The 220,029-nt window shown below is 41.5% G+C and overlaps 14 protein-coding genes and 1 long non-coding RNA gene across 22 annotated transcripts; 8 read left to right on the forward strand and 7 right to left on the reverse strand.

Moving 5' to 3' along the window:
- Positions 1 to 26,774: 26,774 nt before the first annotated feature.
- On the reverse strand, positions 26,775 to 43,655 carry LOC117464023 (mothers against decapentaplegic homolog 6-like). The gene is made up of 4 exons (XM_034106556.1): positions 42,226 to 43,655; positions 40,546 to 40,599; positions 39,997 to 40,074; positions 26,775 to 27,758 (listed from the first exon to the last, which is right to left on the reverse strand). The coding sequence occupies exons 1-4, from the start codon at positions 42,971 to 42,973 to the stop codon at positions 27,100 to 27,102; spliced, it is 1,539 nt and encodes a 512-aa protein (XP_033962447.1). The 5' UTR covers positions 42,974 to 43,655; the 3' UTR covers positions 26,775 to 27,099.
- Positions 43,656 to 62,553: 18,898 nt separating this feature from the next.
- tmem208 (transmembrane protein 208) lies at positions 62,554 to 68,677 on the reverse strand. Its single transcript, XM_034102807.2, has 6 exons — positions 68,482 to 68,677; positions 64,384 to 64,479; positions 63,927 to 63,986; positions 63,688 to 63,824; positions 63,367 to 63,451; positions 62,554 to 63,235 (listed from the first exon to the last, which is right to left on the reverse strand). The coding sequence occupies exons 1-6, from the start codon at positions 68,485 to 68,487 to the stop codon at positions 63,098 to 63,100; spliced, it is 522 nt and encodes a 173-aa protein (XP_033958698.1). The 5' UTR covers positions 68,488 to 68,677; the 3' UTR covers positions 62,554 to 63,097.
- Positions 68,678 to 69,028: 351 nt separating this feature from the next.
- slc39a1 (solute carrier family 39 member 1) lies at positions 69,029 to 74,044 on the forward strand. The gene is made up of 4 exons (XM_034108217.2): positions 69,029 to 69,356; positions 70,536 to 70,666; positions 71,273 to 71,575; positions 72,068 to 74,044. Exons 1-4 carry the CDS (start codon positions 69,242 to 69,244, stop codon positions 72,419 to 72,421), a joined length of 903 nt encoding a protein of 300 aa, XP_033964108.1. The 5' UTR covers positions 69,029 to 69,241; the 3' UTR covers positions 72,422 to 74,044.
- Positions 74,045 to 78,097: 4,053 nt separating this feature from the next.
- Positions 78,098 to 100,559, reverse strand: LOC117464846 (monoacylglycerol lipase ABHD2). 2 transcript variants are annotated; one of them, XM_034107575.2, is made up of 12 exons: positions 100,354 to 100,559; positions 98,966 to 99,049; positions 98,446 to 98,481; positions 98,116 to 98,331; positions 95,141 to 95,316; positions 93,921 to 94,088; positions 93,236 to 93,419; positions 92,048 to 92,140; positions 89,913 to 90,014; positions 89,703 to 89,772; positions 89,514 to 89,598; positions 78,098 to 78,168 (listed from the first exon to the last, which is right to left on the reverse strand). In XM_034107575.2, exons 4-12 carry the CDS (start codon positions 98,322 to 98,324, stop codon positions 78,146 to 78,148), a joined length of 1,110 nt encoding a protein of 369 aa, XP_033963466.1. In that variant the 5' UTR covers positions 98,325 to 98,331; positions 98,446 to 98,481; positions 98,966 to 99,049; positions 100,354 to 100,559; the 3' UTR covers positions 78,098 to 78,145. The 2 variants fall into 2 exon arrangements, with proteins under 2 accessions (XP_033963466.1, XP_033963459.1); XM_034107568.2 differs by lacking the exon at positions 78,098 to 78,168 and adding an exon at positions 83,499 to 87,187.
- rlbp1a (retinaldehyde binding protein 1a) lies at positions 78,102 to 82,815 on the forward strand. The gene is made up of 8 exons (XM_034107588.2): positions 78,102 to 78,151; positions 79,126 to 79,165; positions 79,697 to 79,825; positions 79,948 to 80,152; positions 81,164 to 81,342; positions 81,597 to 81,755; positions 81,845 to 81,955; positions 82,058 to 82,815. Exons 2-8 carry the CDS (start codon positions 79,157 to 79,159, stop codon positions 82,202 to 82,204), a joined length of 939 nt encoding a protein of 312 aa, XP_033963479.1. The 5' UTR covers positions 78,102 to 78,151; positions 79,126 to 79,156; the 3' UTR covers positions 82,205 to 82,815.
- Positions 100,560 to 102,752: 2,193 nt separating the features above from the next.
- Positions 102,753 to 121,761, forward strand: LOC117443503 (lactadherin-like). The gene is made up of 10 exons (XM_034079442.2): positions 102,753 to 102,958; positions 107,464 to 107,589; positions 107,680 to 107,811; positions 117,946 to 118,059; positions 118,412 to 118,593; positions 118,673 to 118,828; positions 118,924 to 119,068; positions 119,712 to 119,914; positions 120,001 to 120,156; positions 120,832 to 121,761. Exons 1-10 carry the CDS (start codon positions 102,883 to 102,885, stop codon positions 120,973 to 120,975), a joined length of 1,434 nt encoding a protein of 477 aa, XP_033935333.1. The 5' UTR covers positions 102,753 to 102,882; the 3' UTR covers positions 120,976 to 121,761.
- A 1,285-nt stretch (positions 121,762 to 123,046) lies between these two features.
- LOC117466278 (hyaluronan and proteoglycan link protein 3-like) lies at positions 123,047 to 127,113 on the forward strand. Its single transcript, XM_034109434.2, has 6 exons — positions 123,047 to 123,312; positions 124,613 to 124,729; positions 124,839 to 125,061; positions 125,158 to 125,303; positions 125,813 to 126,115; positions 126,421 to 127,113. The coding sequence occupies exons 2-6, from the start codon at positions 124,618 to 124,620 to the stop codon at positions 126,714 to 126,716; spliced, it is 1,080 nt and encodes a 359-aa protein (XP_033965325.1). The 5' UTR covers positions 123,047 to 123,312; positions 124,613 to 124,617; the 3' UTR covers positions 126,717 to 127,113.
- Positions 127,114 to 130,905: 3,792 nt separating this feature from the next.
- mibp2 (muscle-specific beta 1 integrin binding protein 2) lies at positions 130,906 to 133,680 on the forward strand. Its single transcript, XM_034104912.2, has 8 exons — positions 130,906 to 131,177; positions 132,104 to 132,194; positions 132,409 to 132,457; positions 132,612 to 132,804; positions 132,890 to 132,961; positions 133,066 to 133,172; positions 133,256 to 133,350; positions 133,430 to 133,680. The coding sequence occupies exons 1-7, from the start codon at positions 131,152 to 131,154 to the stop codon at positions 133,339 to 133,341; spliced, it is 624 nt and encodes a 207-aa protein (XP_033960803.1). The 5' UTR covers positions 130,906 to 131,151; the 3' UTR covers positions 133,342 to 133,350; positions 133,430 to 133,680.
- A 19,901-nt stretch (positions 133,681 to 153,581) lies between these two features.
- Positions 153,582 to 157,979, reverse strand: bloc1s6 (biogenesis of lysosomal organelles complex-1, subunit 6, pallidin). Its single transcript, XM_034107637.2, has 6 exons — positions 157,870 to 157,979; positions 157,618 to 157,698; positions 156,275 to 156,419; positions 155,353 to 155,440; positions 155,164 to 155,250; positions 153,582 to 155,033 (listed from the first exon to the last, which is right to left on the reverse strand). The coding sequence occupies exons 2-6, from the start codon at positions 157,661 to 157,663 to the stop codon at positions 154,914 to 154,916; spliced, it is 486 nt and encodes a 161-aa protein (XP_033963528.1). The 5' UTR covers positions 157,664 to 157,698; positions 157,870 to 157,979; the 3' UTR covers positions 153,582 to 154,913.
- A 55-nt stretch (positions 157,980 to 158,034) lies between these two features.
- Positions 158,035 to 166,750, forward strand: slc30a4 (solute carrier family 30 member 4). The gene is made up of 8 exons (XM_034107625.2): positions 158,035 to 158,149; positions 158,367 to 158,858; positions 161,169 to 161,315; positions 162,078 to 162,231; positions 162,824 to 163,049; positions 163,394 to 163,499; positions 163,592 to 163,726; positions 165,734 to 166,750. The coding sequence occupies exons 2-8, from the start codon at positions 158,459 to 158,461 to the stop codon at positions 165,886 to 165,888; spliced, it is 1,323 nt and encodes a 440-aa protein (XP_033963516.1). The 5' UTR covers positions 158,035 to 158,149; positions 158,367 to 158,458; the 3' UTR covers positions 165,889 to 166,750.
- A 7,803-nt stretch (positions 166,751 to 174,553) lies between these two features.
- c3h15orf48 (chromosome 3 C15orf48 homolog) lies at positions 174,554 to 176,212 on the reverse strand. Of its 2 annotated transcripts, none has more exons than XM_034107700.2 (5): positions 176,110 to 176,212; positions 175,946 to 176,005; positions 175,756 to 175,844; positions 175,400 to 175,460; positions 174,554 to 175,085 (listed from the first exon to the last, which is right to left on the reverse strand). In XM_034107700.2, exons 2-5 carry the CDS (start codon positions 175,982 to 175,984, stop codon positions 175,017 to 175,019), a joined length of 258 nt encoding a protein of 85 aa, XP_033963591.1. In that variant the 5' UTR covers positions 175,985 to 176,005; positions 176,110 to 176,212; the 3' UTR covers positions 174,554 to 175,016. The 2 variants fall into 2 exon arrangements, with proteins under 2 accessions (XP_033963591.1, XP_033963599.1); XM_034107708.2 differs by having other exon boundaries at positions 175,946 to 176,032; positions 176,110 to 176,202.
- Positions 176,213 to 176,262: 50 nt separating this feature from the next.
- afg2b (AFG2 AAA ATPase homolog B) lies at positions 176,263 to 182,389 on the reverse strand. The gene is made up of 11 exons (XM_034107658.2): positions 181,909 to 182,389; positions 181,099 to 181,716; positions 180,842 to 181,027; positions 179,941 to 180,225; positions 179,675 to 179,860; positions 178,343 to 178,501; positions 178,019 to 178,228; positions 177,708 to 177,935; positions 176,984 to 177,118; positions 176,773 to 176,898; positions 176,263 to 176,659 (listed from the first exon to the last, which is right to left on the reverse strand). The coding sequence occupies exons 2-11, from the start codon at positions 181,693 to 181,695 to the stop codon at positions 176,522 to 176,524; spliced, it is 2,250 nt and encodes a 749-aa protein (XP_033963549.1). The 5' UTR covers positions 181,696 to 181,716; positions 181,909 to 182,389; the 3' UTR covers positions 176,263 to 176,521.
- A 950-nt stretch (positions 182,390 to 183,339) lies between these two features.
- On the forward strand, positions 183,340 to 196,741 carry LOC117464893 (NAD(P) transhydrogenase, mitochondrial-like). Of its 2 annotated transcripts, XM_071206481.1 has the most exons (23): positions 183,350 to 183,434; positions 183,807 to 183,871; positions 184,231 to 184,396; positions 185,153 to 185,382; positions 185,476 to 185,675; positions 185,805 to 185,892; positions 186,274 to 186,362; positions 186,461 to 186,648; positions 186,968 to 187,101; positions 187,203 to 187,394; positions 187,909 to 188,059; positions 188,911 to 189,072; positions 189,176 to 189,286; positions 189,382 to 189,527; positions 190,827 to 191,022; positions 191,769 to 192,002; positions 192,513 to 192,673; positions 193,086 to 193,265; positions 193,345 to 193,504; positions 195,043 to 195,124; positions 195,702 to 195,820; positions 196,155 to 196,270; positions 196,372 to 196,741. In XM_071206481.1, the coding sequence occupies exons 3-23, from the start codon at positions 184,267 to 184,269 to the stop codon at positions 196,516 to 196,518; spliced, it is 3,216 nt and encodes a 1,071-aa protein (XP_071062582.1). In that variant the 5' UTR covers positions 183,350 to 183,434; positions 183,807 to 183,871; positions 184,231 to 184,266; the 3' UTR covers positions 196,519 to 196,741. The 2 variants fall into 2 exon arrangements, with proteins under 2 accessions (XP_033963538.1, XP_071062582.1); XM_034107647.2 differs by lacking the exon at positions 183,807 to 183,871 and having other exon boundaries at positions 183,340 to 183,434.
- Positions 196,742 to 197,051: 310 nt separating this feature from the next.
- Positions 197,052 to 200,453, reverse strand: dtwd1 (DTW domain containing 1). 3 transcript variants are annotated; one of them, XM_034107678.2, is made up of 5 exons: positions 200,323 to 200,453; positions 198,854 to 199,163; positions 198,546 to 198,683; positions 197,582 to 197,870; positions 197,052 to 197,430 (listed from the first exon to the last, which is right to left on the reverse strand). In XM_034107678.2, exons 1-5 carry the CDS (start codon positions 200,337 to 200,339, stop codon positions 197,171 to 197,173), a joined length of 1,014 nt encoding a protein of 337 aa, XP_033963569.1. In that variant the 5' UTR covers positions 200,340 to 200,453; the 3' UTR covers positions 197,052 to 197,170. The 3 variants fall into 3 exon arrangements, with proteins under 3 accessions (XP_033963569.1, XP_033963577.1, XP_033963562.1); XM_034107686.2 differs by having other exon boundaries at positions 200,266 to 200,453; XM_034107671.2 differs by lacking the exon at positions 200,323 to 200,453 and adding an exon at positions 200,095 to 200,222.
- Positions 200,454 to 203,569: 3,116 nt separating this feature from the next.
- LOC117441474 (uncharacterized) lies at positions 203,570 to 205,361 on the forward strand. 3 transcript variants are annotated; one of them, XR_011642744.1, is made up of 4 exons: positions 203,570 to 203,771; positions 203,915 to 204,067; positions 204,357 to 204,493; positions 205,010 to 205,324. It is a non-coding gene; the product is annotated as an uncharacterized lncRNA (long non-coding RNA). The 3 variants fall into 3 exon arrangements; XR_011642748.1 differs by having other exon boundaries at positions 203,573 to 204,067; positions 205,010 to 205,109; positions 205,275 to 205,361; XR_004551391.2 differs by having other exon boundaries at positions 203,575 to 204,067.
- Positions 205,362 to 220,029: the final 14,668 nt, after the last annotated feature.

Genomic DNA, 220,029 nt, shown 5'->3' on the forward strand with positions numbered 1-220,029 from the left:
ATGTATTTGTGAGCATTATTTACATCAGATAAACGATTTACAGTAAGGAAATACTTCTCGCTTCATAAATCCTCAGTGACGTATGCTTTGAAACTGCAGGCAGTTGAACAACTTACTGTTATATGACAAACAGGAAGACAGCACTTTTTCCTCTCAGTGTATTTGCCTGTCACAAATTCTACAGTAGCAGCCTGCAGAGATGCAAACGACATATAAAGGCTGACTTATTATAACTAATAACTTAACTAATACCACATAAATAAGGCTTTGGAATACCTTCAGAGCTTCTGAGATCTGTTTACTTTTCTGTTTTAGAGGAAGTTTTATTATTATGGTCTCAGCAGTAGTTTTTTTTACAAAATTGACAAATGAAAAACATAGAGCTGTTCTCCTGATGTTAAACTTGAATAAAAAACAAACTGAGAGTTGTAAAAGAGTGGCAGTTCTGAAAGGCTTTTTTTCAGTCAAATGTAGAATGGGTGATCAGTCTGTGTTTTTGAATTTTGGTGGTGAGCAAATTGTTTTGTGTTACCTTCCCATTTTAGACTCTCCACAACTGACTTAAAAGAAGAGAAAAAAAAGACCTTAGTCTTCTTTCTGGTTGAAATAACCCCGACTCTTTCACAGTAGCAGGATTACAGGGGTAGTGAGGGGGGACCCTAGCGATTTCTGCAACCCACATTGAGTCGGTATGCGTGTAAGTGTGTGAAGTAACAGCCTGGTAGAGCAGAGCCATGTGTGTGTTGCTCATAAACACTGTGTGACTCTGCTGATGCTGCTTCTCACACCCACCCACGCACGCAAGCGCGCACACACACACGCACGCACACAAGTCTATCAAACAAAAACAAATGATTCACAGCACATTGGTAGCTTTGCCCTCGTCCCATATATATGCTCATCGTGACCAAAACCTGCTGCCAGTTTATCTCCACTCGTGCTGTGACTCATGGTGTCAAATGACAACCCTAGAGATAACTTGGTGTTCCTGTCAATGAGTTATAAAACACAAGTTTGTTTTACAGTGCGGACTGAGGCAACTCTGTCATGATTTACCTTTGAGTCATGAGTTGCTATAAATGGCTGCTGGTCAATCCCTGTGAGAGCACATTTCCTGTTGTTAGCATGCCTGCATAATCTCATTGATAGCAGACAGGATATTGAGTTGAGGTCATTCAGTTAGAGATGGTGTGCAAAGGCAAGTCGCACAGCGCATTATGCCACATGGCACCAGGCGGTCATTTGGTATCGTTTAACAATACATGCTCTATTAGAGTATTATAACAGACATACCTTTTCTATTATTATTATCTGCTCAAAGTGTGTAATCTGTTCTGTTTACCAAATTAAACCTTTCATCAATGACTCAACAACAGCATGTGAACCGATGATTCTGTTTATGGACATGGATTCCAATAAAGTGAGACAAACTATGGAAGTTTTGTGTCTGTCACTTTTCATCATGCATCTTTAGCAGGAAAATAAACACACTCAAGCCTCTTTAACAGCAGTGAATATATACTGTTGCATTACGCTTGAGTTCACTTCTGTCCATCATCATTTGCCTTCACCAAAGATTAAAAATAGCCACCATAATCCTCAAGTGTTAGTGACAGGGATGACAAGTAGTCAGCCATGTGATTTGAGGTGACACTTTTCCTTAATACCCTCCAAAGAGATAGTCAAGAAGCAGAACTACTAATTCAATATGCATTGACCAGGGTTGTGCCTTTCCAAATGATACCCAAGGAGGATACATCTAAAAGCTGATTAATTAAAGAGTCATTATGTGTCCAAGCCAAAGGACTGAATACCTTAGTCAGTATGATATGATATTGTATTATTATTTTACATCGGATTAAATCTCCTGTCAGTTGTGCCTGTTTGTTAGGCTCATTGTAGTCAGTTTAGTTGTCACTTGAGAGTTGATGAGACTGTCAGTGCTGGGGCCAAATAATAATAATAATAATATTGATAACTAGAGGAGACTAACTATCATGAACATCCTGCCTGTGCTTCCAAATTTGAAAAGCCTTAACAACAGCTCTGTCAGATTTAGAAGCACTCCTTTTATTTGTCACCAGATGGGTTCACAATATGCCTCCAAAAGGCTTTTTTGTGCATCTGAACATGCTTCATATACCTACCAAATGTTTTACTTTCTAGGGGGAAAAAAGCGAGGGGCTGCCTTTTGGCAACTTTGTAGGGGCTGCTATAGAGCTTTTTGCCAAAGCCCCAAGAATGCGACCCCCATAATACCAAATTATTTACCAGACCTCACAAGTCTTGTCAATTTTTGATAACTGTTAAGGCCCTCAAAATAGCAATTTATTTAGACAAAAATAACAATAATTCAAAGGATTAAAATAGGTTTTCCGCTTTGACTCTGTTGATGCCCTAAAAAGTAAAACAAAAATACCACAGGTGTTGTTCATACTAAGGTGTTTGTCAAGTGACCACACAGCTGATTATTTAGAAAATACAACCTCTGATTTCCTGCATTCAGCTGACTGTGTCATTTTTACAGGAATGTCTTTTTCAAAAAGGAAGTGTATTGCACCACCGAGTGGCAACATTGATTCATTACAAGCGTGTGCACTTCTCAGGTATATCATTCCCTGCATCTCAGAGCAGAACACAATTAAATCCATCATCTTAAACCATCATCACAGACTTTATCAATCCCGGTCATCTTAATCTTTAATGTATTTTATTTTCTGATGGAGATGAACCACCATGATGAGCTCACTATCACTGATTAAAATCATATACTATGTGGGGTTTGTACGATACTGTCCACTGCACATCATACTTAACAGAACACTAAAGTGGATTAGATAGAATAAAAATCCTATTTGAACCATAATTGCACATTATATCCCTGCATACCAGCTTTCCATTTGCATTTATATGACAACAAAACCCCTCAATCTCAGATAACATATGCATAGAAGATCGAGCATTTGGTCACAGACCATTGCTTTTCTTTGGTTGATATAATTTCTCATTCTCCTAAGCCCTATTCACACACCCCTTGACAATATGCAAATAATGTCCCTGGGCTACCATTGTATTGCTGCACTTGAACACGATGAGCCAGAGGAACACTTTCGTTGCTGGAGTTGTTATCAAATTCCATGAGCCTTTAAAAATGTCTGCAGCTGATCCTAATGTAGGGGCATAAACAAAGAGATGTACAGTGTGTGATCTGCTAACGCTGTTTGGAAATGATTTGAACGCCCTGTATTATGAACAACATGGAAATTAGATACATCTCTCATCTCAATGTATTCTACCTTTTATGTGAAATGATATTTGGTTATTTTTAGATAAAGACATCTAACATGAATACTAGAGATGATGGAAATAAATCATGTAATCATGTTGAGAATAAAGTTGGACCACCTTAAGGAGATTTCACACAAACTCAAATATAGTGTAACATACTTTCATTACAATACCTGATCTGATTGGTTTAACCAACCTTTACACAACTGTTTCTAAACTAGGGGTCTTCAATGTTTTTCAGGCCGGACCCCTTAGCGGAAGGAGAAACAGAGGAGGTACCCTACTGCATGTGTACAATATTTGTTTCCATACACTATCGTGCCAGGCAGCCTGGCATGCCTACACAACATGTTATGGTGCATACAACACTTAAAAAAAAAAAATGAGTTTCCTGATCTTGAGGGATTTAACATCACGTGTAATCTAGCACACGTGATGGCAGCAGGATTCATGTGTAACATTTAGATCATGTTTCATCTTTCAAAAAAAGTGAAAATTGCACCCCCCGTGCAGTAACTCTGAGGACACACTTTGGGTCATGGACCCCTTGTAGACTCATGTTTGAGGCTGTTTAACTAGAAGTGAAAATGTATGCAATTATTGCATTTAATTACACATTTGATGTACATGTACTATACTTTAGTGTTTTCATCTAATTTTTCCCACAACTGGATGTTCATAATGTACTTCTTACTCCACTACATTCATTTGACAAGTTACGTTTCCAGTAACTTTACAAAGAAAAATAACTTGCAACTACTCTCACAGTAGTTTGTAATTTTTCATGCAAAAACATTTCATAATTCAAAGTTTGCAAATGCAGAGATATGTAGCTTTCTTGTTTATATTTAATGTTTATACATACAAGGCAGCAAGGACACAAAATGTCTCAACATTCCTTATTCCTTCTTCAGTGGCAATTTAAAACCAAACACATTATCTGACTTGTTACATTTGTGCCAAGAGATGGCAGCAAAAACCCATAGAAACCCTGGTGCACAAAGTCCATTCATAAATGTAAGCACCACACAAAACACTTAGAGATGAAGATAATGTACTCCACAGCACTCTCAGAGGAGGATTGTGTTACTGAAGAGAAAGAAAAGACTGTACTAAGTCTCACTGTGTGTGTCCAGGCATCCTTTGGAGTCAGACAGTCTAACTGCCTGTCCCTCTAACTGCCCATCACTGTCTCTTTCTGAATGCATCTCCTGTGTTAGTCCCACACTGTTTTTGTTTGTGTAGAGGAAAACTAGCATGTACATACTATCATATGTGGAGTACTTCCTTTGAAGATTGTATCTGGAAGGGGAGGTATCTGCCTTGGATGCCTCAGATGTGTCTCCCCTTCATATCTCACATGCATGCTCATTAGAGTATACCAGCCTCATCTGAGTATCTCTAACCATAGCTTGAGAACTACCTTTGCAAAGGTGCCCCATATTTTTCTCATAATCCAATCAAAGCAGGCTTGTCATTTTTCTGGATGGGGATTTTAGGAGACAGGCGCTTAACCATCTAGACTAGGGGTGTCCAAACTACGGCCCGGGGGCCAAATGCGTCCCACGGGCCCTTTTGAATCGGCCCTCAGCAAATTCAAAAAGTATAATAGAGCCCACAGATGAAAACTTGTGTTTGTCTTGTATTGTACTTCTTAAATATAGATGAAAACAGATATTTCACAGTATTCATGGTTTAAGAAGCCCACTTTTCAAACAAATTCAGCCAGTTAAAGTTGAAATATCTTTCTATCAAATCTAAGTTGATAAGAAAAAAGCCCAATAACTTATTTTCATAACACGCTTGAAATAAACCCTTCCTATTTCCTCTTATGATAAGCAATCTGAGGCTTCTGTTTTGTGCTGCTAACAAAATAAATGAAACCCTATGGAGAGCATATTCAAGTACATGTATTAAGCATAATTTACCTACATTTGATTTATTTTGCTGACTTACAGTATATGAGGCAATATAACTCACATCACCTCAGTGGCCCAGCTCTTCCTATATGTTTCTGTATGTGGCCCTCGGTGAAAAAAATGTGGACACCCCTGATCTAGACTGAGGGTGAATACAGGTTTTTGAGTCTCAGGTAAAAGTTTTTGAAAAATAAATAATAGATACATGTTCTACCCAAAACACAAGTAAGAACCTGAAAATGAGCACAATATGTCCCCTTTAAGGTGCAACATTTCTGCTGTGTACTCCCCTGTCTGTAAGACCATTAGCACTTTTTAGGTTTTCTAGTAATCTTGATATTCCGGACTTTCCAAGATACCAAAAAAAGATGAAAAATAACAAAAACATAAATAATTGCAGCAGCAGAGGCCAACTGTAGCACTGTAGGGCATGTGTTGACAACTCCTCCGACAATCTCAAGAACATCAGTAGTGGAGCTAATGTTGCCTTCAGGGCTCAGGCTAGTACCTGCAACACCAGCACTCTGACAAGTCGACATATAACTTTCTCACCTCCACCTCAGTCTGATTGACAGCTTTATACAAAAACCTGAGAGAATCCCCATTAATACACTTCACCAGCGCAGGCCTGAACACAAGCGCGCAGACTTTGATTTGATCTGGCGCTACACTTGCTGCGTCTCTTGTTCAACACCCAAACTCTCCTTTTGAAAGACTATCTGGTTACTACTGCAGGAAAACAAGGCGTTTTATCCTCTATTGTCCATATGAAAGTCAGTTCCCTGAAAGTAAGTCCTCTCAGTTCCACCCTTTTATTTCTGTTTTTAACACCTTGCTTGAGACAAAGGGTGAGAGATGAAAAATGGCTGTACACGTTTGAATGGTTCAAGAGGAGGTCAGACAATAAGGCTTTGTGGCTTCAGCTAGCCTCCATGGTTCAATAAAACGCTTTGATATGAGGAATCAGTGTATTTCAAAGAGGGAAAGAAGAAGAAAGGGAAAGACATGAAAGAGTCACGTTTAATGTCTCCAATAGATTTGTTGTCTGATGTAGACCTGCACATTGTTATGTTGAAAGTAAAGCTTAGTTTTGGTCACAAAAGAATGATGGTGGCATAGTTACTAGGAAACATGCAGAGTTGTAATAGTTTATGAAAAGATTAAAAGTTTCAGAGTTGATCCATTACTTTTCCAATTTGTAATTAATGACTTTTAAAACATTTTGAATAAGTAGATGGATAACTGTGAGGACAGTTAGAAGAAGAAAAACAGTTTGAAAATGTAATCAATGAAATGCATAGAAGAATCAAATGTTAAAAACAGGCATGTCAGCTCTGGAACAACTTAAACCTAATTGATGTTAATTTAGGTGTTTTCTGCAAGCTGAAGGGAAAACAACATGTTTTATAGTGCCAACACCTTTATACATTCCACACCACCGCAATGACTGTCACCACTTTAAACCAGACTGAAATATTTATACAAGCATTGGATGGGTTGACATTCATGTTGGACCTATGATGAATCCTAATGACTCCCAATTGTTTATCTACCACCAGCAGCTTCATATTGTGGATTCAAGAGTTTCAACAACTTTTCATGTCGTTTGTACGATGAGTCCTTTCATTTAATTCACTCGTCAAGTCAAATGTTATATTAGTCCAATGCTAGTTACGCAAATGTATGACTTAATCCCTGCAAAACTATTGACACTGCCTTCCGGCTCAACTGTTTTTTGTCTTAAATTACACTTAGCAAATGTTAGCATGCTAATACAGTACACTAAGTACCAGTGAAAGTATACAAAATACCTGCTTAACAAGAACATGTTATATACTGTGCAACCTCACAGAGTGGCTTGCATGGCTAGTTTAACGGTATATTATCCCGTTGTGTGGGTGGGAGCTGCAGTTGATGAACAGAGACAAGTTCAAAAACGTATACTGTTGTCAGGTTCAATAGGTTGTAGCTAAAGATTGTTTTTAACACTGATCCATGTCTGTGTTAAACACCGTTTTAATGTTGAAAGGCCCAACGCAGTGCAGGCTGACAGTTTATAAAATAATGTCCCCAGTCTGTATGAAACATGCTGTGTCTGCATGGTTTCTAGTTCTTCTATGTTTCACTATGTTCATGCTGTCTCTTTGTTCAGTTCCTCTACTTTCAGCTTACTCAATGTTGAACTTTTAGATTATGTGCGTGTTGCTACTAAATTGAGAAAATATGATGGTTTTCAGTGGAGAAAACTTTGCTTGGGCTATTATATGATGCCTTTGGGTCAGTTTCCTGAAGGAAATCTCAAGACCAAGTCCTCAAGTCAAGCAAACACATTTCCACAATATCTGAAATGAGCTGAATAGACAGCAAGGGGGAAATATTGTGTTAATCTGAATCAAGAGCGGGCGGAGACTCCAGGAGTCTCTCTCCCAGCGACAGGAAACCTGAGCCGGGTCGGTACCGCGCAGGAATCTACCGCACTGGCATATGTTCGAGCCAAAACCTCATTCTGGAAGTTTGGAAAGCAAAGTGGAGTGACAGCATTTCCTGCATCCATTTAGATTCCCACAATATGGAAAACCTTTAGACCTCCCGATGAAGAAAAGTCATTGGTTCGGTTGTGAATATTTTTTCTGGTGGTATTTTGAGTAAATGCAAGTTATATAAAGGCATCTTCTAATCTGCAAACAATAATAAATTGGAAACAGAAGAGGAGTTCGTTTGAGTGTGTGGTCTCGGGCAGAATTGTTCTTTGTTATGGATTTGTAAAATGAATAAAAAATGTCTATGAAAACAGTCAAACATCCTCTGCGTCTGTGGAAATGTGCTCGAGCTATTGTCTTGGTGGTGTGGCTGAGTGCCAGCATAACCAGGAATTATATTTACACTGACCACTATTCAACCACCATATGTGCACTCTAAAAACAAATGCCTTGGCTCAACAAAGAAAATCAACGCAACAGTTTGCATCGATGTTTATTGAGTTAAGACAACTTCTAATGAAATTGTCTTAAAGCAGCAAAGTTATTTGAGTTAGGGGAGAAGGCTTTTCTTCTACAATCAGAGGTGTTTTTAATTACCACTTACTTAATAGTTTTGAAGTTGATTACTCAAAAGATTAAGTTGTTCCAACTAGTTTTACCACATGATTTAAAAGGAATTTTAAGTTGTACTTAATTACCCTCATTCGGGATACAAGTTTTTAATTTGATTACTCCAAAAATGAAGTTGCTCCAACTTGTTTTACCGTATGATTTAAAAGGAATTTTAAGTTGTATGTACTTAATTACCATCATTGTGAACACACGTTTTTAAGTTGAAAACCATTTATAAATTAAGTTGCTCCAAATATATTGTATTCAATAGTTGTTTTTCTTAGCTTTTTCATGTTTTTGCCTTTAAAGAAATAAATTAATTGATTCCACAACAAAAATATTAGGCAATTCACTTTTTATTTTGAATTGCTGTTGTTTATTTCAACACATGATGTTTCAATCAGGAGAGAATTCATTTAGTTTGAACATTTATTGACACATGCCATATGATAAGGTGCATGAACACCTGAAATCACAGCTGACTGCAGGAGAGAGGAGAACCATTTTATAGTTTGGCTGCAGCACAGTGATTGGCTGCTGGAGAATGAGGTGAAATGTAATAGGTTAAAGAGAACACCTGTGATGAGCTGATTATATGCAGCTGCGGAGTGAATGTATATACACCCAGTCTTCCTGAAAGAACTTGCGCTGAGCTTCATTTAAATCTTGAAAAAAAAGATAATAATAAACACAAATAATAAATAAACACATTAGCCATATTACCATGGGAAATGGGGACACAGCAAATACATGCTGCCATCACAACGAAGTTAGAGGCCTTTGAATATTTAAAACCAGTGCCAAATATGTCAAATCAAACAAACTCTCAATGGCACACATCCATTTTACAAAAGATGTAACAAAGATGTTTACACTGCCGACAGTCATTATTTCAAACAGTATGAACACATTTAACGCAGAATGCTTGCTCATTCATTTCAATCAATCAATCAATCAATCAATCAATCAATCAATCAATCAATCAATCAATCAATGTTTATTTATATAGCCCAATATCACAAATGTTACATTTGTCTCAGTGGTCTTCACGGTGTGTACAGAATATCAGTATGACAATACGACACCCTCTGTCCTTAGACCCTCACATCGTACAAGGAAAAACTTCCGGAGAAAACCCAAAGTTTAAAGGGAAAAATGGGAGAAACCTCAGGGAGAGCAACAGAAGAGGGATCCCTCTCCCAGAACAACACATCCTCACTCCCAGGTCGGCCTATGTTGACGTTATGTCAAGTCCCCTGCCGGCTTTTTCCAACGCAAGGGGGGGGGCCTTAGCGTCCATTTTCAGCTTTCCGGGATGTCCATGTGCTTCTATGGACGCTCATGGAAGCACGGCATTCGTTTGTGTCGACTGCCCTTAAAGGCAATGTGAGCGTCCATTCTCATTGGATAGCGGAGAATTGTACACCCGGAAGTAAATATTCCCCTTACTGATGATTCATTTTACAGTGATATCTGCACTACTCATCGACTAAAAAACACCAGATTATCCTTGTTAATTACACAACATTGATTGGTTTAAATTGTGTGCAATGCTTTTGTATTTTTCCCCTTCGATTCGGAGAAACAAATATTTTTTCGGAGTAAAGGATGGCAGAAGACAAAACACTACCCAGAATCCCCAGCTATCATTTCTCCCTGCAGAAAAAGAAAACATGGCCGAACTTCGTTTTATTCTGGGTGTAAAATGCCTATTTTAAAGTTAGTTTGGCCATTAAAATGCGTTTTGATGTCATTTGATGCGAGAAATATGAGTTGTTATTTCAGATTATGTGTGCAGTGGATGTACATGATCTTTAGTTTGCTAGTTATTACGAAGATTACTTCAGGAAATTGCGTCCAACGTTTTCATTGTTACCAAGGTGGTTGCTAGGGACGCTGCTATCGATATTATTTCTGTTATGTTGTGTAACTGTTTAATGGTGTTATCTGTATTGCTACCCCCTTCCCCGTCAATGTATAGTGTTGGTCCACAGCGCAAACATATTAGTTTAACAAAATCCGCATCTAAAGATACGTTATTTCCCCCTGTGCAATTCCAGTCTCACATCTCAGAGCACATCGTCATTAACAAATACCGGAAACAGACCGAAAACATTTAAAAAAAATAAAATAATACCTTATTCCGAGTGTGCTTGCTTTTCTCTTTGAAAGTCATCACATAACGGCATTGTAATACACGGTTCGGCTGCATTAAATATTACATATCTGCCGTAGTTCTGTATTTATAGCCCTGATGAGAAGACAAACATGAGGAACTGAAAACGTGACGTGGATCATAAATATATCAGCCATTAAACAACATCTTACATTTCTTTTCACACAATACGTCTCCTTGCCGTATCAACACTAATTCGGCTCACTTTTATATTTGATCCAATTGGTAGATAGGCTGTATTTACACCATAAAGGTGCACAGATGATATAAAGAGACACCTGGTGGTTAAAGCATGTTATTGAATTTCATTATTTTTATTATTAGATATTAATAGGATCCCTATAAAGTATATTCATTACTCGTTATTCTCTATTAATAGTTAATTAAAGACTGTATATAATGACTATTTTGCACATCCCGTTCAAGATTTCAAGATGTTCTAAGGTTTATTGACACATCATATAGGCCTACACAACTATGGTGTAGTTCTGCACTGAATGAAAAACTTGGGTTGCAGGTTCCTCAACAGTGCATTACAAGACATCTATCAATATGTGTGCATACCTCCAGCAATGTTAACTATGTTGAAGCACTTATTTTAACTGATATTATACATAATGTATTATACTCTTATGATGTATGCAGATATTTCATCTCCGGCCTTGTCAGGTATTGAACAATCAATAAATAAAGAACACAGAATTGTTAAATATAAAACACAGAATTTGTGTGATTATACTAAATGATTTTCAAATAAACACCACTGCATATTTAACTGTTACACATGCTGATGTAACGCAAATGTTCCAACTTGGGATCAATAAAGTATATCTTATCTTAAGCTGATCGATGGCTACTGCCATATTTGCAAAATGTGCCTCTGAACCTTGACAAGTGCATGTTTCAGGCTTATCAATTAATGTAATGTAATGTAATGTTATCAATTAACAACAGGAGGGGTCACAAACATAAGTCCAGCTGTTAAATAAAGCTCTTCTGACCTTAGCTGGCGTGTGGGTATATATATTAATACTGCCCATTATGGGCACCAGCAATTTTCACCCATTTATTAATTATATGTTTTAAATGTGAGTGTTTCCTGTCCCCTAAACCTCCAGGGATGTACACAGTTTAATACTGGCAACTTCTTATTATGGGAAATACGAAAACGTCTTTTAAAACTACAACTCCCAGTAGAGACGTGCCATAGAGAACATGTTGCGAAACAGAATAGCCAGCATGTGTAGTTCTGGGGACGGGGTGGGGGAGGGGGGGGACGCGGTGGACCCGTTCAAATCCAGTTTTGAACAGTCTGCCGTGGTTCCATCCCATTTCAAGTGCTGTTCGAGGCTCGGTAACCCTCGGAGCACACTCTCCAATCACAGAGCTTGAGGACTATCACGGGGTTTGTCAAACAGAGCACATGGTGTAGTCCAAACGATAGCTGGGGATTCTGGGTAGTGTAGTGTCTTCATTGCCTTTAAGGGCAGTTGACACAAACGAATGCCGTGCTTCCATGAGCGTCCATAGAAGCACATGGACATCCCGGAAAGCTGAAAATGGACGCTAAGGGCCCCCCCCTTGCGTTGAAAATGGACGCTAAGGCCCCCCCCCTTGCGTTGAAAATGGACGCTAAGGCCCCCCCCCTTGCGTTGGAAAAAGCCGGCAGGGGACTTGACATAACGTCAACATAGGCCGACCTGGGAGTGAGGATGTGTTGCCCAGGACGGACAGATGTGCAATAGATGCCGTGTGTAAATTGAAAAGATAATATATTTGCAACATAGGTAGTCCAAATGTTTGGAAATGCATGTGTGTATAATAGGAAGATGAATCCACAAGGATATCCATCCAGGACCTATGATCCAGGACCACAGCCACGACTCAAGATCCAGGGCTCGCGATCCAGGACACAGGACCGCAGGATCATCCATGACTCCGGATCCTGGCGTATATAGACACCAAAAAGAAAGACATTTGGGGAAGCTGGGTTAATCGGAACATGAGAGTACACAGGTACAGACAGAGAGAAGGAAGAAGTAAGATGTCCCCCGACAAACTAAGCCTATATCAGCAAAACTAGGGGCTGAATCTAATCAGCCCTAACTATAAGCTTTATCAAAAAGGAAGGTCTTAAGCGCACTCTTAAAAACGGATAGGGTGTCTGCCGCCCGAACACAAACTGGAAGCTGATTCTACAAATGTGGAGCATGATAAGAAAAGGCTCTGGCTCCCATTGTACTTTTAGAGACTCTAGGAACAACCAACAACCCTGCATTCTTGGAACGCAATGCCCTAGTAGGACAGTAGGGTATATAATTACTCCTGTTCTGGCTGCCTTACACTGGCTCCCTATAGAACACAGGATAGAATTTAAAATTCTTCTTCTCGCCTACAAAGCCCTTAATGGGCAGGCGCCATCTTACCTTAAAGAACTCATTATACCCTACTGTCCTACTAGGGCATTGCGTTCCAATAATGCAGGGTTGTTGGTTGTTCCTAGAGTCTCTAAAAGTACAATGGGAGCCAGAGCCTTTTCTTATCAAGCTCCACATTTGTGGAATCAGCTTCCAGTTTGTGTTCGGGCGGCAGACACCCTATCCGTTTTTAAGAGTGCGCTTAAGACCTTCCTTTTTGATAAAGCTTATAGTTAGGGCTGATTAGATTCAGCCCCTAGTTTTGCTGATATAGGCTTAGTTTGTCGGGGGACATCTTACTTCTTACTTCTCTCTGTCTATACCTGTGTACTCTCATGTTCCGATTAACCCAGCTTCCCCAAATGTCTTTCTTTTTGGTGTCTATATACACCGGGATCCGGAGTCATGGATGATCCTGCGGTCCTGTGTCCTGGATCGCGAGCCCTGGATCTTGAGTCGTGGCTGTGGTCCTGGATCATCGGTCCTGGATGGATATCCTCGTGGATTCATCTTCCTATTATACACACATGCATTTCCAAACATTTGGACTACCTATGTTGCAAATGTATTATCTTTTAAATTTACACACTGCATCTATTGCACGTCTGTCCGTCCTGGGAGAGGGATCCCTCCTCTGTTGCTCTCCCTGAGGTTCTCCCATTTTTCCCTTTAAACTGTGGGTTTTCTCCGGAAGTTTTTCCTTGTACGATGTGAGGGTCTAAGGACAGAGGGTGTCGTATTGTCATACTGATATTCTGTACACACTGTGAAGACCACTGAGACAAATGTAACATGTGTGATATTGGGCTATATAAATAAACATTGATTGATTGATTGATTTAAGGTAAGATGGCGCCTGCCCATTAAGGGCTTTGTAGGCGAGAAGAAGAATTTTAAATTCTATCCTGTGTTCTATAGGGAGCCAGTGTAAGGAAGCCAGAACAGGAGTAATGTGGTCCCTTTTCCTAACTCTGGTTAGTACACGAGCTGCAGCATTTTGAATCAGCTGAATGACTGACTTCTTGGTACACCCTGATAATAAGGAGTTACAATAATCCAGCCTTGAAGTAACAAATGCATGGACTAGTTTCTCTGCATCGTTTTGAGGCAAGATATGCCTGATTTTTGCAATGTTACGTAGATGGAAGTAGGCGGTCCTTGAAATTGATTTTATGTGGGCGTTAAAGGATAAATCCTGACCAAATATAACACCAAGATTCCTTACAGTCTCACTGGAGGCCAAATTAATGCCATCCATAGTTAGTATATCTTTAGATAATTTGTTTCGTAGATTCTTCGGGCCAAGTACAATAACTTCAGTTTTGGTCGTGTTTAACATCAAAAAGTTTAACCTCTTAAGCCCTGAGCCTGTTTTTCAGGTTTCAGGCTCTAAAATGCCACTAACACAACAAATACTATATCTTCACTTCTAAAAGGGGTACATTAAGAATATTTTCTCTCAAAGCAAGGTTACATCTGTGAGTTGGATATAGAAGTGTCAGAATCAATATAGATGTTTTTATTTTAAAGTAAATTCAGATGGAACACAGTAAAAACATGTAAATTCTAATGTCTGCCTAAAAAAACCCCATTACTTATAGTGAAAACCACCCTTGAATGATGGGCTAGTAGACTAAAAGCTTTAGGAATCCAAACTATAACATATAATAAGTACCCTGTATCAAGATTGATGCAAAACAAGTGAAATTTGACCTTTTTAGAGAGGTTTAGAAAAATAAAGTCCAAGCGGACTCACCTCTGGGTAATTTGGGAATCATCAGTTCCATTTGAACTTTTTCACTGTAAAAATCATTTTATTACTTTGAATTATCACTATAGGTATTCATTCCATCCAAATACAACTGTTGTGAAAAAATAAATAAAAAATAATAAATAAAATAAAATTAAAATTAAATAAAATAAATAAAAATTAAATAAAATAAAATTAAATAAATAAAAAATAAATAAAACATAGCTATAGATAACATAGCATAGATAACTCTGTTATCCTCTTACTGTTAGCCTCTGAATTAGCCCCGAGCGAAAAATGCTAACCTATTACTGCACCGAAAATCACTCCTAGCTCCCTTATTACGTATCCTAGCTGCACATCCAACACATTGTTTATGATCGTAAAGACACATAATCTAACGGTGCCCACCTCAACACTGAAAGATACAAACTCGCGACGTTATCAACAAAAACGTACATCAAAACAAGTGGCGCTAGCGCTAATGCGCTAGGCTAACATGGCTCACCTTCCTCTTTGTCTGGTCTAAACTGGTCTTCAATGGCATTAAAACGATAAAAACGATGATGTAGTTAATCCATAGGTTAATATTAGGGCTGTCAAGTTAACGCGTTAATAACGCAAAAAAAAATTAACGCCACTAATTATTTTAACGCGATTAACGCATGTGTATTTTTTTTCCTCGGCCGCCCTGTAGTTTCAGAGCGCATCGAGTTTAAAATACCATCTACAAGCTGATGCTGACAGCCCCGCTGATGCTGACAGCCCCGCTCCTGCCGCCCGCTTGTGGCAGACCACACTTCCACGCTCACCGGCAGGCACCGACTGGCTATTGGGAGGACCGGGAGGGTGTGTGTATGTGTGGCCCGAGCGAGCGAGAGAGAGACCTTACGTGCATTGTTGTTGTTAGCATCTGGTGCTAGCTAGCTGCGCTAACGGATATAAGGAGCTGTTTAAATGAAAACAGAGGAGCGCTCTATCCACACCACTGCGCCGAGCACTTGACTTTATGCAGGCAGCCAGACAGTGGGACATTGTACGAAAAGTCAGCACACTCAGCACGGATAGTGCGCAACAAGATTGCAGCGTCCAGGCAGCTCCCGTTCGAGCATATGCCTTGAGTTGCACATAGCTCCAACGATCCAACACACACACACACACACACACACACACACACACACACACACACACACACACACACACACACACACACACACACACACACACACACACACACACACACACACACACACACACACACACACACACACACACACACACACCATTTGTATTGTATTATTGTATGAGAAAGGTTCCAGGTTGAATTGAGGAGAATATTTGTAATGTTCAGAGGTTGTTGTGTTTAATATTCATGAGAATATTTGTCATTGTTCAAATGATAATAAACATTAGCATAAAGCATATTTGTCCACTCATATGTTGATAAGAGTATTAAAAACTTGAAGAATATTCCTCTAAGGTACATTTAGAACAGATACAAAATGTGCTATTAATTTGCGATTCATCGCGATTAACTATGGACAATCATGCGATTAATCGCGATTAAATATTTTAATCGACTGACAGCCCTAGTTAATATCCAATGTGGCTGTATCCCCTTTGAAATGTTCTGATAATCGATAAGCAATAAAACTGCAATTCCGTTATCTGCTGTCCGCTCTGTGCTCCATGCGCTCTGGGTCCTGCAATTCCTGCTTCCTTACGTAGTAAACAATAAGTAAAGTCTGCTGTGTAATGTACTTAAACTGGCTGGCATTCTTTATACTTTACGCAGGACCATATCTCTGGAACCCATTGGTCGATTTGGGTGATTTACACCTTTTTCTTAACCATTACATCCAATAGAATCGATGGGCAGTTCCCAAATCCACGTAAACATTACCATTGCGGACGTAATAGAGAAGCAAACGAAACATATCTGAAAGTACAAGCCTGGACTGCAAAACTTTATACCCAGTATATTGCCATAAATATGATGATGGATTATCAGTAAACATTTCTACGTGACACAAAGACATTGGATTAACCTTGAGTGGCGTTTTTATTCCGTTGAACACAACTTTTGATCACAAATCAAAAAAGGTAAGACGTAATTATTGTAATATTTTTGAAACCGGATGTTGTTTACTTTCTCTTTTCTGGCTGATAGCTCCAGGAATTCAAGGTCGTACAGTGATGACATTACATGTGTGGAATCTGTGGAGTCTCAGCTTTAAATCGTATATCTTGTTTGTGCAGTTAAGATAGTAATAAGGGCATTTCTACCGTGAGTTCTGTGTAAAAAAGCATTAGCATTAGTTAGCATTTTTTCACTCCATGCTAATTCAAAGGCTTGGTATTACTCTTGTGTTTTTTTTAGCTAACAATTGTTCTTATTGTAGGTTAGCGGAGTTTCTTACCTTTAAAAGGGTATGAAATGTGAAGAAGCCCTGAGACATAGTCTCGTAAAAAAACGGTGGGAGGGGTCCACTGGGGGGACCTTCGGGCTTAAGAAAGGTCATCCACATTTTTAAGTCCTTAAGGCAGTCTTGAATTTTATTTAGATGATTAATTTCATCAGGCTTGATTGATAAATATAGTTGAGTATCATCCGCATAACAATGAAAGTTTACAGAATGATTCCTTATAATATTGCCTAACGGAAGCATATATAATGTGAACAAAATAGGTCCGAGCACTGAACCCTGTGGCACTCCATGGCTAACTTTGGTTTGCGTGGAAGATTCATCGTTAACACGTACAAACTGAGAGCGTTCAGATAGATAGGACCTAAACCAGCCTAAAGCAGTTCCCTGTATGCCAACTAAGTGCTCTAGTCTTTGCAATAGGATATCATGGTCGATAGTATCAAATGCAGCACTGAGATCGAGCAAAACAAGAATAGAGACAAGTTCCTTGTCTGAGGCTATTAGAATGTTAGTAGTAGTCAGAATTTGTGACTTTAACCAGAGATGTCTCTGTGCTATGATGTGTTTTAAAGCCAGACTGGAAATCTTCAGATAAATCATTGTTTTTTAAGTAATCACACAACTGTTTTGTGACCGCTTTCTCAAGAATTTTTGAGAGGAACGGAAGATTAGAAATAGGTCTATAGTTGGCTAAAACCTCTGGATCGAGGTTGTGCTTTTTAAGAAGCGGTTTTATCACTGCTACTTTGAATGATTGTGGAACATTGCCTGATAATAAAGACATATTCATAATATTTAATAAAGAAGTGCTAATTAATGGGAAATCTTCCTTCAACAGCTTAGTTGGAATTGGGTCTAACATGCACGTTGATGGTTTAGAAGAGAGAATCATTGAATTGAATTATTCAAGGTTAATGGCTGAAAAGCATTCTTGTTTACTATCTAGTGTAATATTAGAACTTACGTTTCCGGGAGCTGTTGATAACACTATACTGGTCAAAGGCAAGAGGTCATTAATTTTGTTTCTAAGAGTAACAATTGTATCGTTAAAAAAGCACATAAAATCATTACTACTGAGTGCCATGGGAATAGAAGGCTCAATCGAGCTGTGGCTCTCTGTCAGCCTGGCTACAGTGCTGAAAAGAAATCTTGCATTATTCGTATTCTCATCTATTAATGCAGAGTAGTAGGCTGCTCTCGCTTGATGCAGTGATTTCTTATATTCATTGAGAGTAATATGCCAAATTAAACGAGATTCTTCAAGTTTAGTGGAACTCCATATCCTTTCAAGTTGTCTCGACCTTTGCTTTATTTTGCGGGTTTCGGCATTATGCCATGGAGCTAATCTATGTTGTTTTATTTTCTTCTTTTTCAAAGGAGCAACAGAGTCTAATTTTATTTGCAGAGCATCTATAGCACTATCAACAACATGATCAATTTGGGGTGGTGTACATTTTGTATAAGTTTCCTCCCTTACATGCAGACATGCTATCGAGTTAAGTATGGGTGGAATCTCTTCCTTAAATTTGGCTATAGCACTAACAGATAGGTTTCTGCTGCAAGAGCTTTTGACTAATGCTTTGTAGTCTCGTAATAGTACTTCAAAAGTTACTAAGAAATGGTCGGATAAAGCAGGATTATGTGGTTCGACTAATAGTTGCTCAATTTCAATACCATAAGTCAGAACAAGGTCGAGAGTGTGATTATAGCAGTGGGTTGGTTTATTTACACTCTGACAGAAACCAACAGAATCTAATATAGAGTTAAATGCAACAGTAAGGCCATTTATATTAAAGTCACCTACGATAATTACTTTATCTGTTTTAAGTACCAAAGTTGATAAAAACTCAGAGAATTCTGATAAGAATTCTGAATAAGGACCTGGTGCACGATACACTGTAACAAATAAGATTGGCTGCAAAGTTTTCCAGGTCGAATGCGTAAGACTAAAAACGAGTCCCTCGACCACGATGGTTGCCATCGTATGGTCAGATCCTGGGGTGGACCGGTCACTGATGAAGGCGATATTCATGTCCTTTTGAAGCACATTAAATAATAGGTTAGCGCATAAGAGATAATGAATTAGGTAATTGCATACTTTTTAAACTGTCACTCTTAGCTAATTCAGAGCCATTATTACCAGCTGCTAAAGCAACGCTGGTATTGTTTTCACCTATTGAGTCTGCATGTGTGTGTCGTCATCCAATGTGGTTCTGAAGACACACAGAGGTGCTTTTGAGTACTTTGCCTAGTGTTTAAATGCATGTGGACAGATTTTGTCAATCACAATCGTGCAAGTTTTAGTGTACCTTCTCATCTTTTTTGCAGGTTCCATACAATATTTGAACTGGTTAAGTGAAGAGCAGAAGCCACTTTTCAAATGTTACACAATCCTTTTCCCATGCCATTGCTGTCAACACCTATTATATATATTTGTCAACACGTTGCTAAGATATTATTGATTGGGTTGTGGCCAAAAGTGAAATATGCTTCAAAATGTAACTGACAGAGAGCAGTGCTTTTGTCAGAGAGCACTGTGCCCATGGATTTTATTTTATTTCAAGATTTTTAATTACGCCGCTAAACTCCTTGAAAAGGGCCTCTTCCTTTTCTCCAAGGTACACGACAAGGCAGTGGATGGCTATAGTTCTCTGCGTACTTCAATTGTATTGTGCTATTTTTGAAAATGGAAAAAAAGAGAAATTACCTAAATGAATATATTCTGAATGGGTGACTGCCAACAACTTGCATTTCAATGACAACTCTAAATAACGATCCTACCTCAAGAAGCATGTCCTTGATCTGCTTCACCGAGATTCATTTTTTAATAAAAAGCGATATCCCAATAGTAACCAAAGTATTTTTACTCTCACAGTAGCCTCTACTACTTTGTATCCTCTCACAGAACTATTCACAGTTCAAAGGCTGCTAAGTTTGCCTATACAGTGCAACTACAAGGCTATCTACTGTATTTGAATGACAAAAGATGACACTCACCTTAAAATGTCCTTTGTATATTTATATTTGTCTTAACTGTGGGAACTTGTCCAGGCATGTTAAGTGGGAGTGGACTTTAAATCCTTAACTCAAGGTGTAGAAAAATTAAGTTATCAAGCCAATTGCATTACTTACTACAACTTGAATTTAGTTTTAAGTCAATTAACACAGAAATCAGAGTTCAAATTACACACAATATTAAGTTGATGTAATTGCCAACATTATTACGTCAACACAACTTATAAATTAATGTTTGCAACTTAAAATGTTTATCTAAATCAATTAACTCTTTATCTTGCAACCATGCATTTAATTAAGTGGAGGTGAAAGGTCGCCTGAATTCGTTTTTATAGTGTGTAATACACATTTTCACTGTTTTTAAAACTCAAACTGCATTCATTTCCCAAGTATGTTGGGAACACAAAAGTGTCTTGTCACTCCAAAACCCAGAGAGAAAAACGTTTCTGTTAGTTATATAACGTCCGAATCACTCCTGAAGCATGTTTACTGAATATAAGACACACCATTCAGCATGAATGAAGATTAAACACATATAAAACTAATCAGAGAAGAGGTGTACACTTAGAAATACATGCACATAAAAGCTGAAAATGGCTTTCTTAAAAGATCTCATCTTCCCAGAGAGAAATAGTAAAGTTTCAAGTAAAGTAAAACAATCAAAAATTGGCTTCAGTATCAAAATGTTTTTTTGCTAGATCCTTCCACCAATTAGAGCGTCAAGGTGATCCCAGTTTTGTTCCTGTTCATCAAGAGAAAAACTTTAAGTCATGTATTGTCACATTTTTGGGTACCACTTTACAATAAGACTACCCTTATAAAGGATTCATAAAGGGTTTATAATTCGGTTATTAATTGGGATGATTCTCCCCAGACCCGGCGCCAGAACAAATCTACAGAGAGGGCATATGATTTTCATGGGAGGGCACACAAAACCGCCATGTGCCTCGGCCAGTGGCGGCGCCAGAGATTTTCTTTTGGGGTGCTGTGGGGTAGCTTGACGTTTCATAGAGGGTGCTCAAACATGTAGGGTTTCCCATTAATGTACCGGGCGCCACAGTTGAATGTTCTACTGCAACACTCTCCACACGCACATACACAGTACACCCGTGATTGTTACAATGAAGGCTCAATCAGCTCACGGCATATAGGTGTAAGCAGAGGTAAAGTGCTATATATTTGTGGGGGGCGGACAAGATTTTTCTTTTAATATTGAAGTTAAAAGCATCAATCTGGTGCACTTTGAGAGCAACATGAAGAGATCTATGGATACATCTCTCAACACCCAGATGAAACACAACTGGAAACAGATTTACTTTTTCTTTATGGATATTTTACAAATCACTCCCCTTTTAAACTGTATTCTTGTTTTACTGTCATATAGTAATTCATACCTGTTTTTCATGTATTACTCATCTTACATCACATACATCGTAGCATTAAAGTTCACAGTTTATTTATAATTTAAAAATATATATATATTTCTAAAAGTTTTATAAATAGGCCTAATATAAAACGTGTTTATTGGGGGAGGCAGGAATGTCAAATGGGAGGGCCTGGCCCTCCCACGGTGCCGGGTCTGATTGTTTGTAGCCTTTATTTAACCAGGTGAAAGCCCCTTGAGATCAAAAGATCTCTTTTTCAAGGGTGACCTGAAAAAGAGACCTGATTCTCCCCCCATCCATCTTGATGTTTCTTGGCATCTCTTTATGACCATTTATTTATGAGTTACTAACATTTCTAACTGCCAACAGGGAGCCTTGTAAAGTGTAAAACGAATCACCATTTATTAATGAGTTACTACCAATTATAATTTGTTTAATTTATATTAAGACTGAAAGTTATGCATAAATTAGGGCACATTGAGTGACAGGTCATTCCAGTGACTGCTGTTGTTAGCTTCCTGTGTCTCTGCTAGCAGCTCCGTGATGCTACAGGGGTTCAGCCTGCTCAGCTCATCCGGGGAACATAAATTGAACTCTGCCGTGTTTGTTGTGCTGGTGCCTTGTGGACTATTCTTCATGCTTATATCGGACTATTGTGACTCGCCCCGCTGTTAAAACAGACGGTGCATGAAACTATTCGTAAACCCTTTCTTATTGTAAAGTGGTACCCATTTTTGATGGTCAAAACTCTAAACAAGAAGTCACGTTGGAGGACATTATTTTGTTGTCAGATTTATCTTCACTGGTGCAGAAATGATCTTGGAGTGACTAAACATTTCTCTGTTCATCATGAGGTTGTCTTTATCAAAATTATGAGAGCTGCGAGATTAAGTTGTAAACTCAAATGTATAGATTTTATAAACTGTTAGATAATTATGTTGGGTATTTGAGCATATAAACCAGCTTGGCCTATTTTTCCATCTGGGTTTTCCTTGGTTCTAGTTTTATAGTCTTTGTTTAAATCTTTTTATTTGTGCTTAAATATTGATATAGATATAGGAGAAAGCAGAATAACCAAATGCTTAGTTACATGCCACTCTTTAAACTACAGAAGTATATGATATTTTGCAATATAACTAATGTTTGAATTTGAATAGTTTCTAACATATTCAGGACATTTTATTCTATCATGCTTGCTTATATAGTTCGCTTGTATTTGCCGTTGTGAGAGTGACTGCAACATATTAAACAACATCTTGACTGAGCACATTTAACTGTCGGTCACATACAACATTTTTATATTTAACTTGTAAGTAGCAATGTGTGACTAATGACTTCACATATGGACATTTGGTGACATGACATAATAATAAGTATTAGTTCATAAAAACATTTCACAAACAGGACGTCCGTCACTTTCCATGACCTTTTCAAGTCTGCCTCTGGGGTCAGAACTATTTTGAGGAAGGCGTCAGGTGAGCTGGGAGAAAGACCTCTTTGGGTGATCTAAGGGGGTTAAACGGCAGTGGAAGAGTCTCTTGGCTGCTGTTCAAGAGGCGAGCAGCTTCAGGCAGTGCTGGTTGCGGCTCACAGCAGCTGAAAGAGAAGGCTGTCTCCAACGCCTCCCCCCCCTCCTGTGTCTCTGTCGCCATATAATTACACTATGGCTGACAGACATGGTGCTTAAAGTAACAAAACAAAGACGGACTGGAAAATAAACAGCACCTCAGTCATTCATTGAAAGGGCGAGCCCGAGATGTGTACATTGCAGAGTTTTATACTAATAGTTTAGCAGAGAGGGGAAATAGTTTACAGTGAAAGCAAAGCTACGTCCATTGTAAGCATAAAGTTGACAGTCAGTCATCTTAAGACTCATTTCCATTAAATAATAGTTATGAGGTAACAAGAACCCTTAACCACAACTGTATTACTTTATTTCCAGTGACACAAGTGAGTCATGCCTCTTCAGTGTGTAATTAGTTTACAGAAATAAGACTGACAAACAATTTTTTCACACAGATATAATTTACATTCAAATTGAGTTAAAAAATGACATATTAGGAAATATTATTGGAGAATGGAAAGCTCCAGACAGTATGATGTACTGGGACCAGAGATGTTTGCTCAAAAACTCCCCCAGAAAAGGTGTGTCCAGTTTCAGAGTCTCCTGGTGTGATGACATGGAAGGTATTGAAAATAAATCATGATGTTTAATAAAAAAGAATATAACAATATTTGTAGACTAAAAAGAAGCCCTAAAAGCCAATATAAGAGATGTATCTTACTCACACACTGTAGTGAAATATGGTGATTGGAACTCAATGGGTGACATACTGTACAATTGAAGCTATTGAAAAGAAATATCACTTTTCAATAAAAACTGCAGAAATCTCTTTAAAAATATTCTTACAAAATAGAAAAAGCACTAAGATGATGTATAAAGAGGTGTGCCTTACCTTTTAAGTGTACTTCTACAATGCTGAATTGATTGGATCACTATTTCTATGTTTTTTGAATTCCTTAGGACCTGTCTAACAACATTTTTCCTCTGGTGTTTATACATGAATAAACACTGATGTTCAATCATCAACGAGGCAGAGAGAGATGTCTGAGCTGTCTGCGGTTTCACACAGAGGGCTCGCTGACAGCGGAGGTATCGATCCTCATGCACTCTGAGCAGCAAAATGACAAAACACCGTCAAGATGATGATGAGGAGATGAGGGAGGAGAGTGTGGATTTTGAGGTTTGAGTGTTCTTTCTCTGGTGATCACTTGAACTGGTTCAGATTTCTGCAGTCATGGGATTCTTCATTGCTGGATAATCATCTAAAATGGATTAATTGTGAATTCATTTATTTCGTAAGTTATTCAATTCGGTTTTTTATTATAACTTGATTATAAATGTATCATCTTTTTCGTTCATATTTTTGTTGTTTGCTGCTGTGATTATAACTGAGGCAATTGGTTTTCTAAATTCAGGTTGATAAAAAAAAACAAATACAGGTTACTTGCCATCGTGTTGTAATAAATTATCACAATTAAGTATATTCTAACATATCTTAAATATACTTTACAAGGATGCAGATACAAAGTATAATTGCAAAGTACCATTTTTTTTTTTAAAGGACATCTTAACACCCCTTTGCTGACCTCAACACCATGACATCATTTAGGTAACTTTCGGCAGTTTAAAGGGTGCCAACATTCTCTAAACTGTGCATTTGAAAATAATAGAAAACTAAAATATAAAGCATTCATGATTTGCAGTTAAGTAATAATGCCTGTAAACACCTTTGTAAGTTCCTTTAAGCAATCCCTCATCTTGCTTATAGCATAAACTGAAAATGTCTGCCATTAATTATCCATCCCTGATGTATTCATTAACATAATTATAACATCATAATCTAGAGAGGGATAATTATACAGCTGGAGGGGTGGAGCTCGAAAGCCAGCGGCAGTATTAGCCCGTTTTCCTTCAGTTCACAGTGAGGTCAGCACACACCGCAGCCCTGAAGACGAGGGCCAGAAACCTTCCTCTGCCGCTCGCTGCCTGGATCTGTTTCATCGTCTCCATGACTCTGAATCCTGACAAAGGAAAACAATTAAGACGGGGCAGGGGTGTTTTCAGATTGGAAAACCAAAAGAGAGAAGGAAGAGAAACATGGTAAGGTTTTTAGACTGCTTCTGCCAGCAGCAACTCTCCCACCCCGATCCCTCCTCTGAATCCTTCAATTGTACCCTAACCACAAATCCCACACAAAGCAGAACAGAGCCTAGACTGAAATATACATTGGAATTTTTGGGTTGTGTGTGTGTGTGGGAATGAGCTTTTATGAAGTTATTATCCATTTCTGGCTGCTATTAAATAAAAATTTAAAAACTAAGATATACACATGGTTTTACATCAATTTTAGCTCAGACTCCAAGCGTTTTAGAAGCCAGTTGAACTCCTGTGTTGAGCAAAGCACCACACCTCCAACTGCGCACAGTGCTGACTATTTGGCAGCCCGCTACCTTATTTCAGGCTCATGGGTGTGTAATGAGTGACAACAGTAAAACACGGAATTCCCCAATGAGGACTTAGTAGTATCGTTTTTCTTCTTTTTCCTCATGCTGTAATACTGGGGAGATTTTTGAATGTTTTTCTTCAGGAGTGCTGCAACTTTGTAATCAACCCTTCTCTAGTTTTACAGCTAAAGTTAATTACAGGTTTCAGAAAGCAGCCTGCAGAGGTTCAGGGTCAAAACAAAAATGCCTGACTGCCTGAGCTGCTGCTGTTGATTCGTAAACACACGTCAGAAAGATTATGGCCTTCTTACTGCTTAGATTGTTTCTAATATAAGTTTCCATAAATAATTATGTTTTTGAAATCTAACAGGATACCATTATGCAGTAACACAGAACGTCAGTTTGAGTGCCCTGCTGTGGTTTGTTGAGTAATTTCTCAGTTATGCACTTTGTTTTCGCACCACTGGCACTCTGACGCCTTTCACTGTTTCCAATGCCACTCGTCCCCTTTTAATGCCAAGCAGATAGTTAAAACGTAATAGGTTTACATAGTTTGACACTGACACCCACAATGAAACATTTGAGCATGAAAGTTCATCTCTGGGAACAGTGTAATCAAAATTAATTTAAGCTCAAAGGTCTACTTGATTTCCTGATACTTTAATTGCATCACACAGTCTTTCTCAGTGACCAGAGATGAATCAAGTGTTGTCATGTGACCTAGAGCTAGGTTTCACTGAAACACCAGCAGGACAAGGCTGTGTTGAGCTTTAATTATACCCAGCATAGTTACTGTGTTTACATTCTATTATTTACTTTATGATATCAGTGATGTTGAGGTGTGCTTTATGCAAATGTAAGCCCTGGAAGATACTGCAGATAGAGACAATTTTGCCTAGTCTCATTACTGAAAATGACACACAATCGCTGTGTTTATTTCATCCACTGTGATAGAGACTGGTGATGGCGGTGTTTCAGTAGAGATGGCTATGAGAAGAGGAGTTGATTCAAACACACAGTTAATGTTTTGTCTTCACTTTGCAATAATGTAAACTGGATTCGAAACATGTCAGAAATGGAATCAAAATATTTGACCTCCAACCTTTAAGTATACATTTCACAAGTGCCTTGAAGCAATAGTATAAACACTGAAAGAGCATCCATGCTGTAACAAAAGAACATGTTGGTTTGCTCCAGTAGAAAACAGAAAATAGAAAAGTGGTTGTCACTAGCAACTAGTCCATTAAAGCTATTAAGACCATCACAGAAACCTTCGTTTAATACAAATACTTTATTGACAATGTGTGTATGGCATACTTTTGAAGGAATTGCTAAATCATGAGAACATAAACCAGGTTTTGTCTTATTTGTACAGTTTAAAATTGCAAAATATACACTGAGAAACTGTAATGCATGTAGAATCAAAAGTGCATATTCTTGTTCCTTTTTATTTTGTCCATATACACATTACACTATACATAAATAATTGCATTGTAAAAATGACTCAAGTATTTACATGTATAATATATTTTATATAATATATAAACTTTATATTAAATCTAGGTAGAGTACAATAAGGATAATGGGTCAGGAAGCCTTGTGAGTCTGTGTGTGTGTGTGCTATCTGTGGTTGTTGAGCAGCACCTCCAGCCAGCACGGGCAGGAAGTAATGAACTGTCTGGAGTAGCAGGGGCCCCATCCTTTAGCAAAACTAATGCGAACACTGTGGGGGTCCCAGGGCCCCTCCTGGCACTCAGGCTTCACGCCGTGCTGCGCCATCCAGCTGGAGTGCTCATAGTCAAACACTTTGAGGGAGAAGCCCGGCATCACCCTCTTCACACTCAGCACTCGAGCCCTGGGGGGGTCCAGGGTGGGCGAGTGTACAAACACTGGGTGCTTGCTGCGATTGTAAAGCCACACTCCGTCCGGCTCGCGGCTCAGCACGATTCCGTGTCCGATTTTACTGCGTATCTGTTGCACACCGCTGCTGCTGCTGCTGCTGCTGCTACTGCTACTCCCTCCGCTTCCATGGCGGGGGTGTCCGTGCAGACCTGCCGTGCTGTGGCTGCCCGGGTCCTCGCGGCGGCTGTGGTAGGCGTTGGCGTGGAGCTGGCCCAGGCAGAGGCCCGTGCCCTGAGGTAGGTCATAGAAGATGTTGAGCGAGGGCTCGTAGGCTGGATAAAGGCGACCAACACGTGTGCGCTGCTCCCAGTAGGCAACGCTGCACCAGTGAGAGCGATGTCCGCTGGAAGTCGAAGAGCCGATGGAGGTACCAGTGTCTGAGGGAAGAGGAGAGGTTGAAATATTAATATATGCATTGTTAAAAAAGACTGCATGCACTAAGACAAGTGTTTATGTGAGCAGAACATGACCCAACCCTCATCATTTTGGAACAATGCTTATCGATACTCGTACCAGTTATGCCAACAGGACCACGACTAGTGTCAGAATTCAGCAGAACATAAACAACCCTCAAACAAAAACCACAAATCTACAATCTACTGTTTTCAATCAAACAGCAGCAAGATAAACATGGCTTTTATTTCCATTTCACATGACAAAAGTAAATGATTTCTTGCACTGCTTGAATTCAAATTCAGTGCAAACTCAAACCTTTAGTGAGGTTATGTTTCCGCAGCCTGGAGGCGTGTTTATGTGTTTCAAAATAGGTGAACACGGTGAACTTTTTCTTTGCAGGGAAGCGTCTGTGTGTTCACTGTTTCTTCTCTCATTCGTTTAAAGTTTTTCCTTCAATCTGTCACTCATCTGAATATTTTGAAAAGGCGGCTAAAACGGTCAACACTAAACAGCCTACTTCCTCCCCTGACATCCCTCATCATCTCCCTCCATAACACTCCTTCAGGTCCCGGGTTAAAGAGGACCAGCGGAGAGGGGAGTGGGGGGGTAGAAAGCATTCAGCTCTCTGTCAACCTAGCGCAAGCCCGTGAACCCTTGACCCCCCAGCCCTCATGCTATCAGCTCAAATTAACTCACACACAGAGTGATGCCATTATTTTGCTCCAGAGACTCTATTGACACAGAGGATTTAAAGACCCATGTGCCGGTGGCCCCATTCCTTTCATATTCCCGCAAGCACCCCCTCTCCATCCACCAGGGGCCAGAATGGCTGCGGCCCTTCTCCCATTAACAAGCGGCTTTTGGGTGAAACCAGGACCGAGATTAGGCTAGGTGTGTTATGTTTGCACAGCCGCCATTTTTGTTTCGGGGGGGATGGGGCAACAGAGGCGGTGGTAGTGCGGAGAACTCGGAGTCGGAGATGTGTGTGAGTGTTGTAAGCAAATACAAGCACACACATACACACTAGATTATGAGATAGGGCCTCACACATGCACACGTACACACATACATTGAGGCTTCTGATCCAAACAGTATGACTATAACACACACACACACAAAATTGCACTTCTCATCTGAGGCCCACGTGTGTCATTAGTGAATTCCAGGCTGGCAACTCCTGCGGTCAGGAGTTTTTACAGCGCTCCAATAAGAGAGCAGGCTGCTCAGCTAGCAGGATCTCTCTCTTTCTCTCACTCTATCTCTTTCTAACTCTTTTCACACACACACACACACACGCACACACACACACACTTTTACAAGGCATGCTCTTCCCTGTAATAAGGCAACACAAACATGTCTGGGGAAACACAGGGAGACTTTATGAGCTCACAATCAAATTAATTCCCAAAGAAGTCATAAAACAAACTGGGACTTTTTATGGTTTTTTAGACATAGTACACTTTAATTTCCAGCATATAATGAATGATGCTGCACACAGTATATTATTAAATCCTGGCTTTTAAGTTTCTAATGAAACCTGAAGTCAAGAGTATGATGCTTTTCTATTTTGTATGCTGCTCATATATTTAAGTTTATTTTTGTATCTTCTATTTGATGTAACTCGCGTTTCTTCTATCTGCTCTTACATGTAATGCATTTTTGTCTTTCAGATTTAGAGCCACAGTTTTCTGCAGATTGAGTGATATGTTTTAAAGTCAAACCACTTCATCATGATTTTGGCAGCGCGAGTGGTACAGCATGTCATGTTTAATGTTTCTGGCACAGTCCTTAGTGTCATCATGCTCAGCCTGGATATTATCCAGCTAAAGGTATAATGAGCCGTGTGAGACTGACGGAGAGCAGGGAGGGAGGAGGACGGAGGAAGGGGAGGGTGGGCGACAAAACTTCATCAATGGAATTTTAAAAGACGGGTTCAAACTGGAGGTTATCAGCATGTTTATGTTCCAGTGGAGGAAGTATAAAAACCGCGTGTTAGTGTGAGACTGTGTGAATGTGCGTGCCGTGTCTACATCTGTATGTGAGGGCTGGCAGCAATTACAGCGCGCTGCAAGCGTTTACGCCAACCACCATTTAACAGCTCTGTTTACCAATTAGATAAGTAGCCTTTGTTATTTCATTTCAAAATCACTGTCTCTTAGTGCCAATCTCACGGAAACGCCCTCGTAAACAGTGTTGTTTTTGGAGACTCAAACAAAGGTGGGGAGATAGGTGAAAAAAGGTCTTGCTGTAATTGAGAAAAGACACATTTATGGACTGGCTTTGTTTTCTGTACTGATAAAAAGCAATGGCAATCAAAGTTAACGGGTCAAGCAGGCAGTTCCCGGCTGTCTCCCCACAGACTGTCCAACCTGGACTTCAAACAATAACAGCAACACACATCTTTCCTCTTTCTTCTCAGATATTAAAGAAATGGTAAGACACTTTGGGAAATACCCTTCACATTCCTGTTGAATGTTGCGTATGACAAGATTGATCGACTTATGCTTTATCTGTATGATAAATGTAGCCCGAGGAAGCAGATGGTTATAGCTTAGCTCAACATAACCACAATGCTGCTAGAAACAGCTAAAACGTGACATCATCATTTCTCTCATATGTATGAAAAAAATCAGGGTGTCCTAGATTATTTGTTGGTGTAAAGTCCTTTTTGCCTACAATCAGGCAACACCATCTTGAAATGTTATCTTAAGACTTTTCAAATTCATAAATTAAACAACAATTATATACAAATGTTTTAAAGTTTGGAGAGAGGCTAGCAGCTTTTGTGTTTCCAGTGTTGATAATAAGCTAAGCAAACTAACCAGATGTAACAAGCAAATACAAAGATGGGATCAATATTCTAATTCTGATCGAGAAAACTAAATACATATTTCCCAAAAATGCCCAACTATTTATTTTAGATCCATAACTTTAGTTCTATCCCTTCAGTCTGAGCAGTGGAGACTTCGCTCGCGCTAAACCTAACCTGCACAGAGAGGAAGAAAGTTAAGGGGGGAAAAGGGGGACGTAGAGGTGTAAAAAAAAGAGGGACTGGGTGAAAGAGGGAGCGGGAAAATGAGAGGGAAAGAGAGAGAGAGAACCTGCCAAGCATAACCAGCATCCACGGAAAAAATGAAGGGAGAGAAAGAGACTGTGAGAAAGAGAGGGAGGGAGGGAGACCCTCGTCTTTCATCCAGTGCCAAGGATTAGATTCCCCTCCAGTTATTAGACTCTTCCACTGTGCTGAAAGAAGTGGGTGGGTTGTGGAGAGGGAGGGGAAGGAGGGGAGGGACGATAGAGGGACGACAGAGGAGGATAGAATTCAGCTACTGACCATTGTCGGCCGGCTCTAAGATGCTTTGTTTTGTTTCAACTTCCTCAAATTTCCTCTCAGAGCTCTAAAAATGTAGGAATAAGACAAAATATGGGGGAAAAAAAATAAAAACACCCCTCCCTGGCTACAAATGGTAGGTTCTGTGTTGTTTGAGACAACTATCATTACAGGGCAACTTCAATCCAGCAAGCCACATTTAAGCTGGCGTCTCGACTATCTCTACCATCAGAGGGCTGCGTTATCGCCAGACATGGGCTTTACAGTCCAACACAACGGGGCTCACAAACACATACAAACAAACACACACATTTTTGCAGACATGCACTCCTTCCTTCTCCCTCTCTTTCCATTGTAAAGTTGATCTTGCGATGGAGCCTGCTGCAGTCTGCAGCCAGACATCTTCCTCTGCGTCTGCACAAGAAATACAATCCTCTACACCGATTCATTATTTCATACAAACAGACGACCGCATTCCTTGAACCTGCAGGTTAACCGAGCCACAGGAAAGTAACTGTGTGTCCCTGTAAAATTCCTGGGAAGACGTGTTCGGAGGTAGTTTGGAAAGCTCTTTGAAGACGAAGAGAGAAAGTAACCAGTTTCCTGCATTTCTGTTTCTACTTCAAAGTGCCGGACTACTTAAGCCTAGGAATCTTTGCATACATCATTGCTTCCTGGACTAACTTTGCTGTCATGTCTGATATGTGTCATCCACCAAGACACCACGTTTTTGTTGTCAATTGATAACATTTGAAATCCAAATTCAGCTACATGATTAAGTTTTTGAACAAGAAAGATCTGAAGCTAAATTAGTTTGAGTAAACAGAACTAATTTTGATTGCGTGTTATTGTAAATCATCCCTAATACATAAATAACTTCCTCATTGAAGTTCAAGTTCAGTGCAACATTTGCAACAGTTTTTTTGTGCAACTCAACCAGCTAAGCAGGTGGAGGGTGGGACTGAATCCTAAATGATACTTCCCCAGTGCATTAAGGTGTCACCGCAGCTACAGCATGAAGTTATGTATTGTCCTGCACAGGCTCTATCTCTTCACTGTTGTTGGAGATTGTTTGATCGATTGCTGCATTCCTGGTCCTGATGTAATAATGTTCAGTGGGGAAAACAATCACATCAAAGTCTGCCCTGGAAATGGCTTTGCTAGATGAGGATGAGCTAATCTGTTGACCATTTTTTGATAAGGAGAACATTCATCTTCAGCCTGTTACATGCTGTCTTCACTATCAACAATCATAGCGGCTCTTTCACAGTTCATGTGGCGTGTGCATAGCCTGAGAAGCCCCGATACATGTGGTTACATTTCCATCAAGAGTTACCTACAGAGGCCCCAGAGACACGCACACCCAGGTATCATGACACTGAGACATAAATCAGGCTGGACTAAGACAGTTCAGTAAGGACAATTGTAGATTGTAACTTTCATACTAACTTACACAAAGTTTATAGACTCAACAACTTATAGATAGATGATTTAAAGGTCCCCTATCATACTGTTTTTCATCAATATATTATAGGTCTCAGATATATACAAAACATGTCTCTGAAGTGTTTGACTCCAAATACCCAACAGATCATGCATTGTAGCATTACCCATAATCCCCTCTGTTTCAGCCCTGTTTCAAAAGTGCTGATTCTCTGTCTGTTTACTTTAGATGAAAATAAGGAGCCCTCCCCACGCCCCTCTGAGAGATATTTGGTTAAAAAGAACACAATGGTGCTCTAGGAGGAGATTCCGGTGATAAGGGGGGGGGGGGGGGGGTTACCTTGGTTGGTGATTGGCTAATGGTTACACAAGCCAAAAAAATCGTGGCCAAAATCTGGTTTTTGACAGGTTTTTATATAAACGGATCAGGAGAAAAAGTGAGCAAATCTTTTTTCCTGAAACTTTCAGAATCTCATCACAAGGGGACACATGTTTATGTATAAAAGACATGAAAAAGTGGATTTTGCATAATAGGAGACCTTTAAATCTGAATAGAGACATATAAGCAGACCCAGAGAAGCGGAGCTCTGCAGTTGACAGGCCTCCCCTCCCAACACATTCCTGGACAGGCCCTCTTCCTCGACACTTCCTCCCCCCGCTCAGCCAGTCACAGGGGTCAAGTTGACAAGTCTCTCATTGAGCCTCACGTGGTCCATTATATGGCCTTCAATCCTCACAACATAATTACACACATTTATCGGTGGAATAGATTCATTTGTTCTTCCATGAAGAAGGCATAATGAAATTCCTTCTAAAATTTGCGAGAATTATCTAAATGGGAAAGTCCAGTGGTATAGAAAAACAAGACTGTGGACAATACAATACACAATCACTTTACGTAACTTGCACAGTCAGGGCCGGACACGCAGACTGTTGGATGATTTAGTAGAGTTACCTCAGAGAACGTGTACTATAACAATACACTGCATGTAAACATTGCCCTCATGAAATCTACTTTAAATTGGGAGTGAAGCAACTCAACCTGATGTACTACTGTCTCCAGTAAATCCCAAGACAAATATCTGTCTCTTTAGCAGCTAAATACTTCACTACGTTCACTAGTTTGTTGCTTACTTTCTCAGTCTTTCATTTAGTGCAGGTAGAATGCAATCAATTAAAGATGTTTTGCAGTAAGCGTGCAGCTACCTGGTCCAGATGGAAATGACTGTAAAGGAGATGAGAGTAACAGTAAAGAAGATGCTGGAAGTAAAAACAAGCAATGAGCTGACAGATGATTTAGACCTGGGGATGTATCGGGGGGGTGTAAGTTGACGACTTGTGAAGTTTAGTTTCCACTATCATGGGTGAATGCACAATCAAACACTCAATTGTTCTCACTAACAACAGGCAGCTCAATCGTTTGAAAACTCCTTCAAAAGTTTTCTTCACTCCCGAGTCCTACCACAGCGTTGCACTCTGCAGCACAGGCGACAGTTTCCTACATTTCTTCGAGTCAGAGAGCCTGTCGACATCTGCAAAGAATCTTTAGGTTCAGCAGCATGGCAGGATTCCATTAAAAGCCAAATTGCTGGTTGGCAAAAACTCTGAGGGAACAACGGAAAGCCACAGCCAGTCCTGTAATTTAAACCTTATTTTAAATTGTGATGGCCTGACAACATAGACTAAAAGAGAGGGGGAGAGTATAAGAGTTAGAGAGACGGAGAGAAAGAGAGCTAAAATGTGCGTACAACAAACAGCAGAGGCTGCAAGGGGAGAAGAATAATTAACATTAAGACAAAGAACAGTAAAAGTTGGTCTGAACACGCGAAGGAAAGAGGAGCAATAGATGGGAACATGCTGATGAATACATGATCTGCAAAATATAAGACAGTCTCTACTTGATCATCACAATTGTTTCTGATGTCAAACAGGTCAAAGGCTCTTGACTCATTGTCAGTCAAAATCAAAGGCTTCCAGAACATGAATGCATGCCACAAAAAACCTGCCTCTTGAAGCATTTTGTTAACAAAGACATGAAGGAGTACTGCGTCTACGAATGTACGAAAAACCAACATCAACCCCCAGAAACTAAAATGTTAAAAAAATAGGAAATTAAATGTATACATTTATGCTTTTGTTTCTTCCTTTTAGATCTGGGTTTGACGTTACGCATGATGTCATATATCCTTTCCTGCTCAACCTCAGACACCCTCAAATACTTGGAGCACAAGTATTTTAGAGGTATGAATGTTTCTGCACATCAATATTACCTTTCATCTCACTTCTCCTCTTTCTAATTATCTCTCTATTCATTTCTTATTTTATAATATTTGTGGATCAGCTAATGGTTTCTAGTTCAAAAGGAACAAACAAACAAACCATCAGACACTAAAGCAGTAAAGTTTCATTTTTAAAACATCTGAAATCTAACTCGACTTTACTGTTGCTGTGATTATTTACAGATAATAACAAACTGTGTCATGGAAATAATTTGAATTATGAATAAAGTACTAAACTGTTTTCCCATGAGTTGTGGTGACAAACACGCTCCATTGAATTACTCCTGGAGCCATAGAAAGGTGCTCGTGTTGGATGATGGATGGACAAAGAGCAGGACTTTGACAAGAGAAACTGGGGTTTGCACCCCGAGTCCCGGTTAGAGTTAGGCAACAAAAACACTTTGGTCAAGGCAAGATTGTGGTATTACTAAAATGTTGATAATAATGTTGTTTTTCATGATTTAAATCGCTTCAGAGTTAATCTGTATAAACAGAGACCATAATCGTTCCTTAAAAAGTGTTGGCATTGACTGAACCAACCATAAAATGTTTAATAATGCGGTAGTCAAAATGAATGGACATTGTATCGCAGGAGCTGCCATTTTGGGGGCAAAACAAATAAAATACTTTGTCAGTAAACATTTCACTGTTACATTTGGTAACAACATTTCCTCATTACAATTATTGCTGTTCCACATTAGCTGTGTTTAAACCAGGAGACAGGGTTTTAATAACATTGTTAACATGTTGGTAGTGAGCCTAAATGTGAACAAATTCAGGAGAAATTGACCAGACTGACATAACAGAGCTCTGAGTGAGTTGTGTGCTGTGTACCCTGCTTGTACAGTGATGGAAAATATTTGAGGAAATGGCAAATGCTTAATGGGCCAGCACTTGATGTTGAATTCCATAGTCTAATGTGTCTCAGTCAGGCATAAGAGAAAGTGTTGTACGCGTGCCAGAAAACAGGCTGGAGGTTCAGGTCACTGAGAGGACCCATCCAGACGTACACAGATACATTCTCAGTGGACGCAGCATCTTTTGGCTGTATACTTTCTGTCTGTGCTATTTTTCACTTCGCAAGACAAAATATTGAAGTGAATTCTACAAAGGTATCTTATTTCATATTCATGCGTCTGTGACTCAAGTCTTTACTCGCGAGCCTCAGCAGATGATTTACAAAAACCATGTCCAACTGTGTCAACCTGGACTGACCTGGACAGCTTCACGCTTTCTGAGCTAAACTCACTAAAACAGCACGGTGCAGCCGAACTCTTAAAATTGTCTCCCAAGCTTCCAAGAATGTCGGCTCAGCTCCGTGTTTCTTAAGTATTAACGGCAATATGTTCAAACATGTATCAGGTGTCACTCTCCAGAGTCAGACCCCCTGATCCCCCCTCCCACTTCTTTCACTCCGAGACCCTTACTCCCCCTCACCTTCCCAATTTCCCAACATTCCTGGGCCGTGCCCCATCAGTCAAAGGGCCAATTCATGGGGTTAATGCTGCAGCGAGTGCAGACAGGGCTTTGAGACAGGATGTTTGGCTGATACCTTGCTCTGCTTAAGCAAACAAGCCACCAAAATATGATTACAGAGGGCAGAGAGGGAGCAGTCTTCTTGTCTTACTTCAGTGCATCGAGGCCATACTAATGTCCACTAAGTATCATTGGTTTACTTGTTTCCACATGTCCGAAAGCCGGAGCCTCATGACAACAAGGTGGACAGACGTTTGACAAGAACAATTATGTCATATGATGTGAGAGCTGACAAGGACATCACTAACTCTTTTGGCATTGTCCTCGGACATACACTCTAAAATTATTTCAGATAAAAATTGCATCATTCTCATCAGTCTCATTTGTGTTTATAGGAGAGTTTAACCACTCATCTTAATTTAATCAAAATCCCATTATGAACTTGGGCAGCATCAAAAATCGAATAACAAGTATGATTGATATTCCCATGACTGCAGAGAAAATATTTATAAAAAAAATATTAAGTAAAGTTATATAGATATTTTATCAACCCAACCCAACACTAGTTTAATTGACTTTCCCTGGACTTAATACACAAAACATAATTGTAGAAAAACACAATTAAAACTGAAATATTGATTTTAACAAGTGACCCCTGTATTTATATGGTACAATATGTGTCAAAATAGCATTCTGAAGTATATAAGTATTGTGGTGCTTAGAGATTTCCCCGGCGAAAAACTGTTTCTACAGACATATCCTGTTTTTGCTATGTTTTACCCAGGCTTTACCCCTCCTCAAAACCAAACTGAGTATTTATCTGACACAAACCTGATGTGTGCTACATCTGATAAAGGGAAACCCCGGACAAAGTGTGTGCCTTATTCTCCAGATATTGTACGGAGGTCAAAGGATAAAACGGCAATTGTTAGCCCGATTTTATTGGGAAGGAATTTATTTAATTTTTTGTCAATTTAATGACACATCTTGACGTCATTTTCAGTCTGTAGAAGCTACAGCAGCGTTAGTCCACACGCTATGTTAAATACAATACAGCAAGCATTCAGCTTTTACTATAGTTATATATCAATTATGAAAGTTAACAAGCAGCACTTTGACTTCATTCCAGCTAATCGTGTGTGTGTGTGTGTGTGTGTGTGTGTGTGTGTGTGTGTGTGTGTGTGTGTGTGTGTGTGTGTGTGTGTGTGTGTGTGTGTGTGAGAAAGGGAGGAATTTCTGTCTGAGTTAGTGATAAGATCGTCTCGCAGGACTCACATAGGGGTTCTATCAGGACACACACACACACACACACACACACACACACACACACACACACACACGCACACACACACGCACACACACACGCACACACACAAACAGAAAATAAACAGCTGAATGACACTTTGTGTTGGAGTCACAGAGGTAGGTACATGTAGATATAAGCCTACTAAACTTCCAGCAGACATTTCCCTTTTCAAAGCCTTGCTGTTTGCTGCGGTTTAAAGGGAGCGCTAGCTGATCGAATGATAAAAGAGGCCAGGGCAAAGGTATGTATGGACCACACCCTGCTGCTGCAGCCTTTTTTCTCCTTAAAGCTAGGATACATATAGGAATAAAACAAAGATGCTGAAGTGCCAGAGCACATGTTCAATGCTTGTATTTGTTCTAAAGAAAACATCACAGGGTTTTAAAAATACACCAGAGGATCACCTGCATAAAAAGATTAATTTACACTCTTGAAAGATTACCAACATAAAGGGGTTTGTGCTTTGTATTTGTAAGGCTACAGTATATTCTTTTATACAAGCTTTATGTTCGGCATATGCCCTGTTATTATACAAGCTGTAACTCAAGTGAAAAGTCTTATATCTGTCAGAGTTGAAGACAAAAGCTCCACGCAGAATACTTGGCCACGTCTGTTTAGTCTCTTTCCTAGTCTTGCACTTGGCCTGAGCTCCAGTTCTCGGCTCCAGCATTCTGGTGTGGGGGCAGGGGATCAGAGACCACACACACACACACACACACACACACACACACACACACACACACACACACACACACACACACACACACACACACACACACACACACACACACACACACACACACACACACACACACACACACACACACACACACTCACACAGAAAATCACACAAACATACCAGATCTTAACAGAAAACTGATCCATTTCCACTCATTTCAACAGGCAGACAATAAAGTTATCCTCTCCCCTGTGACCTTGACTGAACAGATTTTTGATGATTATGTTTTTAATAATAACACTGTTCTCTGTTAAATCATCTTTAAAGTCATTTAGAAATTAGGCAGAATTTTTCAAAACCCAAAAGTGTGTAATGGAGGTCAAAGAGTGTGATTTTTAATATTAAAAAGACATGTCAATGACTTATCTTAACCCTCTGTTCTATATAAAAACATTGTAAACAGGACCGTAAAGAAATGGACACTGAGGTCAAGTCTGCATTTGTTTGTGAATTACATTCTACAATTAAAAATGTACAAACTGTGGGTAGACGGATTATTTTAGGTTTACAAAGTAAATGATAAATAGAGGTTTAAGCATAAGGGAAGGCTTGAGAACTACTTTTAGGCCTTCATGTTGGGAAATTAAACACCTTGAAAGCTTGATCCAAGCAAAACATCTTGTTTTTAATACCTTATATCTTCTAAAAGTGGTGATGTGTGCAACAGGAGGACTCGTAAAATGTTTTCAATGACACAAAAAGTATATTTCTGGGCACCACGGACAAACAATTCCAAAAAAAGTCTCACTGGGGAGCAGCACACTCTTCAGAAAGGCCGGTGATGTGGTGACTTACACTACGCAGACTTCATAGGTGCCCATTCACCTTTCAACACCGTCCACAAGTGAGTCCGGGGAGGCTTGATCGAGTGGGTTTGTGGGTTTCTTCTAACGCTACAAGGACCTCTCCACCCGACCCCAGCACGTAAACAAATAAAGCTCCAGTTTCATCATCTAGAGGGGGCTGTTTCCTGTCCAAACGCAGCCCTCGGCCCCCCTCTTTCCACATATACACGCACACAAAACTCTACACCTCCGCCTCATCAGAGCTGCTCGGCTCCCCCGCCCCCAAAATGCCAGCCTCTTTCCACTGCTCAATTGCCAAGAGGAATGGAGGGATTTGAGGGAAGAAAGAGGGAAAGAGGGGGATGGGTGGTTGGAAAGGCAAAGGGGATTGGGAGCAGCTTCATCCCAGTGAAATATTTTGCTCTGGAGAAAGCGTATGGAGTGAGGGAGAGTCGGGGAATGAGAGACAGAAAGGCATCTAGATAGCGAGAGACCCCAGACCCCCACCAAGCCCCCCATGCCTCGTTGACAATAGAAGCTCTATGCTGTCGACTTTTTGTTCGTCTTAACAGCCTTTGAAAACACAAAGTAAAGTCAAAGTTAATAACTCCAATAAATGTAATGTATCCTTCTATCTAAACATTCAGAGTGGATGTGTGCTCTGCGAGTTTGCATGCATGAGAGTCTGCGTCTGTGAATGCACAACTCCAAAGGTTCCTCAATCTGGGCTTCCAAACTTCTTTGTGGTGAAAAGTTCACTTCTAAAGAGTATATGACTCAAACTTCAGACTTTGCTGAATCAAACATCTGCCTGGTCACAATGTGCATGCTGCTCTGCAGTAGTGAAGCAAGTGACTCACCTGTGTAGTCTCTTGGCGTCGGGGGAGGCGGATTGGAGGTGAGGGGGGGCACAGGTTCAGTGTAAGACAGATTTGAGTCTGGTGAAAGCAGAAAAAGCACACAGTAGAAGAGTGAGATATTGATCAAAGTTTGTTTTTTGGTGACAGATGTAAGTTTTAAGCCATTTTTCAAGTAAAAACCAAACCTTTGCTGGCTACAGTTAATCAAATGTGTTTATTTTAAGTTTTATATGACCAAATAATTTTGATTATTTGTACCAAAAACAAGTTTAAGGTCACACTGTATCCCTTTGAGGATGACAGTTAAAGATGAATGAATGTGCATTAGTTGGAACCATACTGTATGCAGTCCCTCGAACTACAGAGCAGACTGCCTATTATAAACTCCAGATGTCAGACACATCAAAACAAAAGATGAGCTCAGGTAAAACTCGACCAATGCTATGACCCCTTTAACACAAGCAGCATTTCAAAGATAATTTGTGTTTTCAGTCTAAAAATATGATGGTGACGAGCACCCTCTCTTTTACAATGTGGTTCCAAACTCACCCAGTGGCTTGTGTTCGTCTGAACGGGACAGAGAGTATGGGGGAGGAGGTGATTCTGGAAATACAACACAAGTTAAGGTTAAGTTAAAGGCTGTATGGTCTTCAATGAGCAACTGAGAAAGAACACTGAGAACCAATTATGCTTTTGTTTAGCTGCTGAATGATACAATCAAAAGTCTTACACAACTGATTATGTACGCAAGCATTTGATTCATTTAAAAACTGAACATTTTGTTAAATAAATGGAAGAAGATTAAATAAATTAACTTCATTCTCAATCCAATCTAAATTACATAAGTCTTTACTCTCCAGGCAGACTATTCAAACAACTTGTTTCTTTGTACCTTAAACCTAAGGAGCTATTTGTGCCAAGTACATCATCTAGTCAGAGCGGAGTATGACACCTGACTATTCCCTGTGTTTTTTATATTTCTGTTGTAAATTATTGTCTTTTATTGTGATTGTAGTAATGTGGTTTTATTACATATACAGCACTTTGGCTCGACCAAAAATCGCTTTTAAATGTGCTATATAAATAAAACCTGATTTGATTTGATAACTGTAAACATGCATTGTCTTTCTTTTCCTTTTAGAAATGTGCTATAGAAATAAAATGGATTGGATTTTGAACTCCTATCAGTTAAATTGTACAGATCCAATCTGATGTTGCAAGTGTATCATCCCACTGAACATCTTTCTAACTGTATTTGATTCTTAGAGTTTTCAGTTTGATCCTCTGCTTTTCTTATTGTTTCATAAAGGTTTTAGCCAGAAATGTTCATCCACATAGACAGGATTTCTTCTGTATGAAAGCAGCTTCTGTAAACTTAAAAAGCAATGCTGCTGGGAGAGTCCCTGCAGTCCAAAGTGGACCTGGGTTTGTGGCTGCGGCCCCTTTAAGAGCAGAGCCAGTAATTGCCGGAGTCCTCAGTCAGTCAGATACCCAGCGAGTCAGTCTGGCGCCAGCACTATGCAAACTGTATATTATCGGCACTCCTTCACCTAAATAACAAGAGGAGGACCTCCTTGTCAGAGAAAAAAGAGCCTAAGTGCAACTTGAGAGCGACCTTCAATTGGATGATGTGGGAAGCAGCAAAGTTTTTGCGCAAATTTAAATAAATGTGTAATGTGTTTGGAATGTGGAAAGGAAATCAAAGTAATGGTTGACAAATGGTTGTAAAAGCTAGAATTATAAAAATGTAAAAATGTTGCAAAACTTCAGGGCAGGCAGTGAAACACGAGAAGAGTTTAAGTGATATGTATTCTCTTGCATGGCTTTCCAGTGTTGTGCTTCAATAAGATGAAGAAAAGTAGGGTACTAGAAAATTATAACATTGTTGTTGAGCTGCTGGCTGAAGGGGAATGACAATTCTGGTCCATCAATATTTATGTTGCATGCAATCTATTTACATACGACGCACTTCAATTTGAGAATAATACTCTCTGCGAGTTTGGACAATAACAGAGTTCTTGGGGAGTTCCAGGGGCCCTCGTGATGTTCAATGTGTTGTTTACAGGTCAGAATGACAGGATGACATGGCATACACACGTTTGCTATCTATTGTTGTCACTAATCAAGTTGAAAGGTATTTTCTGAGGGATAAAGTCTCCTCTAGATAGATTCAGGGCCTTCTGGTTGAAAGCCCCCCCCCCCCCCCCCACACACTGTTGATGACCTTACCTGGCCCACATAGGCGGCTGTAGTGATAGGGGTTGCAGCACACCTTTGCCCCGTCCCCTGCGCCGAAGCTCTGGCAGTGGCTGAGCGTTTTGAGGCGGCCTGAGAGAGGCAGGTCGCTCCAGCGGTACACCTTACACAGGAGGTCGTGCGGAGAGATGTGCTGAGCCCCGAGCCGCAGCTCACTGCTCGGCACCATGACACACTCACTGGGTATCCCTCCTCTGGTCTCCACAGCCTTCACCAAAGTATCCAGAGATTTCTCCTTGAGTCTTTTCAAAAAGGCATGAGCAGTGCTCGCAAGTTCCTCCTCCAGCCCCGTATGCCTCGGTGCGCACTGACAAGCGCCCCCTCCGTCTTTCCTCGGGCCCCAATACGGGCTCCGAGGTCTGATATCCCATTCCCCAAACAAACAACACGTCACCGTCCTACCGTCGCCCTCCTGTCCCCGGTGAGCGCCTCTATGCTCCGAGACGCACATGGCCCCCGCAGCACGGTCATCGTCAGGCTGCTCCTCTTCCTCCCTCTCGGGGCTCTCCGTCAGGTCTACAGCCTCCCCCGTGAGTCCCGGAGCCGGGTCAGTGTGTGTCACCGGCCGCTGCTCGTGTCTGTGGAGCTTTCCTGAGTGTCTGCCACACGGCCCGTCCCGTCTCCCCTCACCTCGTCTGCTTCCATCCCGCCCGTCGCTCTCGGTGACCAGACGGCTTCTCCAGAGTCGCCGTACAAGACCTGCGCGTTTCGACTTGAACATACGACAACCTAGACAGTTTTGGATGTGTCCTGTCGGTCCCGTCCGGGTCTCGGGAGATGCCACATCGATTTACACTCGTAGCATAAGACCGGGGGGTTGTGCACGGTGCGCACAACATGCGCAGCCGGTGGTCGCCGTTTTCTGGCTCTCCAGCAGCATTAGAAAGAAATCTTCAATCATGCGCTGCGTTAAACATATCACTTCAGGTCTGGAGAAGGAGACGGCTACACACAGCCACTGCTCGGTGACCTGCTGTCGCCAACTCAATTAAGCCACAACTTTTGCCAGCCCTCTCACACAGCATTCAGCTCCCCAACACTGTGGAGGTCCTGCACACAATCCACAAACCATAGTTAGTCCACTCCAGGAGCAGTATCAGTTTACAGTAACAAACAGAGCGACAGAAACATTAATCCAAAAGTGTTCCAGAGTCTCTCCTTGAGCTTCGTGAACCCCTTGAACCGTAAAATCCTTCCTTCACCCCGAAATAAACCTTTCGAAATCGCGAAGATTTCTGAAGCTGTGGTGAAACAATATTCCCGCTGCAGAGTCCCTGGGTAACGCAGAGATGGTCTGGGACTCCTGTGCCAAACTCCGGGACGGATTCCGTGCTGAGAAGTTGTTTTAAAGAGAGCTGGAATTACTCCACTCTCCAATCCCCTGCAAGTCCCTTTCGGACGCACACACACACACACACACACACACACACACACACACACACACACACACACACACACACACACACACACACACACACACACACACACACACACACACACACACACACACGCACGCACACACGCACACGCACACACAGACACGCTTCTGCTGCACACACAGTACAGTCAAGTTTAAAAGAATACAACTGCTTAATCGACTGTGATTTTCAAAATAAAAGCAACTAATGTCAACATGCATAGTTTTAAAGGAAATTGTCCACATTTACAGAAAAAGGGTGAAGAAGTGTTGTTTTTCTGTTGTGATCCAAAATAATATCCTCCATTGAAATTGCATAACTGCAACATTCAGTTGAGTTACTTTGAAAGAAGCGTTATGAGTGAGCTATAAGTTACTTTATTATTTTTAATTATTTAGATTTATCCATTCCATATATAATCACTATTTGCACTAAAACTATTACCTTATCCTTAAATGTAGGTTAGGTAATTTTGGAGAAACCAGATCGAGTGCGCTAGAATTTGAAAATACACAGCCGGAAGAAATCTGCTACTTCCTTACAGAGCCCCTCCTCCAACACACACGAACGCGCACATGACCAATGAGGGCACGAGATAAATTTGCGCACAGATGGAAGGCTGACAGGCAGGTAGGCCATCCAGTTACTTTAGCCGGGCCGGGTAAAATGTTTAGATTGGTCGTGCTTTTTACAGCGCCACGGCTTCCACAGGTGACATTTTTTTATGGATTTGTTGTCAAAGCACTTAAGATATTCATTGCTATCGGGATGTTAGCATTCCATGGAATATAACAAAAAGTGTATCTCGAGCCTGTTTCTCAAACGTACCTACCCCACTTGTAAAGGTAAATAGGAGTTTTTAAATAATAATTATATCATGTATAATTAAGGTTTTAGTGGAAACTTTTATCATTAAAAAAGTGATCCTTGTTTTTCGTTTGCTTCATCATCACAATAAAATATTTTTATTTAATATATCGATTAACTGGTTGTGTAGCATTGCAAAAGTCCCATTTGACAAGTTTTAAATAAATTGGTGAAATTATCAAGACAATATCCAAAATATAAAGAGCTATTATTAATCAGAAAATAAGTGAATTTACAAAACTCAAACATTATTTATTTATTTTGAAACCGAGATGACTGAATCTCTCTTGTAATTCTGTCTGAATTGACCCTCTCTCTCTCTGTCTCTCTCTCTCTGTGTCTCTCTCTCTTTCTCTCTCTCGCGGGGCCCCAGAGGAAAGCTCTGGAGCCATTGGTTGATTCTCGCCATCATGTGCCAGTCTAGACACTTTGGCGGCTGGGAGCCGGTTTCAAGTTTCTTAACTCTTAAAGACGTAACATCCTGCTCCGCTAAAACTGGAAACATCCTGCAGCGATGTGATCACAGTGGAAATCACATTGATCACCGGTGAATATGTAGACAATATTATACACAAATACAAAATATAAATAAATGCCTTCATGGCATGCAAAGGCATGTTGCAGTACAAAAGGTCACGAAAAATGATGGAAAAAACCCAACAATAAAAACAATAGTAATGATACAACAACTCAAGAATAGTATATTATTCTAGGGTGCAAAGAGTTTATAGATTATGCAACACATCATAACTCTTATTTATTCTATTGCCATTCAAAAATAAAATATGTATCTCTCAAATGTAATCGAATAGAACTATTTTGTATAAAATGGAAAAAGATTAGCACTAATAACTGATATACAATTGTGAAATAAATTATTTTGAGGGACTTCATACATACATTTCATAATATTTCAGTGGAAAATATTTGCTTTTTTAAACCACTGCTATTAGTGAGTGAAAACTTAATACCTCAATAAAATACATTTTGAAAGATATTGTTCACCGCATTGAGTGCACATGAGTTCGGTTGTTGAACAAATGTTTTGCCTTCAAATACCGTGTTATTTTGCTGTGACATTGCATCTACCATTAACAGCCTATAGACGTCAAGCTACAAGGCCCAGCTGCCAATATTATATAATAACCATACACGCAGTTAAGTAGGGGGACCTATTAAACATTAAGCGCAAAGGGAGTAGAGGGGGGTAATCTGGGGGTTAGGGTATCCCCAACTGGCATCACGCCAGTCCTCCCACCCGTCCCCTTGCCAACATGACCCCCTCCACCACTGCTGGAAAGACCGGCATTTTAACAACTCCACAAGCATCAGTTCAAGTGCAAGTTACAGCTGTGGGATCATTCTTTCTGGTGGGTGAGGGTGACAGTTCACACATCATATCAGGTGAGTTAACCCTGCGAGTCAGTTCCATGTCCAGTTACAGTGTGTGTGTGTGTGTGTGTGTGTGTGTGTGTGTGTGTGTGTGTGTGTGTGTGTGTGTGTGTGTGTGTGTGTGTGTGTGTGTGTGTGTGTGTGTGTGTGTGTGTGTGTGTGTGTGTGTGTGTGTGTGTGGTGTGTGTGTGTGTGTGTGTGTGTGTGTGTGTGTGTCAGGGAAAGTGAGCCCAAGCTCTGCTGGGGTGTGTGTGGGGGACGACTGGGCTGGAGACGAGGGAGTCGAGTTACAATGACAGAGGGAGAGAGTTGAGGAAGAAGAGGAGAGCAGTGTGTGTGTGTGTGTGTGTGTGTGTGTGTGTGTGTGTGTGTGTGTGTGTGTGTGTGTGTGTGTGTGTGTGTGTGTGTGTGTGTGGTGTGTGTGTGTGTGTGTGTGTGTGTGTGTGTGTGTGTGTGTGTGTGTGTGTGTGTGTGTGTGTGTGTGTGTGTGTGTGTGTGTGTGTGTGCAGAGGGCACCTGTTCAAAATGTGTTCCCCTGTGTAACTCAATCAGATGCAGAGAGTGTTTCGTCTAGAGTTGAACGTTTCAGTGCCTCAACCAGGGTATTTTATTTGTCTCTAAAACAATATATAACCTTCTTTTTTTTACAAATAGATCACAGATTCATCACATTTTGAAGAGTATAGAATGGCACTGTTGTTGTTTTCTATATTGTGTTCTGTTTATTAGTAGAAATGAAAAGTCAGTTGGGGGTTATTGCCTCAGCTGAGTCAAACTCATAAATCAAAGTGGGTGTGACATACATTCCTGGTAGTCGACACTCACTTACACAGAAACCTGTCAAAGTGAATGCACCGCAGGTTTATTAACAAGCAAGGTGTGCAAAGAAAGACTGGATGCATTTTGTATATTGATAACTTACTGAGTCATGCTCAAATCACGCCCATTTTAAATACAATCACATAAAGCAGGCAAGGAACAACAAAACATTTGTAACGTTAACTTATGTAACCCTATTATAATAACAGAGTTGACATCAAAAGGCCCAACCCAAAGTCTCACCAAGCAGTAATTAATGTGAGACAGGATGACATTAACCTGAGCTATACTCACTCCCTATCACATCCCTCTCCTCGGGCACATCCGGTATGCATTCATGGACACATATAGCACCGATATTGTGCAATATAATAATTATATACATAGTGAGTGACTAATGTACGCAGTCACTAAGTGCAGTGCATTTTGGTGCAACACATATAAACAATAATAATAAGGTGACAGTGTAATCTATTTGATTTCCTTCTGTTTATTCTATGTCTGTCTTGTTTAATTTTATATTTCAATACATATTCTCTGCTTTTAAATTATTTTTCGTTACTGTGTATTTTGGTTCTGTAACAAAAATATTTTACATCTCGAATTGAAAATGCAACTTTATTTACGTTAGAGACAATGATAATAAATATCTCTAAACCTTTCTCTTGCGTTTCGGGTCAACTCTGACCGAGTGACTTCGTTTGTAATCATAAATATTGTGTTTTCCATCCAATTGCCTCAATACCTTGTGTTATCCTCCACACTAGGCCTCTGAACATATACAATTGATGATCACCACTTGCATTGAATTATGAGTGGTAAAACAATTTACTCTAAGTTACGGGAACCTCTCACTTTCTCGCGCTGTACACACACACACACACACACACACACACACACACACACAAACACACCCTCCCTTACTGTCTCTCATGCAGTTATATTTGTGCTTTGCACACATTTGACTCATTGACACAATGAGTAGGCAACCGATTAGGCGATGTTCTGTCAGTGAGGCTCTGGACAAATGTTTTGAACCAGATGAACAGGAGATTGAACCAGAGATAGAGGACCAACAGTCAACAGACCAGGAAGTGGCACCTGGGGGAGAGGAGCCCTGAACCTGATGGGCCCACCGGTGGGTACGGACCATATACTGTAGTTGAAAGTACACAATGAAACACTGGCTTGCTTGTATCAAATCAACACATCCCATATGTCATTGGAACGGGAAGAATCTCAGCTAAAACACTAAGTAAACACAGCCTACATGGCAAGCATTTTTATAATATACAGTAATGTACAGTATAATAAACACTATCTTTGAACCTACTGCATGAACATGAAATGCACCCCTGATGTCATTCTGTCTGCCACCCCTTGATTCGACTTGTTTTGACTGTTCAAATGAGATGTCAACCATTACAATTGGATAAGGGGTTCCAGAGATATCACTGTGCAAAACACACCGGCCAATTTAGTATGACCGAACGCAAGAGAAGGGATAAACGACCGGAATCTTAAATCAGAAGGGTGCATCATGAAAACTCAAAAAGGACAAACTGTCCATCTGACAGGAGGGATTCTGGTTATTGGACAAAAAAGCAATAGTCTGTGCAGCCACACCGTCATTGAATTACACTCACTCATTATTGCTCTTCTGTGTGCATTGATTCCCTAAACAGAAATAGACCATTAGTTTAAGATTAAAGAAGATTTAATAGTTTAAGAAAAATAGAAGAATGATTAGATTTTGAGAAAAGGGTTATTTTTCTCACAGTTAATTGAAAACCTTTACAACAAATACTGCAACTATCTGAATTATTTATTTTATTTTGGATAAAGAAACCCTTTTAACAGAATCTGTATCAGTTCAGCAATTGTTACTGACCCCTTGTTAAACATTTCCTTGTTGCATGTTTGGATGGTGATGCAGTGTGTTGTATGTGTGTGATGCTGATGCGGTGTGTGTGTGTGTGTGTGTGTGTGTGTGTGTGTGTGTGTGTGTGTGTGTGTGTGTGTGTGTGTGTGTGTGTGTGTGTGTGTGTGTGTGTGTGTGTGTGTGTGTTTGTGAGTGAGGGGGGTGGTGGTGTATGAGAGTTGGTGGGAGAGTAGACAGGGTGTCCGGCACCAAACCACCTCCCAAAATAAACTGAGTCCCTGCGTCTGTGTGTTTGTCCAGTGGCAGACCGGCGGGCTCCCAGTGCTCCGGCAGCAGCAGAGAGGAGTCTGGGGTCCGGCCGCCTGTCACAGGAACAACATGTCATCAGCTTCATCGCTCCCCTAATGGCTCTTCTCTAGACCAGAGACAGTGTGTTGCCCCACAAAGGCGTCGGTTTACTCTGCAATCACACAAACACACACACTCACATGTGTATATAAACATTCATGCACACACAAACACTCCTGCTGCCCACTCCCAGTCACTTACAGGCCAGCACTGGAGAGAGTAGGAGGCCCCCTTATGGAAACATGCAGCGGTGCTGGAGATAATGTCTAGCCAGACCCCTGGACTCACGCCAGACTGCCCTCTTACTCTGTCGTCCGTAGGAATCTCCGCACAGAAACACTGCCAAGCGTTAGTAATATTAGACTGCCAAACTATGTATCTGTTTGGAGCTGATCCTGAGGTAAAGGAATAGTCCCTTCTCTTGCGTTTCGGGTCAACTCTGACCGAGTGACTTCGTTTGTAATCATAAATATTGCGTTTTCCATCCAATTACCTCAAGACCTTATGTTATCCTCCACACTAGGCCTCTGAACATATACACTTGATGATCACCACTTGCATTGATTTTTTAGTGATTTAGTCAACAGTGAAACACCCTTGATGTTTTCGGTCAGAATTGACCGTCATAGGGAATGGATGAGTGTATTATGTTCATCCTGCAGATGGAAAACATCTCCACACACACACACACACACACACACACACACAACACACACACACACACACACACACACACACACACACACACACACACACACACACACACACACACACACACACCCACACACACTTCTTGTGCTTATGTCCCCCCACACCTTCCAGACAAAACAATTTACTCTAAGTTAGGGGAACCTCTCACTTTCTCACAGGTGCGAGCTCTGTGCCCCTCAAGAAAGAAAAACCTCTCACTTTCTCGCAGTAAATACCCCTCCATTATTGTCTCTCATGCAGTTATATTTGTGAATTGCTCACATTTGACTCATTGACACAATTTGACTCATTGACACAATGAGTAGGCGACCGATTAGGCGATTTTCTGTCAGAGAGGCTGTGGACAAATGTGTTGAACCAGATGAAGAGGAGATTGAACGAGACATAGAGGACGATGTCTCAGAAATGGAAGACAACAGCGATCCAGACTATGAGCCTGACCAACAGTTAACAGACCAGGAAGAGAGTGGAGGTCTGCAGGCAGGCTCCCATGCAACAATAACACATAATTATCCTTGTGTTTATTTATTTATTTTTTAGTTTTGAGATGCATTCAACAAACCAATTAAATTCAAGTCTCTATCATCAGGGCACACACTGAGGCCTGGTTCCACCTGCTCTGCTCTGCTGTGCTGCTGTAGCTGTAGCTGAGGCTTGTTCCACCTGCTCTGCTCTGCTGTGCTGCTGTAGCTGTAGCTGAGGCTTGTTCCACCTGCTCTGCTCTGTTGTGCTGCTGTAGCTGAGGCCTGGTTCCACCTGCTCTGCTGTGCTGCTGTAGCTGAGGCCTGGTTCCACTTTGCTCCGGGAACAGCGTGGATACTGTTGTGCTGGACTGGGAGAATGGCAGGTGTCGTGTTTCTGCTGTGCCTTTTCTTGGCTGTGCTGGACAAGGAGAAGATCGCTAGTCGTCCTGAAAAAGCTACTGGATTCGGGTATGTTCTGCCGCCCGCAGTGGACATCCCCTGTACAGTTTCGGAGGTGTTGCACAAACAATTGCTGGTTGCACTGTCGCGGACATTCATTACGGAAAATGTTTGTCTTTCTCACATGCCTGCCACGATGGTCCTTCAGAATTGTTTTTTAAACTCTAATCTCACTTTCGCGAAGTTTGCTGGTGACTCTAGAACAGCTGACAATGTATGTGTGTTGATTAAGAGGAAAAGGTGCTTGGTATTTTTATTGTTGTTACTATCAGGATGTACAGCCAATGTACAGCCAAATCCAGGTCCACCGAGCAGTATTATTCAAATAGCTACTCCTGCTGATCTTATATCTAGATCTGGGCTAGGTTTAATTCATTTAAATGTGCGTAGTCTGTTACCTAAATTAGATTTTGTCCGTATTTGGGCGAGTTCGACTGATGCTGATGTCATTGTCTTATCAGAAACGTGGCTAGATAAATCCATTTTGGCCTCTGACATTTACATAAATGGTTACAGTGTATATCGTACTGACCGGGCTAAAAAAGGTGGTGGCGTTGCCATTTATGTGAAAAATAAGTTTTGTGTAACTAATATGGTTTCCAAATCTGTTAGTAAACAGCTAGAACTTTTAGCCGTGAATATTGAGGTAACAAAGGGTCAACAGGTCATGGTGGTGGGCTGCTACAGGGCTCCTTCGGCTGTCAAGGACTCTTTATCGTCATTGGCAAAACTGTTATCACAACTTTCCTACAAGGAAATAGTGCTGCTTGGTGATTTTTATTGGGACTGGTTAACTTCTGTGTCAGAGGATTTTAAAAACCTGTGTACCTCTTTGAATTTTACCCAGATTATAGACAGTCCTACTCGCCCAAATATTAAGTCCCCAAATAAATCCTCCTTAATTGATCTAATTTTAACAAATGTTCCACATAAATACTCATCTGTGGGAGTATTTTCTAATGATGTGAGTGACCACTGTGTTGTGGCCACAATTAGGGACACTAAGGTCCAAAAGGTTAAACCACGTATCATCACAAAGAGAGACAAAAAACACTTTGTGGAGCAGGGTTTTTTACATGATCTGTTTGATTTTGATTGGGGTAAAATCAATCTGTGTGCTGATGTAGAAACTGCATGGTCTTATTTTTATCTTGGTTTTATGAAAATTATAGATAGACATGCACCTCTGCGTAAATTTAGAGTGAAGGGACGAAACAATCCCTGGTTTTCTGCTAAGCTGTCCAGTCTCCTGCATGAGAGAAATAATGCTTGGGCTAAGGCTAGGAAATCAGGCTCAGAGGTAGAATGGCTACGTTTTAGGCAGCTAAGAAATAGCTTCACATCTCAAATAAAAAGTGCTAAATCAAAGTACTATTTGTCGGTTACCACAGAAAACCTGAATAATCCTAGGAAATTTTGGAAAGCCATAAAATCGATTTCCACTGGTGATATCCCAAATGAGCTACCTCCGTGCCTTACCACAGCATCTGGCACTATATCAGACAGGGCTACTATGCTAAATTGCTTTAATAAGCATTTTGTGTCTTGTGGCTCTATGTTTTGATTCTGTCACTGACTGTACTTCTGCTTCTGTGAATGCTCCAATCCTGGCCCGGACAACTTAGAACCTTTCTTTTTAAAGATAGCTGCAGACTTTATTGCTCCACCTCTCACTTCTCTTTTTAACCTCTCCCTCAGCACAAATGCAATTCCAAAAGTATGGAAGTCTGCTTATGTCTTGCCTTTACTGAAAGGAGGGGAGGCAACTATTTTAAATAACTATAGGCCAATCTCTAAATTGTCAGTTCTGGCTAAGGTGCTCGAACGACTTGTGAGTGAACAGGTAAAGGAGTTTTTATCTATAAATGATATCCTGTCTAAACATCAGTCAGGATTCAGAAAGAAACACAGCACCATCACTGCCACAATGAAATTGGTAAATGACATTACTAGTATTTTAGATAATAAGCAGAGTTGTGCAGCTCTGTTTATTGACCTTTCCAAAGCGTTTGACACCGTTGATCATCTCATCTTAAAGCAGAGGCTACTCAGTATTGGCATATCCAGCAATGCAGTGGGGTGGTTTGTGAACTACCTCTCTGAAAGGTCCCAATGTGTTCATTTTGATGGACTATCTTCTGAGTGGTTAAACATTTCTAATGGTGTACCACAAGGTTCTGTTTTAGGACCACTTTTATTCTCCATATATATTAACAGCGTAGGTGATAATGTGGATGAAGCTACTTTACATTTTTATGCGGATGATACCGTGATGTACTGTGCAGGTCCCTCCATTCAGGAGGCTGGTGTTAAATTACAGGCTGTTTTTAACACTATTCAGACTCAGCTCTCTGAATTAAAGCTTCTTTTAAATGTGGATAAAACCAAGGTAATGCTCTTTTCAAAAGCAAAAAAGACACCAGAGCCTGTTTTAGATATTGTAACTACGCAAGGAACAAAACTTGAAGTTGTTGCCTGTTACAAATACCTTGGTATCTGGCTTGATGGTTGTCTCTCTTTTAAACTTCATGTCAATAACCTGCTAAAAAAACTGAGGGTTAGGCTAGGGTTCTTTTTCAGAAACAAGTACTGTTTCTCGCTTGAGGCCAGGAAAAGGCTAGTCACTGTGACCTTTTTACCTGTGCTGGACTACGGGGATCTGGTCTATATGAATGCACCTGCCAATTGCCTGGTCAAGTTAGATGCTGCGTATCACAGTGCACTGAGATTTGTGACAAACTGTAAAGCATTAACCCATCACTGTACCCTGTATGCAAGGGCTGGTTTGCTTTCACTAACTGTACGGAGGCTCAGTCACTGGTACATTTTTATATACAAAGCCATGTTAGGGAAACTTCCATCTTATATCTGCTCCCTGATCTCTTGGAGAATTGTAAGTGGCTACTGCCTGAGATCGAATAGAGTGGTTTTATTAAATGTGCCAACTGCTAGGACTGTCTTAGGGAAGACAGCTTTTAGATGCGCAGCTCCTCTGTCTTGGAATAGTTTGCAAATTAAATGGAAACTGAACAATCTGGTGCCACTAAATGTTTTTAAAGCTCGGTTGGATGCTACTCAATCGGAAGCTATTGGTACCTGTTTATGTGGATAATTATGTAAATGATGCTGTATGATGTCCTTTTGTTGTTCTGTTTATGTTTATGAACTACTTGAGCAGGTCTCCCTTGAAAAAGAGATCAATGATCTCAATGGGATTTATCTGTATAAATAAAGGTTTGAAATGAAATGAAAAGAGGCCCCTGAGGGAGAGGAGCCCTGAATATTTATTTTTCTCTAAATGTTCATTGAGGAAAACAGTATCAGTGTCTTATTTTATATTCATCATAGTGAATGCAGTGAATGCTGAACTTGATGGGCCCACCAGTGGGTCTGGACCATATACTGTAGTTGAAGGTACAATGAAACACTGACTTGCTTGTATCAAATCAATATCCCATACATCATTGGAACGGGAAGAATCTCAACTACAACACCAACTAAAGCATTTCCATCTCCAGTAAACACAGCCTACGTGGCAAGCATTTGTATAATATACAGTAATGTACAGTAAGCACTATATTTGAACTTACTGCACAAATATAAAATGAAATTCAACCCTGGTGTCATTATGTCTGTCACCCCTTGATTATACTTGATTTGACTGTTCAAATGAGATGTCAACCATCAAAATTGGATAAGGGGATCCAGATATAACACTGTGCAAAACAGACCGGTCAATTTTGACTGAAAATAGTATGGGAAGGGGGGTATGACATAACGCAAGAGAAGGGTTAACCTTTAGGGAAATACTTGCTTTCTGGCAGAGAATAGGGGTGCGTGTGGCGCAGTGGATAGAGCCTTGGTCTGGGAATCAGGTTCAAACCCCACTACAGTCAGCTTGTCGCTGTGTCCCTGGGCAAGACACTTCACCCCAAATTGCTCCTGTGGGGATTGTCCACAGTATTGAGTATGTAAGTCGCTTTGGATAAAAGCGCCTAACAAGTAACATGTAATGTAATGTAATTAGATGACAAGATAATTACCACTCTTACGTGTGTCTGTGGCATATATTTATTATAGAAATATTCCAGCAGCTGTTCATTTTGCTTATAGTTTTGATACAGATTAAACAAACAAGATAAAGGCCTACTGTTAGACAGTTTTTAGTGTTTATGCTAAGCTTACTGGATGTTGGCTTCACAGTTAGGCCTAACAAACAGTTATAAGAGTTTTGTCAATGTTAGCATTTTAATCTCTGCAATTTTTTTCAATACGTTGAAACAGTCTGTTGAATAATATGTTGCAGCAAACAGCCGGTTAGCTTAGCTTTGCATAAAGAAATAATTAGGGGATATCTTGCCTCGTATTCAGGGCCGGCCCTGACCAATTTGCTAATAAAATGTTAATAAAAGCACACAGAAGCTGTATACGTTTTTTGGGAGTTTGATTTATTTTAAATGAACAAGAATACAAAATTAAAACCTATAATTGCACACTAAAACCATTATTTCAAAAAAAGAACTATCTCACATAAACCTCTGGTTTTGACTGGGGCTGGGTCAGTTCAACTTGATTTTGGGGGGGGGTGTGCCATAGTTTATTGGCACTGTACCCATTTGTGGCGCCCTCGATGGGTTGATGCGCCCTTAGCATTCACCTATACTGCCTATGCCAAGGGCCGGCGCTGCTCGTATTAATTACATTAATACAATTAATGAATGAGCAATCAGAAAGAACAAAGCTAGCTTGTTTCCAGTCTTTATGCTAAGCTAATGAACTTCTGGTTGTAGCCTAGCATTATATTTATCATAAAAACAAGAAAGTGGTATTGATCTTTTCATCTAAAAGGAAAGAATACCTAAAGTAGACAATTATTTAATGAAGCTACATTCGAATTTAAGTGGGGGGAGCATGATAGCATAACATTGCATTAAAAAAAAAAAAAAAAGTATATATACTTATTTAAAAAAAGCCTGTATGTTTCTTAGAGCTTCAGTATGTTATCCCAGCCTTTAGCAGAATAGCCTACACCTTCAGTGAGTGAAAGAAGTCAAGGAGCTGCCTGAACTGCTTTCCTTGTTAACAATTCTGAGTTGAGCACACACCCATCCCTGTCTGCTGGACTCCTGGCACCAGAGAGGGGGTAATCAAGCCTCTCTGCCCTCTCTCACAGTTCAGCTCTAATGCCACCATCCCTTTGAAACTTCACTCCACTACCCTTTCCATGAATTTCCATACACTTTTTTTTTTCAAGGGCCACATATTTATTTTGTTTCCCTCTCTCTGCGGGTCCGACTCTTCTCACGCTCACCACTGGAGCTAGGCGAGCCGCTGGCTGCTCAAGTTAGCTCATTAATCACTCTTCTCTTCTCCCCCTCCATTCTGAGAAACAGAGCCACTAATTAATGGAAAGCACTTTATGACAGAACACAGGGGTTTCCTGGAAATTAACCATTAATCTAGACTTCCATTATAGGTCTAATAGCATGAGGTGGGCGGGGATGGATTGGTTTGAAATTGTGGAAAAGGGTGATGGCAGTAACACAACGCTAGAAACAAGAGCTGTGTAAAAAAGACTGTAAGAGCTCATTAATGTTAATGCAAACATTAGCAGAGTTAACAGGTTGATGGATGCTGTGTCACCAGCTTTATGTCCAAAGACATTACTTTACATTATTTAGATGTTTATGTTCACCATTGCAGAGGCTTTTGTTAAATAAATATACCCAAAGAAAGACATGTCTGAACATTGTAATTACGTGCCATATGCCCATTAATCATTATCATTAGATGCATCATATTTCCTCTGGTCTAAACAGAGCCAGATTGTTCTGCATAAATTCCCCTCGATTTGATTCGCTTTTAAACTAAAATGACATTTTAGACTTGACAATAACCTTCCTTATCAACCATTGGACACACTGTTGCTAGAAAACACACTTGCTTTCAGGGCACAGAATTGCATTAAATACTACACTCAGTTTGACAAACAGCTATTTTGGCGTTGGAGTTTGGGACTGCGTACGAGCTCAGGAATTAGGATCTGATGTTAATCTGTTGGTCTGCAATTTAAGTAAACACAAAAATGGCTATGCAGCTAAGTATGCCCTGTGTCCTGCTGACACAGATGTTTACTGCTAACTATTCCTGTTTTCTGTTTCTCTCAAGCAAACAGGCAAAGAAACTATCAGTTATTATTCTGTCTCATGTCTCTCTGCTCACTGAATCAGGATGCTTACATTAGTTTTGTAAACATGTGCAAATCCAATTATACTTGTGTCTTTTGCTGCAGCAGAGTCACACACCACATTCATGCTCCTCAGGGGAAAGCACACAGCAAATCCTTGTCCTGGGATCCTCATAAAACTGGGTCTGATTTCAGTAAGGGCCTAGGTTGTAGGACATTATATGTGTACGTTTGTTTACTTTCACAGTATTGTATTTTGTTTAGACTTCCATTAGGGGGAACAGTATCTAAGAAAACGAGGAAGGAAATGGGATGAAAACAAAGGAAGAGGAAGGGAAACCAGTGTGATGGAGCCTGTCCCTCGCTGATCCTGGTTCAGCCCGAGTCATGCGGACAGTGGCGCCACCGCTGCAACTTATGGCTGTGGTCACTCACGGAGGACCTTTTATTTCTTTTTTTAAAATGAAAGCACAAACAACCACACAAAGTAATGAATGGAAGGAGAATTGATGTGGCCGGTTTTAGTTTGTTATCACAACTAAAGATCAGTCAATGATACTCAATGAGGTCAAGCACCCAGCAAGAAGATTTGAGGTTTGCTGTTTAGTGGATGCGTCACATAGCCGGATGCTATGATTAATATAAGATGCATGGAAATCAATGCTTTGTTGTGTGCTAATTTTTAAAAGATTAATGTAATTTGAAATTACAGTGGAATGACAAAAAGAAAATTGGTAAAAAAAAAGGTGAAATGACAAGCGACAAAACGTCCACAGACGATTAGTATCGGGAAGGTGTGGTTCATGGCTGGCACTTTTAATGGCTCAAAATATATTTACGTCATGGTTGTTAGTGATCAAAGTACCGTATGAGGAGGGGAATCGTTTTTTGTTGCTATCACAGATTGATATACTTAACAAACTTGCAGCACTTGCTGATAATAACATTAAATGTTATATAACAAGGGTCTTGCATGCCTTTTTAAAAGATTGCTGGGCTCGAAAACGTTTCTAAAGTCTGTAAAAGGAATAAGAAATTATCTATATAACTAAAAACAAAATGTGTCTTATATAACAAGGACATACATCCAGCTTCTTGTCACAGAAACAGAGTTAGTGGCTTGCCATTTCTTGTTAGCCCAGTCCTTTTTTTCCAAATGATCATTTTATTTCGTAATGCATTGCAACCTTCAACCCACAGCTTTGGTAAAACAAGGGAAACAGAGCCAGTTAAGTTTCTGTCCTTTTTTAAATAAACTTAATTTGATTTCATTATAATGTTGTGGTTAAATTACATATGTTGTCTGTATTTAGTGTTAAGAAGGAGGGAGTCCAAGCTTAGAGAACTTAAAAAACCTCAACTTATTAATTAACTAATGGGAAAAAGAAGATTGGTTGCAGAGAAATGGAAGCAGTCAGTGGTGTAAGACCTTTATGGATGTGTGCAACAGGTGTGTAGCTCTTTTTGTGCCTTTTGCCACCCCCACCCAGGCTCCTGCAAGAAGAAACAACGGCAGAAGAAACAGGTGGGATGTTACATTGGTCATATTCATACAATATTTTTTTATTTAATTACTTGCTACATTTGTTCACCAATGGATACTCTATTTTAAGCGTGGTGCTTTTTAACCGTGAGGGCTGATGACGATTTAATTATGCTTTAGGGTTGAGGTAACACTTTTCACTGAGACAGGAGATGCAAACATTAAAACAAGTTAAAGCTCAGAAAAAGCAGGACATAAGGCAACCACTTTAGATGTATAGCTATTCAATACATAGAATAATCATTATGAAGAGTAACAAGACTTAGTTTGGAGAGCATTTTGACAGTTTGTACAAGTTAAACTCAATAAAACAATTTCAAGATAAATTATGATCCGTTTAGCTTGGAGAACATTCATCATTAACTTGACATTTCTGTCGTCTTATGATTTGTTCATAATATGTCCTTGAATCACCCTTCAACACATGTATCCACAAATGAAGCACTTGATGCAGATGTTTTTTTTCTCTAAATCAAGAATAACGTGAATCTAATCCACACAGTTTCTGACAGTGGAGTATTTCATTGTGAGTTGGCAGCAGCATGTTTGTTTGGAGCCAGCTAATTTAAACGGACAAAACACAACTTGTATGCCTTCGGGTTCATAGCCTTCCCAATAACATTTGGCAGATGATGCTGAGTAACTTGATATAAACGTCCTAACAAGGCTGGACTGATATTAATGACTCAAACAACCTTGAGATCTGCAGGATGTTTCCGATGCTTATGATTTTCAGAATGCAGGTTGAAATGAAGATGTTATATTTTCTGTACTGATGACAGAGCTCTTAATATTAGGTCTGCTGGCACTGCCTTTGTTTTTTAAGCGGTCTCATAAACCCATTTTCTTTTACAATTGATTGTTTTGACTGCAGACAAAGGGACATGAAACTTTGGAGAAGAGCTATGATCTACAACAAAAGCAGGACATGTGCAGATTCATCATTTATATCTCTATATTTAAGCTTCCAGTTTTTTTGTAATAGTTTTTCTTCCGTTCCGGGTCAAAAAAGACCGAATGACTTTTGTTTTAATCATAAATATTGTGTTTTTCATCCAATTGCCTCAAGACCTTATGTTATCCTCCACACTAGGCCTCTGAACATATACACGTGATGATCACCACTTGCATTGCATCTTGAGTGATTTATTCAACAGTGAAACACCCATGATGTTTTCGGTCAGAATTGACCGCCATAGAAATGAATGGGTATGAGTGTATTATGTTCATCCTGCAGATGGAAAACATCTACACACACTCACACTCACGCACGCACGCACGCACGCACACACACACACACACACACACACACGTTCTGTTATGGTATATTTCTCTTTCTCTAAATGTTCATTGAGGAAAACAGTATCAGTGTCTTATTGTATATTCATCACAGTGAGTGCAGTGAATGCTGAACTTGATGGGCCCACCGGTGGGTCCGGACCATGACATGAAACACTGGCTTGCTTGTATCAAATCAATACATCCCATACATCATTGGAACGGGAAGAATCTCAGCTACAACACCAACTAAAGCATTTCCATCTCCAGTAAACACAGCCTACGTGGCAAGCATTTCTATAATATACAGTAATGTAAAATGAGCACTATCTTTGAACTTACTGCAAAAAATAATATGAAATTCCCCCCTGGTGCGCACGCACGCACACACACACACACACACACACGGCAGGTCTTACCTGTAGAGCTATTATTCAACCTTGCTTCGGTGTGATATGCCAAGTGTTGAAGATATCGTTAGTAGAGACGTTTGCATTCCCTTGAATATAATGAAAGAAGATCTTATTCTGATTGTGAAAGTGTGAAAAAAACCATTTGAAATATTGGTCATGATTTCTGCTAAAGGATGATGCTGGAAATCGTATTTGTTATTAGCAATGTTAAGCACGTAGATGATAAATGAAAATGCGTCTTGTACTAATACAAGCCACTCAGAATATGAGAAGTGTTTGGGTCAGTTTAGTTTGAGTCAAAACAAGGTGGAAACTGAGCAGAGATTATAAATTTGAAGCAGACTACACCCAGCGCTCGGCCAAACACACTGTTTATAGAGTAGAGGCGAAATGTTCAAGGGAACACTCTGCATCGCATGTAATTGCTTGTGATTCTCTCTCTTCACTTCAAAGCCACAGGGAGCGCTGAAGTTCAAGGGTCAAAGGCTCGACTGTTGCCCAAATGCCCCCACATTTCCTGTTTTGTCTGGCTCTGTGAGTGTAAAAGGATCTACAATGTGACTGCTGGAGAGACTAAAGGCTCTACTTTAACTGATACCTACTATCTCAGGTCAAATGCTTCTTGTTTCTCTCACTGTTGTAATGGGTTTGAATTTATGATTTTTTTTCTCACACACAAAGCCTGGAAAACGGTATGCAGCTTCAACTCCCTTATTTCATCTTGTCAGGATGAACCCTTTTTTACGGCCAAGGTAAACAAGAACCTCTCTCTCCCACTCTTTTTTTTCTCCCTCCATCTTAAAACAGCAGCCAAGACATGGACTCTCACATGCAGCAAGTTATTTTGGGAGATTACACCCTGTACTGTGTTGCATTTAACAGTAAGAGCAGAGACAATGCTGCAATATTACGTAAAGGGAAAAGGAGATAGTTTGCAAACAAGGTACATTTTCCGGGGTTTCAATGGTGTAATACCTTGCAAATAAACATGTACAATCCCCATTTCTGTCCATCTTCCGACAGAAAACAAAACAGACAGAGAATACAAAGTGCATATGTGAGTTTTGAGGAGGTGGGGTTACAGGGAGTGAGTGGCTCCAGTGCTAAATTACACTGCAACATGGTCCCTCTCAAAACCCACATCTGGGATTGGCCCTGACAACTGGATGCCGTGCTGCTTTAATTTTGGTTACTTTGTTTATAACCCTATAATAGAGACAGTGTAGGACCACAGGGCAGGATTGAAGGAGGGAAGGACACAGGCAAAGTAAAAGCAGTCATTTTGAAAAATATTTTAGGAAGGGTTAGGTAAAAGAGGTTGGAATTTGTTTCTTAAATTAAGGCACATGTTAATGCCTTGCTTCTTGACAGGATTCACACCATCGCGGTCATTCCTCTTCAGACCTGAACCCTGCAGGTTGTGGCTTGTAGAGTTGGGGAAGCATCGATGCACCAATAATGAGAAATCTGTAATATATTGGGAGCAGATCTGGGCTTTGCGAGCACACTCACTGTGTTTGGAGTCAGAGCATGAACATTATCACTAAATACTGGATAGAACGAGTAAAGTCACTTAGTAGACTTGTTATCAAACAACATTTCTCCATCGAGGACAAGGCTTAACTCACTGGATGGAAACACAAAAGGTGGTCGGCATTTATTCAGTATTTGAGGATTAAACTGTCATCTCGGAACTGATTTGTCAGCTCTAATTTTAAATCTATAACCTCAAATATGAGAACAGTTTTAAGAGCATTTGAAAAAATACAGGTTTGATGAGTTGTGCGCTTGCTGATGCAAATTGATGAATAACATGACTGTGGGTTGATGACATGCTTTCAAAACACATTGGATTATATGGTCAGTAAAGTAATTTAAACTCTATTGGTGCTAAAAACAAATATTAGGTAAGTCTATCAACATATAATAATAATAATAATAATAATAATAGACATCATTTGGAACAACTTTCCTATTATCAGGCAAATATTTTGGGATTTTGACAACCATTTTCCACCAATTTACTCACATCTCACATAATCAACAAGAAACTGTTTAATCTTGAAAGATAAACACATGAAATGTATATGTAATAATTATTTGCAGCGGCACAAATATGGCTACAAGATGATATTTGATTTGATTCCTTTAAGTTATATTACATATTGCTGCCATACAAAAAAAGGCCCCAATAGAGGTTTCTAATATGATAAATGACATTGCAATTAGGATACTTAACAAAGTTGAAGACCATGTAGTCTTCATGCTACACTTAAGTTCAACTTATTCCCAAAATTCCTTTTTTTGATTTACGAGAATTCATTTCCACATATCTCTGCAAACTACATTTTAACACCATACCATTACTTAGAGAACCCTCTAGGGGACAAAGCCATTTAACTGCTTCTTATGGTGTAAGTGTTTTTATTAGGCCACTTAAAGCTACCTTTAGCCTAATAGGAAAAAACAACAACTGATGACTGAAGGCATCCCGTGAACAAACCACACTGAAAGCAAATATAAACACAAAAGATGATCGACTCCACCGACTGGAGGGACATTTTTATTGCAAAACGTTTTTTTCTATTAAAACTTCTATCCATTGTGTTCATTATATAAGACTTAATAGCTCACATACAGAATCAGGTCAGTCAGGAAGGTCCACTGAAGGAACATTATAAAATTAAAACAATTAAAATAAAAGACATTCCCAGACAGAAATGGATAAACTCAGCTGTTTTTTGACATTTGTTTGATGGGAATCTGCAGGAGGCAGCGAGAAGGGATTGTGCATTGGTCAAAACTCTTAAATCTCTGCATGAGGATTAATGACATTTATCTTGACGTTATCTAAATACAGAACATCTCATTCAATAGTTGAGGGAGAAAATTAGATTTCATGATAAATCAGAAAAAACAAACATGGAAAACAAGATTCCACAGTATTGGATTCAGATTGAGTTTAACTTAATAACGAAATGTCTTCCTGAATAACTTACGAGTTCCTCGTTATCTGTATATTAGATTCTGTGTATAAAAATACTGCTCTGTCTGCCCTGCAGCCTCAGAATCTCTTCATCTGTCTGCGCTCTTGTCTTCTCTGCTTCTTCTCGTTCACTTCCTCCGGTGCCGACGGGCTGTCTGCCATAAACCAGGGGCCCAAGAAGTTGGTCCAGAGCAGGTGGAGCGCTCGGAACGGGGCCTGAGACACGCGCAGAAGACAAGATCAAATAGTGAGAAAAGAGGAAATCCAAGGGGAAGACAAGGATAAAGAAATCAACAGCTATGTCATAGGATATATCAGGGGGGGAGTGCTCAGAGAAGTATTCTTACCAGCATCCAGAGATACCAGAAATAAGAGGAGAGCGTGCTGAGCACCTGCACTATGGCTGTGAGCAGGATGACGTCCTTCAGGTGTCTAAAACAAGAACACACACACATAATTAACTCTCACTGACATGTTTCTGCACAAGAAGATTTGAGTCCCCAAGTTTAGTTTCAAGGGTAAAGGGACACAGAAAACAAAACAACAATTAAACCATTTTACCGTTTTATTTACAAACTTCCTTTACGCAGCGAGGAGGCTGAGAAGTAATGTTGATGTTCTTTTCATCGCCTATGTAGACTAAATTAGGAGTTTCTCTTATTACTCACTCGGCCATTCCCTGCTCCATGTTTAAGTCTATTCCTCCGTCCAGGAGAGTTCCATCCTCAGCAAACGCAGCCTTGGCCATGGAGGTCATGGAGCGGTAACTCCCCATATACACTGATAGAGCGAACCCAAGCATCAGCTGCAGGAAGAACACAATAGTTTAGGGAGGATTTGGCATATTGAGATTAACACATATTATTGAGTAAATACAGTTAATAAACTACAAGATGACTCAACTCACCCATGTCGAAAAGGAAGAGGAACTGTAGAAAACCAAAAGATTGACTACAGCATATATTGCCTGTAAAAGAGGAGCAGTATATGTAAGAAGGCTGGATAACATGGCAGTCTAATGAAGCTGCACTTATTAGTTGAATAACCTATTAGCAGTCTGACAATTCATTCAATAGTCATTTCATAATTATAAATCATAATTTCAGTTACCTTTAAAGCAATCATGTCAAACGTTATCTGTTTCAACTTCTTTAATCTCCTCATTGCATATGAATATCTTAGGATGTTAGGCTGCTAGTCAGACAAAACAAGCAAATTGAATGCTGTGACCGAAGATACGCTTCAGAACCCAAACAGTTACCTAATTAATGGGGAACAAAATACTCTAGAGAATGACTTGATAGGAAAATAACTGTTAGTTTGTGAGTTGCAGAGTGACAAAACCTTTCCATTGAGGTTCTTACGTTAGCTCCTAGGATGACTCTGGTGTAGAACTTGAGCGTCGCCTCGTTCTCTTCATAGATCTGCTTCTTCCCCTTTGTGCCGACTTTCCCTTTGGGCTGCAAACACAGAGAGCAGATTCAGCATGATTAACCAAATCATTCATATTAAGTTGAAACAAATGCAAAGTAGCTTTTCAGGCAAGCTGTTTTTTGGTTTGTCAGACTTCCTGATTCCTTAAGGCAGTACATGAGACTTGATATCTGACAATTATCCTATAGATTCTGATAAATAACACTTAATCTGCAAACTTTGATTTAGATTTGTGAATGTAACGTGTCACATCTTATGATTTAAGGATCACAGCTAATCAGAGATCAACCCTAAATAATAACAAGGCTTGCTTGTAACCTTGAAACCAAGCTTAATGATTGGTAAAGCTGTACCTTGGCTCCTTCTGGTAGCAATAAAATATCAGGAAAAAAAAACAAAGGCGTTTTTACATTCCCCTTATTCAGTGGCGTTTCTATATGTACAAAAGTGGTGGGGCACAAAAAACTCTGATGTCTATATATAAGCTTCTGCACGCAGTGAGGTTCATGGCTGGTGAGGCACTGGCACTGACTCTTCAGGTTTACAAATATTATATTTTGACCCAAATCAAAATATAATATTATTTTCAAAAGCTTTTTTTGTCTGATGCTTCAATTAATTTTAAACAGACAGTTCAACAGAAGGATACCCAAAAAATGTATTTTTATCATTTAAATATTGAATTGTTCTCTCTTAGTAAGATCCCATTTTCAATAAAATGGTGGTCTTACCTTGACTTGAAGATGAAGTCCATTTGCCTATCCTTCTGGACAAAAATATCTAGCGCCTATTCATTTTTTGTAAAAGTCCTCCTTATCTTCTTGTAGTTTCAAAAGTCTATCATAAATCTAAATGATGGATTTATGATTCGAAATGATAAAAGTAGGGTAGACATGTGGATATTATCCGGCTGAACAAAACGTGCATTTATCTAACAGCTACGTTTCCCACAGATCTTATTTTGAGCTATTTTCTAAAATCCTATGGAGAAATCTCATTGCTTTTTTGTGGAGGGAAGCCATGCGCAGCTTACTTCCTGGTTTTAGGATGCGTCTCTCTCCTCCTCTTCACACACCACACGCACTTACAGCCAATCAGCTCTGAATGATGTGAGATGACGTATGGTGGGGATGGCAGCACTTTGCCCCTATGGTCATTATTTTTTGGCCACACACATTAAATAGGAAAATACTCTGAGCATGCGCAGTGTAGTTTTTACAGTCACCGTTCACTTAGACAGTCAGAGGGAGGCCAGGGCAGGATCGGGTTTTGTCCCACATGGCTCTAAACAGCTCAATAGGCACACACTGTAGACACTAATTAGAAGAGCACAGACTAAAACAGCAATGTACAGACGAATCAGATTAAACATGATCTTAAAATATATTTTATAATTTATTTTTTGCATTTTGTTGTAATCGTTATTTTAATACTTTCTGCTGACACTAGGTGGGCTGTGCCCCACCTGCCCCTAATGACCAGTCGCCACTGCCCTTATTTACTTTCAAACAAAGGGATCCCTTTTAGTAAATATAATCCTAAAAATCTTTGTAATTGTTGTGCTCCTTTATGCACACTCGAAAAAGTTGGCATGATGTTAATAAACGTTTTATATGACACAACTTTTTTGATTTGATTACATTCCTCAAAGAAAATCATTTCACCCTTGCGAAGTTGTAATTAAATACAAAGTCAGATCTTAAATTACGGTGTGTTTAAACGAAACCTGAGTAGTCCGCATAATGAGTTTATGACATGTGAGTTTATAATTTGGTTAGGGCTGTAACTACAGATATGTTTCATTCCCTATAATGCAGATCATTTTCTCAATGAATCAATAATCTTTTAATATTTTTTTAACGTCAAGAAACTGTCAAAAATGGTCAGCTCAACTTGACAGAGTTTTCCAATATCTTCCTTTGTTTGACCAACATTGTAAACATCTAAAAATATCTAAATCGCAATGTTATAAGAAAAAGGAAGGCAGTAAAGACTTTCCACAGATTGTTGATTTAGACTATAGTCTTGGAAGTGAATACACTTTTGATCATAAAAACCATGTTTGGCACATCTTAAAGGTGGGGTAGGTAAGTTTGAGAAACCGGCTCGAGATACACTTTTTGTTATATTCCATGGAATGCTAACATCCCGATAGCAATGAATATCTTAAGTGCTTTGACAACAGATCCATAAAACAATGTCCTCTGTGGAAGCCGTGGCGCTGTAAAAAGCACGACCAATCATTTTAGCCGGCCCGGCTAAAGTAACTGGATGGCCTACCTGCCTGTCAGCCTTCCATCTGTGCACAAACTGATCTCGTGCCCTCATTGGTCATGTGTGTGTCCGTGTGTGTTGGAGGAGGGGCTCTGTAAGGAAGTGGCAGATTTTTTTCCAGCTGTGGGTGTTTCTCAATCTCGAGTAAAGCTGCTCCAGAGCCAATATTTCAAGCATACTATGTCATCATCTGGAAGTACTGTTCCAATGTCCAGCATACTTGGAATTCTACCGAGCCGGGCGTACTTCGTTTGGAGACATTTCGAGGCTGCACATGTGCAGACTCTGTGGTCTTAAAATCCCCACAATGCTTTGCGCACGGAACAATTTCCCCAAATCTGTGGCTGTTTCTCAATCGCGAGGAAACTGGCTTCCAAGCCAATATTTCAAGGATACTACGTCATCGAGTGCCGCCGAAGGACTGTTCCAATCTCCAGCATACTTGGAATTCCACCGAGGCCGCGTCCTTGGTTTGGGGGTAATTTCGAGGCTGCACATGGGTAGACTTCACGTCCTTCAAATCCCCACAATGCTTTGCGCACGGACCAATTTCCCCAAATCTGTTGCGGAACATGTAAGGCAGGGCCTCTCATATGACGCACACCTGCACACTTGCTAGCCTGTTCCACTCTTCGTTTTCCGAATGCCAGGAAGGATTCTTTCCTAGCTTCTGAAGGAAGTGACTCAGAAGACATGTGCTACCAAACAAGCATCCTCGCGATTGAGAAACGGCCTGTGACGTAAAATGTAAGGCGGTGCCTCTCATATGACGCACACCTGCGCACTTGCTAGCCTGTTCCACTCTTTGTTTTCCGAATGCCAGGAAGTATTCTTGCCTCACTTCTGAAGCAAGACGCTCGGAAGACATGTGCTACCAAGCAAGCATACTCGAGATTGAGAAACACCCTGTGTATTTTCAAATTCTAGCGCACTCGAACAGGTTTCTCCAAAATTACCTACCACACCATTAAATGTCATGCAACAGAACAACATTTTCAGTATTTGAAATATTATTATTTGTTAACTTGTTCTGCAGTCTTTGGTGTTCTCACTGTATCTGAATGACTTAGCACAGCAACATCAGCTGTTAATAACTGTTGACTGTTTATGTCATGTTGGTTAATATTTATTGTGCTGCTTCTCTTTTAAATAGTCTTAACCCCAAAACATCAAGTCATTAGTTTATTGCATACTACAAGCAACATTTCGTAATCTGTTAAGCATATTGTATATATTATTGTGCCTAGTGAATGTGTCCTTCAGTGTGACTTAATCTTGACTTTCACTAAGGAAGGGTTATAATAATGTGTGAAAGGTTACATTAACCAATGATCCGCCAGTTCTCTAAAATACCTCGGGTCAGATTGTGTGATGCAGTGCTGTTAAACAGTCTTTTTCTTGTCTGAATCGCAATAGCAAGGTCTATAAACAAATCCCAGTTAAACCATAAAGGGGTAAATGTAAATCTTTGTCCAATCTCTGTGAAATCATCTCCCAAATGCAGTAATATGTTACTTAGTACTGTTGAAATTGATACACGACACCAGATAAAACAATGGCAGCCCTGTACACATTCAATCATTGTCCATAGCCATAGTTTACATCAGACAATAGGATACTGTTATATTGACAACATTGTTAAGCATTTTGACCACTTGTTTTGTAGACGATGACAGAATTACTTTTCATTGTGATGGCCATAACGACTGTGTGTAAATGCAGAGTGAGTCAGTCAGTGTTTCTGTGTTTCTCACCGCCATTTGCTCTCTGATGATTTCCTGCTCTGCGTCTTCTTTGACATCGACCTGTGAATCTCTGCCTTCTTATATTATCCCGCATCAAATGAGAAACTCACAACATTGTCTGCGGTGTGATTTCTAATAACACATCAGCATAAGTGTCTTCTTCTGATGGTGGTCGACATATCCGGCGCATGAAAATGTCGTCATCAAGCGAGTGTTTGGTACGCGAGTGAAATTTGGTACCGGGGCACCATCTGCTGGCCATTTAAAAATATCAACCATACTATAGGGAAGAATTAAATGTTTTTGTTATTTACTAAAGTTATTTAGTTTATGATTATACATTTATTATCATAAAGTCAATATGAGTACTAGAAGTGTGCTAACTATTTACTAAACAAAAACGTAGTACAATATCTGCCTACAATATATTGTGTACTAAAAGCATAAAGTTGCATGAAATGGAAAAACTTCAAGAGAACAAGTGTCTCAAAATGGTACGAACGTACCTAGTAACTAGTAATATGTTCGTCGGTAATGCTGGTGAAAGAGAGACCTTTGGGCCGGCTGCTGGTTGGTTGTTTTCGCGATAGATTTATGACCCTTTGCGACCACCGTACCTCAGATCCCAAATGACAACATTAAGTGTGTGCTTGTCTCAGGGAAACTCTTATCTTCACAGCGATTAGCAAGCTCCAGGTTTCCCCATAGCTAAAGACATGATGGAATAGTTAGGTTGTCAACATTTGAATAGACCGTTGTATGCTACAAAATGGATTACCTGCTCCAAGTGAAGATAGGCGCTCTCGTCGGGTTATTGCTCCTAACGCTTCTCTTCGGATTAATCCCTGCTCGGATAAAATGGTTCAGAGACACACACGGGACAGGTCGGTAACCTTTCGTTTCATATAATGATATAACCTAAGATTCATTAACATTAGCACTGGTGTTCATAAAATTGTCTATTTCTTTCACTTTCACATTTCAAATAATTTAAACACAAGCTAAATTCATCAACGGGAGTTAATCAATGCCTAATTTAAATCAGAAAGTTGCTGATTAAAGGACAGTTGTCATCTCTGTTCTACGATGTTAAATCATTTGCATATAAAGAAACCAAGTGTAAATTGCCCGTGATTTTAATGCAGTGTGGTTTAGGGTCCGGAAGTGGTTTACCAGCTCAATGAATCACAGGTTTTAGCTGGAGTATTGTATATCAAATTAACTGCTATTGATTTGACCAACTGTGACTGTAGAACACATTAACGTAGTGATTAAAGAGTAGTGATAAAGTGTTTAATCTTGATTGTAATCACTGATATTCAAACACAACCCACTACCACAAGGAGCAGAAACTAATATTTATTTGGACAATGTTTTATTTCCCTAGAACATATCCATTGTGATCATGAGAGAATTGTATTACTCATTACACCATTATCTTGTCATTTTAGTGTGTTTCAACCTACATGTGTAAGTTATTTGCTCGCATTAATAAATCCTCCTCTCACCCCTGCAGTCAGCTGACAGGCTTGGAGAGCCTAAAACCAAAAGCCTTCTCAGCTTATGTTCACATGTAATAGCTCATTACAGGCAGAACAAGGATCTAATGATGAACTTTGACTTTCTTAAATGGAAGTGAGAGTTTCATTTCTCCCCATAATATCTGCATGCGTTTCAGTGGTTTGCTGAGTCATATGGACTTCTGTTCTTTCATGATCATGTGTCACATGATGTTCAAATAGCTTAGGAAGGAAAGACAGGGATTTAATCAGTCTCCAAGAATTACCATCAATAAGTCAGCTATACACCAGTTCAGTAACATAATATTCACTAAACATTTAAACCAATTGACGCAAACAAGTGAGAAAATGTTAAATGCCCCATTCAGTCACATATGGAATCATGATTTGCTAATAAAGTTTCTAAAATGCACAACAGCAGTCACACACAAAACTGAGGCTAGATTTAGACAATGCTTTAACTGTTATCACCGTAGTTATTGTATTGTAAGCTCATGTTAAAACAAAAGTCTAATGCTTTTTTATCTTTTATCCTTCCTGCAGAATTGCACCGCACAGTTCTGAGTCTGATCAGCTGTTTTGCTGGCGGGGTTTTTCTGGCAGCATGTCTGCTGGACATCATTCCAGATTATCTGTCGGACATCAGCGCTGAGCTGGATGTTCGGAAGGTGGAGGTACGTCCACGTGTCAAATAATGGGACCAATGTATTCTTTATAAAATGCATATTTCAATTTCACAGAGAACAACTGTACCTCTTAAACAGATTGAGGTTCTGGAAGCAGAGAATATATAGTGTTTTAGTTGATATTATACTCAAATGATTAACTGATTTTCAAAATTGTTTAAGAATTCTGTCATCCAACTAATTACTTAATTTACAACATCATACACTCAATGCTGAGATGTCATCTCTCCCTGCTTGATAAACATCATGTAGTCTATTTAGAAGTAACAACATCTCTGTTAGCTGTTTTATTCAGTTAAAGGATAAAACATATTTTAGCTGTATTAACTGAATAGAGAAAAATAACATAAACATTGTAGAGAACATATGTATTCTTCAAAAATAACCATCTGTTTCAGTTGCGTTTGACAGCAGTTTTAGATATCCTATCCTGTATGACTGAGGGTCTTTATAGGAATAATGTTCTGTTTACAATCTGTGTTTCCTATTTCTTGACGTTATCAGACTGCCTGCAGACTCATTCCTCTCTCTCTCTCTCTCTCTCTCTCTCTCTCTCTCTCTCTCTCTCTCTCTCTCTCTCTCTCTCTCAAACAGACCAGCTTCCCCCTGGCAGAGTTCATCATGGCTGCTGGATTCTTCATGGTTCTCATTCTGGAGAGGATTGTCCTGAACTGTCGAGAGGCGGCAGTGTCTCAGGAGGAGAGGTCCCCCCTGATGGCGGACAACAGGAATGGACATGGCCATGGAACAAATCCTGATCTGGAGGGGAGCGGCCAACATGTCCATGTTGACTTTCAGGCCCACTCCCCCTTTCGCTCCTTCATGCTCTTCCTCTCCCTCTCCCTCCACTCAGTTTTTGAAGGTCTTGCTATTGGCCTGCAGAGCACAGACTCAAAGGTAAAACACCCACAAGGCTCAACTATGTTGTTGATCAAATGCAGGAAGAACGTCTATTTAGGTGACTTGGTTTTGCGATATAAAAGGGGAGTCAGTTCATCCAGTAATTTACGTATTATGGCTTTTCTCATAGTGCTAATGAAGTATCAGTGTTGTGGATAAACACTTGCATCACCATTGGATGGAAATGTAATCAACCTTAGCCTGTCAGTTAATTGACGAAAAATTTACTTTTTGTACTGATTGATTTATTCTAAAACCGATACCAGTAAAATCACTAAAAGTGTTTTTTTTTGAAAAATCCACAATTGTAATATATCAAAAATATACAATATTGTTGTATATTATCGTATTTTGTCTGTTCATATTTAACCACTAAAATTCATCCCAGCCTTTTTACACAAAATCCTCAACATTTCCTATTGTTGGTGTTTATTTAGAAGCTGTTGGAGGCAAAAAATAACCATAACATTTCTTTCTCTTCTCCTCCAGGTATTAGAGATCTGCATAGCGATCCTTGTCCACAAGAGCATCATCGTGTTCAGCCTGTCGGTGAAGCTGGTGCAGAGCGCAGTGCGTCCGCTGTGGGTCGCTGCTTACATCAGCGTGTTTGCCATGATGTCACCAATAGGCATCGCCATCGGCATCAGCGTGATGGAGGCCAAGCTGGCGGCGGGCGCTCTGATCCAGGCGGTCCTGGAGGGCCTCGCTGCGGGGACCTTCATCTACATCACTTTTCTGGAGATCCTCCCCCATGAGCTCAACTCCCCCGGGAAGCAGCTTCTGAAGGTGCTCTTCATCCTGCTGGGCTTCAGCATCATGGCTGCTCTGACCTTCATCGGCTGATCCCAGTCTGCAGCTGTCAGAGGGGCCTGGGTACTTTGAGGAAAACACTGCAGCTCACACACACTTTGTACATAAAACTGTCCTCGTCAGAGAAGAAGTATGTTTACTGCTGCGGGTTCCACAACTCTGCGGTTTTTAATGTCAAAGGGACAGTGACAACAGATGTTTTATTTATTTTATCTTTTTAATTCACAAAGGAGGAGTACAGTATTGTGTAAATATACAATTTCCTTTATGAGGGTTTTAAGTAAAGATAAACCACTACGTTTGATGAATGACTGAGTCCTCTCATTTAGCACTGGCCATGCTTTGGACCTGCAAACAAGACCAGAGCTTCTCACCTTTGACCCCACTGAGGAAACCACTGGAAACAAAGGGGCCATTGTATAAGTATATGAAACTCTAGAAATAATGTAATCATGTTAGTATATCTGTACTACTGTTTCTCTTTGAAACTAACTCATGGGAAGCTAATCCTTTCCAAACAGCACTAATGGTGCCTTTTCTGTAAGTATTTAATTTGGTCGGATCTTCACCGCAAGCTGGATACTTTGTAACTTGTTATGATTGGTGTGACCCAGAGTTATTTGGTAAATACTGACATTTAAGTGCATTTCATACTGCAGGTGTGATTTCCAGCATAGTGAACTGTCGTATAACATTTAATACATTTTACCAGTAAGCTAATGTAATTGTAAACTGAATTCCTGATGCCTTAAGTTTTATGCCAAAAATAAAGAATAGGTGATTACCTGCACACAGGAGCAAGGCTACAATCAAATTGTTATTTAACAACCCACAGTTTAAACAAGCTGTTCCCTGTTGTATGTAAATGCAGACATACATCTTCTTAGTAAATCACATTTAGTACAGTTAGTTCTCTATTTGGATTGTGGAAGAATACAAAGACAGAGAGAAGTGCAGATACATTCTGCAAACTGATACTTAATTGTTTTAACTGCACACATACTTCTGAATAAATCAAACTAAGCAGGACACCAAAGTCCAGCACATTGAGTACACAAATGGTATTATCCATGGTCCACACATGCAAGGTTGCTTTAACATGGAAAGTATTAGTGAAAAACAGTACACAAAACCCAATTACAACACTGGTGTGTGTGCTTTCAGCCTGCTTACACTCACAACACAACAGTATGTTAGTCCCATCTATGCAGTCATAGGTTTAAAATGTCACTGTTTAGTTGCAATTCCTCTTTTAGTTTGTCATGTGATAGCAAAGAGCAGGAAGTTGGAAGGTGTGGGCTGGTTGTCAAAAAAAACTACTTGTACAGCAATTAATACAAAATTGTGTAAATGTCGATTCTAATGTTTTCATTAAAAGTCATCTGATCAAGACGTAAACTAATATTACACTGTTTCCACTACAATGTTGTTAATGGGCTTTTTGTCAGAATACCACCTGATGCTTTCTAATCTGTAAAGATAATGTTTGTACTTCTTTTTTAAAGTAGTTTAATATTTGTTCTCTTATGATTGATTGTCTCAGGAGAGAGAGAGACATGGTGTGTTGTCCTAACTTGATCAGAGTAAAGAGGAATATTATATTATGTATATTGCTTGTGTTCAAACACCCTCTGTCCAATACAGTTTAAAACCATACTTCACAGATGTTCTTCTTTTACCTCTCACCCAGCAAAATGATGAATTGCAGTTTGAATTTCCACTGATAGTTTCTGATGAGGGTTTGTGGGGGGTTTCCTGCCATGTGGTTTAACGTGGCAGCAAAATACTGGAGCCACTAGGTCAGGGGTCTCCAACACGTCGATCGCGAGCTACCGGTAGCTCGCGGGCAGCTTTTCAGTAGCTCGCCGCTCGATTATCGATTATAGCGTAGTGACGGTGCTTCCTGATTTTTCGGCCGCGGCCGGACAATAAAGTGTTTTTATTTTAGAATTGTTTCTGTCACACAAATATAAAATTGGTCCGTGTTGCAGAGATCAAGGAGCAGATGTGACAGCGGCACAGCGACACCACACATGGAGCAGTCTGCTTTCTCCAGCAGCACCAGTCCAGAACCAACAGCAGAAGGACCAGCTCTGAATCAGGCCGCGTCGCTGCGGCTCAGAGACACGGGGAGGGATTTGTGCTTTTGAAAAAGACTCGTTATCGTAATGTCAGGTTTTTGGTGGATTTAATCAAGTCTTGGATTGCAGAGTATGAATGTCCTCTTGCTATTTTCAGTTGATAAATACGTGTGTAAAGTTTGTGAAGGCAGGAGGAAAGCTTCCGCGATCACCGTCTCCTCTCCGTTCCTCCAAGCCCCGCCCCCTCCTGAAAAATAACTACTAATAAGAGTGACAGGCTGATAGTGACCCGATAGAAACTTTATTATTCACTTAATCACTGAGATATAATGAAGCTAACTTAGTCTCATACATTCATGGGATTCATGCAACAGTGAGACAGAGAATGTGAGTGTGCACCCACATGCAGTATTTTAGTTGTTATATGCTGTTGTAAATACTCCTGTTGTCTGCTGTGTTCAGACTCAAGTCCTGTGTGTGATGCCACATTCAGGACATTCAGTGTCCTTTCTTTAACAGAAGACCGTGGCTAGAAGCTGCAGCTCGACCTGTATGGTGACTCCATGCAGCGCCAGTCATCTCACTAACTGTAAAAAAGAGTGAATGCACTTATTTTACACACGTGCCATAAGATGCTTGCAAGGTGGTGATTAAGGCGATGTATTTACTATGTGGGCCATAATAACAAGTGAAAACATTGTATTTTGCTCTTGGACATTTATGTGAATCTTCAGTGAAGTACTTACTATGTTGTCCATATTAATATGTGAGAAATTGTCGTTTTCTTGGACCTTGATGTGAAGTTAAGATTTGTGATAAGCTTTAGGTTTTGCAATTTCACACTTTTGTGTATAGCTTAATTCAACTGATGAGTGCTATGTGAATAAATGTAAGCGATGCGATGCAAGTAGCTCTTGGCCACTTTCATTTTTTCAAAGTAGCTCTCAGATGAAGAAAGGTTGGAGACCCCTGCACTAGGTGGTAGTGTGGATCCTCCCATAACCCCCGCCTAATCCCACCAGCGTCTGCGCTGCGCTGCGGCGTTTTTAGCGCAGACGCTTCCGGTGGGATCAAGGGGTAAAAAGGAAAGTAATCCACAGATGCAGGATTAGATGACTAGAGAATAGTTTTGGTAATATACTTCTGTGATTGGATATACTAATAGGATAATAAGGTTGTGCTTTAACCTTTAAAAGCAGTCTGGGAACCGTTTTGGACCAGATTTTGAATTTGTAACATTAGGAAAAGCCAGGTGTAAATGATTAAGATAATGACGCCCAAACCACACTGTCATGGCTCACTGGGACGCATGGAGACATCGTTAATGTAATTAGTAAAAACCTGCGCTTTCTCCACTGAAGGTTAAATGGTTTGCTGAGAAACATTCCTTTCATTTTAAGTCATTATCCTTTAAATACTTAGCCACAAATGGAAAACTCATCCAGTAATTTACACTTGTGATAAGGGTTCAAAGTCAATGTTTTTTGTTACTTGCCTGAGGTACATTTGTATTTACCCCAATACAAAAATACATGTTTATTAATGGTGAAAGTAGCAAGATAACGTATCATCGTCTCCAGAATAAAAACAATACATCAGCTCTAGAAAAAACTGTGTTTTGAACTCCTTTATCAAGTGAGTTGCTAGATTTAGTGGCCTGACCTGGGCCCTCTGAAACCTTCATCCAAATACTGTGTGTTTGTGAATGTGTATCAATCAATCAATCAATCAATGTTTATTTATATAGCCCAATATCACAAATGTTACATTTGTCTCAGTGGTCTTCACAGTGTGTACAGAATATCAGTATGACAATACGACATGTGTAGGAAACTTACTTGCATTTGTATAAGGATGACATAACTGGCAGGAATTCATCACATCAAAGAACTGTACACCGGGGAAGGGTATAGCAACGACTGATGAGATTAGGCTTTGTTAACCCCTGTTTGTGTTTGCGAGGGAATAGGAGGTTATTCATGAGGGTCCACTAATGAGAGGTGCTGCTGGAGGAACAACCACGGAGTACAGTAGGCTGCCAGTTCTGCATCAGAGGCTCAGTGTGGGGAGCAGAGACCCTCTGCTCATTAACCTCTTCTATCAGCTCCTCAGACATCAGGAGGATAATGGCCTGAATTTACACAAGCACCGCTTTTTCATGGCATGTTTTATATTTAGGTGAATGTCAAGAGGATACAAGCTAAATACTGCATGATGTTAGTTTAAAACAGTTCAGTTAAATAAACAGTTATTCGAATGCTCTTCTGCTCTTCTTAAACATTTGTTTAATTAATCGTTTGCCATTTTGAGGAGGTTGTTTAAATCTTTTGAGGAAAGTGGATACACCTTTTTCCCAAAGTGTCAACCTTTTTAATGACTGTTTTCCTAACCGGCCAGGGGCATGGAACACATTTCAAAGAATAAAACAGCATGTTATTGCTGCCTTTGACTCTACTACTTTAAGATAAGCCTTGGTTACTAAAAAAAAATGTATAGACATCTTTATACACATCTTTATATAATGATGTATGTGGGAAAAACAAGTATACAAAAAGAGGATTCTCAAAAAAACAAGGTTGTATTAACTATTGTATTAACAAAACAAGATTGATTGATGTAGAGAAGAAAAGGTGGAGGAATAAAATCAGTGCCAAACTGGAAATGTAGAAATATGTAGGACAAAAAAAACATGTACATTTCTGCAATTGAAGCCAAAAGGACATCCCAACTAATTGCTGCAAGTATCGAAGATGGAGGCCATGGTGGTGAAAATAGATACCTGACAAACCTTTATAAATCTCCAAAAGGAAAATTAACAAATGCGAGTTGATTCATTACTGAGAGGGAGGCAAATGTATGTTGTGCAATCACGTATAAGGAATCAATAATCTGGGTCCCAAAAATAAGCGGTTCCCTCTGATGAGGATTTCAAAGAATGTGCAGAGAGGAATGTGAAGCAGAAAGTTCACAGGTGGTCGTCTCGTGACATTTTCTACAGGCTAGAGAATCACGCTCCAATCCCACCTTTCATCTCATGTGCTGGGTTAAATGGTAAATAGGATGTGAAGTGGTTGCTACCTTACATACTGTGTGGGGAGCTAAAAAACACAAGCGTCACATAAAAAACATGTATCTACTTCTAGTTGAGTTTGTGTTTGTTTGTATGAGTTTCTATTCTCTTCTAAAATTATTAAATGATGTGTGATGAAAGTGTCCATCAATTGAGATTACTGTGGACCAGAGGCACAAAACACAACACTACAAAAACACATGCATTAGTTTTGTTGATTTGTTTGTCAAGTGTTGCTTTCTTTATGAATTATTCGTGTGTTTGCTTACTTTTTTATTAGATAAATGACTTCCACCCTGTTTTCTTATCATTTAATTTTCCTTTTTTCTTTCAGTTTTGTTAATCATTTCAGTGAATTAATGCTCTAAATTAATGCATTGAGTGACATGTCATTGTTTTTCCTTTTGTTTTAATGTGTGATGGACCAGCTCTCCTCCTTCATCCAGCTCGCCCTTCACTTCGCAGTTTGCATTAGAGTACCTTTGTTGTAATCCACTGTGTCATTACGGTCCTGCTTTGACTGACGTTCCAAGCTCCTCCCCTCCTGATCCTCTCTCCTCTCGGTGTCTCCACTGCCTCTCCGTCTACTCCTCTCCTCCCGTCTGCTTAAAGGTAAGGCTGCTCTGCATCTTAGTAAACACAACTTTTTTTTAATAAATCAGGAAAAATTCTAACCATTATAAGTACTTTATTTCTATAGTTTAGTGTCATCATTAAAAATAGTTAGTTAACCTGACGTGAAAACAATAGTTTTTTTTGTTCGATGGTAAGAATGATAGATTCTACAAAATAATGAATGTGTCGTAAAGTATATGAATGAAGGATTATTGTATGTTTTGTTCAGTTTGATGTTCTGTATTTGACTTACACCCACAAACATTCATGTGTTTCAAGTCGTACACCCTTAGTGGTGAAATAATACACTCACATATTGTTGCTGTTAAGGAACTACATTTGGCTTTTAGCCTTACTTAATGACTTTTATTTTTAAAGCTGTTAAATTGGAATACCATTTAAACAACATTGTTTGATCATTATTATTTTTTAACACATTTTAACCAGCTGGATGTAAGTTTAGAACAGTTTAGTTTATTCCCAATAAAACAAATGCTGCTGAGATTGAAATCTGAATAGGTCCTCTTAAAACATGGACCAACATTTTATCTTTCTTATAAAATATCGTATATTGATTGCTTGCATATTTGCATTAAAGAAATGTAATGCAAATATCATTTATTTTACAAAGAGTCACAATTTATGAAATGGGTTGAAAAATCTGTCCTTTTCTTATCATGCTGCAAACCGATTCAAATCCAGGTGTTTACGAGTCTTTCAGGAAAATACCTTAAGAATATGTAGAGGTACAACACACTGATTTTGTTTTTCAAATTAGTTTTTTCCCAATAACATCAGCTGATATATATACATATGTAGATAATTGTATCAGATAAATACTTTTTCAGATAAATATATTTCTAATCAGATTACCTCTCCTTCAACAAACTCTTAACATGAACTAAATGTCTGGCCAGTGCTGAAAGAAAAGATGAATGCTGATGTTTGTGCCAATTCTTCTTTCTTCACAGTATTAGTGAAACACTGCGAGACGCTGCAACCATGGCTGCTGTAAGTCTAACTTCTTTGCAACAAATCAAGAGAGAGTACTTGAGTGTGCCTTTGTTTCTACTTGAGCCAGTTTGCCTGTGTCTGGCCTCACTTCACTGGGTTAAAAGCATCAGCTTCTGACTGTCAGCGCATGAGGCTGCTTAAAGCTGTTATTGTGCCAGTAGATGCTTGTTCTCGGATGGACTCTTAAGCTGTTTTTAAGAAGTGGCTTTCGAAGTCCTCTCTGTAATCATGTGAAGCAGATTAAGCAGCCGTTCACGTAGTGGTGTGCATCGCCTGGGGTCTGCTGCTGCTGACACTGTGGGTTCACAACTTAAAAGTCATTGTTATGAGCTGCCATTGAAGTATTCAGGCGGTAAAGCAGGTGTAAAAAAATTGTTATGTTAAAATTACACACAGAGGAGGATTTCAACCAAAGAAGTTTGTTATTGTATGGCGCTATGCCCAGAAAACGTTGATGACAATCTTATGATTGATAATAACCTTCATGCACTGATATGATCTTTTTAAAGCTTTCCTTCTTTTACGCAGACTGGATCTTTCCGCATGGTGTCAGAGGACGAGCAGGCCATGAGGTCTAAGCTGGAGCATTTGACAGTGAAGGATCATGGGCCGGTGTTTGGGCCATGCCAAAAACTGCCTGGACACACTGTGCAAAAGGTAAAACAAAAAATAATACGTAGGAGTTCAAATTAGAATATTAAAGCCCAGTCCTCATTGTAGTAACACTTTGTGCCCCAAAATGTGTCTGACTGGTCTGGCTGTTTTTCTTCTTCCTCCAGGCGAAGGATGAGCTGGGTGAGACGGAGGAGAGGCGGGCGTCCTCGCTGAAGGACCTGCGGGTCACGATGAAGGACAGAGCGGCGGAGGGAGACGAGCTGGCCAAACTGGTGCTGGAGCGCTTCGGGGACAAACCAGACTCTCTGCTGCTGCGCTTCCTCAGGGCTCGCAAGTTTGATGTTGCCAGAGCCTACGAGCTCATGAAGGGTTAGTATTAACCATCTCATTTGTAGAAAGAAAAACTGAGCTATCAAAAGTGTTTTTTCTTGGCCTCCGTGCGCTTGTTTCCATTTCTGCAGACATTGTATAATAGCTTCAGTAATTGAGGGTGAGACCTCCTTTGTGCCCCTGGTTAGCATGAATCCTGCCCATCACTGAGACGGAGAGGAATGTGTTCACTAATTGGGGGGCTTTGAGGTGCTGAGTTTCCGTGACAAAGCCCTCCTTTGTGTCCAAATAGGACAGCAAGTTTACTTTATTTGTGAACCAGCAGTGTTCTCCTGGGAACTTCACAGCGCATGTGCTGATTGTGTCAGTCTGAGAGAGGAGATGAGATTACAAAGCAGAGCAGTCTCCGAGAAGATAGCATATGCATGACATGCTTATTGTTTGTGAGTCTGCAAATTGTATGAGTAATGTACAACCAGAAACATGTAAAGATCCCATCACCTCAACATCTGAAAACTAACTAAAGTATTATACTCAAAACTGTGATACCTAATGTACACTCAACATATAACTGGGACCATCCAAATGTCCTTGGTCAGGGCCATTAAACCGATGTTCTTATTTTCTGTGCTATTTCTGAAAATATGAATCTTCTAAAAAAACAAAAGTACAAGAAAACTCAAACACATTTATGAATGTGGAGAAGCAGAACTTGTTAGTGAGAGAGGGGGATGTGATGGGACCGTGAACTTGTTTAACAAGGTTGATTGAACACAAACACACACACACAAACTCAGAGTTAATTGGTGCCTCTGTATGAAAAGGCTTAGGGACGCTCTGTAGATGCACAGTGCTGTCATTGTTTTTGTCACATCAACAACCTGCACTGAACACTCATACGGTACACAAAGGGGTTGTGCCCTTTATACATAGTCTATGATTGTGCCACATTAAATAATGCTGATCACTTGGTTGTGTGTGTGTGTGTGTGTGTGTGTGTGTGTGTGTGTGTGTGTGTGTGTGTGTGTGTGTTTTGTGTGTCCTCTATAGGTTACGTGCGCTTCAGGAAGGACTATCCCGAGCTGTTTGAGAACCTGACCCCGGAGGCGGTCCGCAGCACCATCGAGGCGGGATACCCCGTGGTTCTGCCCAGCAGGGACAAGTATGGCCGAGCGGTCCTGCTCTTCAACATCGAGAACTGGGACCTGGAGGAGATCACATTCGATGAGGTAAGGAACCTCACAAAGCACAGCTGAGCAAACTAAGTATTCTCCAGTGTCTAACTAAAATGGCAGTAGTTTCTGTCTGTAGATATTTTTGTCATTTGAGTTTCCTGAAAACCGTTTATTTGAACGACTCCAAAGTCAAGTAGGACGTTACTTGGATGAGTGCTTTTTCAGAAAGCTGAAGGCAGCAATACCGGAGGCCGAGCAATTGGCCAGAGAGGCACTGCACTAATTAAAGACAAGTCTTTGTGTTACAGATCTTAAGAGCTTACTGTGTGATCCTGGACAAGTTGCTGGAGAATGAAGAAACCCAGATCAATGGCTTTGTCCTGGTTGAGAATTTCAAGGGCTTCAGCATGCAGCACGCGTCGGGAATAAAGCCGTCTGAGCTCAAGAAGATGGTGGACATGCTGCAGGTCGGAACAGACTCAAAAAGGAAAAGCTGAACTTGACGTGCATCTTCAGAGCTGTTCCATTTCTGAATATTCTGTGTCTTTTTGTGCAGGACTCTTTCCCTGCCCGTTTCAAGGCGGTGCACGTTACCCACCAGCCCTGGTACTTCACCACCACATACAACGTGGTCAAACCCTTCATGAAGAGCAAGCTGCTGGAGAGGGTAAGGGTGGAGGATAATTAACCCTTTAATCTAAACCAGACATTAAGATGTATCTATTTTCTATCAGTGCTTTCCTCTAAATAATTACCTCACTTCCCTCAGGTCTTTGTTCACGGCGACGAGTTGGACAACTTCTTCAAAGAATTTGATGCTGACATCCTGCCGTCAGATTTTGATGGGAAAGCCTCGGTGACGGACTGCCTGGCCATCGCCACCAAGCTGTTTGGATCTGAAGACACCGCTCTCTGAAAGAACAGCTCTGCATATCCAACCATCCAAGATCCAAGAGTTATAGCGTCCTCCACCCTAGATGCTTAGATATTTCAGTCTAAGTTCTATTTCGAAGCTAGGTTGACATTTTATATTATTCTTCAGGCAGCAAATACGAGTTAGAGGAAGGGGATTGTTTGCAAAGAAATATATGATGAACGGGAAGAAAAAGGATGTTTAGATATTATATATAACAGGTGGTTAATTTGTGTAACTATGGAGCGCTGACATTCATTGTTAGTGGAAGAGCAGAGGGAAAATGAGTTGATAATAAGTTAGTTTGGTTTGGGGTTCCTCAACTTAAAAACGTAAAGTCACAACAAACAAAGCAGCCTCGTGCCTCTGACCCTGAATGAGTACAGAAGGGTTTCACAGTCTCAGGGGTTTAGAAAGATAGGAAGAAGGAAAACTGATCATGTATTTGCCTGCATTTGATTATTGTATTAGGAGCAGGAGCTTCCTGATGCAGTGCCTTGGAAACAGCCTCGTTTCAGTAGTGACTCTCAGAGGCCTGATGTTCCACAGAAATCCATTCTGCATTTTGCACTGGATTGGGAAATGTTCAATTAAAATGCTTTTTTGTTTGTGTCTGTAGTTTAAATTGTCCTTTTTTATCATTTCTATTTTTTCCAATTTCACCTGACTTGACAAGATAAGACTTAATAAACCTTTGTTAAGGGAAATTCACAGCAACAGTAATAGGAGTGAAACACAGGAAAGGTATGAGTTCACACACAATGTTGGATGTTTCATAACTCAAGTTAACCAATAATATAAACCTTAAACGATAAAATCAGGTTATTTTTAGTCAGTTCTAAATCAAAGACAAGGGTTGAATTGAACTGACGTTTTGCGATACTTCTACTTTACTTGAGTATTTATATGCAACTTCATCAATCCACTCCAATACAGTTCAGAGGGAAATCAACCATATAGTATTAAGTATATAATATATGCTACTAGAAATCTGAATTCATAATAATATAGGTATTATTATTTTGATATTTGAAGTACAGTACGCTGATAAAACTTCTGAACTTTTACTTCAAATATTTGAATCTAGGACTTGCAGTTTTATATTTTGTACAGGTAAATGATCATCCAAAAAAGTGGGCTCAACCGCATCATAAAACAAAGATCCATATCCTACAAATCCCATTATTGAATCCCAAAATGTAATATTGACCAGATAACATCTTCTTCTACATCGTTTGTGCTTAAGATTTTATGAAAGCATTGAACTGGCAAGTAAAAATGAACTGAAAGATTTTTGTTCTTTTGAGAAAATAATTTATTTTGGAACACATTAACCATATTTCCTCACATAAGTAGACCACACACACACCACTGTTTTTTTTCTCAACAAAAAGACCCAGTGTTCAATATCAGTACATCATGTTGTTCAACTATGTGTTCCCCGACTTCTAGTTGTCGCCATATCCCTTCACCGTCTTCTATTAAGCATCAAAATGTTTGTAATAAGTTAAAGCTGTAAAATGGTTAGTGTAGGTTAACGTACAGTGGGCTCCTATACTGTACACTTGCTAGGGCTGATAAGATTTCAAATAATAAATACTGAGCAGTGTTCATCCCAATACGCATTTGTTGGATTCGTTCACATTTAAGGTCACTCCAGATTTTTAGATATTTGATTTCTTCGGTTTCAAGCAATTAAACATGAGCCCACAATCTAAAAAATAAACAAGATGCTTGAAGATTTGGGGTTAGGTCAATACACAGGAGCACGTCTTCAGATCGATACAGTAGAAGAACCTACACATGAAAAATGTACATGACATCTTTTGGTCTAACAAACTTTGACACGTTTTCCTTTCACTTTTATTATTATAGATAAATCCCTCCTGGTTGTTTATTGCCTTATTTTTCATTACTGTTCCCTTACATATATACTATATTAATATATTCCTTTAGCCTTTTCATTGTTAAAGTGAAGAAGCTTTGGTTTTTGTCCATCATCACTCACGCTCTGACGCATTTACACAAGTAAATAACACAAGAAGTCATAAAAACAATACAAAATACAAAAAAAAAACAATACAATTAAGTCACAACAAAAAAAAGTACATCCAAACCTGCATTTTTGTGCAAAGCTGGCGGGAGGCAAAACTCTTAAAATGAACACGAATGGCTCTTACTGCTTATGGCGGTTTGTGCTGGTGTCATTAATATTCATCAGATTTTCTAACGAGACAACAACAAAAATCCAAACTACAGCTGGCTTTTTGCAACGAGAGCTGTGGACAGAGTGAAGCAGGAATATAATGTCACTGCGAGAGGGATGAGGGGGTGTTAGCAGTTGTAGTTTGATCTCTCTGACAACAGATGGCAGCCATGAACAGTGATGATTGTAAAGAAGGAAGGGGGCGGCTCAGACACATCTACAGTTGGGGATGAATACCCTTTGAGTCAATCGGGTATCTGCCTTAAAGTCACTGATCCACATTAAATACAGTTTCATTCAATGCCTCTATAACATAAAGTGTTTCTATCTTCCATGGTCTCCTCGTATCATACAGTACATAGGAATGATTGAGTTACACTCAGTGAGGTATACAGATTTAAAAAGTGGGAAAAGAAGGCCATTGGTATTGGATTGATGCTCAGTATTGGCCCTGAGTTGAGAGGGATAAAGCTAGATTGGTTAATCCCTTTGTCCCTGTTTTTGATATTATTCAGGCCAGCATTAGTGAGATTAACACCTGGATTTCATGGTATTTGCACTGAACAACCTCCAACAAAGCGGGTTACATTTAAGCCATTTACATCTAAAATAAACTATCTTCGTAGGATTGTACTTGAGGCAAATTATTTGATTACTGGTGGTCGATTGTTGGTTACTGTATACACCAAACTAATATTTCAGTAGTCAACAATGAACTAGAGCTGAGGATAATTACTCTTTGGACATAATGTTGCAGCTGTCAGACTTAAAAATTAAATATGAATTGTACCGACAAAAGCTGCTCCTTGCAAATACCATGGAACCCAGGTCTATTAGGACACAAACAATAGCCTAAACCAGGTGGCTGCTGTCAAGCACCACCCACCTGTCTCGTCACAGTGTTCAGATTACTTGGCTTGACTTTGCCTTGATAAGCCCTTACAACAAGTTCTCCATCAAATTCGAGTTTTGAAAAGTCCACAGGTCCCATTATTGCAGTTTGATTTCCTCAAGACACGTTTCAGATAGATTTCAAGAGCGCCAACGCTCAGCCCAATAATTAAATAAGAGAAGCTTTTCAATGCGATCAAAACAATTCTCATATGTCTTGCGTTCAGTGTCCACCATCTAAATTAACAATCACCAGTATAATTACAAGTAGTACAAACAATCCACTGAAATAAACATTTGTTTAAGCGTCGGTATCCTCAGCCCTCCTACTCATCACACCTCACAGCTCAGATTTTAAGAGAAAACCTGCTGAACTTTCCCTTTAACAGGGCGGCATTGGCCAATCCGCCTGTTGCATCTTCAATATCAACCAACATCTGCTGGAAATGCAAACGTTTACAGAGATGTTCAAACCAAATGTGAAGTGCGAGTGTCTGTGCAGTAACAGATAGATATCAGAGTCTCAGCTGGACCTGCAGCTGATCAAAGGCAAATGAAAGAGTAAGAGGGCTTCAAGACAAACAACACAGGGAACATTTGAGTCATCTAACTTTATGTTATCATCCTCGCTCCCCCCAGTAATTCCTCTCTGTCACAAGAAGAGCTAAACTGACAATAATCTCCAATACCTGCGCTTCGACTAATTAGGGAAAAAAGAGGGAAAGATTGTGTCAAACAGGGTGTAAAGTGCACTGAACCAAAGTGATCAAATGTGACCGTGGGAATGTGCACGGATCCCTTTTGGGGTTGATCCCTGGTCATGGATGTGAGCAGAAAGTAAACACTCATTGCCAAGTGCCAAGATGATGTTATGAGCTGGAAATAAAGTTTAAAATTCCACCATAATTCTTACCTTTTTACTGCACATGTTCTACAAACAACAGAGCAACGGTTCACCCGAAGGAACAGATATTATAAAGGGCCATCAGACCATGAACTGGGAATTTGGATCACACCTACCAAACACAAAGGTCACATGCTCCGTCACGGGTCTCTAACTCTTGGTCACACGGGCGCACACACATACACACACACACATCTGTGAGTTACAAACAGTCATACACACTAAAAGACGCTGTGTTGGTTAAGACAGCAGACTAGGCTATATGGCCTTGGCGGTGATAAGCAGTGAGCTTCTTACAGGTGCAGTAAATGAGCACCGACTGCAGCACAGTCCTTACAAACTTAAGGAGGCTTCTTGTGTGCTCTTGTTGTTTCACTGGGCTACTCTCAAGTGGCGCTCTCACTTCACGTTTTAATGCCAGCTCTCGTCATATTTAGTCTGCGCCTCCAATAGCTAAGGGTCATTGTTGTGTAGATAAAGAGAACAAAATGTTCCTGCTCTGAATTTCAAAGTCTTCCCAACGGAAACGAGCAACAAAGGCAGTTAGTTCTTTGTTCCCTCACATACTGTGAGTAGATAGTGATTACACAGGGGGGCTTTACTGAGGTCGTGGAGACGTGTTTGGGTCGGGAGCGGTGAGTAGCACCAGAAGAGAAGGCAGACAAGAGAGAGTAGTTTAAGGTTGAGTTCAGGTGTCTCCTCAGTGCTGGAACAGTGGGAGAGGGTAAGAGGTGAGAGGGCAGAGAGACAATCAGAGAAATACAGAGGTTAGAAGTTTAGGATTGTTCCTCTGCGCAGGAGCTCTCACTCTGAGGGACACTTTGGCACGGTGGTTTCTGTTTCTCCCACTGGCACATGGCGTTGGCGTAGCCCACGATCACTTTGTCCATCCAGGTGAGCGGCTGGGGGAAGAGCACCGCGCCCTCGAAGAAGCCCAGGTGGCCTCCGTGTAACGTCAGGGAAAAGATCACGTTGGGCTTCTTTGCTAAAAGACGACACATAGGCGCACAGGTATTAGGTCTCTGCACTGTGCACGGACACGTGGAAAAACGGGTTTACCAGGGATCCTCTTACGCATAGTCAAAGTGTGTTTGCATGGTTCAACAGGTAAAACATGACTCAACTTCTGGCAGCTATGTTTAAGTGACAACTTCTACTTCAGCCTAAACCAATTAATACGTGGCCAGTAAAATAACAGCTAAGTTCAGGTGAATAGAAGATAACAACATTTCTCTATTGAGTTACAAAATGAGGAAATGTTTTTCTGACCAATGCAACTGCGCCAATACCCCAGCTTTTAGATAAATTGTTATAAAAAAAATAAATAAACTTTACTCAGGTCAGCCCCACACTGCCGAAAAACCAGTTTCTGCCTGAAAGACCTTATTGTCCTGCTCTTATCTGGGTTGGGTGGGGTAGCCTGATGCGGTTGACTTGTGATCAAATTCCCACAGGGCTTTTACTGCCGTGCACTATTGGTGACAGCTGCTAGGACCAGTGAGTGCTCGTCCAGACCAAGAGCTTCCGCCTCGCTGTGCGCCGAGTGACAGGTGGGAACAGAAGGGTCTGGAGAACGTGCTAAAAATAGACATTTAAGCCTTGAAGACAAACATATGTGCCGTCACAGTGATAAATTATTGTTATTGTCAAGCTTTTACTTTGTTTCTCCGTATGAAAATACATTTTAAACATGTATGTTAAATATGTTCTTACAGTGTAGCAGCCACATTCACTACATTAACGCAATGAAGAAGCAATAAACTATGAACACAAGAAAATAGAGGTAATGCTTTGGTGCATTTCTACAGCAAACATAACACTTTCCCATTGACATGACAAACAAAATAGTAATTCTATTATATAGTAATCATATTTAATCTAGTCCCTTGTGTCTGAGTCACAGTATCACATTTTAGAGCAAAGGGCAACTGATCCTCATTTCAGTAAGTGTTGCTCTCTAGAGTCAGTCACCCACCCCCACCCACCCCCACCCCCCCACACACACACACACACACACACACACACACACACACACACACACACACACACACACACACACACACACACACACACACACACACACACACACACACACACACACACACACACACACACACACACACACACACACACACACACACACACACACACACACACACACACACACACACACACACACACACACACACACACACAGGATTCTCCTTTTCCCAAAGTGGTCAGTACGTTTATATTTAGCACAGGCTGAGGAGAACCAAAGAGAAGATTGCTTCTTCTATTTGTAAATGGAGGTTCAAACACAGTCCCTGTTTTACATTTGCTTTAAACATATATTCAGAGGCACACATGGCTATATTTGAATAATTATTACAGCTGCTGTATAACATTACCCATAGACCTACCCTGTGAGCCACACCCTGTGCTGTTCAGACAAACTCAACAGAGGTCTTTTTGGAATAGCAGGCGTGTTTTCTAAGATCCAAACCTGGGGTGTAAACTGCTATCAATCGTCAGACAAGCCTTTTATTTAAAAATCCTGTTTGCTCTGTGGAGGATCGCCCGCAAATATGTACCCTATCTGTCCGCAGGGACATCTTCTACTTATCAAACTCAAGTACAACGCTGCACTGTATCATGCCAAGTATAGACAGTGCATTAATAAATCAATACTTCTTTTGGTTTATCTTTTGTTGGAAATCTGTGAATATGTCTGCAGTATTACATATCGAGTATAATTTAATACTATCATTTGTTCAGATTTTGAGTGTTTTCCGATATCAAATCATAAAAATACTATTTGAAATGTACAATAATGTCACTTTTATTTGATGCGTAACTCTGACACTCTGAACTCCTACACATTTTAGTAGTAAAAGTACATTCTGAGTTCTGCTGCAGCTACAAAGGATAGAGGTTACATTGAACTGCATTGAATTTTCAAACCAAAGGAAACATAGCTTCCTTTTGGTTCAATGTTATTATATATTCATGTATAGTTAATTGAATTTGGTTTTAAATTAACAGATTTAAATATGTTTAAATATGAAATATATTTAGGTATGTACTTCAACGTCATTAGTTTAAATATTAGATTTGTTGACATATGTCTGTATATCAGAAATGTCAGCTGAATCACATGAAATTTACCAAATGTTATCAAGTAAGTAACCAAAGAAAGAATCTTAAAAATACTTTAGTTGCATGGATAAACAAGGTTGAAATAGCTTATAGGGTTTGTTGTTTAACTTGGAGTTTTTAACATTATTGTTGAACCCTGCTGTGTGTCTGTTACGGTGCATGTTGTCAGTTACCTGCTAGTGTGCGAGGAATGGTGAGCAGTGACTCATGGACCAGAGGGTCGTCTGCAGAGTTTACGAGCAGCAGTGGCACGTTTACCTGAAACAAACCAATAAGATTCCATACATCAAACAAATGCACCAACACACCAAAAAGAGAAACTTAATATGAGATGATGAGGTGTACACAAAGGCAGTCCTTACATTGTGGATATAATGAACACAGCTTTCCTTCTCATAGTACTCTTTGAGAGAGCTGTGGCCGTGGAATTTTCTGTTGGAACAAAATTATAAGCGATGCCATTCCCTAATCAACAACAAATAACATAAATATAAACAATGCCAGGTAAAACGATATGATTTACAACACCAAAGCTGAAACCTTTATTGAAAATAATGTATTTCTTAACATACCTCATGATGCTGTCGTCGATCTGCATGAGAGACGTCGCTGTGTACAGTCGACCGATATCAAGATCTATCCTTTTTACTGGGCTTCCCCCAAACAGACTGTGCCTGTAACATGCAAAATATACATTGGTACATACCAGAGGTGGGAGTAAGTCATACATGTGCAAGTCATAAGCAAGTCTCAAGTCTTAACCTACAAGTCTCAAGCAAGTCCCAAGTCACTGTGGTGAGAGTCAAGCAAGTCAAGTCATTGCTCAGGTCAAGCAAGTCACAAGTCAAGTCATACGAAATTCTGATGAATAACCCCAGTTTCTGCATTTAAATAAGTACAAATATTATGGTTATGAAAAGTTTAGTTTTATTTCCCCCTTTAAACTGTGGGGTTTTTCCCTTCTCTGGATGTTTTTCCTTGTACGATGTGAGGGTCTAAGGACAGAGGGTGTCGTATTGTCATACTGATATTCTGTACAAACTGTGAAGTCCACTGAGACAAATGTAACATTTGTGATATTGGGCTATATCAATAAACATTGATTGATTGATTTTCAACATAAACAGCAATGGAGAGTGGGGCGCTGAAATGATAACCCTATAAGTTCTAAAAGGGCTCTAAAGTGATAACAGGGGTACAACACAAATATTTTACATCAACATGTTAAGCCTCCTGCCCTGGCTCCCCTTCAGCAGGGTCACAGCATTTCTCCATGGTCTGTCTAAGGTGCTCCCATATGACACTGTCTCATTGTTTTCCTAACTGTGTCTGTGCACAAAGAAATGCAATACAACGAAATATTGTAGCTATGTACCAGGGCGCATGATATGTGTGTGTGTGTGTTTGTGTGCAGACAGTGCGACATTAAGATTAAACAAATTTCTTTCATTTGGGAACACCCACATATACATATGGAGTTGGCCAGATGTGTATAAATTACTGTTCATGGTCATTTGAAAACAAATGCCGTTGTCGGACACACACAAACACACCGAACACACACACAGAACAGAGCACAAACACACACACATAATGCGCCTTAGTGACCGGACATCTCCTTTATAAAACGAGTAATAGGGGGATTAATCGGGCAGTTCGATCTGTGTAGAGGTGTGTGTGGTTAAACGTAGCAGCCTGCGGTCGCTCTTTAGCTGTTCTAATGAAAGTAAACACAGTGAAGGCGTTACGTAAAAGGCACAGCTCTTTGCACGCTGGTGCTGCCCTTCTCAGAGGCGGAGTTACACTTCCCGCTGCCTCCTGGTGCTGTAGCGATTTCATGAAGTGAATGAGAGTCCGAGTTTGAAATATATCTCAAATAATGTATACACTGCCATTTCCCAACATAAACATTACAGTCTGCAATGAAACGGTTGTCTCCTGTGTGCTCCACTTCCTACTTGGCGCTCCGGTAACTTTCTCGTGCGAACGAGATACAGTATCTTTTTTTTTTTCATTGCCGTTTAGGGGCTCCGTACAATACAAAAACAAATGCAAATATTTAATTTTGAAAAGTAAAGTCCTTTCGAGTCATCTGTCTCAAGTCAAAGTCAAGTCAAGTCTTTTATCAATGTTAGTCAAGCAAGTCTCAAGTCCAAAAATATACTATATAGTCAAGTCATGTGACTCGAGTCCCCCACCTCTGGTACATACACTCAGAAATGGTTCATAAAACGTTTTAAAATAAAGGTGGGGTAGGTAACTTTGAGAAACCGGCTCGAGATACAATTTTTGTTATATTCCATGGAATGCTCTTAACATCCCGATAGCAATGAATATCTTAAGTGCTTTGACAAAAAATCCATAAAACAATTTCATCTGTGGAAGCCGTGGCGCTGTAAAAAGCACGACCAATCATTTTAGCCGGCCCGGCTAAAATAACTGGATGGCCTTCCTGCCTGTCAGCTTTCCATCTGTGCACAAACTTATCTCGTGCCCTCATTGGTCGTGTGTGTTGGAGGAGGGGCTCTGTAAGGAAGTGGCAGATTTGTTCCGGCTGTGTATTTTCAAATTCTAGCGCACTCGAGCTGGTTTCTCCAAAATTACCTAACCCACCTTTAAGTCTATTGTGTGGGCAAATACAATTAAGAAATACAAAATGTTCTCTGTTCGAAGTTGGACTACAGTTCTTTGGGCACATCAATGATACCTGTGTGAGAGTATGATTTTCTTCATGTTGTCAGCCATGAGAAAATTGTAGAAGCGTCTGAATTGGTCCCACTGCAGGAATGTTTCCTGTGCCCTGAGAGATAAAGACAAACACACAGGAAGTGAGCTTTGTGCAGCCTGTCTGCATTCCAAACAACACACTACATGTCCTGTGTAATCCACTGGACAAAGAGTCCTGCTGGCAGAGAGCAGCAATGGTGTCAGGCTTTAACATGCAGCTCACTGACGGGGACAGGCCGAACCAACACAACGACTACGATTATTATGAAAATAACTGACACAATGTTTTTCTATTTCCTTTTGGCATTTCAACAACATGAAAGGTCAAATACATCTATAAAAATAACCAATCAATACTCATTATTAGTGGAAAAGAGGGTAGGCACAGCTGACGCAGAATGCAGGAACATTTCAAAGCCTATTTCTCAAAAGGCCATGCTCTAAAGACACATAATTCTTTACTGCTTTCATCCAAACTTTAACAGACGCAGCCTCTCATGTCTGCCACGATACGCTAGCTGCATTTAAAGCACAGAAGGTGTGGATCTGTCAAGCATGAGCACAGAGTCTGCTCTAACACCCACATGTAAGAGTGGTTTCAAATCACCATTGTACAACATTTGTTTGCCCTGCATGATTTCTAAATAGGATGCTATGTACACAGAATGCTTTTTCAACCCATGCTGTCAGACAGATAGTTCAGTTTGTTTCATTGTAGAAATAAACCCTTCTGCTCTTTATGCACATCTGATCAACTGAAATAGATTGTAGCAAATATGCATAGTAAAAAAGACACAGCCTGAAGACAAAGAGACAAGCTCCACTACAAAGTAAAGGCAAACTGTAAAAAAATAAAAACTGGATGAATCGTCGCAGAGCACTAAGAAACACCCTGCGGCTGATCAGAAGTCATTTTTAAAATGTTGCAAAAGAGAGCCGTCTATTCATTAAGATTAAAATAGCAAACAAAATAGCTGCATGACTAAAAGAGAGACTTTTTGTGACAAAACATGTGACAAAACATGTGATTACATAAAGCGAGCACTACTCATTTCGTGGCATTGTGCTGAGCTTCATTTATATTTAGAAATGTGCGCACATCAAGTGCTAGTGGTGGCTTTGATGATAGGATGCATTTTAATTAAGAGATGAGAGGACAACAACCCACCTGAGCGCGCTGTACCCCTGACAGACGCTGACGCAACACAGCACTCGCTCCTGGTTGGTCCTGTTCTCGCCCAGGAACTTACAGACGATGTTTCCACCAAGGCTGAAGCCCACCACCATCAGCTGCGTCTGAGGATACGTCCGCTTAATGTAGCCCACCATGGCCGCAAACTCCCATGTGCACCCTGTAAGTTAAAAATCAATATGTATTAACACCTCTCTGGATGGACTGTTTCTGTCTGCTCAGCAGTTTCAGCAGAAGGTGCCTTTAGCTCCGGGCGTTACATTTGTGTCTCTATAGACCGTTAAAAGGATCCACGGACTGAAATCCCTTATTATCTTTAATTCTGGGAGCCTTATGTTCACACTCCAGCTCATAAAGCCTTTTAGCTTTGACCTATAAATTATGTTGATTTGTCCTAATGACCTGTGATATCAAAACACCTTTTACAAAACATCAAATTGAAATGAGTGTGCCACCAAAGGATATAACATGCCTCAACCAGACAATTTGATGAAAGTAGCAGCTGATCCAAAAATGATGATACAGTATTACCGATTATTTGATCAAATCAAAGCCTTTTTTTTATTTATAAATGAGGTTGTCACTCCCTAGGTAATTCTGATATGGAAAGGTGTTTCTGAGGTGGCAGGAGAGAACAATTGAAGGCAGCTCGTTGGCTCACCATAGGTAAACATGCGCGGAGAGGTGAGCTCGATGTTGGGAAGAGCTCCAAGGTGGTTCAGCACAGCGCAGCGGTAACCGTCCTTCTGGGCGTAATCCACAAAGGTTCGAATGTAATGCTTCTCGCTATGGTTACCAATACCAGGGCATATCACCATGGTGATGTCATCTGGTGAAACAGGCAGATGGAATCAAATGTTTATTAGCCAGTGAGAAATATGAAAGCACAGTATGTCATTTTCCTAAACAGCAAATGAATGGATTAAAAGGAAGCAAGGCAAAGCACTGCAGCAAATCTAAAATAAAGGATTGGGTTTTCTGTTTATCATTTAGCAAAACAGAATGGAAATAGGAAGGTTACTTCTTTTTTTTAATTAAATGTCTTTTCAGTCTTACGTTTTCTGAGATAGTTCAAAGTTGAGGTGGTTGGGCCAGGTTCATTACAAATGTGCAATCCCTCATTAAAAAGAATCAGCCACTTATAAGAGAGACCATTTTTTTACCATAAGCTGAATTGGAATAATAATAATGTCTGTAGTGAATTTACTTTACAAGTCTGTTTTCGATACATCTTAAATCACCTATATTTATTTAGCTCAACAGCCTCTTTCCCTGACCCTCACTTTAAATAAGGAACAACTCTCCCAGTGGCAGAACAATTAGAAAAGGTTGCATGAATTGTCTTAACAAAAGGAGCAGTAGTAGAATTACAATAAAATCATGTTGAAGTGTAATATACAACAAAAACTACAAACTGCTGAGGAATATTATAATATAAGTCTTTGACCAAGATCCTCATTGTTTACTCTCTGTTTCTTGTTTCTCATGGCTCAGGCATGTAGCCTGGGAAGTTGCTGTTATCTCTCTCACATAGAGGCAGCTCTGTCTTTCTATTGCCAGTTTATAAAATAGTTTATTGTCCAGGGACACCTGGAAGTCCAGCATATCAGCTGTGCATGTCCCTCTGGCAGACAACCATAAGTTAAAGACAAACAGTTCTATTGCCCTGCTTGTTTCATCTAAATATGAAGAATGTTGATTTATTATTTTCTGAACTAGTTCAAATCTCTGACGAGGGGAAAGATTCTTCAGAAAACAATTGTAAATGTTTTTATGTTTGGTATTAAGAGCCAATCAACCATCAACTATTCAGGTATGGTCAATCAACCAATGAAAACAAATGATTGTTAAAGAAGAAGTGTTGTTGATCAAATGCATTACCTCCTGTTCGATGGTCACCCACTGGCTCAAAGAGGTCAAAGGTCGCAGTGGCCCCGTCCTGCATGGGTAAGTACTTTCTGACTCCACTGGGGTGAGGAGAGCTCACCCGACCAAGTTTACCATACAGCGCCGTCTGGAGATGACCACTTTTACCCCAGAGTAATGGAGGAATGTACCTAGAAAACACACACAAAAAACATTACAATCTACAATCATGAGCTAATTTCACCGATGCACTCAATAAAAACACAAGTTAGTGCCCAGAATGAACATTTACACAATTGTATCCTGAGCAGATACATTTGCATTGGTGGTTTATGATGCAGACATTTACATTCTGGCTCATAGTTTGCCTACAAAGTCACATTTAGGTAGGAGCTTTGGAAAGTCATGCTCCCCACAGACATAATTGTTGATGTCAGTCTGTAGCTGAGTTTTCATAAGTTATGCCGGAGAGTGTGAACTTGAATATACGTGCTACACCTCTACAGGAGTGAGCTGTAGGGGTCAAGTCTTACATAATACTTCTTTGAAATATTGAGCCTTATGTTGGGAAATATTATGAATCACCATCTTATTTCCAGACCGATGCCAAAATAATTTTAGGTGCTGTTTTTTCAGCTGCCTATCCTATCATATGAAGGAAAGATTAGTCAGTGCTTTAGTAGTAGACATGATGGTTGATAAAATGAGATATGTTCTCATGTAAAAACGCAGGCATAAATTAGATGATTAATGAATGTCATTCAGTATAGAGAGAAGCTATTAAAGGGGTTATTACGAAACAGCATTGTTCACAGGTTAGGGGGAGACAAACCAAGCATTTAACAGTTCAAATCCAATTTGCAAATACACTTTGCTTGTTTATGAGTTAGTAAAGGTTTGCCTCTTCACACTTTCAACTACATAACAACTTTTTTTAAATCCGGGTTAAAAGTTGGCCATCATAGAAGTGACAAATTCCAGATAAATCAGATCAGCATAACTGTAAGCGAAGGCAAGAACGCAACATGGGCACTACTTTTGTGTATACAGTACATAGACCAGAACACAGAGACAGTAGTAGAAGCAGAGAGCAAAGGCCTCAGCTACATCAATAGTTACACAAGCCCTTTAACCTTGTGTTTGCTCATCTCTTCCTGTGACACCCAACAGTAACTGCACCTAGAAAGCGTTGTCAATCACAAAGCATCTGGTGATAATGTAATCACTTCCAGTATTCACTGAAGGTTGAAGCTTAACCACAGGTTTCTAGAAGGTAAATGGCAGGTTTGATCTGCATGACAGCAGAAAGAGGATAGACTCATAAGTGTAATGTGGATAAGGTAGTTGGCAGGTTAGTTGAATTCATCCGGAGGAAACAGACAACTTAAAACTAAAAAATACTTTTTTTATAACAATTGTATATACTTTTTTTTATACTTTTTCTATATTTGTATTTTTCTATTTGTAATCTGAAAAATCTCGATCACTAGGCCCAATAAATACCCTTTTGCCAATTAAAATGACAATGCAGTACACAAAGGAGTTTAACCTCTTGAGAAAGATAGACATTTGTGTTCTTCAACGTATAACTATAATTGAAATTATTAAAATGTACTCTTTACTACTGTATCGAAATATGTTGGGAGCGACAGCAGGTGAGCCTTTTGTTTAAATCTCAGTTTGTTTTATTTAGCATGATAAACACAGCAGTGTGTTGTTGTTCTTCATAGCTATTAGGTAAGGGGGGAAAGGAAACAGATGTGTCAGTGTGGTTTGATCAAGCAAAGAGCTTTAGTACAGACATAGAATCACAGGCCTTTGATAGTTGCAGGAGGAAATACCAAAAACTATTTGTTAATATTTAAAAAAACAAAACGGCTTGTCCTGACAATGTTGTCTCTTTTCATTGTAGACTCTATTTAACTGTTCTTTCCATGTTATGTCTGTTATTGGTCTGTCTACAATCTCCTGCTGGCTTGACACATGCACTCACATTAGCTCACTTAATATCACTTGCCCTCTCTGTTAGCCAACAGCCAAGTGTGCATGTTGCCAAACCAAATGATGTTGACTCTGTTAACTTCACAGAAACCCTCCTTTGCTTTCCACTGAGTAATTGATCTTGGTTACACAACACTGCCGGGTTACAAACATGACATCTAAACAACACGGATGATGCACACGCCAATATGAATAATGCAGACACTAGATTAAAGAACTTTAATTATCTCGGTTCAAGCACACAGGGAGGCAAACATTCCTCTGAGCAAAATATGGCAGTTCAGGAGGGAATGATAACAAGCAAGGCACAACTGGAAACATCAGTGTGGCCTTATGATCCACTGTCACTGCAGCTGAAAGGCAAAGGGCTCAGTAACAATCGGTTATATAAGCAGTCACTCATGATGAGATCCACCCTACAGAGCTGACAGTATCACAACACCAGCATACCACAAGACATAGACAGTGATGCTCATTCAGGAAAAACTATAAAGTGAACTTTAAGGACAGGTAAAGGGTTTCCCAGAACCTACAGCACATTGTTAGAGCAAAGCGGCTAACCTGGTTTAGCCTTTACAAGAAGAAGACCTGCCTCCCACATCTCTGCAACAACCACTGGTTTGCATCAGTCATTATAAACCCAGATGGAAGATTCAAATATAAGAAGATATCGGAATTGCCTTGAAGGGGAGACATGCAGCATCATAAAAGCAAATGTGTTTTCCCGGTGGAGAACAAGTCTATATTTGTAATGCAAGTGAAACAAACAGTCTACCTTTGGGATAAACCCAAACAACAGCCTGGTGTTTAATTCATGCCAGAGTTTAGGGCACAGCCAGATATCTCTGGTACAGACTCTCAGGAACACTGATGACAGATGGGACCACTGCCAGGCAAACTGCTACCTTCACTCAGCCCCAGATGGCTGACGAGTGACGAGCAGTGCCATATTCATGGAAACACCCTGAGTTACAGACTGAGTTACTCACTCTTTGGTCAGCTGAGGACAGGACTTGAGAAGAAAGCGGTTGAGGGGTGTGTCCTGGTAGGTGAGGTCCGGGGGTGCAGTGGGGCTCTTAAGGTTTAGGCAGCGAACGAGGATGTAGAGCACCGTGGCAACCGCCGCCAGCTTCATGCCGTCGAACATGGCTGGCAGCTCCGGAGAGATGGTGTGCACGTCTGTATTCTGGGTGTTCATGATTATTCTGAAAAAGAAAAACAGTGGCCCATTGTTTCAGTGCTTTCTCTTGCCTATTTAGAATATACAATATACTTGCAAAGCCAATGAATGAAGAGCTTCTTTTAAAAATCAGACTGACCTGAATATTCACGCTCAAAGTGCTGCAGTGACAGATCTGTGGGAATATAGGCGGGAGCAATTTAGTCAGATAAAGCACTTATTTAATACACTCTTCTTAATCACTTTACAGCCGACGAGGTGCCAATATAAAGTTGCGCTACATAGAAGATAGAGAGGGGGACATTACTTTAAATAAATCAAACACACTGCACACATCACTTCTAATGTGATGTCCAACCGAGATATGCCTTAACATATTTACTTAAAAAAGCTACAGATGTTGTTTAACACTTTAAACAAAGTCAGCTGAGCTGTGAGACCACAAGGAAAAAACAGGAACTGTCAAGATCACAGAGAGATTGCAGTATCTCATGTCCCCAAAAAAGGGGAAGTAATGGAACTGGATTTTAAAAATGAGATGACAATGTTTCCATTGTTAGGGGAAATGCCCATAAAAAGACTGCATTTTGCTACTTTTATTCTGAGAAAGATACATTACAAGCATATAAATTGCACAGATAAAAGGGCTCTTTACTCACATTTTATGTTCAAGTCTGCCTCCAATGACAGGTCTAAAAGTCTGAATATCTGAAGAAGGCGAAGTCACAGTGATGTGGTCAAACCTAGAGACAAACACATCAAATGGATTAGGCTTAATAATAAACAGTATTATTTTCAATGTGTCCTTAATTATGTTGAAGGTCTCATATAAGTCGCTTGATACTACAATAGTCCACTGTCTTGCCAAAAAACGGTCTCTGGATATGTTTCACTGCAAAGCATGATGTCATCACAGTAATGTAGGGCTCAAATTATTGTTAAACTTATAAATATTGATATTGTATTAATTGTTCACTATACAAATGTTATATTTAGTTACTTGCTTTTCTCCACTACTGTTATTCTCCTTTGAATAATTAGAATAAAATTGTTCAAACCCTAAAACACTAAGCTCATCTGAATGTATTACCATGTAACAGTGTATCTGCCCTCAAACCACCTCAAGGGAGATCAGGGGAAGGTATATTAATCCTACCACATGATCTTCTTACTATAAAGTATATCCATTTAAAAGTAATATATATCCTGCTCTTTCCATTTCAAATGAGTGTTTTGCCACACAAAAGGAGGTAACCAGCACTTCTATATTTAAAAAAAAAAAAAGAATTTAAGATTATTATCTACAAAATAGCTTTAGCTCAAATATTGTATGTTGTACACACCACCTGTAAACATAGCTCGGATACAAACAAACATGGTGCCAGATGTATCCCCAGCTACATTATATGTTCTATATTAAGTAACCCCTCCCATCCTCCACAGAGCTAACACACCTGTCATCCACTGTCAACAGATCGAGTGAGTAGGTACATATGGCAGTTGTTCTTGCTAAAGTGTGTGTATTATAAGCAACGCTGTGTCACCTTATAAACTATCCACTTTGGCATCAGAGCAGCTGCTAACATTTGATCTTCCTTTTTTGTCACGACTCACAACAAACCAGAGAGGAGTTAGCAGACACAAGGGCACACATACCGAGGTTAGTTAGCTTACATAGCGAGAAAATTGTTATAAATAGGTACATTTCTGGACGCAAATAAAGGACCTGCGCATCTGTGTTATGTTTATCCGGGAGCAGGCCAATAAGCCCCGCTGCATCTACGGTCACCCTGCTGGTACAGATAATGAAAACCATGTTATCTTTTTGACGAGTTAACTGTACACCGTGAATATTTAGTAAGTAAGATCAAATATCGGTAATATACCAATAAAAAGCAGCACAAGTGGCCCGTTTTTCTTCTAAGTATTGGTGTTGTTGAGCACATCTAGAGTAACGGACAGTCTTAATGGTCATGTGTCTGCCGTTGATGAGGTAGCATCTCTGCTGTATCAACCAGAAACACAGCAGCATCTTTAGCTCACTTACCTCGGCTTAGAAGAAAGGAATCAGCTCCTTGGTGCTCGAACGCGACAGTCCAATTTTATATTCGTTGCATTTTGTTTGTTTGTGTTGGTTTCTGAGGCTCTAACGTTAAACCATAGCTGACGGATGAGTAGTACGCACTCTAATTCACAGAGCTGAAGCTAGCCACACTAGCTGAGGAACCAACAGCAGCTCTGACATACCTGCTATCTCATTGGTCAAAAGGGACGATGACGCGGCATCTGAGCTCATTGTCAACGCCCCTTATCTGTGAAAAATTACAATGCCATTTTTCACATTTCTTTGTTATTATTAGTATTATAAAACAGTGTGGCAAATTATAATATATGTTTCCCCTTGTTATGACAGTTTCCTAGAGAAAACTATATTACCGCAGGACGCAAACTATGTATTCATTTCAACAAAAACCTGTCCCTAACGTGACAGGAACGTGCTAAAACCTGTTACATAACATTTCAACCACACTGATCTACATAGAGGCATGCATGCATGGTGAGTGCCTCTTGGTTATTATTGTTTTAAATCAGCAAATACAATGATGTAAAAGTACAACTTTTGTTTTTTATAGCCTATCAACTTCATGGTAAATGTGCTTATTAAGATAAGGTAAGATAAGGCAAGGCAAGTTTATTTGTAGAGCACTTTTCAACACAAGGCAATTCAGAGTGCTTTACAAAAAATGAAAGACATTAAGAAAATGGCATTTAAAATCAGTCATTAAAAAGAAAAGCTAATAAAATAAACATTAAAAGAAAAAATACATGGATTAAAGTTACAGTGCAGAAGATGTGAATAGTTCAATTAAAAGCAGCGACAAAAAGAAAAGTCTTCAGCCTGGATTTAAAAGTAGTCAGAGTTGCAGCGGACCTGCAGGTTTCTGGGAGTTTGTTCCAGATATTTGGAGCATAATAACTGAACGCTGCTTTTCCATGTTTAGTTCTGACTCTGGGGACAGACAGCTGACCAGTCCCTGAAGACCTGAGAGTTCTGGATGGTTCATAATTTAGCAGGAGGTCAGAAATGTATTTTGGGCCAAAACCATTCAGTGCTTTATAAACCAGCAGCAGTAATTTGAAATCTATTCTTTGACACACAGGAAGCCAGTGTAAAGACTTCAGAACAGGAGTGATGTGATCCACTTTCTTAGTGTTAGTGAGGACTCGAGCAGCGGCGTTCTGAATCAGCTTCAGCTTCCTAATAGATTTTTTAGTGAGACCTGTGAAGACACCATTGCAGTAGTCGAGTCTACATGAAGATAAAAGCATGGACAAGTTTTTCCAAATCCTGCTGTGACATTAGTCTTTTAATCCTAGATATATTCTTTAGGTGATAGTAGGCTGATTTAGTAACTGTTTTAATGTGACTGTTGAAACTCAGGTCAGAGTCCATGACTACACCTAGATTTCTGGCTTTATCTGTTGTTTTGAACATTACAGACTGAAGCTCATCGCTAACTTTTATAAGATAAGATAAGATAAGATAAGATGGACTTTATTTATCCCGTGGGGAAATTCAGGCGTTTAAAGCAGCAACAGAGTGAGAGTGAAAAACAGCCTGCAGATTCATAAGAGGATAATACAATTACAAATAACATGTTTCATTATACTGTATTATACTGTTGATTAATAAGATATGATTAATGAATCCACGTGTCTAGCAGTACATTTCTAGCCATACACTGTATTGTTTTACCAGGACAAACTCCAGAAGGCGTTGCAATTACAACATCCACCTGATGGCGACAGACTTTAACACATTATTTTATGAAGTTTTTACCCCATTGATTTGCAATTCATGTAACGGTAAAATAACGTCGAGTAATGCTTAGGTTTCAACCAAACAAACGTTCTAATTATAAAGCAAATGTTACATTAATAATGTTATCTCGACAATTAAAGGCCATGTGATAACAATATTCGACAACATGACTTAAATGTGCCTATGTTAACCTCTCGGAAACCTTTCTGCCAAAAAATCCAAGATGAGAGTATACTTACTCTTATTGGAAACAACATGGATTTGACCTTTAAAGCTTTATCATACATATAATTAATTGTGGGATAGTTATTGTCTTCCACCTTATATTTTGCTATGTATCCCAAGTTATTGCATGTAGCTTAAGGTGTGATAGTAATACATAATAATACGTAGGCTAAATTGAACTTGCAACACATGTTTTTGTTGGAAGAATGAGCAAAAATGCCAAGCAGCACGTCAAACAAAAGGTAACAAAATGCCACAATGTTAAACATAGGCTCAGCATTAATTAATATTCCAGGAAGCGTCCACTGTTTCCATCTGTTTACTGGCCTGGCTCTGCACTCTCCGCCCATTTAGCGTCACATGTCCTTAACTCGGGTATTATCGAAAAATCCCGGCTCCCTCATTCATCACTTCGTCCTTCCTTTATATTCCAGTCGCGATTTCTTTTTTCTTACAGCACTTAAAGGCAGCGCCGCGTCGCCCCGAACAAACGATCCTGCGAAACAAACAAAGTGAGAGTAAACAAATATGAAACGTCCCGGATATGTTATAACAGCGACTTTGACAACATTAACTCTTCTACTTTGTCTGTGTTCAGTCAGAGGTAAGTCCTTTTTAAACCAACGACATCGTTTTAATCGCATTCATACACAACTCCTCCTGTTGTTTATGGTTGGGTTCGTATAACAGCAGTCTTCAGTCACTTTTTGAATAGAAGACTTTGGTACATAACTATGTCAACTACTCTTAACCTATTTCTTCTTTCTGTTTTCAATTTTGATGTTTGTCATTCATTAGTTAATATGTATTTTAGAGTCGTTCAATTGTACAGTTTGTTCCACATCATATCAAATCCATTACCAAATGATATGAAATGACCTCAGGTTTTAGGAAAATATGCAGGGGAAAGCAGTCAACATTTAAGTTGTAAGTCTTTCATACAATAATGTGTGATTAAAAGTGAGACTTATCTTGTATTTAATAAATAAATTAAGATATATTTTACAAGGTGATAATGTTGCGAGAGGCACGTTTGTAAAAAAAATATCACTTGCAGTGATGAAATAAAGTAGGCTTTTTCCCCTATATTTGACTTGAGTAATTCTTTTTTATGCAGATTTATTCGTCTACTACTAAAAATTGCACTTAAAAGCTTTAGGGAATTATCAGATGAGGCTACAATTTCTCAGACCCTTAACAAGTGTATTATCTACAGATGAGTTTATTTGTAATGTTCTAAACACTGAAAGATGATTTGTTCCGTTTCAGGTTGAGAACATTCTCATACTTCTTAAGTTGAAATAGCCATTTAAAAAAACATTTCTGATCAGCTGAAGAATGTATTATCACAAAGCTGTAAGGGTAATGCTTCAAACATAAGATGGTCTTATATAATATGATGCATTGCTGTAGTTTAAACTTATCACAACCATAAACATAGACAGCAGCAAATGCAAAATGCAACATACATATTAATGCAGGACTAATATTAATCCAACAAACATTATTGTCAAACTTTGCCCATGTTTCATTTCAGTGCACACTAAATGTAGCATATCAATGACGTGCATCCTTTTAATGAAGGTAGGTTATAAATGCAGGACTTTCACAGGGTGGTTATCAGTACTTAACTTTAAGTGTATCTCCAGGTGTTCCCCCCCTGTAAACAATAGTTTTGTATATTACATTTTCATGAAATATTTTCCCCGACGAAGCTCACAGTTTGTGTACATTCAGGGGTATGTGCCTCTCTAATGACCCGCCTGTCAGGTGTGCTGTGTGTCCTCAGCCACCTGCGAGCTTCTGCACTGTCATGTTGTGTAACTCTCAGTCCTCAAAGAGCTGCAAGCAACAGTGCAACGTGCTAATCCTGCAAGCTCTTAATCCTGCACGTGGACATGTTTTGTTGTCAGTTGTCAGAATTATGTTCACTATCTACGCAATAGAAAACATTAACTGCTCTCATAAAGATACCATTCTTGTAAAAATATCAGAAAAAGACAAAAAATACATTCAAACATTTATAGGGCACCTTTTTGAGTTTTTTCAAATGATCAATAACCAATTTTATAAAACCACATAATATTAATGTTAACTTACATTATTACACATCTTACTCAATTCTGATTGGTCAATTTGGACAATTCATAGGTTGCTAAAAATAGCTAACACACCGCTGCTAAAACATGACCGTTGCTAAGGAGGATCAAGGTAAATACGTTTGTTTGTCAAAATGCTCTGACTTGTTCTCATGCTGAACCATGTCTGCCCAGTTCTTAGACGTTTAACAACTCGGAAATATGTTTATAGTATGGTGATGACTCTGCTTGGCATCTACGGACTCAATGTGCTGGTTAAAAAAAACACACTCACAGATTATTAGTTAAGGCTTTGTAACTTTGACAGCTCCAGTGTGACTCGTAACTCTATGCCCTACCACTCCCACTGGAGGTCAAGGCCATAATTTTCCTAATCCAGCCAGGGTCTGTGACTCAGCACATTGGGCTGAGGTGGCAGCAGCAGCAGCAGCAGCTGTGTTGTTACAGACGCTCAGCCAGACAGAGGAAACGCATCCTCTTTTCCCTTCCCAGTACACATTCTGATGGTAAAACTCTGAGCCTGTGATCTGACAGTGGGACAAATATCCCTCGGCTTGTTTTTTTTTTAACGTTATAACTAATATTAATAGAAGCACCTTACCAATGGGATTCTGTATTTTGAAATCTAGACATAGTATACTTGGGACTTAAAGTTAGGATATCTGAGGCTCTGCTGCTTCAGTCTAAAGCCCCTGTCACACTGTCCCGAAATTGACACCCGATGGACACACAATAAAGGAAATGTTCAAATTCGGCTGTGATCGTAGCAACATCGGGCCATTCGTGAGGGCATCTAAGCCATCGTATGGCCGCCGGTGGAGTTTCTCAGGCTCCGGCAGCAACTTCGTGAGCGGCAACTTCGTAAGGCACTCGTGAGGGCATCTTGTCAAATCGTGTCATCTTCGTGTTATCATCGGTGCATTCACCCTCACTCTGATCGGGGCGAATGCCCGATGGCACCGAGGATAACAAGATGCCCTCACGATGGCCTTACGAAGGGCAAAATTGACACACAAATTCAACACGAAAATGAACCTTCGCAAGGTCCTTCGGCAATTTTTTGGCATGCCAAAGATTTTGCCACCGCTCACGAAGTTGCTGCCGGAGCCTGAGAAACTCCACCAGCGATCATACGATGGCTTAAGATTCCCTCACGAATGGCCCGATGTTGCTACGATCACAGCCGAATTTGAACATTTCCTTTATCGTGTGTCCATCGGGTTGTTTTATTTCACAACAAAATCATGTAAATATATTATGTAAATAACCCAATTTGTGTTCTGTGAAACTAAAAAGGATATAATATATTATTTTGAAGGACAGTTGACAGGAAATTGTTGTTGTTATGGAAACAACATTACGGAGAAAACGTAATATTTTCTACATATAAAGACGGATAAAGTAAAGAACAAAGTCTGAAGATATCAGTACAGTATCATAGTACTGTAACATAATTGTTTTTGGTACTTTTCATTGCAGTTGTATCGAAGATGGCCCCGAACCACACACGAAGGCAACATTTACATTACATTTAAGACATACAACTGCAATGAAAGTACCAAAAACAATTATGTTACAGTACTATGATACTGTACTGATATCTTCAGACTTTGTTCTTTACTTTATCCGTCTTTATATGTAGAAAATATTACGTTTTCTCCGTAATGTTGTTTCCATAACAACAACAATTTCCTGTCAACTGTCCTTCAAAATAATATATTATATCCTTTTTAGTTTCACAGAACACAAATTGGGTTATTTACATAATATATTTACATGATTTTGTTGTGCAATAAAACAACCAGATGGACACACGATAAAGGAAATGTTCAAATTCGGCTGTGATCGTAGCAACATCGGGCCGTTCGTGAGGGCATTTTATGCCTTCGTATGACCGCCGGCGGAGTTTCTCAGGCTCCGGCAGCAACTTCGTGAGCGGAGGCAAAATCTTTGGCATGCCAAAAAATTGCCGAAGGTTCATTTTCGTGTTGAATTCGTGTGTCAATTTTGCCCTTCGTAAGGCCATCGTGAGGGCATCTTGTTATCCTCGGTGCCATCGGGCATTCGCCCCGATCAGAGTGAATGTGAATGCACCGATGATAACACGAAGATGACACGATTTGACAAGATGCCCTCACGAGTGCCTTACGAAGTTGCCGCTCACGAAGTTGCTGCCGGAGCCTGAGAAACTCCACCGGCGGCCATACGATGGCTTAGATGCCCTCACGAATGGCCCGATGTTGCTACGATCACAGCCGAATTTGAACATTTCCTTTATTGTGTGTCCATCGGGTGTCAATTTCGGGACAGTGTGACAGGGCCTTTAATGAAAACATCTAATTAAAATGAACTTGAGCAATTAATATACAAATATCAATAATGCTTCAAATAAAAAATGTCAAAGACATTCAAAAACAATTATTACTTATTATAACTTATACAAATGTAAACACTAAGAAACGTTCAGTACAAGGATCGTTTATCTCGGTGTATGACAACAATACAAAAAAAATGCAGCTAATATAATAATTGAAATCTATCTCTTGGTAAGTCGCCCAACTTTATGCAAGGCAACACTAAATCCCTAGAGAGCATGTTTGAACAAATGTTATTGAATGTTTCTGTGATGGTACATTTACATTTTGCCCCAATACAAATGATTTGTTTCACTTAAAATAAAGATCTAAATTCATTCATTTTGCCAGAGTGACTTGTGACAACCTTCAGGAGTGTGAGCTTTTTCGGTTCAGCCCTGATTTAAACCCGTGGGTTTAAAAGGTAACAGCGATAGCATAACAGGATCAGGAGGCTAAAAGTGTGAATCTAAACAACAAGATGTTGTAGCGGCTCAACACTCTGCTTTATTATAGCTACTGGCAGGAATGTGTGTTTCTGGAGTCCAAGGCAACATTTGAAATACACCACTCTAAATGTGAAAAGCATAAGCAGTAACTGTTGTAGGACAGAGTTTTATTTAAAATGTAACTCCCTGTTTTTCTCATTACCTCAGGTGACTTCTGTGAGGTGAATGTTTGTCTCAATGGAGGAACGTGCGTGACCGGGATAGGAGAGGATCCTTTCATCTGCATCTGTGACGATGGCTTCGCTGGAGACACCTGCAACCTGACAGAGACAGGCACGGCTAACTGGAATATTTTGGAATAAAAGCAATGCTCATTCAGACACCTTATTCTATTTATAACTGATTATCTCCTTCTTCTCTCAGGACCCTGCAGTCCAAACCCCTGTAAGAACGATGGGTCGTGCAATATAATCACTCCCACCAGACGAGGAGACGTTTTTAACGAGTACGTCTGCAAGTGCCAGCCTGGCTTCGAGGGTGCGCACTGCCAGATCAGTAAGTTACTTCTGATCGGATTAGTGAGTCTGAGCTGCTAACACTGTGCACTAACATACAACTACACAACATAAATACATTCAAATTGCTCTCTGAGTTGCAATGTATTTATCCAATACATTTGGAAAGCTTTTATTTAACCATTAAGGGGTGACATGAAGGGTTTATTTTTCAATGAAGATTGTAAGGTTCAAATGATTTCTCATTGGATAATAAGACTTGTGGATTCTAAAGAAAAAAGAAGACAAACAAGGGAAAGTAGATGATAGTATAGCTGTGTGAGCTCCACGTTCAGCAGACGTTTCTTAAAGTGTGAACACATGAGGATTTTCCATCCTGTCATAGCATCAGTAGTGAAAGACTTGTCAGTTCAGCAGTCCCATGAAAGGGCCTCATTCAGCAGGTTGTGTGGTCATTCTGTTTGGCTAAATAGTAAAAGGCCACTCAAGTCTCTTAGCATGCAGACGCCTTCCACCCAGGTTCATCTGTTTGTGCTCAAGCTTGACCAAATCAGATGGAGAACATGATAACAGTGATTCCCATCACATCCTCTTAATACATGATTTAGACACATTTAGGGAGCTTAGGGTCATTATTGGAAGAGTGGCTTTAGAATAAGAAAAGGAAGGAAATAGAGGATTGTTTTCTCCATGTGTTAATGTGATTATCTGAACTCTGGCCAAGATTTGGAATGAAAAACAACTCTGAGCTTTGTGTGAATGACATCTGAAAGAAAAACACGTAGAATGAAAAGTAGTTGTGCTCGGAAGAATACGTTCAGTACTTTAATTCATGCTATCACTGAAGAGGCATTTTTTGTGAATGAACAGTTCACCTCAAAGCCTACAGTCTGACCACCAATTGTAGTCTTCCTGCAGCCTGGCCGTCGACTCCCAAACTATTTCTAATTTTGTTTCAGTCAGACGTCATTGGCTTGTGTTGGGGGTGGAACCTGTCCCATAAACTATGTACAGGAAATGCACAAACATTCATAGTAAAACTAGGGTATGATTTAAAAGGTATTCCAAAGGTTAAAAAGGCTAAATTAATTTGAATATGGAAATATTTTCAATTTGTTTTGCTAGAAACAGTAGAAACAATCAGAACAATTTCAAATTTGGCATGAATGTCAACAGTGTTGCTAAAACATGGAAAGTAATCCCAGTTTAAATCGGGAAGGCTACTTCCAGTCCTTTCTTTTGGGAGCAACGCCTGTTTATCCGTGTTATAAGCTGCCTGTTTGTCACAGCCATGTGTTTGTAGTGACCAATCCTCTTGGTGGTTACAGGAAACAGAATTAAACTGACCCATGTGGCGTTAAGTCAACTTGTCAGCTACTTCAGGTCTGAAGTCTGGTCGAGTTCCTTAATGTGAGGGGATATCACAAGTAACATAACATGTGGAGTTTTATTCCAAAATATTAAAAGATAAATGTGTGAAAGCACAGAAGTGTGAAGGCTTAAGGTAAATACTCAAGCACTCAGCGGAGCACACATTTAGCGCTTTGGTAATAGCATAAAGATCACTCATGTTCAACAGGTGGTACTTTTCCCTCATGAAATTGAAGCATGGCACTGCATTACATTAGAAATGACTTGAAACTATAGGTTACGTACGTAACCCCAGGTCTCAGAGTAACATGAAGTGAGATGTCTCACTATGGGATGCGCCTCATCGCGGAGCAAACAGAAGCATCAATCTCATTACGCCAATCCTGATTGGCTGGTGATCTTGACGTCAACGTCAGGGGAATTCACCCCCTATAAGTAGCCTGCGCCACGACGCATGCGTCATTCAAAATAAGCACCTCTTTTCGCTTCACCATAGCAAGGAGGGCCGTCTGGTGAGACATCTCACTTCATGTTACTCTGACAACTGGGATTACGTAAGTAACCTATAGTTCTCATTCATAACACTCCGTTCGATGTCTCACTATGGGATATTGTAGCTCCCGTATTGCCAGACGAGCTTATCTCGAAGATCACCGATCAACCAGAATTTAACAGGTGGAGTCCCGACTCAACAAGGTGCCCAGCACTGCTCGGGCCACGCTTGGAGCGGAGACGTCCAGCTTGTAAAAGCGGAGAAAAGTGAGCGGCGAAGACCAGCTCGCCGCTGCACAGATATCCTGGATGGAAACACCCTTGAACAAAGCCCATGATGTAGCCAGGCCCCGAGTCGAGTGAGCCCGCAGACCCGAAGGTGCTTGCAGATTCTGACTCGTATAGGCCAAAGCAATTGCCTCCACGATCCAGTGGGAGAGCCGTTGCTTAGTAACAGGCTTACCCTTGTGAGGATTAGCCCAGGACACGAAGAGTTGGTCATTAAGACGAAGCTCTTTTGATCTGTCCATATATGTGTGTAAAGCCCGGACTGGACACAACAGATCCTGTTGCTGCTCCCCGGAGGAAACCAGCGGCGGAGGAAATGCCTCAATGTCAATTGGGGTACACGAACCAACCACCTTTGGTGTAAAGGCAGGGTTGGGCTTCAACAACACTCTCGTTTGCCCTGGGGCGAACTGAGTGCATGAGGGATGTACAGACAGTGCATGGATATCGCTGACCCGCTTGGCGGATGCCAGGGCCAGTAACAGCCCTGTCTTGAGTGACAGATGTTTCATGTCAGCTCCTTCCAGGGGTTCAAATGGGGTCATTCTGAGCCCATTTAAAACCACTGCCAGGTCCCATAAGGGCACCAGTGACCTGGAGACAGGGAGGAGCCTGCGAGTTCCCTTCATAAAACGGCAAACCAAAGGATGTTGGCTAGCCGTCTTACCCTCAAAGCCCACATGGCATGCAGCAATAGCAGCCAGGTACACCTTGATCGTGGAGAAAGCTCTGTGTTTATCGATCAAGTCCTGTAGAAATGATAAAATCACCCCGACAGGACATTGAAAAGAGATGTGTCCTTCTTGAAGGCACCACTCCTCAAACACCCTCCACTTACAGTCGTAAAGAGACCTGGTGGAGGAAGCTCTCGCACTCTGAATAGTGTTTATCACCTTCTGAGGGAGTCCCACTGTATTCAGATTGTACCACTCACGGGTCAGGCCCATAGTGCCCCGCGCTCTGGGCGACAATCTGTCCCTGCGTGGTGGGGGCTGCCATGGCTGCCCGCACAACAGCTGATATATCTCCGCCAGCCCGTACGTTGCGGGCTAGGGCGGAAACATCAGAGTAAGTGTGTGGCGTTGCTCCTTCACTCTGTCCAGAGTTGGGGGTAACAGAGCCAGGGGTGGGAACACGCACAGAGGACCCGGAGGTCGATCGTGTACGAGTGTGTACGAGTGTGTCCCCGCCTAACAGTGCGTTTAAATCGTGCATTAAAGAGAACAGCTGTCATTGAGCATTTTCTCCCCTTGCGAACAGACTTAACGCGGCTCCGCCGTAACGCACCCACAGCGGACTCACGATCCTTGGATGTGGAGTCCAGTCTGCATAGAGTGGTGCACCTCTGGACAGTAGTTCTGTCCCGAGGTGCATAACTCCCGGTACCTGTGTCGCTCTCAGAGAGAGGAGACGTCTGCCGCTCCAAGGGATCAGTTTGTGTGCCAGTGTGTGTGACTGGAGACAACGCAACCTCCCTTGGCGGTTCATACACGATATCGTGTTGTCTGTCCTCACGAGGACATGGTGTCCTCTGAGAGAAGGCAGGAAGCGTTTTAGGGTGCGGAACACCGCTAAAAGCTCCGGGTAGTTTACGTGTGCCCGCTGGAGGTCTCTGCTCTAGGGACCTCTCACCAGGTGACCTTCGTAAATACCCTATCAGCCTGTCTGACCTGCGTCCGTGGTGTCCACCTTCCGTGAAAAGACAGCACCCGTAGGCGCGTCCCGCACTAGAAAAGTCGGGTGTAGTGCCACTACGCATTACATAATAACTAGGGCTGTCAGTCGATTAAAATATTTAATCGCGATTAATCGCATGATTGTCCATAGTTAATCGCGATTAATCGCAAATTAATCGCACATTTTTTATCTGTTCTAAATGTACCTTAGAGGAATATTTTTCAAGTTTTTAATACTCTTATCAACATATGAGTGGACAAATATGCTTTATGCTAATGTTTATTATCATTTGAACATTACAAATATTCTCATGAATATTAAACACAACAACCTGGAACCTCTCATACAATACAAATGGTGTGTGTGTGTGTGTGTGTGTGTGTGTGTGTGTGTGTGTGTGTGTGTGTGTGTGTGTGTGTGTGTGTGTGTGTGTGTGTGTGTGTGTGTGTGTGTGTGTGTGTGTGTGTGTGTGTGTGTGTGTGTGTGTGTGTGTGTGTGTGTGTGTGTGTGTGTGTGTGTGTGTGTGTGTGTGTGTGTGTGTGTGTGTGTGTGTGTGTGTGTGTGTGTGTGTGTGTGTGTGATCGTTGGAGCTATGTGCAACTCAAGGCATATGCTCGAACGGGAGCTGCCTGTACGCTGCAATCATGTTGCTGCAATCATGAGTGTGCTGACTTCTCCTACAATGTCCCGCTGTCTGCTTCCTGCATCAAGTCAAGTGCTCGGCGCAGTTGTGTGGATAGAGCGCTCCTCTGTTTTCATTAAAACAGCTCTTTATATCCGTTAGCGCAGCTAGCTAGCACCAGATGCTAACAACAACAATAGCCGCGTTAATGCACGTAAGGTCTCTCTCTTGCTCGCTCGGACCACACGTACACACACCCTCCCGGTCCTCCCGATGGCCAGTCGGTGAGCGTGGAAGTGTGGTCTGCCACAAGCGGGCGGCAGGAGCGGGGCTGTCAGCAGCATCAGTTTGTAGATGGTATTTTAAACTCGATGCGCTCTGAAACTACGGGGCGGCCGAGGAAAAAAAATACACATGCGTTAATCGCGTTAAAATAATTAGTGGCGTTAATTTTTGTTTGCGTTAACGCGTTATTAACGCGTTAACTTGACAGCCCTAATAATAACCAATACGGGGTTTAGTTTTATTATGAGACCCATGTTGAGCGGGTGCTTTACGAGGACATTTTTCCCCGTAATCTGACTCCGCTCGGTGGGAATTATAGATAAAACCATTCTTTCTAGGAGAGAGAGAACCTCTCTCTCCAGAATATGGGTTGACTCTCTCTGGGTTTGTGAAAACAGATAAAGTATAACTGTTTTGAGAAGCCCAGGCAGGTGTCGTGAGTATCTCCTGCTGTATGCTCCTTAGAGCCAGCTGAGATGTCACGCTTACGGCTCTGGCCGGCACTGAGCATGCGCGTGACGGTGGAGCCTTCAGGGACCCGTCAGTAATCCGCCTCTTGAGAGATGCCGTAGCTGCTCTCAAAAGGGGAAGAATTGGCGGGCTGTTTATTGGTTTTATTGATTTTCTATTCATTTTTTTTTAGCTGCGCCCTCGGCCTGAAGCCTGGATGCGTCAGCGGCAAATGTTTAATGACAGAGTGATCAACCAGTGTGTGACATGTGTTTGTGCAGACTTGATGATGGTGTTTAGGCATCTCTCAAGGCAGCGGGAACACATTCACGGAGAAGAGAAGGGGGGGCTATCAGGCCGCTCGCTTTTTCTTCCTCGACTGCTGGTCGAAAGTCTGGGTTGGCTGCGCCTGGGCTGCAGCCGGAACCGGAGACTTTCTAGGCCAACTCGCCTTCGTCTCCTGCCTGGGCTGGGGACTCGGGCGGGCTGCGACCTCTGCTGTTTCGGTATTTTAAACCGAGCAGGGTTCGGGGCAGCTTGGGCGAAGGGTTGCCGCTGTGAAGGCAGCGGCTGGACCCTTCGAGGGAGGCAGAGGTGGAGGGCCTCGTCTTCCTTCTTTTTCGACTCGCATCTCCTCTGCATGGAGGCGAGAGCGGAGCCGAAAATCCCCTCGGGAACGATGGGCATGTCAAGCACATCCTCCTTTTCCCGGTCTGGGAGGTTGGTGAGGTTGAGCCATCTAGCTCTTTCCTGCACCACCATAATCCCCATTGCCTTGCCCGTGGCCTGGACGGCGCAGCGTTGGACACGGAGACAAATGTCTGTGACCGCAGCTATCTCGTCCAGAGTGGCCGGTCCAGGATTGCTCGACAGATCCTCACAGAGCTCCGCTTGGCATGCAGTTAGCAGTGAGGAAACGTTCAGAGCCCTGGCGGACAGCGCTGCGGCTCTGTAGGACCGTTCAGTCATGGTCGACTGGAATCGGTCCGCCTTTGCTGGCAGTGTGGGGTTCCTGCTTGGTGACGGGCCCATCCTTGGTAGGAGGTGGGTTGCCACCAGCGGTTCCATAGGCGGTATGCGGAGCAGGCCGAGCCTCTCCATACCGTCACAGTCTAGGGAGGAGGCACCCTGGATTGGGGCCTTGTTGCTAAAGGGCCGGTCTCTCCACGAGACCGACACCTCATCCAACATCTCCGGGAAGACCGGAAGGAGTTGCCTCTTCGTCCTCGTTGTTTGGGGAAAATGTTTCCCCTCGTAACGGGACCTGGAGGTCTCCTTGGCCATTTCGGGCCATGGGATGTCTAGCCTGGACGCAGTGCGCTGACACACGGCCTGCAGGTCCATGCTTAGACAGGGCGAAGCTGGTGTGCTATCGCCCGGGAGAGCAGCCATCGCTCCCGGCTTTGCAGCCTGAGCTGATGACATGAAGATGTCGTCTTCTTGCTCATCCGAATCAGACAGGAGGAACTCAGAGGCATCCTCTTCGTCCTCCATGTAATCCAATTCTAGGACATCCTCCGGGGGTGAAACCATGGTGAGGTCCAGCCGGGAGCCCCAGCTTGGTAGAGCGTGGGGCCCCGTTCCTGCGTCTCTTGCCGCCACCGGGTCCCGGCCTGATATGGCGCGGGAATCCGGTTCCGCGGCTGCCGCTGTTGATGAGCCCCAGACTGTAATGGTGAGGGGCTCAGTCTCTGCGGCGGACGCCCCCGCGTCTTGATTGCCAGCCGGCAAATCAATGGACATGAGGGGATCCTGTCCCGACAAGCTAGCTTGTCGTGCTAACCGTCGGCGGAGGCTCTTCATGGTGAAGCGGGCACAATGCCCGCACGAGCCGGGGTTGTCAATAGCCTCCTGGGCGTGTTCCAGCCCGAGGCAGGACGAGCAGACCTGGTGTGAGTCTGTGCCTGATACCTTCAACCCGCAGCCACAGAGTCGAGCCTCCAAGTCCCTGACTCCTCTGGTGTGAGGGAGAGAGGCGTCCATCTCGTTCGCCGCGTGGCGTGGAGAGGACCCGCTCGTAACAGGTACGTCGAGAAAAAAGTGTTACCAACCTGTCTTTAATCCGGAGAAAAAAGGACGGTGTGGGTCTTTTCTCTCAAAGAATATTACCTGGTGTGGTAATATCCTTTTCTCTCCGTGAGAAGAGAAAAGAAAAAAGCGTCCTCGCTACCGTGGTGTCGGCAGTGAGGGAAAAAACAAGCTAGCAACGGGTGTGTTGCTAGCTTGAAAATCAAAACCTTACCTTAATTCCAGAGGAAGAATGGCGGGGTTGATTATTTATAATACTAACTGGTGTGTTAGTACTATAGCAGGGGTGGGGAACCTCCGGCCTCCGGGCCGTATACGGCCCGCGAGACAATTTGGTACGGCCCTCGAGGTAATTTATAAACACATGCAAAAAATGAAAGAAATCTAGACCGCAAAAAAATTAAACAAGTGAGTCAGGGTCCTTGAACACAACACGAGCCTAACGTGTCATCACGTGGTATATGTCTCGACTGACAGGGGTGCAGTTCTGACGGAGCACACCAGAACGCCACTCCAGCACTTCAGAAATTGCAGTACCGATAAGTCCATACACATGCCGCAGTTTCTGCGTGTCTGTGTCTTTAGTTGTAAGCCCAGTGGCGATTTGCTCATCTGTCATACTGATCAGACAGTCAACAACTGTGTTGTTATCATTAGCATCTGGTTAGCTAGCTATGCTAACGAATATAAGAAGCTTTTTCTACAACCAGTGAGGTAAAGGCACATCTTTATATGATCATTAAGTTATAAAAAAAAACAAGAGAATAAAGTAAACAGGTATAAAATACTATATGACAGTTATTAATAAAGAAGAATACAGTTTGAAAGGGGAGTGATTTGTCAAATATCCATAAAGTAAAAGAAAATCTGCTTACAGTTGTGTTTGGGTGTTGAGAGATGTGTCCATAGATCTCCTAATGTTGCTCTCAAAGTGCACCAGATTGATGCTTTTAACTTCAACATTTAAAAAAAAATCTTCCCAGGGGAGCATGCCCCCCAGACCCCCCTAGAGGAGGTTAGGTCCCCCCCACTTAAATCATGTTCACATGGATAGGAAACTAAATACATTTGCACACATCTTGTGTTCATATCTTTCTGTTTTGGTGGTCACGCCACACCCTGCACGTGCCTGCATACGCGAGTCATGGTGAGATATCTGGATTAAGAGGTTGCTTTTTCTTTGCACAGAATGAAATGAATGGGCTGTGATTTTAGTTTTTTTTAAGCAGAGGTCAATAACTTGTACGGCCCTCTGAGGATATTGTAAAAATTGAAATGGCCCTTGAGAGGAAAAAGGTTCCCCACCCCTGTACTATAGTCTTCTTGCGAAGCAGAAAGAGTAGCCGGCTAACGCCCGTCGACCGCAGTTAGCTTTGGGTTCAGTCTGTGGACTGTTTAGCTAGCCCGGCTACCATTAGAGATGTGCTCTGAAGCGAGAAGAGGTGTTTGAATGACGCATAAATCGTGGCGCAGGCTACTTATAGGGGGTGATTTCCCCTGACGTTGACGTCAAGATCACCAGCCAATCAGGATTGGCGTAATGAGATTGATGCTTCTGTTTGCTCCGCGATGAGGCGCATCCCATAGTGAGACATCGAACGGATTGTTATGAATGAGAACTGAGGAGCTGAAGTAAGGGTTTTTCTCAAAAGTACACGCCAAAGGAGCTTGAATTGTATGTGTTTTCAAGTGGATCAGCTCAGAAAGTGAGCAACAGGGCGTGGAGATGCAGACGGTGACCTGCTTGCACTGATGACTGTCTAAATGCATAGGGTAGGTTTCAGGAAACGTAATAAACGTACAAACATCCAATCAAAACCAATAATTCCCTGTGAGAACTATGGTTTTTGACCAGATCATGCAAAGACTATCATTACCAAAGGATGTAAACACATTTCCTCCAGTAAAAACGCACTGTTGATTCTTTCTCTGATCAGCTGGTGTTCTGTCCCTCAGGGAAACCCAACTGTGTGTAGGAAAATAACATTGTATTTGTTGGTCTACCATCTGAACATTGTTGAATTCAAATGTCTCTAACCATTTGGTTAAGCACCCTGCTAAGGAAATATTTTAGTTTTTTCTAAATGTAATAAGAAGAGTATAATGCTGCTGTCCCGATGAATGTTTGCATCTGTCCTACTCAGCTAAATAAACCATGTAGACAAGCTGAGCAAGCATGCCACCTTGTGGAGGTTTTTCAGTTTTACGTGTGCAGTGTTCAAAGGCTGATACAGGAAGTGGCCACATGTTTTGTTGTCATGGTTACAGTGGAGTAAAACATTTTTATTTTACAGATGGTAAACAAAGTACATTTTAAGCTCTGTTTTTGGGTTTGTCCTTTGTGAATATCAGAACTGAGTTTTGTTGTTGTTCACAGTTTAGTTTCAGGGCATACAGAGAACAACAGCTCCATTTATACATTTCAATTTCCATTCAGCTGCATACACATCTAAATAAGGAATATAGTAATTGTAGATTGGTAAGGCAAAACTATAATAATAATAATTATAAAAATAAAAACTGATAATAAATTGAAGGGAACATCAATGAATAATAACAAAATATATACATTTATGTACATCACATTACAACTGAATACAACCTTTGAAATCTCTGTCTGTTCACATTCATTGAGTCATGACCCCAACAACACAACACTTTCACCCATGAACAGCTGTGGTCTTTAAACGTGGTTGCCAGGATTGTCCCATCTCCTCAATGTTGCATTTCTGTCATCGTGTTCGATTAAAGAGAAACAACTTGTCACCAACTGCGTGTTAGAGACACAGTGAGGCTATTGTGGCCCTCCTCTACCTGCCTCAGTCTCCCTCTGTTCTGTCTTTCCCAGTCTCTTTGTGAGCAGGTGTGCGTCACATCTCTAACAATCGCCTTATTTGATGAAGATAAAGTTAATTTGAGGAGTTGAAAATAATAAAGCAATTTGTTTTTGTTCTTTTTCAGATGTGAACGACTGTGCAAACCAGCCCTGTAAGAATGGAGGGAAATGTCGAGATCTCGATGGAGACTACACCTGCCAGTGCCCCTCACCGTATGTTGGGAAGCAGTGCCAGCTACGTATGTTCAAAAACTACACATCATTTTAAAGTCCTTTATCAGATACCTGTATCCTCATGTCGCTTGCTTGCCCTTAGAAAAACGTTTTAAGCCTTTTCAAAAACAACAGATTTTCACTGATTTGCCAAAATTGAAATAAATACCATTTGTGAGTTGTATATATTATAACTTAATTTTTTTGTTGTTGATGTTTTTAAATGTAAAATACCAAATAATGCACCTGACGTTTGTTAGCACCACAATCACAGTTAACAAAGAGGTTGCACTGTTAATTAATTAAATGTGATTTAAACTGTAGAGTGGGTGTAGTAACTATTACAGCCTTGATAATATTTGAATGGCTCTGTCCCAGGTTGCACTTCTTTACTCGGGATGGAGGGTGGATCAATCGTGGAGTCCCAGATTTCAGCCTCCTCTGTGCACTACGGCATTATGGGTCTTCAGCGATGGGGCCCGGATCTGGCTCGACTCAACAACCAAGGCATCGTCAACGCCTGGACGTCAGCCGCCCATGACAGGAACCCCTGGATCGAGGTGGGACGAGTGAACACTTTAAAACATGAGGCTTGTGAATGAAAGCTGTGCAGCTGACTTGCTAACTTGTTTACAACAGATCGATATGCAGAAGAAGATGCGTCTGACGGGCATCATCACTCAGGGAGCCAGTCGCATGGGCACGTCAGAGTACATCAAGGCCTTCAAGGTGGCAAGCAGCTTTGATGGGAACCTTTATATTACTCACAGAGCTGATGGCCAACGGAGGGACAAGGTTAGAGGCATTCTCTTGTGATACACGGGTTATTTACAATGTTTACCAGCTGAAAACGTCCCTTTAGCTAACTTGGCTATTTTCTGTGTCCATAGGTATTCATTGGCAATGCAGATAACGACAGCACAAAGACCAACCTCTTTGACCCTCCTATCGTAGCCCAGTACATCCGCATCATCCCTGTGGTGTGCCGCAGGGCCTGCACGCTGCGCATGGAGCTGGTGGGCTGTGAACTCAATGGTAAACACACAGAAACATGCCCTTTGCAATTCTAATGCAACACAGCATATGAAAAACTTGGCAGATAACAATGGAGATGGAAAAAACGAATGTGATGTTAAAGAAAAAGAGCGGATGGATGACCGTAAGTTCAACCCATGTCTGGCCTCTGTGAACTGAAAGATGTATAAATCCCTGAAGTGAGGAAAGGCTATTGTTTAGCTTTTCCTAAACTGCCTCTTGTTTGACTGTCTTTATCTGTGAAAATGATGACAGACAGTATTTTCTGGGTAAACCTCACTGTGCAACAATCAAAGCAGCAATGCCAAGTTGGCTTGCATAGAGAGAAAAACACATTTCTGTTTTCTCCACCTCCATTATTTTGTCCTTCTTTGAACAGGTAAAACATTTACAGAGAAACATTGTGAGTGTTTGTACAGTGTGCTTGCATTCTTCTACTTTCTTCGCCACATTCTATTCCTTCTTCTTGGTGATTCGCGGGTGTATAAAATGATTTCAGTCTTATTCTCCTGAATTTTTCAAATTGTATTTAAACGGTGAACTTAATTTCTATGGGTGTATTCATCTTTTTTTCTTTCCTCTTTCCCTTTCTGTCGCTTTGGTTTCCACTCCCTCCGTCTTTCCGTCTGCTTTTGATTCACAGTTCATTCAAACACGGTAGGTTGCTCAGAGCCCCTGGGAATGAAGTCCCGCCTCATCTCAGACGGGCAGCTAACGGCCTCCAGCTCTTACCGCACGTGGGGCATCGATACCTTCACTTGGCACCCTCAGTTTGCCCGGCTTGATAAGCAGGGAAAGACCAACGCCTGGTCTCCTGCACACAACAACCGCTCAGAGTGGATCCAGGTAAGGGAAAACCTCAGCATTAAAATGTGATTATTGGATAAGGGTGTCCTTTAAAGCAAGTAGTATAACAGTTGTTCCCTCACCAGGTCGATCTGGAGAAGACATCGCGTCTCACAGGCATCATCACTCAGGGGGCAAAGGACTTTGGAGTGGTGCAGTTTGTGTCAATGTTTAAAGTAGCTTACAGTAACGATGGAGAGTTTTGGAGTACAGTGAAGGAGGAGAAAACTGACTCTGATAAGGTGAACCCCTCAAATGTATTGACTTGATACCGGATACTGTATGCATGTCTTTGTAAATTAGTCAATGCAGATATTTTTTGAAAAGGTTCTTAGATTGTTTAATCATTGAAATATCTCCTTCTGAAGTGTTTCTGTCATAAACCATATCTCTTAAAGTCATACACAAACTTTACAGTTTGTGTTAAATAAGTCCAATATGTCAGCCTCCCTTCTGTCCTCTCTTTCTCTTTATACAAACATATCTTTTTGCTGAACGAGTAGAACCATGGCTTCTTTTTTTGGGAGGACTAGAATATTTGTAGCTACAATAGCAGGACCAAGATGATCCAACTTTCTTTTCTTTTTTTCGGTCGTAAGGTTGCAGTATGGTTTACAATCCATTCCATTGGATTTCAAATAAAATCAAATCAAGTTTTATTTATATAGCACATTTATAAACGATTTTTGGTCGAGCCAAAGTGCTGTACATATAATAAAAATAGCCTACAGTAGAGACACTTTACAGCAAATACAACAGCACAGATTGTTCAGAATATCAGTATGAGAAAAACGACACCCTCTATCCTTATTAACTTATGTTCTCTTTTTCTGAATTGTCACATTTAACAGAACATGCTTTGCAATAACATCCACACAATACATCATTATTTTGTTTTACTTGTCATTCCTTTGCAGCTTTTCCAAGGCAACATCGACAACAACACCCACAAGAAGAATCTGTTCGAGCCTCCGTTCTACGCCCGATACGTGCGCGTGGTCCCCTGGGAGTGGCATGAGCGCATCACTCTGCGGGTGGAGCTGCTCGGCTGCGATGATTAAAAACTCACTTATTATGTAACAGTGCTGAGGAATGAGAGGAATGGATCTCAAACACAATCATTTGTCCTGTACTCCCTTGGGCTTCTCTGAACAACGATCCTGGACTGTAACACTTGTAGCACTTTTTGACTAGTGACCTTTTTATGTTTTATTTAATAACATTGTTTGACATTGCTCACTGAGAAACGTCTACAAAGTACAACTGATTCAATTGTAATAGCTTTGGATAATAACTAAATGAGCTATTAGTGTTTATTATTTGTTTTCTCTAATAATTGTAATGCATTTTAGGTTCTTTTAAGCCTGTAGACATGATAATAGGGCTCTTCACCTCATCCAGCTGAGTGCAACATTGCTCTGTCCTTCCTTTGCTGTCCAACACTACATTTTAGTTTTAACATTCTGCAGAGGGCCGATAACAAACATCCTCACAAGCACACCCACTGCAGCTCACTTTGGCCGACTTTGTAGCACGATAGCAACTATAATGACGCAGGGCCTGTGCAATATAGAGTATATAGCATTTTCAACTATCCTGGAAGAGATAGTAAAAACCTTTTTTAAATATCGATCTTCAGTACCCCAATCTGTCCATCATGCAACATCATTTTTTTCACATTTTAGCAATTTCATTCTAATTGAATCATGTTTACAACATTGTGAAATATGTAGACATTTGTATAGAAAATATACATTGTTTTACATTCTTTTTGTATTAATATTATTCATTGTTGGTCTTTAAATGATACCATGTATTAAATAAAAATAATTGTTTTTCACACAACATTTCTTTGTCAAGCAGCTGATATCTTGAATGTCACCGGTTACATAAGCCTTTATTTCCCACTGCTTGTTATAACAGTCCTGCTTGGTCTGACAATGTCAGAGTGGGTGTAAGTGGCAGATTTCTGCATGAACAGACTGGTCAGTGAGGCCAGAGAGGACACAAAGGAGCATTTAGGAAGCTTCTCTGCATTGTTCAGATGTTGATATCATCAAAAAGACATATTTTGTGTCCAATCATTGCCCAAAGCTAACATGAAAGGAAGATACAGGATATTTTATTATTTAAGCAGAATCAAAAAGCAAACATTTTGAGGAAATCATATGCCATCAGTCGCATCCTGCTTTCTTGCACCACACTAAGCTGTTGTGAGTCTTCTCCATTTTGGACTACTGGGCTTTTGCCTGCTGTCTACTAGAGTAATTACACCCTTAGACACTCGTCTCCCTGCTAATCTCACAGCCCTGGTATTTTTGGCCCCTGGCAAAGTCTATGATATAAATGAGGTGGAAGACGGAGCATTTCAAACACATCTGTCCACACTGTGTATGCCATTCCTTATATGCGTGGGAGTGTATTTATGTAACATAGCAGGGTTTCCTATAAAAGATCACAGTGCTTCGAGGTAAAAAAAGGTCAGCCAACAGCTGGGCTGATGAAGGGAACCCCTCTCGACATCTGCTTTCAGAAGGTTTAAATGGGAAGCAATGGAGTTTTCTCCCAAGATACTCCTACACAAACAGCTGCAAAACATGAGACTATTTATTAAGGAGGGTTTACTATAATTAAAATAAAAGTGATACTCCCACTTGTGTTTGTGGTAGCAGGACACAAATAACTCATACTGGAAAGTCAATCACGTAGTGCACTTAACCTGTTTTGTAGTATAAAATGTTATCACTTTTGATATTAACTGTCGCCCTAAAAACTGAATGGTTTGGTAGAACAAGATTGTGTTTGAAATTGGAAATCGATCAACCTTTTTCAGATAAATAATTTCCTTTTTAAATATTTGAATGTAGCTATTTTTGCAAACAAGTTTGGAAAATGTAATAGTAAGTCAATTTTGTACAATATATTTTAGATTGCTAAATATAATGCAAAAAGCAACATTTGTTCCTATTTGACATCAGTCGAAAAACAATACATTTAAAACACTGATGGATGGGGAGTTCTCTATAGCCTACCTGACATCCTGTCCTCCCTCACTCACAGGTTAGAGAAACGCACACCGGTAAGTTCCCAGTCCTACAGCCTGATAGCGACAGAGCATTACAGCCCTACGTCTCAGTTGGAACACTGAACACTCGTATCATTAACTCACTAAACCTGCACAATATTTGTATTCGACAGAAACTAGAAGAAGCTAATGTATGCCTTTTGTTCGTTGACCACAAACCCATTTGTCGCATCAGACCTTCTGCGACCTCTTGGAGAAACTCACTTGTTCCCAGCAGCAGACTTCTGACTTTTGTGCCACAGTATCAAAGCTTTCCTTTCGACAAGGATTGACACCTCGCAAGCAAAATATCAAGGTGCTTGGGTTCTTTAAGGTAAGTGAGGATAAATCAAAATAAACAAAACGACTGTGTGTCAAACATAGGCTACGTAATCGTTAGGCTCCTAATGAGAGTTCTTAATTTGTTTAATAAGCTTCATTAGCCTATACAACAAAAGATACAGATTATTATTATGACCGAGACATATCTATGCCCATAGCGGTGAGGTTGATTTTTGGACTGTTAGCAGTCAGGCGCGATCACACCCGAGACCATTAATAAATTACCGTTTTGATTACAAAAAAACAATGTTACTTGCAATACTTCTGTGCTTGCTAGCTCATTTCGATGAGAGTTGTGCTAAAAGAAAAAAAGCATAATGAAACTGGATTTTAGTCCACCTTCTATTTTATATTAAAGTTGTTAATACAATGTGCTTGTTATTTAAAAGTCTCGATTTTCTTTCAATAGCTTCGTCACGTGACCAAGTGACTGCAAATCAGTTCAGCATTTTATTATACACTTGACACAACAATTTTATTGGATTTTAATCCAGCTTCTGTTTATATAACTATCTTTTCTGATATATTTCATATCATGTGGCCCAGTGACTCCAACTCCACACAAGCTATTATTACAGCGGACCAATGAGACACATCTCTTTTTTTTTAATTGGATTTGGGTTTATAGTCCACCTTCTTTTCTATATAAATATATTAGTATGGACATTTCAACATTTATTTCCTGAAAAGTTTAATCTTTTTTGTAATACCTTCCATGATATGTGACCTGGGGACACCAGATTCCACAAAAGAGATGTGTCCTATTTGTTTAGTGTGTCATTGTGTAGTGATTTGGAGCCACTTGGTTACATAACTCAAAGCTATTCAAATCTAAATAAAGGATTTTTTCCATTTCATCAGTCAAATGCCCTTAACTTAAATGTTGTAGCCTTCAAACAGACCTTTAAATCGATGTAATTTATTTACTCTGTCATATAAATCAGTTATCAGAAGCAGTATATTGTGGTGCCACAATGCAGACGCATTATTTGTACTGACTACAGTGCACAAAAGTAGTCGAATTCGTCAAATTACATTTTCATAGAAAATAGTCAGAGCTCACTAACAAGGTGTTGTGCTGCCCTCTACTGACAATCTCCTGTAGAAGCATTCAAAGTCAAAAATACAGAAGTCTGTGTGTCAACCGAAAACTCTAGCAAAAACAATGCAAGCATAATTATTCCACTGTGCTTTAAGGGACTTACAAGCCAAGCCAGATTCCTCTCTGCAGGCTTTAGGGTGGCACAGAGACCACTAGTATCAGGATGTGTGTGTTCCTCCTGTCCCCACAGACAGGATGATGATCTGTTGCATCCAAACCCTGCTGTTGTTGGGTGCTCAGCTGGCTCTTTCAATCCCCAACAACTTCTTCTACCATGACTTTCGCAAAGGAAATGGAAACAAAGAAAGTATGCACACAATCAATAAATGATTTTTTGTCAAAATTGTTTTTACATGTGTTCTTTCAGTCCATCCTTTAAACTCCATTCTTGTATGTAATGTCTATATTTCCTATAGTTCACTTCAGTGGTGTGAAGCTCCATGTGGACTCTGCTCAGCCTGCAGTGTTTGCAGCCACAGGGGATAATGTCACGCTGCCATGCAGGTTTTGGTATAAGCCCGAGTTGACCTCACCAAGGGAACCCCGGGTCAAGTGGTCCTGGCAGCCTGCAGCTGGGGGACATGAGACAGACGTGCTGGTGGCTATCGGCTCTCGAAGTCGAAGTTTTGGGGAATTCAGGTTGATAAAAAAATGAATAATGATTATATATTGTTCTCTTATTAGGGACTGTATGATCTTGTTTGTCTTTTAACTCACATTATGTCTCTTGGTCAGGGGTCGTGTGCAGATCAGACAGGATTTCCCAGGAGACGCCGCACTTGTGATGACTAACCTAATGTTAAATGATACAGGCCGTTACCACTGTGAGGTCGTGGACGGACTGGAGGACAAGAGCACTTCAGTTTATTTGGAGTTACGGGGTATATGTACACTGATACACTGCTCTCCATTCTCAAGCGGCAATAAGAGTCCAACAATACTCTTAATTCTATTCAGAGGTCCATTTTTTAAAAGATAGGCAGATGTTTAGAAGAAGACAGGCTTGTTGTAATCTTTGCACTTGATTAATATATTCTATTCTTCTGTACAAAGAGATTTGTTGCAATCTCTTTTTTGTCCCTCCAGGCAAAATTAGGTTTACAGTGGGCAAAAACACAAACATAAAAGAGAACCTGGGCAATTAATGGTAACTGTTACAGCCAACAATGAAGTAAAACATATTATTTTTCCCGTAAAACTATCAAACTATTGTAATAGTAGCTATTATGAAGTGATGCTGAAGATTTTTTGTGGTAGAATGTTGATGAATGTAAAAAAAAAATTCACAGCAGACATTTTTTCATAGACAAACAGGTGTTATATTAACAATAACGAGGTAAAGTGTCCCAGTGAGTAACACTGAAGGCCTCTCATCAATTCCTCCACATAGGTGTGGTGTTTCCCTACCAGCACCCTCGTGGTCACTACCACCTCAGCTTCCTGGCAGCCCAGCAGGCCTGTGAGCAGCAGGCCTCCACACTGGCCACCTTCTCCCAGCTCTTCCAGTCCTGGAAGGAGGGCCTGAACTGGTGCAATGCAGGCTGGCTGGCTGACGGGACCGTCCAGTACCCCATGACCCGGCCCAGAGTGCCCTGCGGAGGGGACGGCCTGGCCCCAGGTGTCCGGAGCTACGGCAGACGGCACCTGCAGCTTCATCGTTATGATGTCTTTTGCTTCTCCTCTACACTCCAAGGTGAGATGGTGTGAAATCTAACAATGTGATAGGTTCAAAATCTGGTTCCAGAGAAGCTCTTTTTCAGAATCTATAACAGAAAAAAAGGATTCAAAATGATTACGAGTGTCTCATCTAAATATTATCTTTATGTGCAGGACAGTTTGAAGTAAATGAGCAGAATTACCTTTATTTTAAGTCAACAGTCTCACTCTTGGACGTCTGCTGTCTAATGTTGGAGGTCTGAAACACAAACACTTTGAACTATCATATCCAGTCTGCAGAGAGTTCTCTTAATAATAACAATACATATGTTTTCTTCAAAGGTAAAGTCTACTATCTGCAACCCTCTCACACGATGAACCTGACGGAGGCCCAGCAGGCGTGCCAGGAGGACGGAGCACAAGTCGCCAAAGTGGGACAGCTGTACGCCGCCTGGAAGCTCTCAGTGCTGGACCGCTGTGACGCAGGCTGGCTGGCTGATGGAAGCGTTCGGTATCCCATCACCAGGCCCCGGAGAAACTGTGGCCCCTCAGAGCCAGGGGTGCGCAGTTTCGGCTTCCCTCCTCCACAGCACAAACACGGGGTCTACTGCTACAAGTCAGGGGATGAATTAATGTAGAACCATTCTCTAATTGGGGGTCAGAAATGCAAAGATGGCACCATTTTCTCGAAAATGTGAATCCTTATGAGCATTCTTGTCATTATAACTGTGTACATTTTGGAAACCTAGGCCTGAGTGTGCAGTGAGGATTAACAGGAGGGAAATAGCAGAACCTTTTTTTTTAGATTAAAGAAAAATATATAACGTATATACCTTTGAGCGCTAATGCCTTGTATTTGTTTGTAGATTATGTTTGTATGGTTTTGAATACGCTTTCAAAATGATTATGAAAAACAGACAACCCATTATTACCACCTTCTTGTCTTGCGTGTAATGCAGTAATTTCCTAGAATGCATGGTTCGAGCTATTTCCGAGTAATGTCTTCACTGTCCTTTGTAAATGCATGTGACAATAAAAACGTTAGTTAGAAGAGAGTTGAGTTCCTCCTATTTCTGTACGTCATCCTCCTCTCCCTCACTTGTACAATTGACAATAAAAGAAATGGAAGAAGCAGATGAGAATCAATCAACTATGATATTCACAGGAGAAACAGAACATAAACCAAAGACAAATTAGAAATATCAAAAAAAGATCACTTGATACTGTAAACATCAACAAGCCATTATAAGTCTGTGTATTTCAAGTAAAAAAAAAAAGTTCTTACAAGACAATGTACTGTCTTGTAAGTTGGTATGTTGGTATAGAAGACAGACATTGAAGCAAGGTATATTTACATTCAAACATTTTCTACACAATATACTCTTTATTTCTATTTCACGTGCCATTACTATGAAGTTGTAATAGTAAGACATATTTTTGCTTTGAGAAATATTGAATATTTAAATAAAAATGTTGCAACTTGTGATGACAATATTAATATTGTTTTCAAAGACAAAGAAATAATTGAAAGCAACATTTGTCACAGCCAGCAGATGGCAGTCACATGTTTGTATGCTTTTGGGTGAACAATAAGAGCAGAACAAAATGTGCAGAAACTATTAAACAATATAAACTCTCTCAGTTACATCACAAATAAACAACCTTTAATGAAAGGTTTACACCACCACATGCGTCATGATCCACCAACACTATCACACGGCCAGATTGAATCAATGGATTTAAAAGATTGTCATGAATTTACTGTGAACAAACTGCAGTCATGCAGAAAATGTGGCATTTATGGTAATACAATCATATTAAATGTGAAGAATGCAGGATGAAAGAAATGTGACTGCTGGAAATCAGAGGTGAAATGTGACGTCCGAACAGGGAGGGGGATGAGAGCGAAGCAGCATAGAGAACACAGAACACACTTCTGTGAGTGTACAACTCACAGAAGTGTGTTCACGTACTCCTCGGTCTCTCAGGTTTATGACACATACGTATGGGGGACAGTGGGATATTTGCCATGTGGCTGGTTTTAGTGTCTCAGGCCTTCATGTCAGGAAACACAATGACAAATGATTTGGTTATAAAATCACTCACGGCTGAGGGTTAACTTAGTCTCAGTGTGAATCTCAGTTAATGTGTTCTGTTCATTAAGCTATGAAAATGATCATACTTACTGCTTTAGCAACCAGAAAGTGCCAAGTTCAAGATTAATGCAATATTGAATTATTAGGAAAGGATACTGTATACTGCCACAACAACTGAAATATGTTGAAAGGAAGTGGATTCGTGCTCTGACCTCCACACCCATGACTGAAAGTGTGTGAGACAATAAAGTTACTTAAAAAGAAGTGCCAACTGAAAAATAAGAGTGCCAAATAAAAAAAGTATTGTTCAGTTTTAAATCACAAAGCACGTTTAGCTCCATCTTGCATGACAAAATGTTGTTCTTTGTTTTATTTTTTACATAAAAAGCAATACAATTGTGTCGGTTTTTACATTGTTAAGTCAAATTATTATTTCTTGTCAGTCACTGAACCTTGTATTTCCATTTTAGACTACCTGCTTTCTTGTGTCTTGTTTACTAATACTTCTATACTACACTAGATTTCTGTTGATGTACTTTATTCATCTGTCAGCTCATTACTTTTCAGATTGACATTTTTCTTACAAATCACATTACATTATGTTGTATGTCGTCCTTATTGTTGTTCTGTTGTTTTTATGTTACATGTGTAACCAATGTGCTGCAGGCCACCCTTGAAAAAGAGATATTTTTTATCTCAAGGGGCTTTCACCTGGTTAAATAAAGGCTACGAACAAACTGGGATATAAAAACGTGATAAAGAAAAAAAAACAGAAGTCTATAAAGTAATTATTATGAACTCAATATTTTCCGATTACAACAATGAAATACTGCGTCCCCTGTAATGCATCAGTAACAATACAACTACAACCATTAATAAAATTAACAATAACAATAATTATTATTACTATAATTATGATAATGTGAATAATAATAATAATAATAATAATAATAATAATAATAATAATAATAATAGTAGAATATCCAAAGTATAATAATGGATCATAACACTGACAGAGTCAGTATATAATGAGTCCTTGTACTTAATTACATTTTGATGATGACGACCATACATTTAAGTACATACACTACAAGTTTTGTCACATTTTTCTTGGTATTGCTTCAGCACACATAACTAAAGGATCTGAGGACCTCTTCCATCACTGGTTAGTGCATGTGATACATCAACACATATTGTCTATCTTTCTTGGAACATGATTATCTCGCACCACTTACACAGCTGATCAATGACACAACCTTAAAACTGTCTTTTGATAATTATTCCTTCAGCTGTTGGTAGAATCAGACTTGGTTAAGCTGCAAATGTGTTATCTGAAAGTGCTTTGTTCAAACTCAAAGGACACATCTAATGTGATGCATGCTGTAGGGTAATACTGTTACCTGTAGGCATAAAGCAGACAATACAAACATGAGGATTCCCAGAAAAGGCCTTCCTTACTGAAATGAGGCATGAACAACATGATTATCCCTGGTGTCATTCCAATAATCTCCCAGTCACATTTAAAAAGTAAACGTGTTATCAATGAGGTAAAATAAGGATAATGAGGTGGAAAATACTCATTTGGCATATGGACCCCAGCTCAAGCTATTTATATTTTTTAATAATGTATGTTTAGTTCAATTATCTCAGGTTGACCCCCACCACACATTACATCACTTTGAATTGTAGAGCTTTTGTTCTGTATATTGTTTTAAACCTGGAAAAATCTCCTACAAAATCGCAGAATGAAGTTGCGTCAAACTATGAATAGAAAATCCTACAAAATGACATTGAATTCCACTTCACTTGGCGACTTACTCTTCATAGCTGAGGTTCTCGAGGGTGTAAACCCCAACATAAGTAATATTTTGGTGCAACCTCAGGAAACTCTGTCATTGGTTGGGAAGTTTCTATACAAATCATACAGAGGTCAGCTGCATACCAGTGAAATAAACACCACAGCAATGTAAAGATGTGATCCTCCTGCTGGCAGCTTTATCTTGTAGCTATATTATGTGTGTATTATGTTTAAGGGTAGTAGCTGATAACATGGAAAATAATAAGGGGGGAAACACTGACAGGTCATCGGCACCATGCCGACAATGCAAAGTTGCCCTATAATTAACATGGGTCTGTTATGTTCCCAGAGCCCCTGTCCTCCTGTGGATTACACAAGTTAAGAAGTGCCAACAATAAGGTGCAAATAACTCACTTTTGTTTTGTGCAACGGTTTTATTTTCTTTATTTTTTTAGCACAGTGTTTTCCCTCTCTGGTTTTTGTTTAATAGGCAGACTAAAGACAATAGTTTATTTCTTGAGAGCATACGTTTCTTTGTTAGGCTTTTCAAATCCGGTCAATTCATTTTTCCAATATTCAGAGCCGGGTAAAGCCTAATTAAAAGTGGGCCCAACATCATTTAAAAGTACCAGGAATTTAATGTAGTTTGGTTCAGGTGGAGTATATAGTTTAAAATAGAAATAATGAGTTTGACTCAGGTTACATGACAAAAAACACAAACATACTTTCTCTTGTTGTGTCTCTTTTTGTTTTACTTACTTTTTCTTTTCGTCTATTAAAAATTAAGTTGACATCATAGTAGAAGGTGTAGCACAAGTGGTGGGCGAATAGAGGAAGTGGGATGGAGCTGCGGTAAAACTCGCTCCTGATTGGCTGTTGCTGGTTTTCTGAGCGTTGTGGAGGTGTTTAAATAGCCAATCAGGTCGCCTATCCTCAGTATGTGTAGCAGCAGCATTGAACTGACGGCCCTCTCTCGGTGGAAGACCGCGTCCGAGTGACACTGCCTCGTCTCTGCTCTAACCCACTTAACTCAAGTGCCATGGAGGAATTAAGTAGTTGACGTTTCCTGTTGTAACCTTCTCTTTTTTAAGCTTTCTTCCCGTCCGATCACTGCGATCCTGAACCGGTTTATTGACGTTTTTGAACCCTTCTGTCTACAAGCTTTAACCATCCGAAATCATGAAGTACATCATCGGCATCGGCGGGTGAGTTCCTACGGATGTATGAATGGAGGCTATGCTAAGCTAGCTGGCTAACTGGAGCTGCTAGGCCGTACAAGGCACACGTGGAGGAGAGGCCGGTCATGACATCCGCTATAGTGTAGCTTCTTTTTTGTTGTACTGCTGTTCAAAAAACTCTGTTAGTGATGATTTTTCCGTTTTGTATAAGGGTTTATCCTGGTGATTTAAGTAAATAAACAATGCTAACGTTTACTAGCATGTAAAACAATAAGCAAACCCGCCATAATGCACAGGTGGTCCACCCTTTTATGCCAAAGTCATTCATAAAATGTGTACAGTTTGTGAACAATTTCTTTTTTTGTACCACTCTTCATTCAAACATGCCTCCCCTTTTTCAAAGCAAACTAATACAAACTATAACAATTACAGCAATACTATTGATTATGAATTAAAAATATGTTTTAACGTTTAAAACTGACAGTGGCTATTTAAGGTGTAATTGTTTTGTTGAGGAAATGAGTGCAAATCTATGTTAATGAGTAATTTCATAATGTTTAACATATCTGAACTAAATTACGGTGAATACCCTCACAATGACATTGATGTGTTATAATGGTCAACAACGAAATGGTTGTTTACAGTACAAAACGATTCTTCGACCTTGAACATATGTTTTAGTGAGAATCGTAATAAGCAGCATAATTTTAAGATAAAGAGAATTGTCAATGTTTTATGTCATGCATTTACGAAGTTTTACACAGCTTGATCTGTGATGCATGTCTTTATGAATAAAGTATATTTACCATTCAAAATCAAGTTGTGTTTTTCATAAGTACTTCTTTTAAAGGCTAGGTACCATGTATTTCAAGTGTTTGTAAAACCATTCATCTGTAAATGTAACAATGTAGGTTGCATTGTCCAACATTAATGTATTGCTTTGTTCCTTGCAGCGTTACCAACGGAGGGAAAACCACCCTCACCAACAAACTGATCAAAACCCTGCCCAACTGTTGTGTGGTACACCAGGATGACTTCTTCAAGGTGAGCCACATACAAACACCGGTCTTTGAATATTGAATACAGTTAACCAAAGGGAGGGCTCTGAGTAACACAAGTTGGTACGGTGTTAACACTTTGCTGCCTGTGTTACTAGATATAGTTTAAATTCTTGAGTAAAAGGCTATCGGAGCCTTCCATACAGCAGAGTGGTAGCTCAAGTGGTATGCACCTGGGTACATCTTATTGTATCTTTCAGCCCCAAGATCAGATTGAAGTTGGTGAAGATGGCTTTAAGCAGTACGATGGTAAGCCCAGGTTCTTAATGAAAGGGTTTGAGTGTGTTTGTTTGTTTGTTTGTGTCGTATGTCTGTACACGCATACATGTAATTTGCATGCAATATAGTCAAACTTGAGCACTGAATACATTTCTTACTTTCTATGCGCTTCTTTGCACTTCAGTCATTACTGCCCTGGACATGGACGCCATGATGAGTACGATCTATGCATGGCTGGACAACCCCGTGAAGTTTGAGAAGTCTCATGGCGTCAATAACACCCTGGATACTGAGATCGTCCCAAAGGCTGACCACAAAGAGGATGAGGAGGAGACTCACATCCTCCTTGTGGAAGGCTTTCTGCTTTACACCTACAGGTAAGGACACATGGTGTTATCTCTCACTGTTAAAACAAGGTGTGATCGGTCAGTCTTGATATTTATTTTGACTCTTGCCTTGCAGACCTTTGATCGACGTGCTGAACCAACGCTTCTTTATTTCCATCCCACATGAAGAATGCAAAAAGAGGAGGTGGTAAGTGCTTTAGTGTTCAGACACTGTTGCTAACTGGTGTTTATAGTCTAGCTCTGGTTTTTTTATTATTAGCTTTATGTAATTGGTGTTGTGTCTCTCTGCAGCTCTAGGAACTACGCGGTGCCAGACCCCCCCGGCCTGTTCGAGGGCCACGTCTGGCCCATGTATTTGAAACACAAGAACGTCATGGAGTCATCAGATGTTGATGTCTGTAAGTATGCACTTTTGCTTTTTTTTTTTATTTAAAGATTACAATTTCTTCTCTTGATTCTAACTTGTTGTTTGTTATTACAGTGCAGCTAGATGGAACCAAGTCAAAGGAGCAACTGTTCAACTTTGTCTACGGTGACATCCTGAATAATATCCAGAAGTCTTTTTAACTAACAAAGGTAAACAAATCATCCCACTGTCCTCTTCCAAAATGCCTCCACCCAAATGTGAGTTTCTAATTATCTTTCTGTGTTACAGGTCCTACATTCAGATAAAGGGAGCATTTACTCAGCTTGCAAGCAGAACACTGCCTTGCCTTAAGTTTCAACCTGGCAGCTCATTGAGCTGACTGCTACGATGTTTTGTAAATGTTTAACTGATGGCATAAAATGCTGGCATGTTTTTATATCTACCATATTTATTGCTTTGTTACAGCATTAACTCCCACAAGTCTATGGGTATTTTCAGAGGATGGTTGCACTTATGTCAATAAATGATCTTTCTGCAAATGTTGTGCTTTTCTGATTTATTTAAAAGGGAAATTAACCGCTCTCGTACAAAGGAAATGCAATGTGGAAACCAGACAAAATGTAGTTGAGTACTTGTGAGAAGCCCACATTTTGTAAATGGTTTTATAATCTAAAATGAACCAAATAGTCCCCATGTTTAGCACTGTTAAGTGAGACGCTGTGAGCAGACTGCTTTCACTATCTTCCTCTCAGGCAACAGTTGGTGCGAGTGATAAGTGGAATCACAAGGTTGAACCTTGTGACCTCTAGTAAATAACACAACCCTTAACTAAATGCAGACACACTATTTCCCTGGAAGTTTTTTCTTTTTCTTTTTTTAATAAACTACATCAAAGGTCCCTTTACTTGGGTTTTATTTTATTGCAAGATTATATATTATATTGGGAGCGTTGGTTCATGCAGTATATTATGCATGTTAAGACTTTTTAGTACTCTAGAAATGCATATTAAAAGGTCTGGAAGGCAGACCATCACTTGGAGTAAGTTTATTACATTGCATTTAGCTGACGCTTTTATCCAAGGCGACTTACAATAAGTACATTCGACCAGAAAGATACAACCTTGAAGAAAACCGAATCATATAAGTACATCAGGTTTCATAGAGCCAAACATTTCAAGTGCTACTCAACTGGCTATAGATAAGCCAGTCCTTTATTAGTATATAAGTGCTCTGTTAGCAGTTCTTTGTTAGAAATTTGTTAGAGTGAACATTTTAAGGGCAGTGTTTTATTTTCACCATATTCCAAGAGAATATTTTCAAAAGATGCTTCTCTCCAGTTGCAATAATTAAACGTTTTTATTATTATCTGTACATTCCTATAATAGGTAATCAATAAAATGCAATATCCTGTGTAATAAAAGTAACTACTTTTGTCTTTAGAAAAAGCTACACTGAAATAACAAGAACCTTTAGCAGCTAGTGCAATATTGCAATTCAATGATAATGAATGTAGCCCATGCCTTTGTATTAAGCTAATGTGTCAGTACTGCATTTGCTTTTTCTGTAATGGAAAAAATACTTCCGATTAAATCTAGATGACACATCCAAGGTGTCAAGCCCCTCTGAGGGAGGGAAAAATCGTATTCACTCGGCCTTTCTTCACTACTGTAATAGTGCTAAAGCATGTTACACATTTGACTATAAAGCTGATGGAAAGTAGGTAACAGTGGTATGAGGTTGCTGTTGTGTATAACCCTTCTCATTATTTTATGTTTTCATCTTTGCTTTAAAAACACTCGTCACCAAACCAACCTGCTGCGAAAACAAACTACATGATATATTAGTCACCTAAACCAGTCAGTTTTCCACTGCTGTGTCTTTCTGGAAAAAAACAATCCTCAAATGTTGATATTACGCTGCATGCAGGGCTAATGGAGGTCTGACCAAGACGGCATGTGTTGTATAATTCACCCAGAACAAAGCAGCTCTTATGGGTTTCTCTAGTTCCAGACAGGTGGCATGGTTGTTGACGCATCTCAGCAGCAACAGCACAGACACACACAGACAGCCAACATCTGTCATATAGGCTCTTTTTCTTTTTTGAAATGCACTTCAGTTATTCAACTACTGTTAATAATTGAGGTTTTAATGTTATATTTATGGATTTATATGCCCTCAAATGACTCCTCAGTATTTACTATTTTTCTCTGGTACATTACAACATTCCTGCTCTGTGTCCACACACGCATAAATGTTCTGGCATGAACATCCAGCTCCTAACCAAAGGTTTCAAACTCATTTATGAGCTCCAAAACACAACTACAACATAAACAGTACTCAAACTCCAGAATATGTGTAGCTTGCCTCCATTCAAGCTTAAAGTGGATCTATCATGCTATATTTGAAACATATATTGTAGGGCCATACCTATATAAAGTATATACATTTTTTTTTTTTTTCAAAATACCAAACAGATCCTGCATTTTAGCCATGCCTCATTTCGCTCTTTCCAGCCCTGTTTTTGCAGGGGGCTGATTCTGTGAGCTGCAACTGACCACGCCCCCCTGCATGAGAGGGGAGTTGGCAGTTACTTTGGTATTAGGGCAGGGATATCTAGATACTTTCCAAGGTTTTACATAATGAATTGTGCTACTTTTAAAGCAAGCAACGATGTTTTCAAATCTGTAATCAAAAAGCTCCTCAAAAACGCTATCGAAGCAGTTCCTGCCGTTGCTACGTTAGTTCAAACAGTAACAACGGACTATTTTTCTTAGCCGATGCATGTCAATTTAAATCAATAAATACAACTATTTTTTAAATCAATAAAATCATTTTCTAAATCCATAAAAGCATTTCAATTAATATTGGGAGTCATGTCGTTACTTTGTTGAGAGTGTGGCCATGTAATAAGCAGGATAATATGCAGCGACGCGGTCATTATGGGGAAAAGAACACTGGCTGATCAGGAGCCCGACGCAAAGCGGAGGGATCTAGATCGGCATATTATCCCTTACATATGATTATATAGAGTCATTATTCATTTGTTTTAAAGCAGGAGGCGCAAACACTTGCCTCGGGGAGGGAGAAAAAGAGCCACAGCGGAGAATAAACAGAAGGGCAACCATGGCAACCATGCAAGGGAAGTCTTCTTTGCTGCTTTTGTGGCAGACTACAGCGCCACTTACAGGCTTGGCATATGTACTACAGCGTCTCCAGCGCTTTCGAGCAGCAATGGCAGGCCGTGGCCCAACCTCTCATTCCCCTGATAGGTGGAGAATTGACCAATAGCCGTAGCGCCACCGTCCTGACGTCAGGACAGTGTTCAAATCTGGATCAGTCTGTATCAGATCCGTTGCAGCCCCTTTTTTTAGAGATTTGGGTATGGAGGAAAAGAGAGAGGGTTGTGTTTTCTGACACTTGGTGAGTTCCCTGACACACCGGGGACACATATTCATGTATAAAATATGTACAAAAGTGCATGTTGCATGATAGGTCCCCTATGATGTGACTTCAGGTCATGGGTTGTTTTATGCATAGAGTTTGAATAGCTCAGACAACCAGTTCATTCAAATCATTAAAGGTAGAGAGAGGAAAAATTGTGAGTGTGGAATATTGGAGTGTAGTTTAGTTTCGAGCAGGATACAAATTCTAAAATCCTTTATCCCATTTGTTGACAACACATTAGTTTATCTTGGATTAACCTTTTCCAGTCTGATAGTTTTTTCTTTTTGTAAAGTACTGTTTCAGTTTTGAGTTCGCAAAAGCAGGTATTCTGCCTAAAGTTTTAACAGTAACTCATAATATACTTAACTTCCATGCCAAAAATCCTTTTTGAATGGTGGTAATTTCCTCAACAGGTAGCTAACTCGTTTTCATACGTGTGTGACTTCACAGCGTGCGCAAGCAGGTCAGTTTGAACTTGTATGTGAAAGATAAGGTGTTACGTAAGCATGACTTTTGCTGGCATGAAAAAGGATCATGGCTGCATTACTGCCCTCCACTCTTGTTATGATTTGAAGAGCAATGTGATTGACAAAAGAACCAAGTAGTTAAAGCTAAAAACATTTTGCTAAAACAATGAATCAGAAACAGAAACAGGTTTATTACCAGGTAGGTTGACACGTACGAGTAATTTGACTTGATGTCATGGTGCATACATAAAAGTAAATCAAAAATGTAAAACACAGATAGAGAACTATAAATATAAAAAATATAGTCAAATATAGCTTGGAGAAACTACTACACACTCTTTCCATAGATACAGTACTTTGGCAAATGGCACGGTGTTGATAGAAGATATCTGTCTTCTGACAGCCGCACTGTCTTGGGACAACAACCCTGCAGTTTTCTAAACCACGCCGACCTCCACACTGGCACTAGAGCTGCAGTGTTGGCTCTCAGTTGATCTTGTTTGCGTACGTGAGCATGTGTGTGTCTGTCTTTGTGTCTGCACGTGTCTCTTGCTCCCTCTCCCCATACACACCTCTCCACAGTGCATCCAAAAAGCAGAGGAAGCAACAGTCTGCAGTGGTTGACTTAAATAGACCATATAAACAACACCATAAATCCTGATTTCAGACCTCTAACTCCATACAGTTAAGGTTTGGATTATCATCTCCACCTCACACAGGTCAGACAGGACACGGCCGTGCGACCGCTAAACCAAGCTGGCGGCAGAGGTGACTGCGAATCTGTGGCCTCTTGTCTGAAAACAGTTTCTTTGTCTCGCTCCTATGGCTCACGGCTTTGCAATGCATCTTTAACATATTTCCTCCTGTTTTCTTCTGGTACCCAACCAAGAAAAACAAGGACAGGGCGCATTCAGTTAATCAAATCATCCTTTCCCTCTACCACAACTGTTGAAAGCCTCCTTCTCAGCCTACGACTTGTTGCTATATTTACTGCTTTTACTACAGTCTAAGAGGAGCCCATGAAACCAGCCGGCGGTGCCATAAAACCCTTTGTAACGATTAGGGATGTTGTGAAGGCTTGTTTTTGAAAACGTGATGCTCTTAAAGCCGCCCTGGCTGTGAGCTGCGCAGGGTTCACACTGCACCTGTGGGGCTGATGTGAGGTCAGCCTTTCACCTACTGTGGTACACTCACTCTGTCTGTGTTTACGCCGAGGGCAACAGGCCTGACCACAGTGCACACCAGGGCCGATTCTTGCTATATGCGGACTACGCGGTCAGATAGGGCCCCCAAAAAGCTAGAAACGGCCCTGGTGAAGACACAACAAGACACTTTGTGATCCATATTAGATGCTTAAATTGTAAACACTGCTGTTGCGGCTGCTGCACAGAGCTATAGTCAAAGAGGTATTTAGATACTTCAATTTAAAACACATTAAGTTAGTTGCAGTGCATTCAAGCTTATTCCCCCCCCTGAAATAGTTATACAAGCATTACAAGTTCAATGTACTGAGGTGTTTAGAGTACACATTTTGTATTTACAGGATAATATGGGAAAATGTTTAATGAGCATATAAGATCAAGGGGCTCTTGAGGCTGCAGTCTGCTGTTACTGTGTCAACTGGTTTGTAATGGTGTATCAGTAAATGTGTTCAAACAATGCATGATGTGTATTAATTAAGAGTAACAATTTAAATCAAGAGTTATAATTTCCGTTTTGTTCATCGCCAGTGGTGGGAGGTAAATATATTGAAGTGCTGTGTTTTGGGACGTATCTTAACATATTCGTGCCCCTTTATACAACCCTGCCTACCCTGTTAATTATTGTACTCTTTAAATCAACAACATTTTATTTGACAGTTGTGGTTAATAGTTATTTTCCAGATTAATATTTGACACATGAAAAACAAATGATGAACTTATGAAATATATCCTGTAGCTCTCTTCACGACACAGACCGGTTCTTTAAAACGGGCGTTTGTTTCTTGGAGTTTTCATCGCCGTGAGAACTACAACAACGAATTACACGTATACATAGCCAAACATATTAGCATTATTGTGCTACACATATATGAATGAAAATAGGACATATGAAAACATAAAACAAATACCTCGTTGACCGCTTGTCGTGAAAGGAGATTCATCTTTAAAGTTCATTTTCCGTATAAATAAAGACGTCAACCCACGTTGAGTTCTCCAGTGCATCAACAAAACACGCGGTACCAGTACATGAAAAAAACATTAGTTCCTATACACAGGAAACAACAAACACTTACTCATATTGGTTTAACATATAAAACAAACTGTATTAAATCATGCCATATTTAACGATTATAATATTACATGAAAAAAAATGTTTATTATAGGTAATTTTGGAGAAACCAGCTCGAGTGCGCTAGAATTTGAAAATACTCAACCGAAAAAAAATCTGCCACTTCCTTACACAGCCCCTCCTCCAACACACACGAACGCGCACATGACCAATGAGGGCACGAGATAAGTTTGTGCACAGATGGAAGGCTGACAGGCAGGTAGGCCATCCAGTTACTTTAGCCGGGCCGGCTAAAATGATTGGTCGTGCTTTTTACAGTACTACGGCTTCCACAGATGAAATTGTTTTATGGATTTTTTGTCAAAGCATATTCAAAGATATTCATTGCTATCGGGATGTTAAGAACATTCCATGGAATATAACAATAAGTGTATCTCGAGCCGGTTTCTCAAATGTACCTACCTTTAAGGCAACTTTGTTACGTCATTTACATATCCTTCAAAGTGAAAACAGTTGTTCTAGATTTTGCAGTTTCACCAGAAAGTCATTTTCCTTCCCCTCTCTGTTCAAATTTAAAGAGGTGCAATTATCATTCAAAAATTAAATTAAACAAAAAAGCAAAGATAATAAGAAGAACCAAAAAAACAATAAAAGTGGCAGGACTTTGTTTAATCTTTTTTGCTCTGACATGAATTATCCTAGAACCCTTCGGATTTATCTTGTGACCCTTTCGAGGTGTCTTGAATCATCCTTAAAAACTGCTCTATGTGCAGATTAAGCTTTTTAAACTACTATTTTAAAATTAAAGCTTTGTGTATTGTCAGGCACCAAAAAATACAACACTGAAGTAAAACACTGATTGAAACATTAAATGTATTCACTTCCCATCCATGTATAACACATAATTTGTGTTTTAAAAGATGTGGTGGTAACATGTCAAACTTTTATGCTTGAATATCTACTCCGTACCATCTGTTGAGTCACAGAAACAATTACTAATGTCCTCCTTGCCCACATGTCCAGACCTGCGTAAGAACAGTTATATAAGACCAGCTTGAGAAGGGAAAGTCACCTCATTCACTGTCACTTTGGTCAGAGACACCACAGAGAGATATGTTTTCCAGAGCCTTCCGCCCAGCTCTTCTCATGGTACACAGTGTACATTAAAAGTACCACATGGACCAAATGGTAAAATCTGAGGGAAATAATAACATGATGCACCCATCAGTGTGGGCCTGAGGATCATATCCTGTTATGGTGGGTCTGGGTGAGGCCTAGTGCTGCCAGTCTGAAGCAGACCACTGCCTCCCACTCCTCACCCATCTGAATCACTGTTTACTTAGACAGGAAGCCGTATGCTATACAACATCATCATCTGCTGCATGTCTGTGACTCGCTTGTGGCTTGTTTCCCCCGACGGCCAAGTTTCTAAAAGTAGAGACAAGTAAAAAACAAATGCTTGGAGGAGTAGAGCCCAGCCTCGGAAACCACTGCTTCTCCGAGCCGTCTGAAGCCTCTACGCCCCCTCCTCCTGGAAAAACAGAGCCCTATTTAATCATAGTAATAATGACTAATAAAGGGCAGATCCTGGGCAACATTTTACAAAGTGTGAACACACAAAACAAAGGAAGAACTAGGAAAATGTGGTTTGTTGGAATAAAAGGCATTTTACATTTAATAAAGTGAACCTAAATAAAACTGAGTTCCCAGAAATGCGACTGAAAGAACGTGAAAAAAAACTGTTACCAGTTTTAATTCTAATTTTTGCTTTCGTAGTTTTTTTCCCATGCTAGAGACAAATGGGCCAGAAAAATAATTTATGAGGCTCTGAATATACTTTTATTGGCTCCCACCCTTCATTCACACATTTGTATCACCTAAAATAGCTAAAACACAGAAATAAAATGACATCTGCACATTTAAGGCTGGTTTGTGGTAAATAAAAAACACAAAAATGCCCTGTAAAAAACTGTGATAATTGCAACTGTTTGGATATTACACCTGCAAATGGGCTCCTTACTTTTTACTTTTAGACACATGCAGATCTTTTCCTTTTGTTTGGCTTCCCATTACACTGATCCAGTTTAAGAAAAAACAACAGGTGTTCAAAAGGCTTTTTTATATGAAGCCACTGTATTTGGACATACACATAAACAATTTTCAAACCCAGGGTCAAAGTACTGAAAAACTATATTCAAAATGTGGTTTCCTCTGCACTGCCTAACATTAATCAGTGAGGAGTATTTTGCCCCTCTCCCTGAGTTTGAACCCCTCCATTGCCACACTGTGGTGCAGTTTCCGCTCTGTCAAGTACTGGGCGCGGGTAGACCGAGCCATGTTGGTTTTGACTGAGTTTCCTGCTGTAATAGTAAGTGTAAAATTAGAGTTTTATGTGAGTAGGAGGGGGCGGGACAGACACATGGTTGTGTTGGGACAGAGAGGAATGTAACCTACTTTCTTGTCAACAAATGACTGTTTATACGCCTTATACGTGATAATAGTGTATAAAATGTGTTTGAAAAAAGAGAGTGTTTGTTGAAAACATTGGTCTAGTGTTTACCAATCCAGTGACAATTAAAGGTTTATGTGGGTGAAGCTGAGCCTGAATTGGAAACCGTCTATTGCAAGAGTCTGTAAACCAACATCATTCCATTGCTCCATTCTAACAGCGTTTTTAAATGCAGGCAATATATATAATATATTCACCTGGCATCTAAGCTATTCAGGTACACTCTGAAGTAATAAAGAAACACAACAGTATGAGGTTTGAGTACAACATTTATCTTTCATTAAAATATAAGTTCACACAGTGAACTCACAATAGATCTTCCTCTCAATGTGTATGTTTGCTTATCAATAATGTCAGCTTTTACACAAATGTGCAAGTGAAATATCCTGCACAGACTCACTGGAACATGTTGGCCTATCATAGCTTCTGGTCTGTGCTGACACCTAGTGGACTAAGATATTAAACACAAGTCAATAGTAAATCTACGTACATGTGGTCCTGAAAATAAGTGTTCACAGTAGAGCAGCAACAATTAGTCGACTAATCAATGAGTTGATCAACAAAAAAACTCCAACCATTTGGATAAATGTCAAGTAATTTAGATTTGTATACATTAAAGTGATTTTTAATGCAAAATAGCCTTTTTACCGTTTTATTTCATAATAATTTGTATTGTACACATGGCCCTAAAAAGGGACATTTTCTTCAGAGCTGTAATGATTAGTTGATTGACCGGAAAGAATTGCTAACTATTTTTGATTGTTGATGAATTTGTAAAAGTATATTTTCATGCATAAATTGCAGATATTGCTGTTTTCTGCCTCTCAGCTCCAATGGAGATGTCTTGCTCTCTCTGTTCTATTTCGTATAAGGCGCAGCCCTCTAAGGCTATCACTATTGGGTAATCCCTCTGCACGTGTGCAGCACTGACAGACTTAATCCACGGCCACCTATGACGTCGGCCCCACCTACGGACTCACTTCCGTAAAAATAGGAAGTAGTCCCTACAATCTGCTCCCACTTTTCTTCAGCACTCCGTTGCAGAAGCACTGTACAGGCACAACCTCTTTTCAGAGCTGTTTACTAGAAAGCAAACATTTCCCCCTGGCCCCATCCTCCCTCTCCTCCGGACGGGGGAGACAGGGCGGGGCTCGGTGTTAGCCGACATATGAGTTACGACCGGCTGTGACTGGCTCGCTCCAGGGAGGAAGCGGCTTTACACAGACGATACAGGTGAGTCCTGCCGGGTATTGGCGCACGCAAACGTAGCTCTCACTCCCCAAGTGTCGTGCACTCATTGTGTCCGTCTCCCTCTGGCCCACAGACAGTGGAGAGCGAACGCTCTCGCGGCTGCGGCCGGGGATGATTGGCTAGTCCAGGAGTCTTACTCTGTTGACCAAGCCCTTGATTATTGGATCCGAGTGGCGGGCAGCAGTCAGGCGACTCCTTCCCCTCCATTCACGGATCACCATGTGGTTCCCCCGGCCCCATCCTCCCTCTCCTCCGGACGGGGGAGACAGGGCGGGGCCCGGCAGCCGAGCCTATAGGCTGACACCGGGTCCCTCTATCCGCCATCTAGGCTCTGCCGTATAGGCGGTATTCTCCAGGAACTCCCGAAGATCATCGGAAAGGCAGCCGCCTAATGAGACCTCCCCGTCCCCCCGGTTCAGGAGAGCTCTCCTCCGGATTACATAAGCGGCTGCCTCAAAGCCTGTCGGTTATTAGGCAGCAAGGCTCGCGGCACAAACCGGCTGTCATTAAAACCTGTTGGTTGATTAGACAGCACGGGCTTGTTTCCTATGTCACAGATATGCCTCCACACACCGTTCATTCCTCAAGCGGGTTTGAGCGTGAACGCGCCTCAATGTCCGGTTTTCGAGCCTTCTCCTAAACGGCGACATGATGAGAGCCGCTGTGCAATACAGCGTGTGGAGGTGCAAGAGCCGGCTGTAACCTGTCAGTCAGCAGGCAGCAGGGCTTGTGGCGCAAGCCAGTTGTATTTAACCGGGCGGTTATTAGACAGCAGGGCTTGACGTTTAAACCTGATGCTCCTAACCTGTCGGTTAGCAGGCAGCACCGTTTTTTTCCTCTGTCCCAGATGTGCCTACTACACACCGTAATGAGCCCAGGGCTGTTATTACGCACTGTGTGAATAGCACTGCACTCACCTCCGCTCATTCCTCAGCAGGTTTCAGCGTGAACGCGCCTCAATGTCCAGTTTACGAGCCTTCTCCTAAACAGAGACAGGATGAGAGCCGGTGTGAGATGCAGCGTGTGGAGGCCCCCTCGCAGCTTTTCGGTCCGGGCCCCTCTTGGGTGGCTTCACGGGCAACGGCGGCGACGGCTCTGACGTGGCTCGTCACCATGACAACCACAGCACATCCAGAGCATGTCGCGCGCTCTCAGAATATTACTCAGAGTGGCGACGCGTGTGTTCGATGGACAGATGGATAATAATAAGCAGCAAGGCCCACCGGGTAAGCCGGCTGCCCCTAGCCTGTCGGTTATAGGCAGCATGGCTCGCTGCATAAATCGGCTGTCTTTAAAACCTATTGGTTTTTAGGCAGCTCGGTTTTTCTCCTCTGTCCCAAACCTACCTCCTACACACGGTCGTAATTAGCCCACGAGTGCCATTATTACAGTGAGGACAGCACTGCACACAGCTCCGCTCATCCCTTAGGGGTGTTGAGCGTGAACGCACCTCAGTGTCCAGTTTAACACTGTAAGCAATTGCTGTTATTTTACAGCCAATTTTCAACACTAATCTACTGGCAGCCCCCTAACCAGAATGTTTCTGTGAATTATTTAATTTTTACAGTAATGGACTGAAATTGTTCAACAGTATGAATACTGTATAATTTCAGTGTATTGCTGGCGTCTCTGCTGCCAGTATTTTACTGTTAATTGAAAAAATGCAGCAGTATACTGTATTTTATTTTTACAGTAAGAGACTGTGAAGTAATTTCACAGTATGAGTACTGTGGTATTACAGTGAAGTGCAGGTGTCTGTGAAGAGACTGCCGGCACTTTACTGTTATTTGACAGGAAAATGTGTTACAGTGGACATAATGAGAGCCTGTGTGAAATGCAGCGTCTGGAGGGCTCTGGCGTGGCTCGTCACCATGACAACCACAGCACATCCAGAGCAGGTTGGCGCCCTGAGTGGCGGCGCGTGTGTTCAATGGACAGAGGGAAGATAATATGCAGCAAGGCTCCCCGGTTAAGCCGGCTGCCAATAGCCTATTGGTTACTTGGCAGCATGGCTCGCTGCCTAAACCGGCTGTTTTTTTTTAACTTATCGGTTAATAAAACAGCAGGGCTTACTATTCAATCTGTCTACCTAACACTTTTTGGGTTTAGGCAGCACGGATTTTTTCTCTGTTTCAGACGTACCTCCAACCCACGGTCGTAATAAGCCCACGGAGTGCCATTATTACGCATTGTGTGGACAGCACTGCACACACCTCCGCTCATCCCTTAACCTTAGTGATGTTGAGCGTGAACGCGCGGTTTACGAGTCTTCTCCTAAACGGCGACATAATGAGAGCCTGTGTGAAATGCAGCGTGTGGAGGGCTCTGGCGTGGTTTGCCACCAACCACAGCACATCCAGAGAATGTACACCCGGCGCTATCAGAGTACTGTATGGTACTCAGGGTGGCGGCGCGTGTGTCTGATGGACAGATGGATGAGCAGGCGGATGGGCAGAGGATAGTCTCTGCAGTTCGCCTCTCCCCCCCGCAGTTCTACGGGATACAGGGAACCTTGTCATCCCGGGAACGGTGTCTCGTGCTCCGTGCAGAGCGGCAGGAACTCTTGTTAAATGAAAGCTTTTTTCCAGGGTTCCTCATGGGGAAGAAAATCAGGGTTTTTTACTCCCGGTATTTTCTGGTCCCGAAGGAGACGGGGCGGGGGGAATGAGACCCATCCTCGATCTGTCTGTGTCCAACAAGGGAATGGCCTTTTCCCATGCTGACGATCAAACAGGTGCTGCAGCTGGAGTGTTCTCTTTCGACTCCACTTCGAGCGATCGAATCACTAACAAAGCACTTATATACTAATAAAGGGCTGGCTTATCTATAGCCAGTTGAGTAGCACTTGAAATGTTTGGCTCTATGAAACCTGATGTACTTATATGATTCTGTTTTCTTCAAGGTTGTGTCTTCCTGGTCGAATGTACTTATTGTAAGTCGCTTTGGATAAAAGCGTCAGCTAAATGCAAAGTAATGTAATGTAATGTTCACCAGGGAGACTTGTTGCAACACACTCTCACTCCCTAAGCGTCCAATAGCGACGTTTGGTCAGTGTCCGTGGCGTCCAATTGTGACGCTCCTAGGCTCCTTCAGCGTCATAAAGGGACGCAAATAGCTTTCAACTGATTGCAATGTATTCCCATCTGCGTCGGGATTTGACGCTCATGGAAGCACGGCATTCGTTTGTGTCGGCTGCCCTTAAAGGTAATGTGAGCGTCCATTCCCAGGAGTAAAGGATGGCAGAAGACACTACACTACCCAGAATCCCCAGCTATCGTTTGGACTACACCATGTGCTCTGTTTGACAAACCCCCCTCAAGCTCTGTGATTGGAGAGTGTGCTCCGAGGGTTAAGCCGATTCTCTAACAGCACTTGAAATGGGATGGAACCACGGCAGACTGTCCAAAACAGGATTTGAACGTGTCCACCGTAACAGTTAAATATGCAGTGGTGTTTATTTGTAAATCATTTAGTATAATCACACAAATTCTGTGTTTTATATTCAACAATTCTGTGTTCTTTATTTATTGATTGTTCAATACCTGACAAGGCCGGAGATGAAATATCTGCATGCATCTTATAAGAGTATAATACATTATGTATAATATCAGTTAAAATAAGTGCTTCAACATAGTTAACATTGCTGGAGGTATGCACACATATTGATAGATGTCTTGTAATGCACTATTGAGGAACCTGCGACCCAAGTTTTTCATTCAGTGCATATACTACACCATAGTTGTGTAGGCCTATATGATATGTCAATAAACCTTAGGAAATCTTGAAAGGGATGTGCGAAATAGTCATTACATACAGTCTTTAATTAACTATTAGTAGAGAATAACGAGTAATGAATATACTTTATAGGGATCGTATTAATATCTAATAATACAAATAATTAAATTCAATAACATGCTTTAACCACCAGGTGTCCCTTTATATCAACTGTGCACCTTTATGGTGTAAATACAGCCTATCTACCAATTGGATCAAATATAAAAGTGAGCCGAATTAGTGTTGATACTGCAAGGAGACGTATTGTGTGAAAATAAATGTAAGATGTTGTTTAATGGCTGATATATTTATGATCCACGTCACGTTTTCAGTTCCTCATGTTTGTCTTCTCATCAGGGCTCTATAAATACAGAACTACGGCAGATATGTAATATGTAATGCAGCCGAACCGTGTATTACAATGCCGTTATGTGATGACTTCCAAAGAGAAAAGCAAGCACACTTGGAATAAAGTATTATTATTATTTTTTTTAAATGTTTTCGGTCTGTTTCCGGTATTTGTTAATGACGATGTGCTGTGAGATGTGAGCCTGGAATTGCACAGGGGGAAAATAACGTAGGCTATCTTTAGATGCGGATTTTGTTAAACTAATATGTTTAGGCTGTGGACCAACACTTTACATTGACGGGGAAGGGGGTAGCAATAAAGATAACACCATTAAACAGTTACACAACATAACAGAAATAATATCGATAGCAGCGTCCCTAGCAACCACCTTGGGTAACAATGAAAACGTCGCGATTTCCTGAAGTAATCTTCGTAATAACTAGCAAACTAAAGATCATGTACATCCACTGCACACATAATCTGAAATAACAACTCATATTTCTCGCATCAAATGACATCAAAACGCATTTTAATGGCCAAACTAACTTTAAAATAGGCATTTTCCACGAGAATAAAACGAATTTCGGGCCATGTTTTCTTTTTCTGCAGGGAGAAATTTGAAGATCATGTGGCCAGCCATCGAATGAATGGTGAAAAAAACGGGGTTTGTCAAACAGAGCACATGGTGTAGTCCAAACGATAGCTGGGGATTCTGGGTAGTGTAGTGTCTTCTGCCATCCTTTACTCAGAAAAAATATTTGTTTCTCCGAATCGAAGGGGAAAAATACAAAAGCATTGCACACAATTTAAACCAATCAATGTTTTGTAATTAACAAGGATAATCTGGTGTTTTTTAGTCGATGAGTAGTGCAGATATCACTGTAAAATCAATCGACAGTAAGGGGAATACTTACTTCCGGGTGTACAATTCTCCGTTATCCAATGGGAATGGACGCTCACATTGCCTTTAAGGGCAGCGGCATAAACGAATGCCGTGCTTCCATGAGCGTCAAATCCCGACGCAGATGGGAATACATTGCAATCAGTTGAAAGCTATTTGCGTCCCTTTATGAAGCTGAAGGAGCCTAGGAGCGTCACAACTGGACGCCACGGACACTGACCAAACGTCGCTATTGGACGCTTAGGGAGTGAGAGTGTGTTGCTGGTTCACATCCATAATCCTGAAGGATGCACTCCTCCACGTAACCATCATCCCGAAACACAGCAATTTCCTGCGTTTCTCATTCCTGGCTCCACGCACTTTTTCAAAGAGGGTGGAGCCGGTGGGAGCAGCTACTCAGAATGGGGATGAGAGTGTTATTTTACCTGGACGACCGGCTGTGGCTGGCTCGCTCCAGGAAGGGAGGAAGCGGCTTACAGACAATACAGTTTGTATCTCATCTGTCAAACCTGGGTTTCTTTATCAACTGGAAGAAGAGCTGTCCTCGTCCCTCCCAGGTTATCTTTTTAACTGGGAGTGGAATTGAACTCAGCCCGCATGAGAGCGCGACTCTCACAGCGGAGAGGGGAGAAAGTGACAGCTCTCCTCCGGCGCGTCACACCCCGCGGGGCGGTGACACCCCTCTCCGTGATGCAGCTGTTAGACATGATATCAGCTGGTCACGTGGTGATCCCCCTGGGTCTCCTTCATCGTGAGGAGACTCCAGAGGTGGTTTATTCGCCTGTGCATCGACCCCGTGCGTCAGAGGAGACGCATGGTGTACATTCCTCCTTCCGTGGTTTTGGATTTGAGCTACTGGAAAAATCTCCACGTCCTGTCAGTGGGGGCGCCCCTGAGCAGAGTGACGTCACACACCGCAGTGTTCACAGACGCATCTCTCGCAGGCTGAGGAACGTGCATGTCGCAGGCAGTGGGGGGACAGTGGCTGGCTCACATGTCTCTCCATATAAACGTGCTGGAATTACTCTCCGTATGGAAACTGCTCCAGCACTTCGTCCCGTTGCTGTACAATCAACATTATGTTGATTCAAACAGACAACAAAGCAGCGGCGGCCTACATCAATCGCCAGGGAGGTGTTCGATCAGCACAGCTGCTGAACACACATCCTACACAGCCAAATGGACAGCGTTCCGTGTGGTGTGCAGGGAAAAGCCTGGACCCCGTTGGGCCCCCTGCCTCGTGCTGTCGTTCCTCCAGCTGTTGCTGGACAGGAATTGGCTTATAGCACGGTAAAAACATATGCTGCTGCCATTTCATCTTGCCACGTAGGTTTGGGGTCAGCACGGTGTGTAGTCACCCTCTGACAAAACGTTTTCTACGGGGAGCACAGAGACTCAGACATGTGTCACGCGCTTTGGCGCCTCAATGGGTTTTTGGCTTTAGTGTTACGCGCACTGAGTAAAGCTCCATTTGAAACTTTAGATCAGGTCCCCCTAAAGTTCTTGTCAGCCAAAGTAGCTCTTCTCTTGGCTCTGACATCAGCTAAAAGGGTGAGTGATTTGTCTGCTCTCTCTGTGGCTCCGTCAGGTCTCCAGATCCAAGGAGATGGCAGTTCAGCTGTTTTGCGCCCGAACCCGGCTTTTATGCCAAAGGTGATCACAAGCTCTTTTAGATCGAGAGTGATAACCTTGGAGGGTTTCTTTCCTCCTCCTCACACATCAGAGGAGGAAGCCACATCTCATCTCCTCCGTCCCGTGCGCGCGCTGGCATGCTATGTTGCACGCACGGCTGCTTTACGCAAATCCCAGCGTCTGTTTGTGCATTATAGAGAGCGCTCATTAGGGCAGCCTCTATCTGCACAGCGCCTGTCACACTGGCTGTGTGAGGCTGTGTCACAGGCATATGTCTCCTCTGGGGTGGAGCCCCCGGAGAACATCAATGCGCACTCCACCAGAGGAATTTCCTCCTCCACAGCTTTGCACGGAGGAATGTCAGTGGAAGATATTTGCACTGCTGCATCTTGGTCTTCTCCCTGTTCATGTATTCATTTTTATTTGAGGGATGTCTCCCTTTCCTCTCTGACACACCCTGTACTGGGTGTCCTGTCGGAGTGAGTGACGTCAGGGAGCCAGCGGTGCGTCTCTCTCCTGCCTCTCGGCACGCGGAGAGCGGCCATTTCCCCCTCTTATAGGAGGGATGTTCCTTTTTCCTCTGACACACTTTGTACGGAGTGTCTGGTCAGAGTGAGTGACGTCAGGGATCCAGCTGGGCGCTCTCCTACCTGTCTGACACGCAGAGAGCTGCTGTTCCCCCTCTATGATTGCTGCGCAAGGTGGGACCTTCGTCTCTACTTTCTCCCAGCGGCCGGTATGTATTGTTCCCAGCCTTCACCCCGTCGGGAAGATAGGCATGTTTTGCTATGTTCCAGGGACGGTGATGCGCCATTACGCATGGCACAACAGGCAGGGGGTGTTATTGAGCAGGTGTGTCTGTGCTTCTAGTGCCGGGCGGACCCAGTGGGGCGCAGACTACATCATGCTTCGCCCTTAACCCAATAGCGATAGCCTTAGAGGGCGAAGCCATATACGAAATAGAACTGAGGTTACCTACTGTAACCCAGCTTCTATGAGTAAATGGCGCAGCCCTCTAAGCGCTGGGCCCCACTGGCTCTACGAATAGCTGAAGAAAAGTTATATTGTATGGGAGCAGATTGCCGGGCCCCCTTCCTACTTATACCGGAAGGAGGCCCGTGGGTGGGGCCCACCTAGCGGGTGGGCGTGGACTAGTGTTGCACGGTGTACCGATACTTGAAAGGTACCGCGATACCCTGCCGTTAAAAACGGTACGATTCCTCCGTTTCATTAGTATCGGTACTTTAAGAATGACGGGGAAAAGTACTCCCGTGAAAAAGTGCCGTTTTAATAAGAGCCGTGTGTGTTCAGCGCTCTGCTTCCACTCCCTGCACTGCAGCCGTGCCTGCAGTCCCGCTCCTCTCAAGCTGCAAGCACGTTCTAAGTCCCTCCCCTCTCTCGTGCACGCGGCCACGCGCTAGCTGCCAGAGCATGTGAGAAAACGAGAAGCATGGCTGCAAGTGGGAGTGCAACTGCCGCTGCGCCTCGGCTTGTTGACAAAAAAGATGCCAGAAGTCTGTGAACGGGCCGTTCAGGTGTTCAGAGCAGAGCTCCCGGTCGGAGCGGCAGAGCGTGATGTGCACTGAAAAGTTTTTCTGTCGCAATATTATCGTTGAGCAAACTTAACTAGCAAACTAGCATCACAATCTGCTAACGTTAGCTTTAGCCTTCGTTTTCTATTAGTTTTTTTCATAGGCTATAAACGGAGGTGGTATAAGTATATATCTTGTACTTGAGTAAAAGTAGAAGTACCAGAATGTAGGAACAATCCTGCAATCAAAATGTTCCTCAAATAAAAGTACAAAAGTATTATCATCAAAATATAGTTAAAGTAGCGACAGTAAAAGTAGAAGTGCTCAGGTCTTGTACTAGAAGCACCATAGTGTAGGAATACTCTGTTACAGTAAAAGTACTGCATTCAAAATGTTCCTCAAGTAAAAGTATTAAAGTAGCGACAGTAAAAGTAGTCATTGTGCAGATTGGTCCATTTCAGAATAATATATATTATATGTTTTATAATGATTGATCATGAAAGTGTTCTCAAAGCTGGTTAAGGTGCAGCTAGTCTGAAGTACTTTGTAGACTGCAGGGTAGCTGGTGGATTTACTCCAGGTGGAACTAAAGTCTGATTTAACACTTGATTATATCTCACATCATTCATCCAGATCTGTGAAGTAACTAAAGGGATTAAATACATGTAGTGGAGGAAAAGTACACCATGTACCTCTGAACTGTAGTGGAGTAGAAGTACAAAGTAGCAAAAGAAACATTGAAATACTTAAATAAAGTACAAGTATCTCAAAATTGTACCCAAGTAGTACTTGAGTTTATGAACTTAGTTACACCAGTGGCTATAAAGATAGAAAGACTAAGCCTTGCACAGAGGCATGAAAATACATTTTCAAAATGCTCATCAGTGCTGCCAAAATGTTAAACTCACTGCTACACAATTAAAATAAATGCTTTTATATATATTTATATTATATGTGACTCTTTGGCATTTCTGTTCTTAGTAACACTGCTGCTTTAGTTGTTCTGACTGCTAAAATCATCTCTTATTCCTCATTTTAAAGCCGATATTCCGTGTTTCCCTTTTTTTAAGAAAAGTATCGAAAAAGAATCGGAATCGCAATTCTTGACTTGGTATCGGTATCGAAACCAAAATGTTGGTATCGTGACAACACTAGCGTGGACTACAAGTATTTCAGTGCTGCGCGGGGGCGCAGAGGGATAACCCAATAGCGATAGCCTTAGAGGGCTGCGCCATTTACTCAGAGAAGCTGGGTTACAGTAGGTAACCTCAGTTAGTGTTGTTGCCTGACTTTATAAAGTGTGTTTATAGGCACTACTGCTTGTAGGCAGGCATGACAGTCGACCCATGTTCAGGGGAGGTGGGTTTAGTTTCCTGCACGCCTCGACGTAAGGGAGACGTAAGCGACGCTACCTCTTAGCTCCGAAGCTCTTGCCTCTAGACCAGGGGCGGCGGGTGCTGTAGGCTAGGGAAGGCTAAGCCTTCCCAAATATTTGTGTCACTGCATCCTGGTAAAATACAAATATAATGTATAATGTCTGTGTCTTTGACATTAGCGCTGCTATGCAGCCACCTGTGCCCTGTACTATGAAGCCAGTTCAACATACCCTGGATATGTTTGAGTAACAAACTAACTAACAACAACAAACTAACAAACGAGATCTTGCTAAGCGGAACTGCGGTTACGTACTGTAACCCAGCTTCTATGAGTATAGGCGCAGCCCTCTAAGGTTCGGGCCCCACTGGCTCCGCCAATAGCTGAAGAAAAGCTGTTTGTGTGGGAGCAGATTGTAGGGACTACTTCCTATTTATACGGAAGTGAGTCCGCAGGTGGGCGTGGATTAAGTCTGTCAGTGCTGCACACGTGGAGAGGGATTACCCAATAGCGATAGCCTTAGAGGGCTGCACCTATACTCATAGAAGCTGGGTTACAGTACGTAACCCCAGTTGCTCTCTCTGTTGTTGTTTTTTTGTATCTTATTAAACTGAATATGTTTGGGTGTACACAATAACTAATTGAAAGATAACCTTGCACTTTTAGAGACTCGGAATGGCGTTTTTACTGTTTCGAAAACCAAACCAAACAATCACGCAAATCTGCAAATTCAATAATTGAATTGTAATTTGCAGCCCTATTTCACACCATGCAGTAGACATAAAGAAGTGAGTCTCTAAAACACACACTATTTGGCATTATAAAATGTGTGCATCAATGAATAATACCACTACAGCGGTACTCACCCTCTCACACATACTGAAGTGCACAGCTTAAGCATACTAAAGCCAGGTAATTAAAAAAAATGAAATGCACTTTCAGACCAATTTGTGTTATTTTATTATTAATTGTATAAACAGTGGAGTTCCAGGCGCGAGTTGTGCATAGAAGCCTTTTTGAGAGGTCTAAAAAATCAAATATAATTAACAAATTAATTAACAGCTGCTGTGTGTGGCGGGGGCAATGTTTTGTACATATGTTCACAAATTCATCATCTGGATCCCAGACATACAGTCAGTTATGTTTAGTGCAGATCTATCCAAACAACATACTTGTTTTATAACATTCAACACTAAGAGGGCATGTAACAACTTATATTAACACTTAATCTTTAACAAAATACAGCAACCACATTGATTCTCCTCCTGGCAATTGTCTGACGGCGGCTAAAGTGTCTTTGAGCGATTTGTTCCACTCTCGGGGAAGTGCTCCAGTTTGTGTGTCACCAGAGGTTGATAGTGAGAAGTACCAGCATTGGATGATTCAGTCCAGGTCTTTGGTTTGTTGTGATATTGGCAATGTTCAACATAAAATACCATACCATGCTTATTGCAGCCTATTTACCATGTACTGATTATGTAAACCATATCCCAAAGCATATCACTCTATTCTTATTTGTGTTCAATATTTTGGAATGGATTTTTCTCAATTTATTTATAAAGACTTTTTTAGACTTTCACATTCAAAATCTAATTTTTCTAATTCAGTGCAGGTATAAAGAAGGGTGTTTCAGAAAAAATAATGTTTCTATTTAAAGCAACATATCAGCCCCATTTCAAACCAATTTATTTGATTTAGTTTGAGAAGCTGTCCACCAAAAGTATTTTTGTAGCTAAAAGGTAGTACACCTGGGCGTTATTTCTAACACAACAAAACCAATGGAGTTTGACCTGCTGAGAATTCAATGTTTGAGGCAATAAAGCTATCAAAAAAAAATGCTGTTAACCTCTGTCAAATGCATTAACATGCAACAATAACTTGAAATATAATAAATCTGGTATAATAGATCACATGTATTGAGCATGTTTTTAGTAGATATTATTAAAGTACCAAAATGAGTGGATGGCAGTCAAACAGATTCTGAAATGTAAAAATTATGAGGGGTCAGTCCTACAGATGTAAAATAGATATGTGATCAGGATGTTCCTGGTTGAAAACTAAACTGTGTCTAATCTCTCCTCTCTCTCCTTGTATCCAGTAAAATATAGGCCCAAAAGCTCAGAAATTATCATTTTTTTAAAAGTCTAAAATACTTTTGCTTTGGAAAATGTTCAGCAGTAGTCATGTGTAGTATAGTTGATATGTAATAAATAGGCTAAGGCATGCAAAAGCACCTGTACAATCATTCAGCAGACATACTCGGGGATCCTAAGATCTTTTCGCAGGTTTGGCAACAAGCCGCCTTTCTCTCTCGAGCTCCTTCTCACGCTGCTGCTCCTTCTCCAGCGCCTCGTTCTGCTTCTGCTGCTGCAGCTTCAAGGCTCTTTTCTGAGAGAAGACACAAGTTAACATTCAAACAGTGTGTGAACCGTTTAATTGCATTAATACACACGTTTTTTATGCCATTTTTTAACATCGCATCACCCATTTTCCAGTAATACATTCAAAGAAAAGGTACCTTTAGTTTAGTTGTTTTTTCGTGGAGCATGATCATCTCTTTCCTTACGTTCACCAGTTTATTGTGGTAAACCTTTGCCTCTGTAAACTAAATACAACAAACTGGATTAGAAAGCATTCCCATTGGTAAGGAAAGAAAGCAGACAATGATAAGTGTGAAATATGAGATTATAATTCAGTCCCAACATACCAGTGAATTGAGGTCCAGTAAGGCATTACAATCTCTGAATTTGGTGACTTCTTGGTCCAGTGTGTCTAACAATATCACCTGATTTTGTCTGGTCCGGATACAAATGGAGAGAAAGAAGTAAAGTCAAGAGGCCTTTTTTCAACAAAACATTTCTTAAACTGAAAGGACATCTTCTAAATATTCAGAGTCAATATGTAGAGAATATTTACATATGCTAATTATTCGGATACATTCCTGGATGTTTAGAAGTGTTGCACAGATTGTTCATGTTTGTGAAAGACAGTTCAGCTTGTTTTGGATGGCTTTGTTCTTTACAAGTGAACCAGCATGTTCATAGTGAAATGAACGGTAAACTCAGCACTACCAGCATTAAAGCAACAGGACAACCCATCCAGTTCTGCCTGAAGCATGTTGACCTGTGCCACAGAGTTGTTTACTGTATACTGGTTTCTGTCATTATAGGAATCACATACTGACAGTCACCTGTTGGCTGTTTTATGTACTCAGTAATGGCTGAGTTTCGACCTTTATGATCTCTTTAACTCTGGGATAGATGGGACCATCCTTAATATTGAAGGAAAAATCAAAAGCAATAAACAAGCACGTTTTTTATTATTTCTTATTTACTGAATTTCTTGATTTCATGGTTTTGGAGACATTGAAAATAAATGTTTTATTTATTTAAGCACTTACTAACCAAGTGAATGAACTAACCAACAAAACCTGTTTGGGATAACATATCCCTGAAGTCACTGATTGTAATCTTTAGTTGGAAGAAAAACATTATAAACTTTCTCCACCATGGGATGTATTAATATGTCTCTAATCTTGCCACTTTTAAAGTTGTATCCACAAGTAGCTTGAATAAGGCTGCGCTTATTAAAACCATTGTGGTGAGATAATACTGGTGAAAAATACTCACGTGAGCTCTTGCAGGGCTCGTTTAGAGTTCTGTAGATCTGGTAGGTAGTGAGAGAGTAATCCCTCTGTGAGTTTGTCCACAGCTTTCTTATCCACAAACACGTTCTCTACAGGCGTCGGGCTCTCCAAACAGTCCAACTGGAGCTCTGTCACATGTTGAGGAAATCATGTATTTAGTATTGTGCCACAGTGTTGGAGCTATATATTATGTCTGTTATATATATATATATATATCTTTGTTTTTGTTTATAGTAAATGTATTATTATTTGTGTTATTTTTTAAGTTCGATAAAGTTGTTTTCATTTGAAGGCATCTTTGGACACTGGGTGATTTGAGCACCTGGTGTAGTTGTATATAATGGGAGACAGGCGGTGGTGGGATTAGCGCACCAGAAAGCTTATCGTTTTTTACCAGGGTGAAACAAGCATGCAATAGGAAAGTCACAGCACGTATTGGAAACGTTGTACTTTTGGATGAAGAAATAAATGTACGAAACTACCATCATGGATAATTTCGGCGTACGATTCGCTATCTGCTCCCTCAGCTGCAGTTCTACAGTTTTTAATCCTTCTAGGTGGTCTCAGTACTGAAGACATTGCACAGTCCACCCCATATTCATTTATTTTCCACCAAAATAAAACAGTGCAAGTATTTCAACTGTACAATAAAATGTGCATGCTATTTATTCATGAACATACTAATTTGCTGAAAATTGGACAATGTTGACATGGATATGGTTAAAATAAGACGATTCCCATGTTCATGACTATTCATGTCCTCTTACACCTCAATATATAATAACAGAGACGGTTGTGTTGGGGTTAAGTAACTGTGCAATGACAGTACACCTCTCATTTTAACTTGTTTCACAAGGTCCAACTTGAAAGAGATATCATTGTCTGAAGTATAAGAAAACAGTCATACACACAAACTTAAGGGCCTGGTTTTAATCAGTATGACATCAGTTGGCAATGATCTGCAGCTGGTTTTAAAATTGACCAGGGAAAATGTACTTTGAACATTTACCTTGGGATAACATTTTGCAGAGAATGTAAAACCCTCTATGTCAAAATATATTGAGCTGGGGAACAACACTGTGGTATAGATATGTAATAAGGATGCATGAAAGGCACAAACTGATAGCTATCTGTAACAATCTATACAGAAATCCATGCCTATCAAGTCAAGACGGCAGAGGCCAGATCAAACACACACACACACACACACACACACACACACACACACACACACACACACACACACACACACACACACACACACACACACACACACACACACACACACACACACACACACACACACACACACACACACACACACACCTTCAATGGGTGGAGGTCCTTCATCTTCCATCTCCTCTACCTCCATATGCAACGACTCTGTTGACCCAGGCTGCTTCAGAACTTGAAAAAGAGGCATCAATAAATCAGTCACATTCTGTCGGCTGCAAATGATCAGTTAGCTTATCAGAACATCTGACCATAGAGGAAGTAAATTAGCGAGCATGCTGAGCAGCTTCATAACGTGACACATCAGCAACTACACAACCTCTAACAGTCACAACATAGTCTTACCTGATTGCTTGTCTATTCAACAGTAACGTTGTGTAATGGGTTACGTTTTTTCGCACACAAGAAAGAGAAACAACAGCAGAGATGTTTGGATGTGTTGCTGCGTCTGGAAAAAACGTCATGTGACTCGTGCGTCATCACGTGACTGTGGGCGAAACCAAACTTGCTAGAGCAGAGGAGGAGGTGAGAGCAACGACTGATGTTGACAGACACCCGTCTTACGATGACAGTTTTCAATTTAAAGACGAATCGATACTTGACAACCATAAAGGATATATATTAGGTAAGCCGGCTTGTATTTCGTCTCATTACATGTCTCTGTGTGGCTAACTATCACGACAAGGCAGCTAACGTTTACTAGCTAGCTTGTTACTATATATTTTTAAAAGATGACTCAACGTTAACCAGCACAACTTCTACAATGATAATCTGAAAGGATCTGTAGTGAATTGCGTTGTCGTTGAGTTGTCGTCAAGTTTAATTTATTTTGTCTCCTCTAGGTAATCAACCGGAGTAGAAATGCAAGACTTGAACCTACAACAATGGGACTGATTCCATAGAGAGGCCTGGATACACCTCAGTGTTAGCAAAGATGTCTGGAGGCAGGCTCTTTAGCAAGGTGCGGTCCGCCTTCAGGAGGGAGAGGAACGACTGGGACCTGAGCGACACCGAGCCTTTCGACTTCTCCAACGAGCTGGGGGACGACGAGACGCCCAAGTTCAACAAGCTCAAGGTGGTGGTCTCCGGGGAGATGTCGGACTACTCCTCCGGTGCTAACTCCAACGGGGTGGCGGTGAACACGCTGGTGGTGTCGGCGGATGATGATGACTCCTTGCTGGACTCTTCCTCCAGCCTGGGCAGCCCGGGGCTCAACATGGACCCCTGCGAGAACTGCACCAAGAAGAGGGACAGCATCAAACACAAGAAAGTGATGAAGAGGCTGGTCATGGCAGCTTTGCTCTATTTCCTCTTCATGACAGGGGAAATTGTCGGTAAGATGTGCAGAGTGAACCTCACACTACATACAGCTCTGGATAAATGAAGAGACCACTGCAGCAATGTCAGTTTCTGTGGTCTTACTATTTATAAGTATGTGTTTGAGTCAAATTAACATTTGTTATTATATTCTTCAAACTACTGACAACCTCTCTTAGAATTCAACAGACACTGGAATAGAATGGCTGTCATACATGTAGAGATTTAAGAAAAATGTGAAGTTGTCTCTTAATTTTTTTCAGAGATGTTTTTTTAATATTTTTTTTAAAATACTGCTAGATATTCCAGTAAGCGTTATGACAAAAGAGATGTAGAATACAAACGTGCTCTGAAGATGATAGTAATAATAATAACAATATATAATAATGATCTGTTCATACAGCATACTTTATAAAGTGATTTTGTGTAAAAAAACAACAACACAAAACAACAAGTGAACGACAAACGATACTAAAGAGATACCAACAAAGCTACAGACATGTAAAAAGGAACAAAACTGTCATTGAGACACTACAAAAGTTGCAACGTTTAGGAGTTAAAACCTTTAAGGCACCTTCTCCTTTTGTCTTGAGCCCGGGGATAACCAACAAACCCCGATCAGACCTGATGTAGGTCCGCTGTGCTCTTTAAACAGGCAAGGCTCTAAACTAAAAATATTTGGTGGAAAGCCAGTGGAAAGAAATCTTAATGGGAGTCACATGAGACTATTTCGAGCACTTGGTCAAATGCTTGTAGCAGTTTTTGGACCACTTTTTCCTAAGGCAGGTGAAAGGGATTAAAACATAGAAATAGAAGTTGTTTTACATCCATGGCATCCATATGCGAGAGGAAATAAACCCTTAAACCTTTTCAAATCAGCTGGGGATACAGCGCGCCTGAGTTTAGCAATGGTTCGGACATGGCTGTTCAGATATACACAACCGATGGCAAACAGAAAGACATATTAATTGTTCAGTCAATTAGGTGGAGAACATGAACTCTACTACCCTCTGTAAAGCAGGTTTAGTAGGCTGCCTCGCCTGAAACAGAATGCCTTTTTTACATTTTTAAATTAATTTTCAACTGTCAAAATGCACTTTTCTTTTACTTTGAGCACCACAAATCTTTAACTTCCATTTATTATAGTGGAAGGAGACATTTTTTATACTTCTATGCCTAAACATGGGCGTACCATCAAACATGTTTCGTGCTGAAATATCTCTAGAAGAAAAACAGGTTTTTATTTGACACTTAGCTGAAAAGGTGAGGATGATAGATACAATCACACACTTGTGCCTCAGGATTCATCGTGTGTTCATCATCACCTTTCTGACACAGTTAACAAAAATGATGATTGAATCAGAGAATGAGCAGGTTAGGGTATTTCCAAATCCATCCACTGTTCCTCCAAGCTCTACATCAGTATCAATGTTTGTGCAGTTCCTCTCCCTCAGGGTGTTATCGGCTGGAGGACTCTGATTGATTATATGTACCATCATTTCCGCCTCTGGTGCAACAACTCTGAAAGCTTGTTGTGCTGAATTATCTACCCAAGTCTTGTTTTTATATTATTATTAATAGATGTTGTGGTTCAAATATATGAGAGATACAATAATTGTGTCAACTAATGGGTTAATCAATATTATATACAGAAAAAGTAACTCGTCTGTTTCGATAATCGACTAATTAGTGATTTTTCATGTCCTGCTTTTCTCTGCTTTGTATCTGAATATATTTTGCTTTTGGAATGACAGAACGAGACATTTAAAGACATCATCATGAAAACCAAGAAACTAATAAACTTTTCTGACATTTTATAAAAGATTAAATGATGAATCTAGGAATAAATCTGCTGATTAATAATAATGACTTGCATACAAACATACAAATCAATGAATGTTACATACTGGCTATTTTAAAAGCTATTGGATTTTGTTCATGCTAGATTTGTTGTTTTCTTTATGAATCTATTTCTCTATTTAAAAACTGGGACAGTGTAGCATTCTTTTTATACATTTTGCTGATAGCAGGTGACAGTTCATCAGGGTCACAGTCAGATTGAATTCTCCAGGAATTAGATCGTAGACTATTTTGTCACTTTTAATAAAAGAAATGATTATCCACCAATGAAATCACGTAATAACATTTGTTTATTTTCCTGGGCCAAGGAGTATCTGTCACATCATACCTAGAATGTAACCACATACTATGCTGTGGGTGTATATCTGCAAGGTGCCAACACTTGTATCTTAAAATCTGTGCATGCCCAAATATTTAAGATAAATCTCTGCAGATATCCTTTCAAATCTCTTCGTCTTGACTTTCAGGTGGTTACTTTTCCAACAGCTTAGCCATCATGACTGACGCTGTGCACATGCTAACAGACGTGGTGGGCATTCTGTTTTCTCTGCTGGCCCTCTGGCTCTCCACCAAACCGCCCACGAGTAGATTTACCTTCGGCCTGCATCGTCTCGGTGAGTTTATGATCTCGGAAGCATTCACACTTCCTCTTCTCTCATATCACTGTAGCACTGTGTGTTAGGAATAGTTAAGTCTCTATCATCGTCAGCTTTATTTAAAGAGACTCTTGGTCCATTTTTAAAAAAAGACATAAAACACTCAAATATAAATGAAAAAAGGCAGTTATACCAATGTTTCCACAGAGGTGACTGGTATCGTACAGCACTGAGACACGGATTTGAAAGCAGCATAATGACAGAGCTATGAGAGACATTCAATCGCCAGATGAATTTGTACATCTATAACACAACTGAAGAAGAAACTGCTTCACATCCTCTCTCTACACGTCAGAGGGGAGTTTACATCTGTACTGAAAAGCTTCTGAGGTTGTTTACCATCAGGGTTTTCAATGTGAGTGGTTTTGTGCTTTGTAAATTGTTGTAATCCTAATCTCTGATATGTAGAGTACCATGACTATTGTTTTGTTTTTATTAAGGACTAAATTGATAAAAAAAAAAGGGTCTCTGTGTTTAGGAGTGGAAATAATTCTCGGTAGATCATAAAACATTATTGTCCAATCAAGTAGAATTTGACAGTCACAGATGAAAGACACAATGTCGTCTATTCTAAAATAAAGAACAGGACAGGGTTCCAGCTGGACCCTTGTAGGAGGCATTACTAAACATGTATTTGATTATCTGTGTTTTCTCACAGCTTTAGTTTTTTGGTATAAACATGCTCTGTATCTACAACTGACCGTTATTCCCCGTCCCTAGAGGTTGTATCGGCAGTCCTCAGTGTAGTGCTCATCTACATCCTGACAGCCATACTGCTCTACGAGGCCGTTCAGAGGACGATACACCAAGAGTTCGACATAGATGGGGATGTCATGCTCATCACTGCAGCTGTGGGCGTGGCTGTCAACCTCATGTAAGTGAAAAGTCACTTTTAAAGAGTGCACGACATGACAACTTTGTAATCGTGCCTTTGAGTGTCACCTTAAGATTGGTCCAAAGTCCTGCCTTAAAGTCACCTGTCCAGTTGATGATTCTCAGTGTTTAATGTTTGACCATATTTGGAAGGTGAATGATTACGCAGCGTCCACACGGCGGCGTGCGTTGAAGCTTGCCGGTGGGCGTGTCTGAAACTCGACAAACAACCAATCACATGAATCTCCCACCCCGGACACACAAGCACGCGGTTTGATTGGCTAGAGCTTGTACTGGCATATGATTTGATTGGCTGACGCCTCCGTCGAAGCTTCAAAAGTTGAACATTGCTCAACTTTTGAAGCGAGCAAAGCGAAGTGACGGAACCACAATGCATTTCGGCAAAGCGTGACGTCACCCCATTCAAAGGGAATGGGCAGAAACGTTGAAGCTTCAACGCGTGCCGCCGTGTGGACGGGCCGTTAAACTCAATGACGACAGTTTCTTAGTTAAAAACAAAACATACTTGTAACTCCAATGCCTTCAAAATAAACGCCCTCTTTCTTTCTTTTGTTTTCTTCTGTGTCTTACAGAATGGGTTTCTTGTTAAACCAAGGTGGTCACGGTCACTCTCATGGCCACGGCCACTCACATGGCCACGGTCACTCTCACGGCTCTGCAGCCGCCTCACAGTCGGGGGGGTCGGGGGGGCAGAGGCAGCAGGGCAGCCTGGCTGTCAGAGCGGCCTTCATCCACGCTCTGGGAGATCTGGTCCAGAGCATCGGGGTGCTCATAGCGGCCTACATCGTCCGCTTCAAGGTACCCATCCATCCATTTCACCATGTATTTACCTTGTAGAACCATTGTAAAAAAAATAAAATGGTATTGTACCAACAAAGTATTTCTGTTACTTTTTGAAAATAAAGCTGGTAATTAAGTGTTGACACCTATTTAACAGAGAACTCCCAAGGCAGTGTGAACCATACAGCTTTAAAGCCATTATGTTGTTAAAACCAAGTGTTAGTTGTAAACGTATAAAAGCATTTAATTAAACAACAAATTCACTAATTGTAAACTAATTGATGGTCTTTTGATTTAAATTGATATTAAATACAGGGATGGCTAAGCATGCATTCATATGAAACTTTGATTTGACTTCACAGCCGGACTTTAAGTTGGCAGACCCCATCTGTACCTACATCTTCTCCATCCTGGTACTCGTCACCACGTTCCGCATCATACGAGACACAATAGTCATCGTGCTGGAGGGTGCGTCTCTGGCCGTGGTCCTGCAGTGTCTTCAGAGGATGTTAAGTATTTAAAATGGCGTAGGTGCATTAAGGAGTTTATTTCATCCTCAGGTGTTCCCAGGCATCTGGACACTCTGAGAATCAAAGAAGACCTCCTGAAGCTGGAGGACGTCCAATCAGTGGATGAGCTGAACGTCTGGGCGCTGACCACGGACAAGACTGCAGCTATAGTGCATCTGCAGCTGGGTGAGTAGATACATCAGTACAGACAAGAAGAAAGAAGGAAGAAAGGATCGCGTTTCTAAATATATAGAACTATTATGTGGATCATAAGTATTTTATATCCATTTCGTCTTTAGTTTTTACTCAAAAAAGGTTGTTTTGGGATTTATGACTCATTTATTAACAAGCTTCATAAAGCATTTCTTACTTTGTAGGTTTTGAAATCGCATAAAGGTATATGTCCATATGCAAGGGGCTTCAGAACATATTAAATATGTATGTTTCAGCATCAATACAGATACTTTTTCTTTGTTTTATTTGTTGGTAAAATAACAGAAACTCATCAACTATCAAAATACTTGCAGATACACTTTCTTCTTTCAGCTCTAATAAAGTGAACAGATAACACACGTACATATTTTATCAACCAAGTCAAGACTAGAAATACTACGGCAGTGAAGGCATCTTGAAGTCCTTCTGCTTATGTTCCTGTTGGCTTGTCAGTGACCACGAAGAGCTACTTTTGGCTTGACCACTTTGATGTAGGTTGTTTTCGGTGTTGCTTTGGCAGTCTGTTCAATGTCAGTGACCTGTAAGAGCAAATATATTCTTTTTGTATTTGGCTTCAGTACTTGTTTTAAAGTCAAAGTAAGATCAAAGTGTGCATGATGTGCTGAGACTTGTTCCTGTGTTTATTTCTCACAGGACTTCAGTTTCATCACAGTTGTTTCACAAGAAACTTAACTGCCAGTTCTTCCCTTGGCTTTCAGGTTGCATCCGTATTTGTTTGAATACGATTGTCCTTGTTTTGATCCAGTTCTTTGAATTCAAGCTGTTGTATGACAAAATGTAAAAAATGGGTGATAAACTTGTGAGTGACATTGTGAAAACATATAATATAGAAGATGTTATTTCTTGAAAGAGCTGTTTAACCTTTTTCAGAGCAGTTCAACACATGCAGCAAATCTGGCAGAGCTTACATTGAGAGTATGTCTGATAAGAATGACTGCTCTAGTCCATGAAAGACTTTGAACACTGAAAAGTGTCACATCGCACATACTCAAAACATGTGATTTCTTTATAGGTTTTGAGTGTGCTTTTCATGGACACAACTGCACATTCTTATAAAACAATAGTTGTGTGAATACAAGAAAAAAACATGGATTTTATTTTGTGACATTTAATAGGCAGAGACGTGTTTCAGCGCTAGTATTGTGTTATTTTTTGTTAGTAGAAATTGATCAAGGTTTCTTTTTGTAAACTAACTGGGAGAAACTGGAAGGTACTAACACAACCGTCATATAGTTATTGAATTAGTATGTGGGTATACATTTTGATAGCACAGGTTTTACTCATGACTTTAATACGACTTTAACGATGGTTCAGTTCATAAACATGAGTCCCAGTGGGCCTGCATCAGGGCCCTGACACTGGTGGGGGCCCTGGTGTGCAGGTAATGCAGTAATTTCCTGTGTTTTTCTGCCACAACATGTGCAATTATCTGTTGCGACATGTTCTGTTTGGACAAGATCTGTTTGGACATGCTGTAACTTGCTTAATTTAATTTCAAATGCATAAACACCACATCCCCTGTTGGACCCACACACACACACACACACACACACACACACACACACACACACACACACACACACACACACACACACACACACACACACACACACACACACACACACACCACACACACACACACACACACACACACACACACACACACACACACAACAACAAAGGCCTATATAACGCCTATTTATAGACTATCAATAACTGTGCAATATACTGTATACTTCAACTTTTAATACTTCCACCTGGCTGCTATATCTCAAAACTTTAACTGGTACGGGAGGTGTGTTTTGTAAATTGTGACATTTCTACTTTTTTGTATGCGTGCTTCTTAATAATATAATGAATAATTAAGCTATCTTTGGCTCTTTACTTGCTGTAACAAATGTACATTTCCCCTCTGTGGGACAAATACAAGTATTCTGACTCTGATGTTTGTGTTCACAGCGCCCTCTAGTGCCAGCAACTGGGAGGACGTGCAGGCGAAGGCGCGCCACCTGCTGCTCCACACCTACGGCCTGGGCAGGTGCACGGTGCAGGTGCAGACACACAGGCTGAGGCCTGTGCGTACCTGCACACACTGCCTGCAGTCCAGTGCCTAGAGAGAGAGACTCTTCTGAACAGTGGCTTCCACGGAGCACTTCAAGACACAGGACAGCAGAGACACAGTAAACGGTATGTACATGCAAACAGAAAAAGACTGGTGCCAAAGGAAAGCAGACGCACATTTCCAATAGTTGGATCACTTCAGCCGCCGGCGACCTCGCACAGCTTTGAGAGCTTGGATGCTTTCAGAAAAATGAATGCCCTTAATTCACCATTGAAGCCTATCTCAACTTTTTTGTATTTTAGTGTTTGATTTGTCACAACTGATGTTTTAGCATCAGATGTACATTTTACTTTTTGTTTCTAGGTGTGAGGACTTGATTTTATTTGTTTACTGAGGATGTCTGCAAATGAAAAGGTACCTCATTTTCTGTTCATTTGATAATAACTCTATGGAAAAACAACTTGTATCATTGTGTCCCTTAGGCAGACATCACATCAACTTATCAACCTTAGAAATGATCAAAGCAGCCTGATCAACACTTCAAAACTGATATTTTATTTTAGCATGGCTCTTAGCTAAATTTAGGCGAGCAAACAACTGACAATCAAAGAGTGACTGACTTTGTAAAATGGTTAATGCTACAGTGTTATGGTTTCAGCCTCAATTCCTAAACTCATTTTCTTTGTATTCCCTAAACTGACAGTATACTAATGCAGACAGGTTTGTGAACCAGTATTTCTGATTGGCTGTTTTTTCAGTTTTCACCTGCTGATAATATTTATAGTGTTTCCAGTGTGAAGTGTTGAGAGACTGTCAGGGTTTTATTGTAAACCTTTTCCTAGTCTCTCAAATGAATCATCGACGGAAGTCAGGAACTGCATCACCCTTTGTTTCTAATAAAGTATTACATCTTCTGCTTGCCTCTCAGTACCTCTTTTTTTCCGAACAACACATCTAAGAAAATGGGAAGGCATTTTTGGCACAATTGATCAACTTATTTTAACAATCCACACAAATACTTTGACTCAAATCTATAGTTAGTTTTCCAATTCAATCAAATAAGTACTCATACCTTGTTAAGGTTGTCCACGCCACCCTTGCAGCGATTGTAGTCAATGATGACTTGGTTTCTTCTTGTCATCCTGATGTACAGCTGGCTCTCTGTGTTTGCTGCTCAGAAGTAGGACATTTCTTCCCCGCCGCGGGATGTAGCTGACTGCTGTGGTGGTGGTTGTGAATGCAAACACAGATGACAAGACAGCTCTCTGCTTAGTCTGCTTCAGTTTGGGGGGAAGCTCAGGCTTGTTTGCCCTGACGGTCCCTACCAGGGCTACTTTCTTCTTCAGAAGCTCCTGGGCAAGTGAGTAGGAAGTGAAAAAATGGTCACATGTAAGTGTGACACCCTTGAGCCCCTCAGTCATGTCCAGGATGACTCGCTTTCCCTGGCCCTTCTCCGGAGATTCACCAACGGCTTTTCCAGTATACACCTGGCACCTCCAGACATATGATGTGGCGACATCTGCGGTGATCCAGATTTTCAGCCCGTACTTCGCTGGCTTGCTGGGGATGTACTGCCGGAATTTGCAGCGGCCTCTGAAGGCTACGAGCTGCTCATCGACACAGATGTCTTCCCCTGGATTGAACAAGAGTGGGAGGCGCTCTGTCCACTTGTCCCACATATTTCGGAAAGCTGTACGCTTGTCCTTCTTGTATCGAGCAGGACGAGTGAGTCGGTCATCGAATCTGAGGCTGGCCCTTATCATTTCAAAGCGTTTGTGGGACAGGGTGGCCCTGAAGATTGGTCTCCCAGGCTGCGGGTAGTGTAGTGGAAATGTCTTATGTTACCTTATATGCTAAAACCAAATGCTTCTAAAAGCATTGTCTAACACTACTGTACCATTTCTTCAAATGTGCTGTTTTCTCTGCATACTCTAAAGAGGGTCATTAATCTCAAGCGCTTCAAGGCCACAGGGCTGAGTTGGCAGACTATGCTGATACTCCTCTTCACACTAAGTTTGAACTTCCATATGCTGATAACCGTTATACTTTCGACAGCTACACATAAAACTGTCTGCCTGCCCTATCTTGTATATAAGCTTTGCTATTTTGTGACTATTGTGCACACTCCTGCAGACTATCCTATACTCTGTGAGACCTGTGCCTTCGAGGCACCTCGAATAAAGAACCAGAAAGACAACTCTATTTGTTTCACCAGTTTATTGATTGATCATTCTAATTGTATATCTCCACAGTATTGACTAGGTCTAAGATTTCCATAACAGTAGATTCCCCTTTGGACCGGTACACACCCGCCAGGATGAGAAGTCGCATGTAAGCCCGAATCTCTTCAGCATCCACATCGTTCCATCCTGACACTGAACGCCTCCCATAGAGATTTGTCATCTGTAAAATTAGCTGAATCATGTCAGGAGTGAAGAAAAGGTCAAAAGAGGATGCCAAATCATAAATTCTTGATATGGCATATTTTGTGGGCCCTGGAATCATGCCGATGGGTGCCTGAATGTAGCGCAGCGTCTCGGCATGAGATGGAGACCAGACTTGCCCATTTCCCCCTGTCCACTCACTGCTAGGATGGGCCGGATCCTCGGTGTCCTCCCCACTTTCAGACAAACATTCAGAAGCACTCTCAGTTGTGGAGGATTCCAGAGATAATTCAATGTCAGACTCGGAGCTTGTTTCTTCAGAAGAAGAGTCATCGCTTGCAGATGAAGGCTGCATGACCATTTCTACGGCCTCTTCTGCAGTGAAATGCCTCTTCATTTTAGCTCCAGGACTTTCTCCTTCTCTGCTCACTCATGAAATAACCCCTCAGCCAAACGCATGTTAACATTTGGCTGTGAAAGCAGCCAGGTGCGTACACAAACTAACAGTTGTTTTTCTTTTTTAATTACTCGAGCAACTCTTCAAAGACACATGAAATGCATCCTTCAAAAGATGCCCTTTTTTTACCCTGAAATGATCAGTGCACACACACACACACACACACACACACACACACACACACACACACACACACACACACACACACACACACACACACACACACACACACACACACACACACACACTCTCTCTCTCTCTGACTGTTGGGGCCCCGAAATGCTGACATTACAAAATGCATGGTTTTATACTGCAATGGCAGTGAGATCAAAAAAGGTGGTTTGAATGGCAGTCAATGAGGCATTTTTTGCCACGAAGGTGTCCAGAGGTAGTATCTGATACTACGTAAAAAATAATAATGCAGTCAAATCAATTTTGTTGCTAATCCTTGACTCAACCAAGACTCTAACAACCACCAAAGTTCCATCCCTCTACTAATTATTATATCGAACATTTTTTGTGTTCTTTTTTAATAAATAATGAGATAATTTAGATAATGAAACAGGCATTTAAAGGGTTAACATCCTGAAAAATATTGAATATTTGGTAGATTTGAGTACGTTATAAGTTGTTTAAGTGATTTCTGAAAAAAAAAAAGTAGAAAGAAATGTTGATGTATGATAATTTAATAGCAGTTATTATGGGTGTGTACATTTTTGCCACGAAGGGGTCAAGAGGTAGTATCTGACACTACGTAAAAAATAATAATGCAGTGAAATCAATTTTATTGTCAATCTTTGACACATCCAAGACTCTATTAACCACCAAAGCCCCATCCCTCTACTAATTATTACATTGAAAACATTTAAGGTTTTGTGTTTTTTTGTAATAAATAATGCAAATATTTAAACAGGCATTTAAAGGGTTAAAATCCAGAATATTATTGAATGTTTGGTAGTTTTGAGTACGTTATAAGTTGTTCAAGTGATTCATGAAAAAAAAAGTAGAAAAAATCATTTATAATGATTTAATAGCAGTTATTATGGGCGTGTACATTTTTGCCACGAAGGTGTCCAGAGGGTACAAAATGCATCACGAGAGTATACAAAACATGTAAGAGTAAACGACAATTTGACTCAAAAGAAGACTTCTTACGTGTGTAAATTAAATAAATAAATCAAAGATTCTATTATTACTGTTTTTGAGGAGTGGATTGGAGTTCAGATTAACTTACTCTAACAGTTTTTTTACACTATTTGTCTATCACAAATACTGATGCGGGACGAAACGCAGAGCGAACCCTGGAAACCCTTACAGACGCAGAACTATAACCTATGGTCGATATTGGGAAGTTCATCCAACGATTGAAGGTTGTTCTCGACTGTTTTGAGGAGTGGGTTGAAGTTCAGATCTACTCAGTCTGACAGTTGTTTTGGTTTTTTGCAATATATAGTGATGCGGGACAAAACCCGGACAAAACCCGTACGCAAGTTACAATTTACAGGTAAATAGTTGGAAGGTCAACATCCTCATGCGAATAGTTTTCAGGACTCACATTTGTCCTTTTCCCTCGGGGGAAGTGTCCCAATGTTTCCTCTGAAACCATTGTTTCCTCTGAAACCATTGTTTCTTCTGAAACAGTTTTGGTTTTTCTCAAGTACTTTTCGTCTAACCACGAGTCCACCCTCTTCGGTGTTGTGTCTGTTGCCCTTTCAAGAAGATTTTCCGTGGTTCTGAGTTTGTATTTTAGCTCAAAGATCTCGCGTGTTGACTCGTTGATGATGTTGGTTTTTTCAACACACAAGTCCATCTTTCTTTGATTAAAACAGTCAACCTCTTCCTTGATGCATTCCACTAGCTTGGCATCGGCTGCGTGAACCTTTGTCATAAATGTAACCTTACGCCTCAAACCATCAACCACACGACGATACCCTGTCCTCGTGTCTTCCTCCATTGGCACTCTGTCATCGCCATCTACGTGCTTAGCTTTGAGGCGAGCAACAGCGAGAATAAGCTTCTTGGGTTTGGTGATATCAGCCACTGCTTGTATATCTTCCTTACAGCGCATGATGCAGTTCGCCATGTGTTGGGTTTTTGCGCGCTCTTTGATCAAGAGTGGCTCACAGCCCCTGAGTTGAGAATATAGATCTAAGATATTTCCTTTCAGGACCTTGTTTTCATTCATGTTCTGGTTCAGCCTTGCCCTGGTCTTCCTGTGTTCACTCTCAGCAATTCTGAAGTTTTGGTCCAATATCCTGTAATTCTCCTTCTCTTTGTTTAATTTAAGATTTGTAATAAGGTTTCGGTCCTTTTCATTTGACAAATCTTCTACCAATGATTTTTCATCCTTCTTTAAATTGAATATTTCCATATTCTTTCTTTTAATAATCATCTTGAGATTCTCGCAATGTGTACGTGACTTAGCCAAATCATTAGTTAAATCCGGCCGAGCCTCTAGTCTCACTACTTCTTTCTTCAGTCTTTCAACTAGGTCCTCCTGGCGTTTCTTGCCTATATAATTTTCCACATGTGCATTTAATCTTTTATGAAAAATACCGGTCTTGATTTCAGCGGCCATTCCCTCTCTTAAGTTCGCCATCTCTTTTTCCTTCTGAAGGACTTTATCCGTCTCCTTTAACACATCAGCTTCACATTCTTGCATCTTCTCTTGCAATATTTTATCTAGTTTTTCATTCTTCTCTCCCAACATCCTGCTTATTTCCCTTGTATGCGTTGCCAGCAGATTCCTCTCATTTTCTTCACACTCTGCTGAGATTATCTGCATGAGAGACTCATACTTTGCAATGAGTTCTTTTTTCTGTTCCTCAAATTGGGTGTCCTTAGTGACAAGTGATCGCTGCAGCTCATCGATTTTTGCCTCTGCCACTGCCACTGCGTATCCATCTTCTTTGTTAGAATATTTTTTCTCATCAAGAAGGTCCTTCATATATTGTAGCTTATTTGTGAATTCATCCTTGTTTTCTTCAATAGTTGCCTTTAGAATATTGTTTTCAGACTGCATAGACTGTAGTTCGAGGCTTTGTGAGAACAGTTCTTTAGCAAACAGCTTCTGCTTATATTTTGATGCATCTTCTGCCACCTGGAGCTGGAATTTGCTAGAATATTCAGTTCCCTCCATTTTGAGAAATGTGTCTAAACTAAACAATTGAGTTTCAGGAGCAAAGGGTTAGCCTTGAAATATAAAGCTGCCTTTTGTTGTTTTGTGTGTGCAACCTACAGTTGATGTTGTTCCTGGAGTTCGAATTTATTCAACTTTTAGCCTAATGTTTAAATTAAATCGAAAATGTTAAAGTTTGTATCTTTTCTTACTTGCTGTCTTTTCAAAAGCTACAGTCTCTCTGAACAAACTAAGTATTACCAAGCCGGGAGTAGCCTACTTCGAATTCAGATGTGTGAGTCTCTTGCAGGGAAGATGACACTACTCATTACGTCACAAAACATTAAGGCTCTTCGAACGACACCAGGAATTACGTCATCACGTTAGGTGTAAAACTACGGTGGCTGAACATTAACAACGTTCTATGAAACGCTGCATACGTTAACGGTTAAAGGCTTTATATATGTATATATATATATATATATATATATATATATATATATATACAGTCTATGGTTAAAGGTTGTAATTAATAACGCTGCGAGAAGCTCATGACATAAGGAAAACCAAAAAGGGGACACTAACCCGTAATGCACACTGCTGGGGCCAGGAGCGCTTGTTGACGGGGATTTACTCGACCAGCTGGGGCAACAAGAAAATCAGAGTAATCGAGTGTGACTATTACAAAATAAATTATATTAATATTGACAATAACAACCGACCGTCGGGGTAGCATTTGCTTGGCATTTCCGGGTATATCTCCACTGGTTGGGCCATGTTAACAATACCGTGTAACTGTCATAATAATTTATAAAAATGTATGACTGAAATGTGGTCAATTGGCCTATTTAAGACTCAATCGGCAAACAAATACGAGTCATTAGGCATTAGACATCAACTGCTTATGGATTTGCACACAACATTACGTTTTATTTAAAACTAAACTAATCAAATGTTCGTTATTGACTACACAAGTGAACTAGGAGTGTCCCAGTTTCCAGGTAACCACAGGCAGGTGACTCTTGTGTTTGTATTGCAGCAGAGCCAATTATTTACAGCATCCACCCGACTGCCCTGCCTTCCTGAGAAACCCATAAACGGCCTTCATGAGCATCTGCAGCCACTAGTGTCTGAACCAGTTTAAGAAGCAACGTGCAGGTCAACATGGAGTATTATCATAGCAGTGCACCGCTAGATGACAAAGCAGATTTGCATCTCTCACTTCACTTGCTCTGTGGGAGCCACTACCTGCTTTACTGCTGGTCACATGGTCTGTGGTGTCATGACTGCGATTGAGTCACGTACACAAATTCCAGCCAAGCATAATATATCTTTGGTCATTGTTTCCCTAAATAACTTGTCAGTTGCACATAGCTTGATAGCTGAAATTAATGTCTGCCCCTCTCTATTCCCTTACTGTTTATTTGACTACATGTAACAAGGGCACTGATGATGTCCTCAATAACAAGACAACACTCTTCCACAGTACCTCTTCTTAACATAGACTAAAGCTATGAAATGTGACTGGGAGACATAGCTTTTAACATCATATTAAAAACATATTGGGAAGGAATGTTACGTTAACTGAAGAGGAAGTAAATGTAAGAAAATGGGAAACACCCTCGATGACATATTCATGCACAACCAAAACATTCATGTAGGTGAAACCAAATACCAAGTGTTTCCTGATCAAATAGGCACGCCAAATGGATCAAGAAACAATAGCCATGCCTTTCCTCTCTCCCTCTGGTCACACCCTTTGTTTATGGTTTAATAATTGATGAAATCAGTCCAGTGAGCTTTGCTAGCCAGAGAGTGCAGTTTAGTCAGACACTGTAGGATGGCTCTCTTCTGAGATAGGAAATGGACATTAAGAGGATTGGCTCTTATTACAAAACACAATGATAGGGTTGAATGCCCCCGCAGCCATAAAATAATCAGATGGGTGCCTTTGCCTATCGTGTGGATGGCAGTAATTACTTTACAGCTGCCCCAGCAGACAACATCTCACCATTTCCTCGTCTGCAAACAACATTCAAAGCTCCCGGCATCTGGCAATTAAAGAATGAAAAACTGTTAAACAAGTTTTACAAGGCGGAGTTTCAAAGGTTATTGTTGACCTTGTAAACGGCCGATGACAAAACAGATCTGACATTTCTGGAGGAAATAGAGCTTTCAGGCTGTTTTGGGTTTTACTCCACTATGATAGTTAGTTGATGATTAACCTTCAATTAAATTCAATCAATAAACCAAGCTGTTTCTAACCTTTCTCAATGTCACAAATTGCATGGAAAGACTACAAATCATCATTGCGTCAATTTCTCAATTGATTTTGACTTCCCCAGCCTATCAAAGCACTTGGCCACAAGCACATGTGTTTCTCCTTAATGTTCATCTTTTTATAAAGCATCATTTTGGGAAACATGCAGCCTTCTTGCTGAGAATAAAATTATGACTGCATGACGTCATCTGAAACAATGACCCCAAATCAATGCAACATTGTATCTGAACACATTTGTCACATTTTATTTGATTTTATTCCACCTTCAGTTTATTTATTGTATGAACATCCAGAAGTTTTTTTAATTTTATTTTTACAACTTTCACATCGTATAATCAAGTAAACGTATAATAAAGAGGTGTATCATACGTGTACAATGCTGCATTGATTTGGAGGTCACATGACATGGAAGCTTGTGAAAAAAATATGAAGGGTTTTCATTCAATTAAAAAGGGTTAAGAAAAGGCTGAAGACATGTTTATCCTGTATAAATGTTTTTTTATAGAACTTTTAACAACAAAAGCAACATTGATGAAGAAAGTTTAACACATACACAGTACACTACGTATTAGTACAATATTATATTATTCGTTACCATTTGGGTCACAAGTAGAAACTATAGTACAGCAATTGAACAACCCAGCTTATTTAATGCTAATGTGGCTTCTAGCAATCACAGAAACCCAAAGTGAAATTCTTTTTTTTATAATTTAATGGCAGTATGAGTATTTGTTATATTTGTCTACTGTTGTGGATGGGTGTCCTCGGGCTGGGTCACCACAGAGCCGGGTGAAACCCCACCAGTGGAGCAGAAGCATTTCCGCACACTGAGTGTCAAAGTATCCTAGTTTGTGCAGAAAGGATTCTGTTACACTGATGGGGTGCAGGCAGCTGGTCAGACTGTGGATGTTTCTCGAAGATGCTTTATCCTCTTTTCTTTTTACTTAGTCAGGCTCTTCACATACTCCAGTTCCTTCACTGGTTTCCACTGCTGATTGATGGTGATGAGCTGCAGCAAAATGTCAAAAACCATAGATTGGCTTTACTCAGCTCAAAGCGGCAACAATCCCATTAGTGGCTTCAGCGTGATTCAACATAAACCTTAATCTGATGCAAAAGCAGGCTGGTACTAGTTTGATAACATTCCTTCCTCAGTGACTCAGCAGTTTGTAGATGCAAGTTGGAAGATCATGCTTGTTTTACGTGCCAGAAATAATAAATAAGGGTTAACTACAACCATTTAAACCTTGTGAAATAATATATAAAATATAATAAAATACACATTATAAAATGCTATTTAATATCTGGTATATTAGGGATTACCTTTTGGGGTTTTGATGGGTCCACTCGCTCCCATGGTTCTGGATTTCTGGTCCTATTCAGACTAAAAAGAGTGAAGGAAATGCTGTATCATTAAGTATTGATTATATGCCAGACGCTGATATTTAAGTATGATCTAAGAATAAAAACATTAAAAAGTTAAGTGCAATTTAAAGCCCTTAATATTTTAATTTTTTTTAAAGGTTTGTTGGGCCAGATTAGCCTTTATCGGCGATAACAGGGTTGAAAGGGGGAGACAGAGGGGATGACATGCGAACATGCTTCCAGGCCGAATTCGAACCTGGGTAAAGCCTGGGTACAGAGTGGATAATAATTCTGAAAATTAAAGCGACACTCACATAACATCAGGTTTAGTAAAGAGAAAGTAGATAGCAGCCGAGGTGGCTCCTGCTGCAGCAAAAGCCATGAAACCTATCAGAGGGATCAGCTGAAATACAGGAAAACATTTATTTTGTTGTTGAACCATAATATTACAAATCCAATACCCACAATACAAAATCACTTAAGATAGATCACTGACCATCTCACCTCCTTTTTCTTTCTCAACATTTGGAAAAATCCAACCATTTTTTCTGATTTCTCAAATACCTAAAAAGAAATTGTATAATATTTCCACTTTAAAATGAAGCTTAAAGTCAATTCAGTAAACTAAAGTGTATATGTTGAAGAGGCAACTGTGTGGAAGGTCTCACCTGTTGTTGCTGAGAAGTCTCTGATGTCTTTAGCGCAGCATCCTGTGAGCCCGGCTGATGTAGGCTGGATGAGAGGTTGTACGAGGTGAAAGGCACGTAGACAGACAGAGCTTCCTGCTCTGAAATGCACAAGTGGAGTCCAATCCCTCAACGTATTGAATTGACTGATGATCAATATATTATGAGGGAGCAGTACCCCCTAGTGGCCACATTTGAGAACTGAAAGTCAATGGCTGGTGGGTATCTTTTTGTGCAGATCTCAAATATGTTTGCATTTTGAGTGCCTGTCGGTAAATAAATAACACACAAACAATAGAGGACTCCCAAAGGTCAAGTTTGACTTATTTTATTGCAAATGTATATCCATCTCTTTAATAATACTTTGTATCAATGCAGAGGAAATAGTGGTTTGTCATCTGGGATGTTTTTGATATGACTGAATCTGCTGTGCAGTGAGAGAGGGCCTCATGTGGCCGAGGGACCGCAGGAAGTATGTGCGTTTGATGGTAGAAGCCTCCATGTTCTCCTCTTGTAGCGCCAACAGCGCAGCCTGGGAAAACAACAACAGTTTTCAGGCATTCTTCCTCTATCGGTTTATCCGTGTTAACACTTTGGACCATGATTACATTTTGTATTTTAGAATAATAAAGTTGTCCACATTACCTCTTTACACAGATTTTCCAAGTCAGCTCCAGAGTAAAGCTCTGTCTTTGCAGCCAGCTCCTCCAAACACACGTCAGCACACACAGGCATCGACTGTGTGCACACCCTCAGGATGCACAGACGAGCCTGGAGGCAGACAATGTGAGGTTAGTTAAAGATTAAGTAACTGTTGTACCAAAACGAGTTATTCCCTGTTTAGACAATAACTCACCTGATGGTCAGGTGGAGGGACATAGATGATCTGGTCCAGCCTGCCAGGTCTGAGGAGGGCGCTGTCTAAGCAGTCAGGTCTGTTTGTCGCCGCGACAACCATCACCTCTTTGTTGCACACTTCCTGGCACTCCAACTGTCAAAGAGCAAAAACAGCTTTTAGGATCAAGTGTTTACTAAATCACCTCATACTGAATATTATAAATATGTAACATTTCTGCTTTTACATGTGTAAAAACAACCAGAACTATATTTTGTATAATACATTATATAAAATGTTTTCAACAAGTTTCAAATCTAGAGAAATTGGTCATTTTAATCAACTCAAAGGTCTGTTCAATTGCCTGTAATTGTCCTGTATCCCCTTTGAAGCATGCTGTTGGTTGGTGGTTGTTTTGTACCTTTTATCCAGTTTGAAGCATTTTAGTGAGACACATTCGGTCGTACGCACTATATATTTGAAACAGATGAAGGATTTTAATCATTGGACGGGTCGACCTGAAGTTATGAAAGATACAAGCTGAGCAAATGTAAGCAAACAGCGTGAAATATTAAACTGAGCTATGAACAATGAACGAATCCTAACTGGGAGAACCTGACAGCAATTGATGACTTCAAACTCAATTTTTTTATTCTTTTTTATTGAAAGACCTCTTGTGTCAGAAAATTAAATGTTGTGTATTTGAGCAACAGAAGGAGGAGTAAAAGCCTTGATGATATCGGACCTGTTTCTGCGTGCTATTCTCCTCCGCCCCCTCCGCCTGGAGGATCTTCTCCGTCCCTCTCCTCTCCAGCGTCTTCAGCCCAATCCCATCCATCTCATTGAGGAGCACGGACAGGAGGCGGGTCTGTACGCTGTTCGGTGTCTGATTGTTGGACCGTGAGCCAATCAGAGAGTCAATCTCATCAAGGAACAGGATACAGGGCGCACAGGCCCGGGCCTGGCGGAACAGCTGTGTGTGGGCAGCCAGGTTAAGGGGTGAATCATGAGGATACAAAAACAGCTGGGGATTTACAGACTGCAAAAAGAAAGTACCTGCGCCAAAGCCTTCTCTGAGTCTCCCACATACGGAGAGTAGAGGTCAGCACCACCGACTGACAGGAAGGCACAGTGAGTGGAGCCCGCTGCAGCCTTCACCAGCGTGGTCTTCGCACAGCCTGGAGGTCCATAGAGCAGAACGCCGCGGGGCCGACACAGACCCAGGCGAACAAACGCCTCTGGGTATAACATCGGCCACTCGATACTCTTTGATGTTCAGACACGAGAGAGTAGAGAGGGAATTACAATGACAGATATTTTCCTTTACCAGTCAACAAATGCTTTGTGTTTTGTGTTGAAAGAAATCAGGCGTTTATTGACCTGTTTTAGTTTGAGTTTGACCTCATCCAGGCCTCCTATCTGATCCCAGGACAGCGGACACAGCTCCGTCCTGCCAAGGCTGCCCCGCAGGCAGGAGGGCCCCACCGCCTTCAGGGCCTCCTGGAAGTGCTGCATCCCCACCACCTGCTCTCCTGAACTCTACAGACAATTAACAAAGCAAAACAATTCAGAAAGGTCATTCATGTCTTTAACGCAATAGAGGGTTTAAAGCATTTTTAAGCACTCATATACAGCTAAATGCAATATATATTATTTAACCATGATAATCTGTATCATTATCAATTCTACTTGACCTTTAATTTAGGTAAACTCATTTGGTGCGAGAGAAGGAGAACACGGTTTTACCAAATTCTGTACAGATTGAGCGGTATGGAGATGTTTTTCTTCTCTTTCTTCTGTCAAAAGAGTCCTGGGTACATATAGGATGACTGTGTAAAAGCATTTTAAGGTTTATAAAGTACCATTACCATATTTCAGTCAAAGTGAAAGTCAACTTTATTATCAATTTATCAATTTGCACAGTAGTGGGCCTAACATATTGTTTCCTGTTCAGCCTTATATATAAAATAAAATGAGTAAAACAACTAAATATGATTACAAGTCATTCAAGACACATTTCAGGCATACTGTATAACAATGCTGCGTCATTATTCTCTGTATCAAACAATGTTATGGGCCTAATAAGGAAAACCATCATAGTTATTCATCTATTAAGCGCTACTGTTGAAGCTTCCAAACTACCTCAAATCTCTTCTTTCAATAAAATATAGCAAACAAAGTCTACTATACAGAAACTCCTTAACTTTAGATATCCCAAATGTATACACTAATGCAGTGTTTCTCAAAGTGTGGTCCGCGGACCACTGGTGGTCCGTGAGTATATTGGTAACATTTCACATTTGAAATAAATAAATACATTTAGGTTATCCGCACTCTCGCGGGAATATCTCCGCAATGGAGCGAGGTTAAGTTTCACTTTCGATTGCATGATATAGCCCAGCGCAACACCTTCATCACACATGTTGCCACTTGTTTGTACCATTGTCAGGCGATTTGTAATCTGTTCTAGAAAAACGATGTGATTTTGGATATTTGTGGAGTTAGGTGGTCCGCCAGTGTTTTTTTATTGGTTAAGTGGTCCTTGGTATGAAGAAGTTTGAGAAACACGGCACTAATGCATGCATCTTTTAAATTGAATTAACTGCAAACAAGGAGTTGTGTTGTTTCTGTTTGTTTTTTTATCTCAGGCCCTACTTACACAATTTGAATATCAATGATGCCTGACTAAATACAAATAAAATTATAAAGTACCTTTGAGTTTTCTCGTATAGCATGCATGGCAGCCTCTCTGCATAGGGCGCTGAGGTCCGCTCCGACGTAGCCTGTAGTTCTCTGAGCGAGCTCTGCCATGTCCACACTGGGACTCACGGGCATCCTCGCACTCAGAACGGACAAGATGGCCTTTCTCTGCTGCAGGGTGGGAGCTCCAATGATGACCTGGATGAAAGATGTACACATTTAGAACCTCAATTTACATTTATAATGCTGTATCAGGTTGAGTATATTATCATCTGCACCTCTCTGTCAAATCTTCCAGGCCTGCGCAGGGCCGGGTCCAAGCTGTCCGGGCGGTTAGTGGCTCCGATGATGAGGAAGCGATCCGATTGGTTCATCCCGTCCATCAGTGTGAGGAGCTGAGCCACCAGCCGGTTCTCCGGAGCTGATGAGCCGGTCCTCTTCGGACACAGAGAGTCCAACTCATCCAGGAACAGCACACACGGACCCTCTTCAGCTGCTGATCGAGCCCGCTCAAACACAGCTCGCAACTTCTCCTCACTCTCCCCCGGACGCGATCCCACCACCTGCAATCATTATTAGATAAACACATTAGAAGAAGAACAATATGTATCAATGCAACACATTCACAATGCTTTACAAAATATATATATAGGTAAGTGAGTTTATTTTGAAGTGTAATCTCAGTTTGGATAATTTGAATCTTTATTGGTTAAAAGTATTATCACAATCTATTATCTAAAATGTACAATAACATCGACAGGAACAATTCCTTGTAACATATCATTCAAAAATATTTAATTTTAATTTGAAAGAACGCTGCTTTGTAATTTGGCCTTTTTTGCTTGAGAATTAAATATTTTTAGAGCAACATTCTTTACTATAATAGTTTAAAATGTTGTGGATGATTTCTGTCAAGGAGATGTATAACTGGAGAGGTGGGTTGGCATTATTTTTCCATAAGAAGATATCTGCATTTTCATTAGTTTTTAGATTTTTTTATTGAAGACTTTTCTAAAAATATTTCCTTTATATTTAATGGCTGAAAAGTCAAAACACACGCAGAGTCACAGGTCTGACTTGTGCTGCAGGTAACAAGAAATAGAGCTTTAAATAATTGAACACAATAACTTAATGTAAACACAGAGCATGTGGTAGAATGTCATTGATAGTATATGTTACCTCTGGCCCTCTGACCACAACCAGGCTGGCTCCCACTTCCCCTACCACTTTGCGGACCAGCAGGGTCTTGCCCACACCCGGAGGCCCCTGGAGGAGTACACCTCTGGGACAGGACACCCCGAGAGAGTTCAGGGTGGCCGGATAGAGCAGGGGCAGCTGCAGCATCTCTCTCAGGGAGGCACTCACCTACAATACAGTGAAACATATGTAGGAGGGGAAACACAACAATGATGTCACTACATGAAATGTATGCTGACCTCGTCCAGACCCCCCACTGGGACAGTATGATGGCCCTGGCCCTGCAGCTGACTCCAGTAATGCCGGACTGTCTGGATGCCAGTTATCTCCAAACCAGTTTTGGAGGTGATCAATCCAGCACTGGAAGATTCCAGATCGATGCTTTCGATAACAACATATCTAATCTCTGTGTCAAAATCCATTAGGTTTATCACATGCTTATTGTGGACATACATCCCTTTCAGCATGTCTTTCACAAGCTCGTGAACAAGGCGGGGAGGTGTGTGTTTCTTGAAGTCAACACTCTGGACCACCACAGTTATCTTCACATGTTTCAGTTTGGGGCAGGGCACAGGTGTGAGCTGGCCAGGGTCCAGGCAGAGCTGAGAGGGTGGGTAAAAGATCAGATTTGGAGAGGAACATTTTAGGTCCATCTGCAGGAAGCCTTCTGTCAGGTCAGCCCGGGGCCAGGCGGTGCACAGGCAGCTCCCCCCGGGAACAGTGACCAGCAGCGGGGAGCCCAGACCCAGACCCAGCGCTGACATCAAGCCTGGACCCAGCCTGCATCTCTGAGAGCCCCGGTCCGATGAATCCACTGACAGCAGCCTCAGAGACATCAGTGTCCAACAGTAGCCTCACTGACAGGAAAATAAAGAAAAGCAAGCAGAAAACGTTACTTCTGTATCACAGTGACACACGCAGGAATGGAGATAGTGCCACAAGTTTAAACTTTAGCTAGGTTACGTATGCTACTAGCTGTTAGCTACAACCTCGTTCTTAAGCTCGCTGCGTGTGTGCTTTTAAATACTGTTAGTTAGTTAATTACATACCAGAGAATGTGTGGCACTACGAAATGATGGCAAAAATTATATCGGCGTCAACAGTGTTGCTGATACATCCATGAAACAGACCGAACAATGTTTACAAAACCCATGTGGTGTTTCAAAAATGATGGCCAACAAAAAGGTTACCCTGCGCGAAACTGTTATAACCATTACCACATAATTCTGTCAAATAACACAAATACTTAATGTGTAGGCTAGCTACACTCACTAAAGTTATACGTTTTTCAGGGCGACATTTTTGGAAGCTTTCATCCTTTTGTGTCTTTGTTTTTTTCAGTCTGTTTTTTTTATTATTTTATCTTAGACTTGCAATAAACAAGACGGTTGAATCATTGTCATGGGCCCTTTCTCATTTCATCAAATCCCCCTCCTCGACTCCTCGGTCCTCCGGTAGTGACCCGGAAATGAATTTCAGCGCGCCATGTTGAAGGACATCTCATTTCTCTAAATGCACTTCGAGGACCGAGGGTCGAGCGTCGAGGAGGCTCTCTGTTTGATTCTGAAATTGTATATATTTATATAAATATATATATATGTGTGTGTGTGTGTGTGTGTGTGTGTGTGTGTGTGTGTGTGTGTGTGTGTGTGTGTGTGTGTGTGTGTGTGTGTGTGTGTGTGTGTGTGTGTGTGTGTGTGTGTGTGTGTGTGTGTGTGTGTGTGTGTGTGTGTGTGTGTGTGTGTGTGTGTCTGTGTCTGTAGCCTGCTATTGTCTCATTATACCGCACTGTGAATGAATTAAAAGTAAATATATAAGTCGTCATGAACACATCTGTCCATCAGACAGAGGGCTGCTGTGCCTCCTGTCATCATTAATGGACGTCTTTAAAATGACCGCTCAGAGGAGAGGAGTTCTAATTTCTCTAACCGCCTGCTGCTTCCCCTCCTCTCTCCTCGGTTCCCCTCCTCGAGTCCTTCGCTCGCATCTCCTGTGGTCGGGACTAAGTATCGAGGATAGGAGTCGAGGAGGGGAGTTAGAGAAATGAGAAAGGGCCATAGTCGTTCAGCAATACAGTGTAACAACGGTCTCTGGCGCTCTGGCGTCACCTTGCGTCAAGAAAATATAAATGCAGCAAATGTAGAACAACTAAATAAACATGTTACATTTATATTTCCCGCTTATATGTAGCTACCTGTAACCGCAACATCATTCCGTTTTATTTGAGAGCTGCTTAAAAAGTGAGAGGGGCTATCGCAATATGTATGCATGCTGCATGCCATTACAAAGTACAGAACTACCACCAGGACTATTTGTTATACACATGTTAATCCAGTCTTTAATTCGCAGGTACTCTCGCAGCGCTCGCTGGGAGTTTATCTGCTCAGCGGTGGTACATGGGTAAAATCACATGACTTACTATTTATACATAAATAGTTCTGCACTGATATCGAAACTGCGGAAGGGCGTCCTGCGAGCAGAAGAGGGGGATTTTGTGTAGGACGTCTCACATATGACCCCTGCTGCTGCGGAAGGAGGTTGAACCATTAACCTGCCCTTTCTGGAGATCTGAAAGGCAAGTCTGGCCATTATAAAGCAATCAACTACTCTACACTTTCTGAGTGAAATAGTTTAAGATGGAGGATGAAGGACACTGGTTGACTATGTAATTTAGTGAAATATGGAACATTCTTTTGCTACCCACAAATAAAAACACAAATCAGAGTATTACACATTTCTACACTTTTATTTATTTTTTGGTGATTTTCAGTTTTTTTTAAAAGACCACAAAAATAAAAAGCCTACTGTTTTCACAGTAGGCCTATTGTTATGTAGGGATGAGGTGAAGGTGTGAGGGTGTGTGTCTGAGTCCTGAGCTGTCCCCCCCTAACCTCACAGCATTTAATCTGATTTCTCTGTTCTCTCTGCTTCTGTTTACAACAACCAGGCCAGACTTGGCACAGTTTCCCCCCCTGTGCCGTCATAATTCCAGATCTCGCGAACAAGTCCGTGGTGTGTAATCAACCCTGGGCCCTTGGTGTGTGTGTGTGTGTGTGTGTGTGTGTGTGTGTGTGTGTGTGTGTGTGTGTGTGTGTGTGTGTGTGTGTGTGTGTGTGTGTGTGTGTGTGTGTGTGTGTGTGTGTGTGTGTGTGTGTGTGTGTGTGTGTGTGTGTGTGTGTGTGTGTCTCGTGTCCTGTAGAGCTGAAATGTCACTTTGCTGTCTGTAGGCCTCGCAGCACAGACGGCCTGACTGTGTGACTTTGGGGCTCAGGAACTACTTTTTTGGGGGGGATTATAATGTGCTTTTTTATTTGACAGCAAAAGCAGAAGTAGTGTTGACTGACCTCTGCTTGGTTGTGTTCATCTTCAAGAGCAAGAGGGAGTCTCAGGGCCAACACTCAGTGGCCATGTCGTCCCTACTGCGCTGCATCTCCAGCTCTTCTGTCGCTTTGCTTCATAAAGGCGTCCGTCAAAGGATTCCTAGAAGCAGGCATTTCAGGACCTACCCTGTGTTAAGGGACCAAGAAGCCTCCAGAGGTAGGAAATGCACATCTGTCTGCTTAACCTTTCAATCTTTTTCAAGATGACAGCTCAGGTCTGCATGCTGTCTTTTGGTTTGGATTTCCTCTGTTTTTGAGTTGAAGAATTAGAGTTCACTTAAGGATATTATTATCTGGCAAGAAGAGTGGAAAACTCCACAGATCATGAACTGTTTGCAACAGGTTGCTAGAGATCTTCCATAAATAGGGAGAGCTGTAGTGAAGTGAGACTGAGGCTATGCTTACTGTACTCTGAGAGCAGAGCTGCTAACATGTGAGACCATGTAAGAGGTCAGTTAAAGGTGACACGTAAACCTTTGACTCCTGTCCAACATTATGTTCACAGACCATTGTTTTTGGAGTCTGTTTTCCGGGCAGATGTCAGAGTGTTTGTGAGAGTTTTGCTAGTTACTGAGTGCTTTTAAGTTTGAATTGTGAATGTGTCAGTGTGGGAGTGCAGGCCTCTCTGCGTGTGGTGGCTCCGAGCCAATCACCTGCTAATAATGTCTCCATGATGGCGGGGTCACTGTGCCGTGTAGGACAAATGTGTAACCCGACACTGTTCCAGGCCACACAATCTCCGCTCTACGCATGCTCTCTTGTGTTAAAACAACCCAAAAGGTCCCCTTTTTTTTAATAATCATTTTATATAGTGATATTGATTTCTGTGTATAGGCTACATTTTTTTAAGAAAGATCTGTTAAGAGCTTTTTATGCTCTGCAGACTCAACTGTCAGCTGCTCTGTGTGTTCAGGTGTGCTCTACAAGGACCTGGTGGTTGGGGTTCCTAAGGAGACCCTACAGAACGAACGCCGCGTGGCGTTGTCTCCTGCGGGGGTGGAGGCTCTGGTGAAACAAGGCTTTAACGTGCAGGTGGAGAGTGGAGCTGGAGAGGAATCCAAGTTCTCTGATCAGCATTACAGAGATGCAGGAGCCACCATCACTGACGTCAATGGAGCCCTAGGCTCAGACTTGGTTCTCAAGGTTTGAACATATCTGCTATTTGGTCACCTTATAGGCCTGAGCACCATTCTTTGTGTAGGTTGTCTGAGTCAGGTTATTGCTACATTTCTGTAGGTTCGAGCCCCCAGTTTGACTGAGGCAGACCTCCTGAAGCCTAACTCCACCTTGGTGAGCTTCATCTATCCGGCACAGAACCCAGAGCTGATGATGAAGCTGTCAGAGAGGCAGAGCAACGTGCTGGCCATGGACCAGGTGCCCAGAGTCACCATCGCACAGGGCTATGACGCTCTCAGCTCCATGGCTAACATCGCTGGGTAAAGAAAACTCACTGAACCAAGCGTCTTTGAGCATTAGGAAAAGCGCTATCAAAATCCCATGTATTATATATTTGTAGCTGCTCAGAAATGTTTATTTAAAGTGAATGTGACTTTAATGTGTTTTAGGTACAAGGCTGTGGTTCTGGCTTCCAACCACTTTGGCAGGTTCTTTACTGGTCAGATCACAGCTGCAGGAAAAGTCCCCCCCGCTAAGGTATCTTCATATATGTTTGTCCTCTCTGAGTTTATTTTCATATGTGTTCACATTTTACAGTATGTATCATGTTTTCATATGGATTATCTTCGTGGTAATTATATTTCCTAAGGTTTCTTTCATTTTTTCCCTCTTATTGAAAGGGTAGTTTGGGGATTTTATTTTATTCTTATCCGGAGCAAGGGTTGAAAAGGACGGAGGGTGTCGGATGCTTTACAGATTGTAAAACCCCCTGAAGCAATTGTGTTGGTCATTTTGTTGGCCTATACGTTGGGCAATTGCAATACAATTGACTTATTATGCAGGTCAACATCGCCCTTTACATTAAAGTTCAATGCAAAGGGTCCACACCTTCCATAATAATGATTCGGCTGTACACAGGTCCTTGTTATTGGAGGTGGAGTGGCTGGTCTGGCAGCAGCAGGTGCAGCCAAGTCGATGGGAGCCATTGTCAGAGGGTTTGACACCAGGTATCAGAAAAGAATAATTAATAGTAATTCCGTACTCTGTTATGATGGGTGGGATGATCATGTCTTTGATAATAATCGGAATGTTTGTCGACCGCCAGGCCAGCAGCCCTGGAGCAGTTCAAATCGTTTGGGGCAGAGCCTTTGGAGGTAGACATGAAAGAGTCTGGCGATGGGGTTGGAGGTTACGCCAAAGAGATGTCCAAGGAGTTCATTGAAGCCGAGATGGCACTTTTTGCCAAGCAGTGTAAAGAGGTCGACATCGTCATCAGCACTGCCCTGATTCCAGGTCAGTCTCATTCACTCCATTGTTCTATATCTTTAAGTGTTTGAAGCAGATTAATCATAATTGATTGCATGGTAACAATGAGCCAGTGTGGTGAATTTACTGATAACTACAACCCAACTATTGGTGTGCAGAACTTGATAAACAAGCCATAACAACTCAATAAGTCCTTTTTGATGCATATCTGAATATGTTGTCCGCCCCCTTGTGGAAAAAAAAGAAAAGATACATGCAGCTTTGATGTGGATTTACTTACCTCTGACTATCCCTAGATTAAAAGATATTATGAACACCTGTCCCTGTGTTTCCTGTTTCCATGCAGGAAAGAGAGCTCCCATTCTGATCAAGAAAGAGTTTGTGGAGTCGATGAAGGACGGCTCTGTGGTGGTGGATATGGCCTCAGAGGCAGGGGGCAACATTGAGACCACCAGGCCTGGAGAGCTGTACGTTTACAAGGTGAGATTTCCGCAAAGCCAGCAGACTTTGATAGATAACATAAATGCCTTAGAAGCCTGTCTTTATGTAAAAATAATGTTGTTGTATCTTTTAATAACTAGGGAGTAACTCACATTGGCTACACAGACCTGCCCAGCCGCATGGCAACCCAGGCCAGCACTTTGTATTCAAACAACGTGCTAAAGCTGCTGAAGGCCATAAGCCCAGACAAGGAATACTTCCACTATGTTCCCAAAGATGAATTTGACTATGGAACAATTGACCATGTCATCCGTGGGACTCTTGTTATGAAGGTAGGTTTTCATTTGTTATAACTGTCCTCCCTTTCTGAATCAGACCCTGTCATGTGTTTTTACTGCTCCAAATTAGTACTAGAAAACCCAATCCCAGCTGGGAACAGCTCGTGTTGGATCCCAGCCAGAATGTTCTAAAGGTTTCAAAATATACTTTTCCAGGAATGTTGGCTTTTGACAAATTGTTTATGGCAGAGAAGGCATGCAACCTCAATAGGACATATCAGTTTACTCATTTTTAAACTAAGCATTATTCAGACTCCTTAAAAGAGAATTTGTATTTCAAAACCTAACTGGTTCATGATTGCTGTTTGTTCAGTGTACTCTCCTTTGTGGTTCTTGAGTTTGTGTTTTGAACCATCCAGATCGGGCCTGGATGGTGGCTCCCACCATCCAGGCCCGATCTCCCACAATGCAGGACTCCAAGTCTTGATGTCTGGTTCTCACGGAAAACTCTGTGGACATCCTCTGTTTTCTCACACTGATACTCTTGTGTGTTTTACAATGTGCCCAGGAAGGGAAAGACATGTTCCCGGCCCCACTCCCTAAAACAGTCCCCCCACCCCCAGTGAAACAGAAAACAGCCGCAGAACTGAAGGCAGAGAAAGCAGCAGTGATCTCTCCCTTCAAACGCACCATGACTTCTGCTGGCGTCTACACTGCAGGTCAGACCCTAACCCTCAGATACAAGCAGAAATATTCAGGCTAAATGTCAGCATCACGATGTTACTTAGCTTGGAATGTCCTGTATTCTCAAATGGTAAGACATTTTTTATCTTACCATGATGTTACATTTTGCTAGCCAGTATGTAGCAGATCCAAACAGAGCTAAAACAATGTATTTATTGAAAAACTGATTATCCATCTATCTTGATGATAGTTTAGTAGAATTTAAAGCAAACGTGCAAAATAATTCATACAAAAAAGCAATCTTAAGACATTCCCATGGACCTGAAAAGGCTGTCATGGGAATATAACTTTCAATATTTGATGATGTCTTATCATTTATAATAAAAGAAAAGCATGGTCTAAACGATTAGACCATGCTTTCAAATCTATGCCTTTTATCTCTTTCTCAGAGTTTTACTATCCATTAAAACAGAAAGGCCAAGAAAAGATTGATAAAGAAAGATATGCACATGTATTGGTAATAAACCTGTAAGTTGCAGCCATAGTTCAACAATATCACATTTTAAAAGTTTTAGCCTGTTTACATTTCTCAAAAAAAAGAATATTCCTCAGTCTTAATGGAGCATTTGAATCCAGACCTTCCGTTATAATTGGAAGACATTTTTTGTTCAGTATGTCATGCAAGTTCAGCTCTTTGAAGTTTTAGAGAAAAAATGAAACATCACGCTCACATAACCTTTTATGGAAATAGAACTGTTTTTGCTTTTTTATTATTCCATTATTCCATTGCTCTAAGGGTGAAAATAGACTGAACAATACATCTGCATGTTTTTTCCACTACATCATTATGGAAACATAACAACAACACTGCTGCGTTTCTCTGCAGGTGTTTCCACCTGTCTGGCTCTGGGCATCGTTTCCCCCAACGCAGCCTTCAGTCAGATGGTCACCACCTTCGGCTTGGCTGGGCTTGTGGGATACCACACTGTGTGGGGCGTGAGCCCCGCTCTGCACTCACCCCTCATGTCTGTTACCAATGCCATCTCAGGTCAGAGTCAAAATAATTTGGTTTTGTCCAAATTTAAAGATGTTCTTCTGATGGTCTAAACCTGTTTCAATTTGTTTTTGCATCCGTCTGTCCTCTCTGGCAGGTCTGACAGCTGTTGGAGGTCTGGTGCTGATGGGCGGGGGTCTCACACCCTCCTCCGTGCCCGAGAGTCTCGCTCTTGCTGCTGCCTTCGTTTCCTCCATCAACATGGCCGGTCTGACATTCAGCACTAAAACACAGAAATAAAAACTGAACAATCATTGCCAGATCAAATGAAGACCAATTCATTTTCCTTCTTCGTATATGCAGGTGGTTTCCTGATCACACAGAGGATGTTGGACATGTTCAAGCGTCCCACTGACCCTCCTGAGTACAACTACCTGTACCTGCTGCCTGGGGCTGTGTTTGTTGGGGGATATGGAGCCTCGGTGACTGCTGGATACAACATCGAGCAGGTTTCTGGAATATACTAAGAATACAACAAAGATATTTAAACAACCAGTATTATATAATAATAATGTCACAGCAGGATTTGGAAAAACTTGTCCATGCTTTTATCTTCAGTAGACTCGACTACTGCAATGGTGTCTTCACAGGTCTCACTAAAAAATCTATTAGGAAGCTGAAGCTGATTCAGAACGCCGCTGCTCGAGTCCTCACTAACACTAAGAAAGTGGATCACATCACTCCTGTTCTGAAGTCTTTACACTGGCTTCCTGTGTGTCAAAGAATAGATTTCAAAATACTGCTGCTGGTTTATAAAGCACTGAATGGTTTTGGCCCAAAATACATTACTGACCTCCTGCTAAACTATGAACCATCCAGATCTCTCAGGTCTTCAGGGACTGGTCAGCTGTCTGTCCCCAGAGTCAGAACTAAACATGGTAAAGCAGCGTTCAGTTATTATGCTCCAAATATCTGGAACAAACTCCCTGAAACCTGCAGGTCCGCTGCAACTCTGACTACTTTTAAATCCAGGCTGAAGACTTTTCTTTTTGTCGCTGCTTTTAATTGAACTATTCATATCTTAGACTGCACTGTAACTTTTATCCATGTATTTTTTCTTTTTTAATGTTTTAAATTTAAATTTAATTAATTTCTCCATGACATTTATGAGAGGGACTGCTCGAAAGTAGGATATTTGGGATATCCATCGTAGCCAGAGTTTACGATCAGTTTTTAGGTGAGTTGTACTGAGGAACAAGTATCACAGCACCGACGGGTGAAAAATAGTGTTTTGGTAACACGGGGTGTTCAGGTAACACTTAAAGACTTTGTTATGGAACGCAAAGCAGAGTAGGGGGCTAGTACACCCTCCTGAGGGTCCGATTGTGGATGTCATGCGAGCATAACATGGTGAAAACAATCAGTCTAAATTAACAATCTGGACGGAAATGTTCGGACTTCCAAAGGGAGGTTCTGTGAATAAATAAAAAATCAAGAACCGAAATAATTGAACTATTCATATCTTAGACTGCACTGTAACTTTTATCTTTTAATGTTTATTTTATTAGCTTTTCTTTTTAATGACTGATTTTAAATGCCATTTTCTTAATGTCTTTCATTTTTCTTTTAATGTTTCTTTTATTATCTTTTACTGTTTTTAAATGCCTTTATCTGAATGTCTTTCATTTTTGTAAAGCACCTTGAATTGCCTGGTGCTGAAAGGTGCTATATAAATAAACTTGCCTTGCCTTGCCTTGCCTTGGAGATCTCTACAATGAAGTCATAAATGTGTTGTTTTCTCCCTTCAGATGATGTACCTGGGCTCAGGCTTGTGTTGTGTTGGAGCGCTGGCAGGCCTCTCTGCGCAGCGCACCAGTCGCTTGGGAAACACCCTGGGCATGATGGGAGTGGCAGGGGGCATCGCTGCCACCCTGGGTGCCCTGAAGCCCTCCCCAGAGCTGCTGTCCCAGATGTCTCTGGCCATGGCCAGTGGGGGGACCCTGGGTAGGAAGCTTCCTGCATTTAGAGGATCTACAATTGTGATACGCATGCTGATATACCTGCTTCTAAAAGCCTAATCTGGCACTGATTAAGTCAGTTGCAGCATAGAACAGATATTTTGGTCGTTCACTATCCAAAGCCCCTAGGAAGCATGCTAAGAAGTATTGGTAAGGGCGATAACTTCCAAAGAGGCCTCTCTGGGTTTCAGTCTCCAAAAGAAACAAAATTAATAAGGCTGTGCATTGGCTCTTTTTGAAATTCAACAGTTTGTTTGGAAAACCACAAGACCACCATGAATGAGTTACATCTTATTAACTTTGCATGCGACTCCTCCAGTCTTTGAAGAGTGTGAATTTTTCGCTAATTCACAACAGAACATTAATCATCCTGTCCAGATACGGAGATGAGTGGATTTCGTCATCATGTGTGAACAAACGTTAGAAGCAATTAGAGAAATATGTTTTAATCAACATGCTCACACAGGCAGCGGCGCATGAGGGTTTACTTAATGTTAAATTAGACACCCATGCTGGCTTTGAAGATCAGGCCCTGTTTGTTGGAGTAAAGTAATTGAAAGCAGGTGTTTACCTTTTAACTATGTTTTGTTTTACTTAATATTTTCTTAATCTTTGTATTCAAACGAAGCCGGTGTGCATGAGAAGTGTGATGTGCTTGACTTAGCCATATAAACTGTAGTAACTTAAAGAGATGTACTGATATCTGTTGTTTGTTGGGTCTTTATATCTCAGGTCTGACCATTGCCAAGCGTATTGAAATCACAGACTTGCCGCAGCTCGTGGCAGCCTTCCACAGCCTTGTGGGGCTGGCAGCTGTATTCACCTGCGTTGCCGAGTACATGATTGAGTTCCCCCACCTGGACACCCACCCTTCCGCCGGCGTACTCAAGACAGTCGCGTATATGGGCACATACATCGGAGGCGTCACATTTAGTGGCTCACTGGTGGCCTACGGCAAGCTTCAAGGTAACAGTTCTAAATGAAATACCATTTCTGAAATGTTCTATTGTGCATTTGTTCGATAGTCTGTACAGTATGTCCTGAAGGTCTGATCATTGTTCTTTATTTGACACAGACACACTAATATCTAAATAAACACACTGAGCTTTTCGTCCTCTGGCACTGATTGACTCTTTCATCTAGTTAAAGCCGTAGATCCTCTGGTAAATCCAGGCCAGAGCCAGGGGGTGCGGGGGGGGAGTTTGTGTCACTAATTTACATTGCAGTGCATCTGATCAAGAAGAACACATGAGAAGCTTTTTGGGTAATTTGCTGTGGGTAGGAGGTTCATGGCTGTGGTTGGTGGAGGGCTATGGTCTGATTTGTAGATGGAGTTCAAAGAGTTCGAAGACACTCAACCCTGCTTTGGAGTAAAGTGTATTTACATGTTTTATCTTGTAAAACTCTTCCTCTTTAGCCTCACCAAAGATTGACAACTACCCCCTGCATTTAAAAAAAGTGTTTTTTGGGTTATAGGAATCCTGGACTCCTCCCCCCTGCATTTGCCAGGACGACACATGTTGAACGCCGGCCTGATGGCAGCGTCGATGGGAGGCATGGTGCCCTTTATGCTCAGTACCAGCTATGGTACTGGCATGGGCTGTCTAGTAGGAGTGTCCGGGCTTTCCACTATTATGGTGAGTCTCAATACTTCACTAAGCCGAGAGCATGTAAAGCAATAATATAATAAAATGACAAAAGTTTATTTCAGTAAAAATATACATCATCAAATTATTCCAATGAAGTGATGTTTTTCCTCTCTTTGAATATGCTGGAATGTAACGCAATCTCTCTTTTAAACATATTGATTAAATAATATGTGTATTGAGAGCAGATGTCGGTACCTGATCAGTGACTCTGGAAGTAAGTAAACATTTCCTGATGATGAAATACTTGATAGGCGAGGATACAAATCCTTAAACTCCCATCTGTTGTTGCAGATTGAACCCTTTTGAATATTGCTGCATATCAAACGAGTGTTTTGTTATTGGCTTTAGTGGATTTTGACTAGCTCCTTGTTTTAATTCTACACAACTATCTTCCCAACAGGGTGTCACCCTGACGGCAGCCATCGGGGGTGCTGACATGCCCGTGGTCATCACCGTGTTGAACAGCTACTCTGGATGGGCGCTCTGTGCTGAAGGCTTCCTGCTGGACAACAATCTGATGACGATCGTGGGCGCTCTGATTGGCTCCTCCGGTGCCATCCTCTCCTACATCATGTGTGTGGTGAGTAGACGCCCATGTATCCAGCCACATGTGTGAACCTGCACAGTTACCTGAGCTTAGTGTCCTCTTCTCTCCTAAGGCTATGAACCGCTCCCTGCCCAATGTGATCCTGGGTGGGTACGGCACCACCTCCACCGCGGGGGGGAAGCCAATGGAGATTGTTGGCACTCACACTGAGATCAACCTGGACCAGACCATTGAAATAGTCAAAGAAGCCAGCAGCATCATCATCACACCAGGTACACACAGTACACACAACACAAGACGTTTGTGAGTTCACTGGGTGATTATAATGCATTTTGTGGCTACAATTTACATATTGGCTCACCTGCTAAGGGGGGGGGGGGGGGGGGTAAAAGAAGCTAAAACAAAAACAAATTATATCTGCCAATATAAAGGATACATTTTTATAGGAGCCAGTGAACATGAAAATAATATGTATGAATTATTGGCATCCCTGCATGTCTGTCAAAGGTAGAAACAGAAAGGTGGCAAAAACAATGAACCAGAGCTATCAGAGAGCCAGACATTACCCATGATTCAACTTGAATTAAATATTCAAATGTACAGATTCAAATCTTATCCTCCAGCCCAAAGTGGAGACACTGCTGAAAAAGACCAGAGCCCTTTAGGAGAGATAGGTTTATAACAAGGTTTTGGGTTGAGATCAGAGACTAAGACTTTAAACCAGATTCTCTCATGGATCCTCCTGTGCGCTCCAACTGCAGCTTTTCAGGCTGTCTGAATCAATAACCTCAACCGTCACTTTCATTGGATTAATTTCATATGACAAAAAAAGGAACAAAACTGTTTTCGCAGCACCTTTTGAAAGACTAGAAAAAATCACAAGGCTTTAGAAAATGTCCGGGATCTAATATGGCAGTAATTAATTAAACTCAGAACATACATATATATTGAATCAGGGTAACCACAAGAGGGAGCAGTTTGCCCACAAATGATCCTGCAGCCACCTGGACCTGAGTGTCAGTATATGTTTATCATCAAATGGTAAAGTATGATACATTTGATTTTTTGGTGTTAGATGGGAACCATATCCTGATTTATTAAACAGACGAAGCCAGACTTGTATGACAACTGAGTTGTTGTCAACTGGCCTCATCAAGAGGAACCACTCGGGGAAAAATGGAATACTTGGATTGCTGTTGTTTTCAAGTGGCTCCAAACCATTGCAAAGACAGATGTGTGGTCCAACAGGTTGGTTCGATTACAGAAACAGTGAAAAGTCATAAGAGCTATTGATTCCAGACTCAAGATTTCTCCATGCGCTGTCAACAACAAAGCACGGCAGTGAGGAAACAGAAGGATCCGGTTGTCTGGGGAATTAAAAGATACGGGTTACGGTCCACTCGCTTCAAAACACTTGATTAAGGGTAATGCTGAACTCTACAAGGTACCTGACCACCAGGGTTACACAGAGGTTAGGCAGACCCAGGGAAAGAAGTTCTTTGCACGCAGGGGACCAAAAGCCACACCACACATGAGAATGGTTTCAGAAGAAAATGTCTCTCAGACTATTGAACCGCTATGATTAAACACAGAGAGGAGACTTGTGGTAGATGAGGACAGGGAGAAGGGGACAAAGGAAAGAATGAAGCTTAGAGGAATCATAGGGTTTATTGTTAGTGAATCCCTACTGTTCCAATGCTATTGGATAATTGGCTCCATCAACAAGGTAAATGGAAGATTAGATTACAATTACATTTGTGTATGCTATTGCATCTTAACTCTCTGTATGTTGTTTCCTGTCTGTTCTTAGGTTGGGGTCTGTGTGCAGCAAAGGCCCAGTACCCGATTGCAGACCTGGTGAAGATGCTGAAGGAACAGGGCAAGAGTGTCAGGTGAACATCTGCACCCATGATCATCTTTATATACAAAATGACTGCCAATGATTCCCTTTGGTGGCTTTGCCCTGATAGAGATTTTATAAATTATTTTTATGAGCCAAAAACAAACTCCCTACCAACACCAGAAATGTGTATTTGCAGAATTTCCTGTTTGTAGTGGAAAAGTACTTTTTAAAGTTTACTACACAGTACTGACATAAAGTAAAAGGAGACAAGCTACCCATTTTATCACATTTACTCAATTACTATCTTCAGATTTGGCTTGATTATTTTAATATGACCAAACCTTATTCTTATATTCCACCAAATTTCAGAGAGAAATATTGTACTTTTCACCTACTTTATGTTGCAACTATAAATCATTTTTCATCACACTACCCAAAAATATATAAAGTAGTCAATAGTAGCTTTCCCTTTACCTGTCTGGATCAGTAATAATCATTACAATACATATTCATTACGTTGATACTCTTTCTTCAGTGAAATATCTTAATACAACACCACTGAATTAATAATACAAATCTATAAATAAGTGTTGATGAGAAGTATAACTTGCTTCCATCTCGGACAGGTTTGGTATCCATCCCGTAGCCGGACGTATGCCAGGCCAGCTGAACGTCCTCTTGGCTGAGGCTGGGGTTCCCTACGATGTGGTGCTGGAGATGGATGAGATCAATGGCGACTTCCCAGGTACACTTTAGGTTTTTTTCTACAGAGAGCTCCACATGATTGAGAATATTACGAGATGAATTGTGTTAAAATAATCTCATCCTCCTTTAATTTGCACATGGAGCAGCCTTGTGTTGCTTCTTGATTTTTAGACATGTCATGTTATCAGGGCAACAGTCTTGTTTTCTTAGCAACCAACCAGGCATGCAGTGTGAGACACATGGTTCTGTTTATGACAGTGGGAGATAAGTGTGGTGCTGGGAAACCTAGTGACATTAGTGAGGACAAACGCGGAGCATTACTCAAGCATTTTTTCCATATTTTCTATAAATGTGTAAACATCTGTGGCCCACAGAGACGGACTTGACACTTGTCATCGGAGCCAATGACACCGTGAACTCTGCAGCACAAGAAGATCCCAACTCCATAATTGCTGGAATGCCAGTTCTGGAGGTGTGGAAGTCCAAACAGGTTGGTCAACTTTTGATATGTATTGCAGTCCCAACATTATAACTGCATTATTTTTTTCTGTGAATGTAAAAGTGACCATATCCACTCAAACTTTACTCCAGGTGATAGTGATGAAGCGTACCTTGGGCGTGGGCTACGCCGCAGTAGATAACCCCATCTTCTACAAGCCCAACACATCAATGTTACTGGGAGATGCCAAGAAGACGTGTGACAGCCTGCAAGCGAAGATCAGAGAGGCCTACTACTAAAGACCCCCCCATTAGCTTAGCATTATGGACAGTAGCTATCAAGTACAGAGACAGGTTGACAGATTCTCACTATAAGCTTTCAGGATATATATTTATGGATTTATGCAACAAATGTGATTTTATTACAAAGATAGCTAAATTCATAAGATGATTTTTTGGAAAATAAGGGACATAAATAACTCCGATTAACTACTGATTTGTAAATAAATAGTATTCAAACGTATCTGATGTCAATTTCCTTGCCCATTACATTCTATATTTGAGTAGGGAACCAAACTCGCTTTAACTTTGATGGATTAAGGTGGAAGAGCATTACTTTTAGTTTTTATATCTCACACACAAGTGTCAAAAGCAAACTTCTGAATACATTTCCATGTTGAATTAAAGAATAGATCAAGACATAGCTTTTTCCCACCGGTTTATAAAATACCCTAAATTATGTGGATTTTTATAGTTTACTATAATCCAGTTTATTGCAACTGCTCTTTGTATTGATTTACTCATGTAGCAAACACACCACATTCATGCTTGGCAATTGTAATCCTTTTGTGTTTTATTGCATATTCTTAAGAAAATAATATTTACTAAATAAAACAAATCACAAATGAGCTTGCATGTAAATCTACTTCTCAGCTACAGATCCTAAGTCTCTTTAAACTACTTTCTCCTCTTTCTCATTTTCCAGCTGATCTTTCTTTTCTTGTTTTGATTTGTTGACAACTGAGTGTAGGTACGAGTAGAAAAAGAGAAGGTTATCATATTCTCCATTGTACTCCTGAGCAAGGCAATGCTTGTGGAAGTCCTTGAGAAAATAATAAATCGCCTCGATAGTAGCTAGGTAGGTGTCTGGTTTGCCCCTCTGACTCCGCCAGAAACACGTTTTCCTCGTCTTCAGTTCCACCCGGAGGATACCTGGAGGAGAACACATGTCAGTCAGAGTGCACACGCGAACACGGAGTGAGATCATGTTAAACAGCAATGTGGGTGAAGTGCATTTGCCCCTAATAATCACCAGCAGTCAGAGCTATTTAAAAAGCGGCACGATACAATCTGCCATGATTACCTTGCAGTCTCTCATCTGTGCTGATCTTGTTGGTCTGGTTCCATGTGCTGTCAATGAAGACCACCCTCTGTAAGGGATACGCCCTGGACTCTAAGCCCTTTGATTCATCTGGGGTCCCTGACCCTGGGCTGTCAGCAGTGTCCGTGGCCCCTGTCACTTCCTCTCTTTTCAGCCTCTTTATACAGGGTTCACCAGAGGGGCCGTGTGACCTGCTGTCGGTCATGTCGTGCAAACACTGGATCATGTCAAGAACCGAGACAGCCCCTGGACCCGGGAACACCAACACCACCTAGAGAGGCAGAGGGACAACAGAGATTCAGAGTAGAACATTGTCGTACACACCAAGACTGGATATGTCCTTTCTTCAATTTGATTATTTATACATGCCGATATTTAGAAGCACTGAGATAATATAACACAGGGTTGAACGCAGCAAATGAAAAGTGAAAGACGGAGATAATTAAATTGACTGAAACAGAGACATTTCAGTTGAAAGCTATCTATTACAAAAAGCACACAAGCTTTGGTAATTCTGTATGTGATGGTATTTATTATGATTACATAAAAAATGTAATGTTAATTAAAAGATAAATAAAGGTGCACTGACAGGAGTTTTCCCAAATGGGTACAAGAAGGAAATGAAGCAGCAAAAATATGAAGTCAATGAAGAGCAATGGAACTGAAATAATGGGTTCATAGATTCATTCATAAAAAAAAAGAACCTGCAATTTTTTGATAACTTAATAAATAGTTATATTTTATAAAAACTATTTAACTATTTCTTAGTTCAAACAACATAATTATGATAATTGCTTGTCTTTAATAAATTGAATAACTGGGTTTTTAACTTTGAGCGGACATAAGACATTTGAAGACGTCTTCACATTGATTTTGAAAATTTAACTAATTTAACTTTTTCTTATACCATATAATCAACATTCTTTCAGGATGCAGAACAACTAACCTTGTTCTTCTCGTAGTCAGGTATGCAGGGGTAAGTGTATATGTTGACGTCGCTAGGTGCGAGGATCTTGGCATGGATTGCAGTGCTCTTTCCATCCGTTTCATTGGGATGCTTGATGATGTCTATCTTCACAGGAAGCTGAGCAACACATACAATATTAAGAGTTGCGTCCAGAAGACAGTTACAGTTCAACCACCCCATTTGTACAATTTCAAACATTACTTTTAGGATTTTAAATCACATAGTACTGCTAAATTACAGCAACTCTCTCAAAAGAACAATCAAGAGAGTCCTGACCTCTAACTGACCTTGATCACAGGAATTTCTTGATGGCTGACACCCAGTAATGAGCAGCATGTGTAGCAGAAGAACATCCTTGATCCTCCACATTTAGAGCATATTAATCTGCCCCTCTCCTTCGCCTTCTCCAGCACCGCACGTGATGCCAATTTTAGACCTTGAAGAGGCTCCTTGGCTAGCTCACGGGTGTCTGATGAATCACTGGAGACTGTTGTTTTGTCAGGGCAACTAGGATGGAGATGCTGGTGTTGATCCAGGCTGCTCATGCTTGCTCTTAAAATGTTGACAGACCAGTGCTGAAGTATGTGGGCCCTACGGCTGGAAAAAGAATGACAAACAAATCAAGCAAATATTGGAGGACAGAAATGAATCAACATTTACAGAACTTTAAATGATATGGGCCCAATAATGTGGAAAAGCCATTAACAAGCTAGGGATTGCTATTCAAAAATAGTCCACATGAGTTTTTTCCCCAGAAAATCTTAATCCTGTTGGAAGACATTGTATAAATTAGTATATTAATAATATTTTAATGATTATCGACCATCATACTATGATGTATATGTATTATGATTGCTTTTTTTAATCCGTTAGTGATTATATAAATTATAATTTAATGTCGTTCTCCGTTTTTAGTAACTTCATATAAAATATGTGGACTTTATTATTTATTGTTATATTAGTAGTGGTAGTTTTAATTAATATGAATGTTCTGAATGTATTTGACTGTTTATCATACTGACAAATCCACAATAACAAAAGTATTTTCTTTCCAGACATTATATTCCTAGTTTAAACATTGAATCAGCCATATTTACCCTTTCAAATACTGGCACATTATGAGTCATTGTGGCAAAAATCTAGATACGGGATTTTGTCACAGAAAGTGCATTCAATTAATAGCATTAAACCAGATTCGTTTTAGTCCACACTACAAGACTTTTACAATTTGAAAAAGAGTGTGGACATTTTTTTGTAACCTGACACTGGTGCATAGAGAGCAGAAGCGGTGTAAATGGTTGTTACGTGATTTAGCCACAAACACAAGTAGTTTAACAACGGTGCACACAACTCTGTCAAGCATGTGAGAGTTCGTTAGCACAACAAGCTAACATTACATACAGTACTTTCTTCCTCTATAGCTTCTCTTTAGCTCTGTGTCATCTGACGATAGACTAACCACGTACAGTACATCTGCCCTGGATTACACACCGTAGATTAGCTAACGTTACAGTACTCTCAACATTACCTGGTTAACTGGAGTGAAGCCATATTATTTTAGCAAACTCAGCATGTTTAGCTCCGTGCTGCTAGCAGACAAAAAGCATACAGTGGCTAGGTAGGTTCACTTATACCAAATACATACAAATATACGTTTGTGTTTTTAAATTGAGTTGTAAGCAATACATTGTCCACTCACTAGTCAATCTCGATAAACACGTGTCAACCGGTATGCATGATGTAGAACCATACGAACCATAACATTGTATCCATGTGTTTCAAACTCAACCGGGGTCATGGATGTTTAAAGAGGACTGGACACAGCATCGCAGGCGGGGCCGGGACACCGTTCAGTCCTATGAGGGTTGCTCAGTAGCGTATGAAGCCAAAATAGAGCACATGTAGATTCAGAAAGTACCCGGATCATCCGGGGCCTTTTGTTTACAGAGCATGCGCACTGGATTGTACCGTAAACCCCGCCTCCGATCTCCCGCTCTCGGCTCAGTCATCAGTTTGTATCGAATTTTACAATTGTTAAACCCTCGTGATTTAAAAAGTGCTATACAAGTGTTTGTGCTGGGTAGTTTATTTACCTCAAAAAACACTTATACGTTGATTGTCAGACGTCTCGTTCCCTAACTAAGTCAATGAGAAAAAGTATTTCTGGGCCAAAATGACGTGACTGAAGTTGTAGTACCACCGTTTGGACATTCCAAAAATCAGCTTCGATGCTGGTACATTCGACGAGGTAAGCGTCTTCTTCTACCCGGACATACTGTCCCGTATAAAGGACATTGTACTTTTGTTATTGTTCTCAGAACCGGCCCTAGACATTTTTGGTGCCCTAGGCGAGATTATGATTTGGTGCCCCCCTCCCAGCAATACACAATAGAATATATGAAGAATAAATGAAAAATCTCTACAAAAGACCAATACACTGTAAAAACTGAAACGTATTGACATGTTGGTTAAATACATAAAGAAGGTTTCAAATATATTCATTATTGTATGGACATGTTTTAATTGGGAGGTGGACGTCACATCCTCTGGGGGGGTCAGGGGGTATGGTACCCCGGAAAGATTTTTTTTTAACATTTTAAAGTAAAATGCTTAAATCTGGTGCACTTAGAGCAGAATTACTAGAGACTAGATCTAGGGGGCACAACTCTAAAACACCCATATGAAAAAGATCTGTTTACATTTTAATAATCAAATAAGTATGTGAACATAACCAATAACCCATAGCCAATAACAAAATAAATGTAAAGTATTTTATTTTTGTTATTCATTCATATCTTATTTTACCTAGTTAACATTTATTTATTGATGCATATTTTTTTATATCTCCAGTTTTAAACAATAGTTTTGGTTACTGTCCTATACATTGGAATGATTTCAAACCTGTTTTTATTTATCCTAATAATTATGAAGGTGTGCCTTGGAAATACTTGTTTACATAAATTGTGACCAAACCGTTCGAGACCCACTGATATAACTTAGACTAAAGTGAACTATCTAAACACTCAGAGTCCTTTACCTCACTGAGCTGTAGTTATCAGCCTCAATCCAACAACAATCCGCGGTACCGATGCATGCACGCCCTCTCTCTCTCTCTCTCTCTCTCTCTCTCTCTCTCTCTCTCTCTCTCTCTCTCTCTCTCTCTCTCTCTCTCTCTTGCTCGCTCGGAGGCTAGCTCGCACTTTGGCTGTGAGCGCCTGATGCGTCAACATCCCCCACTTTCATCACTTACAGCGCCCATCATACAGGGCAAATGCAAAATGTTGTCAGCCCGGGGTGCAAAGGGTGTTTACTTTATTCAATTATTAATGTAAATGTATACATCAAGGGCAGAACCAGGCCCGGTTCTACGGGGGTGCATAAGGGTGCATTGCACACTCAGTTGAGTCGTTACGCACCCTCATTTGAAAAATGAAAAGTGAAGGGAAAAAAAAGGGAAAAATATTACATATATAATAATAATAATAATAATAATAATAGTAGTAATAAGAAGAAGAAGAATATTAAGAAGAAGAATTTAGTTGAAAAAAAAAAATTGGAATTGTGGTTAAATAATATTGCTGCATTTATTTGGTCAATTTAAACGGTAAGTAACGTTATTATGTCAGGTGGGTGTGACCTGTGCCGCTGCGCGTTCGTCATTTGCAAGGTGCTTCCACAGCAGTCAATGATGGACATCAGAAAATTGTTAAAACAACCAGCCCTTATCACCAGCATACACTGCATCTACTGCAGGTAATAACAGTTCAGATCATGGGGACATTACGTTACCCGCGGCCACTGTCGTGGACAATAACGCCCCCGCCTCGCCGGCTTTGCCCGCCTCGCCCACAGAGGCAGAGCAGCCGCAGCCGTCTTCGTTGCCCCAAACACCGCCACCCCTCGACGGCCCGCAAGTGCCAGAGGACCTCGGCAAAACAGAGCCTGCCCAGGTATATTTAAAAAAGTACCCAACTCGCCTGTAGGGTACTCATTTTGCAGCTCATGGTTTCAAAACAGAGATTGGCTGGAATATTCATGTACAAAAGATGCCATCTTCTGCTATGCATGTAGACATTTCGGTTCAAGCAGAGCCATAGAGAGATAAGAGTTACGACACTCCCATAGACCTCCGTTGTAAAAAATGGTGGCACCTACTTCCGGGGTATGGACATCGAAATAGTTCAACATATTGTCATTTGGGCGTTGGACCTCATTCACTTACATTACAGCGCGTCGAATAGTTCCAGAGGTAAGTTGCTGAAATATCGAACTCTTTTGAATTGTCAACTGTCTATATTGTATCAGAGGCCCTTTATGATGCTTATACTGGTCTTCATTTGTATATGCACAGCGTAATTATCTATATTTTATCTTGGTTATTACAACCCATTTTGCTAGCATTGCCTGCTAGTTAGCTAGCGTGACTTCGTCAGCTTTGAAGGTAAGATTTCAGTAATGAATCGCTAGCAGCTTATATCAATGATGCTGGGTAACTAACAAGCAGGATTTAGATTGATTATGTGTTTTTATTGTTATTTTGGTTTTTATCTGCTGAACCTGACCGTGTCAGCCATCCTTAGTCGGCTTTTTCTGTATGATATGACTTTTTCTGTATGATATGACTTAACTGCTAGCACTAGTGGCGTTTGTGATAAATATTTCATTGCATTTTGGGATATACTAACATTTCATTATGTGACATGTTGACTGTACTTAGTTTTTTGTTGTACTGTTCCGTCTTAACTTATCTGTACTGTACAACTAGCCTAGCGCTACTTTTTAATGCTTGATGCCATGCTAGGATAGATTCCTTTGTGTTGTAATATACACACTAGTTTAATGATTGTTCTTCAAAGGTATTATTCAGTCTTAAAAATATAATAGCCTACTGAATAGGCTACTCTACAGCAGTGAATGAAGGGTGAGCCTAAAACATGGTCATGCATCCAAAATGTTTATTTTTAACAAAATAAACACTTAAAAAAAATAATTAGCACTTTTTTTTATTCAGCCTCATATGTCAGCCTCATATGGCTGTTGCTGCTGCTGAAGGAGGGGGCTGCTGCTGGAGGAGGGGGCTGCTGCTGGAGGAAGAGGAGGCTGGAGGCTGCTGATGGAGGACCGGGAATGGAGATGCCAAGTACATCGATGGCAACGAGTAAGGTGTTTGGCAGTGGCCTAGATGTTATGACCTTCGGTGCAGAGGTCTGTTGGGTCTTCTTTGCCTTCTTACTCTGACTCTTGCTGCCAAGATACCCTTTATGTTTATCCTTCCTCTCAGCCCTGATGCACTTTGATGCAATCCTTAACCTCAGCCTGATGTATGTTGAGAGGATTTTTTTCTTCAGGTCATGGCATGAAGGCAGGTTGCTGTCCAGCAACATGGCTTCTTGTTCCAGCTGTGACACTGCATTTGAGGACTCCATGAGGGAATCGCTCATCCTCACACGGAGCAGCTGCTCCACGTTCTGAACAAGGGTGAAAACCTCATCTGATGGACGGTAAAGTGCACCCCTTTTAAATTATTTTAATACCAGCAGACCAGCTCTCTTATTTATATCCTGTAGTGCCACAACAGAACCTTAGTTGTATTGCTTTTTTCACGGTGTCTTTCCCCCACCGTATCCCACCTTTTTTTGATTGCCCAAGTGCTCTAATTTGGTCTGTGTTGAAGATTTTTTGAAACTTTAGATTAATCAAATTGTGTTTTGTTTTTAATGCCGAATGAATCCTCTTCTGGTTTACCAGAGCCCTCTCGGCTCTCTTTCTTAGTCATCTCTCCCTTCTCAGTTGCCTCATTAGATCCTCCACGTGAGCCCGGTCACAACTGGCCCTTGGCAGTCTGGTCCCTGGAGCACCTGACCCTGGCAAACTGGCCTCTTCATAGCTGACCCCTGACTGACTGGCTCCTGGCACACTGATCTCTGGTTAGGTGGCCTCTTGATTGTCGGCCCCTGACATACTGGCCCCTGGCAGTCTGCTGACATCTGTCTCACTCTCTCTGTCTGTGATGTCCCTTTCATTCCCTTGGAACTCCACCTCAATATCTCCCTGAATCTCTGTAACAATAACAAGGCAATCTTGCTGTTATATGTGTATGCTGCCTTTACATGTGCACCTATTGTCGTTTAAGGGTACACTACACTCCTATAGTGACATTCATCTAAGTTCGTCTATTGGCAATGTTACAGTATGAAGAAATCTGTAGATGATCTCCATGTGGTATATGAGTCTTCAGAGAATCCCTGAACCCTGGTATTTTTGAAGCTGTATAATCTGAAAGTTGCATTAGGAGTGTAGTCTATCCTTGAATTATATAACATGGGAAACATTGTTAGCTTCATATATCATACCAATGTTTGATGTGCAGTAATAGGTGTGGTCATTATTCCTGACAGCTGGAGGCATACTCCTTGACGTGAATTTTCTCCTTTTCGGTTTAGGCCGATGTATAAATACTGTTGGAACAGCATCTGGCCTCAACCTCAAATTTCCTCCTGATTTGTTGCCAATATATTGGTCGTCTTCAAAGTGTACCTGTGGGTAGGTAGGTTTGATCAGTTTCCCCTGCACACTTCAAATGTCATTGAAGAGTCATAATTCTCGACACTTGGAAATATGATGCCCTTTAAAATGTTAATAAGTCATGTCACCTCTGTGAACATTACTTACATGACAGAGTTTTCTGCTGTTGTTGTCCTCTGTCAGACACAGGGATTTGTCTGTTGACCATTGGCATCCATCTCTTCCTTCGCTCTACGTCCTTAAGAAGCCATACATCCAGAACCCCTTCTCGGATCGATTAGAGCACCCAAATGCTATGTATGACAACTGATCTATTAAAATGCAATATAAACGAAAGTGCCATAATATTTATTGTGCAAACATTTTAACATGAATATTGCTGTCCTCTGTTCAGTCTGCTCCCAACTGTATTCTCTCCCATTATTCACCACTGTTCCTATTCTTGCTCTGCTTTTTAGGGCCCAGGAAACCGATGAAGAGGATGTCCCTTTCACAAAGAACCTTCTTGTTTTTTTCAAAATGATTAGGCCCCTGGATGCCTAGACTAGAGTTCTGTATTGCTTTTTTGTAAATAGTTGCTTTTTTGCAAATAGTTGTTTGTAAATATTTGTAAAATGCCCCCACCCACAATTGTTGTTTGCACAATTATGCTTGTGCGAACAACAATTGTGGGTGGGTGCTTATTGTGCTGCAGACGTTGAAGGACCTGAGTCTCCTGAGGAAAGACAGGTGAAAGGTGAGGAGAGGTCATCGCTTGGAAGGTTTTATATCCTGTGGTGTCTCAACAGAACTTAATATGAATTGCTTTATTGTCTCGTCGCTGGATCACCTCCCCCTGGCAAAGTGGCCTCGTCATTTTAATTTGTATTGTTGACAAACCTGTTTGTGTTGCTCTGTTGAACCATGGCTCAATAGGAGCTTCTGTAAATAGTTTTGTAAATAGTTTGAATATTTATCATAGCATCATTTTCAGTCTCCCACTCTCTCAATTTAATTTATCGTTTCTTTGCCCCACCATATATTTTGTTGACCAAGGGCACTCATTTGGTCTGTGTTGAAGATTGTTTTACACTTTAGATTAATCAAAATTGTGTTTTTTGGCTGAATTAATCTTTTTCTGTTGAACCCTAACCCTCTTTGTTCTCCTTCTCATTCATTTGACTTTGTTTTGTTCTAACACACATCACTTTTTCCATACACTGTTCTTAATAAGTAATAGGCTACCAAGCTTTCCGTTGTCACCCTGCCTCTCCAAATGCAAAACTGTCAATAAAAAGTATGCAATAATGCAATTACAGCTGAAAAAGTACTTGGGTGTGTGTGTTTTTTTTAATATATATATTTACCATTCAATAACGCAATCGCTGCTGTCTGTGTGTCCCATAGAAGAACATAACAGCGCAGCGTAACTATACTACGGACGTGACTGACCTGACAGTGACAGCAACATAGCCTGCTTGTGCTACCACACTTTCCCCTCAAAATATCGTTAAATAACGAAACTTGTAAATATTGCCAATCCATACAAAGTGTAACCACATCATGTAAATATGAAAGCAATCTTTAAAAAAATAACAGCGTTGGTTTAATCTATGACTATTTTGACTGTTTGTGCTGTTTTTGCCATAGAGAAGCATTGCCCCGGAAGTGCGTTTTGAACTATCCCGGCATACATAAACCACGTGACCGGCTGGCGGCGACATCAAAGAGTGTCGTAACTCTTATCTCTCTATGGCTCTGGGTTCAAGTAAGTCAGATGCCTTCACCACAACTGGCTACAACAACTGGCGCCATGCTCTTATAGGCTACGTGATAAGGGACTGGGAAGGCATGAATGAAGCAAAGAGCACATAGATCCATAGATCTCTTCATTTTGCTCTCAAAGTGCACCAGATTGATGCTTTTAACTTCAATATTTAAAAAATATTCTTCCCGGGGGAGCATGCCCCCGGACCCCCCTAGAGGAGGTGAGGACCCTCCTAGAGGAGATGAGGACCCCCTAGATACGATACGATATTACTTTATTGTCAGATCAAGTCTGAAATTTACAGCAGCCCCATGTCCAACATCAACAGACAAATATGTCACAGATGAGTGAAGGAAGCAGGACCCAAATGCAGATAACCTTTGAGAAACCCTTTATTTCAAGGATAAATGACAAATACAGAACACTCTCCGGTGAACTCCGTCACCAACAAACAATGACCCAACACTGAACACAGACAGAGACAAGACTAAATACAAGAAGGGGTAACCATGACAACGAGAAACAGCCGGGCAGGGGAGGAGAAACACAAGGACAACAGGTGAACACAATCGGGTAATCAGGGAGGGAAACAGACAGAAAGCAGACAGGCAGGAAACGGGGGTGAACACTTAACACAATAAGACAGGAAACCCAAAGACAAGAAAAACACCAACACAGACAAAACTACAAGCGTGACATAACATGTGAATTGTGACAGAACCCCCCCCTCAAGGGACGGATTCCAGACGTCCCTAAAAAAAAAAAAAAAAAGTCCAAAACCCCAAGCAGGGTGGGCGGAGGGGGTCCGGAGGACGGGTCTTGGGCTGACAGCCCAGGAACACAGCGGAGGACCAGGAAGGGGTCACGGGCGGACGGCCCGAGGAGCAAGGTACAGTCCAAAAAGGGGGATTCGGGCGGACTGCCCGGGGACAAGGCAGAGAACCAGGAAGGGGTCTCGGGCGGACGGCCCGGGGTCAAAACAGAGTCCAAGGTGGGGACCATGGAGGACCGAAGGCAGCGGTAGGAAGAGTCAGGGACCCGGGTCCGAGGGCGAAGGCAACGGCAGGAAGAGTCAGGGGGTCGGGCCCGAGGGCGAAGACCGCAGCTCTCAGGGGGCCGGGCACGAGGGCGAAGACCGCGGCTCTCAGGGGGCCGGGCTCGAGGGTGAAGACCGCGGCTCTCAGGGGGCCGGGCACGAGGGCGAAGACCGCGGCTCTCAGGGGGCCGGGCTCGAGGGCGAAGATCGCAGCTCTCAGGGGGCCGGGCTCGAGGGCGAAGACCGCGGCTCTCAGGGGGCCGGGCTCGAGCCGGTGTCGACCGGACAGGATCAGGAGGCCGGGCAGGAAAGCGCTGATGGGCCAGTTCCGGAGATCGGGCAGGACCCGGTGTCGGCCGGACAGAAACCGGAGCCGGTCGGACAGGCTTCGGCAGGATCCCCCACGGAAAAGGACCAGGAGTTGGCAGGAACCCCGGCGAGAACGGTGATGGACATGGGGCTGGCAGGGCCCACGGTAGAACCTCCAACGGCACGGGATATAGGGTTGGCAGGACCCCCGGCAGGGGAGTAGACGGCGGGACCTCCAACGACACAGGACACAGGGTTGGCAGGACCCCCGGCAGGGGAGTATTCTGCGGGACCTCCAACGGCACAGGACACAGGGTTGGCAGGACCCCCGGCAGGGGAGTAGACGGCGGGACCTCCAACGGCACAGGACACAGAGCTGGCAGGACCCCCGGCAGGGGAGTATTCTGCGGGACCTCCAACGGCACAGGACACAGGGTTGGCAGGACCCCCGGCAGGGGAGTAGACGGCGGGACCTCCAACGGGACAGGACACAGGGTTGGCAGGACCCCCGGCAGGGGAGTAGACGGCGGGACCTCCAACGGCACGGAACACAGAGCTGGCAGGACCCCCGGCAGGGGAGTAGACGGCGGGACCTCCAACGGGACAGGAGAAAGGGTTGGCAGGACCCCCGGCAGAAGAGTATTCTGCGGGACCTCCAACGGCACAGGAGAAAGGGTTGGCAGGACCCCCGGCAGGGGAGTATTCTGCGGGACCTCCAACGGCACAGGAGAAAGGGTTGGCAGGACCCCCGGCAGGGGAGTATTCTGCGGGACCTCCAACGGCACAGGACACCGGGTTGGCAGGACCCCCGGCAGGGGAGTAGATGGCGGGACCTCCAACGGGACAGGACACCGGGTTGGCAGGACCCCCGGCAGGGGAGTAGATGGCGGGACCTCCAACGGGACAGGACACAGGGTTGGCAGGACCCCCGGCAGGGGAGTAGACGGCGGGACCTCCAACGGCACAGGACACAGAGCAGGCAGGACCCCCGGCAGGGGAGTAGACGGCGGGACCTCCAACGGCACAGGACACAGGGTTGGCAGGACCCCCGGCAGGGGAGTAGACGGCGGGACCTCCAACGACACAGGACACAGGGTTGGCAGGACCCCCGGCAGAAGAGTATTCTGCGGGACCTCCAACGGCACAGGACACCGGGTTGGCAGGACCCCCGGCAGGGGAGTAGACGGCGGGACCTCCAACGACACTTGCGTAGGGGCTTGAATAGGGAATGGAGAGGGAACTCGAGCGGAGACTTGAGAGGGGACTCGAGAGGAGACTGGAGAGGGGACTCCAGAGGGGACTAGAGAAGGGAACACGAGAGGGGATCTAAAGAGGGGACTCGAGGAGGGACCAGAGGAGGGACCAGAGGAGGGAACTCGAGAGGGGACTCGAGATGGAAACAGAGAGGGAACTCGAGAAGGGACTACAGAGGGGACTAGAGGAGTAACTAGGGAAGGGAACTCGAGAGGGGAACCGAGGAGGGACTAGAGGGCCTAAAGGAGGGACTAAAGGAGGGAACTCGAGAGGGGACTCGAGGGGGAACTGGAGAGGGAACTTGAGATGGAAACAGAGAGGGGACTCGAACAGAGACTAAAGAGGGGACTAGAGGAGAGACTAGAGGAGGGACTAGATGAGTAACTAGAGAAGGGAACTCGAGAGGGAAACTAGAGAGGGGACTCGAGGAGGGACTAGAGGAGGGACTAAAGGAGGGAACTCGAGAGGGAACTGGAGATGGAAACAGAGAGGGGACTCGAGAAGGGACTACAGAGGGGACTAGAGGAGAAACTAGAGGAGGGACTAGAGGAGTAACTAAAGAAGGGAACTCGAGAGGGGAACTAGAGAGGGGACTCGAGGAGGGCCTAAAGGAGGGAACTCGAGAGGGGACTCGAGGGGGAACTGGAGAGGGAACTTTAGATGGAAACAGAGAGGGGACTCGAACAGAGACTAAAGAGGGAACTAGAGGAGGGACTAGAGGAGTAACTAGAGAAGGGAACTCGAGAGGGGACTCGAGGAGGGCCTAAAGGAGGGACTAAAGGAGGGGACTCGAGGGGGAACTGGAGATGGAAACAGAGAGGGGACTCGAACAGAGACTAAAGAGGGGACTAGAGGAGAGACTAGAAGAGTAACTAGAGAAGGGAACTCGAGAGGGGACTCGAGGAGGAACCAGAGGAGGGAACCCGAGATGGGACCGTGGCAGCCGGGACCAGATCCGGGTCTGGAACCAAGGCAGCTGGGGTCGGGACCATGGCTGCTGGGACCAGAACTGGGGCCGAAACCCTGGCTGCAGGGACCGGAATAGCAGCCAGAAACATGGCTGCTGAAGCCAGAATCCTGTCTATAAGCTCCAGCTTCGACGCCGGAAACACGGCCGTATAGGGCGCTCCCGGAGCCGGGACCATAGCCGCTGGGGCCGGCCCTGGAGCAGGAAACATGGCTGTATGATCCAGCTCTGGAGCCCGGATCATGACTGTGTGGGGCGGACTCGGAGCCGTAAACATGGCTGCGGGAGCCTGCACTGGGGCAGGAACCATGGCTGCTGGGGCCGAAACCGTGGCTGCTGGGGCCGAAACCGTGACTGCTGGGGCCGAAACCGTGACTGGAACCGTGGCTGCTAGTCTGGACTTGCGACTCCCTCTCTTAGGAGCCTTTTGGAGGCTCCGTGGGCCTCCAAAAGCCAGAGTTCCAGAGAACGGCTCCTGGACAGGAGCAGGAACTGGGGAAGAAGCAGAGGTTGACTCCAGACGGAACACGCCGAGACGTATGGTGTCAGGTTGAGAATTGGGAGGTAGGGAACTAGCATGCCTGGAGCTAGCAGGCCGGGAAAGAGGTTTGACCTCAAAGCTGCACAAAAAGTCCTCCACCCTCTCGGGGAGCAACTCCCTCAACCAGGGCCTTGAGGTTACCTCCTGGCGTGCCGCAGAAATAACTGACTGCCTCTCTTCAGTACTGGAGGCATATCGAAAGTCATTCCTCAAGCATGTTAACTTGTACTTCACCGCGTACAAACTGTCTGCTGGGTCCATTCCTGGTTGGGTCATTCTGTCACGGATGAGTGAAGGAAGCAGGACCCAAATGCAGATAACCTTTGAGAAACCCTTTATTTCAAGGATAAATGACAAATACAGAACAGAACACTCTCCGGTGAACTCCGTCACCAACAAACAATGACCCAACACTGAACACAGACAGAGACAAGACTAAATACAAGAAGGGGTAATCATGACAACGAGAAACAGCCGGGCAGGGGAGGAGAAACACAAGGACAACAGGTGAACACAATCGGGTAATCAGGGAGGGAAACAGACAGAAAGCAGACAGGCAGGAAACGGGGGTGAACACTTAACACAATAAGACAGGAAACCCAAAGACAAGAAAAACACCAACACAGACAAAACTACAAACGTGACATAACATGTGAATTGTGACAAAATATGCATACACAAATACATGAAACACAAACATTTAACATAACAGCACAATCAGTGAGAGAAAAACATGCTCAAAGAGCCTTCAGCGTGCATTTGGTCTGGGATTTAGCTCTGTATTTACTGTGAGGACTGACTGATGCACAAAGGAGTGCTTCAGTCTGACTTTATTGAATCGTGGGACCCTGTATCTCCGATTAGATGGTAGCAGTTCATATTCACTGTTCAGAACATGGTAGAGGGTGTTAGGTCCACTCCCACTTATAAAAATAGCACTTTACCACTGCACAATCTCTAATCTCAGATGCACCCTGAGTCATTTTGTTCTGGAACCGGGCCTGGGCAGAACATTAGGCAGAATAAAAATGTAAAAAAAAAAAATGTTATATTTTTTTATTATAATTTTTTTTATCACAGCTCAGCGCCCCTCCAGATCTGGCGCCCTAGGCGACCGCCTAGTTCGCCAGTGCCAAGGGCCGGCCCTGATTATTCTGTTGCTTAGCATCGAATTTAGAACGTGTGATTTGTGGAGAATATTCACAACAACGCTTGACGGAAAGCACTAAAGGTAAATAAAAGCAAAACGAGAACAACCCAGAAGAACCTCGTAGTTTATAGTCTAGCAGCAAGTCCTCACAAAAGGCTTTAGTTTTCGAGATACCCCTACCCGAGGACCCCCGGCAGGGGAGTAGACGGCGGGACCTCCAACGGCACGGAACACAGAGCTGGCAGGACCCCCGGCAGGGGAGTAGACGGCGGGACAGGAGAAAGGGTTGGCAGGACCCCCCGGCAGGGGAGTAGACGGCGGGACCTCCAACGACACAGGACACAGGGTTGGCAGGACCCCCGGCAGGGGAGTAGACGGCGGGACCTCCAACGGCACGGAACACAGAGCTGGCAGGACCCCCGGCAGGGGAGTAGACGGCGGGACAGGAGAAAGGGTTGGCAGGACCCCCGGCAGGGGAGTAGACGGCGGGACCTCCAACGACACAGGACACAGGGTTGGCAGGACCCCCGGCAGGGGAGTAGACGGCGGGACCTCCAACGGCACAGGAGAAAGGGTTGGCAGGACCCCCGGCAGGGGAGTAGACGGCGGGACCTCCAACGACACAGGACACAGGGTTGGCAGGACCCCCGGCAGAAGAGTATTCTGCGGGACCTCCAACGGCACAGGACACCGGGTTGGCAGGACCCCCGGCAGGGGAGTAGACGGCGGGACCTCCAACGGGACAGGACACAGGGTTGGCAGGACCCCCGGCAGGGGAGTAGACGGCGGGACCTCCAACGGCACAGGACACAGAGCTGGCAGGACCCCCGGCAGGGGAGTAGACGGCGGGACCTCCAACGGCACAGGACACAGGGTTGGCAGGACCCCCGGCAGGGGAGTAGACGGCGGGACCTCCAACGACACTTGCGTAGGGGCTTGAATAGGGAATGGAGAGGGAACTCGAGCGGAGACTTGAGAGGGGACTCGAGAGGAGACTGGAGAGGGGACTCCAGAGGGGACTAGAGAAGGGAACACGAGAGGGGATTTGAGAGGGGAACTAAAGAGGGGACTCGAGGAGGGACCAGAGGAGGGAACTCGGGAGGGGACCAGAGGAGGGACCAGAGGAGGGAACTCGAGAGGGAACTCGAGAGGGAACTCGAGAGGGAACTCGAGAGGGGACTCGAGGGGGAACTGGAGAGGGGACTCGAGGGGGAAACTGGAGAGGGGACTCGAGAAGGGACTACAGAGGGGACTAGAGGAGTAACTAGGGAAGGGAACTCGAGAGGGGAACTAGAGAGGGGACCCGAGGAGGGACTAGAGGGCCTAAAGGAGGGACTAAAGGAGGGAACTCGAGAGGGGACTCGAGGGGGAACTGGAGAGGGAACTTGAGATGGAAACAGAGAGGGGACTCGAACAGAGACTAAAGAGGGGACTAGAGGAGAGACTAGAGGAGGGACTAGATGAGTAACTAGAGAAGGGAACTCGAGAGAGAAACTAGAAAGGGGACTCGAGGAGGGACTAGAGGAGGGACTAAAGGAGGGAACTCGAGAGGGAACTGGAGATGGAAACAGAGAGGGGACTCGAGAAGGGACTACAGAGGGGACTAGAGGAGAAACTAGAGGAGGGACTAGAGGAGTAACTAAAGAAGGGAACTCGAGAGGGGAACTAGAGAGGGGACTCGAGGAGGGCCTAAAGGAGGGAACTCGAGAGGGGACTCGAGGGGGAACTTGAGATGGAAACAGAGAGGGGACTCGAACAGAGACTAAAGAGGGAACTAGAGGAGGGACTAGAGGAGTAACTAGAGAAGGGAACTCGAGAGGGGAACTAGAGAGGGGACTCGAGGAGGGACTAGAGGAGGGACTAAAGGAGGGAACTCGAGAGGGGACTCGAGGGGGAACTGGAGATGGAAACAGAGAGGGGACTCGAACAGAGACTAAAGAGGGGACTAGAGGAGAGACTAGAAGAGTAACTAGAGAAGGGAACTCGAGAGGGAAACTAGAGAGGGGACTCGAGGAGGAACCAGAGGAGGGAACCCGAGATGGGACCGTGGCAGCCGGGACCAGATCCGGGTCTGGAACCAAGGCAGCTGGGGTCGGGACCATGGCTGCTGGGACCAGAACTGGGGCCGAAACCCTGGCTGCAGGGACCGGAATAGCAGCCAGAAACATGGCTGCTGAAGCCAGAATCCTGTCTATAAGCTCCAGCTTCGACGCCGGAAACACGGCCGTATAGGGCGCTCCCGGAGCCGGGACCATAGCCGCTGGGGCCGGCCCTGGAGCGGGAAACATGGCTGTATGATCCAGCTCTGGAGCCCGGATCATGACTGTGTGGGGCGGACTCGGAGCCGGAAACATGGCTGCGGGAGCCTGCACTGGGGCAGGAACCATGGCTGCTGGGGCCGAAACCGTGGCTGCTGGGGCCGAAACCGTGACTGCTGGAGCCGGGACTGGAACCGTGGCTGTTAGTCTGGACTTGCGACTCCCTCTCTTAGGAGCCTTTTGGAGGCTCCGTGGGCCTCCAAAAGCCAGAGTTCCAGAGAACGGCTCCTGGACAGGAGCAGGAACTGGGGAAGAAGCAGAGGTTGACTCCAGACGGAACACGCCGAGACGTATGGTGTCAGGTTGAGAATTGGGAGGTAGGGAACTAGCATGCCTGGAGCTAGCAGGCCGGGAAAGAGGTTTGACCTCAAAGCTGCACAAAAAGTACTCCACCCACTCGGGGAGCAACTCCCTCAACCAGGGCCTTGAGGTTACCTCCTGGCGTGCCGCAGAAATAACTGACTGCCTCTCTTCAGTACTGGAGGCATATCGAAAGTCATTCCTCAAGCATGTTAACTTGTACTTCACCGCGTACAAACTGTCTGCTGGGTCCATTCCTGGTTGGGTCATTCTGTCACGGATGAGTGAAGGAAGCAGGACCCAAATGCAGATAACCTTTGAGAAACCCTTTATTTCAAGGATAAATGACAAATACAGAACAGAACACTCTCCGGTGAACTCCGTCACCAACAAACAATGACCCAACACTGAACACAGACAGAGACAAGACTAAATACAAGAAGGGGTAATCATGACAACGAGAAACAGCCGGGCAGGGGAGGAGAAACACAAGGACAACAGGTGAACACAATCGGGTAATCAGGGAGGGAAACAGACAGAAAGCAGACAGGCAGGAAACGGGGGTGAACACTTAACACAATAAGACAGGAAATCCAAAGACAAGAAAAACACCAACACAGACAAAACTACAAACGTGACATAACATGTGAATTGTGACAAAATATGCATACACAAATACATGAAACACAAACATTTAACATAACAGCACAATCAGTGAGAGAAAAACATGCTCAAAGAGCCTTCAGCGTGCATTTGGTCTGGGATTTAGCTCTGTATTTACTGTGAGGACTGACTGATGCACAAAGGAGTGCTTCAGTCTGACTTTATTGAATCGTGGGACCCTGTATCTCCGATTAGATGGTAGCAGTTCATATTCACTGTTCAGAACATGGTAGAGGGTGTTAGGTCCACTCCCCACTTGTAAAAATAGCACTTTACCACTGCACAATCTCTAATCTCAGATGCACCCTGAGTCATTTTGTTCTGGAACCGGGCCTGGGCAGAACATTAGGCAGAATAAAAATGTAAAAAAAAAAAAATGTTATATTTTTTTATTATAATTTTTTTTATCACAGCTCAGCGCCCCTCCAGATCTGGCGCCCTAGGCGACCGCCTAGTTCGCCAGTGCCAAGGGCCGGCCCTGATTATTCTGTTGCTTAGCATCGAATTTAGAACGTGTGATTTGTGGAGAATATTCACAACAACGCTTGACGGAAAGCACTAAAGGTAAATAAAAGCAAAACGAGAACAACCCAGAAAAACCTCGTAGTTTATAGTCTAGCAGCAAGTCCTCACAAAAGGCTTTAGTTTTCGAGATACCCCTACCCGAGGTAGATCAAAACACAACAATGATTTTTCTTATCTTTAGGGTCTCCCATTAATTACATTGATTGTTGTCAAATTTTATTTTGGGGGGAAAAAAGCATTTTGGGTTGTTCTTTAGAACTACCCCAATCCCTGAAAAAGGGCCAAATTAGACCAGGCTGAATATGGAAAAGGTGACAAAAAAGCCCATAACTTGAGAATGATCACTCTTTTCTTCTTCAGATTTGCTGAGGTATGAACCAGGTGGCTGTCCTACATCACCAAATAGTCAGACAATTATTTACCTAAGAAAATACTGAGTTATAGTAAATTTAGCTTTAGTTTAGACAGAAATTATACTTTTTGGTGATAGGAACATAGGATTTTTCTATAGATTTTCTGAGGCTGCATCTATTGTTGATGCAATTATGAACCTCAGTTCATCCAAGTTTGTGCACATCAGTCCATTTTCCTTTATATTTTTTCCATATAGCAGAAGCGCAAATTCTCTTGCGACTGGCAAAGACTCCAAAGTCCTGTTAGGAGATTTGTGCTTAAATCTCCTCGCGTTCCTACAAGCTGTTATCTTACATGAAGGGAATCCAGAGCATACACTTAACCGTTTAACAATAATCCACTTTAATGGTAATATACAATGCAATACAATCAAATACATTACCATACACAATCATATCGTATTATGTGTAATGTCAGGAGTTAGGCCTACTCCTGGCTCCTGCCCACAGGCCACCAGACCTCCTGTCCCAGCGACGCGTGAAGAGAGAGACAGAACAGCAAGCTGGATAGGCTTTCATACCAAATGATACAGGAGGGGGTGGAGTTTAAGGACAACTGGTCCAGTCATCTCATATAAACACCTCTGACCCTCACTGTCTCCTATTTCTGCAGCCTCTGCACCAACACACATCCCCCATCACATTCCGAGACCACAGTGGGGTCTCGGTCCAGCTCCCCCACAGCAATAAAACCCTTACCAGCCCTTCTTCCTTTGTCCTCACAAAACCACATGTTAGCAGGCCCAAAACCAGCCCAGTTGTCTACACAAATCATTTTCAAGCTTCTTCACAGTTTGCACGAATACATACAAATATTTCCTTACAATTCCCTCTTTTGCACTCTTAAAAAGAGAGTGCAATTTACACAAGGCACTTGCAAAAAACTGCATCCTTGTCTGCTGAGTCTCCATACTTTTTATTCTCAGTGTCCACAGTGAAGGGCACTCCGTCCAGGCTCTCGTTGCAGATGACGCAGCGGAAGCAACCGGGGCGGTAAGACTTCCCCAGGGCCTGCCGGCCTGCATGTCCATGATTAGATGTCCACCTGCGTTGCACTTGTCTGCAGACTGCTGGAACCCAGAGTACAGAAAGTCCTCTTCACAGAAAACCCTTCCTGCGTCATAGTAGAACGCCTTCCCTCTCAGCCTTCGCCTACAGGCGCTGCAGGTGAAGCAGCTGTCATGGTAGAGGCTGCCCATAGCTTGGCAGGCCTGGCTGGCTCCATACACCGTCTTGTTGCACTTAACCCACACTCCTGTTTCAGCGGAGAGTGGAGTCCCCTGTGCCGTCCTGGCTTGCCGTGTCTTTGTCCCCTCTGATCCGCTGACGGCGGCTTCCGAGTTGATGCTGAATAGATGTCCTCCCGATCTTCCTTCTCCGGTCCGATGATGATGCCTCCCGGGACGACTGCTGGATGGATGAAGGATGTCCTCGAGGTCCTTCTCCTCCAATCCGCTGATGACAGCATCCGAGTCGACCTCCCTGATGAGAGCCCGATCCGTCCTGATGTCGTCTAGGGTCCTCGCAGGTGTTTTCCCCCGCCGCACACTGGCTCCGCACAGTGGTACCAGTTGTCCCCCTTTCCTTGTAGGCGGACGGCACGGGATGTCCTCTGGGTCACTCGGTCGGGGCTGGAGAGCCTGGGGTTGACAGTCAGCCTCCTGCGTCTCGGGTCCCTCTTTCGGCGTCCGCAACCTGTGTGGAGAAATCTGATACAAATCCCTCAAGCCTACGCTCCGGGCTCTGGGGCCCTCGGCTGTTTAACCCACCAGTGCGTGGCAACTTGGAGCCTGTTGGTGGGGTATCTTAAAACAACAGACGTGTGTGCACAGGTTTTCTAAATTAATTGTGCTGCTTCAGAATCTTGGACTGTGCCCACTAAATAAGAACCCCAACATCTTTAGGTAAACTAAATAACATATTTCAATAGCTCTGAATTTCTGACAAGCATCTGTATTTATTTTTAAATGAAATCCCTGAGATCCCATTAAAAATCTAAAAATATGATTTGAACTGCTAATGTTTCTGGTAAAGAAACACACTAATGTTATGGATTCAAAAACAACCAAAATCACAATACTAACAAAGTGAATGGCTTCCTGGTGATACTGCTTCTACCCGTCAGTGCTTAGATATTATCCCACTGAAAAAATGAATACAGAATTCCCACCAACTGTCATCAAATGTCTTTCTAAATGTAGATGAAATGTATATCCCCATAATGACCTAAACAATAAAGTCTATGGCTCTTACTTCTTTACCAGGCTAGTTACATGATGTTGTCTGTTGAAACATTACTCACCGGTCAGCCTCTCCAGTATTTCATTCTGGACTTACATCTCTCTCAGCAGCCCCTTGGCCACGGATTCTCTATCTGTGTTACCTGCTATAACTCAATCAATATTAGAGACATGTCAACATTCATCAAACAGTGTGTTATCCCCAAATATGGAGCAGGTCAATTCTAAAACTGTCAATCAATGGTCAGATTGAACAATCGAGTTGTGCCAGCCGGTTCCTTTCAGTCCCTAAATGAAAAATGTACATTGTAAAGTTTACACTCCCCCTTTTTTACACATTATCTCATGTGTAAACAAAAACCTGTATGGGAAGAAAACCTTCAGGTCATAATGGATTATAAGACAATACCAAACATTTTTCCCAGTAAACACTTGAGAGTGTTTCTCTCCATCATTCAGTCCTAAAAGAAACAGAATTCCAAATGTCATAGTTTGAGTTTCACATTCTTCAAACCGCCACCTCCTGTGGGAGTGAAACATCATGAAGCAGATTAGATACGGTTTCCCCTTTTGTGCAATGTTAGGAAACCTCTCATTTCACACATTATTATCACCCAAAAATAATGTGTTAGTCCAAAACATGCTTGATTAGTCATCGTTTTAAATCATGCAGTTGCACTGATCAGGTGCAGACATACACTCACTCACACTCACACTGTCAGGTTGTAAAGTCAGGTTTGGTCAGGTTCACCGCAGAGTCAGTCATTGACAGTGCCTTCCCAAGTTACCCTGTCGGTCAGTTGGTCTCAGTCTTTTTGGCCATGTGTCGTGCTCTGCAGAGACTTTGATGTTCCAGCACAGGCCAGCATCCTCCGTCTATACAAATCTGTATATATGGAGCGCCATCATTTATTAATTCACAATTACAACTATAATGTTCAAGATATCTCCAACCCCTCCTTGCTGTTTCCCACATTCCCTGAAAAGTGTCTAGCCAAAAAAATTTCACTTCCTTATTGTACTATTACTATTACTGCAATTCATTTACACCTAATTAGTATTAAAATGACTAATAGATCTATTTCAGAAACATGTGTACATCACTATCTTGTGTCAAAACATTACTAGGATCTGTAAAGCTCTGCTATTTATTCCATAACTCATTCTATCAATTTATCTTCAATTCTGGTGCACTTAAAGAACAATGTTACCCTCTTTCACAGTGCGTGGAACTCTGGGTGTCTGAACATGAAACCAGTACCTCAAATTGAAATACTATATTTTGTTTAGAACCAGCTTTCCCTTCAACATGACCTATATAAATAAATATTTATCTGATCTTATAGAGCTGTTACTAAAACTCTCCCTTTGAACTGATCAATACTGTAACAAATTAAAACACTACCAAATTCACACACGAATAAAAAATCCAGTGCATACTTCCTTCATGCTCCCCCCCTTTTTTTGTTGTGTGT

Source organism: Pseudochaenichthys georgianus, chromosome 3 (assembly GCF_902827115.2).
Source record: "Pseudochaenichthys georgianus chromosome 3, fPseGeo1.2, whole genome shotgun sequence".
NCBI classification, from domain to species: domain Eukaryota; kingdom Metazoa; phylum Chordata; class Actinopteri; order Perciformes; family Channichthyidae; genus Pseudochaenichthys; species Pseudochaenichthys georgianus.

Bases quoted from the DNA above. Each gene is read 5' to 3' on its own strand.
- slc39a1 (XM_034108217.2), top strand. From the start codon at position 69,242: ATGGATTACCTGCTCCAAGTGAAGATAGGCGCTCTCGTCGGGTTATTG. The intron at 69,357-70,535 runs GTCGGTAACCTT...TCCTTCCTGCAG, and splicing joins CAGAGACACACACGGGACAG to AATTGCACCGCACAGTTCTG. The intron at 71,576-72,067 runs GTAAAACACCCA...CTTCTCCTCCAG, and splicing joins TGCAGAGCACAGACTCAAAG to GTATTAGAGATCTGCATAGC.
- LOC117466278 (XM_034109434.2), top strand. From the start codon at position 124,618: ATGATGATCTGTTGCATCCAAACCCTGCTGTTGTTGGGTGCTCAGCTG. The intron at 124,730-124,838 runs GTATGCACACAA...TATTTCCTATAG, and splicing joins AGGAAATGGAAACAAAGAAA to TTCACTTCAGTGGTGTGAAG. The intron at 126,116-126,420 runs GTGAGATGGTGT...TTTTCTTCAAAG, and splicing joins CTTCTCCTCTACACTCCAAG to GTAAAGTCTACTATCTGCAA.
- LOC117464023 (XM_034106556.1), bottom strand. From the start codon at position 42,973: ATGTTCAAGTCGAAACGCGCAGGTCTTGTACGGCGACTCTGGAGAAGC. The intron at 40,600-42,225 runs GTAAGGTCATCA...TTGTATTTCCAG, and splicing joins CAGCCGCCTATGTGGGCCAG to AATCACCTCCTCCCCCATAC. The intron at 27,759-39,996 runs GTGAGTCACTTG...CTCTTCCCTCAG, and splicing joins GACGCCAAGAGACTACACAG to ACACTGGTACCTCCATCGGC.
- rlbp1a (XM_034107588.2), top strand. The intron at 81,343-81,596 runs GTAAGGAACCTC...TTTGTGTTACAG, and splicing joins AGGAGATCACATTCGATGAG to ATCTTAAGAGCTTACTGTGT. The intron at 81,956-82,057 runs GTAAGGGTGGAG...CACTTCCCTCAG, and splicing joins AGAGCAAGCTGCTGGAGAGG to GTCTTTGTTCACGGCGACGA.
- LOC117443503 (XM_034079442.2), top strand. From the start codon at position 102,883: ATGAAACGTCCCGGATATGTTATAACAGCGACTTTGACAACATTAACT. The intron at 107,812-117,945 runs GTAAGTTACTTC...GTTCTTTTTCAG, and splicing joins GGGTGCGCACTGCCAGATCA to ATGTGAACGACTGTGCAAAC. The intron at 119,915-120,000 runs GTAAGGGAAAAC...TTCCCTCACCAG, and splicing joins ACCGCTCAGAGTGGATCCAG to GTCGATCTGGAGAAGACATC.
- LOC117464893 (XM_034107647.2), top strand. From the start codon at position 184,267: ATGTCGTCCCTACTGCGCTGCATCTCCAGCTCTTCTGTCGCTTTGCTT. The intron at 186,649-186,967 runs GTCAGTCTCATT...GTTTCCATGCAG, and splicing joins CAGCACTGCCCTGATTCCAG to GAAAGAGAGCTCCCATTCTG. The intron at 192,674-193,085 runs GTGAGTCTCAAT...TCTTCCCAACAG, and splicing joins CCGGGCTTTCCACTATTATG to GGTGTCACCCTGACGGCAGC.
- mibp2 (XM_034104912.2), top strand. From the start codon at position 131,152: ATGAAGTACATCATCGGCATCGGCGG. The intron at 132,195-132,408 runs GTGAGCCACATA...TGTATCTTTCAG, and splicing joins ACCAGGATGACTTCTTCAAG to CCCCAAGATCAGATTGAAGT. The intron at 132,962-133,065 runs GTAAGTGCTTTA...GTCTCTCTGCAG, and splicing joins GAATGCAAAAAGAGGAGGTG to CTCTAGGAACTACGCGGTGC.
- afg2b (XM_034107658.2), bottom strand. From the start codon at position 181,695: ATGTCTCTGAGGCTGCTGTCAGTGGATTCATCGGACCGGGGCTCTCAG. The intron at 178,229-178,342 runs GTCAATAAACGC...TGAACATCAAAG, and splicing joins TCAAACTCAAACTAAAACAG to AGTATCGAGTGGCCGATGTT. The intron at 176,660-176,772 runs GTAATGTGGACA...TTGTTTTCCCAG, and splicing joins TGGAAAATCTGTGTAAAGAG to GCTGCGCTGTTGGCGCTACA.
- dtwd1 (XM_034107671.2), bottom strand. From the start codon at position 200,117: ATGGCTTCACTCCAGTTAACCAG. The intron at 198,684-198,853 runs GTCAGTTAGAGG...TGTGTTGCTCAG, and splicing joins AAGAAATTCCTGTGATCAAG to CTTCCTGTGAAGATAGACAT. The intron at 197,871-198,545 runs GTTAGTTGTTCT...CTGCCTCTCTAG, and splicing joins CTGACTACGAGAAGAACAAG to GTGGTGTTGGTGTTCCCGGG.
- slc30a4 (XM_034107625.2), top strand. From the start codon at position 158,459: ATGTCTGGAGGCAGGCTCTTTAGCAAGGTGCGGTCCGCCTTCAGGAGG. The intron at 158,859-161,168 runs GTAAGATGTGCA...CTTGACTTTCAG, and splicing joins CATGACAGGGGAAATTGTCG to GTGGTTACTTTTCCAACAGC. The intron at 161,316-162,077 runs GTGAGTTTATGA...CCCCGTCCCTAG, and splicing joins CTTCGGCCTGCATCGTCTCG to AGGTTGTATCGGCAGTCCTC.
- tmem208 (XM_034102807.2), bottom strand. The intron at 63,825-63,926 runs GTGAGTTGAGTC...TTCTTCCTGCAG, and splicing joins CCTCTTCCTTTTCGACATGG to CTGATGCTTGGGTTCGCTCT. The intron at 63,452-63,687 runs GTGAGTAATAAG...TTCTTGTTTTAG, and splicing joins ATGGAGCAGGGAATGGCCGA to ACACCTGAAGGACGTCATCC.
- c3h15orf48 (XM_034107700.2), bottom strand. From the start codon at position 175,984: ATGGTTGGATTTTTCCAAATGTTGAGAAAGAAAAAGGAG. The intron at 175,845-175,945 runs GTGAGATGGTCA...CCTGTATTTCAG, and splicing joins TGTTGAGAAAGAAAAAGGAG to CTGATCCCTCTGATAGGTTT. The intron at 175,461-175,755 runs GTGAGTGTCGCT...CACTCTTTTTAG, and splicing joins TTTACTAAACCTGATGTTAT to TCTGAATAGGACCAGAAATC.
- LOC117464846 (XM_034107568.2), bottom strand. From the start codon at position 98,324: ATGAACACCCAGAATACAGACGTGCACACCATCTCTCCGGAGCTGCCA. The intron at 93,420-93,920 runs GTGAGCCAACGA...TTTAACTTACAG, and splicing joins TCCGCGCATGTTTACCTATG to GGTGCACATGGGAGTTTGCG. The intron at 90,015-92,047 runs GTATCATTGATG...TGCATGTTACAG, and splicing joins AAAATCATACTCTCACACAG to GCACAGTCTGTTTGGGGGAA.
- bloc1s6 (XM_034107637.2), bottom strand. From the start codon at position 157,663: ATGGAGGTAGAGGAGATGGAAGATGAAGGACCTCCACCCATTGAAG. The intron at 155,251-155,352 runs GTATGTTGGGAC...TGTTGTATTTAG, and splicing joins TACTGGACCTCAATTCACTG to TTTACAGAGGCAAAGGTTTA. The intron at 155,034-155,163 runs GTACCTTTTCTT...GTCTTCTCTCAG, and splicing joins AAAAAACAACTAAACTAAAG to AAAAGAGCCTTGAAGCTGCA.